The following is a 266,976-nucleotide window of genomic DNA, read 5'->3' on the forward strand; positions in this document are numbered from 1 at the left end:
TGACATTTGAAAATGCTGAAGTAACTTGGATATTGTTATTTATTTTTATGAATTACAGGGCTATGCAATCATCTGGCGTATCAATTTGATTGATATTCACAGCTTTAATGTGTCTGAAGTGAACTGAACTGTGTTACATGTCAAAATAGAGGCATCAGATAAGGACTCTGTATTGGCAGATATTTTATAAATAGATTTTATTGATAAAAAAATCCTTAGTCATCCATCTATCCATCCATCCATCCATCCATGCATTCATCCATTCATCCATGCATCCATCCATTCCACCTTCTTCCGCTTATCTAGGGTCAAGGCGCAGAGACTACATAGTGAGCAAGTCAAGCCAGACGTTTCTCCTCCCAGCAACATTTTTCAGCTACTCCTGGGGGATTCCATGGCATTCCCAGGCCAGATGGGATATATAATCCTTCCAGCAAAGTCTGGGTAAACCCTGGAATCTCCTTCCATGTGAACATGGAGTGTCTTGTAAGCTAATTCAGAAGGTGCAACTGACTTCTTTTAAATCAAACGAGCAGCCTGAGCTCCCTCTGAATGTCCCAGCACCTTACCCTATCTCTGGGGCTTTTCCATTACATCTAGCAGCTCTGCTCTACTTGGTTTGACTTGGCATGGCAGCCCAGCTTGGCAGGGGATTTGCTTTGCTTTGCTTTTCCACAACAACCGAGTTACCTGTTTGAGGGTGTGCTTTGAGCTTTTAAAGCCCTCGTCATTTTCATCCACAGTCACCTGATTCTGCACCTGCTGAGAGTAACGTGCTACTTCAATACTGGATTAACATTTCTTTATGACATGACAAAATCTGACAAAACAAATAAGGAAAAACAGGAGCTAAATGTTCCTGTCTGATGTGATTGTCTTTACATCGTCTAAAAGCAAAAATCAAACTGTTTCTAAGCTCAGACTGACAGTGCAGCACGACACTCTTTTCCCATTGATTCTCTCTGTGTCTCCTTCTCTCTCTCTTTCTGTGATCAATAAACTAACAATAATGTTAAAGGACAGTCTTCTGATGATTGATTTATGAGTCTTTGGATTGGGCAATAGGAACTGTATACTTTACTGGTGCCAGTTAGTAAATGAAATGGCTAGAATGTAGATGAAACAGTATCTGAAAGGCTTTGCCTCCAGGCTCAGCTCCCTCACCTTCATGATGGCCCAGTAAAATGCCTGCTTCACTGCTGATGCTGCACCAATCCGCCTGTCAGTCTATCAATCCATTTTACCCTCACTCATGAACTAGCCCACGAGGTACTTAAACTCCCTCAGAGAACTCTGACCTTGGACTTTGAGGGGCTGACCCCTCACCCCCAAATTAGAATGAACTAACTATGGATTAGCTCACTGTTTGGCTAAAATATCTTAGCGAGTTACTTTTCTACGCAGCCTAGCAATGCTAACTACAAAGGTTATCAACTAAATAAGAAAATAAAATAAAGCATAAATACAATGGATTATCTATGTCAACAGCTAGCTAGCTAGCTAGCTAATAGTTATAACTGTCACTCTCCGACAAGGAATGTATTCTCTCTCCTAAGGTAACCTAAAATTATCACATTATTTACAGTCATCTGTCATAAATGTCATTTTATTTTTTTCAGAGGTAAGGTTGTAATAATTGTAAACAACAACAAAAAACAAATTCTTACATCTACCAGATGTGCAGCTGTGTTGAGCTGTGAAGTGTCTGAAACACATTACAGTATCCCACAATGTACTTTTATGTGTGCGGGTCATTTCTGACTCATGTCTGTAAACTTGATGTAGAAATACAAAAGGTCTGATAGTTCTTGAAGTAAGGAAGGGAAAATAAAAATGATGATTTGTACATTTCAAAACCAAGATATTTACTGCATAATTGGAATAGTTACTGATAAAAAAATTTTTTTTAAAGAAATATCATAGAAACTCTCTGCCATTTACATGAAATAACACAGGAAATAGATATGGGTCATTTTTGACCCATGTTGCGCGTTAGAGGGGTAGTGATGAAAAAAGTGGTTTAACTCAAAAAGTAAGAAAGTGGAAATTTAAATAAGGATGTTTTATGATTAAAAACAAGTTAATTGAGGAATACCTGGAGGACTGAATGATGAGATTAATGTTTTCCAAAGATATAGATAAAAGAAACTCACCCCCGCCGCCTGCTTAGTCTGTGATCTCTTTTCCTTTTTCTAGTCTGAACACATGCTGTGTAGCATTTTGGACCACCCAGCTGCAGACAGCAGATGAACCAATCATCGGTCGCCTACATCCAACCAACCTCAACAGGTTCCTCCTCAGAGTCTTTGGGTCCCATCCATCTTCCTTCAATATCCTTCCAATCAGAGGGCTGCACTGGGAGTGGGATTTCACTGGTCCCACGCAGGCCTGTGCACAGAATTGGCTGACCCCCCTGAAAAACCCAGGGAATGGGCCCTCCCCACCCTTGTGATTCATTGATATATCAATGTATGTGTGTTGGATCTGTAACATCGCTTCTAGCATCCAAGCCAACAGTTGCCCCATCCTGGAGCTGAATAGTGTGTCAAGTTATTAATGGGTTCTTATGTTCAAATTATTTATCATGCCACTTTTTAACCCCTTTATATCACAGCGTTTTCCGCCCATTTTGCCACATTTGTTTCCACATTAAACCCATTTTTGTCTCTTTTTCCTACTTTAAATCTTTTCACTATTTTAGCCACCCATTTGTGCCACTTTTTACCCACTTTTGACCATTTTTACTGCCATTTTTTCCATTTCTAGCATGTTTTTTCCACTTTAAATAGATTTTTGTAACCTTTCAACCCATTTTGCCACTTATTAACTGTTTTTCACCATTTGTACCCCATGTCACCACTTTTTCCTTTCTTAACCTATATTTGCTGTTTTTTTTAACCCCTTTTTCACCCCTTTAATCTGTTTTGCCACTTCTAACCAATTTCTGCCACTTTTTGCCACTTTAAGCAATTTTTGGCACTTATAATCAATTAAGAAAATGGGTTAACTTTTTGACATTTTGTTCTTGGGCATAAAAAAATTAAATTAATTTTGTTGTTGCTTTGATAAGGAGAGGCATCTGGCTGCAGCCTCTCGGGCAAACCTTTACGCTAGGGTGTTCGGTTGGAGACCTCTCCGCTGGGGCGAAACCTCTCCGCTGGGGCGTGACTTATATTGCCCAAGCCGGCGGACCTCTATGCTGGGGTGTGACGTATATTACCCACGATGAAATTTCAGCTCTACCCGCTTGCCGACAGGCTGACCCTAAATCTAACCAGTCAGGTTTTAATGCCTAAATCTAACCAGTCGGATTTTAATGCCTAAACCTAACCGGTTGGATTTAAACGCCTAAACCGGACCAGTCGGGGTTTAATAGCGTAGACCCATATGGATATGGGTCGGCGTCTGCTACTGCACGGTCCAGCGTAGACCACTACGCTGGGGCGAAGGGGTTGGGGTGTGTTGCTGCACGCCCAAATATAGCGCCATACGCTGGGGCTTTGCCCCAGCATACAGGGCTATGCTAATGTGTCATAAGCACAGTGGTGTACTCATGCTCACAACAGCTAGGTCATGCTGACAACAGCTAAAATGCTGCATGCCCAAGCGTAGGCTTGGGCAATGACGTCACGACCCAGCGAAGAGGTTTCGCCCCACCATAGAGGTCTCCAGCCAAATGCCCCAGCGTAGAGGTTTGCTCAAGGGCTGCAGCCAGACCCTCTTGTTGATAAGTGGTTATTTTTCAGGTTCAATGGTCTTCACAGCTTAACTTTACCATGGACCATGATTTTCTGACTTTGAGCCCATGGGACCCAATGCAAATCTCATGGGAGCAGGCAGTTTCCCTGATCAAAGTAAGCTCTCTTTAAAGCACCTGTCCATGTTGAACAAGATAATACAAGAGTAGTGTCATACATTTCTGTTAAAATAATTTACTGTGAAATCTTAATTGCTGCTAATTGTTAGTTGTATTTGCGGGTGCTGCATATGTTTGTCTCCACTGCAGCAGAACGGTGTGATGCTTTGTAAGAGCTCCACAAAAAGACTGCATGCACAACAACAGTGTACAGTCAAAAGGATCGAAAGGTTAGCAACTGGAGACAGGAGATCACTGGAGTGTTCACATGGAAAGAGTATGTAATCAGCAGATTATTTTGCCTGTCTTTGGTTGATTTACCATTCATTTTGTCAGTATTCCGTGTGTTTTTTAACAACAAAGAACTGTGGTCTCAAGTAAAATTCCCAAGGTTTTCCACCTCAAAATTTAACTTTTCTTTGTTAGTGGTGGCGTAGTAGCTCTGCGACCCACTGGTCACCTGTTGCTTGTGCCACAGGATGAGGCGTGATGTTGATATGGTGGTGATTCAGTCCGTGCATTGTGTTGTATTTTGAAGTAGGCTGCATGCCTTTCATGTTCTTTCAGCTGTTTGGATGGATCTGCTCTGAGTGGATTGACGTGTTTTGCAGTTGCAGGCACTGAAAATAGACCTAGTGCATATCTCGAATGGAGCAGAGTGGAATAGCACATCTGGGACGTGCCAGAGACAAACTGGAGTGAACTTGCAAAGACTGACTAGAAAGGGGCAGATTTTATTTGTGGGTCATTTTGCCAGCAGATAGCAGTCTGGGTACAGTATGTGGGGAAATTGGAAGTCCTACTGAAAAAATGTGGCTTTCACACCACAGCTCCACATCTGTCAACCTTTATCCCCATCCCTCCATTCTTCTTTTTGTATTCAGAGATTATTTCTTTAGACTTTTGCCTTTATTTAGACAGGATGGCTGAAGACACATGGAGAAATGCTAAGAGATAGAGTAACCTCCAGTTTCCACACACAGCAAGAGTGTTGTGAACTGCCAGCAAATCGTACTGCAGAGCAAATTGCTCCCTCTCTATTCTATCAGAGCATTTCCACAGCTGGCGCTCCAGTCTGGCAGTGGCACGTGCCTGGAGCACTACTCCACTCCGCTTCATTTCAGATACACTGCAGGTCTATGATAAGACATGCACCAAACAATGTAGAGCTGATCCTACGACCTGTGGGTTGAGGACTTTCGGTAAATGGTCATCTGAGCTAATCTAAAACCTATTCCTATATTCTTCAGTATTATAACTCTCACAATCATCTCTTCAGCCAAATTGCTGTTTTCATGAACAACAATCATCTGTTTTAAATCCAGTCAGAAGCCATGCTTTTATAAATGTTTTCTTGGTACTTGGGCTGAGCTCACTGTTGTTTGAGATGATTTTGCAGGTTTTATTGATTTTTCTTTTTATTTCCTGTTGTCTTGCCTTGACTTATGCACTGTATTACTGTAAAGCACTTTTTGCTTGCAAATGTGCCCCATGATGAAGATTAGAATGTGTTTAGTTTGCGTGATACAACACTGGTTTCATAGCAACAAGTTCAGTGGGAATTTACGGTTATGCCATTGATCCCACATTTCTTCAGTGATTGAGAGGAGAAGCCTCTGTCTTTAAACAGCATGATTCAACCTCCACTCCCTTCTCCCTGTGGTCTCTTGCCCTGTCTGTGATCCTACTTGGGGCTTAATGGAGTACACTCAAGTTTCCATGCAGTTTGTAATGTTTGAAAGGCCTTTTTTCACAGAAAATCTTTGATTTATTTAAGCCCCAAAAATGTGTGTGATTAATCATATTATGGAACACTGTAACTGAAAACCTTTGTTCAAAATAATCTACTGCTTGACTCTCACGGTTCATTGTTTGCCTGGATGGTGTAGATGCAGTGTCATTGCATGCAGTCCACACCCTGACAGTCAGCACCATGGACAGAGACCTCTGAGGCTTTGAGTACTTCTGGAATTTCCCCAGTTTTGGACATCATCCAGCTTTTAGTGTGTGATCTGCGAGCGCGGTCTGCAAAAAAAAAAAAAAACATGTCTTCTTGGAATAATTTGGTTCTTTCAGTTGTTCTGTGTTGTGTTCTGGTTTTCATCTAATTAAATGAGGACTAATGTGTACCAGTGAAGACTGCTTTTCCTGCCAAACATGAAAAGAGATGAGAGACAATGACAACAAATTAATCAAAAAACCTTTAATGTGCACCACTTCCATCTTATTTCTCTAAGCATACAGTAAAACAGTCTACGAGGCTGTGGTGTATCCAAACTTTTTAGAAATGGAGCCCAGATGTTTTTCACTCAAGGCACTTTTCTTAGGATTAAACAGGGAAGGTATTTTATTTATTCTTGGATTTATTTGTCTATAACTCTTTAAAGAGGTAAAGGACGAGAGCACTATTGAGCCCTGGGTTATAATAAAGCAGATGTTACAGAAAATACTACAATTTTTAATGTGAAACATACTATTTCGTTGATGTCTGACTGAGCAATCACATTATATCATGATGTTTACAACAGTACATCCTACTTTTAATAATTCTAGTAGAAGTTTTGCATTGTTGCATATTTCCTCATGCTAGAAAAATATCCTTGTGTATTACCTGCCATATGTGCTGATCCAAATAATGTACTTAATGTCAAAGTGAAAACAGATTTCTACAAAGTAATGCCAATCAAATAAAAATATGTAAAGTAAAATAAGTGACTGCATAAATATTCAGCCACTTTAAAGTGAGTGTCCTCGTTTAACAAAGGTCCAGCCAATTGGTGCTAGTAGTCTCACAATTCATGAAATAGGGATCACCTGAGTGCAGTGAATGGGTCTAGTAATTGTTGTGTAATGATGCCTGTGTCTGGATGGTCCAGTCACTGGTTTATGAGTATTCCTGGCAACCATTACACCATGAAGACACAAGAACACTCCAAGCAACTCAGAGGAAAGGTTATTGAAAAGTATAAGTCAGAGGATTGATGCAAAAAAAATGTACATGACACTGAGCATCCCCCAAGAGATCAGTTAAATCCATCATCAAGAAATGGAAGGAATATGGCATATGAGTAAATCTGCGAGGGGCCAACAAGACACCTATGACTACTCTGAAGGAATTACAAGCTTCAGCAGCCAAGATGGGAGAGACTCTGCTTAAGAACAACTGTTGCCCAGGTTCTTCACCAGGTTCTTCAAAGCTTTATGGGAGAGAGGCAAAGAGAAAGCCACTGTTGAAGGAAACTGATTTTAAATCTGGACTAGAATTCACTAAAAGGTGTGTGGCTGGCCGCATGGTCAGTGGAAGAAAGTTCTTTGGTTTGATGAGACTAAAATAGTGCTTTTTGGCCATCAGACAAGATGCTATGATTGGCAGATACCAAACACTGCATATCACCTCAAACACACTATGCCTATTGTGAAGCACAGCGGTGGCAGCATCATGCTGTGGGGATGCTTCTTTGTAGCTGGCCCTGGAAGGCTTCAGGCAGAGGCTAAAAGGACTGCAGCAAAAATTCTGGAGTGGCCAAGTCAAAGCCCAAACCTCAGTCCAACAGAGACTTCAAAATGACTGTTCACACCCAATCCCCGTGCAACCTGACAGAGTCTGAGTAGTTTTTTGCAAAATAAAAAAAAAACAAAAAAAAAAACAAAACTTGTTTCAGTCCAGTCTCCATTTCAACAGCTAGCACACTGTTTAAAATGTAAACATATTGTGCCAACTGGTACCTGTTTAGTTATCAGCCATTAGAAGAATAAATCCACAGCCATAAACATGCTTGGATGACAAAGTTGGGTTGGTTTTTCCAATTTATAGTCTAAAAAGCTGAAGAAGGGATGTAAAACAAAGGAATTTAGTGAGGCATGGAACTCTGGATGGGAACCAGTGAAGACTGCAGGTGTATGTGAACTGCTATCATCTGCTCAGAAATGTTCTGATAAGTCCCACTTGTAACAGCAGTATTTCTCCAGGTTCATGAGTGTTTGTTCACAGTTAACACACTGACATAACCAGGTTACTTCCACAAGTTTCTCCTCTCCCTCTTTTGGTCCGCTGAGTCTCCAATCTAAAAAAGTATCATGTCGTATCCACAGTAAGCAGCATTTCATCGTCACTCCAGTCAAATCATTCACTTTCAGTTTTTTTTTTTTTTTGGTTTTAGAAAGTTTGTTGTTATTGTCGCTGCCAAAGCCTGCACACCAAAACAGCTGACTGGGAGATGACAATATGCTGAGACGGAGGAACATGTAGCCCAGAATTGGCTCCAAGCATGAATTGCTTCCACATTTGGCTTTAGGCGGCACCCAAATGTCCGGTCAGGAGATTGAACTCAGAAGAGAATGGAGTATAGTGATAGACTTGTTGTGGTTTACTCGATGTTTGCATGAGTTACCCAAGCTGACTGCCAATGACGACTTAAATTTAGCTGAAGATGTACATTGCAGCACACAGCAATGACATCCAGAAGTGCTATTAACCCATTTTCAAAACATCATTTTTGCACGTTTGGATGCCGTTATGATAAAGAACACAACAATAATCCACACAAACAAACAAACAAAAATACTAATTAAAGCAGGATAGGATGGTTCCAACTCTGTTTTGGCTTAGCACGTATCGTTGGGTAGAAGTTGTAAAGTGCACCTTGCCGTGCATAGGGCCTATTGCATTGCCAAATAGTGCTAAACACGTCTGAATTTTATTTTATTTTTTCAAAGTAGAAGCCTGATCAGTTTGTTCTTGTGGTGAGACAACTCCCATTTTTACATGATGCTTCTATTCTGAAATGTTTCCGGGATAATTCTTAAGCTATTGCAGTAACTTGCAAAAGTGCTTCGGGTTTTTTCTGCATCTGTGCTTAATATTAGTTTCTACTCTATGTAAATGATTTAAAACATGAGACTATGAGAAATATCAACTCATATTCGATCTCCTTCTCATAGTCTCTACCTCCATCTCTACCAACTCTATTCATGCAACATTAAGCTCTGCTCCTACAGGTCAGTTTAAGTGTAAAATAGATCTTTTTACAAAAGCTGAGTGCCTTACACCTGTATAACTGACACCACCTATGAGAACAATGAGGGATATTTTACTATGGAGAGTACCAAAGATGTTCACTTTTTATATATAATTTTCAGAATTATCAAAAGAGGTATTATGTATCAAAAGAAATCATTTTACTTTTTTAATAACATACTTAAGTGCATTCCAGAACCTTTTTTACTTTAACTTAAGTAAAGGAGTTGAATCAGTGCTTCTACTTTGTATTTCCTCACATCAGAATCTGGATTTCTACTGGAGTACAGAATGGGAGTTCTTTTGCCACCTCTGTGAGGGAGTGAGAGTCAGCCCACAGGGTCTTTTTCAGCAGTGTTGAAGCATGACAAGGCTAAATAAAAACAATGTGGGCAGTTTGCACTGCCGGCAAAGCATTTTCAACTTTTATGGCGAGCCAGGACTGACAGTCTACACAGAATTTGACTCAATAACATATGAGAGTAGTTCTCCACTGCAACTGGTCTAACTGTTAAAGGTGTGTTTGATGTCTAGCTTGACGTGAGTCCAAAGTAGTTAAACGAGGCCTGCATTTTGGAGCGAGACCACAGAAACTGAGCATAAAAAGTTCAACTCTGACCAATCAGTAAATGCCATTTGCAAAAGCGACAGTTCTTGTTGCACTGGTTGCAAGTTTACATGTTTGGTGACTTTTTCTCCCAACTTCTCTCTCCATATTTCCTGTTTCTCTTCAGCTGTCCTATCTAAAAATTCTTTAAGAAACATCCATGGAAACTGTATTAAGGTCAAGACAAGGTGTCCAAACTTTCCATTGGGGGCCACATACAGAAATTAGTAAGGATGGTGGGGCCACTTTTATGTACAGTACTTAACAAATGTATTAGACCACCTGTCATATTTGTCTCAAAGACCATCCAGCATCATGAAGTGCTTTAATGCGGACTCTTTCATTTTCAGTGAGCTTTCCATGTTTTACCATTTTGAACAGGAATGAGGAATTTCAAACTGAATTCACCAAAATTTGAGCTGGCTCACTGGGCTTCTCTGAGAAGTCAGAAATTAATCAAGCATAACATTCAACCACTAAAACTAATTCTTCTGTTCAGGAATGCAATTAAATAACTATAATTTGACATATTAATCAAGAAATATTAATGTGCTTTACTATTTTTTCAGTGTTTTTGTAAATCAGTAAATTTGAAAATTTATGGATAACAATAATAATTACATTTTAGCATTAAAAATATCATTTGGGTTAAAGAGCTTCTACATATTGGTGTATTAACCATTGCAGAAACATAAAAAATGATTTTGGTAATTACCAATGCTGTTAATTTAGGGCAGCTGTGGCATAAACCTTACTTTGGTTAAGGTTAGGGTGCTCTAATAAATTTGTTTAGCACTGTATCTCACCTCGATATTATAGTAAAACCAATCTAATGTTGGTTAAGATATGCTCAGTGATTGGGTATGCTTAAATGGCTACTTGATGGCTGACAAGACAAATAGCTAATAATTTTAAGGGTTTTGGGCGGGCAAATCAGATTTCAGGGGGCTCAAGTCAGCTCTGGCTACCACTGGCCCGCCCCAGGAGCATCATTGGTGCTGCTTTTGCTGCTGTGATCCATTAAGACATTATAAATTGAGATATCTTATTATTTGCCTGCAAATATTTTTACTATTTATAGTGTTGTCTCAATTTAGTCCTGAAAAAACATCTATAAATCCTTGTCAAAATGTTTGTTTACAGTACTAGCATGGTAGCACTGCCTTGTTTCAAAACTAAGAAAAAAATAAAGTGTAGCATGAACTTCATGCTCTATTAAGGGCCATATTTAATTCAATATGAAAAATTTGGGGGGGCCGATCAAAAATGGGCCACATTTGGCCCTCAGGCCATAGTTTGGGCATCCCTAGGTTAAGGTCTTGACAAAAGTTTTCAAATTATAATCAACTAATCAGCAGATGTGTGCCCAGTGCTGCTTTTCCTTGTCAACATGCCAGCCTGTAGTTTAAGATCTGATTTAGATCTTGTTGGATATCCTTCATTGAGCCTAAATGGGCCAAAAACAGGCATGTAGCTTATTAGTGTGCGTGAATCAGAGGTTTCCTGTGCTTCCCAGTTTACTTTCCATTGAAGAAAAGCCCTCTGAGGAAATTTAACTGGGTGAATAAGAGACACATTGACAAACACTTTCTGCTGGTCCCTTCAGGAAAATTATACACAACTTAGCTTCAACCATTTGTAAATCTTCAGTAGGCTTTAAGTGGGTCCAAACTATGCATTTTCCTTGTGGTTATTTATTTTTGTTGGTAACTGACGTTAGCTGTGTGATTCCCGGTTTCAACACATCAGATGGCAAGTCAAAGTCTGCTATGTAAGGAAGCTAGAACAGATAATGCTGTTGTTATATTTTTGTATCTCATCCATGTATTGCAATACTTTAAATGGACCAAGATTACCCTCTGCCCCCATAGCATGCAGCTCCATCCTTCAGCCCCCAACCCCATGATGGTGCTATACATTCAAAAGTCAAGTAGAAATGCACTGCTGCACTAAAAAGGCTGTCTTAAAAGGGTAAAATATGTCCCCTTTAAGGAAGGAACGCAGGTAGCCTAGTGGTTATGTCTGTATGCCCCACATCTGGGGATTTTTGTTTTTGAAGCATTAGGCCAAGGTTGAAATCCCGTTGCTCCTTTGCCCCATGTCACTCCCCATTTTCTTCCCCTCTTTCTGGCTTTAACCACTGTCCTTTCAAAGTAAAGGCAGATTATTGAGGGTGAAAAGAGGAATCAAGAGCAGTGTTTAATTGGCAACTATTTTAAATCCAGTCTTAGTTTTAGTTTTCAAATTAAAATGCTCCGATATACGTTTATGCTGCACCGAAAAACAGTAAGGCAATCAGTATCATTTGGGGAGAACAAAGCAGTAGCTGAGATATAGTAGATATAGTGTAGTTGAAGTTTTATCAGAACTAGACCACATTTCTTTATTAGCTAAAGGGCAAAGATCTGCCATTCAGAGGTGGACTTGCTGGTGTGGTTTGAACAATTGTCCTGCTGCTCAACCCAGGTGTGCTTGGTCAATAAGGATTACAGAAATTCAGATGTTAATGTCAGTTAAATATTTTCATAGTTTGGCAGCCCTAATTAAAACCATCTCACAACAAATAAAGAACCTATTAGCTCTGAACATCAGGGAACTATTATAAAATCACACATTTTTCATCTTCAAACTTTAAAGGTTAACTTAGGACATTCAAGACAGCTTTTGAAAATGAATAGGTGAGCCAAACACCATTCTTAAGTATAAAAAAAATGAAATCTGGATGGGATGAAAAGACTGATGAGGACAATAATTTACACTTGAACTGGATCCCCCTGTGAGCACAGTGTGTACTCTTAAAATATTTATTTTCTCACCAGAGTGTTCCTTCTTAGAAATAAATTAGTGTGGGCTACTAAAACAAACAATAAGAGCTGCTGGCACTCAAAGTTAATTCCTTTCACCATCTGACACCCAAACTGGCTTATCATCACAAAGATCCTTCATTTCTGAAAAGATCACAGAGAGTGAGTATCAGCGTCAGACCAGTCATACTTTCACAGACATACCTGTTGTGTTTAACAGACATAGTGGGAATTGGCTCTTAGGTGAAAAACAACGGAGAGAAAGACACGTTAGCAAACGATGGCTTGCTGTGTTTACACACAGGTATCATTCTACTTCTCTGCCTCTTTTAGGCTACATTACTGACCACAGAGCACTCCACAGCGCCTTACCTCTGCCTTGTGGTGGTTATAAGTAACAACACTATACCTCAAACAAGATAGGGATTTAACAATGAATCCTTCTGTTTATTTACAACTATGCATTTTTCTTTAAACACCACTGCTCCTCCCCTGTAGCTTGAAACTAACAAACAAATTTCTTTTTGCTTGATGTTTCCTTCAAACAATTTTTTCTCCAAAACAAAATCTTATAATATAATCTTATATCTAAATTTCCAATTTCTGAACACTTACACAAAGTTTTCCTTATTACAGTTTGTGTGCCATTACAATTTTGTAGAAACCAGTCTAGAACACCATGAATTGTCTCTTTCGGAGAGTCCACTATGAGTCCAAGTGTCGAGCGCTCTGGCTGTTTGGAGCTTGCAGGATTTTCCACAGCTCTATCAGGTTCCTCTGAGCTCTGAGAGTCCTCAAGTGTCTGCTCATCCACATCAATGTTCTTTGCATCATCCTCTGGATAATTATAATCGTCCCAGTTTCCTTCAGTGTTTGTCACAGTCTGTTCAGTAGTCACCTTCTTTCTTTTTGCATCCAACATTTGGTTTACATGTCTTTTTACACATATCCCTTGTACATTCACCAAGTATGTAACACGACCCAAAACATCTGTAATCACACCTCCCAGCCACTTCTCTCCTCCCCTGTAGTTCTTTACAAGCACTGCTTGACCTACAGAGAATGATCTGAGTTTCTTGGTTTTATCTGACTGTTTAGGAAAACCCCCTGGCTGGAAAACCGGTGATACCTCTGGTTTAACTAGGGACAACCTAATGCGGACCTGTCTCTTAAAAAACAACTCTGCTGGACTTTTCTTAGTTGTGGAGTGTGGCATGTTTCTTTAACTTATCAAGAAATTAGCAATACAATGCTGTAAAGACATGCCACCAACTGCTCTGTTCTTTGCCAAAGACTTTTTAAAGTTTTGAACCAGACACTCAGCCAAGCCATTTGAGGCTGGGTGATACGCTGGAGTTTTAATGTGGTTAACTGCATTCAGATGCAGAAATGACTCAAAGTCAGCTGAAGTAAACTGAGGTCCATTTTCTGTCACTACTTCTTTTGGTGACCCATATGAGGCAAATAAGTTTCTCAAAACCTCAATAGTTTTACTGGCTGTAGTGTTCTGCATATGTACTATCTCAGGCCAGCGAGCATATGCATCTATAACAACAAGAAACATTTGCTTATTAACCTCTGCAAAATCAAGATGTATTCTTCCCCATGGACCCGTAGCCCATTTCCATGTGTGAACCCGAAGTGCATAAGGAACAGAGCGGGGTTTACAAAACTTAGGTATGGCCCCTGATGCTACATGAAATTTAGTTTTAAACCCTTTCACCTTTCCAAGGCTAGATTGAAACACTTCTGGATATCTGTAGCATAACTCCTCAACACTCTCAGGTGCTACTCTGTTTACAGAGGACCAATCCAGATCCAGTCTCTTCCCAGTAATGCTGGACCATTACCTTGTACATCAAGCAAGTTAAGTGTGCGACTGATCCCATTATTTTTCACATTAACAGAGATGCTCTCTTTCAGTCCCAGTGAGTGCTTGCTGTAAGTTTTTAACACAGTTTGTAGGCATTAGTTTTATCTTCCTAAACCTACGTTTGTACAGTTTTTCTGAAATCACAGACACTGCTGCCCCTGAGTCTACTTCCATTTTTAGTCCTTTGCCATTAATCCTGACATACACATAGTAAGGCTTTTCAATCAGTACATCACTTTCAGAATCAGAGTCCTCACCTTCAGTCTCTACTGAATACAGTTCAACATCTTCAATGTTACCTGCTTGATACTCTGTGACAAAGTTCGGTGCTGAGTGGACCTTAGCTGTCCTTGCCTTAGGTTCCTTGGCCTGGACAGGGCTGGTCTCCAGACCCTGGCTGCAGTGAATGGACATTCTCCTGCAGAGCACCAGAAGAACTGTTCTCCTCCACTGGTGTTTGACGCACTTGACTCTGGTCACTATCAGCCCTTGGCAATGGAGCTGTTGCACCCAGGTGTTTGGTCCACTTGGTCTGCTTGTCATTCCTTCCTTGCGGTCGGAAACGGCATGCCTTGGCGATGTGTCCTTTCTTTTTACAAGTCTGGCATTCAACATCCTTAAAACGGCATTCATCTGGTTTGTGTCCATTTCCCAAACATCGGTGACAAGGCTTTGCGCTTACCTCCTTTTTCAGCGCGGCTGTTTTTGTGATAGCATTAGTCTTGAACGACTTGTGTGACAACTGCTGTGCATTCTGTTTTGTCACTTCATGTGCCAGTCCCATATCATAAGCTCCTGCCAGTGTGAAGTCTTTAGTATGGACAGCATTCAGAATTCTATCATGGAGTTCTGCACTTTTAACCCCGCACACAAATCTATCTCTGAGAGCATCATCTAGAAATGTCCCAAACTTGCATGTAGAAGCTAGCTTCCTTGAACTAGCCACGTACTCACTTACTGTCTCATCTCCTCTGGTTTCTGGAATTAAACTTGTATCTCTCTGCAATAAAGTTTGTTTTCAGCACAAAATGTGCACGTAGCAGGTTGATTAACTCTGACAGTTTTTTCTCGGAAGGTTTCTGTGGAGCACATAAGTCCATAAGCAGGGTGTGGTTTTTCTTGCCCACTATCATCAGGAACAGGAACAATCAGGCTTTTGACTTTTCATCTCCGCAAGTCAGGCCGTTTGACACGAAGAACTGCTCTAACCTTTCCAAATAGGCTTTCTCATCGAAGTGAAAATCCTCACTTTTCCTGAATGCCCCCACCATCACGACCGTTCTTTCTCCCATCTCGACAGAGTTTTAGCTTTTAGCCAAAAAAACTCTTTTCAACCTCTGGAGCAATCCCATCCTTGTCGCCAGAATCTGTTATGTTTAACAGACATAGTGGGAATTAGCTCTTAGGTGAAAAACGAAGGAGAGAAAGACACGTTAGCAAACGATGGCTTGCTGTGTTTACACACAGGTATCATTCTACTTCTCTGCCTTTTTTAGGCTACATTACTGAACACAGACCACTCCACAGCACCTTACCTCTGCCTTGAGGTGGTTATAAGTAACAACACTGTACCTCAAACAAGTTAGGCGTTTAACAATGAATCCTTCTGTTTTTTTTTTTTTTGTTTGTTTCTTTTTACAACTATGCATTTTTCTTTAAACACCACAATACCCTTCACAAAGCAGTCATTCCTGGTCTTCAGACCACCATAATGTCTTGCATACAGACTTGTGTGCTCAGGGTCACGAGCACATATACTGATGGCAAACAAATTAGTTGATGCACAGTGTGTGGGTGCTTGGCTTCCTTGAAATATGCCCTGAGTGCATGGGGATCAGCTAATAAAATTTATTTTTAACTTCATTCTGTAGGGAGCGAGTTAGCCAAATGGCTGTGAAAGAATCTGATTTTTTAAATAATTCAATGCTCTCAGCAGTAACCACTTAGTGAGTAATTAGTGGTCTGAAACAGATCAACCTTTGAGGACAGAATGGCACAATATTGGGTTCACTTCTTTAGTCTAAAGGAATGAAAGGTTCACCACCAGTATTTGCTGATCTGCACAGACTTGTGGTGCAAGCTTTTTTCAAAACCAAAGTCTAAAAATCAAACTTGTTGATGCATTATTTTTTTGTTTTCTGCAGGCGCCTTTTTTTTTTTTCCCCAGAGATGAGTTTGTGAGTTTCTGCCTTGCTGAGAAATGCAAGTGAAGGCCTCACAGTTATGATAATGGGCGTGCTGCTTTGAGAAGTTACATGTGTTCTTTGTGAGTTTGAGTAGAAACAACCGTGTCTTGTTTATGTTGCACCATTTGTCTGACACCAGGACTTAATCACAGGATAAACATACACCATATAATGTAGTTGAAGCAACATGCATGGACAATTATAAGAAAAAATGATTTGTCAGAAAAACATGGTGACAATAAAGACTAAGACTGTACAGGCAGGGCTTGACTCACGAAGATCCTGGTCTGAGTCTACGCTCCGCTTTCATGTGGTTGGCATTCTTTTCATTTTCTTTCAGTCATCATTACGACACAGTAAAGGAGGCCAGATTTTCCCCAGCTGTCAAAGGGCTTTGGAGAAATGACTTCCAAGAGGAAACATCCTTTACTTTATTATTAACATTTCCTCCTCTTGTCTAGGGCACTTATCAGACCGCTGTGTAGCATGCATCAAAGACCACCCCATAAACTGACATGGTCTGCTGTATGTCCATACAGCCTCACTTAAAGTAATGGGAACTCAGGCTCTTTTTTGAAATCTGAGTTTGACTATTTTGCTTTGCTCAATAATAAGAGCCATTCTTCTGCTTCCATTTGGCCCTTCATCTGGTTTAATTTTATCTCCTGGTATCTTTAAAACAGCAACAATGATGGAATACAAGGAAAACATCCCAAACTGGAGCTAGCTCCCATCACTCACAAAAGGAGCCAGATCCAGGAACCAGCTTGTCTGCAAACAACACATCATGACGAGTTTGTAACTCTTATTTTTGAAATGAATTATCGTTTCAACCTAACCAGTACCCCACAGGATTTATTTGCTAAATAGTATATTAATCTGAGTGTCCTTAAAATAGTTTGATTATGACAAAGTAAGGGAGAAAAGCTACTAAAGGGGCACCGGTAGAATCTTAGCTTTTGACTAATTCACCCTCAAGCCCAAAACACAACGGTGGCGCAGCTGCATGGTGTGTCATATGACATACCTCAAGTGGCATGCCTAGCAGCAGCGTGTCAACAGTCAAACACCCCATCAGCCACTGCTAGGCCAGGTGCTTGATACCACAATTGAGAGCCCGCTGGGTGCTCACCTCCTGACCTCAAAATGAGAAGGGTAGTGGTATTTCACTGAGGCCTCCCTCTTATTCTACATCTAGAAGAGAAGATGGTGCTAAATTCCTTTCCTCTGTGCTCTGAAACAGAGCTGCTACAATGGTAGCCAAGATGTACAAAACAGCTGTTCTTTCAGGAAAAAAAAAACGTTGCCATCCACTGTAGAAAAAAACTATGATGTGAAATGCCACTCGTACATAGGAAATACCAAGTTGAGTGTTTGGGCTGGATGCTGAGGGTGTATTTTGGGCGTCATTCTTATCATTAGAGACTTCACTGCACACAGCATGCAGGGATACCAAGCTACAGCAACAGAATCAAGGGAATGATGTATTAGATGATGTCTGCAAAGGCAGGCAGGTAAGTGTCAATATCAGGTCATCAATGAAAATGTATTGTACATGCATAGTGTGGACCTTCATGCTAAAGTGAAGGCACTTGGTATCTGAATGCCCAAAACAGACTCATCCCAAGCCAGCATGTCCTTATGGGCCCCACATGGGTTATATGTGGGCTACAGTATGGGTGCCCTGTGTTCCATGGTGGCCCCACCTGTGAATGCCCATGTGAACTGTAAGTGTGGATCAGCCCATAAGAGCCCTATAGAGGCCCCATCTCTAGAGATCCAAGATAGATCCTACTTGTAGTAAACATGGGCAAAGATCTCTAGATGGGCCTAAATGGTACAAGCTGGAAATAGCACTGTTAAGACCCTCTTAAACCACGGTGGAATTGAATTAAAACAGGCTGCTGAGGAAAGTAAACACAACACATTTTTGTGTTTTTATGCTTTAAGCTGTGTTTATACATGCCCACCTTGTTTTCGTAAAACAACAATAATTCTAATACCAGTTATTATAGTTATTATCATTGCTGGTGATGATGGTTAAAATAATGAGTTGTAGACATCAGAAAAATGTGTCACAATGCAAGTCCCCAAACTCTCCTGCACAAGCATGTTGAATTGTTAACCAGTGTTTCTCAGTTTAATTTTTCAAAGTTTATGTTGAACTTGGAAGATGCTATTTCAGCTTGGGCACTTTCTTTAGTGTCAAAAAGTGCAATTACATTAAAAAAAACAAACAAACAAATACAAGACTCGGTAAAAACCCTGAAATATCTGGAACTATCTGGGATGCCTGTTGAAATGCCTGACTGAAATGTGTGTTCTGGCAGAGTGAATTTGTCATGATTGTTAGTAGTTTATTATTTTTAGCCAGAGTTATAGTAAGTGGTTACCGAAATTTGAAAAGCTACATGTTGCCCTCTCTCTCTGCCTGTCTCCTTCTGTCTGTATTGAAGCCTTGAGCAACATCATCCCCCTCCCCTCCTGCTTTTCTTCTACAGCATTTGATTGGTTAAACACACAGAGACACACGCATCGACTCAGCTACAGTTAGCGAATGGAGGGGAAATACATTCTCTGTATTCTGCGTGAAGGGGAGTCATTACAAGAAGAAACGGGCAAATACCTCTCCTCTGCTCAAGACAAGCTGTCGGTGTGGCTCTCTGCTTTGGTTTTACCAAGAAAGGTGGATCAATTTGGAGTAATCTGCAGCGGTCCTATAATGACATCCAAGTTAACAGCTAATGCCAGACAGTACAGGACAAGCCCACCGCCATGATTGGAAAGCCGTGCCGAAACAGACCGGGGGTAGAGCGAGAGCATTTTTTTCTGTCACAGAAAGCTTTCAGCGTTGCTCTCTGTGCTTGATTGGATTTAGACACATCGTCTGGTTCAGACAGAAGCACCGCTGGGACACAACAACTTATTAGCTGTATACAACAACTAACCCTTTTCCCGTAACTATCACATAATCATGCCAAAGCAGGGCGACAAAAGAGCGACAACATTTTTCTGTCGCCGAAAGCTTTCCATGTTGCTCTCAGTGCTAACTGTGATGAAGAAATGTGCTGGTCTGGCTAAAGCTGAACTAACATTCGGCTAGCAGCCATTGTATACAAGCACAACAAGCAACCCTTTTCCCCTTTAACTATCACACACTCACGCTAAAGCAGTTTGGCAGAAGGGCAAAAACACCCTCTCTGTTACAGAAAGCTGTTGCTGTCTTCGCTTGGTTTAGTAAAGAAATGTCCAGTTTTCACTAAGTGCTGCTGTGACTAATTCACAGCTAATTGCTACACGAGCAGCCAGCATGCACAAGCATTCACACAAATTACCTTTTCCACCTCACCTATCACATAGTCATGCCAAAGCAGGTCAGCAGAGGAGTGGAAACATCTTTCCTAACATGAAAAGCATATAGGGTTGTTTTTTTTTTCTTTGTCATACATGCTATAAATGTGGTTCAATTCCGGTAAAAAAGAGGCTAAAGCTATATCTGAGGTATTTAGAGCAGTGGAGGCAGCCATTAGCAACAGCATTCAGTCCAAGCAAACCCAACCCTGTTATGGTAGGGCCCTCAAAGTAGCATCACTCACTCGGTCAGTCAGACACTGACAGAGCCATCTGTAGGGCTGCCCTCAGCGGTCAGCCAAAAAAAAAAAAAAAAAGGTACCATGAGAATGCATGCCACTTTGGCATGTGACTGCAGGAACTGGAGCTCAAACCCTTAACTTTCCAACTGAGAGATGACTGACACTGCACATCAGCTGCCCCATTTAAGCACCTTTTCTCTGTCTTTGCTGTACTTATCTCCTTTGGTTGGTTTTCTGCTGTCATAAGACTTTTTGACACAGAAAAGTCATACATTGTGCTGGCAGGTCTGCCAGTATAGAGTGTTGTTTTCAGTTCTGTCAGTAGATGGTGCTGTTCTTTCTTTTGTATTTCTTTGCTGGAGTTATCACAGCCAATTAGAATGACTCAGGTCAGGAAGATTCAGGAAGTGAGTCTGATATGTTTAGTTAATGGCTGACAGTGACAGAGATCAGTGTGAAATTGAATCTTCATCCATCCTTCATTGTTGTTTTATTGAAAGCACTGCCTGTGAGTATTTATATCATTTAACATATTTTAAAGAATATTTTGAAGGTCATTTTGTGTTTCCAGTATTTTAAAGAGTTATAATTAATGAACCATTGTTTCAGTGACATGACCATATTGTGACTTTATGTAGCTTTGAGCTATAACTCATCTTAGTTTGTTTATTGCGATTTGAGCATTTTAGTGAGCAATAAAGCAGTTTATTACATAGCGATTGTAATAAATGTGCATCTTTATTTCAACATCGAAACATATTTTACTGTTTAGCAAGCAGTACCGTTTTTATATGCCTAAGGCTAGTAAGAGCGGCATCCATTTTGTTACACTCAATTTGTACGCATATTTTGTGAATAGTTTCAGGATGTGTGATATTCATGCCTGTCATTTACATAGTCAAGTGACTGTATATTGTATTTGATATCCTTTTTTCAGTTTTACTCTTTTGATGATTGAAGGAACGTCTGATTAAAGAAGACAATACACCTGTCAATTTGTCGAAGAGTTATCTATCTGCATAGCTGTGTTAAAGTCGAGCAGTGAGGGCAGAACATACATCTTCTTGGTTATTTAACTACTGAGGTATTATAAAGACATTTACCAAAAATACATTGACAAGGTTATGTGGGAATGTCTCTTGTAAGTCAAATTACATCCAAATAAAAAGGCTGTGCTTGGCATGAATTAATTTTCTATGTCATGCAAACACTAAAAACAAGAAATTCATACGAAGTATGCAGAAAATAGAAAATGAATGGTTTGAATAAGTCTTTAATTCCAAAACTCTTCTTAAGTCTTAATAGTTTAAATTGGACTGGCACTTTATTTACAAAAAAAAATCATGCAAAACCAGTGGAATTCAACCTCACTGTGCAAAAACACAAAACAAACAACATGTGCTATCTTTGGAACATTCACCCGTCACTAAATCTACTCCCTGCCCAGAAGGTTGGTAGAAAACTAGTATTGATTTTAAAAAGAAAGAAGTTTATGGAATGTGTTAAATTTAGCCTTTCAGCTCTAAAATGGGCTACAGCACAGGACTGGTTACCATTGGCTGTACATTACCTTTATATAAGTATATCACAGAAACAAAGGGGGGCACTAGAGAATGTTAAACTCACTGTAGAGAGAGGTATTCAGGCACAGCACTGGTAAACTAATGTTCATGTGGCTGGTCTTAATTCTATATGCTACCAGAGCTTGTTTGCATGTTGAAACTTTTATTCTGCTAGCAGTTAAAAAATCTGTTCAACTAAATCTATATTTTCTTTTCTTTTTGAAGGTAAACTATGGTAAAGGCTAGTAAAGGAAAAATGTCCTGGTTTAGAAAAATGGGGCTATGGTTACAACAAATAGAAATATTAATTATAAGTCTATGACAGGGACTTACGTGGCCAGGGGCATTTCTTGAAGGCTGTGACCACACCATCTGAGGTTATGGTCAGGGGAATTTTTTTGGTTGGTCCTTGCTATTCTGCTTGGGATACCAATATGTCTCCATTAATTTAACTTGGAGTATGACTACAACAATTGTACCAGCTTATTTGGATGGAACTGTTGACGCATCTCTTTCATTCATTCATCAGTCATTCCTAAGTTTTACCCAAATAAAATCCATAAACAATAAACTGTGAATATTAAAATAAATTCTGAATTTAAAAATGATATAATAAATATAAGGATAGAGAAAAGGGTGAAGAGTAATTTTCTCAACTAGAGATGGCTCTGGAAATTATAGACCTTATTAATGAGACATAATAATGACTAATTATTTCTAGGGCTGGTTGCCTTACTGGTAGATTAAAGTAGTTTGGTTGAAAAGCACATAAAATGTTTCAAGCAAGTAGAAATGTTGGAACTTCCTCTGATGTCAGGATTGAAAAGGTCAAAAGGAGAAGAGGGTGAAATAAAGAGGCAGGTGTTGCTTTCGTGTCGTCTCCCTGTGTGTGTGTGTTTTTTTTTTTTTTTTTTTTTTTTTTAAATAAAACAGGTCAAAATGTTCACTTTGCCATCAGCACTCCATTTTAGGTATCTCACAGTCCCTTTAACCTGACACGCCTTATAAACTGTTTTTATATCTACTGCATGTAATATTCAGTGCTCTGAAAAACTATTCAGCCCCTTCCCAATTTCCTCTTTATTTACTTTTTCTTTCTTTTTTGCAATTTTGTTACACTTGAATGTTTCAGATCAACATGTTATATTAGACAAAGACAACCTGAGAAACGACAATATGACGTTTTTATATGATGATTTGATTTTTAAGGGGAAAAAGCCATCCAAACAGACCTTGCTCTATGACATTGGTTCCCAACCTGGGCTCCGGGACCCCCCCGGGGAGCACCAAAGATCTTATGGAGGCTTTGTCTGCTCTGGGGCTGCCAAAATAAGATTCTCAAGTAAAACAATGACTAAAACAATGATGAAGCCATTATTACGTTGTTTATACAAAGGTCTTTTGATAAGAAAAGCATGAAGAGACCTTTTTAGGGTTTAATTAGTGAAACAATTAAAATCTATGTTTTTTTTTTTTTTTTATTGTTGGGAAAACTCCTCTATGTGAAAGTGTATAGCCCTACCTGGTTAAATCACAAAATATCAGTGATTAACTACTTTTCTTGGAAATCTGAGCTCAATTTCACTAGCTACACCCAGGCCTGATTACTAACAAACCCACTGAAACAAGAAATCCCTTGAAGAGAACCTGTCTGATAAAGTAAAGTAGGCTAAAAGATCTCAGAAGCAATGCATCACACTACCATCTTAAGAAATTCAAAAACAGATGAGAAACAAAGTCATCAGCATCCTTCAGTCTGGAAAGGGTTTCAAAGCCATTTCTAAGGATTTGGTACTGCAATGAATCACAGTGAGAGCCGTTATCCACAAATGAAAAAAACTGCAACTGTGATAAAGCTTCCCAGGAATGGCTGGCCTACCAAAAATACTCCAAGAGCGCACTGACGAGTCATCCAGGAGGTCACAAAAGAGCCAAGAACAATATCTAAAACCCTGCAGGCCTCACTGACTCAGTTAAGGTCAGAGTTTGTGGTTTAACATTAAGAAAGAGACTGGACAAGAATGGCATCAGTGGGAGAGTTCCAAGGTAAAAACCACTGCTGACCAAAATGATGATCCCTAAGACGTTAAGGAAAATATTCTTTGGACTGATGAGTTGAACTTTTTGGAGGGTGTGCCCGTTACATCTGTGTGAAAGTTATTAGTGGAATAGTGTGATGGTCTAGAGCTGCTTTGCTGCTTCAGGATCAGGACCACTTGCCGTAATTGATGGACCCATGAATTCTAATGTCCAGTCATCAGTTTGTGAACTCAAGCTAAAGCACACTTGAGTTAAGCAGCAGGATGATGGTCTGAAACACCAGCAAATCCACCTCTGAATGGCTATTTTTTGCCCTTTATCTAATCAAGAAATGTGGTCCAGTTCTGAGAAAACGTCTCTACTATATCTACATCTGAGCTAAACCAATGACAGCCTTTGTTCGAGTACACAGCAAATTCAGGTCACTGGAATAAACTCTGTGTGAGTTAAAATCAACTCAATCTGAGTGTACATGTGAGACCATTGAATAAACAATAAAGCCGAGTTAAAGTAACTCTTTTCATGGTGCAGATGTATCTAACATCAAATCAACAACAATTCACCAGAAACATGAGCAAATGAAAAACAGCAATAGTAACTGTACAACAGGCAACATCTAAACACATATAAATACATCTAAAAACATCTAAAATAAATCTAAACACACAATGCATGATGGGAAAACTCTACTCCTTAGATTTGAAGTGGCAGTAGGGGCGTGGCAACAAAGCTGTTGGGAATGAACTCAGGAACAGAGTTGATTCACTGCTCTCAACACCGTGTGAATGAACTACTTTTTCTAACACTGCTCAGGAGCATCACTAAACACTAGCTGGAGTCTTAAGTGCGTGAATGTACTCTGAAAATCTAACTCTTTCACTCTTTTTTGTTTAACTCCCAATTTTTTCACTCTGGGAATTTGCTGTGTACAGCTCAACCCTGTCAGGAGCTACCACCCCATTCTCCTCAAACAATGCTGATTGGTCTAGTCTGGATTCAGACTTGTCACAAACATTTCAGATTGGAGTTTTGTAAGATGGATTAGCCTGATGACAGATATGGAACCTGGCCAATCCATCTGCTTTGCAAGGTTACAGTCCCTCTGGTCTTGTTATCCCTGCAAACTTGAGTTTGAGCTGAATTAAATTTCTGTGTGAATGCTGGCTCCATTGGAACGACTGAGACATTTGAATCAATTCCCAGAGGCATAAATCAACGTCAAATAACAGCTGATGATTATTACAGATGGTTTGTGAGTTTGGGAACAATGAAGTCATACCTCTAAATGTGCTACCTCCTAACCCTTAATGCCTCTATCTCAGATCGTCCCATTTTTGTCCGAGAATAATCTAGAATTTATTATATTTCCCCACAACAGGATGGGACAGAGATTGTGAAAGAATTATGTAATGAATTAAAAAACAGACTTCACAAAGACACACGCAAGGTGCTTTATTATGATGAATCCATGTAGGCCAGATATGTTGATTCTATCAACCATGTGAGTGCAAAAGACAGCTTGACCGCCAGAAGAGTGGCCCTTCTCTAATAAACAACCACACACTCAAACATCCATAACAGCACTGAAGGGCAAACATTGCAGATCAGAAGCTAGCAGAAGCAAAACAGGGACCATCCTGTTTTAACCTACAGAAAATCTTATGACAAATAGTTGTAATTTAAGACAAAAAGATGGTGTGCCCTCAGAGGAGGAGAAAGTGAAGAGGTGATAAGGAAATACAACAAGGAGAGGAGGATATGTGCTCGGGTAAAGGAATGCAGAAAAAGGTGAAACAGACAAGACATGACAGAAATGCCTGCTAGAAGGCAAACTGTACGGTGTTTTTCATTACCCTGTATGATGCATTGTGTTTTCAGCTATTCTGACTTTATGAAGAGCAGCTGCCGTGGGCTTGAGAGACTCCTGCACAGATTGACTTTACATTCATAAGCTGTATGAGGAATCCAGGACATTCAGAAAGCCACAAAGCTCCACCCAGCTCCTCCTCTCTCTCTGCTGGTGTCCTACTCACCTCCATCTCAGCCGGTGGAGGAGGTCCAGGATCTGATTCATGATCTTCTCTGACAGGACATGAGTGATTCACACTCATGTCACTCTGTGGTCAGGGAGCACTCGGCTGTTTTTTCTTAATGAAGTCATTGGATATTCCAGAAACACAGGATGTGATTCATTTCCTGTTACATTAAAAACTCTGAAATATTTGATTTCATGACAACATAATCATCAATGGAACTGCTAGAAATCTGAGAGTTCTTTTTGATCAAGATGTTGCTGCCTAAATAACAAATTTCAAGCCTTTTTAACCTTTGCATCCTGGTACATCCTGTTTCAGAACAATGAGGAAAAAAATGTGCACACCAAGAATATTATCCCGGACTAAAACTAACTAAATACTTACTAAAATGCAAAAAATAATTATAGGCCCTGTCCACATGGAGACGAAAATGATATATTGCCGTTTCGTTTTGAAAAAGTTTTCTGTAAAGACGGGATTGTTTCAGGCAATATCCGAGTAAGCATGAAACCACTGGAAACAACTGAAAACGCTGTAGTGCATATGACAAGCCTGTATGTGGCGCTGTGTTGCTGCCATGGAAATGCACCAAAAGAGAAGAAGAACATCAAGAAAACTGACATGACAAGCTTAGCGTTTACCGTGTCGTAGGAACAGCGCGGTGTGTCAGCATTTTCAACTAGAGAATGGAAATAAAGTTTTATGTTGGATGTTGAGGGTTATACTCATGAATAACTACTCAACCAAAGTGATGAGTGACCACCTAAAGCGCAACATGCATCTGCAAGAGGAATGAAGGCTGGCGGAGCTAGCTGCTAACATTAGCCACACTTTATTTAGCATACCAGCCTCACATCATTTACCCACTGACGCAATGACCCTGTGATGAATTTGACTGTTTTCTAAACATTTTCTTTTTATTGGACACGATTTAAATGCACACTTAACCAAATAGGGAAACAGATGCCCTGGAACATCCTTAACAAAGCTGCCCATCCCTGTTCTAATCCAGGGTTACCAATACAAAGCCAACATCAGTTGTTGGTCATCACTCATCACAGCCGCCTCTGATGGTTTTTAGATGGTTTAATATTTCAGACAGGAAGAGTATAGAGCAGAACATCGTTGATGGAGGATGTTTAGTTTTGCGCTACAGTGACAGGAATTCTGGCTTTTCTGGATCATTTGGCTTATTTCAGTAATAAAAGGGTTTGTTATTTGTCACCATCTTGGTACCAGTGTCTGTACTCCTTAGCTCCCTTTTGTTTTTGTCTTTTAATTCAATCAGGTGCGTCTGGGTTGCAGTTTGCTTTTGGACTCACTATCCTGTGTTTTTGTTAAACTGTTGGCAGAATACAAAATGAATCATGTTTCAGCTGCAGGGTAGTCTGTTTGTGTAAGAACACAGCCAGTAAATTACTTTAATGTGGCAGGAACAAAACCAAACCAGAATCAAACAAAAATATATCTGACCCAGCTAGGTCTAGAAATCGTATCTAAATAGACACAAACTTAACTCTGAGTTATACTTCTGTGAGTCTGCCTCCTTGTAGCTGCAATCATTAGCACTGTTAGTGCGTTGGTGTGTCCCCATAGCTCTGAAATACTCCACCAAAACACGAGTCAGCAGTGTGATTTCTACTCTGGTCAAATTCTCTTCTTGTTTGTGTACAGGAAACCAACTGAAACAGAGCATACATGTCAGAGTTGCCACTGATAAAATCTGAGTAGCAGTTGATCATAATGCAATTATTGCAAAGAACACATGGAGGAGACATCGAAGGATTTGTAATGTATGGTACATAGTCATCTAAGGCAGAAGATGGGAGAATTTTTGACCTAGAAGCATAAATCAGACTGAAGGGTCCTGACAAATTCAGTAACTTTATTTTTGGAGCATGTTTAAAGGCAATCAGGTTGACCAGTATGACATACAAACAGGGCTGGACATTTTAAAATATGTCTCCTCAACTTTTCCCTGCTTGGCTTTGTGTTGTTTTGTAAACCCAGTCTTTCAGCAGAGGCAACATTAGATAAAGCTGATATGAAAGCACATGAACTGTTGACGCAAACATTGAAGCAAATCAACATGAAAGCTGGTCTGAGTCCCCTGATCCTTTGTCTCATTTAGCTCAGGATCAATGTGTCTGCAGGAGGAGCTGAGATGATCCTACTATATGTGGGAACTTAGGCCTCTCCAGAGGGTCCCAGCTTTGTACCAGCCCTGGACTTTCACAGCTCAGACCAGCCCACCTAAGCTCACAACCTTTTACTGGAGTTTTATAATTGTGGATTTAGTATATTTATTAAACTACTTTCTTACCATTCATGATTTAAAAAGTAGCAAAGGTCACTTTTAGCGTGCAGGAATAAATACCCATGACTCACACTCTGGGACAACAGATCACCGATGCCTTATTGACAGCACGCTAATGAGTGCTGGATCTGCTTCTGACACAAACATCAAGTTTAGAAATTTTCCCAGAATTATGAATATCTTATAATTATGACTTACAGTGGGGTCATTATCACATCAACAAGGACAAGTTTAACCGTTGTTTTGCAAATATTTTGTCGTGTTGGAAAGTTTTCCCATCTTACAAATTAATTTTATTTTGTTTTCTTTTCTTTTCTTTTCTTTTCTTTTATTCCAACTTATCATCTTCAAGCTATGTCAGTTGTATTGATTTAATGCTGAATCATTAAGTCTGTTTCCTTGGCAGCTTTCACGTAGAGCAGGTGTAGACTGTAGGCTACTTTATATACAACCTCAATTCCAAAAAAGTTGGGGCACTTTGTAAAATGTTGGCAAAAACAGAATACATTGATTTTTAAATCTCATAAACCCATATTTTATTCACATTAGAACATAAACAACATATCAGATGTTGAAACTGAGCGATTTGACCATTTAATGGAAAGTAGTAGCTCATTTTTAACTGGTTGGTAGCAACACATCTCAAAAAAGTAGGGGAAGGGCCATGCTTACCATTGTGTAGCATTCCCTCTTCTTTTAACACCAGTCTAAACATCTGGGAAGTCAGCAGACCAGTTGCTGGAGTTTTGGGAGAGGAATGTTTTCTCTTACTTGTCTGATGCTGGATAGCTGCTAGCTAAGGTTGTAAAAAAGATGATTAAGTTTGGCGAATTTGGCCCAAAATGTTTTGTTTTTTTTAATCTGTCCTTTTCAGCACCAGCTTTTCTCTTTTTATTATGCATCATTTTCTTTAAATTATACTCTTGATTTTGTTGGGGCTAAAGGATTAACCATTTCAAGGAATCAATGTTAAGCTTGTTTTTCCAGTCAGACAGGTGGACCCCCGACCAAGCACACTGGTTGGAGCCTGCAGAAAGCCAGGGGAGGGGAGGAAGGAGTGCTTGTGCCCATTCCTAGTGAGTGCATCCTCTGTGATCTACAGCATTTACTGTCCCTGTCCTCGTGGCCCTCAAATTAGCCCCACCCGCGAGGAATTCTCACGGTTCTCCAGGTTAGCCAATCCGGGCCTGTCCTTTAGGTCAGCATCAGGGTGCACATTGTGATGTCAGGTCAGGATATTTAACTAGATGGAGGATGCAAGAAAAATCCTGACATGCTAGTCTTGTCAAATTAAAAACTTTTGCTATTCCCAGGCTTCATAGTCAGGCCTGATGATGGGTAGCAGCTACACAACTGAGTCAAAATCTTGCTAAATTTGTGTAGCATGATCTAGCCTTCAGCCATGCAACCAGAGGCTGACTCTGGGTCTCAGTGGGGATAGTGGCATAGTTTGATGTCAGGAAGTATGTAGCAAAATTACTGTGGCCAGAGATTTAACACATGTCTGACCTGTATTCTGACAGGTCTGACCTGAACTCTGACATCACTAATGATGTTCAACTGGGGGCCTCTAGCACTCCCTGTGTTTCCTGGATTTGCTTCTTGATTTGTGTGTTCTTCACTTTGCATTATTCAATGGCATATTTCCATTGCTGCCTGTCTTTTGGATTCTGCACCTTTACTCCCAGTGGAAATCTTCTGAGCTGTAGGAGCATAATTTCCCTTGTCAGTAGAATTCTGTGTGGCAGAAAATGATACATCTTTCACTGCATTTACTTACAAAAGTCTCTGGCAGTGCATGTGTGTGAGTGCTGTGAAAACAGATTCCCTTGACATCTCAAATATGCTGCTATGAGCTTTAAAAATTAACATCCATCAGATGTCATAAATTTGGTTTCACATCTCATAAAAACTTGTGTGGCTATGCCAGTCTTTTTACAGCTTCTTTTATAGCTGCTTGACACTTTTTTGACTGAATGAGCAGTTGGCTACTGAGGAGGAATTTTACACAGTCAGAGGGCTGTAGGATCTGCCTTGGTTACAGGTTGCACCATAAAACTTAATAGACAAATGTAGGGCTGGGTTCTTTGGGGGGTTCCCTCTCTCATTCATACATTTACACTAAAATTTGTAGGTTTCATTTATTTTACACCAAAAATCATAAAAACTATATAAATTAAAGTAAAGGCCTACATTTTCATCTATTCACCCCTTTACATTTAGACTTGGACATTGATGGAAAGTTTATTTGGTAAATTAAGTCAAATATTTCTTTAATTCTCTGTATCCTGGCTGTTTTGACAGGGTTTGTGTTGTTGACAAGGCATGCATGAAGGGCAGTAAAGAACACCTAACTCTCAGCCATAACAGGGGCTCTGTTTCAGAGAACATTTCTGCTATATTTAGACCTCTCATTGGATTTTCCTCTTAGCTTCTAAGGGTCTCCACTTCACTGATTGGATCAGTGTCTTTCATTCAGTTCCATACATGAGCTCACGCTCTGATTTCATTATGGGGTCAGACATGTATGCTGGGACTCAAAACTTGGAAATGTGAATTCAAGCATGTGCTCTTATGAATTAACATAGACATATGATAATTATGTTTATTTGCAATGAAGCCAGCTGCATGCTGTTTGACTTTTAACAGTTTTTATGTCATGAAGAGACATGACTTTGAAGAAGTCACAGAAGCTCCTGACAGGGAGTTCACCTGTTCTGATATCTCAGCCTCATTATATTTCAACAGCCATGTTTCATAACAGAGCAGGGCAGGAAGTTGTTTACAGTTCTGCTCCTCTGGTCACTGTCCTTTTCTATCCTCTACATCTCAGTTCCCTTAGTTTACATCCATCCACTTGCATCCATCTTTTCCATCCTAGTTCCTCCCACCAAAGATGGAGAAGGACAGTGTCAGCTGATCACTGCTCCGCTCTATTTCTGCCCAAATATAAGCTGTATTAATTAACATAAATACACATTATATTAACCCTCTGAGACTGATGTTGTCATATATGACAAGAAGAGACACAGGTAATTTTAGGCTAAATAACTGTTGAACCAGAAATCCTAGCCATGTACTTTATTTCCTCTTGCAGCCCTCCATTGTGCCATTCTAATAGCGCTATCCATGCCTTCACAGCCCTTATGGAAGCTTTCTAGCTAGTCTGGAAGTTGGATGATATTCTAGGGTCTTTAAAGACTAAATCCACACCAGTAACTCTGATGCTGAATGTCTTTCTATCCATTTTAATTCATTTTTTCTTTTTTCTTTGCCTGCTAATGCACCATGTTGTTTTCCCACAATGCTTTGTGAAGACTGTGACAACCAGTGGTAGGCTGTTCCATCAATGCGTCATGCTTTAGCAAACTGCACGTCTATACTCTCAGATCATGCAGAAGACAGCCTGAATAGCTCAAAATAGAGAGAAAGAAAAACAGAGAGCATGTGATGTGGCCCTCTGTGTGTCTGCAGACTGGAACTGCTTTGAATAATGCTTCAACAACACCCAGTCCCAAAAGGTTCAAGGACTTTTTTTTGTTAATATATGATATTTTGAGGATTTTTTGTCTCAGAGTAATTTTTTTTTAAATGTTTTGGTCCCCAAGTGATGGGAGAACAAGTTTGTGCACATAAAATGTCACAGTCATTTTTGTTACAGTGTGTAACACATAAAATATTTGAGTTTTAGTGTCTGTTTAGTTTTTTCTTTTAGCTGTGCACCACAGGGTTTATTTTGTAGGACAATTAGTCAATGCAAGACGAGTTAAAAACTAGCTGAGAGCTCAGAGGGTTTATTCTAATTCAATGCATTCTGTATTAACGCTAATAAAATACATACTATTATATAAAAAAAATTATATTACATGTAATAACTATGTTTTGAACGCAAAGGCCTGCCTATAGAAAAGGTTGGGGCCCTAAAAAGCCCTGTGAGGGCCCTGCCAAGACATGCTTTAATAATATTAATTCACACACACTGGATCAACTTAATTCAATCGCTTGAATTTGGCTAAAAATTGCCTCACTGGCCTGGTTTACATCAGATTTCTGAGCTGACTGTTAAAGTTTGTGAACTACTTACCATTTCAAGTTCTAGCCGGCTCCCTTTAGGCCACCTTTCTTATCTGGAATCCCAACTGTTGTGCAGGTCATGGCATAGCTAAATTCAGCTTAACATTACAGCTGGACTTTCCTTAAGATTTTTATATCAACATCAAAAGGCAAATAGATGCACCCTTATCACAAAGGTGCAGAGCAATACAGAGACTGTAGCCAGAAAAGGTGAAAGTATCAACTGAAAAAGACCTTTATTTGAGGGAAAAGTTGCTGCATTCAATTTTCTATTCAACCTGAAATGTTTAATAATAGCTAGTTAGCATCATAGACATACTTTTATTGAAGAGCCTTTCTGGATTTTTCTTAAATTTTAACTCCTCTTATTCACCTGATTTTATTTGAGTTTGACATGTCTTGATCTTTTTACCTGTACTCACTTTGCTCCCTGATTACTGGTATTTTATTTGCATTGTATTTCCTTTTCTTGCAATGTATTTCTTTTCTTGCAAAGCAATTTGTAACTTTGTTTTGAAAAGTGCTCTATAAATAAAGATTATTATTATTATTATTATTATTATTATCTTCTTTTTAAACACATTAATATAATGCTTTATTGTCCCTTTAAGTACACTCTGGTAAAGCCACTGCAGCATCTCACTACAGCCACAGTGATATGAAATATTTCCACCACTGCTCCTCAATGTGTCCATCTATTTTCTACGCCACTCATAGCAGTCGCAGGGGGCTGGAGCCTATCCCAGCTGTCACTGGGCGAGAGGCAGGGTACACCCTGAACTGGTTGCCAGTTAATCACAGGGCTGACATATAGAGACAAACAACCATGCACGCTCACACTCACAGACAATTTAGAGCCAAAATTTAACCCAGGGATGATTTTGGGGTGGTAGGATGAAGCCGGGGTACCTGGAGAGAACCCAGACCAAGTGGACTAGTCAAAAGTCATCTGCACCTTGTACTTTCAAACATTTCACATTTTTACCATTACCTTATTTTCATTTTCAATCCATAGCAAACTGTTTTATCCATAGTTGAGTTTAATCATAATCTATAATCCACTTGATGTTCCTTATTTTCTTTCTGGAGAAAAAGCAGGCATGTATCCAAAAGTAAAGTCAATCCCCCTTAGTTGCAAAACAGTGGAATTTCAAAACATGTCAAAAAGGGAGATTAATAAACTACAGAAACTGTGATATTAGTCTTGGTTAAAACATTTTTTTGCATTTGAAAGCCTATAATTTTAAGCGATAATACAGGTATTTAAAGGTAAAAAGGTGCAAAATAAAGTGCTTGTGCGTTTAATAAATCTGAGGTTGAATTTCAGCTCCACATACAAAGACCCACAAAGTCTGCACATCTGAGCACGCTGTAGTAAACTGAGTTATTTATCAGATTGGTTAACTGTGTGTTGGAGAGAGACAATGGCAGTAAATAGGATATGATTAATGCTAATCACATTGCATAAGGTCTTGTTCATGAGTGAGGGTAGAAGAGACTGGAAGATCGACAGTCAGACCAGTGCAGCATCTGCGGGATTGCACACGTTGTTGTCTACCTTCGTGGTGAAGCAGGAGCTGAGCCAGAAGGCAAAACTCTAAATTTACCGGCCGATCTTCGTCCCAACCCTCACCTATGGTCATGAACTCTGGGTAATGACTGAAAGAATAAGATCGCCCGTTGAAGCGATCGAATGAGATTCCTCAGGAGGGTGTCTGGGCTCAGCCTTAGAGATAGGGTGAGGACATCCGAAAGGGAACTCAAAGTAGAGCAGCTGCTCCTTCATGTTGAAAGTAGCCAGTTGAGGTGTCTCAGGCATCTGATTAGGATGCCTCATGGTCGCCTCTCTGTGGAGGTTTTCCAGGCATGTCTAACTGAAAGAAGACTCTGGGGTAGACCCAGAACTCACTGGAGGATACATATCTTATCTGGCCTGGGATTGCCTCAGAATCCCCCAGGAGGAGCTGGAAAATGTTGCTGGGAGAGAGGTGTCTGGTTTGACTTGCTCAGCCTGCTGCAACCGCGACCCGACCCCGGATAAGCAGTAGAAAATGGATGGATGGATGGACAAAATCTATGACTGCTGCCACTGCTACAACAATTACTGCTATTTTTACTTCTAAAAAGATTAAGTTTATGTATATAGTTATTTTTTCCCCCACAGTTTCATAAAAGTAGTTGTTGACATCCATTCATTGAATTACTTGGAAAAACAAGCAAAAAACAATTAAACAAGCAAAAAACAATTAAACAAACAAACAAACAAACACTTTTGTGAATACTTTCACCTGCCCCTCTAGAATCCTCTATGACCAGGGGCAACTGTGGCTCAGTAGGTGGAGTTGGTCGTCTAGTGATATGTCCCTGCAGACACTTAACCCCAATTCGCTCCCACTGCTTCACTGGTGGCTTGTAAATGAGTATGGATGTGTTTGAATGGGATTAGCTAACACTGATGCCAACTCTCTCTCTCTCTGTGAATGGGAAGTAAATGGAGTCGAACAGTATGAATGGGGTAGGCGTGACCTTCAGTGCAAAAGCACTGTGAGCAGTCAGATGACTGGAACAATGCAATTCAAGTCCATTTATGTCTAAAAGCTAGCCAGTCCTCAGATTATCTAAATATTCCTGGGTATAAAAAAAGGTCAGTGCCTCTCAGACATTCACATGATGGCTTTTATAGCCTTTAAATCTGAAATACATTAAACTTTTATCTAATGAACTGTTTTTTGTTTTTGCCCATGTTTTGGTCTTTGACTGTGAAGAACATCATTGCATTAAGTAAAATTGAAATCACAAGGTTTTAGGCTGTCCGGCCACAAGTATTGAAGATGAAATTGAAGTGCACGTCATGGTGGGTTCAATGGTTAGGATGGATGGATAGAGGAAGGAAGCCTTTACGGTCATTGTATAAAGGCCAGCTCAGACTACACAATGTTTTGGGTCTTGCATTGCGGCACCAAATCAGACTATGGGACAAGACTCTTTTCCCATCTTGGCTGTCAATCTGGCCACATTACAGTACATTACATGGATTTTAGTATGATCCCAACTGCTCACTGTATGCTGACGTCACAACTGTCTCCACGACTGTCTGCGAATTCACAGGTCATTGGAAGGGTCAAAGAAAAAAACAATGTGATAAAACTTCAATAAAATCACTGTATGTACCCATAAAGCCCTGGAGAGAGATAAAGTGGGGACTTGTATAATATCACTCTGGTAAATGATGATATAAAGATGGAGAGAAAATGGTCTCCTGTTGGTAGATGCCCTCATCTTGTCACTCAGGAAGTGAAAAGCCCCAACAAGGGCATCTACAGTCTCCACAGGGATCACATGCATTATCAGCAAAGTCCAAATAAGTGATCTGGACATAGCCAAATGAAACTCCACTGTCCACTGCCCCTGTTACCCGCACCATTATCCAATCCATACAGGTACTGAAGAGCACAGGAGCAAAGACGCCCCCCTGCCTCACCCCAGAACCCACTGAGAGAAGTCAGTTATGGAGCCAACGCAATACAGCACTCTCTGTACCAGAATATATGACAGACATCAGCTGGATGAGCGCATCTGGGACCTGGTGGATCTCCAGAATCCTACAGAGGACATCTCTACTCACTGAGTCAAATACCTATTAGAAGTCAACAAAGGCTGCAAGCGACACTACTGAATTCCTGAAAGCGCTCAGTGAGGACCTGGAGTGCCGGGTTGTACTCAAACGCAGACCTTTTAGCTGTAAAGCCTGACTGTTCAGTCGATCAGGGGTCCTGTTCAGAAGTATCAGTGCCAAGAGAAGTTTAAGAAAAGAAAAGAAAAAATATCAATCGATACACAAAGACACAGCCATAAAAAAAGATAATGATTAGGCATTTTCTACCCTCCTCTATGCCAAACAACAGTACTTATACAGTACCTGTCAAGATTAAAGGTATTTGTTTGGTCTTACCTTTCGGCATTCATATGCTTGTTATTTGCATATCTTGATTAAATTAAGTCAGAAAGGGACTTCCTGTGCTTTCCCCCAAGCAACACCATCCCTGTTCACAAATCTTTTAGATCATAACTGAAATCCCAGTGACAAAGAAAAGCGTCAAAGTGTGTTCTTATGCCCTCTGGCTTGAAGTAACTGCTTCTATCAAGATATGTACTGTCATGGTGTGCATGATCTGTATTTATGAAGTCAGGACAAAATTCCCTACAGGGACACTGAAGTCTTATCTTATCTTATCTTATCTTATCTTATCTTGAGCACACATGAAGCAAGTTTTACAAATATGCCTTGATGATGAAGTGGAAATTAGGATCCATATAGAAAATATTTAAAAATATTGTCAGAACTGTAATAAATGAATAACTTATAATCATTTTACTTTAGTGTGGTGAGATAAAGTACAATAAAATAAGACAATATCAGAAGAATCCATACAAGTATGCGGCTGAAATGTTTAATGTCATGCCATTTGTACTTTTCCTTTTCCTTTCCTGTACCCAAAAAGCATTGCTACATTGGCATGGAAAATTCAGTGTTATCTGAATTTGATTTGAATTTATACCTTTTGAGTATAAAAGGCCTGCAGCAGGCAGCAGATAAATAAGAGGTCCTCAGTCACCCTGCCTGCCAAGGGGAAATGAGGACACAAATGTAATATTAGGTTAAAACTACAACAGCTTGCAAGGCCATGATCAAACTCTTGTCTCCATTTGAGCCTGTCCTTTAATTATGATTAAATTAACTTTTTACCCTCTTAGCCCAAGGCTTTTTTTAACCATTGTGTGTCACATGGACTTTTGACGCTAAAAGCTTGTAAACATCAACTCTGTGGTGCAGTCAAGCTTTAAACGTCCTTTATTTCAGGACAGCCTGGGCTTTAAGACTATGTGTGCTGCAGTAATGTCACTTGAGTTTTAAAAAATGTTATGGGATTCTAACGACAAAGGAAAAAAGTAAACAGAAATTAAAACTAAAAGATTTTTATGTGTGACTCACAGTAAATAATAATAATGATAAGACTTTTTAGCACACACTTGTTCTCCCATCTCTTAGGAACCAAAATGTGAAAAAAATACTGATCCTGTGACAAAAAGTCTACAAAACAGTTACATTTTTATGAAAACAGTCACAATTTTGAACTGGCTGCTTTTTAGTTCCTGTCTGCAACGACACAGAAGGCCACATCTTGGGCTCTCTGTGTCTCCTTCTCTCCATTATGAGCTACTCTGTCAGTCTTCTGCATGATCTGATAGTACAGAGATGCACAGTTTGGCAAAGAATGATTCAACGACAGAACAGCCTGCCATTGGTTGTCACAGCTCATGTGACAAAACAATATGGTGTGTAAAATTAACGACTAGCGACAGAAAATAGATTAAAATGGATAAAAAGATGCTAGCAGTGTTGAATTACTCTTTAAAGACCTCTGAAAGTCATCCAAGTTCCAGGCTTGATAGAAACGAGTCTGTGAGGGCTACCTAGGCATGGATAGCATCAGTAGAAGAGCAGAACAACTGGCTGCAAGAGGAAAAAAAGAAGTTAAAATTTATGAATTAAAAGTTCTTTAACTTTAAATAACCTGCTTCAGAATTTTTTATTTTTGGAGGAGAAGTATTAATTTCTGTTGTTATGCAGATGATACTCAGTGCCTTTAGTACACGAAAGCTTGGATTAACAGCAGCTTTTGGCCCCAAACATTTGGAAACCTTAAGTTATTGTGTTTACCCAAACATCTAACTCATGCAAAGTAGATGGACTGACCTGACTCCATGCATGTCATCAGGCAAATCACTCTTGAAAAGATCCAATCCACTACAAACACAGTTCAGACCAGTCAGGGAAATTGGAGGAGAACAGTAGCAGTGGGCGAGGTTTAGTTGTACTCAAAGATGGTTTGGAATGACTGCCTCCAGTGTGAGGTTAGCTCTGATATAGCTCTATGCATAGCATCAGTTTTACCCAAAAACAACATTAAGAGTTTTTCATAAAGGGGAAGATTTTTTTAGCTCTTCTGTTTATCTTCTTCAAAATGAGAGTTATAGGGGGAAGGCGGAGTTCATCGTGGAAAAGAGGCTTTTGCTTTTCTCCTGATCTGCCTCGGCATGGGTCTGCAACTGTTATGGGTGGAGTTTACTGGTGTATCCACTGGCTGCTGCTGCGGTAGCTGCTAGCTTGGATGTAGCTGTAGGAAAGCATCAGTTTAATCAGACTTGGATCACATTTTTTTAAAATACAAGAGCATAGAGCCACACCAAAGGTTCCGCTGTGGAAATGTGGCATCACAGCGCCAGTGCAGACCAAAACATGTCTGCCTCCTGGTGAGCTTTTAAACTCAAATGAATCAAAATGCAGATATCTAGTGACTTTTTTTTAGTTCAGTATACATACGAGAGACACAAATATCTATCCAACAAGATAAACTTGTCTGATCATGCAGGGTTCCTTTTAACAAACGGAAATGATTGGGGGTCTGTTTTTTTTTCTTTCTGCATAAGTCAGAAATAAAGAGAGCTGATGTTTAACATAAAGATCAAGAATATGCACTGATATTAGTCATATCAGAAATAAGTTAAAAATGTTAAGTACACTGTGGACTGTTGCTAAAGTTCTGTTCTTAATGTCGATCAGACTGAATGAAACCACATCAGACAGAGCAGGCAGGGATACATCTATGAAAACAGCATTGGAACAGGAGACTGTCTGACTGATTTTGTCATTATTAGCGTTGCCCTTTGGCTCTGGCAAACTTTTTGCAGTTTCCAAAGCCGCTGCTATGATAATGACTTTTAAGCGACTTATAAGATCCATTGTGTTAAAATTTAAGGACTTTTTTCCACTCTTCAGGATCTTTGCAGGGCAAATTTTACAAACGCTATCGTTATCCTCCCCGTGGATACTGAATAACTCCACCAGTACTGCCGTGTTATTAGCTTCTTAGCACTGAGGCTTCTTCCTCTTCTTCTTTGGTGCCTAACAGTGGGTCATGTCCAGTGGCGCCACCAACTGTTTTGGAATGTGACTTGAGAAAGAAAACAAACGCCTTTATTATCGATGGATTTCATCGGTTTGGTGTATTTTATTATTGGGATGATAAAAATATGTAAAATATATGCAATATCAGCCAGTAATTTATAGGTACTGATAATTATCATGCATTCCTAATGTGTATAGTGATGGTAAGAGGTGTTTGTAGTTAGGTTTAAGTTCATCAGAGGTCGATCTAGAAGCCATGAATGTTAGCCAAAACAGCTCATGGTTCATGAGTTACCCAAATCATGTGTCACATTTGCTGTCATGTCCAAGACATGGGAAAGAGAGAAACCCATTCCAGTGTCAGCATCAAAAAAAAATGGATGCCACCCGCTTATCTGGTTGGGGGTCGTGGAGGGCTGGAGCCTGTCCCAGCTGTCAATGGGTGCAAGGCAGGATACACCCTGGACTGGTCAATCACAGGGCTGACATATAGAGCCAGACAACCAGGCACACTCACAATCACACCTACAGCCAATTCAGAGTCATTGATTAACCTAACTAGCGTGTCTTTAGTGGTGGAAGGAAGCCGGAATACCTGGAGAGAACCCACGTATGCACAGGGAGAACATGCACACTCCACACAGAAAGGCCTTGACCAGGAATCAGGAACCTTTTTTCTGTGAGGCAACAGCGCTAACCCCTGCACCACTGTGCAGCCAAGACTACAAATAATAAAAGACAAAAAAGAATTAAATAAATTCACTTACCATTTAAAATATATGTAATTTTACATATTCCTTTTGACCTGATAGCATAATATATCTAATTTTTAATTAATTTTTTGCAAGATAATGCTTTTAATATTTTGTTTTTAACTCTAGAAATATCCAAGTGAATTTTAATGTGACTGTTAAAAGACTCTTAGTGGACATCTGGTAACCAAATGACATTAGAGCTGTATGAATTCTAAGTTTGAAGGTTTATTTCGGTAAAAATTACAATTCGCTCAGAGGAAAAAATATTTGTTCCATGTGGCCCTTTGTTTTTTGGTCATGTTTCACCATCTAAAACCTCTCTGAAGTGGCCAACATCACTTAGACAAAACAGACCACAGGATCACATGGGTGCACTTGTTTTGTTCCTTGGAGTCTCTGAGACCAGAGAGGCGGAACTTTCTTGAATACACCGCCCCTGTCAGACATGACAAACAGATATCCAAATGCACGCTATGTTGCGTTGGAGATAGGCACTGTTTCTGTAGTTACTTTATCTCTTTCTTGAGACCAAATAAACCTGCTAGTTATGTTTGTAGGCCTCTTACCTTTACCTAGACATCAGGATGTTCTGGTTTTCAGACTACTATATGACAGAGAAGGCAGGCAGCAGGCAACGTGTGTTTATCTCACACAAAAAGGCCAGTTTTTTGTTTCTTGTATGTCAAAGCAGCAATACCAAAAGACCTTGCATATGAAGGCCACCTGAAGATGTAATAGAACAACAAAAGGGAGAGGCTGTCATGAAAGCCACCTGTGCTGGTGAAATAAGAATACCAAAAAGAGAATGAAGGACTGTAATACAGGGGAAGTCCTCATCTGCAGTATATGTCACCCTGAGGTTTCACACTCCTGTACATTAGAGGCCTTCACAGTGGATCCTCTTTTTTTATTCGAATTTTTCACGCTAAAAAAATAAAATCCATCCCATGTTGTTCTAATCATGTTTGCACACTGATGAAATTTTTGTCCGCCATATTTTTTTTTCAGAACAGGTTCAAACGACCACCACCCTGTGACGATCACAAGCTCCGCTGAAGCAGCTCGGCAGAAGAGCAAAACATCTTTTCCATCATGAAAAATGTTGTTTTACTCTTTATTTCATTCAGAAATGTGGTCCAGTTCTAAATAAAACCTGCCGCTATATTGAGGCAGCCATTGCAAGCTTCAAGTATAACTAAACCCTGCCCATAGGTAACGCTTGGCTCTCTTCAAATTACCCTTTTTGATCTGAACAGTGTGCTGTATGAATGATGTTTCAAACCTTCATGTAACCCGTGTCTCAAGATGTTTGGTGTTCCTCCTCTTTGCTGCACTGATTTCCTCTCCAAGTGTTTCAGGTCTCGCTGAAGAGGAGAATGTCCACGCTTCTACCTGCCTCCTCCTTTACTGGACAAAGCTGGCTCAGTTTAGCTACAAACCAGGGTTTTTTTGTTGGTCATGCAAAAACTTGTTGGCCCACATGTCTTCACCAAGGCTGATATTGAGGTCAGAGTGTCTGCGGGTTTATCTAGGTTGTTTGTGGTAGCTTCCCTCCTTTCAAATCAGACTCCTGTTTCCTCTGATTCAACCATATCCTACAAGGCTTAACCGCTTGCCTAGCAGATAAGTCCAGAGGAGATGAAGCAGACAATGATCAACGACAGATTGATGGCCCTCCTTTAATGTGGTCCATAGTGTGTTTATTCCTGGTGGTAACCTAAATGTCCCGTCTGTATTCTGGCATCTCATGACTGAGGTTTGCTCTCAGCCTGAGGTTGGGTGTAAACACCAACCACCATAGAGGTGGAAAACTCCCGCGGTGAGTAACATCATGTAACTTTTCAAGTTGAGATGCCTCAGGGTTGTTAGTACAGCCCCACTGAGGGTACTGAGGTCACATCCTGGGTGCTTTTATGTCAGGAATTTGGGATTTTTTTTAATGATGTAACCGTAGTTTACATTAAAACATGGACACCTACACTTTAGAGTGATGTTATTTTTTTTTTTTTTTTTACTCAAATTACTGTATTTAAATTTTATGCTGTCATGTCATGGAAAAAACTTTTTTTCTCACTTTGTAACAAAAGGCATTTTCAGCTGCGTTTTCAGGCAGCCATGATTACATAAGGTGTACTAGCGAGCAACAACTAATTATGTTGGCTTTTTGCTCATGTTAGTGTGCAAACAAAAGCTTGGAGATACATTGATCTGAGTTGAACAACTAACCCTCAGACAATTTTTCCAGTTTTTTGGTAGTACTGTTAATCAGAGGCCAAATCTTGACATTTGAGCAGAAGGAATTTCAGTTCTATATTTAATGTTAAACATACACAGCTTGAAACTGTCTGCTGTGATTTTTTAAACTGGCTGATCTGATGGCAGCTGATTCATTTAGTACCAGCTTTAGTCTCAACAGTGCTCAACAGTTACCACCCACTTTTTCCACAAACGTAAACTTCAGTAGTAGCAGCTGACAGCCATAATCTGCAGGTCAGAGTGAGCTCCACCAATCACTGATGTTGCTCTGTTGCTCTGTGATTGTGGGTAGTGCAGCGCTTATGCCCGATCTTGCAGATAAAATCACCTTTTTCTTCAAACTAGGCTGATAATTAGCTGTTTCTACATGATCATTAATCATCGTCTCCCTGTTTAAATCATGTTTTTTTTCTTTTTTATAAAAGACTGTTAAATCTTCTTTTGGCAGCCTCAAAACAGACAAAGCTTTGTGCCCCACCTGTGATCTTTGCATATTTTGAGTAGCCTCAAGGCTAAATCTAAATCCTTTCATATCATCATTTGCCTGCAAAGTTTACAGTAGTTTTAAATTCCACTGGTCAAGTTTTTGTGTGACACCCTAAACCTGGATCTCATGAATAGTCAATGAGCCATGTGCTATGCTACGTGTAAAGATCATAACATTAACTCTACTCACACTACTCTGTCAGTGAATGATATTGTGAATGTAGCTTTTACAAGCAGATTGTGGACGTTTCTGTCTACCTCTCTGATATTTTCAAGAACTTTTTCCAGAAATAGGCTTATTTCCATCAGAGTACTCATACATCATCACACAGCAGTAGGGCTGGACAGTTAATTGAAAATTAGATTTAATCGCAATATGGCCTGCAGCAATTTTTAAATTGCAGAAGGTGCAATATTTCTTTAACCTGAAATTTGTGACACAACACCATTTGAAAAGTTTTTATTTTTGCAGCAGAGATGTCACGCGTTACATACCATGCAATCATTTTAGTGGCATATTTTTAATATAGTGTACCAAAAAAAATCACATTTTCTTCATTTTTGTATGTTTTTTCTGGTTAAATATGAGAATTAGCCTATATTAAAATGATCATTCCTTTTAATACAACAGTTCATATCCAATTTGCAAAATGAGTTGAAATCATCACAATTAGATATTTTGTCAAAACTGTCCAGCCCTATTTTAGTCTAATATCATGTTGGTTATAATGTAGAATGAATTACTGTTTGTTTTTGTTGGAAAATACATGAGATGAGGAACTTAAGATAAAATTGCGTATTTAATCCCAATATAAGGTAGAAAAAAACGTAATTAGATTATTTTCCCATATCGTTCAGCCCTACACATCAGATGTGTAAGCCTGTCAGATGTAGCAACAGTAACCAAGGGGGGTGTGGCTTAGTGTCAAGCAGCAACCTCCGGTCCCGAAAAATGAAGCCGATGTGGAAGTGCAAAAAATTTCTATACTGCAAGTATCTACTTGAGGCTGGCTGCAGGAACACTGGAAGTCCCGTCTGGACACATGTTAAACAGCCAGGTTTTACCCTAGAAATAAACTGGTTTACAGCCTGGTTCAACAAACCAAATGTGTCTCATTAGCTAGTGTCTTATTGTGCTCTTACTGTATGGGGTGGTGAATTTTTTTTGTACCACAATTGTTTAGATTATATTTAGGAAATACCTCACTGCTGGCTGATGGGCGTGTCTCATTTGATTGACAGATAGCTTGACAGGCAGAGGATACATTTCTGTCGACCAGAATGCTAGCTAGCTAGCTAGCTAACAGGAAGTCGCGCTTAGTGGGCAGGCTGTTAGGTTGATCCAAAGTATGGTTGAGACTGCGATTTCAATATGGTAGCTGCCGCGGATTGGCTTCAAGAGCTGTTTGAGTCTGCCTATGGTAAGCAGACAGCTGACGTCACACAGGGTTTGTCCAATTCTTTCTACAGTCTATGCTTAGTGTAGGGTCGATTGGGTGGGTTACAACGCCCCCCTGTTACAGTTGTCCCCAGTCTCCCCTATCATAATGACTCTACCCATTACATTTAGATTCTGTGTTGCACAAAATTTGATATTCTGTGCAAATATAAGAATAAATCTCTGTCAGTAATTTAGATCAGGGGTCCTCAATTAGTTTTTCCTGGGGGCCAACATTTTTCAAGGACAGAAAGCAGAGGGCCAGACATGATTTCTTGGATGTTCATATACATATACATATATATATATATATATATATATATGAACCCTTACACAGAGTATGGCTTAATTAGCTACACTTTAGACAGAGGATTTGCAAGTAATATAAACAGGTCAGTCATGTGGCTTTTTTTTTTTTTTTTTTGCATTTTTACCATTTTGAAGACCCACTGATGCTAAATTTACAAGACTGGAATATTAATTATAAACATTCATTCAGCATGACTGTTTATGGCTTTAAAATGGCAACCTGTTGTCCACAATATCTGATCAGACCCTCAGATTATTTCACTCTACCTAGGATGAGTGCAGAGTCCAGAAGGAGAGTCCTCACCTCACCTTCTGACTGAAAACTTGACTTTTAAGTACATGTCTGAGCCACAACAGTCGTTCTTCTGCATGTCCTTTCTCTCTGAGTCCCCGTGACATCCCTGTGGCGTCATGACGTGGCGCAGCTCTGTGTGTAATTATGTCTTTGAGTGCTGCACCAAGACCAAAAATGCTGATCTCTCATGTCATAGGACAGCCTATGTCCAGATTAGGAGTACATTTTCAGTTATAAACAATTTGTTTTATCGTTATGAGAGTACTTTTTACCATTTTTTGATGAGACCTGGGAGTCAAATACGTGTCAGATTTGTAAACTATGTCCCGTTTAAATGTTAATGATCAAGACCATAATTGCACGTCTTGTTGACATAAAATTAAATTGTATGTAAATAAATGTTGTTGATACTAGTTGGGCATTTTTTATGACAGATTCTTTATAATGAGGGATTAAATCAGGCTGAAAATGAACTGAATCACCAAAGCGAGATACAATGTCTGCATTTGGTGCCGACGGACAATTATGCAGGGAAAGTGTTTGCTATTCTGAGAACAGCTGTTTTAATCCCCAACAGGGATAGAAGTTTGGTTTTGCAAGGCAAAAACCTCTGACATTTGTTAAGGGCTGAGATGCAGAAAACCTATCGGAGGTGCGGGAAGGGCTGGACTCAATGAGAGTCCTTGCAGTTCACATGGTGGTTAAATTCTTCATCTTCAGCAGAGTTGAGGTGATGAAGCAGTCTGCTGTGTGTGACGCATGGTGCATCTTTTAACGATGCTCCTCCCTGCTCTTAAGAGAGTTAACCATATTTAACTCATTTATTGCATAGTAGTACAACCTTTCCTTGTTATAACTATAGAAAAATCATGATAAATGAAGGAAAATTTGTATTTTAAACACCTAAGAGGGTGAAAATTGAAAAGAAATATATTTTTTTTAAATTTCAATCTTTTTTCCCAAATGTCTCATAGGCCAGATGACACCTGCTGGCGGGCCAGAAGTGGCCCGCAGGCCACCATTTAAAGACTCCTGATTTAGATGATTTAACCTTAAAGTAAAACTCCTTTTTTAAAAGAATTATTTTTGAAGCTTTTTGCCTTTATTGGTCAGGACAGCCGGAGAGAAACAGGAGAGATGGGGAGAGAGAGTGGGGAAAGACATGCTCCAAGCAAACGCTGAGACCAGCAACCAGTACTCTGGGGGCTTCAGCCCGCTCCACCAAGCGAGCTCAACTGGTGCATCTTATAGATTAACCCATAATGCATTGTTTAGATGTTTAGATTCATAAGTTTATAGGTGCCATTTAGAGCTTTTGATTCCTTTATTTATAGTTGATAAACCTGTGAATTTTACACTAAAATATTGAGATGAAAAATGTTGAGGAAAAGACTGAGGAACAAACTATGAACTCCTCTTTAAATCTCATAAAGAAGCTATTGATTAGGTAAAAGTGAATGACTGTTAAAGTTAACTAAATTTAGCAAAGCTGCTAGGGAATAAATCAGGAGCTGATTCTAGTTAATCATTAGTAAATGTGTGGATTCAGATCAAATCTTTAAGAGTACCTAATGATTTATTAATAGACTGCTGTATATTATGTAAATGACTTCAGTATTAAGTATTTGTGAATCCTAATGATGTTCTTTTATTGAATGCATTTCTTAATTGATTTTGCAGCATTGATAGCCAGTTGCTGGCAGTTGTCACCTGTCCTTATGCGTGTTTGTCTTTACCTTCTTGAGAACAGGATATCTCAAGAATACTTTAAAGGATTTCCTCCAAACTTGTCACAAATGTCTACTCCAACTCAACATTTAACTGATAAGATCTGGGAGATTTTAGGTCCAGGGACCGGATCCCTTGCCTATGAATGCGATATGTCCAAAAATTTTTATAGGAATTTCTTCTTCCTTTGTGCACATGTCCAATTTAATGCAAGGGTGAACTGAAAATATTTTGGATGTCATAGGTGAAGTTTTAAAAACATCCCAGCCCTTCTTCTTGACCACAGCCAGGCAGTAGGATACCTTAGGGAGACATTAAACTGCTAGGAGGTAGTTGTGGTTATTTACACTTTCCACATCAGTTACAGGACATGTGTAGGAAAACACTGAGCACAGAGGTCTGTTTGGATGATAAATCAGGCAGTTTGATGACCCCAAGCTATTTTTTACAAGCCAACATCAGATTTTATAAAATTATTAATAAAATAAATATATTCAGCTGAAGAAGTTTGCAACATTGATAAAGCTGCTGTTTACAATCTATATTATGTTCACACTTGCTGGAAAGTGGCTGTTAAATTTAATAACTGTGATCAATTACTGGCCTATATATTTTTTCTTGACCTTATCCTTTTAGAAATAAATCTAGAAAACTTTAAAAATTCTGTTTGAAAAGTAACCCATTTCCAAGACAACATCGTGACTAAATGGAAACAGTGGTGAAATACCCTGCCGAGCTCAGCTGTGCCCATGCTGCCACACTCCTGTGGGTTTCCCCCTCTGAGCTCAGCAGCCATCCTGGAGCGACTCATGCGGTTTGGGAGGTTTGGCCCGGAGTTATTCAGTGTGTGATCATCTGGCTCTTTTCTGCGATGATGCGTAATGGTTGTGGATGGATGCGCAAAAACGCGGCACAACCAGGAGCTCCAAAGCTGAATGGAGATAAAAGCGTGCGCTCCTGAGCGGCGGGGGATCAGAAAGGCATCATCTGTTACCTTTTAACATCGTTTCGCTTCCCAGACAGACGACATGCATTACAGACAGTTCCGGTCAACTTTCAAAGTAAAATGATTATTGACTGACATCTCGGTCTTTCATGACAACATGCGAAGTTATTAAAAGTCAGATATAAGAAGAGGCGTTAAGTTGAAGCACATGTGGTCCCCCGCTGGATGTGAAACCGAGATGTCCGAGACAAAAGCGTGTGAAACCCCATGCTGGACAGCCTGTCAGAGACAGCCTGTTCACTGCCAAGTTTAATCCTTCAGACCACTAATGGCAAAACAAGATTGTAAGGTAAGAAGTTTACGGCCAAGGTTAGATAAATAAGCGCACTGTCTGCAGGTGAAGTCTAGGATCAATGTTACAGTAGTAAAGCAGGGGCGACAAATGGTCTCCAAAAGAACAACAGCAACACCTCTACGTTTTTATCTCAGAGATTCAAGAAGTTAAACTTGAATATTGATCATAAATTTAAAACAAAGTCCATAATAAATGGTTTCATTATATGATCTGATTTTCTAAGCCTCCTAAGGTTTTTTTTTATCAGCTTTAATATTGTGAAATACATCAACAGTATATTGAGGAGCTTTGTCTGTAGTGAAGGTCATGATGGCACCCTGGAAGGCACCTCATCATGCTTCGTCCACTGAGAGGGTGGATTAAGGACACTATCTTTTTTGGTCCACTAGAACAGTACTCTAACTGGCAATATCACACATTTTATCCAATGTAAAGCTACCTTAAAGAAATGGTTCCCAACCTTTTTTCCAGAGCCCCTGCTACTCATATCTACGAATAGCTAAGGACCACCAGGACCCACACAAAAGTGATATGACTGTCAAAAATGCACATCAATTTAATTTTTTCAATTATATATAGCCAAACAAAAATGTCCAAAACACTCATTTTCTTTCCAAAATACCTTGTATGAACCGTTCATGAGTGTTTCACCATGGTTTTAAATAGTATAATGCTACGTTCACACTGCAGGCCTAAATGCTCAACTCTGATCTTTTCTCAGATCTGATTTTTATTGTTTGCTTGCTTGGCCTGAATCTGATTCGATAAGGTCTGATTTAATGTGACTCGCGCTGTTCACACTGTCAAAAACAAAAAAAAATCAGAAACAATTCACACGTGAGCAAAAAAATCGTAATCGGGTCACTTTTAACTGCAGTGTAAACGTAGCTGTAGTGAATTTGATTTTAACAACCTCAGAGCAGGCAGACCCTGCATGGCACTTAATCACATTTTTGGCTGACTGCTGAGGCCATCCCTACACATGGGTCTGTCTGTGTCTGCCTGACTGGGTGAGTGATGCTACTTTCAGAGACATTCCATACAGACTTGGGTTTAGTTGTACTGAAAGCCCTCTGTAATGGTTGCCTCCACTGCTGTAAATACCTCAGATATAGCTTTAGAATTACGTCCTTTTTACTACATCTGGACCATGTTTCTGTATGAAATAAAGAATAAAACAATCCTAAAAGCTTTTCATGTTGGGAAAGATGTTTTTGCTCTTCTGCTGACCTGCTTTGGCATTAGTATGTGATGGGAGGAAAGGTTGACTTGTGTGAATGCTTGTATACAATGGCTGCTAGTGGAATGATTAGCTTGGAATTAGCCACAGCAGCACTTCTGTCACAACTGGACAACATTTCTTTGTTAAAACAAGCACAGAGAGCAACACTCAGTTTTCTGTGACAGAAAATATGTTTTCTTTATACTCCCGGTCTGTTTCAGCATGGGTTTGCGATCATTACGATGGGCTTGTCCGGTATATCCAGGGCCTGCTGCTAGCTTTTAGCTTGGATGTAGCAGTAGGAATGCAGCAGTTTAATGGGAACTGGAACATTTTTTTTGTTAAGACCAGAGCAGAGAGCCACACTGAAAGCTTGTCTTGGTGCAGAGAATGTTTTTGCGTATCCCCTGTAGTGATGTGTCCCCTCTCTGCACAAAAGAGCACAGAATAAAGGGGGGATATTTTCTCCTTACTGTTCTGCGTTGGTCTGTGTTTGTGTTGGTCTTAGTGTTTCTGTCTACGACTTTTAACCAATCAGATGAGATAAAAGAAAAGCAGGAGGGGAGGGGGGATGATGTTGCTCAGGGCTCTGTGCATTAAAGCCCCGTCCACACGGAAACAAATTCAGGTGTATACACAAAAGTTTTTTGACGTATCGGCGTTTCATCCACACGGAAACTACATTTCGGGTGACTGTAAACGATACTTTTCTGTCTTTACAGAAAACTTTTTCAAAACGAAACAGCAATATATCGTTTTCGTCTCCATGTGAATGGGGCCTCAGTCTCCACTCACACAGAGAGAGAGAGAGAGGAGAAAATGTAGCTGTATAAAAGTAATTAACTAAATTCTTTCTCAAAATCCGGATCTCTGAGAAGACCTGGAATTCCCATCACTAGTCTCCTAACTGGCCTTTGCATCTATTATAGATGAAGATCCCCCATTAATGATCTAAGACAGTAGTCTGCACAAAAGTAGCCAGGAGCATTAAGCAATGTCACTCTGATAGTTAGTAGTTAGTAATAAGGACAGAACAATTACAAGCGCCCCCCCCCAAAAAAAATAAAAGATCTATCTATCTATCTATCTATCTATCTGTCTATCTGTCTATCTATCTATCAATCTATCTAACTGGCTACAACGAGAATTTCAGTAAGCAAATAGAGGGACAGCTAGAGAGAGAGAGAGAGAGAGAGAGAGCTGTCAAACGCAATATAGCGTAGCTCAGTGGTTCAGCCTCTTTTATTTTGAAGGCAGGCTGTGTCAGTGGCGTGTCTGCGGTGTGGAGTGGGCTGTCAGGACTCAGAGAGCTGCAGGTCAGCCTGTTGCGCACTCGGTGGCACTCACGGACGGGCAGAGCGCACAAATCTAATTGAATGGACGACGACAGACATGGACTTTCCGTGGTGAATTTAATGATTGGATTCATATCAGAGCCACCTCTCTCCTATTATAACCAGGACTCACTGTAACGTGCCACTTCTGAACGGATACAACCTTTACGCATCCCGGGAACCGGGCAAGAGGACAAATCCGAGGTGCGTGTTTTTTTTTCTTTCTTTTTTAAATCTGTGTGTGGTGATATTTTACAAATCTCGGGATTTCAATTTGTTGAAATTTTCTCCGGGAAATTGTTTGTTCTGCTTTATGTGGCTGTTTGTTCCAACCTTTACCTCTACTTGCTGTTTTTTGCCTTTTAGAAGTTAATGCTTTCACTTTCGCCAGGTGTATTGCTTGAGTGACTCTTTGGTTCATCTGGTAGATAACAGTGATAGCAGGCGCCCGCAGATCAGAGGCAAATAAACTCTGTGGCTCAACCCACATGGGGTTATGCAAGCAGTCGCTTACAATTTCTCAGTGCCAGTGAGACTGTACTGAAGTGAGGCTGTATTGATCTCAGAGGGTGAGCTTGAATTCCAACAAGATCACAGCGTGACAGAATAAACATCCACATCTGTTTATTTTAACGCCCAGAGACGGCAGCAGTAGTGAATGATGAAAAGGTTGACAAAAGTTCAGCTTACACATTGTAGAAGCAGTTTGGCTGGTTGAGCCCGCTGAGACAAGACTGTGAGGCACAGCGCGAGACAAGTGGAGGACTCTCATCTTTGGCTGCAGGGGTTTTTAGCCATTTGGGGCCCCAGGCATTGAAATAATGAGGTCCTTCTCCATTTTTAGAGCAGTTACAGATAGTGAAGACAAACATTTGCAGGATTTCTTTTCAATTAACAAAGCTGCAGAACTGCATAAATACAGGATATAGCCAAATGTGAGCATGCAGCACTTGCTAATGAGTCTACACAGTAATTGAGTAATTGAAGGGTCACCAACCTGAAGATCACGATCTACTGGCGGATCTTTGAGACATTTTAAGTAGCTCTAGAGAACACTAGATCTGCATTGAGGTCTGACTTGGTCTAGTTTTCCTCCAACCGTTTTGTTTGTTGCTTCCATCATTTTCAGAAGGGTCTGAATGCTTGTTATTTACTGCATAAATTCTTAAGTTTGTGTCAAAATGTAAATAAATGCAAACCTTTGATAAGAATATGATTAAAAAGTAAATCCTGATGATGTCTGCAGCTCATTGAAGCCACATAAAAACAGTTAATTCCATGTTGCACAATTGTGCAAGTTTGTGTGACAATTTCCAGGTAAATGCAGGGCTAAGAGAAAATATGATGAGTTATATCTCGCTTTCAGCTTCACCTGTACAATGATGTGCAGTGCTTAACAAATTTATTAGAGCACCCTAATCCTAACCAAAGTAAGGTTTATGCCACAGCTGGCCTAAATTAACAGCATTGGTAATTACCAAAATCATTTTTTATGTTTCTGCAATGGTTAATACACCAATATGTAGAAGCTCTTTAACCCAAATGGTATTTTTAATGCTAAAATGTAATTATTATTGTTATCCATGAATTTTCAAATTTACTGATTACAAAAACACTGAAAAAATAGTAAAGCACATTAATATTTCTTGATTAATATGTCAACTTATATTTATTTACTTGCATTCCTGAACAGAAAAATGAGTTTTAGTGGTTGAATGTTATGCTTGATTAATTTCTGACTTCTCAGAGAAGCCCAGTGAGCCAGCTCAAATTTGGGTGAATTCAGTTTGAAATTCCTCATTCCTAACCTGACACTCCAGATAGATTTGTTTCACACATCCATCTGGAAAAGCTTCAATAGGAAACATTTGAGAAAAGGCAGAGGCTTTGAAAAAAACTTGGAGTGGGATTGGATGAATGTTCTGTCACATCTCTAAGGGCCAATCAGAGCAACAAAACACATGACATAGCAGCTATCAAGCTGCGTGTGCACAGCTAATGAGGAATAAAACAAAACAGGGCGACTATAGACATGTAAGTACTCAACTTTTGTTATTTTTGAAAAGAAAACAACTCAGTGCTGTTCTTTGTTCTTCTAACAAAGAAATGTCATCAAGTTCTAATAAAACTGGCGCTTTAGCAGCATCCGCGCTAAGCTCTTCCGCCATAATTGCACGGCCTCTTGCTGCTGCTTGTTTATGTCACGACTCTGCCGCACCTGAAAGTACTGCCCCTTGTCGCTGATTGGTCCTGTCACTTTTGAACCGGGCCCAAACGGTTCAGATGGGAGCTTTGCAAGATGGATTCGCCAGTGAAAAACAAGGAAACAGGCGTATCCATCTGGTCTAATAAATTTGTTAAGCACTATATATCAAATATAGAGCCATGCTCCATCTTCTCACCACATGCTACCTGTGTGAGATGGGCTTTCAGTGTATATTGATATATGTTGATGTATATGGCGGGGAGTGTTGGGCTGGAACAGATTTCCATCTGCCTGGTAGAAAAAGTTCAGGAACCACTGTTGTAGAGGATATTTAGTTGAAAAGTGTGGTGATTACCATGGTTTACATGTCTCAAGATAAGGTGTAACAGGTTTAACAATATAGGCACTGTTCAGGTGTAAGGTCGTTTTTTCTGCCACAAGGACATTTTATTTGATGGCTTTAAATCACAAAGTAATCCATTATTATATAAGAGATAACTGATTTTGGATTTTTGTCCATGTCTGATATGATTCATTTAAGCAGATACCAATACCAATATATAAAAACTTACCAAAGGTCATAAAGTCTCCCTGGTACTAAATCATAAATGTGTTCTTTTCACATATAGACATTCAGTAATGAAAAGCCTTATGTAGTTTCTTTGGCTTACATATAGAGTGCTTAACAAATTTATTAGACCACCACCCAAAGTAAGGTTTATACCACAGCTGCCCTAAATTAACAGTATTGGTAATTACCAAAATCATTTGTATGTTTCTGTAATGGTAAATACACCAATATGTAGAAGCTCTTTAACCCAAATGATAATTTTAATTCTAAAATATAATTTTTTATTGTTATCCATGAATTTTCAAATTTACTAATTTACAAAAAAACTGAAAAAATAGTAAAGCACAGCATTTCTTAATTAACATGTCAACTTATATTTATTTACTTGCATTTCTGAACAGAAAATGAGTTTTAGTGGTTGTAAAAAAGGCCCATAATTGCTGTCAAACCGCTCTGCTAGACTCCCCCCTCAAGTTGGTACGTTCCAGCCACAGGATATCTGCACCTAGACTGTTCCCCCCACATTCTGTTACAGTTGGTACGGTCCGACTCCGGTACTTGAATGTTATGCTTGATTAATTTCTGACTTCTCAGAGAAGTCCAGTGAGCCAGCTCAAATTTGGTTATAAAAAGGTTAATTCAGTTTGAAATCCCTCACTCCTGTTCAAAATGGTAAAACATGGAGAGCTCATTGAAAATGAAAGAGTCCACATTAAAGCGCTTCATGATGCTGGATGGTCTCTGAGACAAATATGACAGGTGGTCTAATAAATTTGTTAAGCAGTGTATATTTCCTGCAAATGTATTTTTTAACAGACTGGTACATTCGTATGATAAGTATGAAGATATACAGTGCTGCTTGAAAGTTTGTGAACCCTCCAAACATGGTCACTGTTGTAAAAAAAAAAAAAAGACAGTAAAATAACCGTATTAAATGCACATCCAAATCCCAATTTGTAAACGACACCTTCCAAATAATGGACACACACACACAAAATAAGATATATTTTCATTATTTAATTCAACAAAAGTGGTTTATTTCACAACAACTGAAAATTTAACATGTGCAAAAGTATTTGAACCCTTGTAGTTAGTAGCTTGTGGCTCCACCTTTTGCAGCCATTACTTCAACCAAATATCTTCAGTACCCACTAACCAGTCTCTCGCATCTGCTTATGGGGATTTTTGCCCACTTCTCCCAGCAGAACTCAGCCAGTTGAAAGAGATTGGAGGGACATCTGGCATGTACCAGCTTCTTCAGGTCTTGACACAACATTTCAGTTAGATTAAGGTCCGGACTTTGACTGGGTCAATCCAGAGTAGGAATCCTCTTTCTCTAAAGCCAATCCTTTGTAGTTTTGCTGGAATACTTTGTGTCATTGTCTAGTTGCATACTCCATTTCCATCCCAGCTTAAGCTCCCTGACTGATGGCAGGAGATTCTGGTCAAGAATTTCATGATAGGCCTGAGAATTTATGGTTCCTTGGATAATATGGAGTCGTCCAGAAGCAGAAAATCAGCCCCATACCTTCACATTTCCAACACCATGATTGCTTCACTGTTGGGAGGAGTTTTCTTTTTTTCCCCTGATATTCAGTGTTGGCTTTTCTCCAAACATGGTGGTTTTGATTTTACCAAATAATTCTATTTTGGACTCATTTTCCTCTGGTTTGTCCAAGTGCTATCTGGCAAAGTTGAAACAGTCTGCTTTGTTCTTATCTGAAAGCAGAGGCTTCCTTCTTGCAACCCTCCCATGAATGTCATTGCTATTTAATTTCTTCTGATTGTAGACACACGCACATCTGTCCCAGATGCTAGCAGACAGGTCTGCAACTCTCTGGAGGTGATGTGTGGGTTGGCCTTTACCTGATTTACTATTTTTCTGGTGCTTCTGGGTGATATTTTTGTTGGGGGTCTACTCCTAGGCAGGGTTGCTGTAATGTTGAAGGCCCTTCATTTGTAAATGATTTGTCTTACAGTGGATGGATGGAGCTGGAATCTTTTGGAGATGGTCTTATAGCCCTCCCCAGACTGATGAGCTGTCACTACCCTCTTCTTCATGTCCTTGGATATCTCCTTTCCTCTCGGCATTGTTGATCTGTATGGAACTACAGTGGATTGGCTAGTTTCCTCTCAGAAACCGCTAAACTGCCTAAGGGGTTCACATACTTTCAAGCAGCACTGGAATCTTCATATCTGGAACAGCAATAATTACCTTTAAATGCTTTCATCTGTGAATTGATCTTACAAGTTTCATATAATGTTGTAGCCATTATCATTCTGGTGGAAAGACATGGATTTGAAGTCAAGCATTTGTCCACTCTAAAAAAAAATAGCTGTACTGCATTGATATACAAACTAAATCCCAGCTTCTGTCTTAATGCCCTTCTACATGGCCCTACGTCTTGTCCATCCATTCATTTTCTATAACCCTTATCCTGTTTGGGGGCCTGGGTTGGCTGGAACCTATCCCAACTGTCAATGGCGAGAGGTGAGGTACACCCTGGACTGGTCGCCAGTCAGTCGCAGGGCCGACATATAGAGACAGACAACCAGGCACACCTACGGCCAATTTAGAGTCACCAGTTAACCTAATGACCATGATTTTGGTGGTGGGAGGAAGCCAGAGTACCTCCAAAAAAATCCATGCGTGCACAGGGGGAACATGCAAACTCTACACAGAAAGGCCCTGACTGGGAAGCAAACCAGGAACCCTCTTGCTGTGAGGCAACAGCACTAACCCCTGCGCAGCTCCTACCTCTTGTCCCATCTGTATTTGTTATTTATTTCTCTGAAAGCAGTAGACTCTACAGTTGATATGAGTAAAGTCTTCAAAAATGTTCCTCTCTGTCTGTTTTGTGCTTCCTTGGTGACATGCTGTGTAGCTGGTGGTGATTTGACATCAAGCTTTGGTTGATTTGATGGAGTGGCTCCTCCTTGGTCTGCCCAGCTGATGTGAGCTGTACCTGGGTTACCAGTGTTTGTAGCACTGGGCTCTCTGGTAACTAGTTTAGCCGAAGCGTGTTGATTGACTTGGCGCTTTGTAAAGTAAGAATTACTGATCTTGGTGGTGGGTCAAGTTTTTATTTGTTTTCTTTTTTGTCTTTTATTTCAAGGAGGGAAAAATAATGCCGATATTTCCCTGACAAGAAGCTCATGCTGGAGTGCTGTTGTGTGTGTGTGCATTTGTGTGTGTTGGTTTGTGTGTCTTTGCAGCAGCAGTTCTCTGTCTCCCTGGATGCTGCTGTGTTTATGTTGGCATTACGTTGTCTGCCAAACCAGATCTTTTTTTTATCCTTTATCATCGAGTTGTCGGCTATAAAAGTAATGAGTGTTTTAAATTCTCTGTAATTGTAACAACATGAATGACTTTCAAGATAAACGTGTTACACTGCTAGTTACCATAGAAAGTAATGGAGTTACTGTAATGCGTTACTTAGTGGCATGTGTTTCTTAGTAACACCCAACACTGTCCCTAACATACCTTACAGTAATTTGCTTGATATAAAGACATAGTGGGGCTCTTTGAATGGTTTAAATGCAGGATGCAGGGATCATTTCTTTGGAATTTTTTTTGGAATATTAAACTATTTTAAAGCTATTCTAAGCACACTGGTGCACCTTAACCTGGCACGCCAGATGGATTTGTTTTGCACATCTGATTGACACATGTACCAACAAATCAGGAATGAGCTTTGATGTGCAGTATGTTATTTATGTTTTTCTATTGGTCAAATAGATGCTGCCTTGGCAACAACAATGATTGACATATGTCCAGACGAATACATAGAAAGTGTAGTAGGCATTGTGCATGTTGCAGTGTTTTGATATTTTCCTAACCTGACACTCCAGATAAACCGCTCATACACAGCACTCAGGAAAGGGCAGGGAAAAAAACTCAGAGTGTGATTGGATGAACATTCTGTCACATCGTCACGGGCCAATCAGAGCAACAAAACATGTGTCATAGCCGCTATCTAGCTGCGCCCCTACCAAGGAGTAAGCTCCATAGGGAACTGCATAATGCGAACTACACTTGTCTTTGCTCTTTCTTTAATGAAAAAATGTCAAGTTCTGATAAAACTGGCGCTTTAGCAGCATCCATGCTAATTTCTTCTGCCGGCCTCTTGTTGCTGCTTGCATACGTCACGACTCTGCCATGCCAGAAAGTACTGCCCCTCGTCGCTGATTGGTCCTGACACTTTCTAACCGGGCCCAAACGGTTCAGATGGGAGTTTTGCAAGATGGATTCGCCAGCGAGAAACATGAAAACGGGCATATCCATCTGCTATGCTGCTAGGTTAGGTGCACCTTATTTCCATTTTAAATACTCGTCTTCGTTACTGAAGAAACCTTTTAAATATACCTTACATTTGATGCTGACCTTTGCCTAAATATTGTGGCCCACTGCAGCACAAGGTCTCAGGTAATCACCTATCTTTGCCTGATGGTAAAAGTGCCTCTGCTCTGGTGCAGAGGTACCAGAGGCACCAGCGTATAGTAAGTCTCTGGAAAGGAAAATGAGAACACAAAATAGCAGCATTCACACATCTAAGTTTTAAATCTTACTCTGTGTCCCCAAAGAGGAAGCAGTTATTTCTGACTGACAGTCCTAGAGGCGTCTATATCTGTAGTTTATGTTGCACATGTAACCTCCATGTTTGATGCAGCTGAATGAGCACTACTTTTTCCTTTACAGAGGGGGAAACAGACTGTTACTGTGAAATAAGGCCCAGTCTACCTATGCCTTCCATAAACTACAGTTTATGAAGCTGTTTGGCTTCAGGTGTGTGACCTATATTAACCTTGTTGAAGTGGTTGAAAAGTTACTGTGAAAATCCAAAAATTAAACTCACAGGGATCTGAAAAAGTAGGAGAAAAGTGACAGCTGCAGTGTATCGGCTCCAAATATGCATGTTCACGCGTGCATACGTGCCTTATTTCTATTCTAACAGTCCAACCTGAGGGTCTGACCTTTAGTAAAAGCACTCCGGGGACATTTTGACTAAGGTCATACCACTGTGTTTTTCAAAGTGGGGGCCCCGACCTCCTGGTGGGTTTGTAACGGGGCGCTAAGGGAGACACAGAAATTCAGAGGACAGAGGGGGCCAACAGAGCAAAAATAAAAATCTAGAAAGAACATTATGGGAGGCAAAACCATTGTAATTTATGTCTTTTACATGTTTAGATCATTGAATATTGAAATTCATTTATCCTTTTACAATGCCAGTGTCACAATTTAAAAGACTAAAGATAAGAAGAGATAAAACTTGTATAAAAGAAACAAAACTTCACCATTTCTATTCTATGATGATTATATAAGGAAATGTAAAAAGACTACGTAAATTTATTGTTTGTATGTAATGTAAATTTCATATCCGGGAGTTCTGGCCAGAGGCCAGGCATGGGGGTCCATGGGGAACACCTGCCACAGCATATCAGTCTGTTTGAGGGTTTGTTTGGTATTAGAGTTTGGTTTGAAAATAACATTGATTTTTTTTGAACCACTGTGCTGGTTGATCAGTTCTTGGTTTGACTAAGAGTCAGAGAGGGACTGGAGACAGATTTAATTTGAAAGACAGGGAGGCAGCACTCAGTATTTATATAGATATACTTATATGAATAGGCAAGTGTAATCCTTTCTTGATTTTTATAGAAATATACATCCTACAGGCCTGTTTACATGAAGTATGTCATTTAAAAGGGAAAATCACAAACCCTGTAATTTTCTTGCTGCACTTTGAGGCAGTTTCATGTTTGCAGCTTTTGTGCATCATGTCTGTGTGTGCAAAAGATTTGGCTTAGAGCAGGCATGTAGGAACATTTGTAATATTTGCATTTATTCAGCTATCTTAACACTTAGAAATTAAGAGCTAAGGGTCAATTTTGTTTTTGTTTTTTTTGGACTGATTATTGATCAGTAAGTTGAGTTTTAATCTCTGATGACTGTACACCTTAGTCTTAGCCAATCAGATAGTGTTGTGGGTGGGGCATAAGAGGTAAGACAGTCTGAGGGAGAGCTGAGCCCTAGAAACACATGCAGCAGAGCCAAAGCAGCTGACTTTTTATGCCATATATTGGTATCAGGTAATCAGCCGGACCGATTATCAGTTGACCTCTATTCTGAACACTTAGGGCCGTAGAATGATTTCCTTTGTAAGTCATGATCAGTCTCAGAATTTCTGTAGTTGATTGCAATTAATCTCTCCCTTTTTTGTGTTGCGTTTAAAATTCCACTGTTTTTAATTTTAGTTTGGATATTTGAACCATTTTGAACTAAGGGTAATCGGCTTCCTGTTTAGATAAAGACCTGCTTTTATGTTGAAATAAATTAAGAACTTCAGGTACGAGAAGATTATGACATAAACCCAACTAGAGAAAAAGGAACTTGCTACAGATTAAAAATGAAACAAGGGAACTGTTAAAAGGTAAATGTTTGATATCTGAAGGTGCAGATGACTTGTGACTTGTCCACTGAGCTGTCTGTGAAATGAGATATCAAGGAGCAGCAGTGGACTTATTTTACATTGCTGTAGCTGCAGGGAACTGCTGCAGGAGGTTAAAATAAATCATCAGATTAATGGGATTAAAATAAATGAATGTCCTAATTGTGGACCTTAAACACATAAATGCTGACAGTCTTAAATTTAAAATAAGCATGACATCATGTGTCATAGTGAACTTTGAATCTTAATTATCCTTTTTCATTTCATTTGGTGCTCCATTAATTTCCTGCTCCAGTGAATGTGCAAAACTGAAATGATCAGTATCAGTTTTAAAACTGTCAGAGGCTGATGTGTGCTTCCAGCTAGTAAACAAGCAGCAGATATGAGACATTAGCAGAGTACAGAGCAGTAGGGTTGATTGATTAAAGGAGAGATTTTGAAGTTATTACTGTTACTTATCAAGGGCAGATCCAGGGGGTGGCTGGGGTTGATGGTGGCAACCCTTGAAACTGGATTGGCCAACCCAGCAGTTACCCCAAAATTCTAAAATATGTGCTCTGTCAGAGGCAAGATTGTAACTTGGTATCATTCTTTGCATGGCACTTTTGCTTATATTAGAACTCTAAAAAGTGGATTCTGACACCTTCTTATCTAGTAACTAAGAGGAAGCCCATACAGGGTAAACAAATGTTATGCATTCTGACGTGCGAGTACAGGCTTCAGGCCGACTCCAGTCAAAAAGACTCTGCTAGTTGCCTCTTCTAAAATATTCAATACACTTGTTGTGTTTCTTTGAGAAGCAAAGAAACTGTTCAACAAGATATTTTACACCGTTTAAGAGCCAACGACTAGCAAATGAAGTGGCTCCATGTAACTGTGGTTGTGTACTTTTTTGTCCACCAACAACTGCCTTTCCTTCTTGAGCTCCCTTGCTTTTCAAACTGGAGTACGTGCTCTGCTCCTCACTTAAATTAAGGTGAGAGCTGTTTTGTGGGAGGAGCAAAGTAAACTCTGAGTGGTAAAGAAAGAGAGGGTACATTCCTTTTACCATGCATGACAAAACCTAAGGACAAACCGAGTTTAACATAGCATGCAGTGTCCTCGCTACATCTCATGCCAGTGAAAAAAGCAATAGCGACAACACCAGCTTGATTACATTCATTCCTATTGCATTCTGACAGCATGTGAGAGACAGATACAGACAATTTTCCCTTTTGCCCCTGTCCTATTCTATTTTTCCTGTGTTGCACAAGTAGAGATGGGTGAGGAACAACGAAAAAAGTAAATGACAAGGTATCAGGAGAGTTGGATACGATGATTTTCTTCAACAGAGCTTGGTAGCTTGAGTTACAAATTTGAGACAGTTGTGCATTACTGTCCTTCATACACAATGTTATGCTCTGGTGTGTGTTCATATGGGGGTAAAACTATTTGGCTCACACCTGTTACAAGCATGTTAACACAATGTTACTCTTAGGTGTACAAAACCAAGTACATCTGAGAGTAAGATAAACACGAGCAAAGATCTAGCAAAGCAAGGAGTTAGCACAAAACCCCAGAAGTAGAGCAGGACTGTGTGAGTCAACTGTAGTTGGGAGACTCATTCTACCGCTGGGGACAACAGCAGATAAGAGTCTAGCTAAGTGCATAGTATTCTCTAAAGAACTGGGTCTTTAGATTTCTCTTGAAAGTCAAAAGGGACTCTGTGGATTGAATGGTGTTGGGTAATTCATTCCACCATCGAGGGACAACAGAGGAGAAGAGTTGAGCTAGTGGGCTGCCTCTTGCTGGATGCAGCAGGCGAGAAGGAGTGCAGACCTGAATGAGGGATTCCAGGTAACCAGGAGCAGTTTTAGTTACTGCTTTGCTAGCAATGATAAGGGTTTTGATTTTTTTGCGAGCTGCAACTGGAAGCCAGTGTAGAGAGATGAACAGATGAGTGGCATGAGCTCTCTTGGGTTGGCTGAAGACCAGACGTGCTGCTGCGCTCTGGATCATCTGCAAAGGTTTAAATGTGCATGCAGGGAGGCCTGCCAGTGAAGAGTTACAGTCGTCAATGCATGACATAACAAGAGCCTGTACCAGAAGCTGTGTTGATTCTGTGTTATGTAGGATCTGATACTCTTGATGTTATAGAGGGTAAATCACCAAGATCGACTGGTCATCAATCATGACACCCAGATTCTGGGCAGACTTAGTTGGCATGAGTTTATTTGATCCAAGCTGGATATTAATCTGTAGTTGAATGATCAGTCTTGGACAGGTTAAGCTGAAGATGACATTCCTACATCCCTTTAGAAATATCAGCAAGGCAGGATGAGATCCGAGCAGGGACGGTTGTGTCATCTGGTAGAAAGGATAGGAACAGCTGTGTATCGTCTGCATAGCCGGGATAAGAAAAGCCATGTGAGCAGATGATTGCACCAGAGGAGGTGGTGTATTTTTATAAAAAGGGGAGGACCAAGCCCTGACTCCTTAGGTATTACTGTTGACAAGCCATGTGGTTTGGACACTGCTTCCCCAACCGTACATCTATTACTCTACATTCAAAATAAAAGCGCTAAATGCCATACTATTTAAAGGGGAGCCTGTATTCACTGGGCAGAGAATTGAAAAGATGCAATGTGGAAGGATGCTGTGCAATAACACAATGTCTGCTGCCTGCATGCTGTTAGGACTCAAAGTGAGAGACAGGAGACAGAGCAGAGAGAATGTATGGTTTGTATGGTTCTAGAAGCTAAAATCAGAACAGCAATGCTAAAATCAGCCTAACCCTCAGTGTAGACCTTCCAAAATAAAACATCGGATGCAAATCAATGCCAGATTTTCCTTTCCATTGTTCATTTATTTGTTTTTTTGCCCTAACACCCAATAAATGTCTCTTTTGTCACACTTCACAAGTACTCGATCCACCACACTTCACACTTCAGTAAGACCTAATTTTACAAGCCATTTAACTCCAGACTCCTTAAAGCAAATTCCTGCCACCCTCCGCCATTCCAAGTCATGGAAAGTGACGTTTTATTATCAGTTAAAGTGTCTTCACTTCTGCACTTCACAATTATGTCATAAAAGTTACATTTTTGAGAGCCCTTGTAAAGAATATGTGATTTATAGCACCTCAGGCTTTTTAACTCTCCTTTAACTTGTGGTCTTTTTTATTGGTATTTGTTTCATGCTGTCATTGAACTTTAATATACTAGCTGGTTCTGGGAGCAGCTCAACACATTGTACTGAAAATTCAACCTCCCCTTGCAGCCTATGCATCCTTTTTCTTTGTAATTTACAGTTGTCAAGTGAAGGAAAATGGAAGTTCACTAATATAGTCCACATCATCAATGGGACACAGTTTAATCACTGTTTATTCTGTTCGATTGATGATTCTGTATTCAGTGATGTTAAACTCTTGCTAGTATTTTGGGAAGCTTCTCAGGGGATCTGCCGTAGCTTCCAGCCATGAAGACGACCCTTTTCGCCCAATGGAAAGGAGGAAAGAGAGAAATAGAAAAAAGGTGAGAGGGAGGGATGCTTACTGTGAAAATGACAGGGCAGGGGAGGGTTAGTTTTGAATTTATGGGGACACTGAGAGACATGGTCCTGCTTCCTGAAACTTTGCTATATATCATCACTTGGGGAGAAACGATCCTTGTGGCATTAAGTGGTCCTGATGGACCATCCACCTCCTGCTAAAGGGGTGTAATTAGGAAAGTTTGCGTCCTGCAGCCTAGGTCCTTGGAGGAATGGCAGATTGATGCCCATCACCTTCTCAGCAGAGTGAATTTATTCTTCAGTCTGCCCTTGGACTGAATCATAGAGATGTTAAAGTGGACCGTCAGAGAGGTTGAGCCTCTTTAGCTGCAGCTGAAACTACATCCTCTGCTTTGTGTTATTAACAAGATGCTGTAAAGCTTCCACTTTAGTCCTGATGCTTACAACAGAGTGACAGGACTCTACAACGTGGACTGGAAAGGTTACTCAGGGTGATGGAGGCAGATGAGGCAGGGGTCTCTCTGAAATCCAGTACCATCTCTATTGATTCTTGGACTTTGAGCTATGATATAGGACTTCATTCTGGTAGCACCTAGCCAGATGATATATCTTCAACCTGTTTGGAGACTTATCAAAACCAAAGAGGAGCCAAGTGAAGGTGGTAATAGCTGCATAACATCATGAAGTTAACTGGATGATAACTGTAAAAAAGGGAAAGGACCCAGCTGTTGAAGGATCCTATGACTGGGAGTCAGTAAGATGCTTTCCAGCATCACTTGATGCCTCAGATCCAACAGGAAGTTGTCAATCCACTAGTAGGTAGAGCCAGAAACTTTCAGCTAGGAAAAACAGAGCTTATATAAGAGCACAGAATGTTTTTGATCAAATATGGAGATTTGACATTCCTTTTTCATTTAATTTGTTTGCAGGTCTCTTATGAAGTGTAGGTTTTGGTTATCATCAGTAGGAAAGTTTCCTCCAAAATGAAAAGAGGGCTTTTGTTGAGTAGAGAAGTGACAATAGAAAGTCTGTTGGGGCTAGGATTGGGCGGCATCCATTTCTGAACACTGTCTTACCCTCCCCAAATTTTACTGGGGTATACAGTATTACCACCAGGTGCCCAAAAATAAATGAATAAATAAGCAATTGTTGCATTTGTTCAATTGTTGTCCTTAACATGCTTCATAGTTCCACATTACACTTGTCTAACTTTCTCACTGGACCACAGAGTGTGACTACGACCCTATCAAACACCTGCATTCACTTTAAGTGGTATGCAACAAAGCACTGCTTTTTGTCGTCCATTATGCCTGTGATTGAGATCGAGGGAGAGAGAGTAGGCCTGTGTGCGTAAAATTATAGAATTGTAATAGGGGTGTAACGGTACATGTTTTTGTCCCGTACCGTCACAGTACGGCCATCATGGTTCGGTGCACGCAGTAATACGACGAATATGTCTCAGTGAATATTTAAAAAAAGTAGAGTTCTCACTTCAATCCAGGTGGCGGCAATGAGCCTGCAAGCTGCCAGCAAACGCCATTACAGAGGAAGGAGCAGTTACAAAAACAAACGAAGAAGAGTGTTGGCATGCGTGGAGGCAGAAGAGCCGCCGGCTTCATTTAAATCACCCATTTAGCAGTGGTGCTCTGGCTCTGTGAATCATGTTAACTTTACCTTCAACTATCAGCCTCGGAGGAGTGAGAGAGGGACTCTGCAGCTGTGTCATAAGTAAAGTTATCCTCAGATTTCACATGGCTTTAACCTCTTTGTCCTCCAAGATGGGCTGTGAAAAGTTCTTCCAAACTTTGCAGTAGGTCCCATTGGTTAAAAAAGTAATCCAGTAGTGAAGTCCGTGTCAAGTCAGTTATTAAAAGATGTATATTTATTTCTTAATTTTTAATCATCGAAAACTTTTGGAGGGAAGTCGCAGCATTATTTATAATTTAAATGTAATCTATTCAGCCTATTTATTTTAATACAATTTAATAAAAAATTTAAAATTAAATTTTATCCGCTTCAATCACCGTACTGAAAACATACCGAACCGTGACTTCAAAACCGAGGTACATACTGAACCGAAAATTTTCTGTACCGTTACACCCCTAAATTGTAATGATTTATAACATTAAATGTAAAATCTGTATGATACACTGTAATTTTTTTTTTTTTAACCTGTGACCATTGGTTCAAAAACATTGCTCACCATTGAAATGAATAGACTAACTTGCCAGGCTTTTTACCCAAAACTGGCAACTCAACCGAGGTTGACCCGGTTTTCTGAGGAATCGAAGATATATATTTTATTGTCAATTTTTTTTCCTTCAACAAAAATATGATTGTCAGAGGGTCTAAAAAGATTTGTGACAAGAATTTTATTACCTGGATGTTTGCTCTTACTCCAAACAAGATTTCCGAGGAGCTGTGCAGCACTGAGTCACTTCCTTTTTTCCCCACAGTTTTCAAAAAATATTTATTTACAGTAGCGCCACCCATTGGATATAATCAGTGTTACATACACTAGTCAGTGAGGTGAATGAGGGTAAATCGCCAAAGATTGGTTTTCAAAGTTTTAAAACCAGCAATATGGCGGCGAATAAAAGGTCAGGGTTAATTAATCTCATTTACCTAAATAAAATTACAGACAGCTCAGTTGACAAGTCAGAGTCACCTGAACCTTTTTGATATTCTCTTATTTCATTTTCAATCCATAACCAGTTCCTTTTTCTTTGGTTAATGTCATGTTTCATAAATAAGAGTCTGAATCTAAACAGGAAGTCAACGACCCCTAGTATAAGACAATAGAAAAATAAAAAGTGACACAACAAAAGCAAAATAGTGGGATTTGAAAATGCTTTTTAAAGGGTGCAATCATCTCGATTAACCACAGAAATTCTGAGATTAAAAACAACTAAAATTTGTAATCTTTTGACAGCCCTAATTTTCATTTAAAAATCAGTGAAGACTAATATGTATTATGCAATAAGCATTCATACTCACTGATACTTGAAATCTGTGAATTCCATCCCCCCGAGCTACAGTACTGTGCAGAAGTTTTAGTCATGTAAAGTGCTAATGGTTCTTCAACGGTCCTGATGTTCCACAACCCCGGGCTGAAGAGAGGAGGGAGGGCGGCCAGAGTCAGTGTCAACACATTTGGCATGTACATGTGTCGCTCAGCAACCAAGGTAGCGCTTAACAGCATTTCTCTGGTCTGGGCCTTTGCACCCCTGGTAATACGCCCAGCAACCAGCAACAGTTTTCAGGTGCTTAGAACATACACACGACAACCTGGGGGTTGTGGCAACCCTCCTACCCACCCTAACAGTACCCTAGGCTATGTTTAAGTGCCACATCTACCCATAATTCTGCCCTAAAGCTGTGTGTTTTTTTTTTTATGATTATTTCCCCATGCCCTTGGTAGTGTACAAAGACATCCATCCTTCCCCATGGGGCCCTCAGGTGGGCTTACTTGCCATCACACGCCTTACTTCAGCCTAAAATTTGGGCCCAAACATGCCTAAAAATTCTGCACAGTATTGTATATTTATTTTTGCGGAACCAAACAGAAAACGATAAAAAAGTCCCAGTGTCCTCATACAAGTACCTGCTGACTGACCATGTTGTAGCATTATACTATTAATCAAATATGTCAGATTTACATGCTATTTAAAACTACAGACATTTCAAGCATGAATAAACAGGTTTCAATCAAAACATCTGAAAAGTACCTTGACCACTTTTGTGTCTAGACTGACAGTAGAGCATTTGGAATGTTCACTGATCATTGTAATGGGCATTTGTGACCACAAATGTGCTAACAGGTCTAAGTTAAGCAAAATAAGTGTACGGGGGCAGGCAACCCAGTGTAATGTCTCCTTATGAGGACGCTGGGCCATAAGAGGTTAAAAAGGTTACAAAGTGTTGAGTGTAAAACTGCTTTTATTCTATATTTGTAGTGTTTTATACAGTGATTAAAACAAAGTAAATACACAGAGGAAGTCCTAAAACATAAACACAAATTTTTGTTTAAAGTGCAAAACATTTCACTTGCCTGTGGAAACAATCACAGGATCATAAATCTTATTCCTTCTCTGCTGATGACACTGTAGGAGTGCAGGTCTTTTAAAATGAAACAGATGACGGATCTTGTGACTTTTATTGGCTGGTTATTGGTGAATCTAACATGATGTTAAACAGTTGTTGCCTGTTCTGCATATATAAACCCCTGGTGGTTTGCTAATGATGTGAGCTCACACTTTTGACTAAAGCACCTCACTCTCATAGAGCAGACTTAGCGCTCTAAATTAGTTTGTTATTCTCATGGCTCCATATTCATTTGCAGTACATCAGTGCCTTAGAGCTGTGAATGTACAGACGCTGAGAGCTAGCACTGCTTATGCTTACACTGAAGCTAATGAGACAGGTTGACACGCCTCCTGCAGTAACTGTGTGTATTAGTGAAGGTGGAGACAGTGCATGGTGGAATATGCCAGCAGAGGGGTTTGTGGTGCTAAAACTGAGTCCGGTCTGAGTCCAGTCTGCAGCATAGACATCGATATTTATGACTCTGATGTGATTGGATTGTTTTCAGTTCCTCTCATCTCTCCTGTGGATGCTAGACAAGCAAAATTCTGGCATTTAATGAGTGTGTTTTGTCAGTCAAAGCCCTCTTTGGGAAAGTTTGTACTGCCTTTGCAGACTTTCAGTGTTGCGCTGTTGTGATTTAAAATCGTCAGCCCTCTGGGTCTTCATTCTGCCAAGCAGTTGCTTGCCTTGCCTGTTGGCTTGCTGAATCTCTGGAGTCAAGGTGTGGGTTTTCTCATTACATTCTTGACTCCCAAATATGTTCCCTCTTCCTAGAAACCTCTTCAAATGTAACCATCTGGATTTAGCTGTTCACTATAAGTGGAAAATCATGTTTTATTCTGTTATTGATTAAGACCATGTGACACTCTCACAGGCCTATAATACCCACATACAAGCAGGATCTAATGGGCAGGCTCTCATCGACCAGCCTTCTCTGGTGATTAAGAAATAAAGCCATCGCTTTGGCTGAGTGTCCACTGAAGGTGAATTTACTCCAATGTCACAATGCTCATTTTCAAGCAGAAATAAACATGTTTGTTGTCTGGTACAGAAAAATAGCAGATTTTTGTCTGAATAATTTACAAGTGTGTTTTTGGTCTGTTTTGATTCAACGATGGATCAAAGTTATGCATAACCAGTGTAGTGATGTGACTGTTAGCTGGTGTGTTGCAGCTGTTTCCTAGGAGGCTTGATGCCCAACTTTAACGTCACATATTTGCCTTTTACTTGGTTAACCTTGAAATAAGACTGAGACTAGTGCCACTCACTCACAGCAAAAATCATCATCATCATGATTACTTTCAGTGATTAACAACCTTGTAACAAATTCTGAAAGTTATTTTCCATCATTCCAGTTGCAACAACTCAAGACCAAAGCAGTTCATGAGACTGAGATCTTTTTACTTTTGTCTCAACCAACTGCTGCCTCTCTGTAATCTTCCTTAGCTCTTGTACTTTTTAAACTAATCTGAGTGTGCCACAGTGTTAATTTTGGCAGCTGTTTTTAATTTTAGTTTAAGTTTTTGTCTTAAATTAAATGCATTTTAGTTTTAGTCACATTTTAGTCATTTCTATCCTCTTTAGTTTTAGTTGATGAAATTTTACTCTAGTTTTAGTCCATAAAAAGTCCTCACATTTTAGTCTTTACTTTTTGTCCAAGTATCAATTTTCTTTGCCTAAATCTGGTACCAAATCATGTTAGTGATGCCAATGCCATTTTTTTTAAAGATTTATTTTTGGGCCTTTTCCTACCTTTATTGGATAGAGGAAGGACAGTGGATAGACTTGGAAACAGGAAAGAAAGTTGGGAGAGACATGCGGTATAGGGGCACAGGTCTGATTTGAGCCTAGGCCGCCCAAGTACGTGGGTAGCGCCTTAAACCACTCCCCCATCTGCGCACCCACACTCTGCCAATCCTGGGGTCCCTGCTTTCTACAGCTAAGAGGCAAAATAGCTATAGATGCATTGTTTTTTGACAGATTTACCCACAGTGGAGAAATATCACAGTTTTTTAATGTCAGACAAAAACTACATTACATTTTAGTCTAATTTTAGTCATCTTGATGAAATCTAAACTTCGTTTATGTCAGTTTTAGTCATCACCGATCTATTTTTGTTAGTCTTAGTCTTAGTTGTTGTCATGGAAGAAAAGGCTGTTGACAAACATTTTTAGTCATAGTTTTAATCGACGAAATTAACACTTGGTGTGCCATGGCTCCCTCAGCTCCTCTCTTAAAAGTGAGAGCTGTTTTGGTGAGAGAGCCAGAGCACAGGCTGTCCTGTAAAGGGGGTATGGGGTTGGTATAACTCTTCTTGCAATAGAAGTTTAAACTTGATTAATAAAAGTAAAAATCCCAGTCACCAAAAGCAGACTTACCATGAAATACCTGAGTAATCAACAGTGGTATTCGCTCATTTAAAAAACGTGTTTGTATGAAGGCAACCTTGCACTGAGAAAACAACATGGCTTGTTCAAAATCTTGGGCTTACAAACTACATTACCCACAATCCTAGAGTGTCACAGCAACATATTTAACTGGTGGAGCCCGCTGCTATCACAAAATTGTCTACTCTGTGTACAAACATTGATGATGACAATAAAATACCAAAAACTCTGTATAAAACACCATAAACAGTGCAACCAGAGAGTATTCAGACCCTCTTTTTTCTCTGATTGATCTACACTTAGTACTCCATCATAACAAAGAGGTTACAGAATTTTAGAGATTTCTGCAAATTTATTTGAAATAAAAAAAACAACAACAAAAAAAACACCTTTAAGTATCACATTTACATTCATCCTCTTTGCAAAATGCTTGAAATTTAGCTCAGGTTCCTCCCATTTCTCTTCATCATAGGTTAGATGTTTCTGCACCTTGATTAGAGTCCACCTGGTAAATTAAATCGTTAGGACATGATTTAGAAAGGCACACATCTCTGTATAGAAGGCCTCACAGCTGATAATGCACATCAGGGCAAAAACCAAGCCATGAGGTCAAAGGAACTACCTGCAGAGCTCAGAGACTGTTATAAGACACAGATCTGGGGAAGGCAACAAAAAGTCTCTGCTGCACCGAGGTTCCCAAGAGCACAGTGGCCTCCATAATTCTTAAAAACATGTAAGAAGTTTGGCACAACCTTCCAAGAGCTTGTCATGTAGTCAAACTGAGTAATCAGGAAGAAGGGCCCTTGTAAGAGAGAAACCCAATGGTTACTCTGACTGAGCTCCAAAGATCCTGTTTGAAGATGGGACAACATTACAGAATGACAACCATCACTGCAGCCCTCCACTGATCTGGGCTTTATGACAGTGTCTAGACAGAAGCCTCTTCTCTGTGCAAAACAAATGAGAGATAAAAAACAATATATTGCCTTTTCGTTTGGAAAAAGTTTTCCATAAAGACGGGATCGTTTGAGGACATAGCTGCATAAGCACAGAACCACAAGAACATTGTAGTGCATATGCCAAACCCGTATGTGGTGCTGTAACGCTGCCACGGAAATGCACCAAAAGAGAGAAGAAGATCACAGAAAACTGACACAAACTTTCTTCTAGTTGCCCTTCTGGTTGTTCTCCACATTGGATTCAAGGACATATGGTGTGTGCATTTTGTGGTGGTGGTAAAGGAGCTTCAAATTTTGCTGTACGTGCTGCAGAAGCTCAGCAGCTTCTGCAGCACGAACACAAACCTGTAAACTGCCATTGTTGTTTTGGCTGAACCCGTGCAGGCACCTTAAGAGAGCTACACTGTGTGTGATGTAATCGTTTCAAGAAAGATGCGTTTGGCCGTCCACACAGAGACGATTGTTTACGGATTTGTGTTTCAAAAAGTGTTGTTTACAGTCACCCAAAATGCTGTTTTCGTGTGGATGAAATGCTGATACGACAAAAAACTTTCGCATATACTCCTGAATTCATCTCCGTGTGGACGGGGCCTTAGAGTTTGTAACAAACTCTACATGAAAACAGGCAAAGTGAAGGGATTTTGATTACTTTCTGAGCAACAATATATTACAAATGATTTTTTATCAATAAAATTATAAAAGTAGATGTAGAACAAAAGTTTGTGTTATGTTTTGAAAGTTTTGAAATCATTTGCTATGTAATTAGAGAATTGCAGTGGATTGTGGAATGCATAGTTCCCTCATTCCCAGTAAACAATGAGTTCTTTTTGACCAAAAGCACCAGGAACCTTTAGGGAGCTAAATGGTTTCGGTTGTTCACTGTTGTCTGCGTTTCCACCAGGGTCTAAAGTCCCAGGGAGATTATGCCAATAAGGTGTCCTGATACAGCCAGGTCTGATATTTATGTCATATCAGATCATTAGTGATAAAGATTTACATGCCAAGGATTTAATATGTTGACCAAATCTGATTGGAAGTTTATATTTACTGGAAATTGTTGAAGTTTAATTTTAACTAGATTTTTTGTGATTTGCACCTTCTTTATATTTATAGGCCCATGTACTGTAATGGAGGGTCAGGGTTGGCAGACAGACACAGTCTATTGATCCATCATATATAATTATAATATCATTAAATGTCTGCGTTGGTGCTCACTAATCTAGGTCATGGTTATGTGAAGCATGATCCAAAGCCTTTACTGTCCATTAGAATGCTAATGATCACCTGAGAGTCACTGGCAGAGTCATTGACGGAGTAACCAATGAGAAACGTGAGCACTGGGGCCCTGCCCCCAATAGCTCATGGGTTTTGGAAATTACCACCACCTAAAAAGGGACCTTTCCAAGGGTATATAGTTTCCCCTAGAACTAAAATTAGGCTTTTGCTGTTGAAAAGTACAGAGTTTCTCTAAAGGTTCCTAGTTCTTGGAGAATGTTCCTGCTGTTGCAAACAACAATTATGTTCACGGTCATATAATTTTGCCTTTTTCTGTGTTTTTCAATGTTTTTTTTTTTTTTTTTGTAAAATCAAATGATGAGGACTCGTTGGAGTTGAAACACGTAGATATCCCTGTTTAATTAAGGATTCTTATTACATTGGAGTGCCTCAGATTCTCAGTTCTGACTTCTCCCTATACTATGGACTTTTTTTTGAAAGTTAACGTTCCAATCATCGTCCCCCTTTTTTAACATTATATGCTTGTGTTACCGGCCAGACCTAGGGGAAATCTGGCACGGCAGCAACACTACCCAGGTACAGTACACTGTGTAGTGAAATTATAGTCTGTGGAATGATAGAGGACGAGAGTTAACGTCTTTCCCATGGCAGCTTGTTTATTGACTGAGCTTTAAGTGAATTTAATATCAGCATGACACTTATTAATTCACTGGAAATCAAAAGAGCAATAACTAAACAATGACATGCTCGTGTAAAGTGAAACAGATGCAAAACTTCAAAATATATCTCAATATATTGCATGTATCTAAAATGTTCACAGTCACATAAATTACACACAGCGTCTTCTGAGCTATTGAACTCAACTTTAAACTACGCCGCATGCGCACAGTCAGTTGCATAGTTTCACAAAATGGCACTGTTACTGAGCGGTAAACAATGACTGAAACACTGAATGATAAATACCTGCATTGAACATTACTTACTCTCTGCTACTGGCTACTAATCTTAGCAACTGAGAAAATAAACATTCCCTTATGTTTAAAGAACATTTGCTTTACATTCACTCGAGTTACTTGCACTTACCGAACGTCTATTCTCACTGAAACTCAAAGGAAACTTAGCATGCTGCTACACGTCTTGACAAAAAGCTACAAACGTATGTTTACAAACCCGTACAAACTATAGTTCCTGTTTAAAAATCACAAAAGACTTTCACGGTAAGTTTATGTCATAGATAACCAGTTAAAACATGAAAGATAACTTTTATACTACCTGTGGAATGATAGAGGACGAGAGTTAACGTCTTTCCCATGGCAGCTTGTTTATTGACTGAGCTGCGCATGTGCAGATTCTGTTAACCAAGTCTCTCTGAGCTATCCACAGTGGTACACTAGCGACATCTCCTGGACTAAAAGTGTAATAACATGCACAAATCCCAAAATAAGCTGTAGTCCTTCAGAATTTATAACAAAAAAATAGGGGGTGTCTAGTTTTCAGTCTATAAATTAAAACTGCAGTGTTCCAACCTGCTACACTTGTCCTCTTATCATAAACAGCACCTGATCCTGGCTACAAAGTTTTGGATAGTTTTGACCCCATCTAGCACCCACCCACCTTCTTTCTACGTCAATACGTTGAGTCTCAGGTTGTATGACATGTTTTGAATGTCACTAGAAGATTCTCAAGTTTCAAACTGGGCCCATGCTTAAATTTAGAAATGGCTGGTCTGTGGCATAATGGGGGTATGCACTGATAGAGAGATGTCCGAGTGACAAGGTAGCACACAGTTGAGAAGTTTGAGGTTTGGTGCCTTGCTTAAGGGCAACTGGCAATTTCCAGGAAGGAACTAGTTGCAATTGTCCAAATTTGGTCAGACTTGGACCAGTAACTCTCTGATTCCAAAGTCAAGTTTTGTCAAATTCAGAGGTTCTCTTTATGTCTGTTGAACTTCTTTGAAGCCTTGCAGAGGGTTTTCAGGGCTTTGAATTCCACCTTTATATAGGAAAGGTGGAGAACACTAGGATCATGGTGACCAGATGTGTGAAAGGAGAAAGTGTGATTCAAAAATATTACTCTTTCTTGTCATACCTGGTATTTTGCTTCTGTGATTTCACCAGAAGAAGTAGTAGCCCACCAGTGCAGATCAGACACTGATTCTTACTTCTGTGTGCTTGAATTTCATTCTTGTTTTTGCTGAATAAAAGAAATTGGAAGAGAAATTCCTTTTAACACTGCACTAAATCCCCACTGAAGACATTTCCCTTTCATCTGGTGTTTTATTGCAAGGACAAAGGTGAGAGCACCCTCTAACCAAAATGTCCAGTAATAATGTGTGATGGAAGAAAAATAGAAAATAAGTCTGCAGATGTTGTTTAACTGTGGATCATGACCTATTTTCTGCTGATAAAGCTCAAGGTAACAAAACAAACTAAAAACGAAACAAATATGCAACCGTTTACAACAGCAGACTGGTCTGGAGTGATCATTGACTGCATGAAGTTTTGTATTCTTACATAAACTTTACAACTTATTAAATCCTTCACAAATCAGTAACATCCACAGGTGATTACAGAGCTTAGCTTCTGATTGTTTTCAACAAAAGCGTTAGTGCATTCCTGACCTTTGCTGGAGCTTACTTGAGATCACATTATTTGAGAGAACATTTTATTGACAGGATCTGGAATGAAGCAGTGAGAGTGGTACTCAAAGGTGGATTGGCTCTGGTTTCCTTAGAATGTCTCCAATATCCTGTTTAATCTTTAATTACTAGACACACATCTAAATATATTGAACATCTGCAGCACAGTACAGCACTATAGATTGTCTTTTTATGCTTCCATGAGGTGATAGCCAGGGCAAGAAGCATTGTGCTGTACAGCCATCCATCTGTCCAGGGCCATCCTTGGGAACATGGGCGTAGCACGGGGGGGAAAGTTACTGATTATCCAGGCCCACAGCAGGAAGGGGCCCATGGGAAGTCTGCAATGGAAAGTGTATTTTTAAATTTTTTTTCTTAATAACTAGTTTCACTATTGAATTAAAAGCAACTACAGGAATTGATCAACAGTAATTTGTATCAAATAGCGTTCAATGAAATGCTTGGGGGGCCCTGCTCCTCCCTTAAAAATGTCCAAATGGTATAGTCCAGCATTGCAAAATAATGCAAGTGAATTCATTTTAACCATAGTAAAAATATTGCTCATCATACATCGGTAAATTATGGTTCAGAAAAACATTTAAATGCGGCAATATTTGTAAAAATGATGCAACATTTGTTGCTCGGCTAGCTGGTTAAGGGGGGCCCTGTGCAATATTCTTTCTGGGGGCCCAAAATCTTTGGCTACGCCCCTGCTCGGGAACCCTCATAATCCGTTGATGGATTTTCTTCAAACTTCGCACAAATTTCATCTCAGTGTGACAGTTAAAATGATTACATTTTTGAGCTTATAGATTAATTTCCAGGGTCATTGAGCCTTGTGTTTAACCTTGCAAGTGCAGTATCATTCAGGGATTTTATGCAAAATTTAGCACAAACCTACACATGGACATAAGGGTAGCTGGGGGTCAAAAGTCTCTGTGATCTCACATGTTAGGATGCAGTGAACGTGTACCATATTGTATTTTCTTGGGAAACAAGTATACCTGGTCTGAAAACAGACCTGATCAGTCATTTAAGAAAACTAGCTATGGATGGGTTTAGTTATATGTAAAGCCAGGATTTAATGGCTTCCAGTGTATTCAAGTATAGAGGCAGTTTTTATCACAACTAGACATCATGTCATTATTACAAGAAGAATTTTTTGTACAAATTTTGGTGATGATGCAACCAGCTTTAGCATGAGTTCAGGAGAGTTAGCTGCACTGTGAGTCAGTAAACAATGTCTGCAGGTGGAGCGATTAGCCTGGATGTAGCTACAGTGGCAGATTTGTATCAGAACTGGACATTTATTTATTAAATAGCAGAAAATTGCACTGAAAGCTTTTCTGGGCATAAGATTTTTTTTTGGTCTTTCTAACTAGCTTTGGCATGAGTTTGTTTCATCAAGTGACTCCAGTAATAGTTAACAACTGTAACAGCTACAGTGTTGAGTTCATTTCAGAGATGTACGTGCACTATGTCATATTCTTTGTCGCTCTGATTGGACTGTAATGAACAAGATAGACAGAATGTTTATCCAGTCACCCTCTGAGATTTTTTTTCAAAGATTCTGCTTTTCCCAAACACTTTCAGTGAGTTCTTGCATAAATAGATGTGAGACATATTCCTTGCAATGGATATTTCAAACAGTCTATGTGGTGTGTCAGGTTAAGGAACTAAAACCACTTTTTGTGTATGAGCAAAGCAATTTTAGTTGTTTTTATATCTTTAAATTAAACAGAAAGAGACAAACAACAGACCCATGATGAAAAAGTTTTTTGCAGTCATTTGATCCTGATGATGTGCAAAACTCAGATGGGGGCAGGAAGTGAAGAACACTGTTAGCAGTCAGTGGGAATGAAAGAAAGTTAGTACATTAAAAATGTAGGTGTACCTGCACTTTGAGATTGCCATGAGTTTTTTTTTTTTTTTACACAGGTTAACTGATTTGTCTTTTCCAATGGAATCATTATCACAAAAGACTAAGTCCTGCAGACCTACTACACAACGTCTAGCCAGATGAAGGTAGACAAGAGTCTTGAGGAGAACTGAGCTAAGACGCTAGCCGCCACTCTTTAACAGCTTTTCTCCTTCATTTTTTCATAAACATGCTTCTAATTAGAATCCTTGTAGGGTGAGCAACTGAGAAAAGATGTTTTGTTTGTGTCATGATGTCTATGAACCATATCTTTCATATGATCCACAAGAGCTGGCTCCCGTTTAAGAGCCAGTTTCTTTTCTTCCATTTGCTTGTTATATAACCCTATACCTACTGAGCCCGCGCCGGTGCTGTGTTTTATATGTCAGGAGTATTATTACTGTAACTCTGTCAAAGTTTGTCTGATCAGAAAAATTCCAACGGCGTTGGAAAGCTGAGAATTGTGGGCATGAGCACATGTATGGTTCATTACAGTACTCGCAATCATATGACATGGGCATTCATAGCAAAACACCAGAAGTATCGCAAGACCGTTACACGGATTCTCAACGCTGTAACTCCTCAAAAGTATAGATGCAATGCACTTTTCCTCTGGCTTACAGGGATACTTGAAGACACATGTCAGTTTGACTTCTGCTCTTCTTACCTGGCACAGAGGCTGTGGAGGGGTCCAGCTGAGAAATATACATCAAGACTAAATCAATCTCCAATTTCATTATGTAGGTGTGTTAGTCAGAGATTCAGAAGTTTTAGTCCCATTTCGGTCAGATTAACATCCTTACATACATTGTTTCAATTGAACTAAGGCTGGCCACACACAACATGATTTTAAGCCCAACTTTAGTCCAGATTTGCTCTCCCTGAGTCAAGGTTAGTCACTAATAATTCATGTCCAAATATTCTCCGTGTGTGGTGTTCACACAGCTATTTTACTGCTCCCTGCTGCATCAGAGCCTTCTTGATCCTGAATGATAAACACCATACATGTTTGATATTTACTTCCCCTGAGTGAACACCAACAACAACTAGTGAGAGCAAGCAGACCAGGTTGTGTCATCAACCATGGCTCACAAACATAAACACAACCGTACTTTCATTTTTTGCTGCAACTGTTATACCTGCCAGGACAGCCATGAGGATTTTGTCAGTCCCACATGTTTTTTTTTCTTCATAAGTCATGCTTGATCGTCCAACATTCTGCAAGATCTCACATATGTGGATGTTTTACATCATTTTTGTAACTGTCCTCACGTCTGTGGGCTCCACATTCTTTAAATTGTTTTAGATTTAAAAAATGTTTGGTGTGTGGCTACCTTTTCACAATTATCAGACTTTTTCAAACTGAGATTTTAAGATGTACTGTATATATTTACAGATAGCTTATAAACAGGGCTGTCAAAGTTTGGATTATGGTCCATAATTAGTGCATTATTCTTTTTAACCATCTCATGCTTTATTGTCAGTGTCTCCCTTTGTGACTACCGCTTAAGACAATACAAAAATCCAAAATGAAACATAAAGTTTTAAATGCAAAATAATGAAGTTTTAAAATGGGAAGATTAATTGCAATTAAGTGCAGAAACCTTAAGATTAATTGGGATTACAGATCTTAATCGTTGGACAGCCTTTCTAGAAATTAATTTGAAAGTATTCACCTTTCTATCACTGCTGTTGGGTTTCTGGAATTGTTACGATGTAGTTTGTTATCAAGTCTGTAAATACAGATTAATCTTGGATCAATTAGCTAACAATCTTTGCTATATAGACAGGTACCAGGTATTAGGGAAAAAATGTCATTGTGCTGTTAGATGTCACAATACGAAGGGGATTTTCTATAAAATGATAAGATATGTGAATCTTTGAATATCTCATGATTAGATTCAAATCTGATTCTGGGGGCTGATATTTGATTCGGAAAACTGAAAATAATTTTCCATTTTGTCTTAATATATACTACTAAATAAAAGTGGGCTTTCTAAGATTATATCTGTAATCACAAAAACACCAGACGCATTTGATGTAAAGGCACCAGTTTACATGGTCAGTTGTAAACCACAACACCAGTCTTTGACATGGCGCACACGTCCTGCTGACCTGACACACCAGATGGATTTGTTTCACACATCCATCTAGAAAACCTTCAATACAAAGAGTGTGGGAAATGGCAGAGGTTTTGAAAAAAAGTGTGATTGGATGAACGTTCTGTCTGTAAAATCTTTACAGGCCAATCAGTAGTGGTGGGCGTATCGATCCTACAGTACCGATATATCGATATTTACAAAGTACTCATTTGGTATTGAGTACTTTTAAAGTATCGATATTAAATGAGTACTTTAAAAAAAACGTCTAACCATGCACGTCATCCGTTTGTTTGCAGTCACTCTTGTCTGTCTGTTATGCCAACAGTCCACTGCTGCACTGTTTTCCGTGTCACGTGACTTTGCCGACCAATCAGCTAGAGCAAACACATACATACACACTCAAGGCATCAGCACACACACACACAGTTATTGAGAGTCCTCATGTCTGTATCAAACTGGAGAGAATGGCAGAAATAAACTGCTGCAGCTTTGTGGGATATCTTTCCACAAAAATGCAAAGGTGAGTCAGCATTTCCAGTGTCTAACAAGTTTTTTCTCAAAATTATAAAAAAAAAACATAGACTGTAGAAAGAATAGTAGAAAGAAACCCTGTGAAAAGTAGTAAAAAAACTGATGCATGAAGAGTTGAGTTAGAGTCATGTTAGAGTCATGTCTAATCTGCCCCGCTCACTTTCAGACTAAAGACACTGATGGTGTTTTTCATTGAGCCAAAACCACAGCTAGTGCCGTTAGTCATAAAAACCAGGAACGAAAGAAGTTCTGTAGCTGACTCTGATGCATGTGCGATTGATTTTAATTGACTTTGAGAGCGTACTTCTGAATCTTTTCCTCTTCATTACTGTTTACTTGTTTTTCACAAGCAGCAACCCCAGTCCTAGAAAATGAAGCCAATGTGGAAGTGCATAAAATTGCTATACCGCGAGTGTCCACTTGAGGCTGGCTGCAGGAACACTGGAAGTTCTGTCTGCACACATGTTAAACAGCCAGTTTTGACACACATAATAAACTGGTTTACAGCCTGGTTCAAAACACCAAATGTGTCTCATTAGCTAGTGTCTTATTGTGCTCCCACTGTACAGGGGGTGAATTTTATTTGTACCACGATCGTTTGGATTATATTTAGGACGGAAGCTGATTGGTCCATCTCATTTGATTGACAGATAGCTCGGCAGGCAGAGGCCCCGCTTCTGTCAACCGGAATGCTAGCTAGCAGGCTGACAGGAAGTCGTGTGGGTGGGCCGTTAGGTTGATCCAAAGTTCGGTTGAGACCGCAAATTCAATATTGAAGCCTCCACGAATGGGCTTCAAGAACCGTTTTAGCCCGCCTATTGTAAGCAGACAACCGACGTCACACGGGGTTTGTCCAATTCTTTCTACAGTCTATGGTTTTTCACCTATAACTTGACTGCCTTTTACAAAAGTTAGAAAGTTGTTTGCAGCATTTTCTCAAACCACATATTGAATAGTCCACGGATTAAATAACTAATTTAAACAATCCAACCATTAGGTACAATGGGGCCTACACAATCGATAAAAAGAAGTCCCATATTGCTAAAAAAAATATATATAGTATGTTAAAATCCTGCTTTGAAATGTTTTACCCTGAATACTTAGTTGATAGTTTAAGCTAACTCGGAAAAGAATTAGTTCTATTTAGTAAGACTTGATAAATAAATGATACATTATGTTTTTTGAGTTTTCTGATTCATATCAATTTAATAATGATGTATACTGCTGGTTTTATAAGTAAAAAGTATCCGTATCGAGTATCGGTGATACTGGTTCTGTATTTAGTTGGTATCAGATAGATATTAAATTTTGCAGTATTGTCCACCACTACCAATCAGAGTAACAAAACACGCAACGTAGCTGCGACTGAGGTGCGTGTGTGCAGCTACCGAGGAATAACGCGAACTATGGCGACTGTTGACATGTGAGTACATGATTTTTGTCGTTTTTGAAAAGAAAACAACTCACTGCTGTTCTCTGTTCTTCTTTTAATGAATGTTAGTAAATTCTGATAAAACTGGTTCTTAAGCAGCATCCACACTAATCTCTTCTGCCATAATTGCCTCTTGTCGCGGCTTGCTTACGTCACAACTCCGGCGCACTGAGAGTACTGGCCCTCGATGCTGATTGGTCCAGTCACTTTCTAACCGGGCCCAGACGGTTCAGACGGGAACTTTGCAAGATGGATTCGCCAGTGAGAAACAAGGAAACGAGCGTATTCATCTGCTTTGTGAGATTACCCTTCTGCCGCATCTGTAAATAAAGTATTTCTTCAAAATATCAACTTTTAACATTTTGCATCAATGCTGAATAGTAGAAATAAACTAATTAAAATGTGCATCTCTGATGTGAAGAACATACTGTCCTCTAGGTCAGTGTTTTTTAACCTTTTTTAAAGCACGGCACATTTTTAGATTAAGGAAAATCCCAAGGCACACCACAAGCCAAAAATGATACAATATAACACATTACAAGTTCAACTACTAAGTAGCTTCTCTCAGACACCTTTGTGGTTTTTCTCAGTAAAGTTGCCTGTTTCATAGTTTGTTCCCGCAGGCGAACAAAATAGTCTGTGTTCTTGTTTTAAGTGATGGGTGTTTCGTTTGGAGATGGCATTCAAGCTTGCTTGGGCCCATGGCACTGTTAGAAACTACCTGTTAGATAGCTTTTCCCCGCGCACCAAGAATAAAAGAGTCGGTACAGCAGGATCTCCAGTTAAAGTAAATCCAAATGAAAGGTAACTTTTTCTGCACTGCTTTTGGCTTCTTTTGAATACCACTCACACTTGGCATCTCATCTGGGTTAGATTTTTGACCAGAACCCCCATCATAGTCTTCATTTTTCCTTTTCAAATATTTATCCACACCACACTTCTTGTCACTGCCACATTTATCTTGCATCAATAATTCAGTTGTTTTAAATTAACAAGGTAATTACTGCGCTCCCTACTGCCACCCTCTGACATGGAGGAGTATTACTTTTAACAGCACATTGCTGTGATGTAAATTGTTTGAACTTAAATAGCATAAGTTAAATAATGAATAAAGAGTTAGTACTAATCCTAGCCATACAAGTGCAGCTCACTGTTAGTATGTTTAACTTGAATGTGAATGCCCATGTCTCATATGGCTGCGTTTTATGTTCATGCTGCTGGCGAGGCAGAATGTTGGTCCTTAACGACCATGGCATTCTGACAAATTTCAGTATTCAGTGTCCTAAACATGATCACAAAGTATGACAGCATATGTGTGGAGAGATATGTATGTGCTGGGATCGAGTTCTGCTCCTTGCATGCGTCGACTGAACTGTCAAAGCCTTTAAATGCAACCCATGACCTATTTCTGACATGAAGATATGTTCTTCAGAGTATAAGACCCAGGAAAGACTGCAGAAAGCGTACAGCTCAGGGAAAGATAATCTGGCTCCTGTCCGCGTTTCTCTGACACATGCTATTCTGGACATGTTTGTAACTGAGAAGTTGTAATGAGGTCAGTGTTCATGATATATAGTGTTCTTCTCAGGAAACACCCCTGCAGGAGGACTTGGTCTTTGGGTTTAAAGGCTTCCAAACAGTTGATAAGCATTAGAGGATTTAAGATGTTTAGTCTTTGCATCATGATTGTCTCCTCTTGACCACTAGTTAGATGTTTTTACCCTCTGACTTGACAGTGAGTACAGTTCAGAAAACCTCAGCCCAGTGCTAAAGGTTTGCTTGTTACTGTATGATAACTTGTCCTCTGCTGACAAGCTAGTGGTGTAAAGATATTGATCGGTCAACCGTTCTTGACGTCAGCGGTCCAGTCTTTGGACCGATTTTAACGCGAGAGATCATTTTACTAGGCTCTGCTGCTTGTTTTCATAGCTTGTTCTGCCATGCTCTGGCTCAGCGTCTGTAATCTCACACGACCTGCGGTGACCTTTTATTTTTAAACGAGAGTTCCTTTCACCGTAGGTGCTCGCTAGGTAGCTGGATGGGTTTCACCGGTTGTCGCCTAAACGCCTTTCAGTTACAGTTCTACACCTCAGGAAGAAGTCATGTGGACTTCAAATGAAGGAAGGATAACTTCCAAAACATCTGCCCTACGGCAGCTCATGAATCTCATCTGTTGAGACGGCGGAGCTAAAGTTTAGTTAAGGTGCTAACACTAAACGCAGCACAAACAGATCCGAACATAAAAACACTTTCCTGAATTAAAATTCTTCAGTTATCACTAGGGGTGTGACGAGACACTTATTTCACGAGACATGAGACGAAACGAGATTTTACACTTTTTTTTAATTTTGGAAAAAAAAAAAAAATACATGGGTAGATAATATGTCCTTTGTACAACTGAAAGTCATAATTACAACGCATTCAGGTCTATTCAAAAATGTTTGAACTAAGTACTGAACAGGCTATCAATGCTTCCAAAGAGTATGTTTTGTCTAACTTTGACTCAAACTGCATTTTAATCCTCTTCAAATCAGACCTTTCCTTTTAACAGTCTACAAAATCTTTAATTTACTACACTATGCACTCATCGCTAAAATTACAATAACTATTTTTAAAACTATACCTAAATTAATATAATAAAAAATTTAGATTATTTTAACAGTACTTTAAGCACTGTTTACAACAGACTGAAATATAAAGAGCTGCATCAGTAAAATCAAAGTATTTTTCATCCTCTTTAAGGACATCCATATTTTAAACACTTAAAATAAATCTTTAAGTCCACAACACGTTTGCGCGTTTAACTGAAGCTCTCTCATCATGTACGGCCCAAGTAGTGCACGTGCGGGGGGATTAATAATTACCAGAATATTCCCACTAAAAACCACAAGACACTTTCGTGATCTGGGCTGAATAAATCAAGCTCCAGGTTTTTTCAACTTTCCATCATTTTTGTGTGGAGTGGGGGACTTGAAAGTTCATTTGACTAACGGTAAAATGTGTGATTTGGTCTTTGGCCATGTAATCAAGCAGAGCTGACCCCCACCTGGCTTCTGAAATCAGCGGACCAAGCCAGACTGTTTTAATCAAAAACACTGTCTGTTGTCAAACATGAATCAGATTTATCAATTACACATGTTCTCGCTTACTTACTGCTGAACAAATAAATTTTAGTCTGTGGGCAGAATATTTATTCACAGAAAACTGGATAATTAGAAACATAATTTAGGCATTTTTTTTCTGTTAGACATGACCAAATTTATCTGTACCAAATCTGTTGCTTTTTTTTAAAAACACCTTTATTTGTTTTTATAAGTGTGTACATTATGAGAACATGATATATAACACATACCTATTACCATATGAAAAAAACAAAAAGGAAATAAAGAGATATCAAGATTATCAAAAATAAAATAAAAAAAAAAACAAATGAAAAAAACATAGAAATACAAAAGGACGTTACATGATAAGACTAAGTGGATGAAACTTAGTACATGGGACTAGACAAACAACAGGAAGATCACACAAGACAAGACTGGGCAGACAGGACAAGACTAAACAAGCAGGATAATGCAAATGGTTTGAAGCTTAAAATACATGCTGCATATTGTGAAACGTGGCTTGTTATCAAGAAAAGTAGGACACAAAAATGATTGGTAATGGCAAGACAGAAGAGAAGCAGGAATAAAAATAATCAACCAGTAGAAAAATAACATTGCACCAGCAAAAGCAAATATTAAGATTAAGAGTATGACTTTCTTTGCAATAGTTAATGATATTAATAAGAATGGTATATGGGGATTTGGAATGGTTAATGCTGAGATGTCACCAAGTCGTGCAGTAATGGGGCAGAGAGGGATGCTGAGGCTGAGGATCTCAGACAGCCTGCTCATGACCTCCGACCAAAAGTTTTGGATGGATGGGCAGATCCAGAGTGCATGAAAGTACCAAATCTGTTGCTAATTTCTTCTACTATTAGAAGGTCCATCCATCCATTGTCTATACCACTTGTCCTTGTCCTTTTTGGGGTCATGGAGGCTGGAGCAGATCCCAGCTGTCACTGGGTGACGGACAGTTTAGAGTCACTTGTTGAGCATGTCTGTGGTCTGTGGGAGGAAGCTGGAGTACCCAGAGGAAGGCTGGGGACATGCACATTGACAACATAAGAACTCTGCACAAAAAAGTTTTCCCAATGGGGATTTGAGCCAGAAACCTTCATGCTGGGAGGTAACAGTGCTAACAACTGCATCAGCAATCAAACTATTTAATGTTTGCATGTGCAATAAAAATAAACATATGACTTAATGACACAGTACACCATCCAGAGTGTTAAGTTAATGATAATAAGGACTGAATCATGCTCCTTTAGCAGAGTAAAGCTTTGAATTAGACACAAAAAAACCCAGCATGAAACCACAACAGCTTTAAAGGAGATAGACTATTCAGAAAGTATTCATTCATTCTTATTCTTAAGAAGAATAAGAATAAGAATACTATTCTTAATATAACCCAGGGTTATTAGTTGCATCCATTCATCATCTGATGGTGGTGGTGGTGGGGGTGGGGGGGGGTGGGGGGGCATCTCAGCTGTCATTGGGTGAGAGGCAGGGTACAGGCAGCGAAGCTGGAGTACCCACACATGCATGGGGAGAACATGCAAACCCCATACAGACTGGGAAGTGATCCAAGAAGATTTTTGCCATGAGGCAAATCAGCCTGCTGGTCTGCTCTCTTTCCTCCTCCATCTTTCCTACATTCATAGCTCTTGTTAATGTTTCTTTAGCTGCTTTTTGTTTTTACTGGAGTCATTTTGTCTTCAAGGAGCTCTCTGCTGGTGACATGCTTGGAGGGGAATATTGTAAATGTTCCTTACATAATTTTCTGATGTAGCAACAGAGGTGTTTGGAAAACCTCTTGGAAAATCATTTTAAAAAGCTCTTTTGAAAAGAATTCTGTGAAGTTGTAATAAAATGTTGAGTACAATAAAACAAAAATGATCAACAAACAAATTATTTCACTGAAAAATAATCAATGATTTATTTTGTTCTGGCTTCTTCTCTGTTGCTGGTGGATTTACAGCCAGCTCTTCTGCTTTTGCTTGTTTCTTTCCCACCTGTTTTACTGTGCCACTGCCACCCTAACTGTTCATTGTCTCCTCTTTGCAGACTGTCAGCAGTGGGAGACAACAGAGGAACAGGAACCATAAAAATCCCAATCTGCCTGACAGCATGTTTCATATCTACGCAATGAAGCCCTGAAGACTGTTGACACATGTGCGTCCCACTGATTACACGCGCTGAAGAGTTACAGACGACAGTGTTGTAGGACTGTGTCGGTGTGTGGCCGGCCCCGTGCTGAGGTTAAAGCACTGAGGAGCAGAGGACTTAAACTGAAGAGTATGGTTCAACCGTCCACCTCTGCCTACCTGCTGGGAGGGCTTCTGGGTAAGAGACATCCACATGTGTGCGTCTGTTTGTTTGTTTTTGATGTCGTCCGGCCTCGTGATTGGTCCTGGGATGTTTTTGGTTTGTGACCCAGACTGGGAGATGGGACTACAGTTGTAATTCTTACGTGCCTGGTCTTCAGTGAACCATATCATGCTCTTACCTGACTATGCTAACTAGTGAGTAAAGGAATATAATGGACCAATTTTATTCATTGCTTGGAGATGAACATTAAAATGTCATCTGCAAATTGGATGTTGTGGTAAAATACTTACAAACTTAATTTTTCCAATCAATATGTTTGACCAAAAAAAACCATTGATTTTGTTCTAATATGTAGTTTGAGAGGCCAGATTGAGAAGGATCTTGCTAGTCTTGTCCCATTTATTCTGATAATTCTCACACAATCATTATCTAAGGATAGGATCACACTTTTTCAAGTATAGATTGTAAGACATAACTCTCATGCCTTCATGTACTTGTCTGAGAAAATGATGACCTTGTATAGCCGATGGATTGGCCAGATACATGTCACAAGGTAGCTCCAATCTAAAACAGTGCCCAGTCTGAAAAATTGCCAGACTAATCAGTGGAGAAAAATGCAGTAGCTGCAGGTGGGGTTGACTTGAACTGTAAGTGGGTAAACAATGGCTGCCATTGGTGAAACAGTTAGCTCAGATGCATCTATAGTGGAACATTTTTATCAGAACTGGACAGCATTTCTCTATTTAAAGAAGAGCAAAGAACCACACTGAAACTTCTCTTGGCAGTAAAAGATGAATTTGTTTGTCTCATGACCAGCTTTGGCACGAGTTTGTTTCACCTTCTTGCTCCACTAATAGTTGGCATTGATCAGTGCTACTGATTGACTTCACTCTGGAGGCCGCACGTAAAAGTAGTTAAGACCTGCTATTTCTTGCTACGCTAGGGGATAACTTGTGCTTATCACTTTGAAATGTCCTAGAAGCACATGTTGATACTGTTCAGTGTGTTTTACTCTGCCTTTGTTGAAATATGAAAACATTTGTACCATGATTAATGCTCCTCTAACTTCAGTTTCTGTGTTGACTGAGGCCTTTTGTGCAGATTGTTTGAATATGCCTCTTTGAAAGCTGCTGCAAGACTTCTTGTGAGTCATTAAAGGAGAATGAAATTCCCTCTGGATTGTGTACTGTGTCATTAAGTCATATGTTTATTTATATTGCACATGCAAAACCTGACCATTTCACTGGTTCACCTTTTGAACTGTCATATGCTTTGGAAAACATGCCTATTATTCACTTCCTGTTCTGCACAGGCAAAAAAGCTTAAGAAAATATGAGTTTTCATAAATAAGAAAAAGAGATGAAGGTTTGAAACACTGGCTTGTTGAATGTTAGACCTTTTCATCGGTCAGGAACATGCTTTATTTCCCAGTCTATTCGTCTCAACCAGGTCATGTACTGTTGACTTTATGAAAAGCTGTTAACAGAAATACAGAGCTGCATTTGTGTTTGCAGCACTTCCAAGTTTTCGACATACTGAAATGTTGCTTCATGGAGCATAAACTGAACAGACCTATTTCAACACAGCCATCAGTCTTTTAAAGCAAAAGAAGAGTTGTTGCTTCAGCTTTTACACCTCTGATCGACTACTGTGATGTTTTATATTGTCATGCATCTTCTTAGTAACTCAGCACACTGGATTCAGTACAGATCTTATTGTCATTGTACCGTATACTGGAGTTCTTTGGCTTTCAAGTCTGCTTGTAGACTGAATTGCAGGCATGTTCTTGTTTATAAGGCAATATAACTTGCTTTCTGCATACTTTTGTGATGTTATTCATTTGAAAAATTATAGTATCACTCTGTGACCCATTCACAAGACCTACTTCTGCTATCTGTCCCCGAAAAGTGTCTTAAAATATGGAAAAGGCATTCCAGGTATGCTTCTCAAGCAGATTGGAATCTGCTGCAGGAGGATGTGGGTCTGGGGGAACTGGTCACTTGAAATCTTTTTAAAAGTAGATTCCAGGGTTTGGAAAATGCATTAGCTTTTTGGGTGCACTGACTAATGATTTCCTGCTCTGTAATACACAGTTGTTTTGTTTGAGTGTCTTGTGTGTGTGAACATGTTAACATGATGAACTGTGCTGCTGCCTGTCTCAGCCAGGAAACTCCTCAGTTACTTTCCTGGTTAAGTGAATCTGAATGTACAGGGCTGTTTGCATGAACATTCTTATCTCAATAACATTCTGATCAGAAATGAAGCCTTTTTTAAAATCAAATTGATGGCATGTTCTTGCACCTCACCATAGTTCTGCTACTATAGCAGTGCTGCAGCTGGCAGCTGTATACTACCTATAGTGCTGTTTCTTTAAATCTCATTTTACTTCAAGATAACCAAGAAAGTTTGGTGAACTAGTTAGAAGTAGTCTACACTTTGTGATATCAAACATTTCACTTTTTAACATTCATTTTCATTTACCTGACTCTCTGCTATTTTTTCCCTGGGGTTTAGCCTGTCATCACTTTTGATCTACAGTAAGCTCCTTGTTCCAGGTTAAAATCCCAGCAGGAAGTGATGCACTCTTAGCTAAAGATTACAAAGTAAAAGCATAACAAAGAACAGTTCCTTGAGAGGATCTCTTAGCTTAAAGGGATATTTTAGGATTTTTGAAGTTGGGTCCTATGAGGTACTTGGCTATAGTAGTGGCATTAGCCTCCAGTGATTCCATTGAAAGTTGATCTTGTGATTATCACAAGCTCAGAAAGATCTGCGGCATAATTGCTATAGATCGGAACGTTTTATCTGCATAGTTTAACGAGTTTTACGTAAAAATGGGCCAATAAGATGTGTTGGCTCGTCTGTATTCTGTCTCAAAAACATACAAAGCAATTCAACTCCCCCCCCCAAAAAAAAAAAAACCTTATGTGATAGGCACTTATTTACGATGCAGCTTTCGGCATTTTGTCTCCTTCCACCATGCACTGATATCCTCTGATCAGCCACACCAAGCTAAAACAAAGATGATATGAGCGATTTTGACTCGTGTAATGATGATGTGCTGTTTACTGCGGATACGAGAGGATATTTGTATGAACCAGACTATGCCGAAGGCAAGCAAACATATTTTCTTGGCCCATTTTTATGTAAAACTCATTAAACTACACGGATAAAACGTTCCCATTTATAGCCACTATGCCGTAGATCTCTCTGAGCTTGTAATAACTACAGGAGCAACTTCCACAGAAATCGCTGAAGGCCAATGCCACTACTATAGCCAACTACCTCATACTTCCAAAATCCCGAAATATCCCTTTAAATAACCTTAACTGGGTTACATACACAGAGAAAGCAACCAAACTGGAAATCCTTAAAAGTGTAAATGCTGTCACCTTAACTAGGGATCAATGGATACCAGTGAGTCATTCTGTACATGCACTCCTGCATATTTCTTTAGGCATTAATCATAAACAGCTGTCTCTCTCCTCTAATGCATGGTTGCAAAGCACACTGGCATAGCAATGCAGCCCTCATTTAAATGATTAATCTAGAAGTGAAGATCATAAGATATGTCTCTTTGCAATCCCTTGATTCACAAATCAAGATGCTGGTAAGATTTGCTTAATCTCGTCACAGAGAACTTCATTATTTTAATTCTAAATGATTTAATTTCATATGTGCCTTTGAATGTGTAACTAGTTGTGATTAGCAACAGAAATGCAGCTATTCACCACAGTTTACATTTTTATTTAAACCAATCATTTGAAAGCCTCAGCAAAAAACTATTCACAAAACAGGTCCCATTCAGACAATGTTTCCTCTGATGTCTTCTGTTATCTTTGCATCCGCCTTTACCAGCTGTTATGTCCAACACTACCTTAAGGAGAATATATGAAGCTTCAAATGTTCAAACTCACTACATAAAAAAAATTTATTGCCCTAACCTTTCAAAACCAATGGATTGGCCAGATTTCATGTCTGTTATCAGGAAGCTCAATCATGCACAGCTTGAAGCTGATATGTTTGTTCCTGGGCAGAGAATGACTGGACCAGTCATTCTCTTTTAAGGAGAACATGACAGGATGTGGTCAAGTGGTACTGTAAAACATGGTGGCCGTTGAAGAGATTAGTGTAGATGCAGTTTAAGTGGCAGTATTTTCTGAGGAGGTCACTGTCTACTTTAAAAGAAGATCAAAGAACCAAACTGGAAGCCTTTCCTGCTGGAAAAAGATATTTCTTACTCTTCTCACGACTTTGGTAAGAGTTTAAAGACCCTGTAAAGTGAAAAAATTAAAAAAAATTTGGGTTTGTTGTATGACAGGTTACTACGTTATGAACCTCCAGGTCAAATTTCAGTCAAATAAAAGATCTCCAAGTTTATAGAATTCCTCTTATCTTTGCATCCGCCTTCACCAGCTGTTATGTCCAACCCTACCATAAGGAGAATATATGAAGCTTCAAATGTTCAAACTCACTACATATAAAGAATTTATTGCCCTAACCTTTCAATACCAATGGATTGGCCAGATTTCATGTCTGTTATCAGGAAGCTCTATCGTGCACAGCTTGAAGCTGATATGTTTGTTCCTGGGCAGAGAATGACTGGACCAGTCATTCTCTTTTAAGGAGAACAAGGCAGGATGTGGTTAAGTGGTACTGTAAAACAAGGTGGCCGTTGAAGAGATTAGTGTAGATGCAGTTTTAGTGGCAATATTTTCTGAGGAGGTCACTGTCTACTTTAAAAGAAGATCAAAGAACCAAACTGGAAGCTTTTCCTGCTGGAAATAGATGTTTCTTATTCTTCTCATGACTTATGTGTGAGTTTAAAGACCCTGTAAAGTGAAAAAAAAAAAAACTCTATTTTAGTTTGTTGTTTATAAAAGTTTATAAAATTTATAAAATTAAGCTTCAAAATCATGAAAAATGAGGCAGTAAAATCTGCTCCAGGATGGTGTGGGCCTTTCTATTGAACAAGCTGAAGCCACGCCCACTTAAGAGAAATACAGTCCTCTCAAATAAAAAAACGCTACAATCTAAATTGAGGAAAGTACTCACACTATTAACCTGCCTCTTGACCTTTTGTTGACCTTAGAAGAAGAGAAAAAGTCAATTTTCTTGCTCAAATCTCTGTTATGATGCTTTAAATGATCCATAGACCACTGTGGCTGATAGATTTACCTCACAATGAACAGAAAAACAGCATTTAACTGACTGTTAACTTTCAATTAAGGCAGTGACATCAGCTAACAACAGACTGTACAGACATGAACTGCTCTGTGATTTTATATTGTAGTGGTCATTCCCCACTGTAGGCTCATGACTTCACGAGCCCACATATTTGCCCCGCTCAAATTAAACCAAGCCAGGAAAGAGGTAAAAAACTTTATAAATCCAGAATTCAGTCACATGTACTGTAGATCTCAGTGTTTTCACATGTGTACAGCAACCATATTCCAACATATCTCGTGTGTTAAGACACAAATTTTGGATTTTACTTTACAAGGTCTTTAATTCACCAACTGACTCCCTGTGATAACTGCTGCCTGGAGCTCCAGTAATGTAGGTTTCACCCTAGGGTGGCCCATGCTTACCACATCACAGATTGACAGACAAATGTTCGTCTAAAATAAATAATTGTCTGGGTTTCTTTTTTCTTTTTCTTTTTTTTTTCAAAAAATTCTGCCCTTCCCAAACAACTCCTATGGGCTGGGGAATTTACCCCATTGGGTAAATAGTCTATCAGGTGTTTCAGATTATCATCTACTGGGGATTGAGCTCAGGAGTTACAATTAAGATGAAAAGTCTTTTATTCAAATGACAGGATACTACAGCAGCCCTGCGATTGACTGGCGACCAGTCCAGGGTGTGCCCCGCCTCTTGCAGCTGGGATGGGCTCTAGCCCCCCTGCGACCCCCAATGGGATAAGCGGTATAGAAAATGGATGGGTGGATGAAGATACTATAGTCAAAGGGACATAAACTGATACCATACAAACATTAAAATATGCTTTTATTTGAATAACTTTTATTTCTTACTGAGATACATTGAAATGTGTCCTTTTTTTCCAGATAACAGCCGGTTTATTTTGGCTGCATTCTACAGATTAAAGCAAAAGTAAATGTTCTTAGAATTTTCTAACAGACCCCTGTAAATGTAGTGTTTATTTAAATTCCAAGAATGGTACGATCAAATTAAGCAGCCAGGGGGGAAATGCAGACACAGTGTTATTCAGTCCACATGCCAATGATTGATTTCAAATTTTAAGAAAACAGTCACTTTACAGCAGAGTCAAACATCTGTTATGTATTTATATCAGATGTTCCTGTTGTTTTACCAGAGTAGATTAACATAAATCCTGATCACAGTGAAACGTCTGGGCTCATTTTATAAAACTGTTGAAGCATATGAAGGCAAATGTGATACCAGTAAACTACGGCCTCATCCCTGGTTATTTTCTCACCTTGTCAAATAAGAGTTTGTCTTCCCACATGGGGAGCTGCTCCATTTGAAATTTGTTCTCACATATCAGAGACATCTCCTCTCTTTCTTTGACACCAGTGTCCTCTAGTGTGGGAAGTGTCAGCGTCAGTGTTCATCCTGTCACTCAGGAATGCTTTGTGGTGGTAATATACAGTATTGGCTGTCTGAAGAGGCAAGACTTTGTGGCTTTTTTCTTTGAGTAAATTCAAATGTGCCCTTTTGATGCAATGTGTTTTTAATGTACACTCAGGTCCATCTGCATTCAATGCACAGAACTGTGAAAAGCACTGTAGTTTCAACACTTTGATGAATGTATTTCCCTTTAAATTTAACTAGAAAATTCTAGTGATTCTGACAGATGAACACTTACATCATGCTGCAGCAAATGACATTTTAACAGCACAAAAAAATTTCCAATAAAATCACGAGTGCCCTACTAATGTTATGGCACACTCCTGGGATCTTAGTTGTTTGGTATAAGGAGGTCATAAATTTAATCCAAGCTTTATTGAGGAAGACTGTTCTCGTCCTGCCATCACAATAAAATCAAGCATGTTGGAAATGATTGCAGCTCTACTGTTTGGCTTGTGCAGATGTATTTCTCAGGGATGTGACCATTGTAAACAGCTCATAGGAGCGGCGGTCTTACCAGCAGCAAATGGGAAGCTTTAAACTAAAACAGCATGGTGGAGGGATGAAGAAACATGTAAGTTCTCCTGGCTGTAGTCTACTTGCAGGAATCTCCATGTAGCCAGCCTTGTAGAAGAGGGTGTTTTTTTTTCTTTTCAAAAAAAGTGCACCTTTTTACAGTTTCTCCCCTCTAATCATATGACAGACATATGTACTGCACATTGTGTCACACGCACAAGTTCTTAACACAATCATTAATGGAAGGATGAACACAAAAGAGGGGCTTTTAACAAGATTAAAGGCTTCTGTTTGGTCGGGCTGTTTGATTTGTTGGATTAATTTAAATTTATTGGCCATCATTATTTTAAATTCTGGACTTTTGGTCTGGATAAGGTTCTTTCTAATGTGCCATGGTTAAAGGTTTGATCTTATTCCTTAAAACATGTTTTCCTCTGATTTAGTGTTGATAAAGTACCTACCCTTTCACTAAATAGCCTTGGAGTTGCACAGTTCTGAACTCACCTCATCAAGATAGATCAGAATGACGCTTTAACAAGTCATGACTACACCCCGTTCCAAATTATTATGCAAATGATATTTTTCTCTGATTTTCCTGCATAGTTGATGCAAATGACAATCAGTTTAATTTTCAAGTCATCAATCATTAGAGCGTAATTCAAATTTTATTGAACAAACCTCCCAATGATAACTTTTTTTCCAAAATAAAAAACTCAAAATGCACTGTTCCACATTATTATGCACAACAGAGTTTCAAAACATTTTATAAGGTGTAAAGAACTAAAAATAGTCATTTGTTGAGTTTGCAGCATTAGGAGGTCATATTTACTGAAATCAAAAGCTATTTCAATCAAAAACATCTTAACAGGCCAAGTTCCATGTTAACATAGGAGCCCTTCTTTTATATCACCTTCACTATTCTGGCATCCATTGAACTTGTGAGTTTTTGGAGAGTTTCTGCTTGAATTTCTTTGCAAGATGTCAAAATAGCCTCCCAGAGCTGCTGTTTTGATATGAACTGCCTCCCGCCCTCATAGATCTTTTGCTTGCTTGATGTTCCAAAGGTTCTCAATAGGGTTAAGGTCAAAGGAGGATGGGGGCCACACCATGAGTTTCTCTCCTTTTACGCCCATAGCAGCCAATGACACAGAGGTATTCTTTGCAGCATGGGATGGTGCATTGTCATGTATGAAGATAATTTTGCTACTGAAGGCACTGCTCTTCTTTTTGTACCATGAAAGAAAGTGGTCAGTCAGAAACTCTATATACTTTGCTGAGGTCATTTTCACACCTTCAGGGACCCTAAAGGGTCCTACCAGCTCTCTCCTCATGATTCCGGCCCAAAACATGACTCCACCAGCTCCCTGCCAATGTCAAAGCCTTGTTGGGACATGGTGGTCATCCACCAACCATCCACTACTCCATCCATCTGGACCATCCATGGTTGCTCGGCACTCATTAGTAAACAAGGCTGTTTGAAAATGAGTCTTCATGTAGTGGCAGAATAGAATAGTAGGTTTATGCTCGACTGCAAGCCTCTGGAGGATCCTACACCTTGAGGTTGGTGGGACTCCAGAGGCACCTTCAAATACCTGTTTGTTGCTTTGTAATGGCATTTTAGGAGCTGCTCTCTTAATCTGATGAATTTATCTGGCAGAAACCTTCCTCATTATGACTGAGTCAGAAGAGGATTAGGGTCACAAAAAAAAAAAAAAAGATTTTCAGACACAATTTTTTTCTGAGATTAAAGTCAGACTCCAATGAAAAAAAAATCAGAATTCAGACTTTTTCTCAGAATTCTGACTTTAATCTCATAATCCTGACTTTTTTTCTCACGAGAAATGAAAGCAATCAAAGCTGCAGGGAAAGACACAAGGCAGGAAGCTAAACTAGACCAGGCACTTTTGGGGGAACTAACTACAAAATAAAACCAGAAACACATAAAATTAGAGTCGGGAACATGATTTAGGAATGTAAAAAAGACAAAAAATAAAACAATCACGACTAGATACAACAAAACATGTAAAATGCAGACTAAAGCAGAGTAAGGATAAAAAGCAGAGCAATATGACAGTAAGATGACATAAATTACAAGATCTTGCTTTGAATGTTTTAATCATATTTTTTTCATCACTACATTTTATAAAAAGCATTTTTAAAAACAAAATCAGATGTGAAAAAATCCTGTCAGAGTTTTAAAACAATCTTGTGGGCTCAGCTCCACAGGCCCCCTTTTCTCAAGCCCTATAGGCTCCCTCCCTTCATGTTAACACAGTTCATCGGGGTCATTGCTCTCTGTGGTATCAACCATGTCATGTATCATGAATCAAATGTTTCTGCTGCAGAACCACAATAGCAGGAGCAAGTTTTCTGTACATTGTTGCAGGCATGTATGTTAACCCCTACATTTCTACTCACCATGATAGCTTTCGGCTGCTACGTTTTAATATTTATCGTCAGTCCACCAGCCTTTAGCTTCTCTTCTTCTCTGCTGAAGTAGAGTCCCATGTGGCTAAACACAGAGCTTGCTCACTGTCTGGCATGTCTGCCCTGTCTGACACTGATGTGTTATAGAATAGGTTTTGTGTGTGCAGTGGAGTTGCATGGTGGGATTTAGAGCTTTGCACTGTATCACGATTTCATTGTTATTGCACAACGATCCTTTGCAGTAAATAGTTAAAAAGAGTTGTCTACATAGAGAAACGCCACCAAAAAGGCCAAATTTAAGCTGTTAATCACTATGCCAAGCATTCAACATGTTTTATCCATAAGCTACTTTTGTGCCCAGAAGCTAGTGAAATAGTCGGGCAAAAATAAAGAGTTAAAAAAAAACTCCTGGTGAAACAGCAGCAGGCAGGGATTAAAAAGCCTCTGTCTAAAGCCTGGATGAGCGGTGAGTCCAGCTTGGTTCATTACAGTTTTATCATGGTTTTAGTACATTAAATGCTGATCTTACCCATATTTCCTCAGCTGATGTCCCCCAGCCTCTTTTGTTGTAATGGAAAACCTGTCTCTTTTTAAAGATCCAGATCATTGGGGCCAGTTCAATAGAGCAAAAAACAACTCTTCATTTGGTACCAGTTTGCCTTTTTAATGTGTATTAAATAATGAAAAAAGATGGAGGAAAAGAAACTGGCACTCAAACGGGAGCAAGCTCCCACAGTTAACATTGAAGAGCCATTTCTTTGCACAGGTTTGTTCATGAATGGCACATCATTGCCTGGTTGCTTACCCCACAAGGTTTTTTCAGCTGATAGTTGATAGTTTAAACCAAAAGCATCCTTTTTACAAAATTAGGATTTTTTTTTTATGTTAACCACTAAGCTCTGTCCAAGACTCCCTGAAGACGCTGGTCTCTCTTTGTCTGGCTAGACGTTAGGAGGTCTGCAGGACACAGTCATTTGTAATACTGATCACCTTCATGCCAGGTAAATCTGTTAAACTGTGTATGTAGGAATTTTCAGATGGTAATTGCAGCGTACAGGTCCATTTAGGACTATAAAGTACTAACTTCCCTCTGTTCCCATTCATTCCCATGGCTGTTCTCCACTTCCTGCCCCCCAACAGACGTGTGGAATCACATGATTGTAAACAACCTTTAAGCCAGGAAAACTACCTTTAAGTCAGGTAAACTACCTTTAAGTCAGGTATGCCAAAAATGTGCTGCAAAATTACCAATGGGGGTGAAAAGTGAACAGAGGAGAAGAGGAGAAAGATTGTCAGAGGACATGTGCGTTTTTCTCTGCAGGCTTACCCTATACAGATATCTAGATATCAAAACTTTCTTTAATCATAATTTGTCAAAAAGTGAAAATAAGCTACACAGATCTCCAAATGCCTGTTCAGATAACTGAGAGGTCAGTTCTATGTCACAGTTGTCATTGTTTGTAACTGTTAATAGAGAAGACCCTGGAAGTAGAACCAGAACTTGCTTGTGGGAGTATGAACCCTTCTGGCCCAGGACAACCTCTGGATTCCCTCAGGAGCTGGAAAATATCTGTTGAAAGGGATGTCCAGGGTGACTAAAAGCTGGATCGGACAACACAAACTTTTTGTCTTTTGCCATGGCACCATGTTTAAAATTCTTGTCCTGTCTGGACCAGTCCTCCTGACCAATCATCATGTGCTGTCATTGTGACTGTCCCTGCGACCTTGTTGTACTCGTGAGCTCTGAAAAAAAAAGAAAACAACAAAGAATTACTAGTCTGCAAATTCAGGGATAAAATTATTACAATGCTTAGGTGGACAATGGATCGCAGCAATTAACACAGGAGAGGGTCTGTTTAAATTAAAAAGCTGCAATTCAATGCTTGTAAAAGCAGGAAAGTTAAAAATGTGTTTACATTTAAAATGGTCCTTAAAGATCAAAGCCACCCTCCTCTTCCAGGAGAGCTGAAGGAACTCGCGTCAGGATGACAAAGTTCCAGCAGGGGTGCAGATTCACCTCCACGCGACCATGTCTCTGTTAAAAACATTATATCCAGCTCATGGGAGTCATAAATGTCACTGAGGATGAGATTTTTATTAGACAGTGACCGGGCGTTTAAAAGAGCCATTTGGATTTTTCCCCTCCTTATCAACTGGCAGAGATGTGCAGTCCAGAGGACGCAGGTGTCAAGATGTACACCACCTCTCCTGCTCCACCTACTCTGTGTCCAGTGGGGCTGCACCAGTGGATCAAGTGTCAGAGATGCCACGTATACAGGCAGGATCCACCACTGCAGGTGGTCCTCACACCCATACCTGTGTGTGTTCCACAATATGAGAGAGGTTTTGGGAAGAGGGATGATTTTAGAAAAGGCTGGTTTACAATATATACAAATTAAAATCTCTGATACATATTTTACTGATCTTTTATCAACTATTTGTAATCATAACACAAACGCGATGAAATTAATGATTAAAACGAGGCACACTGAACGTTGGCAAAGAGGAATATGGTGAAAAGGTTGGCTGCAGAGCACAGAGTGCACACCAGACAGCAGCTGGATGCTCAGCAGACACACTGTCCAGAAAGAGAGGCTGATAGAGGTGGAGGGATTTTTCTACAGACATAGAGAGAGAACTATGTCTTTTGTCTAATTTGATCTTAACAAAGATTTTAGTGAGGAAGAACTTCACCATTTGCACACAGCTCCACTATGACCTCTCATTTTGAGGTCTTGACTGTGAACCTCATTTGATGTTTTGCAAGCCTTTTAAGACAAAAAGTCCAGGTGAGACAAAATGGTTAAAATAGATTGGGGCTTGAAGAGTGAAAAGTGTAGGCTGTGCTGACAAACTGGTACACAAAAATATATTAGAAAATAAGAAATCTGACTGCAACATTTCTTGGGTAAGACCCTCAGACCTCTCTATACTGAATTGAGTTAGACATATTCCCTTTTTATTCAGTTTGGAGCAAGTGCATTTGTTTGTATAACAAGACAGGCTTTTGAAAGCATCTAACCAGCAAAACCTCATTAAGATCAATAATCTCATTTACAAGAGTTTCTTTAGTCAGGAATAACCCTGCGTTCTTTATAGGTTCCTTCAGATGTCGTCATGGGGGCAAGACAAAATTTCTGCAACGCTACCAAAAGGCCATGTTTGGTGCAGGCAAAAAAGGAAGAAAAAAAGATCAGTTTAAAAGATCACAGAGACATGGTAGCAACAATGGATGGAGGAAAGGAAACTGGAACTCAAACAGATGCTAGCTACAGTGGCTCGTGTTAAATTGCTGTTTCGTAGAACAGGCTTGTTGGCGATATCATTATATCATTATGTGGTTGCTTACCCAACAAGGTTTAATAGAACATCACTATTTCAATTAAAGGCATGCTTGAGCCAAATTTATGTTTTTTATATGTCAAAGGGGCTCACCTAGCCCCTTAGCTTGGTCCAAGACTCCTCAAGACTTTTGTTTCACTTCATCTGGCTCGATGATGCTTGGAGCTTGGAGGTTTGCAGAACTGAGTAATTTGTGATATTGGTAAATTTGTTAAACTCTGGACAAACAATCGCTATTGTGTAAAGTTTTGGGATTGTACTCGGTGTATATAGACATTTTTTGATGATAATTACAGCTTTCAGGCCCATTTCAAGCAGCAAAGTACTAACTTCCCTCCGTTCCAGTTCTTTTCTAACAGCTGCTCCCCACTTCCTGACCCCATCAGGCATTCCCACGTCATCTGTGTCACATGATTGCAAACAACCGGTAGCTAATATGCAATCATAATTCTGTTATTGATCACACTTCATACTTTTATCTCACTGTAGAACAATGATACTGTACAAATGTTTTTATAACTTGTATGCATAATGGGATTTTTGAGTCTTTTCCTTTTTTTGTAATAGTGTGAAAAAGCCAAAAACCTGAATCAGTCCAATTTATTTGATACTTATGAGTATTAACAGGAGTTCAAGCCAACACACACTCCACAGAAATAGTGAAAAAAGTCTGTGTGCAAATAAGTCAAAGAAGCTTTGTGTTACTTACAAGCTCTAACAAAGTTGATCCCTCAGTTTGACCTCAGCAGCGGCACAACTCAAAGAGCTTATCTGTTCCCACATTCATACCTCATTAAATCTATTACTGCTGGTTCACTCACAACTTTCATCTGGTCACCTCAAAGAGGACTAACCCACAAAACAGTCATTCTTTAAGTGTAGGGGTTACATGGATGACATGAGGGACTGGCAGTCTCTCTCTAAGTATTCAAAGCTTGTGGTATTAGAATGCACAGTGCTAGTACAAATGTTAATACAGCTTAAATATGAGAATTGTAAATAATGTGATGTTATTCTTAATGAAAACCTTTTCTAAACCATGCACCCTCAAGTTTTCCTTAGTACTAACATACATCATTGTATTTGTGAAAGCCCTCCAAAAGTGAAATTAGCCCACTGTTTCCCCATTCTTCATGGATGCCTGATGAAATGCTTCAGACTCTTATAAAGGCAGCAGTAGAGAAGTCTTGGTGTTGACAACTGGAAAAGAATCAGCTTTGTATCCATCCAGCAAGCCTATTAGTTGAGCAAATAAGTTAAGCTAATAAAGGGGGATTTTTCTTTGTAGGATATTTTGCATTAAAGTTTTGAACATCAGATCAATTACATTCCCAAAGGACCAGCTGTTCAACAATCATTTCTGGGTCCAAGATACTTGATTTGGTTAAAATTAGAGCTCAGAGTGAGTCAGACACAGGGTTTCTGAGTAATTCTTGCTTCTTCTTGGCAGTGAGTTTATGGTCATTGCCCTGCTGGATGGAGAATCTTTGATGCAGTCTGAGATGCCAAGAATCTCTCTTCTTTGCTCTACTTTTCTTCCTCTTAAACCTGACTTTTACCCCAAATCTCTGCAGCTCTTCCATCTTTGACTGTGACTCCAATTACCCCTTTCCTTTACTTGGCCTCAGGCAAAGATGAGCTGCCTTTTTTTTGTCTTCATAGGAAAGCATCCAAAGAACTTCTTCCCAGACAAGGATGGACTCCCATATCAGATAAAATGAATTAAATGTCATTAGATAATCTGATATGATAAGATTATAAAAATAAGATTAGGCAGGATGGGATGGGATGGGATATGAAAACACAAGACTTATGAAAACTTACATCATGCAGCAAGTGCTTTTATCAGAGAAGATTCATGCATACTCAGATTTGTAGATTGTGACCATGACAGTTTTACAGGGTTAAACATTCTCTGTCTCTCTATTTCTGTATATCCCAAAAGCCCTGGCACCAGATCTCTGGTTAATATGAGTCTGGTTAAGCTTGAGGTTGCTGGTAAGAGGAAGTTGTTCCTTTTCAAAGAAACTTCCCTGAATGCTTCTTTGTTGTTTGCTCATGGTTAATCATTGTTGAGTCTTGAAAAATAATATGTCAAAGAGTACAGCAGACAGAGCAGGCACTTTCTACAGTCTCTTAGTGAAATGTCTTGAGATAATATTGGTTATGGCTTGGCTCCTCACAGATATACCCCTTAAACCCACTGGGTCTATGTGCACCATGATATGTCTGTGCTGTGGTTTTGTTACATCTGACAATGCATGCCCTCACAGGTTAATGCAGAACCAAAAAGAAAATCATGCAAACATGTTACTTTGCTTGTCCATGGTTGATTTGCTTTTCATTTGCTTCATGTTTTGGTGTTACTTAGATATAGTGATGGGCTACACAATCAGCAGTCTGTACTTGGTGTTTTATGTTGAAAATAACTGGAGGTATAAGCGTAGCCATGTCTGACTTCCTGTTTGGTTTGTGCTGCCCATTATTTCAGTGTGCTGGAGTCTGTCAAGCCTTTAGAGGCACAGACCATTTTTCAATTTGTAGAAAGTTAGCAAGTAGTATCATGCGTCCATAAAATTAATTTATTAACCCTACCGGATGCCTTCTACAGTCATTTAAATTGTTTGTCTGGTCAAGGATGGGAGCAACTGCCGGATTGGCAAAGACAGTGTGGCTGCAGACCGTTCATCGCTCATCTCTGACGGCCGTTCTCACAGGCCGCATCTCTGAGATGCAGTGCATCTCTAAAACTTCCAAATATAAAGTTGGTTTAAACTTACGCTGTAAATCTATCACTTTCAGGGCTGAAATTAACACAAACCTTTCAAAATAAAACCAGATTACACTTCCGGATTAAGTGTTTAAGATATACATCTATTTATGATGAGTTAGACAGTTGAAGCCTTTGTTTTGCATCTCAGGTGTGCTGTTTGTTAGAACCATTACATGTAAAATAGTCTACGACTAACGATGTCACTTCCTCTTTTTCTTCACTGGTGGTTATATGTGGTTGGCATTTGTTTACTTCTTCTTCTTCTATTACCAGTACTTAGTTTTCATCTGAGATATGCAGTGTCTCACATAAGCGGTCTGCTGGAGGGCTGTTTGAGTCTGCAGCCAGACCCCTCTCACCTCAGCCCTGTACTGCTCCAGCCTCCTCTTTCTATCATCCAGGCCTGTGCCAGGCCCATGCCCCACCTCTCCAGGTAACCTCTCAGCTGACCCCTGCAAGACACATGTGGCCACCCTGAGGTCTGGTCTGACTCACTGGGTCCTGGGCACCCAGTATGTCTGAGATGGGTCAGGCCCAGGAAGTCTGACAGGTAACTATAGAGGTACAGCCGCCAGTCCTGTATCCAGATTCTGACAATGATACCCAAAAATGCACTGAAGAGAAGCCATCACAAAGGAGTCCAGCTGGCACTTTGAGGCCATCAGTCAGTATCCAGGCCTTACTAGATAATAGTAAAACAGGGAGGACCAAGGACTGAAAGACTCTGACTTTAGTCCACATGCTCAGACACCATGAGCACCACACCAGTGAACCCATCACCCCACATGTGAGTACAAGGTTGTGGTTATCTCAGCCTCACAGTCAGCTAAGGATGGATTATTGTTTGTGAGTGGAGGACAAACTTTCTTGAAGTGACAAGAAGGACAGGCAAACAATCAAAAATTTTAATCCCAATTAATCTCAGACATTCTGTAGTTAATGGAAATTAATATTCCCTTTTGTCCCACTCAAAATCATACACTTTTGCGTTAGAACTTTTTGTTTCACTTTAGGTTTGTATTGTTTAAAACTGTTCCCAATTGACTTACTGTCTGGATTTAGGTTGGATTTATTTTAAAAGGTAATAAGGAACCTTGGGTCGATCAAAGATTATGGCATGGCATGATTGTGGCACTTAACCATGATAAAGGAACTTGTTTTGGATTGATTAGGAAATAAGGGGACATTAAAAAGGTAAATGTTTTATAACACATAGTGCAAAGGGCTTTTGACTTGTCTTCTAAGCCTTCTGTGAGTCGTTTAGACTGAAGACATGAAGGAGCAGTGGTGGACTTATTTTCATATTACTGTGTCTGCAGGGAAGCGCTGCAGTGACTTAACCAAAGCATGCTGAAAGGGACAATAAGTGATGAGTTTAATATTACTGAAAAAATAATGCACTAATAATGGATCATGATAACTGCATAAATGCTGACAACCTCGTGATACATTAACCCTTTGCAATTACTGTCGAGTTCGTGGGTAAGGGACCAGTGTCCCAGTGTCTATACTGAAGGGAAACTCAATGAAAGCAGATCTTATGACACAAATATTTTGTACACAGCAGCCATGCCATACACATAGAATACCAAGATTTGTCAAGTGGTTTGCGTATTAAAAGACCAGCGGCAATAACATTAAACACAGCTATACAAGGAAAGAGCTATTCTAAACAAGTCAGACAACTGCATACTGATGGTGAGCTGCACTTGTATAGTTAGTATAATAGCTCTTTCTCAGGTCTTTCTTTTTTGTAATGTATGTGGGAACAATGTAAATCACTAAAATTTGTGTTTTTCTGCCTTTACAGTTGTGCAACTGCTATGGCATATTTGTGGCATCTATTCAAAATCTGACAATTGATTTTGTCAATGTATGGCATCTAAAGTCTGGTTATAGACAAGACTTGCTCCTTATAATGCTTTACTGATACAGACTTGGAGTATCTGATTCCCTGCTAGAAGCTTAAACTACTGAATGAGCGTGCTCAGTGGCAGACTTACGCAGCTGTGGCTCTGTGGTACAGTAGGTCAACGCTCAGTCAGAAAGTTGGCAGTTCTCCAGCTTCTACCGTCTACATATCAGTGTGTCTTTGTGCAGGACACTTAGCCCAGTATAACTCCCAGTACACACAAAGTCTTATAAATGGGATTACTTAACTATGATGGGCATCTGGTATATAAGTTGGCACCAGTGAGTGAACAGGTGAATAAGACGCGATGTACTGAAGTGCTTTGAGCTTTAAGAACACTAAATTTACCATTACCTATTGAAGACCTCTGATAACTGGACACTGACATTCAAATAACAGCGAATTTTGTGTCACTTAAAACTGTCTGAAAGGGACATAAGGAGGGAAACAGCACTTTCCAACAATCAAAACATGCATGTTATTTCTAACTATGTCAGGGGTTCCCAAACTCTTCAGCCCGTGACCCCCAAAATAACAGTGTCAGAGATCGGGGATCCCCACCTTCCCTTGAGGGGGATAGAGTGTACAACATTGTACAAAGCATCATGTATAAAACTTGCATCTTAGGTCATTTTTATAACCTTTACTCACATTTCAGCACAGATATCACTTAATATCTATGTTTTTATTTTAAATTGAGCTCTTTTTAATTTCCCTTTGTTTTTTGGAAAGCATCCCGCGACCCCCCTTCACTGTCTTGCGACCCCTCTGGGAGTCCCAACCCCCAGTTTGGGAACCACTGAACTATGTTATAAATGACATCCAAGTGAAATAACATTTACTTTTAAAGCTGTATGTTTTAAACCCTCAAGTTTAACATTACATGAGATGCTGAGAAGGGAATTCATGCATTTTTTTGAAAGCCAGCATGGCCAATTGGTCAGAATCCAGATACTTTTGAATATGGCTCAATTAACAAATTGTGACACTATTAATAGCAAAAATCCATGCTGAATTAAGGAGAAGGATTCAAAGGAAGTTATGTGAGGAAGGGATGTGGTAAAAAAACAACAAACAAGTTGTTTTTTCTACCAGAGCTAAAACATAAAAAGTAATCCATGAGGATAAAAAAGTGAATGCTTAGAATATAAGATTTTGTTTGCACATGCAAGGCTCACCTAGGTTTAATGCTGAGTTCTTCTGCAGTGATCTGCTTGGATGAAGCAGAGAAGAACAAATAATGGCCAAAACATCATTCTTTCAGTGACTTCTTTTAGTCTTTGGGACAAAATTATGTAAATCTGTTGCTTCTTCTCTACGTGGCAATGACTAGAAACCTTTCAAGGCCTAACTAAGCTAATACTGTACGTCAAGGACTTAATAGTGAATTGTGAATATTCTGACATTTAAGTTCAGATATCATGTATAAATATTTCCATGGCATATTGTTGATGTTTGCTGTTCAAATGCAGGACTGTTTCCTGTTGTACTCTTTGTTACAGCTGCATGTTCTCAATGGTGTTTGTGGTCAGAGGGGAACAAGCCAGACAAGTCTCACAGCATGGCCAAAAGCTCATTTGTCTGCTGGTTGATAGTAATCACTGTTAATGGAGGCCTGCAGCCTGCAGCCTGCCACTAATGTTACATAATCAGTGCTTGACTGCAATCTGCTGAAAACCTGTTAGGTCATTCAGATCCACAAGCTGTGTAGATGTGGTGCAGTCAGAGCCAACAGACTCACAAATTCATGACTCAGTAAAGGCATTTTAGCTCAGAGTGTACAATTCACTATTAACCTGTGTCTCCTCTTGTCCTATAGGACTACGCTGGTCTGTAAGGGTTTTCAACAAATACATGTGAATAATCTTGTGCTGCCTCCAAACTTTGCTCCTGCAGTGGGTGCCTTTTCGCTTTTGTTTGGTTTTTCTTGGCTATCTAAAAACAGTAGTCCATGACTGCAGCATTTTCAAGCAGCAAAGAGGAATTGATTTCTTGTATAAAATGCTGACAGTGCATAAACGTGTACTTTCCAATACCAATACCTGCATTTTCAGCAGTATTGGATGTATTAGCGATGCTGGAATTGGAACAATTCTAGTCTTAACCTAAAGATTAATGGCATCTTGTTTGGATGCAGAACTGCTTTTATTTTGAAAGAAAACAAGGAACTTCAGGAAGATCAAAGCTGAAAAAAAGGACTTGTTATGGACTGAAAAGGAATTAAGTCAAATTTTTTATTTCACAAGGTGAACCGCACTTTTGACCTATCCATAGAGCAGTCTGTGAGTTTTCTTAAGTGGAATAATTTATTAAAGAACAGCTGTGTATTTATTTTACACCACTGTGGCTATAGTGGCTTAACCAAAGTGTAATAGAAAGGGCAATATCGAATAAAATTAATCACGATTAAAACAAGAAATACACTGGGGTGCAAATGGCCTTGTGGTTGTAGGCATACCCCATGTACGCCCACCTTTCCCTCATGTCACTCACTTGTCCCTGTTTCTGACACTATCTACTGTTCTTCTCAGTCAAATAGGCCCAAAATAAATCTTAAAAAAACAAACAAACAAACAAACAAAAAATGCACTTATTTTGGCTTTTGGGGCAGGTATGTTTTTGTGTTGTCATGTGGATAAAGATATTTCGAGACTGAATCATGCATGGATGGGATCGTTTTTTAAAATGGGAAGAAAACCTCCACTTTCAAAAATAGCCATCTAAGTGTGGATTGGGTCTTAGTCTAAGCCCAGATAAGAACACAAAAGCAGTTGCATAAGTTCAAGCATGTGGTGACAAGCCTCCCGAGACCCCAAAATTGCTTCATATGAAGCATTTTCACCCAGACTCAAATTTTGTCTTTAACAGTGCAGGTTCATCTGCAGCAAGAATGATGGAGTACACAAGCTTTTACATGATTAACCCTTCAAACTGCTGGAATGAACTCATTTTGTGTCAGCACTTAAATGGACATGCAGTTCCTTGAATAAAGCAGTTTAATGTGATTGACAGGATCTAAAATGAAATCTTTTCTGATGCCAGACTTCTGCTGAAATGTGCAGCTGTGTATTCTCAAACTAAAGTGCAGTCCTTCACATGTGGCTCGTATGATTCATCTTTAAGTAATGATGAGTGTCCTCTTTACACACAAAGACTTCCAGATGGTGCAGCAGCACTTTCACCTCAATACCTGAAAGAGGAGATCATCCTTTTTCAGACTCACATACATGCACACATGCATGTGGTGGAGGTATGTTTCTACAAAGCGGGACACTAAATTGTTGCTTTTAGTATTTCAGACAGTTTATCAAAGTTTTGACATAGGCCTCTGTTTTGAAGCTTAAATAAGCTGTTCTGTTACAGTTTTGTCAAGCAAGACTCTGGTTTATATTCAGATGAATATAGAATAGTGTTTTTTAAAAAACTTGTGTTGTCTTAGGGACAAAAATTATACATTTCAATCTATAACAGCAGCAACAAACACACAAAATTTAATTTTTTAACTTAAATTTCTTTTACTTTTCCTCAGAAAATCAGAAAAAGTCAAACATTTGCAGGTGTAGTAACACTCAGCAACACTTCTCAAGCTCAAACAAATCAAGCAAAAGAAACATTTGAATGCATATTTAGTTTACTTATGGGAAAAGCACTTACAGTCCCTTCATATGTTGCATATCTAACAACACTTTTTCAAAGTTGTCTTGTCAATATGCCTTTGTATCAACATCATTATACTAAAGGTGTCTCAGTTTTTCATTGCATTACAATAATAACAGACTGTGTTATTTTGATCTGCTGGCTCCAGACTTTATGCTTCCTTATCAAAGCTATGCTATAGCATATGTCATTTTTCCACAGGGCCCTAGGCCCTACGCACGAGCCTAAGAACGCAGCCCATGTGCACCCTTAAAAAAATGGAAATACCTGCAGAAATAACGGAGACCACTAACCCTATGATAGGCTGCTGAGTAGCACTGATGACTGCCAGAGACTGCTGGTTTCTGAGTAATGTCTACAGCCAGCGTGGTAACACAATTTCAATTTTGGCTGGGCCTATTGACATCAAAAGTTTATACCATCTCACCTTCTGATCGGCTAATATTTGCTATGCTTTTTACATGAAAATGTAAACAATATTAAGTTCACTAAGCCTCAGACAGAGACAGCTTTTTTGAATACGCCTGCACTGTGAGGTTCTGGAGACAAGGGAGGCCGACTCCTTTCAGCTGCGTTAGCAACTGCTGTAACTTAACCCAGTCTTACTATACTCTTGTGAGGACTAATGCCCAGAGGCACCAGCTGGACTTCTTTGCAACGACTTCTCTTGGCACATTTTATAATATCATTGGCAAGACTGTTGATGCACTCAGGAGAGCAGGGATGGGAAGGGTCAGCTGCTGGAAACAGGAGTGCCAGCTGCACTTCTATGGGCACCTGGCACACTTCCCGGGGCCTGATCCAGCTCACCAGATAATGGGTGCTCAGGACTCAGTGGGCTGGTCCAGTGTTGGGGTGGCTGTGTTTGTCATGGAGGAGTCAGCTAGGAAGAAGCCTGAAGAGTTGGAGCATGGGCCTGCAGCAGGCCTCAATGATGGTCATCAGGAGGCCAGAGGAGTACAGGACCAAGGTTGATGCAGTGAAGTGCTGAACCAGCAAATGCTCCAATACCTGGGAAGAAATCCTTTCTTTTTGCCAGTCAAGATTACTAATTGTGTTTAAACTGATTCCGGAAATAGATGACGACTAAGATAGACAAAAAGAGAGATGGGGCATTTCTATGGAAAAAGACTGGTACAGAGCATTGTCTGTCTGAGCTTAAATCACCAGAAATAGAGAGAGAGAGGAAGAAAGCAAAAACAATTCAGAAGAAGAAAATGCCAGGTATGTCAGATTGCCAGTCAAGCATTGCCCTCATGGTTCATCTGCTGCTAAGCTGAGAAATGTGAAACATGACCACACCTGTAAGCCTGGCTGTGTAAAATGCATAATAATAATATGTTTACATTCTCTTAAAGGGGAAACTGTGTTTTATGTGTTTAAAAGCATTCAAATATATAATGTTAACCAAAAGTATAAGCAAAGAAAATTTGTAAGTTTGGCCAAATGGAAAAGTGCATGGCCCACCTATAATGGTCTATATCTGGTCTACAGGCATATTGTGTAGTCCTGCATTTCCTCATCTGTGTCTCTCTCAGTGGCTGAATGAGCGCTCCCCTGAGCTGACAAAGCATCCATACTTTCCATCTCCTCCGATGCCTCCTCTCTTTTCTTCTTTTCAGTGACAGCAGAAACATTGACTGCTCAGTATTTATCAGCCCCAATGCCAAGATCATGTGCTTGGTTTCTGTTGCCATTTGCGTGGATTACTGCAGAGCGACAGGGACAAAAGTATGAAGAGCTCACAATGGCGTAGGCCACCAGGGTCCAGTTACGACACAGATTTAACACAAAAGTATAAACACATTGCTGACCCCCCACCCCACCTCAGTCACCACCACCATCACTTTTCTTTACCTCTGACTCTTTTTACTGCCTCTGTGTGTTCCCATAGCAGACACGGCTTAACGGGGGTTATAAAGAAAGGGGGTAGCAAGTGAGAGCAAGAAAGAGGGGGAGATGTCAGTTATGCTGACCAATGCTGTGGGCTTCACACGTGAGAAATACAGCTGCAAATCCACAACATAATGTCAAAGTAATGTACCTCTGGGACAGAGTTTTAAGTACTTACTGTAATGCAACAGCAAAAACAATGCAAACTCCTCGATGAGGAGCTACTATGCTAAAGAGAGACTTATGACTGGTATTTATTGATGCAAACAAGTTACAGGAGCATTATGAAAGTCAAGTCAGTAAACTTCTCCTTAGGACATTTGTTCAATTATAAGGAAAGCACGTGTTAAATCTGCTGTTGAGTTCTTGGTGAGGTTATCTCCTTCAGGTGTCTTCCATTGTTTTTTAATCTGAAGTACCCTCAGAGCACAAAAAATGTCTTTCTCCTAAGAGATGATCATCTTTCTCTCATTCTGAGCAGTATCTCTTACAAACCAGCATGTTGGCAAAGAGCCTGAGTCATATTTCAGATAAGAGCTGTGCATTTCTCACCTCATGCTGAGTACCTGTCTCTGGGTGTATTATGCCTGAGAGAGTGAGGAGGATGAGACAAGGCAAGAACACAGGAGCTAAGAGAGTGGAGTCCTTTCAAAACAGCTGGTTTTGAAATGACAAATAAAACCATTTTGCTGTTTTTTGTATTGTTCTTTCACAATATTGCATGTATTTACCTCATTAATGCATCAGACATTTTCTCCTTTTTATGCTCAATGTTGTACTGCTGTGAAAATGTGTCTCTGACTGGGTTGTTACAATGACATAATTTTAAACTTGGATACAGCAGTGGTTAAAGTTAAATGACCTCAGTACATATTTTGATACCATGGTCACACAAATAGAAGACCAAGGCCCCTGAAGTTTCTCTAATCTGGACATATGGAAGTATTGTATATGTGGTTGAATTATCAGTGTGGTTGTCCACAACCTAAAGACATCATTTTGTAATTAAACTTTATTTTAAGCTAGGAATGACATATACTTACAGATTATGATGAGGACATTTTTAGTAACTCCTGCAGAAACTCCAAGCTCACCTTGTTGAGGTCATGAAATTTTGTTGCTATGCACTGAAAAGACCAGGGCTCTCATTTATAAACCACGTAGAATGTATAAAACAGGACTGAAGTTGGTGTTCACCACTTTCTGCACAAAGTATGTGATCTATAAAAAACAGACCTGATGGTAAAGGTGCAAACCCGTAAGCAAACTCTGACCCGTGTGTATGAACGTTTTGGAGGCAGAGGGGAATCAGCGACACATGGTGAGATGGTGAACTGAAGCATTTTTTTAAATTAATGTATCTGAAACATTTAATTTCACTAAATACAAAACTTTATTACACAATCCACATCAGTGCAAGTAAACAGTTTCATTTTTACGCATGGCCAGTGAGTGCAAACAGTTCTACTGTTTCTGGTGCTCTGCCTGTTTAAAGAGGGGGTATTATATAGGGGTGGGTAAAAACATCGATTAATCGATGCATCGCAATATTTCCCCCCTCAATTCAATATTGATTCAGCAAATCCTCTGAATCAATTCACCTCCTGGCCAGTGGGGGTCACTGTGCGTGTAATTCACGTTGTATGGAGGGAGGCTGCACTCAACCAAAAAACAACCAACCACAACCATGTTATGTGAGGTTTATCACAATTTCCAAGAAGAAAGAAATATTATTAAAGTTTACATGCACTTTACTTTTTCAGTGTTTATACAGAACTGGCATGATTTTTACTTTTGTACTCCTTTTGCACAGATAAGTTATTATTGTGCAAATTTTTATTTTCAGATGTTTTATTGCTAAAAAATTTGAGGTGACCTATCACATATGTTCACAAAAATAATTATTAAAAAATGTCAACAGGTCATTTGTGTATTGCTACTTCTTACTGAATCAACATCAAAGCATTTAAATCAATATCGAATCGAAATTGAATTGAATCACAACCTAAAGAACCGAAATTGAATTGAATCGCAACCTAAAGAATCGAAATTGAATTGAATCGTGAGGTTCTTAGCAATACCCGGCCCTAGTATTATACTTTTCCAATTTTTACAACATAAATATAAAGTCACAATGTTGGGTGTCCATACTTCACATATGCAAATTTTCAAACAGCAAGATAAACGTATGTGGAAGTAATTTTGGAATTAGAGTGTAAACTGATGAAAACGGTTCGTGGGAATCTCCCCGAGACCTTCCTGAGATGAGATTTCGATGGAGCGAACTGATGAGGTCATCGCAATAGGATCTCCTGACTGGTTTGTTCGTACTGCCGGCAAAGCGGAACAGACCGCCCCCACAATATGAACACAGATGAATAAATACACCGTTAAATGCGGCGAGGGATAAGTCCACCATTATCAAAGCCATTTAGTAACACAGTAATTAAACACTTACCAAACAGATACGTCCTGCTCTATCCTTCACTGCTGCTCGTTTTCTTCCCCCTCTCTCTCCAAACTATCAGGATCAGACTCCGGGTCTAACATGTACAGACGTATATCAAAATTCGCCACATTTTACTCAGTCGGACCGGTTCATTCAAAGTTTACAAGTACGTAATCATAGCCATATTGGAGGGGGCGGGCACAAAATATTGAGCCCTGGCCAACCTCCGGAAAATCGGCCAATCGGAGGAAAGCAGGTCCCTGGGGGGATGTTTAAGAGACAGCAGTGAAAATTAAGTGTTTCAGACGGAGGTTGAAATAAGGGTTTTTCAGGACGCCAGTGTGAGAAACATGAGGAGTTTTTTGAGCTGTAAACCATGTGAAGCTACCAAGTGGGTATCAGAGAGATGGTGTAAAGCCTTGAAAAAAGGCATAATACCCCACTTTAAGCAGCAAGCTCAACAGTATATTACTGCTGCAGTCAATTCAAAGGAGGAGGGTGGAGGGGAACCCTTATATCACATATATCACCCCAATCAGGGAGAGATGATCAGATCAGGTTTTTTAATGGAGATTGATCTGAACAACAGAATAAACCACCCCTCCTGATTGGAATGAAATTTCTTTCCAAGTGAGCCAGATTGGGGAATTTTGTTTTAAATGAGATGTTTATACAGAGCATTTTTATTCATATCCATTTCTCGTCCAATTGCAAGTGGTCCATTTTAACATAGTGAGGTTGTTGTCTAACTGTCCTTTCATTCACGAGCACCTCAGTTTGGGTGGCAGAATTTTCTTTTTCTCAGACTTGTTGAGGACATTCTGCTTTTCACCTTCAAACCTTGATCGATGTGCTGAACCAACATCACTTTATTTCCATCCCATACAAAGAATGCAAAAAGAGTGTGTGAAGGACTGGCTGGAGTCTGATTAACATGTATGCATTTCCAAGTTGATCAGAATGTATACAAAGAGAGAATTGCATAAAGATGTGGGCAGGCACTGTTTTAGAAATCAGTTGTTTCTGGTGCACACCATTTCCTTGTACTCTTTTAGTAAAGATTCTATGCACTATTTTATGAATGATGCCCTTGTGAAAGTTTTTCTTACCTTGGCAGCAGTTGCAATAAGAAGAGATTGGGTGTATGCACCTCTGAAGCTGGGCATGCACACCACACCACTCTCGTAGAAATTCATAGACTTTCAGCCTGATCTAAGGGGTTTGTCATGCAGTTTAGAGCAGGATACAAAAGCTGAATAGTACTGAATTAGCTACTCACGGCTCTCCTCAACGATTTGAAACAGTATGTAAAGACTTTAAAATGCATGCACAGCATAAAAAGTTACAAAATGGTTGACACCTTAAGTGAGACTCTTGGAAACGATGAACTGTAACTAGACTGAATGAAGCTATACAGTTTTTATTTGTACTTTTCTGTATACCCTGATCTAATTTATGTTTAATATCTCTTTCTGTTTGTATATTTATGGTTGAGCACCTGTCTGTTTTTGTTGTAAAAAGTACTCAATAAAATTTCTATTTAAAAAAAAAAAAAAGCTACTCACAGCTCGTTGGATGGATTTTCAAGAGTACCTGGATGCAGCCGAGGACCTCAACCTCACACTGGAAGTTTGATGAGCATCGCTGTATCTCGTCTTCTAATACCAGAAGTCACTTGAACTGCATGGCTTCAGCTGCATCCAAGTCCCTCTCTGGATTTTTGTCATGTGTTGATGTTTCAACTGTACGACTGCACACATTCACACAGTGAGAGCAGACTCTTCTGCAGACTCCTCATTCCCATTTTTTTCCTTGTAAACTGTAAGATATTGTCTGAAACCTACGTGACAACAGCAGGAATATCTGTCTGATGTGCCTTCCCTGTCTGTCATAAAAGACATGAATGAGCAGGAAATATCCATGGACCTCCTACTGACAGTAATGATGGGTCGTTCATGAACGAGCCAGTTCTGACAGACAGCTCTTTTATGTGATTGACAGGAGTTACTGGTGATGCTGTGTATCTGTTGTGTTTTTTCACTGTTTGTAGCCATTTCAGCCATGCAAACAAACCAATAGATGTGACTCCATCCTCTCTGTGACTTTTCAAAGGACATTGACATTTGTCACAGTCTGTACTGACTTCACTTGTCCAGTGAATGCTAAGGTCGAGCCTGTCCATAAAACTGTACACTATGAGCACATAAATCCTAAGTGTTTGATTTATCTTAAAAACAAATGGAGACGGTTTTTGATCCCAGCAGAGTGGGAGATCATCAGTCTCTGGTCATACAAAGTGAACCCATCACACAAGTCTGCTCTTGCTAGTACCCTGGAGTTCACATAGACACACACTCAGCTGGAGGACCCATTGGGAGTTTATAGACGAGATGGCAACATCAAATGTTTTTACGTGGACTGAGTTCAGCAGAAGGTAATGTTACTGTTTTATACTTGTGTCCTTGAAAGCATCAATAGATGGGGATAACAGGTGTGGTCACTTCATCTGTTCGGTTAGAATTACAGATGAGTCGTCTGGGATAAAAATCATGAGTATCAAAAAGCAGCCTTCTCCACAAACACTCTATAAAAGCTTAGACTACATGAATTCAGCCTGATTTTGGCCTGACTGCAACGTTGCAGCTCATTGTTGAATGTTGAGCCTGATTATAAGAACAAACAACAAACAGTCTTGTAGTGTGAAATGATTAATGATGCATCCAAGATGCCCCACAACCACAAATCAGAAAGACTAGCATGTCAAAATTTTTCTTGCATCGCAATCTAGTTTGACACCCTGATCTATCGTCAGTGACATAAATCCTAACATGTTACCCACTCCACGATGAACTCACACACAGTTGAGGAGACAGTGGCAACGTCAGCATATGATGAGCAGACATGTCACACTTTTACGGTGCCCAGTCTGTCGACCAATACAGGACAAGAGCATAAGGCCCGTTGTGAATGGCCAAAAAGATTGTGTATCCTGAGCCAGCCTTAAGGCAGCCACAGAAAATTGTATCTGATCTGGCCCACATTCTTCTCTCTGATTATCAACTTTTACCCTTGGACCAAGCTGAACTGATACAAACATTAATTTGTGCCATTTTTGAATAATGTGATGTAAGATGTGTCAACGAGGAAGTGCAATGTGTTAGCACGTCACAGCTGAAGGATGATTTTCATGTTCATGTGTATAACTGTAAGATAGAATTGTTAATGTAATGGGATGCACCAATCTCTATTTATGTGTTATTGATTTTTAATCAGACAAATTTCCCTGTTGGGACATTAAAACACATTATATTGCCAAAAGTATTCAATTGTGTATCTAAATAATTGAAATCAGGTGTTCCAATCACTTCCATGGGCACAAGTGTATAAAATCAAGCACCTAGGCATGCAGACTGTTTCTACAAATATTTGTGAAAGAATGGGTCGCTCTCAGGAGCTCAGTGAATTCCAGCATGGTACTGTAACAGGATGCCACCTGTGCAACAAGTCCAGTCATGAAATTTCCTTGCTCCTAAATATTATAACAAAGTGGAAGCGACTGGGAACGACAGCAACTCAGCTATGAAGTGGAAGGCCACGTAAAATGACGGAGTGGGGTCAGCAGATGCTGAGGCGCATAGTGCGCAGAGGTCACCAACTCTCTGCAGTGTCAATCGCTACAGACCTCCAAACTTCATGTGGCCCTCAGATTAGCTCAAGAACAGTACGTAGAGAGCTTCATAGAATGAGTTTCCATGGCTGAGCAGCTGCATCCAAGCCATACATCACCAAGTGCAATGCAAAGCGTCAGATGCAGTGGTGTAAAGCACGCCACCAATGGACTCTAGAGTAGTGGAGATGCGTTCTCTGGAGTGACGAATCACAGTTCTCCATCTGGCAATCTGATGGACGAGTCTGGGTTGGCGGTTGCCAGGAGAACGGTACTTGTCTGACTGCATTGTGCCAAGTGTAAAGTTTGGTGGAGGGGGGATTATGGTGTGGGGTTGTTTTCAGGAGCTGGGCTTGGCCCCTTAGTTCCAGTGAAAGGAGCTCTGAATGCTTCAGCATACCAAGAGATTTTGGACAATTCCATGCTCCCAACTTTGTGGGAACAGTTTGGGGATGGCCCCTTCCTGTTCCAACATGACTGTGCACTAGTGCACAAAGCAAGGTCCATAAAGACATGGATGAGAGAGTTTGGTGTGGATGAACTTGACTGGCCTGCACAGAGTCCTGAGCTCAACGCGATAGAAAACCTTTGGGGCAAATTAGAGCAGAGACTGAGAGCCAGGACTTCTCACCCAACATCAGTGTGTGACCTCACAAATGTACGTCTGGAAGAATGGTCAAAAATTCCCATAAACACACTCCTAAACCTTGTTGAAAGTCTTCCTAGAAGAGTTGAAGCTGTTATAGCGGCAAAGGGTGGAACGACGTCATATTAAACCCTATGGATTAAGAATGGGATGTCAATTAAGTTCATGTGTGAGTCAAGGCAGGTGAGCAAATACTTTTGGCAATATAGTGTATTTATCTTACATAAGATTCAGCTGTACAATGTAAACTTCCCACCACAGCTACCATAGACTCGGCCAAAAATTCACAATGTATGGATGGCTTTGGAGAGCCAACAAAGGATCAATTGTGCTGCAGGAGAGTTGCATCCTCACAATTCTCAAATGACGGCAGAAATAGACTGACTACTGACAGCATGATGATGAAGATTTGTCAATAGAGCTCATGGGTTAGATTAGTTTACGAGAAAACTTGAAAGAGCCAAAGACAGCAGACTGAGCACACTGGGTGAAGTTTGCATGTAATAAAAGAATACATTTAATACTGGATGTGTTGCTTTATTGGTTTGTTATGTAATCCACACTGAGTGGTTTCACCCTGGCCTTGCAACAGAAAGAAAAGAGTCCATAAAAAAGTAAAAAGCAAGAGATGGGTTTCATGCACAAAACAAGCGGTTAACAATTTCCTGTGACAAACAAGGTCAAAGACTGGTTGCTGTAAATCTTTCAGCTGCAAAAAAAAAAACATATTAAACATGATGTTTTTATAGCACTAAAGTAGAGAAACTCTTTGGCCCAAGGGTTTTATCATGGTGCATCCACTTTAAGGATAAAATAACAAACAATGTCATCTTGTTAAGCCACCATTTGGACCATGAAGGATACAACTGTTGGATTTAATGCCATAAGAACAAAGAGATCATTTATTCATTGTAATATTTGAAAATCTACTTAGTCAAATAGTAGATGTTTTGTTACAGTTGTGGTTGTAGACCGATGTTGAATTTCAACATCTTCAATATAAAATGTCTGAACTGATTTCTAAGTATATAATTTCACTGGCGTACAGCCTCACAACTTCTATCCAAACAAACAAAGAGCCACTATTGATGCATTCATGCTACAAAACTTGTTAGTACATAAGTATGTTATGCATTAGACCCTGAGAGTGCTGCAGATCATTTTACACTTTTTCTTTTTAACAACCTAATTCACTTTTTAACATTTGGTGTTGGCTGAGAGGGGGAATTTGAGTACCATGAAAAACTGCCTTCTTTTTGAACCCCCATGAAGCTGAGGAAAATGTGTAACATTTTTCTTTTGGGGAAACATGCCTTTCCTGGGAAAGCTTTTGATGCATTGTGGCTCTTTGTTGGGTCATATAGCTGTTACAGAGAAGATCCACCGTGGATAAACTTTGGTATGCTGGATTCCTTTTAGCTGGAAATGATTATAAATTCAGCTGATGTACTGCCAACACTTAAATGTTGTAGACAGAAACACATGTACATCATCTGCATACATATATCACAGGATGAGTCAGAACCTCTAAGGTAGTGTTGTCCAGTCAGTTGTTCTCTCTGCATGTAATATAGAAGCCTGACTCTATGAACATCCTGTGTTCTGGGGCAGCTATGACTCAGTGGTGGAGTTGGCCATCTTCCTGGTAGAAAGTTTGGGGGTTTGATCCTGAGTTTCTGCATGTCAAAGTGTCATTTGGTGAGACAAAGTGAATAGTTTATGGTTGTACTGACAGGTGCATTATATGTACAAAAGTATTTGGCCATCTGACCATTACACCAATAGGCACTGTAATGACTCTGTATACAAATACATGTACTTTAATATGGACTTGGCCCCCCTTTTGAAGCTGTGGGAGGCTCGTGGGATTTTGTGCCCACTGTTCTGTAGAGCATTTATGAGGTCAGGCACTGATGTTGATTTGCTTTAACTTTATAACTGGATAGCCCCTTGAGATGAACCATCTCATTTTAGAGGGGGTCCAATTTGTGATTATTCCATAAGTTCCTTATTTTATAGGTTTTTACAAACAAACACAAGCAATAAACCCTTCTATATTATAACCAAGACAATATTGGAAAAAAATTAGAGTGGAACATTTTTGAAAAACATCTAATTGTAATGATTTTGACTCATATTGCAAATTGGGTAGGAATTGATGTACTAAAGGCAGTTATAATTTTTTTATGTTGTTCTCATTTTTATTAAGAAAAACGTACAAAAAAGTTGGATTTTTATAGGCTATTCTAAAAAAAATTTCCTGTGGATGATTGCTGGATCTGTTATGCATAGCATCTCTGCTGCCTGCAAAAAAGTTTGCTAATTTGACACAAAATTCAAGTTATAGAAATATTGTACCCTCTGCAATTTGAAAATATCAGCAGGCCATATTGCTATATAACCTAATTTACAATTAACTGCCCAGCCCCAGTGGTCTCCCACTGTTTTAAAATCATTTAAGTTTTGAAAATCGTCTGGTGTGTGGCCAGCCTAACCAAATGCTTGTGGTATCTACTGTATTGGCCCGGCTTTATCTTGTGGCTTTATTAATGTTCTGTTGCAGCTCCAAATATTTCTATGAACATATTCCATCAGCTGAGGATCTAAACTGACCATGGTTAACATCAACAAGATGTAACTAATTCAACACAGCACTTTTGAGCTGAAACAAAGCCTTTCCTGTTTACGTGGCTTTTTGCACCATGAGCATTACCAGTCACGTCTGCTCTGTGGTTTGTTGGTCTTCCTCTTCATGGCTGCGTTGCTGTTGTTTCTAAATGCTTCTATTTACAAATAACACTTACAGCCGACTGTGGAATATTGAGCAGGGACAAAATTTCACGAGCCATCTTGCAAAGGTGGCATCCATTACAGTATCACGCTTGAAGTCTGGGAGCTCTTCAGAACAAACAATTTTTGTATCACAAATTTTTGCAAATGGAGACTGCATGGCTAGGTGCTTGATTTTATGCACCTGTGGCAACAGGTCAGATGACTAGAAAAGCCCCATAGAAGTCTGTAGCCATATGCATCTGTATAGGGCCTAGTCCTGTGTTCTATGACATTGTGCAAAAAATGACTGCTGCTTTGTGTTTCTGTAGGCCTGTTTCTGATCCTGCCTGTTCAGATGACCCAGACGCCAGCCAGCATGTGCACGCCACTGAAGACCCTCAACGACAGCCTCAGCAACAGGCGGCGCTACATGGTATGTGAAAGCATGCCTCTGTTAATGTGGAAGCAGCTGGCTTTCGACTATTGTCTGCAAAAATTGCTCATAACCTTTCTTTAATTTTACCGTGTTGGTAAAACATGGGTGAATCCTTCAGAGACAGGTTAGTAATTAAAGGTTGCAGGCTTCAGGTTTCAAAGGACAGACGGTGAGAAACCTTAGACTTTGTTAGATTGCACTTGCCTGCCCTTATCACTCTATACCAGGGCTTTTCAAAGTGTGGGAGAGTGAACCTGCCTTGGGAGAAAATTATTCATTCAGTAAACCCCCACCCCCATAAAGATTCAGATTGAAAAACAAACTTAAACAACCATATTTCCAGACACTTATGTCTAATTTTAAACATTTTTAACATTTTTATATCATTGATATTTTGGTCTGCCAATGTTCTTCGACATCCGTCTTTCCCAGGCAACCAGTTTTTTCCTTTCAGTAATGAATTTATTGCCAATACTACCTGTTTTTTATGCTCTACGCTCTTATTTAGTGGGAGCTATAAATTTTCATCTGTACATTTGATGCAGGATTGCATAACAACAGACAGCAGAGCAGAAGTTAGCAAAGCAAATCACCTTTTTTTCTGGTTTATGGTTCTGTGCCTCCCCAGAAGTTCTTGCAGCACCCCCCCCCCCAGGGGAGGCCCACCTCACACTTTGAAAACCACTGCTCTATACCATATTTTAAAATTTCCATGCTCCAAAGATTATTCTTACAATCATCTGTTAGACATGACATGTAAAGCAGCAATATATTGTATGTAACAGAGTTAAATAGTTAAATGCACTAGCTTTGAAAGTAAATGTAATTATGTAATCTATGGTCATAACATATGAGCTACTACTACAGCTCTCTTACTAGGAATAATAATTTCATTGTCTTTATTTTTGTTCTTGTTACAGAAGCACAACTTTCCCATCAACTATACCATCAGAGTTCATCATAATGAAATCTTTAAAGTGTCCAGCATCAGCAAAATGGTACGTGCCACATCACAGTCTCATACTATAATAAGTGGATTGTTCTGATTTATGCCTCCGATATGTCCGCACACTGCAGGCACACGTGAACCAGATCTGATTATTTGCACATTCACAATGTGACTCATATCTAATTTCTTTTTGACTATGCTTGTCACATGGAATCTGATCTAGTTAAATCACATTTTAACCACATTTATACATGGTTGTTAATCAGTTAGAGTTCTGCTCTTGTCTCACCAGTTCTGTTTAAGTTCTATCATAAATGTTGGTGTCAAGTCCACACTAAACTCTCCTAAATGTTGAAAATGGCTAACCTTTCTGTTAACCTCAGAGAAAGCCTTATGATAGAGTGATAACTAAAGCCTGCACCCTTAACCCCCCAACAGTGGCCTTGAGTGAAGTCGTAAACTGAAATATGATGTTATTTAACAGCACTATATTGTGAAGATGAAATTATCTCCCCCAATGGAAAAAAAAAGCAGGAGCTAAAACCTATTCATTTCAAAGGGATTTATTCTATGGCAGAGAATGCACTGCAGACGCCAAACACCTGGTAAACCCCTCTGCTGCTCCTTAAACCAAGATATCCCACCTTTCAACATAATCACCATGACAACTTTATTTCACCTAGGACTTTAAGCCTGTATGGAGCTAGGCATAAGATATAAGTAATAACTTCTACCATCTTTTGAAGCTTTCTCAGCTGGAGCAACGTTGCAGAACTTTTCCAATGTGACCTCAGTCTGAACAATTAGATCTAAATGCATGCTGTTATGTTATGACTCTGGCTCTGTTTACATTTTGCATCAACAAAGCACTTAGGGCTTTGGAATACCAAGTGACTTTATTTTAAGAGACAGTATGGTGCAGGTGCATCCTAGAAATTAGAATATCATTCAAAAGTCCGATTTGCAAAGGCTGCCTTCAGCCTTCATTCTCTCACTCCGGCTCAGTATACACAACTGTGATCATGGGGGAAGACTGCTGACTTGACTATTGTCCAGAAGACGATCACTGGCTCCCTTCAAAAGGAGAGTAAGCCACAGGAGGCCAATGCGGAAAGGGCTGGCTGCTCTCAGAGGTCATTCAAAGCTTATTAATGGAAAGCTGACTGGAAGGGAAAAGTGTGGTAAGAAAAGATGCACAAGCAACAGGAATGAGCACAGCCTTCAGAGGATTGTTAAACAAAGCAGATTCAAGAACTTGGGGGAGCTTTACAAGGAGTGGACTTTATCTGGACTTTATCAAGTCCAGAGTCAATGCTGTCAGCAGTCCACCAGGAGATTTTACAGCACTTCCATCTGCTCAGGACCTTTATGGAGACATTGATTTCCTTTCCAGCAGGACTTGGCACCTGCCCACAGTGGAGCCAAAGCTACCAACTGGTTTGCTGACCATGGTGTTACTACGTTTGACTGCCCAGGCAACTGGCCTGACCTGAAATCTGTAGAGAATATCTGGAGAAATGTCAAGAGGAAGACGTGAGACAGCAGACTCTCCCATACAGACGAGCTGAAGGCTGATGTCAGAGCAACCTGGGCTTCATACACTCCAGCAGTGCCACGGACTGATATGCTTCATGCCATGTCACATAGATTCAGTCATTTGTGCAGGAGCTCCAACCAGTTACTGAAAGCATAAATGTTTCCAGAAGATGAACGTTTCTGTATTTGGATTCAAATGAATTTGGATGCTTTTTTGGACTGATATTTTGTGATATTATAATATTTTAGGATATTGCTTTTTGGTAAGTGGAAAGCTGTAATTGTCTAATCTTGCAAAGCAGATGGATTTGCCCATTTCCGTATTTCTCACGGGCGAATCCATCTTGCAAACTTCCCATCTGAACAGTTTGGGCCCTGTTAGAAAGTGACAGAACCAATCAGCATTTAGGGGCAGTACTTTCGAGTCGTGACATTCCCATCACTTTGAGTGAAGCAGCCATGCTTTTTTTGACTAGTAGAATACAGTGGATCACATCGGTTGACAGTCTTTAATATGTGCCAGTATGTATTACATCTACACAACTAATCCAATTTGGACAAAGTCCACCTCTGTATGTGGTCAGAGCTATAGGATATGAAACTGTTTTCACTATTCACTAAGGTGCAGCCACACAACCATGAAGGATTACCAGTTGGTATCCATCTGCCCAAAAGCAGATATAAATACCTGTTTATAGATTGTTTAAACCGGCTATCTAAGTGAGATTTATCACAGTTAAACACTTGCAAGACATGTGAGGGCATTTGTGACTCCCAAACATAGAGGACTACAGTGATGGAGGTAGTCAGTGGAAGGACGGTGAAGTGCAAGGCCTAACAAGTATTGGGGATGACACTTCTTAACAAAACTTAAGGGGATGTTTAAGAGCATAATGTGCTGCGTGTGTGACGTCTTTGATGTCATTCCTTTGTTCATGTGGGTCAGGTCAGGACCGTGACCAGTTCTCACGGGAATGTGATAGAATGTACCACTTTTAAAAAGTCATGTGGACAGCAGAACAAAAAAAATCATATCTGAGCAATAAATCAGAATATAGCACTGAGGCGTGCCGTGTTAATGTAGTCCATGTCTCTCAGGCTCTCAGCTACTGACTCTATCCTATGGGGCTGGATGAAAAAAAGCTTAAAAGAGGATCATCATCAAATTTGAATTACTTCTTGATTTCTTTAAAACAGCAATTGCAGATTAAGTTCATCTTAGATGGATTTTTTTTTATGTGATCATCAGTGCTGTCTCTTAGCTGAACTGTCCTTCCTATTCACATTACTTGTGAACCTTTTATTCCTTTCATTTCAGTCACATCACTCTCACTGTCAGATCTGTGCTTTAAGGAATTACTGAAATTGATTGTCTAAAAAACTAAATATATATAAGGGAGAAGGGCCTTAGTAAAAGAGGTCACCAAGAACCTGATGGTGACTCTGACTGAGCTCCAGAGAGCCTGTGTGGAGATGGGATAAAGTTCCAGAAGGATAACCACCACTGCAGCCCTCCACTGATCTGGGCTTTATGGCAGAGTGTCTAGATGGAAGCCTCAGGTCAATGCAAAACACATGAAAGAAAGCTTGGAGATTTGAACAAACTCCATTTGAAAGCGAAGTGGGCTTCCATGTGTTTTGCACTGAGGAGAGCTTTTCTGCTTTAATCCCAGATTAGTGGAGGGCTGCAGTGATGGTTGTCCTTCTAGTATCCAAAAGCCATGCTTCATCCCTGGTAGATTTCACATTTTGTTTGTCACATTTTGTCTTTGTATGTTCTAAATGCTGAATATCGCTCCTGTCTTCTCCTGCCCTTTCCTGAAACATTCAGAAGTCATATGTGGAGGGGTTGGATGAACTGGTTCTCCAGAGGCTGTGGTTCCAGGTCAACCAGGGTGTTTTAAAAAAGGTAAGAATCTTTTCTGTTTTAGATTTACTCTGTTTGACCACAAGCAGTCTGCACCATGTTTTTGATCTAACAGCATTACCTACAGTCATGGACGAAAGTATTGGCACCCCTGGAATTTTTCCAGAAAATACACCACTTCTCCCAGAAATTGTTGCAATTACAAATGTTTTTGGTATACATATGTTTATTTCCTTTATGTGCACTGAAACAACATAAAAAAACAGAAGAAAAAAGTCAAAATTGACATAATTTTACACAAAACCCAATAAATCGGCTGGACAAAATTGCCGGCACCCTCAACTTCATATTTGGTTGCACACCCTTGGGAAGAAAACTGAAACCAATCACTTCCTATAACTGTCAACAAGCTTCTTACACCTCTCAACTGGAATTCTGGTCCACTCTTCTTTTGCAAACTGCTCCAGGTCTCTCAGATTTGAAAGGTGCCTTCTTGCAACAACAATTTTGAGATCTCTCCATAGGTGTTCAATGGGATTTAGATCCAGACTCATTGCTGGCCACTTCAGAAATCTCCAGCGCTTTGTCTCCAACCATTTCTTGGTGCTTTTGAGGTATGTTTGGGGTCATTGTGCTGCTGGAACCATGACCTCTGACGCAGACCCAGCTTTCTGACACTAGGCCCTACGTTGCAGCCCAGAATATTTTGATAGTCTCCAGATTTCATGATTCCTTGCACACAGTCAAGGCAGCCAGTGCCAGAGGCAGCAAAACAACCCCAAAACATCTCTGAACCTCCACCATGTTTGACTGTAGGTACTGTGTTCTTTTCTTTGTAGGCCTCATTCTGTTTTCTGTAAACAGCTGAATGACGTGCTTTTCCAAAAAGCTCTACCTTAGTCTCATCTGTCCACAAAATGTTCTCCCAGAAAGATTGAAACTTACTCAGGTACATTTTTGCAAACTCCAGTCTGGCTTTTTTGTCTCTTTGTCAGCAGTGGGGTTCTCCTCAGTCTCCTACCATAGCGCTTCATCTCATTAAGATGACCACGTATGGTCCCAGCTGACACTTTTGCACCCTGAGTCTGCAGGACCGCCTGAATTTGTGTGGAAGTTGACTGAGGATGTTTATCCACCATTCTAACTATCCTGCGTTGCATTCTTTTGTCAATTTTTCTCTTCTGTCCATGTCCAGGGAGATTAGCCACAGTTCCATGGGTTATAAACTTCTTGATTATATTTTACGCACGGTGGACAAAGGAATTTCTAGATCTCTGGAGATGGTCTTGTAACCTTGAGATTGTTCATATTTTTCCACAATTTTGATTTTTAAGTCCTCAGACAATTCTGGGCTCTTCTTTCTCTTCTCCATGCTTGGTGTGACACACACAGGCACACAACACAAAGGTTGAGTCAACTTTTAGACATTCTAACTGGCTTCAGGTGTGATTTCTAGATTGCCAGCAGCTGTTACTGCCACAGGTGAGTTTAAATGAGCATCACATGCTTGAAATAAAATGATTTACCTGAGTGATTTTTTAGTCATCATTTTCTTTTGTTTGATCTGTCAAGACATATTTAAACAGTCAAAGTAATAGTAAGCAATAGTGAGACATTTATTTTTTAATCAAACTTGTCTTCTTTTTGAATGTATGCATTCTGTTTCATCTTTGAAGGTTTAAAAACTGAAGGTTTGAAACTGGTTTGGAATATCTGTGACATAGTTGGTATCACTTTGTGTTTTAAACTCTTTATTTTTGAGTATTTCACATACTATAAGGAATCCACATAATCTGTACATGCTTTCAACCAACCACAAGTCACTCATCATTTAGTTAAAGACATTTAGTCTCACAGATATTGGGTTTCATTGCACATCATGTGGTTTACATGGCAGATCCTTTGGCTTCACTCACAAATGAAATAAATGGAGTGTTTTAGTTTGTTGGAGCTATAAACTTCTGGCAGACTGTATTAAGGATCTGTTTGTGTGGTGGCCAGCCCAGTATATGACCACAGAAAGTCTATAAGTACAGTGGGGCTTGTGCTTATGTGCATGTGAGGCCAACCAGCCCAATTACAAAGGCCTGTGTCCCCAGGTGCTTATCACCTGCATTTATTGTTGCTGGATTATGAAAGTTGACTAATGTTTTTTCTCTGGAGTATACATATGGTTTTTAAATAGCTTTTTTTGCTTCAAGGAAACACCACAAAGAAAATTCACAAACCATGTAAGGAATCCTGTCCCCACATAGGCACCATCTGAAAACAGCTGAAAATCATTTGAAAGGACGAGTCAGATTGGTTTCTCTTTTACCAAAATCAGAAGTGCTACCTCTTCTTGATTGGCTAGTGAGGGAGAAGTGACATTGACAAGTGAAGTGTTGTTCCAGAAGTTGAACTGTGTTCAACTAAGAGCTCTGTGAGCGTGACAATAAAAACAGTTGATGCTAAGGACATTTTTTCCACCCAGGATGCTGCACACTGTAAATGCTTGTTTTGAGAATGAGCACTGCTAGTGCTAAAAGTGCGGACTGCTGGCCAACTGTGGACACAGGCTGAAAACCCAAACTTTCACTAAGGTGAAAAGCTCTTGCTACAACATCCCTGACTTTGTGAGAGAGACAAACAAGTGTGACTGAAATAGACAAATGTTGGAGAGAAATTGCAGATGCAGTTAGTAACAGCTGGTAGCATTAGCAGTTTGGACTGACAAACAAACACAGTACAGTAAATACAGTATGGTTTTTAACCGTCATCTTTCTGGGTGTAGTCTAGCCCCAATCCTTCTCCTTCCAGCATCACCACAGTTGTCGTAATTATTTACTTTGTGATGTCATGTCTGTTGGTCGAGTCATGGCCAGAATTTATGGATCTGTGATCACCTAATCTGACATAGTGCCAAAACAATGTGCGGTCTGACCTCGACTTAATCTAAGTGTGACCTGCAGTGTAAAAAAGTGTTTTGAGTAGAAAAGCACAACACAAGCTCAGTAACATTTACAATTTTAGAAGCAGTGCAAACAGACACAAACCAAAATCAGATATGAACAAAAACAAATCTGAATTGAGCATTAGGTTTTACAGTGTAAAGGCTTTAGGACTTTGGCAAACCATGCTGAGCTCCATTATACACAAATAGAGAAAACTTAGCCTACACAAAGTACTCCAAGATGATAAATACTTAAGGTACCCAAGCATGCTCCTCGATGAGAATTTAAGTATTAGACTCTTTGTTTTCTCTCAGCATGACTGTGAAGGACATGAGGAGTAAAGTACAGCTTAATAAATTATACTCAGGATTGAAATATCAAAGGAACAGATATTTTGACATAAAAACAATGTCTAGCCTGCTCTTTGTAGATTAATGTCCACTGGTATTATATAACTGCATAATACAATTGTATTCTACAGGGATTATGAAATAAATGGAATTGATACTTTTAATCCAGCATCGCACTGGAATAACACGGCTTTCCACTGCATTTGTCTACTATTGTTTTCTTTCATGCACACAATCACATTTGCGTGCAGAGGAGCCGGTCTTCTGCTTCATTTCAATCCTCAGAAAGCTGTCTATTTATATATCTGGCAGATTTACACAGTGCAGCCTAGCGAATTGACAACATGATTGTCAAGAAAGCAGTAAACACATCAGCCATCACGTTCTTAGAGAATCTGCCTCCTGGGAAGTGTTGGGAATCATAAACTGAGGGATTCTGCTCATCCTCCTCTGCATTTCTCTTGAGCTGCTCGAACAGACATAGGCTGCGGTTTGTCAGAGATAATTGTTTTTTGTTGGTAGAAATATCTAAACATTGATCCATTTCCTTCTCACCCCCATGCTGATCAGTGGTCATACAGTATACAGATGACAATTAGGCAAATATTTATGAGAGTGAATGACTGCAACCAATCAAAGTTGAAAATCATACAGCTGTTAATAAGCCCATTATATTTGAGAATGGGTGGTAGGGATGTAATGCTACTCTCATCTCACAATCTATGGCATGTATCACGAGTATGGGTTCATTATATGATTTTATCACAACTTTTTAAAGTTTCCCTGGCTTCAAATTGATTTTCAAAAACCTATATTCACAGAATGCAAGACACACAACTTCTTTCTGGAGATCTTTTTTATTACTTTGTTATTCATAGTGCATCTTGATCCCAGACATCATATGATGTTATGAAAGCGTGTCCCATGCCTTGTTTTTATACCATCTCAAACCCCTCTAAGTCCCAAACTGCCTGCCTGACATCATTAAAGTCTGTGAGGGTTCAGCGCTTTGGCTTAAGGGGGGCAATGGGATTGACCAAAAGGTGCCATACAAGTTCAATAAGTTTACATGCACACGCTCTAAAGAGTCAAGCCATATTGCTGTCTGGGGTTTTCAATTATTTGTTTAATCATTTCACAATTGACAAAGGTCCTGGACAAAGCAGGACTGTGAGAAAGTGCTTCGCCTGTACATTCTTTCAGTCCAAGTCTAACTTTTGTATCTTTTACTTATGTCTAAAACATTGATTTAATTTGCAGTTTGTATTTACCCAACATTCCCAATCTCCAAAGTCTAAACATCTGCAAGGGATTTTAAACTGCGTTATCCTCTAAAATCTGTTTTATATGTGGGCTGCACACTTCTAACATGACATGTAATAAAGGCTATGCAGTTCTTCACATTTCAGGACGACTACACTATAAAAACACATACACGCAAACAAACACATCTCATTACACCAATTTAAGCCACATTCCAGTTAAACTTCTAATTCCGCAAAATAAAACACAACGATGATGAAGGTCTGAAATGCTTGTCGGAAATATTTTAAAAAACTACAATGGGACAACAAATCTTTTTCTCCTTAATTGTATTACTACCCCCATTCCTAAAAAGTCGGGTCACTCCGATAAATGTCAATAAAACAAAATGCAATGTTTTGCAAATCTCATAAACCCAACAAGATACAGATTTTGAAACTGAGAAATTTGAACATTTCAGGAAGAATATCAGCTCATGTTAAATTATATGGCAGCAAAACATAAAAAAAATTGCAATGGGGCAACAAAAGGCTGAAAACACAAGAAAAACAGCTGGAGGAGAAATGTGCAACTTATTTGGTTAATGGCAACAGGCTAGTAACATTACTGAGCGTTTTTGGGAGGGACCATCCAGCTTGTTGTCAGCACCGTTGAAAAGCCTGCATCTCTTATGGTATGTTGTTACATTAGTGTCTATGGAGTGGGCAGCTTACACACCTGGAAAGGAAGGCCTTGCATATTTCAGCAATAAAAAGTTCAACCACATACCACATCAATCACAACGACATGGCTTCACAATAGAGCAGTCTGTGTGTCGAACAGGCCTACCTTCATTTCAGACCTTTCACCAAAAAAAAAAAAACCTTTGGAGCATCATAAAACAAACAAACAAACAAACAAAAAAAAAAACACAGAGGTCAGACAAGAATTCACCATTCCTCTCCCAAAACTGCAGCAACAGGTCTCCTTACTTACCAGAAGTTTACAGATGGATTTTTAAAGGCATTCTCTGCCTTGATTTATAGAGGACAGTACATAGAGCGTGATACAATGATGAGAGTGGGAGAGGGACATGCAGGAAAGGAGCCATATGGCAGACCTGAGCCTACATACATGAGGCAACAGACAGTTTTTAAATGAAGAGAGGATGCTACTAAATGGTAAATATGGCCTGGTCCCTACTTTTTTAGATGTGCTGCTGCCATTAGGATTAGGAGGAGTCAATTTTTTAATTCCCGTACCCTCCCCAGATTTCACCGTGGTATACAGTATCTTTTTTTTTTTTAAACTTAAAATAAGATGTTTATCTGAATTTAAAGATGTCTTACAACAAATGTACTACAAATCAAATACACATGCTTGTATTTGAGTTTTTGCTGTGTATTTAATTTTGTAGCATATTCACTCTCATTGATGCAGAGGAAGTTAAAGGCTGGAATGAATCTGGAGCTTCTTGTTTGCTAATGTCAACTAATTAAACTTTCAGATAATCCGGGTTTTGCCGGAGAGACATCCTTCACGCCCATACACCGCTGAGCTGGAGAGACGTTTCAGGGATTTAGAGGGCGTCTTTGTACAGTCATATCCTGCTGAGGTAAGATAAAGCTCACAAATTTTACAGTTCATCAATGAAGCAGTTACATAAGAGAGGAATTTCCATCTCACTGTAAAGGTCAGGGGATTTATGGCAGGAGACGGATGTCACATTGACCTTATTTATTAATACTGGGATTAAATAACCTTCTCAACATAAAGTTCCAAATAGTTTACAGTCTGACAAGAGTAATGTGGCAGGAAATTAAGTACACTCTTTGACCAATCACTGCAGTGCTTATAGGGGATGTCTTGATGTAATAGATGGTAAGCCAGTCTGCTCAATTAAATCTGTCTGTTGTGCTTCCTCATTCATGCTGGTATTTTATCTTAAATCAAACGTCCCCATTCAGTCCATTCAGTTTGACTCTGAGTCCTCACTGACCTCTGTGCTGCAGGATGGCAGCTCAGTGACAGCAGCATTTATTCTTTACTCAATAGAATGACTTCTGAAAGCCAGACATAACCCTCGGGATTACTTACCTGGATTTTAACACAGCTGTCTCCATTGGACAAATCACACAATAGTGCCTTGTGCTGAAGCAGACAGGGATTCCAGCTTGGTTAAATACCAGTTTGTGCCTGGTTTGTTCCCTTATTAGATTTAAATAGACTCCAACAAGTCCAGTCATAGCACGGTTATTTGTCTAATTTATGGTCAACAAATCCCATTATTCCCATTATAAGCCAATTTGTCAAGTCCAGATTTACATCCTTATTTCAAGACAGAACTGGTCCTACTGTACCACCTGCTGGTCATATGTCTCTGCAAGGTATACAATCGCCAGACAGTCAAAGTTTCATAGTATATAAAGACAGAGGGCTTGAGTGCTGTTTTTTTTACCTGTACCTCTAAAGTATATTCAGTTTATCCTGAAAACTGAGTGCAATATTGAAAGAAAATCTCTCAAAGCTTTCCTTAGATATGTTCAGAAGCAAGGGATGGACATGAGGCCCAAAGGCTATGACCTTCAGCCTCCAAAATGATAAAGATCTAGAGTGCCAGTGGACGTCGGTTGCCGACTTTTGCTCACCATGTGCCTTAGCAGTCGTCGGCCCCATTCTGTGATTCTATGTGGTCTTCTGCTTTGCGGCTGAATTGCTGTTGTTCCTGAATGCTTCCACTTTGTAATAATGTCACCTACTTGATTGTGGAATATCCAGCAGGAATGAAATTTCATAAGTTGTCTCATTGTATGGGTGTCAACCTTCAGAGTACCATGCCTGAAGTCACTGGGTTCTTCATAGAAACCCATTTTGTATCTTAAATGTTTGTAGAGACTGCATGGCTAGGTGCTTGATTTTCTACACCTGTGGCAACACGTCTGATTGAAGCACCAGAATGAAAAAAATAAGAGTTGTGGCCAAATACTTTAATCTGTATGGTGTATATTGAGGTAACATGTTTATCTAGACTTGTCAGGCAAATCTGGCCTATAATAAGTGTGATCAGTTTTACTGACTATAATATTTTTGTGTGCTGAGATCGAGTTTTTGCGGTGTGTCTGAGTGCAGCTTATATTTCCTGGATCTTCTGGTTCAGTATGCATGCGAAAGTGAACTTTGCCTTCCCCCTAAAAGGGTCTGAACTTCTGTTCCCTTAGTTTTCTCCAAATGTCAGTGGTGGATTGATGAAAGAGTTAAGTTTTTCTTTCACTGAAATATTGACAGAGAATGACTTTTTTGATGTCTCACTGCAGTTGATTTATGCAAAACAGCTCAAGCATTTGCTTTCTCATGCTTATCCATCCCAGCCGTCTCTGACTCTCACATGTGTTTCTTTGTATGTTTTTTTGGCTTGTGCAGGTGTTTCAGCAGGAGCTTCCAGAGACTATCCAGGATACGTGGGATCGTTTAACAGAGGAGCCTGAGAGAGTGCCGCCATCCAGCTGGAGATTGGCTACTCCCAAATCCCTCCTAGACAACCTGTGCCACACCATGTACTGCCTGTTCAGGGAGTGCTTTGCCAGCACAGAAGAACAGCGGGACTGTAAGTATAACAAAGGATGACGTGCTAAAATCTTGACCTCCTTCTGCCATAGACTTACATTCATTTAAGGCCAATGCCATCCCCTACAATTATGACTGTGTAGACGGATTTTTTCCTGAAATCAATTAATTGCCCAACATCGGGTCTCTTGGACTTTTATCTTTGTTGTCATTGTATCAATCAATATCATTTGATTTTTTTACTCATAAATGTTCCGAAGTTCATTAAATGAATAACCTAAAACGCCAGATGGATGTGGATGTGTTTCACACATCCATCTGGGAAAGCTTCAATAGGAAACATCTGAGAAAAGGCAGAGGCTTTGAAAAAAACTCAAAGCGTGATTGGGTGAATGTTCTGTCTGTCACATCTCTACGGGCCAATCAGAGCAACAAAACATGTGACGTAGCCGCTATTGAGCTGTGCATGCGCAGCTGCTGAGGAATAACGCAAAACATGGCAACTATAGATATGTAAGTACTCAACTTTTGTCGTTTTTGAAAAGAAAAAGTCACTGCTGTTCTTTGTTCTTCTTTTAACGAAGAAATGTTGTCAAGTTCTGACAAAACTGGCACTTTAGCAGCATCCACGCTAATCTCTTCCTCCATAACTGCACCAGCTCTTGCCGCTGCTTGTTTACGTCACGACTCTGCTGCGCCTGAAAGTACTGCCCCTCGTCACTGATTGGTCCTGTCACTTTCTAACTGGGCCCAAACGGTTCAAATGGGAGCTTTGCAAGATGGATTCACCAGTTAAAAACAAGGAAATGGGCGTATCCATCTGCTTTGCAAGGTTATGAATGAATTTAATAGTAACCATTTTAAAAAGATCATCTTTTGGTCAGTCATGGTTGTAAACCATAACTGTAAACCACCAGTTTATGGAGCATTAGGTCTTTTTAAAAGGTATTCATAAAAGCCTAATGGAAGTCAAAGGACACGTTTTACATTATAATAACACAAAATAGACTATTTTGATTAAAAATATATTTTATACTAAATACATCAGTATATCTTAAAAACGCAATGTATTATCCAGCCCAAGTAGGCTAAGTAGTGTAGTAGAGTCAGTGGTATAGCACAGGGTATATGGGGTATTCTGAGTACACCCTGTTCATTTTTTAGTCTTCATACAGAATAACAACTTTTACATACCCCAAAAAAACCATAAATCTAGAGCAGTGGTTCTCAACTGGTCATGCATCAGGACCCAGCACTACCCCCTTATCAGAAATTACAACCCAAATGGTTTTTTTAATTTTCATTTGCTTCAGTTTATTTATGAAAAGTGTTGTAGTTTAGACCCTAAACAGAACAAAACACGACTCAACAGAGAGACAGGACAATTCAAACTTGTTAAAAAGTGCATATATACAAAAAGCATGCATGCATACATTTAATTTTTATTCCCTTTTCCCTGGACTTCATCTGGACTGCATGAAATTTTAGTAATAAATTATCTTATTATCTGGGAAAACTAGCTTTGTTATTCCAAGAAAGTTAGACAGATAAGTGGGAATCCTGAGAAAATGAGATTGGAGACTGAAATATACCTGTTATCACAAGAAATGTAAGTCAAATTAAAAAAAATATCGATCTGTATCCTCTTAGGGGTTCCATACATTATAGACTTTTCTCCATTGTTTTTTTCCAGGCACTTGTTCACGGCCCACTAGAAAGAGCTCTGCAACCCACTTTTGGGTCTCGACCCACCACTTGAGAACCAGTGATCTAGAGTATACTCATTTCTGCACACCACTACACCTCTGAGTAGAGTTAAGCAGGAAGTTACCCTGATAACCACAAATCCTGCCTTGTGTTCTTCAAAACAGAGTAAAAAAACCACATGAATAGTTACCTCGAAAAGCACATGGATAGGCCAGATTCCATGTCTGTCTTTAGGCAGATCCAGCTTGCAAAGCTTTCATCTGAAATAAGTGCCAGGCCTGAGCACGGATCTGACCAATCAACAACATTTGAGGAGAACGAGGCGGTATCAGCAAGGTTAAGTTGTATTGGAGGCTGGTAGCAATGGCTGCCGCCGTTGTAGCACTGTAGCTGTAGTATAGCATCAGTTTTATCAGTGCTGGACCACATATCTTCACTAAAACAAGAGCAAAGAACCAAACAGAAAACTTTTCATGGTGGAAAATATGTTTTTGCCTCTCTCCAGACCTGCCTTGACATGAATTTGGAATAGTTGCTGATGATTTTAGATGTATTGTGAGCCAGTAATAGCTGCTAGTGGAGTGCTTGGCTCACTTGTAGCTTTCGCAACTGTTTTTTTAACAAATCTGGACGGAACTTCCTTCTTTTTTTGTAAGATAATGTTTTGGTTTTGCCCTTATTGAATAGGACAGCCAAAGAGAGATGAAAAACATGGGGAAAGAGAGTGTGGATGACATGAACCAAACATGCGCCAAGATCAGGAATAGACCCATGACCAGTGTGACGAGGACTATAGCCTCTGTATTCTGGTGCCTGCTCTACCCACTGAGCCAAACTGACACCCAGACAGCATCTCTTTGTTGGAAAAGGAGCAACGGAACACACTGAGAGCTTTTCTTGTTGGGGAAGATGTTTTGGATTTCTCTTCATTGGTCTCGATATGAGTTTTATCCACCAACAAGCTCCATTGTTTGTAGACTATGAGAGCACCTACATGCCGAGCTCACATTACTTACTGGAGCTGCACATGCCTACTGCCTCATTTGTCTTGTTGCTCTGATTGGCCCGTAATGAAGACAGACAGAAAGTTTGTCCCATCCTGCCCTTCCAAACACTTTGTGTGGAAAGTATCCTAGACTAATGTGAAATGTGTCCCATGTAATGGATATATTTGAATCATTCTACCTAGCATGTCAGGTAACATGAATTGTTTTTCAGTTTCTGTCAAACAGAAATATCTTAAGTATTTTAAATACTTTCATCCACAAGCTTTTTCTTCTTGCTTTGTGTCACTGTGGAGGTTGGTGTTTTGAGCATTTGAAATTCCAACATGTCAAAAATACTCCAAACACTCACACATTTCTTTTATGATAGGAAGAGCAACATAAAAACCAAAAAGACATGTTTATGAACTTTTGGATTAAACTAGTGGTTAACGGTTCCAATTCATAAAAAAAATATTTGAAATTCACAATACCAAAAATCCTATCCCAATGTCGAAATCCAGCAGTCTTTCTAACATTATAACTCATTTTTATGGTCTTTTGTTTTCATCTTTTATACACACCATTGACCTAGTCAGTTGATCTGTGCACAATAACACAGATGTTGTGGGTGTCGTGCTCAGAAAAGAAGTGCAAGAGAAAAGTGGTCAGGAATCAGTCAAATAAGTAAAATAAAGTTTGGCTAAAGTTAAAACATGGTAAGCAATCTTGTCAAGCTTAAACGTTCCCCATTCTACTGTATAACAGTCTGCTGCTGCTCAGATGGATCATGAGCACATCAATCAACGGGTCTGACTCGAATAAGACGCATGAACTGAAAAGACATTTAAGCTTTGCTTCATAAAAAAAAAAAAAACCTTGAGGAATATTTTATTATTAAAGAATACCAGAAGCTTGAACAACCCCTAAAAAAAGCTTTTTGATTGAAGTCATAAGCAGCACTTGTTAAATATCAAACAGGATTACTTTGGCATGCATGCAATATGTTTGCTAGGAATAACCCAGAGCTATAAATTGACAGGTATGAGGGTCATAGGTTCATAGCAGCATCCAAGAGGGGTGTCGTAGAGGGCTGACTGTATTGCAGGTCTATGAATAGTTGATGTTTAATTTTTTAGATGTTAGATACTCATTTTGGTGTTTTCCAGAATGATGGTGAAAACTTACACAAGTGTAAAAGAAAAAAATTTCATATTGTACTAAAATAAAAACTGGTACATCACCCCTGTATCAGTCGTAAAGGGGTTTAAATAAATACACTAAGGCTGTCCTCAAGTTTGTTCTTGGAAAGCAACTGAGTGATGAGCCAGGGTGCAGTTAGTACACTACCATAAAAACTCATAGAAAGAAACAACCCTGGGGAAATTCGTACAGGCATTGAGCGAGCTGAGACAAAGCTGGAGAAATACGACATGAACTCTTGGCTTTATATGATCCTAACAACACACATCTGATACAGGAAAGACCTTGATAGTAAAACTGTTTGCTTGTTGGGCTATTTCCTGGCTGGAATTTTCAGTTCGGCTTCTTGAAGACTTAAAAGTTTTCATATATAGGGATAAAAACATTAAGTGTAATATGTCAGTATGTGAGGAATAAGCCTGATATTTCACCTCGCCTTCACGTGTCCAGCTGTCTTGTTAATATACTTGATTGTACATAATGTGTAGCTGGAAGAACCTCCTAGAGGGCATACCAGAGGGCTCAGGCCGTATGTGTGGGATGTAAACTGCAAACATGGTAACAATGATAATGGTGATCATTCTGACTATTGTGCTAACTGTTGACCTTAGCTAAATACGTTTGTTGGGGTCATCATTGCAGTCATGCTGAGGACAGAAAAGGTCCTTATGACCCTTTCTTTAGTCAATATTAAAGAGTAAAAATCTATCACATGCTGGACTAAAGGTCATCAGTGATTCACCTGTCCTATCTCCATTATTTTGTTTTAGATATTTAGACATCGACTTCTAAATCAAACCTAATCAGTCCCAGCTAGTATGACTCAAGCCATGTTTCCATCAGGGGTCTGGTTTGATTCAGTTTGGTTTGGTATAGTTTGGTACACTAAACCCCAAAATAGTTTGCATTTCCACAGACACCCGTGCTCTCACTTAGGTGGACGAGGCTGTAAAAGCATGCATGTGAAGTCACAGACAGCGCAAGTCAGCTGTTCTAGCTGCAGAGTTATAGAAAGGATGAGTGACAGAAATCAGTCGGGAATAAGCAGTAAACAGCTTTATTTCAGCCGAAAGTGCTTTTTAAAAAAATAACTACATCTTAATGATGTTAACCGCTGTCAGTAAAGATCCTCAACTGATGGAATACTTGTACAGAGACGGTTTGAGTCGTAACGCTACATTTATATGTGAATTTATCTAGTCTAGAACAGTTTATATGACAAAACATGAAAGTTTAGAGCTGTACTGTGAGAATTCGCCACATTAGAAATAAAGTGAAAGTTCAGCTGCTCTTAAAATCAAGCTAGATTAAGTCAGAAATCCGGTGTTTAAGTTTTACGAGCCCGTTCAACAACCACAGAGTGATGTTTTCATAGGTTACCTAATGTAAGACTTGGATTAATAACTAGTTACAGATGAGAATGAACTGTTCAAAGGCTTTGTATTCACAAAACTTCTGCATTTATTTAGTTTCTCCTCCATCGCGGATGGATCAGGCTGATGTGAGCCTTTGGGCTCTGCTTTGTCTACTTAAAATCATCCAAATTAACGTCAGGAAACTTGATTTGTGGCCAGATACCAATATCCATAGACTAGGAAACAGTTTGGATCTCCATCGAGTCCAAATATTTCCCATTTAGGCACATATTGGTCCATTTTTCTCCCGTTTTCGCCTGCTTCTCACAGCACAGACTTCTATGTTTGAAGCCCGGAGGCGAGCAGCTGAGTCGTGCGTGCGACGTGACATCGGTGCAGCCCCTATTGTTGTGTGTGTAGCTCCACCTTTTTGGTACGGATAGGTAAGATTGGCACCCCTATGGAAGGGTGCCGAAAAGTGGGACAGTACGGGTCGGTTTTTTGGGACCCTTTCTCTATAGAAACGCCAAAAAAAAGCATGCCATACCGCACCGAACTGAGCCGGACCGCTTGGTAGAAACGACCTATTACATGTTTGTCTCCATGCAGCTGCTGTAATACATTGTGAAGATAGTTGAAAACTTGGTGAATAGTTTGCCTTTAAAACCTTCCCTCATTGTTGTTGGTGCTGGTTTGTACACTCTAGCATCCTCTCTGTCTCTAAACCACCCCTACCACACTTAGCATACTACATCTCTCATCGGTGTTGTGTTAGTTTTTTAAGGCTGTGCACAGCCAGCTGACACAAGTGATGCATGGAAGCCATCATGCATTCACATACTCATGGCTTACAGCAGGTATACACTCCCTGGAAGTATACACTACCTGGTAATGAAAGCTGAAATGTTGATCTCTTATCTCATATGCATCTTTTGATATCAGCCCCAAATGTTTTCAGTCTAGAGCAGACATAAAGGACTTGGCTGCTCTGCTGCAGTACTTTTGGAGGAGAGTGTATATCCAGCCTTGCAGGTCCAGATGGATCATTGGACTTAGATGGAGCCAGACTAGCCTTTTCACCTCATCTTAACTTTAAAACATCAATACTGAAGCTGATCTTGATAGTTGCTAAAGTATGCTGAACAGCCTCTGGCAGACACCTCAGATTTAGCATAAGAAAACACTGAAATGATATACATCTTTTAACTTTGTCCAAATGGTGACACACTAAATCTTTAAAGCATGTTGCTGCAGGATGAGAAACATCGTTAGTTCTTCGGGAAACACAGAATTCAAAATAATCTTTACTTTAATCTGCATTTGGCATAGCCAAAAAGATTGCTTTTTATCACCCAAAAGAAAAGGATGTAATCAAATGTAAGCATCATTGTTCCAGGAAGAATTTGTTTCAAAGGAGCTAGATACTGTGTGTTCCAAGTCTCTGTGGTTTGGCCTCAGTTTATATCAAATAATACTGTACACTGTAGTTCACAGAGAACAGCTGTAACCAATTTCTTCATGACACCTTAAAGAGGTGAAACCCAAGAGTAAAGCTGTCCTCATGTTGCATTGACGTGATTATACTGAAGATCCACATAGAGCAAGAGAGAGACATCGTGGTGTTTCAGTTTCAAAGTGTGTCAGCGACATGTAGTGAAAGACATCCAACTCTCAGTGGGTGACAAATGAAGGCTTTGTGTTTATAGAGTAACTAGACTCCAGAGATTTGGCTGAGATGAATATACTTTGGAATTTTAAAAAGTGCCTTAAGAACATGGATTTGATTATTCACCATATGTCACATCAGTCCAAGGTAGACTCACTGGCTGAGTGTGAAACTATGGTATATACTCCTGAATATGACGCGTGTTCTGTTATAAGCCTTAATTTGAGAAAAAAAAACAGTGTCACAGCAATGTCTTTGATTGTTGGAGCCCACTGTTGCCGTGAAATTATATACTGGCAGCAGTACCTCAGTCTGGAAGGAGTTTGGTTGGAAGGAATTGGGCTGGAGAGCAGGAGGTCACTGGTTTGAGTCCCAGTGGGAGCAGAGCCCAACCCTTGGCCCGGTAGCTGGAGAGGTGCCATCACATCCTGAGCACTGCCAAAGTGCCCTTGAGCAAGGCACTGTACCCCCCACAATTCATGGCAGTGCTTAGCAATGAGCAGCAAGGCCATCTCTGTATATGTATGTGATATGTAAAAAGCAACAAAAACAGTGTAAACTATGAATTTCCCTACAGGGATGAACGAACTACAACTTTACTTTACTGTCCCCATGAACATGAGTATACCATAGATCCATTAAAGACATCCTTTTATTTTCACCCATATGCACAGGTTTTCAGCTAAAAAAAACAAAAAAAAAATGAAAGAAGAATAGTTCGGAGAGTAGGGGGTTGTGTTTCTGATGTATTTTCCCATTCTTGTCTTTTTTTTTTGCAGACTGTGGTGTCGCTCATCGAAGAAAAGGCAGGAAGAAAGACCTAAAGCTTGAGAGCTGAGAAGAAGCCAGCGGGTTGAAGTTGTCCCTGTTGAGACTGATAAGGAACTGGTGTCACTACCTCTCCTGAGAAAAGACAAAAGACAATCCACACTGAAACATGAAATTATAGTCCTGATTTGTGAACATTTATAAGTCTTTCCCTAATCAACTATGAAGTGCCACATCATGTAATCAAGGCACAAACCCTGCTGCTGCTCTGTTGATAAATAAAGTTGAAATTGTAGAAAGAGAAGCAGTATTGAAAGCTAATTTTTGAAAATGGGAACTGAATTGAAATTAAGTTCATCATGGAGTGAATTAATATGCCTTAGATCAAGCCAGATATCTAAAGTATTAAAATGGCAGCATCTCAGGTGCATGCTGGAATATTTGGATTTAGTTTGGAGGAGATTTGTTCCTGTTCACATTTATGGACATAATAGACATGGGATCACAAAGTGGATATTTAAGGAAGGATGGTGTGGCATGTACTGCTTCTTCCTCATCAGCAGAGGGTTAACTTCACCTGGAGTGAGGACATCAGCGTGGCTTTGCTGAAAGTATGATGTGCTCTGGTTTATACCTGCATGGTTCATCTCAGAGAACAAGAAGAGAACTTGTCGAGAGACAACGAAAGGACTTTTATTTTATTTAGAAACTTCAGAGGACTTTGTATCATAGCCTGACTTCCCTCCATGAACAAAGCTTTGAAACTGCAATGAAGAACGAGATGGATGTCCATGAACTGAACTTAAAGCCAAACTGATAACTACTGTTTTCTCTTCTCAATTGTTGACTATGCATTTGTACCTACAGATTGCATTTTGTTCTGTGCTTTCTTAAAGCACAGTGTTGATTAAGGCATGGTTAAAACAAGTTTTCTCCTTTTTCCAATTCCATGTATTTCATTTTTATATATTTATCATGCACAAAGAGTAAGCATTGAGCTCCAACAATGGTATATATTTATCCACTTCTGCACAATCTATGCATTTCTAAATAAACCATAGATTTTTATTATTCCTAAACCATCCTCAAAGGGCTGTTATATCCTCAAAGGAATATTTAAATAGTTCCTTTTTATAAATTAAGCTTTTAGAGCAATGGCCAATATTACAGGGAAAAAGTTAAGTCACAATTTACCTCAAAAGAATCAAACCAAGATAAATACAATATGTTAGTCTTCTGTAAATGAATTTCACAAGGCAAACCAGCTTCTGAAAACATGCAAGATGACAAACCACATTTCATTTTAAAAGCATCATACAGGATTGGCCCCCCTTTTCAGTATTCAAACTCAAGATCGAAGTTGTAACCTAGACATTTTCACTCATCCACTTCATTAGGTACACCTGTTCATCTACTCATCAATGAATTTCTGCTAAAGTTCAAACTGAGCATCTGAATGGATAGAAAGGGGGTTCAAATGAATTTGAATGCCATTTGTGGCACATGTTGGTTTAATTCTCAGGGCAAAAGGATTTATTTCTCAATTTACAAACATATGAACAGCAGGGTGGAAATTAATTATGTTCACTCATGCTACTGAATAGCTTCTTTGTGTACTTTTACATTTTGGAGAACTTTAAAAAGGCTGTAATTGTACTTTTACTTAAGTATACTTCTGGGGACATTTTGTACATCACTACATTTTGAAAAGCATCAAGTACTGAGGAAAAACATAAACACTGAAAACCAAAACAAGGAGGTCCAAGCTTTCTGGCAACAACACCAAACTAGCTGGTTGTTCTTCTTTGACAAGATGTGACGGTCAGTAGAGAGAGAATGATTTCTCATTTCATCCAAAAACAACTGTCGCAGTTTAGGTTAAGTCACACCTCAAAATAAACAACTTGGTTTGAGATTTATATTGTCTTGTTTTTATTGCACATTAAGGAAAGATCATATTTCACAGTACAAACCCCTTGGTTATCAAAAGAAGATACTCAGCACTCAGATCTTTGAGTAAATCTTAACAGGCTAAAGATTCTTTACTTTTACTTGAGTAGATTTATAGACCAGTACTTTCACTCCTACCTAAGTAAATTTTTCCCAAAGTAACTGTACTTTTACTTGACTGTGATAGTCATGTACGTCTTCCACCTCTGAGTAACAGAATAATTATTTTTCATTGTTAGACAAACTGTACCTAAAGGACTGGGGTTTTGCTCCCAGTGATCGAAAATGTCAAACATCCACAGAAAAACCCACCTTTGTCTAAAACACACCAGTCTATGAAACTGCAGCAGTCATTGTCTGACAACAGTCTGAGAATGGATGCCAAATTCTCTGTAATTATGTTGAAGCCAGTGGCCAGCGTTAAACAACTTCCAGCAAAAACTTTTTCGATGTTTCCAAAGTAGATGTGAAGCGATCACATTTTAATTGATGGCATTCCTCAGACTGGTGACTGCTAATCTGTCTAACCATAGACAATTACACAGAAGCCCAAAAAGAAACCCATTTTTTTCTATTTACATGTGATAACAGGACTTAAATGTGCTGAAATAACAACATGATGATCCAAGCTTTGCTAGCTCTCTCCTCAAGAAGAGAAGAAAACCACATGTTGAAAAGCCTGTTTGCTCAAGTTGTTCAATCTTTAGTGGATTGCTGGCTGCACTCTAAGCAGATTTCTACTCTTAGAGATGAATAAATTGCTGTCAGATTACAGCTGATGGGAGCCAATTTGTCATTCGCATGGATCACATTCTACCTGGTGCTGTATAAGTTTGCCAATGTACCATTGGCCAATACAGCTCAGACTATAAATGTAGTGCAAATGGAAACAAAAAAAAACCCTTCTCATACTAACAATCTAGACCTCCAAGAACACTTTGTAAAATCTATAAATAGAAACAGAAAACACTGTGAACATATAGACAATGCAACCAGCTTTTGTATTATTTGATTTGTACAAGAGTTTAACAAAATCTAATGCCCAGTCTGTAACATGAATACCAGGGATTAAGATCTGATTCGGGCATTTGGATACCTAAGAGGTAATGCCTAATGCTCTGTATGGATGCAAATTAATTGATATCCAATATCTCAGACTGCATACCCAGGTAATCTGAGTTGCCTTCATCAGGATTGGGTTGGTTCTGTTAATGCAAAGCGTACTGGTACACCTTAAAGACCACCCCATCAACTGACATTGTCTGTGGTATTCCGACAGTTAACAAAAAAGCTTGGTTTTATTTATATCCATCATTCTTTGCTCCAAGTGATGGAAACTGCAGCTTTTTTTTAAGATTTTGATGTTTGGTTCAGCTCTGTAATAAGAGGCAATCTTGAAGCTCTTTTGGTAACATTTGGCTTTTTATTTGATTCTATTTTATTTGTGCTCTTAAATGGGAGCCAGCTCTGGCTCCCATTTAAGAATGACACATCATAACTTGCCCCCATTCATTTGTATTACCAGTGGCTTTACTGCATACAGCATGCAGAGATAGTATGCCACAGTAACAGACAGCCACAGATGATGTATGGGTTGTTGTTTGCATAACAGGTGGGCAAGTGAGTTCCAATATCTGGTCATCGCTGATTACTTATGGTTAATGCATACTGACACCGTGATAAAATGCAGTCACTTGGCATATGAAAACAGATCATTAATCCCTGATAATGCATTGCCTGTACAGTCCCAATGAAACAACTATTGTATGTCCTGACTGCATTGGGAAGGCAGGTTTAAAAAAAAATGCACCCAAACAATTGCATGAATCCCAGCTGCATTTATAAGCATATGTTTCAATATCGCAATTGAAGCAAATGTGAAGGATCTGATTGTTTCAGTATTTCTTTCCTTCATTTGAATGATCTCTGCTTTAGTCAAAGTTTTTACAGCAAAAAAAAGGAAAAAAATGATTGGGAAAAGAGCATAAACTTGTGCTATGTTAGCATGTTTAACTTTAACAAGGCTGACCAGCCTGCATGCTCATATGGCAACAAAGTAACTGTGCATTTTAATTGGACACAAACTACCAGTCAATAGCTAGTCCATACAAGTTTCCCTTTCCTAATTTTTTAGAAATTCAGACAAGAGTGAGCATGTTTAATTTCTACTGGGAAGTTGTTTGAGTTCTAAGACTAGGATATTGAGTCAACTATACTCAGTTTTCTTGTAAACAGCTCAGGATGTCTAATATGGCTGCTGGGGTGGGCAATAGATCACCTGAATGCCCTGAAATAGTCCTGAAGTAGTTGGTATGTGTTCTTTATATGTCAATGTTTCTTGACAGAAGCTCCTGATTTTATCATTTTTATTCCTGATTTGTAGAATCCCCTCTTGAATTTCTCATAGTCAACAGATTTAAAATTAAAACCATGCAAAAATGACTAAATAAACCAATATCCAAGAACAAGAAATGTAAGTTTGCTTTATATAATTAATCAACCACGCTTAAATGTGCAGTTTAATTTCCAAGTTTCATGTTTTGTTATGATATACTTTACGATTAGATATGCCCTAGACTTCACCAAGTGTATCTCTCAAAGTTTACTGTGTGTGAATGTAAGTTTGATTATGATACATGTTCAAACCATGGCAACCTTATTTTGTAGACTTTTTATTATGACTGCAACTGTTTGGCCTGAGTCATGTATAAAATGTGTTTACTGGGGCTAAACTTGGTCTTTATGAGAAGCTCTGTAACAACTGAATGAAAAAAAAACAATAACTGTGTAATGTTTTAGATGAAATCTGAGGACTTTTGTTGGTCAATCCAAAATGGCTGTATGATTGTCTTTTATTACCATAGATGAATTCAAAAAGCCTTGTTATTACAATAATGTGATAGAACCACCCCTGCCTTACCAAAACAGAAAGATGATGACTTCAAACCCATGAAAATTGTTGTCTCTGGTATTAAGACACAGATTTTTTTTATATACACAAGATATTAGATTTATTTATTTTTGGAATTTATTATGCCATTTGACAGTACTTTTATGAAAGAAATAAAAATTAAATAGCTATTTTTATCAACTAACCTTGTGTCAAGAGTCCAATTCATGTTAAAGATATCTTTTTAACAGAAATGTTATTACAGTGTATCATTTTGCATGATTAATCTGTCAGGAATGTATTTGTTTAGAACATGTTCTAAGGGGCATGAACGTAATAACATGTCAAGTTACAGCTAACCTAAAATCTATCAATTTTACATGATGATCAATTTACACTATTAAATTGCAAGCTGAGTCTGTAAATGTATTAATGCCTTTTTTTCTGCAATGCATGTAATGAAAGTTGTTTGTATTTTGCTTGTACACAAAGAAACACTGGCAGGATTGAAAGAGTGAAAACAAATTCCAAATCACCGAGAGGTTGGTGGACAAAACCACTCCACATGAAAAGACTCAATCTACCCCTCAGGTTATTTTTTTTTTCTTTCCAAGGAGCCAAACAACAACAGCACAGACACACACACACACACAATAAAAAAAAACAAAAAAACAAAAAACAAACAGAAAAAAAAAAACAAAAACACACAAATTGATAAAAAGAAATTATATTACAATGTAATAATAATAACTACCAATATTATTATTATTGTTGTTGTTGTTATTATTATTATTATTATTATTATTATTATTATTATTATTATTATTTGTAGTAGTAATAGTAGTAGTAGTAGAAGTAGTAGTATTATAACTTATGATAATAATAATAATAAAAATAATTATTATAACAACAACCAGAATAATAATAGTTAGTAATAATACAAATATTACTTTTTAATTATTTATTTATTTGTTTTTAAAAATATTCTTTTATTTAATCTATTTCGTATTGTTGCTATTACTACTACTCTTGTTACTCTTATCATTTACTAGAGAAAAGCAGCAACTATCTGTTGCATATCAACTACTTAGTGCTTTAAGTGAACTGAAATTATATATTTTTTACTTTTTCCTGAGTAGAATTGTAGACAAGTATGTTTAACTGTAGTTAAATAAAGTTTAGTCTTGCCTACATTAAATGAGTACCAACGGTAAATGGATGGTAAACGGAACAGTTTCAGGTTTTGGAGAAGTTGTGCAATTTTTTTTTCTATCAGTCTAAAAATATTAATGTTTGAAATGCTGCATGCAAAAACAAAGAGGGTCAAAGACTCACAGTTGTCTCGTTATCTGTCAGACTGTTATTCAAACTCGCACATTTTGACCCTTGGTACTTGCCGTACCTTATCCACCGAAACAGGAAATAGAGAAAGTAAGAGCTGGAATATGAAAAAGAATAGCCATTTACAGGAGGAATAATTAACTAGACAGTGTTTGGAAAAAAGACATCGTATGTATGGGTTACGTAAAATTATCTTTATATATAATTTTACAAGGGGGGGCTAACAATATGCTCGTACACTTGAAAATGACTTTATTTTGAAATACCCGCCGGAAAAGGTTTACGTAAGGATTCCAAAGTACGTATTTATCTGCTAGAGTTGTGTTTTGAACAGTTACCCTGCTTTTGAAGACATCGGATAATGGCCTCCGGTGCTGGAATTCAGATACCGAGCCGTCTGCCGTTACTGCTGACCCATGAGGGAGTCCTCCTCCCGGGCTCCACCGTCCGGTTCAGCGTGGACTCTCCACGGAACATGCACCTGGTCAGCCAGCGGCTGCTGAAGGGGACTTCACTGAAGAGCACAATCATAGGAGTGATTCCCAACACCAGAGACCCAGACCATGACACCGACGACCTCCCCACACTGCACAAGTAATAAACATTTATTGTTGGTGACTAGAGAGGAAAATAGGGGACTCACTTCCTGAGTTTGATACAGTGTTGCTGTTTTTGTTGATACGAAACAGCTGGTAGTACAGGGAGTTCCAAACTGGGGTCGGCGCCCATCCCAAGCTGTCACTAAACAAACCTTAAAGGTCTTGAAGTAGTGTAGAACATAAGACATAGTTTACTGCTTGTAAGTTTATTGCATTTTTACTATCTTAATCAAAAAGTTCAACAAGGGGATGCCAAGATAGCATAGTTTAATTTTCAATTTGATTTTAGTAGAAAAAAGGCTAATGCTAATGATTGACCTATTCTTGCTTCTTCTTTGCTTAATATTGAGATCACTATTTGAATCTTTTTAGCACATGTCACACCGTCTATCCTGCTTGGTACCACTCCAGCCTGGACAGGAAAAGAAACTTGCTACTTGGGGATGCACAATATAGTTGGCACGATATCGGGATCCTATCTGCAAATACTGGCTTGGAAAGTTAAACATCATTATTGGCAAATATGACAATTTCTGCAGATATTTAAAGCCAATGTATTGGCTATCAACAGTATATGTCATATACCAGCCCTGAATATACAAGTGTACCATCAGGTATTGGTGGTTGCCTGGGCCGCAGCACACTCATGGAGGCCCATCATGAGCCCCAAACATTTTGAGCGATGTGTAACAACTGCTAGACCAGCTTCCTGGCTGTCTCAGCACCGCTTGATTCACCTTCTCCTTACACTAAAGACGTGGTGTTTTTTATGACAAGAATGTTGTGTATACATCGGTATCTGTTTTGGCTAAAATGAATTTTAAGCATCAGTTATTGGCAGAGAAACAATATCATGCGTCCCTGGGGCTACTTACTGGATGCAAATGCTCAGTGAATAGTCTTGTTCATAAATCTCCCAAAGTAGAATAAGACTTCCATATAATTTGTGTATGGAAAGCTCAGAAAGTTTTAAGTAGTATAAGTGTCCTACTAAAAATTTTGTGAACTGTAGACAGCTATTTTCCCTAGTACTGTCTTGTAACAAGTTCAGAGAAGGCTAAAAGTAGCAAACAGCGGTCTTATGGGTAATGGGACTCTGTTTCTGCGTGATGTTCAACCAAACAAAATATTGAAAACAAAGAGTGCTTGCAAACACTTCTTCGTGTAGTCTTAAAACTATTTTGACGCTTTAATGAACAACTAAAATCAAGCTTTTTCATCAAGCTTTTTCATGCTGTAATGTCACTGCCCGTGTACAGAGAAACACCACTTTCAGTCCAGTTGTTACACATTCTCTGTGAGCGCCTTTGAGGAGACTAAACTCATGGACAGAGTTACTGACAATAGTGTTAAGCAGCCTGATTCCATTACTTTACTTTCTATAACTTTTATGGCTTCCAAAAACACCTCAAATGTAATTATCCTCTCAACTGTATTGTAATCTAATGTCAGTAGTGGTACATCTGCCATCCACTTTAGCAAATGACATTGCAGTAGTCACTTTTCTGCAAAAGGTCTGTCTTGAGGATGCACAAATGTTACAGCATTATGTCAGCTTTGGCAGATATTTGGTTAGTAAGTTAATTTTTGCTATTGGAAGATATTAAAATTTCTGATGATATTTACAACCGATATATCAGCGTTAAATGGCAGCGTGCACTCTCCAAAAGTATAGGGACAGTGAGGCCAATTCCTATATTTTTGCTGTAGACTGAAAACATTTGGGCTTGACATCATAAAATGAATATGAGACAGGATCAACATGTCAGCTTTTAAGCAAGGGGGACACAGTTTAAGCAGCCTTAGGTTTTATTTTTTACTTAAGCCAATTTTTCTTTACTCCTTATTTTGTGTCTTAAAAACACTGACAACTATTTAGATATAGGCTTACTAAGTTAAGTATTTGTTTCTTGTGTTCTACATAATTTTTGATATCTGAAAACAGTTACTGAGTTCTCTCTTCTAGAAACGTCTGTATGTTACCTACCAAGGGGGGGGGGGGGGCGAGCAATGCACAGAGACATGGACTTCAACCTTTCATCAGCAGTCAACCAGGCCAGTCTGGTTACTGAATAGCAACTGTTTCTCTCCATCTGTCACAGTTGCTAAGACATAGTTACTTTTATTTCAAAGTTTTTATCGGAGGTGAAGACCATCAGAAAAAAATAATAGGGATGCATGACAATAACTTAAAGTTGACAGCTGATGTGAACAACATTTTATTCTGCCATAAATGATAGATATATTGTTCTTCAAGTATGAACATCCAGTGATTTAAAAAAAACTGAAAATAATGTCTATGAATTGCATGTACATCATATGGAAAGAGCTACAAACAGTACTGGAACAACCTGATGACAAAAAGTGAGCCATAAAGAGTACAAAGTAACAATACATGCCCTTTTTATGGAGCTAGTACTTATAAATGAAAATTAAATCTCCTTATTAAACAGCAGGCTTGCAGGGTGGTTTCTTGAGACAGTCCTGACAAAATAATACTCCTGTCAGAAAATTATATTAGTTGTTGAACTTCAGTCTAAGGAACCATCTTTAAATTAATGAAGGATGATAATAAAGAACATATTCAGCTGAGATACAGTGCTTAACAAATTTATTAGACCACCTGTCATATTTGTCTCAGAGACCATCCAGCATCATGAATTGCTTTAATGTGGACTCTTTCATTTTCAGTGAGCTCTCCACGTTTTACCATTTTGAACAGGAATAAGGGATTTCAAACTGAATTCACCAAAATTTGAGCCCACTCTGAGCTCACTGGGCTTCTCTGAGAAGTCAGAAATGAATGAAGCATAACACTCAACCACTAAAACTAATTTACCTGTTCAGGAATGCAAGTAAATAACTGTAATTTGACATATTAATCAAGAAATATTAATGTGCTTTACTATTTTTTCAGTTTTTTTGTAAATCAGTAAATTTGAAAATTCATGGATAACAATAATAATTATATTTTAGCATTAAAAATATCATTTAGGTTAAAGAGCTTCTACATATTGGAGTATTAACCATTGCAGAAACATAAAACATGATTTTGGTAATTACCAATGCTGTTAATTTAGGGCAGCTGTGGCATAAACCTTACTTTGGTTAAGGTTAGGGTGGTCTAATAAATGTGTTTATCACTGTACATCTGTTGGTTCAACTTTAAATGCCACACACTTAATGGAGTCTTTAAAATGTAGCATTATGGTACACTCATACATCCTGTCAGTAAGGACTGAGTAGAAAAAATCCATCATGAATCAATCAATCATTGTAATTATTTCGACTCATTGCAAATTCAAAAGAAATTTTCATATCTGATCATTTTTTATGTCATTCTAATTTTTAATAATGAAAAACATATGAAAAAGGAAAGTAGATTTTTTTGCAAACTACTCTACAAAAAATTAACTCTTGAATATTTGCCTGGTGTGTAGAGAAAAACATATCTGCCGCAAGATTTAAGTTAAAAGTTGTTTTGAACCGGTATTTTGACATAACCTTGTGAAGCAGAATGATTTGCCAGGCTCCGTCTCTGTCATCAGGCAAATCCATCCTGAAAAGCTCCAATCCACAACATTTGTGCCTAACAAAACACTGTCCGAACCAATCGGTGTAATTTGGATAGTGTGAGGCAGTAGCTATGGGCGGAGTTTCGTTATACTCTAAGTCATTTGCAATGGCTGCCTTCAGTGAGACGATCAGCTCGGATATAGCTCCAGCATAGCGTGGACCGTGTTTCTGCATGAAACAAAGAATGAAAACAACACTAAAAGCTAGAGGTGTGAATCTCTCCTTCTTAAGAAGATTCAATGTAGATCTCGATTCACAGACTACGATTCGATTGACTGACGTTTGATTAAAATACAGAACGATTCGGTTCGGTCTGATTCGATCCAATACAGTCTGATTATAGAATCAAAATAACTTTTTGCTTTAACAAAAAAAAACAAAAAAGGGGAAAACAAGATAATTTCTTAACAATCTAAGTTTATTTGATCTTATTTATAAAATAGACTAAATGCCAGGCCTCCTGTGCCATTCTGAAATTATGTTTAAGAAAGTTTTCATCACACCCAGGTGTCTTACTTTGACATTGAATTGGGAAACAAATATTAAAATGAGTTTTTACTGGTACATGTTCGTCCTTCTGTACTTGTAACTTCCCTAGCATTATTAATCCCAATAACAGTACAAACTAAATATCAAATTTTCCCAAGAAGCACAAATTAAAACGAATTTAAATTCAGAGATTTGGATAGACAGAGCTCTGTGTGTCTGCTAGTACAGAGGAACAAGGGCTTAAAATAATATTGAAAACAGTCAAATTAAAACAGCTTTCTATACATTTTTTCCTTTCATAATTCCTCTTAATGTGAGTATTCAGTCCACATGTCGTTAAAACATGGTTATTTCCTTTCTCTGCATATCTGACCATTCTTGATTGTTTTTATTCTTGAATTAATTCACTGGAGAACAGCTGATCTCCAGCTCAGTGAAGTCCTCTCTGTTTAATATCATATCAGTGGGCTCAGATGTATTGATTATGTCACCAAATCAATCACTCCCAACAACACTTTACGGTTGTATACCCTGTGAATGAACGGGCTCTTGTTACGGTGATAACTGAAGACTTCTCCGAGTTTTAATTTAGAAAAGGGTTTATGTTCGGGTCTGTGTGTGCTGCGTTTAGGGTTAGCATCTTAACTAAACTTTAGCTCCGCCGTATCAACAGGCGAGATTTATGAGCTGCCATAGTTCTTAATCGCTTTTCTCGAAAGCGTACGGATGGGCAGACATTTTGTAAGTTATCCTTCCTTCATATAAAGTCCAAATGAATTTCTCCTGAGGTGCAGAACTGTAACTGAAAGACGTTTAGGCGACGACCGGTGAAACCCATCCAGCGAGCACCCATGGTGAACAGAACTCCCATGAAAAGGTAAAAGGTCAACGCCGGTCACGCGAGATTACAGATGCTGAGCCAGAGCATGGCAGAACAGGCTATGAAAACAAGTGGCGGAGCCTCGTGAAACAATCTCTAACATTAAAACCGGTCCAAGGACCGGTTTGTGCCGTATTTTTACCGGTCCAGGGCTCCGCGGACAACGTCAAGATTGGTTAACCGATCCATATCGGATTATCTTTACGCCACTACTAAAAGCCGTTCATGATGGGAAAGATGTTTTCAATATAAGCATGAGTTTGTGAGATTTACAGGGGGAAAGGGTAAGTTGTCGTATGAGTGGTTGTGTAAAATGGCTGCTGGTAGAGTGATTAGCTCAGACTTAGCCACAGCAGCAGTTTTCCAAAGTGGACAACATTTCTTTATTTAAACAATGGCAGGGAGCAACACTGAATGCTTTTCATGACAGAAAAGATTTTTTTGCTCTTCTTCCGGTCTGCTTCTGCATGAGTTTGCGGTTGTTGCGGGTAGGCTCTGCTGGTGTATCCAATGGCTGCTGCCATGCTAGCTATTAGCTTGGATGTAATTGTAGAGAAGTGGCAGTTTGATTGGAACTGGACCACATTTCTTTTTAGAACAAGAGCAAAGAATCACACTGAAGGCTTGTCTTGGCGGAGAAGACATTTTTGCATGTCTTCTGACCGGGCTTGGCATCAATATTATTCACAGAGAATCTCTGCCATTAACACTCTACTGCAGCGGTGGCTTATCAGCTCAAGTGAAGCAATGTCATTTTCTCCTGTTGCTCTGATTGGCCTATAAGGGATGTGACAACAGGACGTTCCTCCAATCACTTACCAAGAATTTTTTGAAAGCCCTGTCTTTCTCAGATGCTTTTCTATGGGAGCTTTCCCATAGACACTGGCATCACGTTGATAAAATCATTCAGACATTCATAATCATATCATCATCATCATAAAAAACATTATGCAATTGTGTCTGCCTTTTAGTATGACAGTCTGCTCTGTGTCTTTCTGTTTTTCACTGTGGCCTCCTGTTGCTTTTCAAACACTGGATCAGTTGAATTCAGAGCTCTTGGAAATCAGAACATAAATTTTTAAACAGAAAAGAAAATTATAAGAACTCCCTTTCCCTCTCGTTGTTGTGGTACACCGCAGTAATGTGGCATGGATGCAGCTTCTGGTTATCCAATCTGCTTTTCCATGAATAAACCCATGTGTCTTTGATTTAGAGCTTCTTGAATCACCCACCATACACACACACACACACAGATCTGCAGTCATCCAGCCTCATATTTGCAGCAGCTTCACATTAAATCCATGCAGTGCAAGCCCATAATCAGAAACATACTGTCTCTGTTTGCGTGTGGGTGTTTTAGTGACATTGCCAGGGACTTCTGCTAATTTCCTCACAGCTGTACTATTTGTTTATTACACTTTTTTATCTCTTACTCATAAATTTTGTCTCGTAAATGTAAACTTTGACTGTCACTTACTTTGAATTAAATTTGTCTCCTTGCTTGCCAGCTGCTCAGCTGTCAAACAGTCATTGCGCCTGTCACACCAGGAGGTCTTTTGTTTGTGTCTTTGAATTTCATAGACCTATTAAGCTTTTCTGAATAATGCTGTCTTAATTAAAACACTGAGGCCTTTGTATGAAGCATGTTTTGGCAAAGCAACCTGCTCATAATATGAGATGAGTCCCCTATGACCAAAGAACAGTGCTTTCAGATGGGATGTTCCTGGAAATTAAACTTCAGGTCTGGATTAAATTGGGGAAACAGGGAGAAGAAAATTTAATTTGAAAGTTTTGTTCATAAAGAAAATCACATGGGAATCATATTGTGTCACTAAATATATATGTCTTAAAACAGTTTTACTCCTTTTCAATGTTTTTTTTTGTTCTTCTTCATTATGTAGCTGCAAAGCATGTCTGTTAGTGCCTGCTGATAGTTATCTGATGCAATCTTAAATCAAAACCTATAGGCTACTTCTTACTGTGATGATAACACTGGAAATCATTTGTTCAGCATCAGATTTTTCCCAACTTTATTAACAACTTAAAGGAAAAACATAGAAACTGAAATTTCTGTGCACCACTTGTAGTCACCCTCTGCTAAAACAGTGAACCTTCATTGATAACGAGCTACAATGTATGCATACAGTCTACATACAAAAATCAGCCAAATTTGGACTTATTGTTGCGAAACTCAAGAGTGTATTTTGAGAGCATGACTTGTTGATTGTGGGCTCTGATTTTCTTAATAAAGTTTTTCTTGATAACAAATCAACGGACGGAGTTGTACAGTCTGTGATCAGCCATGGGCCAATCGAGTGCTGATATTAGATATGGGTCTAATCTAACTATCTGATGGGGCTAATCCTTTCAACCAGTGTATACAGTTCAGTTCTACGCTACTCTCTGTTTGTAGCAGCATGTGTGCATACTACACATCCCTGGTAGGCCCCTGCATAGCACGGAGGAAGCTAACAACAAAGGTTAAGCAGTTTGGAAGGATTCCATGCTTGTTAGAGTGACAACTTCTGTGACTAGAAGCAATTTATTCCCAGCTCATGCTTCTGGGGATGCCTGTTTAACTACAAGGTTAAACAAATAGAGAAGGCAGGCATAAGGAAACATTGCAAAGATGGGGAAACACAGTGATGGATTGAAAGTGACAAATCACTTGGAACTGTGGAAGACTTTGTCAGCACATAAATACTTTCTAAAGGCACTCTGCTTTGGCTCTGCAAGAACACAGGAGAACATTTATCATCAGAGTTAATGGATGTAAAAAGCTGTAGGATTCACTGCAGATACCTAAAGCTATTACATTAGGACACACTACACTGCTTCAGGCTACAGATCACATACCAAAATCTTCATTTACCATCAGTGAAGTGCTTTATCAGTTTGATAGAGCACATAACATTTTTGAGTGACATTGAAAACAAAAGAATGAAAGGGAATGAAGGAAAGTTAGTACATTAAAGCTCTTAATGAACCTGCATGCTGCAGCTATCATCGGACAATTTCTACATACATTGAGGATGATTCCTACACAGTTTACACATTAAAATCACAAATCACTCAGTCCTGCAGACCTCCTACATTTCTTAGAGACTTGGCAAACAACATAATAAAACCCATGAGCAACAAAAGAATCACAACTTCGATCGCTTTGCACATACAGTGAAGCTACCAGTGCAGCTAGAGCACAGGCTGGAGAACGGATCTTTCTGATTTTAGTTTATAGGCTCTTTGCAGTCACTTGATCCCAATGACAGGCAAATGTCAGATGGGGGGCCAGGAAGTAAGGAACACTGGTAGGAATGAATGGGAATTGAGAAAAGTTAGTACTTTAAAGCTCTAAATGGACCTGCACACTGCAGTTATCGAAACATTTCTACATACATTGAGTAGAGAAAGCCAAACTGTTCGCTGCTCTAATGACTGAGCTAGGTCAATTGATCCAGATCTCTAAAAAGAGACGGATCTCTCATCGCAACGGGGTGGGGCTAGATGGACATCAGGTGTGGAAATGGGGCTATATCAGAATTTAATGTGTTAAACCTTAATGAACTGTAATGAAAATTGCTGGACTGCTTTGCAGAAACTTGCCATGAGCATTGTGTGACAGCACTCTTCCAAACCTTAGAGGCCTAGAATTTGTGTCTTCTGTAGTTTCCTTTTTTCAAAATGCATCAGTACTTAACCTTGCAAAGCAGAAAGATTCACCTGTTTCTATGTTTCTCACTGGTGAATTGATCTTACAAAGCTCCCATCTGAACAGTTTGGGCCCGATTAGAAAATGACAGGACCAATCAGCGTCGAGTGGCAGTACTTTTGGCAGAGTCGTGACACAAGCAAGCAGCGACAAGAGGTCAGTGTAATTATGGCGGAAGAGATTAGCATGAATGCTGCTAGAGCATCAGTTTTATCAGAACTTGACGACATTTTGTCGTTAAAAGAAGAACATAAAACAGCAGTGAGTTGTTTTCTTTTCAAAAAAGGCAAAAGTTGTGTACTGACGTGTCTACAGTTGCCATGGTTGGCGTTATGCAGTTTTAGTCCATGGGAGTGGTTGCGACGTCACGTGTTTTATTGCTCTGATTGGCCTGTAGAGATGTGACAGACTGAACGTTCATCCAATCACCCTCAGAGTTTTTTTTCCAAAGGCTCAGCCCTTGCCTTTGAATGGTTGGCAATCGATATAAGCAAAAACCAAGAGACCAGAGATCCCATCTTTATTGGAGTTAAGATTGGCACATCACTGTCTGTGGCTCATTTATATTGTTATATTTCTCTTTCAAAATATCATGCTCCTTAGTGAACTAATGAAACACTTCCTTTATGGCAGAAAAAATTGAGTCAAAGTCTATGTGGTAATATCATAGCACTTGGTGAAAAGCTTTTACATCTCTGACGGTAAATGTTCTCATGTATTCTTGGAGAAGTCAGGCAGAGTGCCTTTAGAGATCATTTCCATGGTGACACACTACCAGAGTTACAAGTGTTTCGTTCTTTCACACCATCACTTGATGTTTCTCTGCATTTGCAATGCAGCCAACAATGTCAACCCATCTGTTTTGTTTTGTTTATTTTAATTGTTCGAACCCACTTATTTATCAGCCAACCTTTGAAACAGTGTTGGTGATATTCCATTTAGTCAGAATTACATCCAAACTCCTTTGCATTTGTTATTAGTGGCATCAGTGCTGTGTTGGCTCTGCTTAACAAAATACACAGGCCTACCAGTGCACTGAAAACAGTGATGTAGCACATGACTTCTTGAATTGACCCATTGCTACTGGTTCCATATACCTATTCGAGTCAGTACTAGCCAAAAACCTGTACTGGGATCCTATCAGCACAGTCCTGGTTGTATCTGAACAAACGTCCTTGTTACATTGTTTGGAATTTGGATAATAAGATAATTATATTTAAATAATTTGGCTCCTTTGTTATTTGTTATATTTCAATATGTTAGCTCCTCTGTTTCACTCTGCCTTTGCCTCCCTGCAGAATCGGCACCGCGGGGATTGCAGTGCAGGTGGTGGGTAGTAACTGGCCGAAGCCCCACTACACCCTCCTCATCACTGGATTGTGCCGTTTCAGTGTGACGAGTCTGCTAAAGGAGCGACCCTTTGTCCTGGCAGAGGTAAAACTAGTGTAATATCAAACAGTATTGTTCTGTCTCCACCCTTAGGAGATTTCCTATACACAAACAAAATTGATGCATATCTTTGTTATTCACCAAAACACACGAAGCGTCTCCATGAGCTCTAACTTATACGTTAAATGTTTTTCTTACTCTAAAAACATGGGCTAAACGAAGTTTAGGTGTTTGAAGTCCTCTACTGTTTAATCTCATTTACTTGTTTATGTCTAGGAGAGTTAGGTGCACATGTTCCTCAGGGGAACAGTCTGATATTAGTGACAGGACAATGTTTCTATGTCACGTGCTAACACTCAGTATGTGCATCAATGTGTATACATGAGAAGGTGCAATTGCCCCAACTATGGTTGGCCATGACACAACAACAAATGAAAACGACCCATTTCCCCATGCCCCCTGCAGCTAAAGAGGCTAATATTTCATAGTATAAGAGCAGGGGAATTTATTTACAGAAAATATATTGCATTATATCAACCAGTGACTTCAACCGGATAAACTTCAGGGTGAATCAGACCAGTGAAACAAAACATTTCTGAGTGAGCTAACCCAATTTAGGAGAGATCAAAATATAACCTTTTACCTTCCTTACTTTTCAAAAACAGGAGAGAAACATGGCAAAAACCGGCAATTCACCCTACGTCTCCAAACAAAAATTAGGCATGCACATGTTAGAAACACTGGAGAACGCAGCCAGTTGAAAGTGGAGGGAAATGGGATGTGAATACATCCTATCATCTGCGAGTCAATCACCAATCACCTCCTGGGACTGCCTCAGACTAACTAGTCACAACATGGACAAATTAACCCAAATTATGTTCACATATTCCTGATTGGAATATAGGGCTAGACATGAGTGCTGTCACAGTATTGATCCACTGCGGGCTGACGTTCCTCTCTTAACAACCAATCAAGGTTGAAACTCTGTAATGAGGAGGGTATGTAAAGTTTTCAAACTGCATCATTACAATTTGACTCTGATGAAGACGTAGTGCATGTTGAAACGTTAGTCCTCTGCACCTGACTAAACGGCTTAGAGTGATTTTTGTGCTCCAATTTCTTCCTTAGATTTACCTGGTAGATCCATTGAAACACACTTGTATGTTGCTGGTCCTTTCTGTGAGCACCGACCTCCACCCGTGGAGGGGCTGAAGCGCAAGAGACTTCCTCTTCATGATAAATCACTCTTTTTTATTTTTTCGTCTAACTTTTGGTGTTCACAAAGTAACACAAGCTCCAAATATCATTTTATGGCATCTTTAATGTCTTAGGGTGACTACAGCCCAGTAGGTGGCTTGGAACGTCGTGGGTTTGATTCCCAGCTCCTGCAATCACATGTGGATGTGTCCTTGGCTAAGACACAAACCTAATTTGCTCTAACTGCTTCGACGGTGGCGTGTAAAAGAATATGGATGTGAATATGAATGGGATTAGCTAATACTGATGGCCAATCTCCATAGCAACCTACATGGTGGTGTAACCTGCAGTGTTAAAGTGTTTTGAGTAGTCAGACAAAAAGTGCTATACAGGCTCAATTTCCATTTACCTTTTAATAGGGGAGATCTGTCTCTCTAGATTGAGAAGAATCTTGTTGCTTTATGAAGAAAGCTGAACAATTATGGCTCCTTATTTAGATGTCCTGTGGAGTTTTCTTATTAAAAAAGTAATTCTTACACAATGTGTTTATCAAAAACTTGACAATCAGTGTTTCATACAAAAAGAAATGAAATAAAAAGACGAAGAAATAGTTTTAAACCAGGATCACATAAGGGTTGTGTGTCTTCCAAACAGTAACGCAAATCATTCACTGAAACTTCACTCTAAAGCACTGCCTGTGGTTAAAAACTCTGCAGGGGCACCACAAATCTCATACTGATATTTTCTCAGAAACTTTGTGGGTTTTTTTCTCTGATTGAAAACTATGCAGGTGGAGCAGTTGGATAAACTTGAGCAGTACACAACCCCGGCATCAGACGGTGTCACAGCTGAAGATGGAGAGCTCGGGGAGTTGTCCCAGCAGTTCTATCATGCTGCCGTTCAGGTTTGTGTTAATAGCTGTGTTCAATGTGTATGTGGCTAAAGAGAAAAGTAAAAAAGGAAATAAGTTACAGATGACATAAGCCTTTTCCACCTTATAACATCTCTGTGGGTTAAATGAAACATCTGTGCTGCGCTTTTGTCAGACTAAAAGCAAGCACCAGAGGTTTTTGACCTTGTGTCAGCCAGCTCTAAAACAGATTTTCTCAGAACAGTGCATTTTCATGTATGTCTCTTTAAATGCAAATAAACTACATCTCACCCTGCACCTCTTACCCACAGTGTTTGCGGACATATTTCCAAGGCTCCACGTCATCTTGCCCCTGGGGAAACATAGCAGTGTGCTTTGTCAATGTGGAGATTGAAGTAGTTTTCCCTATCCAAACATGAAAATGTTGCTGTGAATGAACTAAACAGCTGTAACGTTGTATGCAGACTAGGGCTGTCAAAGTTAATGCGTTAATAACGATTAACGCATGCGCGTTCTGTGTGATCCTCGACCCATCCTGTAGTTTGCGAAACCAGGAAGCAATGCCATCGTGATGCAGTGCAAGCGAGCAGAAGTGGCTAAAGGACAGAGACTTTTGAATGACTGGTTCAGCTTTCAGATCATGCCAGATGAGACTGAAGTTGTTTGGGCTTACTGTCGACATGAACTTAGTAGATCGTAGAGTCTTAAATAGCCCGTAACACTCGCTAGCCAAGCACATCTTCAATGCAGAGTGCTTTCAAAGTGCTGTGCGTAGATTTAAAAGAATAGAAGTAAAAAAATGTATTGTTGAGTAAAATGTTACCAGTGAGTTTGCTATTACACTGATGTCATAGTTGCATTAATATGTTGTCCTATTCAGCATGTTTTCAATTTTTTATAAACCTCTAGAAGTGTGAAGTTAGACACTAACCTTGCAAAGCAAATGAATATGCCTGTTTCCTTGTTTCTCACTGGCAAATCCATCTTGCAAAGCTCCCGTCTGAACCGTTTGGGCCCTGGTTAGAAAGTGATAGGACCAATCAGCATTCTTGCCATGAACAAACATTTACATAAGGAAAGCATTTTTGTCCACTTGTGTTGATAAGGGTTTTTAAATATTGAGAAATATTCCTGTTTGACACAAATAGAACAGATAAAAAGGGTGTGATTAATTTATGATTAATCATAAGTTAACTGTGAAAGTTGTGAGACTAATTGCGATTAAAAATTTTAATCTATTGATAGCCCTAATGCAGACTAAAAGCCAATGTTGCTAAAGAATGAAACACATTTTATATAAGCCAGCTGCTTAAGTTAAACTTGTACTTAACATCTAAAGAAACACAAAACATTTTGGAATTTTTTAAATCCTCACTTCCCTCATCAGTAGATCTGCCAAGGACAGTTGGTACCATGAGGAGTTTGGTGGCCACTTTTCCGTTACATTGCCTGGTTCACTAACAGTCAGGCATTCACTTAGTTGACTCACACAAACAAGTTTTTTTCCCAACTGTGGAGAGGACATTCCCATTAAAAATAAAGTCTAGCCTCTTCACTCTTAGGCCATCTATGTCTGGAACTGGATGTAAGAGACGTTGGTGTTTGCAGCCAACCAAAAAGCAGCTTTTTTGCTGAACTTGTCCCAGTCTGCATAATTGTAGAGGCTCCTACTCTTTTTAAGGAAAAAGCAGTGGGGGCTTAAGTCTTTACTAAAGTCTTGTTAGTTGCCATGTCTAGAGATGCTAGGCAAGGGGCGGGCATTGTCATAATGACTCATCCTGATGCCACAGGGAGAGTGGGTTTTGAACGAGCTGTCAGATTTCAGATTGCCTGTACCGTGTTGAAGCCTTTCCCTCCCCCTTCACCAGTCCCCTACTGTCCTGCACTCACATTGCTTCATGCCCAACCGGGCCTGGACATGGCTACATCATCACGTCATAATGTGGCACATGCAATTTACTCACCCTGCAGTCTCAGAATCAGCACAAAGAAGAAATACACATGTCAGTAACGCTGCTTAATCTTTAGGCTTATTTTGAGTTGTTTTGAGCAATTGCACCAAGTTGAAGCCCACTTCTACCTCCTGTGCCGTGGCCAACTAAGTGCAGTGTGCACAGTATAGAGCTCTCACACTATTCAAATGTACTGGACCTCGGGGCTCAAGCTTGCTTCATCACTGCGCCCATAGATATAGGCTGACTACAGACTTTTTGAGGGTTGGTAGATACTTCAGATACCTCAATATCTTTGCAAAAACACTGGAACAGTGTTTTTTGGTCCCCTTGAAAGGATTTGCCTTTGTGAAGGAATTAAAAACAACAAAAAAAGAAGGCCTCTAATAACATGGTTTATTTCCACTGCCTGCTGTTTTTCATAGATGACAAAACTGCTGATTTATATTATTAAATGGATAAATGACAGAATAGTTTGGGAATTACAATAATGACATAAAGAAAATTGAATTAAAACAATGCAGAATTCTGGATCTACAGTTTGCCTGTGCTTGAACCAGTTAACATAGTTTGTTCTGCACAAAACAGATCCAGCCACTCACAAAATGTTTTTTTTTTTTAACTTTAATGTGGCAGGGCATTAAAGAAAAAAGGGATATTTTCTCCATGATCCCAAAACTGAGGCTGAACTTAGTTTAAAGTTGATAAAATATTGGCTAAAATAAAAAAAATTCAAATAATAAAACAAAAAGCGAATAATCATTCAGCCTGAGTCAGGGCACAAAATCACAAACAAGATACATTTTTACAAACTGACAATAAAAGGCTAGTAAGTTCACCCCTGATGTTTCACTCTTTAACAAAGGGATATTTACACATGAAAAACCAAATGATAAGAACACTGAAAGAACCACTAATCCCACATGAATCACATCTTTTTCGAGGATTTTGGAGGTTGGACAGAAAAGGCTTCTGCTGCCAGTTGATTGCCAAACCACTGTGGGAAACGGGATCTTTTGAAAGGCCTGGATCCTGAAGGGTGATGCACAGCCAGACCCACATCTCCAGCCAGTCAGGATGCTCCACCTGCAAAGGGACACACAAGGATCCCCACACATGACAGCTCATATAAAAGAGAATTAGAACCAAAGATTTTAACACAGATGAATCAAACTAGGGGGATTCTTATTCCTAGAACAATGGTTTTTAGCTTTGCTGGCATTCTCTGTGTTTGCTTATAAGGATCATCTAGTCAAAGACTACCAACTGCCATGTTCAGTCCACTAAAAAGAGTATCCATAAAAATAAATGGATGTGCTGTAATCTATGCTTTCATGATGAAGCTTTAGGAACCACTTAAACAGCTAATAAAATGTTTTCTCTTATTTAATTTGAGATTCTGTATCAGTCATATCTAGCAGTTTGTATCCAACGGGTTCATCATCAGAATCTAAAGAAGTCTTTTCCATCCATCTTACTTCAGGAACACCTGCAGGTTGCAGTAGCATGTGGATGTTTGCAAATGTATAAATCAAGTGTCTTCCAAGCTCATTCAATAATGAATCAAATGCCTAATCTGTCTTTTGAATTCACAATTTATGCAAGACATGGATGTTCTCTCCCTGAGTAAATTGTGGGAAAGCTTTGCAATGTTGCAGTTTATCCTGTCTGTGTAGCGAGAAACAGGCAACACTCATCTGAGCAAGTTTAGCAATAAACATGTGAATTGTGCTGACAGAAAATCTCTGTAAAAGATTAAACTTTAGTCTGGAAAATCTTCCTGCAAACAACCAAAAACCACTAACTGCTGTGTTATAGTTTGTGTATGTGTGAGAAATGACAATTCAAATCAGTGTTTCCATTCTGTATGTTAAGTAGAACTAACAAGAGGCACATTGAGCAGACTCACATGAGACTTAGGGTTCCCTTTCAGTAAAGATGCCTAAATTTCCCTCAGCATAACTTTAATCCTCTCTTATCTTATCTCATCATGCTTGGGGAACACCTGCAGGTTGCTGTCATGTAGCACATATGGAAGTTTGACAGCATGTATCTCAGATTTCGCAGGAACTCATTCAACAATTAATCAAAAGGCATCAAGAAGCTTCTTGTTGGTTTTTAGGTTCATAATTTATGCCTGTAACAGTTCAACTCTCAATGTGAATTCCTGGAAAGCTCAACGAAAACATTCCAAAGTGTTGAAATGCATCATAGTATTTAACAAGAAGCAGGCTAGACGTGTCTAAACCACTTTAAAAGCAAACAAGTGATATACCATAACAACAACCTGCTGTGAGGACTGGCACTCAGTCATGTCAGTAAATCAAATTCTGCTGTGTTTCTTTCTGTGTGTGTTTGTGTAGTTGTTAGGTATGTTGGACATGTCGGTTCCAGTGGTGGCTAAGTTTAGGCGTCTGTTGGACAGTCTCCCAAGAGAAACTCTTCCTGATGTTGTGGCCTCCATGATCCGGACTTCAAACAAGGAGAAACTGCAGGTAGAGTGACCTCTAGCTTTTGGCACCTTTATCAATAAATTCAAGCCAGGATTTGTTAAGTTGTACTGTGATTGCAGCACATTTATGTTTTTCAGATGTTATGTATTTTTATTTATCAATAAAAAACATAATCACGTTGGCTGCAAAAGCCAAGGCATCCCCATTAAGTCCCATTAAAAACGCCAATTTTAACTGTAGAAATAAGCATGCTTACAGCCTGGTTTGAAGAAAAGTTTTGATCTGAATACCTCATCAATTTATTAGTACTCAGTGTACATGGTTGATGTTATTTTTATTCCACCTCTGTTTTGATTACTGTCAAATCTGGTGTGTAAGCCACATTTTTCATGCTATTTTTTAATCTTAAAAGTTGTGTGTGTGTTCTACACAATGGAGAAATCAATATACCAGTATAAAATGCTCAGACATCTGCCACTACTAGGCAGTAAATCAAGTTCAAATTCAATCACAATTTTGGCTTCCCACAATTTTCAGAACAAGATAATTGGGATTAAACAATCAATGTGCAGCACGGCATGACACTATCGTTTTGTCCGTTGTTTTTTTCCAGGGGTAGAACAAGTACTTGACTCTTGTACTCCAGTTAAAGTACAGTCACTTTGGTTAAAATTTACTAAAGTTAAAGTGAAAGTACTGGTCTATTAATATAGTCAAGTAAAAGAAAAAAAAAAGTCAATTTAAAATGCAGTTACCTTTTTAAGTTCTTATCTGATGTATTTTTCAATAAACTCACGCGATAAACTGTTCTCCTGTTTCTGGGCATACATGTTTGGATTACATAAAATAATCAGTATGGATTATATATCAAACTTTGATTATTTTGACTCATTTTGTAGATGCAGTGTGATTTTTTGTGTTGAAGGGAATGAATATTTTTGGTCATTCTCATAGTACATAAGACAGTAATTTACAAAAATAAGAAAAGGAAGATTTTTGCAAACTATTCTGGAGAAAATTGATGCTTTAATATTTGCGTGATGTCTAGACCATAACATCTCTGCTGCAAAAAAAAAATGCATGAAACTGGTATTTTGACATGCATTTAAAGTGATAGAAATAAAGCAACTACTGTGATTTGAAAATTACACTATGACAGATGGAGATTTAATCTAAATGTTCATTTATTGCCCAGCTTTAGAAGCTACTGAGTTGAACTGTAAAAAAATGAACCCTCCTTAATGGCAATACAAACATGAGAATTTGGTTTTCCAACCAGGTCATTTAGGTAAATTCACAGCTCTATAATAAAGTAAAATACAACAGCTGTTTTGGGGTGTGATGTGGAATCACTCTCTTTCTCTATGTGCTACTGTGAAGTCAACAAAAGTGGAAAAATACAAGAGCATTGTACTAAAATAAAAGTGCAGATACTTTAGTTTAAACTTATTTCAGTAAGAGTAAAAGTAGTGATTTCTAAATTTTCTTAAAAACGTACTTGATCTGAAAATTACCAGAAAAATCAGCATCATTTGAGAAGAACAGGCAGTTCCCACAAGTGTGGTTAAGCTGAGGTGACTAACATGAAGAGATTAGCATGGATGTAGCTTTATTAGCAGTTTTATTAGAACTGGACCACATTTCTTTGTTAAAAGAAGAGCAAGAAACCACATTGTCCCACGTTGTTCAGCTTCAAACCAATGGGTGATGTGACTGACACTACATTTATATTATTCAGTCCTCAGTTGTTGCTTTTTCTTTTGTTTTTCAAATTTCCCATGAAGGTCCTGGATGCTGTGAGTTTGGAAGAGCGATTTAAGAAGGCTCTGCCCATGTTGACCAGACAGATAGAGGGGCTCAAACTGCTGCAGAAAACCAAGAAGAGAAGTCCTGACAATGAAAAGAGGGTAAAACAGCTTATTGGCTTACTTTTTCTTGCAGTTATTGTTGTATTTATAAACCCGTTCACCTCTTTGTGCCTCACCTGTTCAGGTGTTATCAGTGCGTAAAGGTGGAGTGCTCCCAGGTCGACCGTTCAATCTAGATGAGGAGGAGGAAGACGATGATGGTAATGACACCGTAGCCTTGGAAAGGAAGGTCCACGGGGCCAACATGCCTGAAGCTGCACTTAAAGTTTGCCTCAAAGAGCTCAAGAGGTGATTTTAAGTCCAGATAAAACCTTCACTTGCTCATTTAGGACAAAACATGCTGCATCATTCTCTCCTAGTAATCTGTGTTCAATCTGAGCTTTTACTGATAAAAACATGAGTGCTCGTCTTTGATCAATCAAACTGTCCATCATCGTTTTAATTCCAAAAATTCCTAAAGACGTTTAGAAAGAACAAAGCTTAATAAATATTCTTGTATCCCTTTATATTTTTGCTCTGATAAGATTTTATTGAGAAATTGTTGTTTTTCACTCAAAGGTCAGACTGGTGTTAAAGCTTATCAGATTCATCTCTTCTCAGATTGAAAAAGATGCCTCAGTCCATGCCTGAGTACGCCCTGACCAGAAACTACTTGGATTTGATGGTAGAGTTGCCTTGGAGCAAAAGCACAAAAGGTAAATGAAGCTAAATATAACCAAGTAGAGATGTCTGTCTGTCTGTCTGTCTGAGTTAATGGTAAATAATCGAGTTTCTAAAACAAAACTAAAAGGAATGTGTATTTTTGACACATTTATTGCTCTAAAACATGGTCAAAGTAAGCATCAACCTCCAATCTAGAAAAAGGAAACAAATACCAAACACAACACATAAAGCGCTGGTCTTTGAGTGTCTACTCAGTGCTGTCTTCAAAAGACAAGAGATCTAGATTCATTCCCATGTTATAAAGAACCAACTTTAACAACATGAATAAATGTCTTTATTGCCTATTCAAAAACAAGTTCATTCTTATTGCCTTACACTGCACAGGGGGCATTTCCTTTAAATATTTCATTTGTTTTCATTTTTAGTGAGGCAAAGCGTTATGAGTAAATTGGTATAAGAAAGTGAGGCCTCAGCTCCGCTGCTTTTTCTGTTTTCAGATTGATAGAAAGGCAAAATACCAGTCTCCACCCTAAACCCTCAGCCCTGAATCCTCTCAGACTGTAACCCATTTAGACTTTATGTAGTTATTGTGAGCTTCTATCTTTTAGACCTGATGTGATGCCAACATTTTTTGGATAATGTCATTGTTTTTAAGAAAACTGATGGACAAAATGCAGTGTGATTTGCCAAAACACACATGTGGAAGATGAAGGGATGAAAAATATATGACTTTAGTTTGTTTAGCCTCCGGATCTGATGGATGATAAAAGTTTAAAGTTGAGCAGTGACACTGATGATGGCTGATGACTTTGACAACAGCCCAGATTATGATCTGAGTGGTGCTAGCTAGCTAAGGCTCACTGGGTAAGGGGCATGTTTGAAGAAGGGGGTGCTGATTATTCTGACTGATTGATAGTTTTAAAGAAATTTTAATGAACTTTAGGGCAAAGGTAGTTATTTATTGTTGACGCTGAGTGTGTAAGCTTTCAGATGTTTTTTATCTCATGTCTCTATCATCTGCAAGGACAGAGAAATTTTTAAGTAAAAGATAAAATTCTGATGTGTTTTTAGAAAACCTCCAGGTTTTTGGAGGCTGTTTCAAACAATACTTAGTTTAAGAGGCTAAAATGGGTTAATGGCTTCAGGTGTGTAAGTAAATTTGCAAAGTAAAAGAAAAGTAGAATTGTACTGGTATCTGAGTGATTAATAAATGGTATTTAGGACCCTCCTATGTATGAATAAAATGGCTTATTCTGAGTTAATTTAAAACATAAATTTAAAAAATGTGTTATCAGATGTCAACACTAATTTAGATCAATGTACTTATAAATGTTATGTTTCATTTTAACCAAGCTTGTTTTGCTAAATGCAGTTGTTTAAATTATTTAAGGTGCAGTGTGTACAGTTTGGAATATCAGCAACATCTAACAGTCAATTCTAGATTGTGATGCTCATTCCTCTGGTGGAAACTGTGGCAACCAGTGGAATTTAAAAATTTTTTGTTGTGGTTCCTTCTGTAGTATCATCATCATTCAAAATGCAAAAATCCAAGATGGCGGCATCCACGGACCCTCTCTATGTATGAATAAAAGGCTTTTTATGAGTTAACTTTAAAAACAACATTTTTTTAATTCAGGTGATTAAATGGTAATTCAGATAGACCTGCTTACAAATATTATGTTTCATTCTTACCAAGTTTGTTAAAAATGCTAATGCTACTAGGCTAGATATTACACACTGTACCTTTAAGCTGGTAAGTGAGTAGAGTAATCTTGTAACCATCTCCAGCACTGTTACTAAAAAGGTAATTCATCACACATTACTAGTAACTTTATAAAAGAAAAAGTGTTACATTACTTACTTATTAAGTTAATGGGTCACTGTTCAATTGTGGTATTTTCATCAGCATCTGTTCAAGGTTTTTAATCCACCTGTCTCTGCTGCTATCACAATATGTGAGAGGCTGAAGATGTCCCAGTTACCAGCCCAGTTATATTGGCCACCCAAGATGGCAGTGTCCACAATCAACTGTAGGATACATCTATTAAAGATACGCAATGAGACAAATATTCATGATTTCACACATTCCCTGGAAACTAGCGTTCCATTCAGTAATGAGAAAAATCCCCCTTGTGTATTCTTATTTATTCAGATCAAAAGTAAAAAGTTGTCAATATTGTACTAGAAAAAATCCCACAAGCTACTCTTTAAATATGTTATAAATGCCAACAAAAAGAAATAAAGGACTAAAAGTTTGTAGTGGGTGTCAGACATGTTCTCTATGTAACCAAGTTTGTAACAAATCCCATAGGAATATCTGCAGGCTCATGGAAAGTGCATCTTCATCTTATGAAGTCCACATCAGAGCCCGCATGCACTTACTGATTTCGCAATAGAACAGCACTGAGGATCCAAACACTTGCTAGGAATGTGCCTCGAAGTCTGAGTCAGTAGGTGTTATTTGGAATCTGCCAAGGTAAAGTAGAGTTAATATAGTCCAACCATCTTTGAGTTCAAAATAACAGAATCCGATACGTGATGTTACTGAGACTATGCTTCAGATAGTTGATGGGACAAAGTAGTCTATTCTGCCAATAATAAATACAAGTTTTAATATAATTATATGATAAAAAAATGACCTTTTTAAGTTTTTAATTTTGTCTCACAACTTTAATGAATGCTCTTTTCTGCAGCAGGCAGGTGATTCAACACTAATCAACAGAAAGGCAAAGTTATGTTTACCAGCTGATGAACATAGTGGAGCATTTAGCAGCTGAAAATCCTGATGTTTTCCTCAGCTGCTGGTTAAAACTAAATAGAAGGAAGAGTTAATTTTGTACTTAGGGCTGTCAGACTGTCAGAAAATCAAAATGACCTCTCTCCATATAAACGGAGGTGAAAACACTTGTTTCACAGAAACAGGCTTTGGCACTGCTCTGCTGTGTTTCTGCTGCTGACCACAGTCTGCCTGTAAAACCATAATCTCAGCTCACTGGGTTCGATCCCGAGGTTAGAGGTCATTGCCAGTGCACAAGCTTTAAATACATTTGAAATATCTTTGTGACAAACAATGTGGGAGGATTTTCTAACTTGAATAGACTGGTGAAATCTGCCAAACCACAATGGAAAACTTCTCCAAACCTTTAATGCAAACTTGTTTTCTATTGTTTTTTCTTCCTTCTCACTTTCTCAACTTACTCTCACTTGTCTTTCTCTCTGCAGCTCGCGTTTCACTAACAATAATGTTTTCTTTTTCTGTCTGGCACCTATCCATCTCATCCACTTATGCTCCACCCAACACCCATAAACACATAGACTGCCTGGACATTGGAGCAGCTCGTACTCTACTAGACAATGATCACTATGCCATGGAGAAGCTGAAGAGACGTGTGCTCGAGTACCTGGCTGTTAGACAGCTGAAATCCTCACTGAAGGTGCCCCTTATACATCCATCTCACTGTCAAACATATTAAATTATGCACTGTATAAATAAAGAATCTATTATTTTAAATATTGGAATCAATTATCAACATATTGTGCATCTGTAAATTTCCTTGTTTTTGTGTCTCAGGGCCCCATCCTATGCTTTGTGGGGCCTCCAGGAGTGGGCAAGACCAGTGTGGGCCGCTCCATAGCCAGGACTCTGGGCAGAGAGTTTCACCGCATTGCTTTGGGAGGCGTTTGTGACCAGTCTGACATCAGAGGACACAGGTATGATTGCAGGAAAGTAACTCAACTCAAGAATTACCCTGATGCATCCTACATAGAAAAAAATATGGACCCGTTGAGAAGCTATTCTTCTTTAGAAAGTTGTATGTACCATTAATTTATCCTTCAAGACAAGGGTTTTTTTCCTAATAGGAAGTAAATTACCCTAATTATAAGACAATGCACAAGACAAACAACTACTGCAAAGAACTGTTTGCTGGGATGAGGATTAATACTGAACGTTAGATCTTATTCTTTGACCTTCTTTTACCTACTTTTTAGTATTTATATTATGTACCCAGCAGTGCAACAGTGGGCAAATGTAGGAGCCGCTGCTGTATCATATTTGACCAGTATGGGCCAAAATACTAGCACTGACAATAGGTTAGTTGTATATGTTTTTCAATTTAAGATGAACAAAGAGCAATAATGAAAATTGTCCCTAAAATTAAGGAGTAAATATTAACAACTGTGATCTCACTATTGATCAAAATATTAATCATTATATCATTTTGGCCAAAATCGTGCAGCCCTTCACTAGGGCTGGTGCATTCTGGGAAACCTAAAAAACACCAGCCAGTCAAAGACAACTCATGCTGTCCTAGAAGTCCTAGATTTTTTTTTAAAGATTGTCTTGTTTTGGAGTCATTTTTCTAAAACAGGTGATGAATGTCTAAATTATGTTATGGATCATTTCAAACAATGACTAATGTTAGACAGCAGCATTAAGAACAGGCTAAAGGCTGGAAACACACACGTCACACAGTGTCACAAGCAGACAGTACAATTGTAGTGGCAGAAACTTCAAGTAATGTAATAAATGTTAATTTTCAGATGTTCAAACCTGAGTCACTGCTACTGTGTTCTTTTTTTTTAGTTGATGGCGTTAACATCACTTTTTTCTTATCTTACTGAATGATATTAGATCCGTTAGTATGTTTGGTTCAGTTGCGCTAAATAGCTTGCTTTGCATGTGCTGATTTTAAATGTGGGTCTGCCATTGTTTAGACCATTTAATAATGAATTGGACACTGTGGTTAAAACTATGAATGGCAGATGAATTATTATTAAGTCAAAAATATGCAAAAAAAAAAAAAGTCTCAATACTGACAAACTGGATTTTTTTCTACTCAAAATGATATTCACTTTTGCATGAAGTTAAAGTATTTTTCATCTCATTTCATCTAAAAAAAAGATGTTTGTTACTGTTAATTTTTACAGTTTTAGGGACATTAACAGATCAGAAATGCCTGTAGTCCACACAGAAATTGGATTAAGTTATAATACCAACACTTTGATAGAATTTCAAAGTTCTAGTGACAAAATGAGTGATGTTTTTACAGTTAGAAAACCAGGACAATATATCTTATGCCTGAGATCTGTAATGGGTTCTTTTAGGGATGTGGGTTGTTAAACGGTTAATAATAAGCCAGTGCGAGATTTAAGAGTCATTGGACTAATTACCTTTCATTTTTTTTTCAACACAGGCTTGAGATCCTGGTCTATAATGTTCTTTTAAAGTTTGATGAACCTTGCACCACTAAAAGCTACTGTAGCCTCAGTGAATGGCCGCTGCCTTCCTGTCTAAACTTTTCCCCGGGGCTTCACCGGATGTAAATATGAGAAGCTTAGCAGTTAGCGTGCAGTAGGAACAGCGTGGTATGACAATTTTTTTAGTAATAAATGGAAATAAAGTGGCGTGTAGGCTGTCAAGGGTTGAACTCACGTATAACTACTCAACTGAAGTGAAAGGCCACATATCAAAGACAATCTACAGAGCGGAACGAAGACTGGCGGAGCTAGCTGCTAATGCTAGCGGGTGTGATGTGAGCCTAATATACTCTGTACTGTGTGGCTGACACAGTGACCCTGATATGAATTTGACTATTTTCTAAGTATTATACTCTCTGTAGACTAGTCAGTTAAACATAATTTAAATGAGCGTATAACAATAACAACATTGCAACAATTTTCATAAAATAAACCTCAAAGTAATCAAATCAGTTCATAATTTATGACTTCACTCTTAATTTAGATGCATTTTTATCATAATTTGATTCATATGAGTTTTTATCACATCCACTTTTATTAATTTTTAATTGTTGTTACTTTCATTCATGTATTATTTTCATTGCAATAAAATTAGGGCTATACATCTGTGTATTTGCATTATTTAATGCAATTTTTTTTATTTATAAGCATGGAAGAGTTCACAGACTGCACATCTTCTGAAACAGACTTCCACAGAAAGAAACATCTTGGTTTATGGCAGGGGTGTCCAGACTTTTTCCACCGAGGGCCATATATTGAAATACATAAGAATGGTGGGGCCACTTTCATGTACCGCACCTTGAGGATATTCAACCAATCTAATGTAGATTAAGATGTTCTTAGTGACTGAGTGTGCTAATATGGCTAGTAGTTGATTGACAAGGCCAATCAATTGAAGGATTTTTGGGAGAGGAGACAGATATTGGGGGTCCTGGTTGGCCCTGGATACCACTGGCTACGCACCTGGTACACCATTGGCGCCACTGTTTAGTAGGGTGATTAATTAGGGCATTCTAATCAAGATAACATTATTACTTTGGTTGCCAATATGTTTACCATTTACAGTATCATCTTTGTGTAGTCACAAATTAATAAAAATATCAATAAATTCTTGTCAAAATGTTTGTTTACAGAATGAGCATGGTAGCACTGCCTTGTGCTTAAACTAAGAAGTACAATACAATCAAGAAAAAACTTCATCTTCTAATTTCATTTTATGTTCAAAATTTGCTGTGGGCCAATCAAAAGTGGACCACAGGCTGCATTTGGCCCCCAGGCCATAGTTTGGACACCCCTGGTGTATGGGCACAGTGGATTACTATAAAATCAGCTCTGACTGGAAATAATCTCCAGAAAAGAGTGGGAACCATATTTGGCAAAAACGCTCAGTTTTTAAATTGCTGCAAACACATTCATCAAAATGTTTAAAGAGCGTGCTAATAAGAAGCATTGTGTTCATAGTTTTGTGGCTCTTTGTTCTTAAGCAGCTCATTTTGAATGATGTGGTTTCAGACACTGATAGTACTTCCTGCAGCAGTGAGAGTGGCGCTTCTGTTGGCTCTGATGGTGTTGAAAGGAGCACAGCGCTCTCTGCTGCTGAGAGGAGTATGTCTCTGATCATGACTAAAATATTTGGATTATGTTTCAGATGTAGTCATCACACTGAACAAAACAACATGAAAAATGAAGCTAGTTTGGAAAAGATAATCTGTTTTCTCTTTATTTTTCTTTAAACTTAAGAGGAAACACTTTTCTTGTCTGTAAGGAGTAATTAAGTTATTTCTCATTCAGACCATTTGGAGCACACTGGTTTAAGATGCGTCCAGGACTTTGGAAAGTTGTGCCAGTTTATCTTTTTTGTTGTGCCTGGAAGTCTGCCCGTGCTGATATACTAGTGAGATGATTAAAAAAGGCACTGTAGATGAAGGGAAGCTCTTATCAGGACATCTGAGGACATTAAAAGGATGGGCAGGTCATAACAGAAGGGACCTCTACACAGCTCTGGATGTAGAAACACCAGGCACAAATTTGTCTTGGACTGTATTTTAGTTCTGTCAGGAACGCACGCATGATCTTTGAAACAAAGCACAGTCCTCAATTATGATGTTTTTTGTGAATTTAAAACATTCTCAGTCTGTGAGAAACTGAAATGAATGTACACTGAAATGAGTTGAAACCAACTGCAGCATGTTTTGTCAATGAAACTGGACCAGGCTACAGTTCTGTATCAGTCTACATGTCTTATGTTTAACCTGTAAAGCCTATTTAATACTTCAGTGCCCAGTCCACCCTGCAGCTTACACCATCCTTTCTGGCACCTTGAGGTACTTTTTGGCATAATCAGGGGTGCCTTGAAAAATGTTTTAAATTCACCAAGAATTACCCAGGTCAGCATAAGTTATCAGAAGTGTCTCATGTGTTCTTTTCTTGAAACGTGTCAATGTTGCGTGAATTGGTTATGTCAGCACACAAACCATGCAGATTTTCTTTTATTTTTAGTTGTTTTTTAATGAGAAGTGTGTCAAAGTAGAAGAGGCCAGTGGATAGATTCAGAAACAGGGATGGGAGTGGAGGAGAGACATGCAGGAAAAGAGCCACAGACCAGACTTGAACCTGGACCAGTTCCGTACATGGGCACACCTTTACCATCAGGCCAACTGTCCAAAAATAAAGCTAATTCTATTGATCTATGAATGCCTCAACATTCATAGGGATGCAAAATGTTTCTTTTTTTAAATAAACACATTTTGACTGAGGTTACTTGAGATTTTTCCAATTTTTTGAAGGGTGCCTTGATGGAAACAAGGTTGAGGAACGCTTGTATACACCATAGGTTACACACATAGCCTGATGTGCATCTCTGGAAAATATAACTACACATTGAAGCAAGGCAGGACGCAAGCCCTGTGATTGGCCTGCTGGATAGCTCTGGTGACTGCTTGTCTTTGAGTAAAGTCTACAGGCATATTGTGTGTACTGTAGTGTTAGGTTAAAATGGCTACATAGAACAGTCAGATTAATCCGTTTTACTAGCTGGCATCCAGAAATATTTTAGGTGCGATTTCCCCTCTAAGTGGCCAAACAAGCTCAAAATATTCCTCTCTTCTCTGTCCTAACTGATTCAGCAGCTGTATATTCAGTTTCCTGTGATATCTCTTCTCCTTTCTTTTTTGCGAAGATTGCAGTAAATCAACAGCTGCTCAATATTTATCAACTTCAGTATGGTATTTATCCATTTTCTACACCGCTTATCCCACTGGGGGGCTGGAGCCTATCCCAGCTGTCGCTGGGTGAGAGGCAGGGTACACCCTGGACTGGTCTCCAGTCAATCCCAGGGCTGACATTTAAAGACAAACAACAAGGCAAACTCACAATCACACCTATGGCCAACAATTAATCTAACAAGCATGTCTTTGGTGGTGGGTGAAAGCCAGAGCACACGGAGAGAGCCTACGCATGCATGGTGAGAACATGCAAACGCCTGCTGTAAGCTTAAGCCTGTTCCTAGATTATAGCAGTCTGTGCTGCCTCATTCTGTCCAGACAGCAGTAGTGGGACACAGTTTTGGATCGGGTTTGTCTTAAGGTGATCCCAGAGGGACAACCACTGAAATCAAAAATGTTCAAGTGGGAGAAGGGAGGAACAAAAACAAAACAGTAACAAGCCCCAACCAAATGAGCCTCTGGTCCTAGTAGCACCAAGATAAGGGATGTAGCTAAAGTATCAGTGCAGCTGTTTGCAAAGATGCTTTAGCTCTGCCTCAGCTCAGGCTTTGTGCCTGATTTTAGATTTGCTGAAAGTTAGGTTGAGATAGCTTTTCCAATATGGCCCCCACCAGGAACAAACTTAAAGAGTCCCCTACTGTAACTAAATTGGCGATGTCAGCCAGACCGTCCATGTTTGTCTAACCTAGGCCAGGGAATAAATCATTGAGCTGAGCACTTGTGCACTTCAACTCGCCTTTGAGCCCTACAGAGCTCTTTTTTTGTTGCTGTATATGATGTAAGGTAATAATCAAGGCTTGTGCCTCTGTGCAGCTGAGTTTCTCACACTGCAGGCCTGGTCCTGGTGATCTGAAATCAGGCTAAACAGAGCTAAGAAACCTCCCTGCCAGATGTGAAACATGTGTTTGGCATACCAACAGCAGGAGTGCAGGAGATAAAGATGAGTGTTTTTAAGGGGTAGCAACTTACTCAACTTTTGAAACTTTCTCAGAAGGTCAAACACTTTTAAAGTTTCTCCTAAAGAATTTATGGTGATTGTGTTTCTTTTATTCCCCTTCTTGGAACATTGGTCAGGTGGGGGTCATTGCAAAATGTTTTTTTTTTTTTCCTAGCAGGCCTATACAATGAATGCAAAATTAGGGGGAACATTCACACAGTTGGTCAGCTGTTTGAATTCTGCATGTCTTCTAGACGCACATATGTAGGCAGCATGCCCGGCCGCATCATCAACGGTTTGAAGACGGTTGGAGTTAATAATCCTGTGTTCCTCCTGGACGAGGTGGACAAACTGGGGAAGAGCCTGCAGGGAGACCCAGCAGCTGCTCTGCTTGAGGTCAGAACTGTTTCTACCTCGTTGATTATCTGAGGATTGTCATTATTGCTTGTGTCACATAGCATGTGATAAACCTTAACATATTATTAAACTGCAAATAAGATTTTTTAAGACATTTTGCTTGTTTTTGTTTTTTAGTGTTTTGTTTCTCAAATATTCTGCCTCCTAAAGTAATTGTAGTTTGTTTAAAAAAATGAAATAATCAGTAGTATTTTTTAAATGTTCCTTCAGGTCCTGGACCCAGAGCAGAATCACAGCTTCACAGACCATTACCTCAACGTGGCTTTTGACCTCTCTCAAGTGCTCTTTATCGCCACAGCAAACACGACAGCCACCATCCCCCCCGCCCTGTTGGACCGCATGGAGGTGCTGCAGGTACCAGGTGGGTTTAGATTAAGAGAGCCGCCCTCAGGGAACCATGTCTGCAAAAAAGCCCTGCTTGTGTCTGCCGCCCAACATTAGCTCTGGGAGCAGATCCAAAGCAGAATGAATCTGCATGATTTAATTTGCTGCAGTGTAGTATAGACACAGATGAAACAAGCATCTGCATATCCAGTCATAACTGGATGCATGCAAATGTACATACACATGTTCCCTAGAGATTTTTTTAAAGAAAGGGTCACTCAAGGGTTATATGCATTTCTGTTGGATAGAAAGATAATGCCCATCAATATATCGAATTTATGCCTTCAGATTACAGAGAGATCATGTTTTATTGCCTCAAAAAGCCTTGTTATGATCATACTCAACATTAATGTGCAGGTGTGAATTTCTCCAAACTCTATGAACCAAGTAACACCTGTGATGCCTGTCAGCAAAGTTTAATGTCAAAAATTCTTTGTAGACATGTTTTATGAAAGTAGAAGATCAGTCATGTGTTCAACATGCATATCTTGAAGTATTCATGTAAATCTTAGTGCAAGATCAAACTGCAAAATACATGCTTTAAATCCTTAAATCTTTTTCGTGTTTTCATGGAAAGATCAACTTAAGAGTCCTAAATATGCTATTATCCACAGGAAACATATCTTAAATCCACCATTAACAGGTTTTTATTGATATTTTTCACAGCATGTTAACTATCGTGTTAGCTTAGTCACGATTTATAGAATATGCACTTTTTGGTCTGTCTTCTTGGTAACAGTTTTCAAAGTTTGAGAAATCCTTCATCCTTTTAGTTGTAATTAGGGCTTTCAGGAGATTAAAATTTTAACCCTAACCCATTGTGTGAAAAAATGGGTAGCTTCATTTAAAAAAACCCAACATGAATAGATTGGACTTTTACTTTGAAATGCACGTCAGATGTGTTTCTGTACATTGCATTCAGGTCAGTATGTGCTGACAGTTTGGATGAATACAAAAGTCTGTCCACACAGATCATGCTGAGTATTTCTTCACATGCTTAGGAAGGAGAAGTGTTTAAGGGCCCATCAGGAAAATGGCACAAAATCAGTCAGAATGTGTTTGTGCTCTTGTTTGTAGGCTACACTCAGGAGGAAAAGGTGGAGATAGCTCACCGTCACCTGATCCCAAACCAGCTGGAGCAGCATGGATTAACACCTCAACAGCTGCATTTACCACAGGACACCACACAGAATATTATCAGCAGGTAAACACACTCAGAAGTACTATTCACACAGGATTAGAATTACCTGTGAACCTCTGATTATTTGTAAATTATCTCCTCAAGTCAGTGTTTGGTGTGGTGCAGGCACACTGGATAAGTTAAGTCTGTAATGTACTCAAATTTACAGACTTTCTGAAGGAAAACATGAAGGTGCAGCATGGTTGCAGCAATGGAAACACAGTCAGTTTTTATTTCTAAAGTTCATACAAAAAAAATGCAATGTTGTGTACATTGAGTTCTGCAGGTGATGTTGTCTTTATTTGTCCTACACATACTGTTTACCAGAGTTTCCAATAGACAACATGTGCTAAAGGTTTTATTTAAAAATCAGTCAGAGCAGAAGAGAGAGAGGGAGAAAGTTGAGCATCCCTCCCGTCTATGAGGGAGCAAGACATCTTGTGTTAAATATAAATATGTTTAAATGAGTGAGTAAATAAATAATTTGAATAAAATCTGTGAACATAAGCTGGAATGAACTGAAAGCAAAGCACTATTATTAACCTAAATTAGTCAAAACCTTGTTAGCAATGTCCTACACAGCCTGTATTATTTTTTTTCTCCCATCAGATGAAGCCACACTCCTCTGCCCTGCCTCTTTGCCTTTGATGCTGTTTCCTAACAGCATGCAAGTGTCAGACATCACACAGCATCGCACACTCGCTGTCCACTCTGCAACCATAAAAAAATGAATTCTCTTTCCTGTGATTACTTATGCACAAGTATCGTCACTTTGTAAAGCAAGCTAACAAGCTCTGTTGAGTGAGGGAAATGCCAATCAAGGAAATATTTCTCACATTCCTGAGGTCTCATCATCTGCTTTCCTTGTTCTATGCCCATCACAAGACAATTTATAAAGAGGAAAACAGGAATGCAGCAACAGGGAAAAAAGGTTGTGCCGTTTCTCACTGCTTAAATACTTCAGTAGGAAACAATGTAAACAAGCTAATTTTGTTGTTGCTCTTTTCCCTTGTGTGTAGGTAGAACACAGATTTACTAGGTTGATCAAAAACTTGATGCAGCGTTTCCAATACGGTGACCACCAGTGCTCTTCAGAAACCACTGAGCAGTGTCAGTGAATTTGAGGCAGTTTTCTTTTGTTCTGTAAACTGACTTGAAGCTACACGTAATATTCATACAATAAAAATGTAAAAACTGAACTGGGCTTGGCTAATTTTCCCAGATCTTTGTGGAGCTCACAAGCTCACATCTGAGGCCAAAACTGAGTTTGACCTTTGCTTATCAAAGTGTTTCATAACAATATCAACATGTGTTGTGGACATTTGTCTTGACTGATTTTGTAGACCTCTTCTTAACCTTTTTGATCAGAAAACATTTTTGTGTTCATCACCGAGTGTAGCTTCCTTTGTGTTCGGAGAGCTGTTTGTTTTTCTCAGAGTGAAGTAAAACTGCATCTAGCAATTGTTTTGCCATTCATATTGTTGAGTTAGATTTAAGATACACTGTAAAATCTAGAAGAAATTAATTGGTAATGCAGGAGATTTTTGTAGCCTGTTTTTCAATCTTTAAATGCTATTAACTCCATTTACCAGGTCAGTTCTAAGTCAGCAGCAGCGTCACTTTAATGGTAATATATTTAGACATATGCAAAAGCACATGGTGAAAGGATAAGCCACATTTGAAAAACTAGAAAAGCACCTGGAGAGCGCAGACCTCCGCCATTAGCCCTATCTCCCAATAGTGAAGAAGCCTTTAAAAACACCCCCATGTGCCCCTCACCACGGCATTCGGCGATTACTCCCTCCCCGGTGGGTTGAAAACACAGTGAGGCAAAGCACTGGCTTCGCTACAGGTGGACTGTCATGGGGGAAGTATTACCTGCTGGTGCCAACAGATGCACTGACAGTCTCACCCATGGTCTCACTGGACAACTGGAAGTCATGGCAGAAGGAGAATATTCCTCTATTCCCCCCAGCATTGTGAGTATTCTCGCTACAATTCGCTGTCTTTCTCTCCACAACTCCACAACTTTGAAGAGAAACATACCCAAAAATGCTGCTGGGATTGAAGTTACTCATATCCACCATCTCCTGGTGTAAAGTGGTAACAGCGCAGACCTCTGCCATTAGCCCTATCTCCCAATAGTACAGAATGCTTTAAAAAAATTCCTGGATCCAGACGGTGATCTGGATCACTCCCAAAATCTAATCAGTTTTTCCTTATGCCATTTCTGACATTTCCTGAAAATTTCATAAAAATCTGTCCACAACTTTTTGAGTTATGTTGCTAACAAACAAACAAACTAACAATCCCACCCGTTCACATAACCTCCTTGGCGGAGGTAACAAAAGCAGGAGCTCTTTCAAGATGATGCTGCCTGCAGACCTGTGCAGCACTCAGTGCTCTCTGATTACTATAGAAACAGCCAACATCACTCTGCAATCTTTAAGACACTGCTGATTTTAGAGACTCCATCTTTAAGACAAGTGAAACAAACTGAAAGAAGATAAGAGGCTACAGTTTAGATTTTAGATTCAGAAAATACAGACAGATCAACTGAAGTGTCAAACTTGTCCTCAAGTCCCTTTTGAAAACTCATTATTGTCAAGACTTCAGGCATTCAAGCTTGAATTTTAAAGGGTCTTGGCATTTTCTCTTATCTCCTATGTCTTGGGCTTTACCTTTAGTTTTCCCTGATCACATACTTGATGCTCACACTGCTTCTTTTTTTTCAAAACAACTATTTTGTTTATCTGTTTGGTTGGGTATTTTTCTCTTTTAGGTACACCCGTGAGGCAGGTGTACGCTCCTTGGAAAGAAAGATTGGGGCGATCTGCAGAGCTGTGGCTGTGAAGGTTGCTGAAGGTCACAGGGTTGCTAAAACAGAGGACACTGTGACCCCTGAGGCTCCAACAAAGACAGGAGGTAAAAAGTTGAACTCTCAGTCTGTTGGTCACTGAACTCACAACATCAAATATACCCATATAACACATAAGATGTTTGGCTATTAAAGAATGAGACTGCGCTTTTGAGGATAAATCCACATGGTTCACAGTCACACCAAGGTTGGGTATTCACACACAAGTGCTGCAGGTTTCCAATAAGTGACATCTTTAGTTCACTAGCCTGATTGAAGTGGTGTTGGAAAAAAAAATAACTTCAAAGTTGATTAATTCACCAACTTGATTTTTTTGGTCAACTTGAACAAACCAGCAGCAAATCCTTTGGTACATTAACTGAGGTGTGTGAGGAACACTTCATGTCACTTGCAAGTGTGTTTGAATGGCTCAAAAGATTTTGTGATTGCAAAGAGGATGTCCAAGACAATGAACGTTCTGGGTACCCATACACATCAAAAACTTCTGAAAGCATTCAGTAGCTATCTTAGTTGTTACAAGACTGAGCAAGCAAAACATTTTTGTGTGCTGTGAAATTGCACTGCCACCCTACGATGGCGACCACAAGAAACAGACATTGCAGCATCTTAATGGGCATTGGTGATAAATCACCTTCATGCTGGAATTATACAGCTTAAGGTTACATATCGTGAAAGAAAATACAGAGAAAATGCATTCAATGTGCAAGAGCAGAGACAGATTGATTGCCCAGTAACTTAAAGGAAATCCATTTAAATTAATTAACTTTGAGAGACGTTATGGAATCGATATGTAGTCTTCTCCGTTTGCAGCGGTGGGAACTGACAGGCTTGTAGATTGCTGCAGAACAGAATATCTTAAATATTTTCAAGTTAAAAACTCATCTTGTCACAAATCTTCAGTCTAATCAAGGCTTGAGAACACTACCATCAACATTTTGTTTTAAAATGATTCTGACAGTTTTCTTATCTCTGGTTCATGGAGTGACTGTGGCTCAGTAGTTAGAGTTGGTTGTCAATTAATAGGAAGGTTGTTGGTTCAGTCCCCAGCTCCAGCAGTCACATGTTGATGAGTCCTTGCCATTTGCTCCCACTGGTCCGTCAGTGGCGTGCATATGGTTATGGATGCGTATGAGTTGAATTGGCGACTATTGATGGCTTCTCAATAGTTACTTATGCCATCAGTGTGAATGTGGAGTTAAAGGGTTTAAATGGGTGTGACCTATGGTGTAAAAGCATTTTGAGTTGTCAGACAACTGGAGAAGTGCTTTACAAGCGCAAGTGCATTCTTAACCTGACAGACTGTTACATATATCAGTTGCATGGGATATCTTCACATCCATCCATTCAGCCCATGCAATGTGTTTGAGAAGGCAGAACCTTTAAAAAAAAATCTCAGAGAGTGACTGGACCAATGTTCTGTTTGTCCCATTCATTATTTGCCAAAGAGAGACAGATTGCACGGCTCCTGTACCTATATTATCTTAAGTGAGCTTAATAGGCAGTTGTTATTGTTTACTAGCAGTGGAGCAAGCTGATGAATAAAACTCATAGCTATGCCAATTTGGAGAAGAATGAAAAATATTTTTTTATGCCAAGAAGAGCTTTCAGTGCAGTTCCTTGCTCTTCTATCAGTTAAGAAGAGGTAAAACTGCTGTTACAGCCTCATCTAAGCGCTTTACTGGCTGCCATTGTTTACCAGCTTGCAGTCCAACTAAACCCCATCCTTAGCTACTGACTCGTTCAAAATGGGCACACACATTTACATATGGAGCTAGGCAAGATGAATCATACCTGCTGACAGATGTGGAATCTGGCCAGTTCATCAGCTTTTCAAGGTTAGTTAGTTCTCAGCAAAGAAGAAAATCTAAGAACACTTAAGAGCTCTCTTACACACATTTGAGTGCTGATATGTCTGTAATACTAGTAATTAAGCACTTATCAGCATTAAATAAGATGGATAAAGAAATGCAAAATAAAACACAATATAAAGTACTCTTTAATAATAAGTTTAATAAGTTTATTTTTATAGCACCTTTAAAGAACAGCGAGGTCACAAAGTGCTTTACAAAAAGGTAAAAGAAACACAAGCAATTAATGCAAAGGTACAATAAGAGAATACACAGTACACAAAACAGATTAAGTAAACGCCAGACCAAACAAGTAGGTCTTAAGTTGCTTTTTAAAAGAATCAACTGTTTCTGCTGATCTTAAATTCAATGGAAGTGAGTTCCAAAGAGTTGGAGCAATGACCTTGAATGCACAGTCACCTTTAGTTTTTAGTCTGGAGTGTGGAACAACCAGCAGACCCTGATCAGAGGACCGAAGAGTCCTGCTGGGATTGTAAGGTTTTAGGAGCTCCATAATATAGGTTGGTGCCTGACCATGCAGGGCTTTAAAAGTAAACACAAGAATCTTAAAATGTATTCTGAAGTGTATGGGAAGCCAGTGGAGAGAATACAGAATTGGTGTGATGTGTGACCTTTTTGAAGACTTGGTAAGTAGTCTGGCTGCAGCGTTTTGTACTAATTGTAGACGATTTATAGATGTTTTACTAAGACAGGTGAAAAGTGAGTTGCAGTAGTCTAAACGGGAGGAAATGAAAGTGTGAATAACCATCTCCATCTGAGCTGTAGAAACAATGTGTCTGAGTTGTGCAATATTTCTTAGTTGGAAAAAACAAGAACGGACCAGATTATTGACATGTTGATCTAGAGATAGAGAGTGGCTAAATGAAACACCAAGATTACGAAGAACAGGTTTTACATAAGTAGACAGGGTACCAAGTTCCTCCAAAATCCCTGGCACTAAACCATCTGGGGCTGAGACAAGGACCTCTGTTTTGTCAGCATTTAGCTGTAGATAATTGTCTGACATCCAGTCTTTAATGGCACTCAAACAACTGAGTAAAACCGACACTTTAGTGTAATTTTGAGGTGTAAAAGATATATGAAGCTGGATGTCATCTGCATAACAATGATAAGATATGTCTTTAAAACTGTTGATTAAGTGGCTGAGTGGGAGCAGGTACAAGGAAAATAATGTTGGGCCAAGGACCGAACCTTGGGGAACTCCACAGACCAGGGGGGAATTTGAAGAGCTGTGGCTGTTAACAGTGACTGAGAATGTTCTCTCTGACAGGTAAGAGGAAAACCAATCAATGGCTGAGCCAGAAATGCCCACCCACTGCTTCAGCCTATCAACTAAAATAATATGATCCACAGTGTCAAAGGCTGCACTGAGATCCAATAAAACCAACACAGAACATTTACCTTCATCACAGCTGATCAGGAGGTCATTAAAAACTCTAAGAAGGGCTGATTCGGTTGAATGGGACTGACAAACCAGACTGAAACTTATCCAGGATGTTATGAGTGTCCAAGGCAGCTGTAAGTTGTTTGGCAACCACTTTTTCTAGAATTTTAGAAATAAAGGGTAGTTTTGAAATGGGCCTATAGTTTTGGGGCAGAGAGGGGTCCAGGTTTGTTTTTCTGAGAAGTGGTTGAATGGCTGCATGTTTAAAATATGAAGGAACGTGACCAGATTCTAATGATTTATTGACAATTGAAAGAATGTATGGGCCAATGGAATCTATTGCAGATTTTAGTAGCTGGGTGGGCAATATATCAAAGGGACTAGAGGAAATTTTCATAGTTCTAACCAGAGTCGTTAGATGGTGTAGGTCGATGGGAGAGAACTTGTCCAGGATTGTTTGGTGAGGTGGGCAGGGAACAGCAGAAGAAAAAGATGGAGTGATTTGTGCTTGGATGTCATTGATCTTGCTAACAAAAAAGGAAAGAAATCTTTCACACTCATCATCAGAGGAAATTGGGGGGGTGGGTGATGGAGAAGAGACAACATTATTAATAGTTTCAAACAGGACTCTAGGATTATGTCTGTTCTGTGTTACAAGATTTGCAAAATACTTATCTCTGGCATCCTTAACCATACTATTAAATTCAGTTAAAAGCTCTTTTAGATGCTGATGATGGACATAAAGACGGGTGGATTTCCACAACCGTTCTACTTTACGGCATGTTCGCTTAAAGGAGCGGATATTATCATTTAACCAGGGGGGCGGCTTTTTCGAAGGGGCCAGTCTGGATTTTAAGGGAGCAATTTCATCCAAAACAGAAAGACAGTGCTCATTAAAAGACTGTACTTGTGTGTCAGTATCACCCAGTAATGTCAAATGGCAGGAATGAAAGGACGCAGAAAACTTTTCTGCAGTGAGATGATTAAGGATGCGAGATTTGATTTTTCGACAGCAGGGCAGAGTATCTAGGTTGAAGGACAGATCAAATAAGATACCATAATGATCGGAGATAAAAAATTCCTCAGAAACAACAGAGTCAACTTTTAAACCAAATGTAAAGACAAGGTCTAATGTATGACCTCTGACATGAGTAGGGCCTGTTACATGCTGGGTCAGATTAAATGACTCAGTAATGCTTAGAAAGTCAGAAGCAAACTTATCAGAGACCTCATCAATGTGAATGTTAAAATCACCAAGAAGTAAAAATCTGGGGAGTTTTAAGATGGAGGACAAAAAATCACTGAAATCAGTTAAAAAACAACTATTTGGGCCAGGTGGGCGGTAGACTAAAATGGCATAAAAGGGGTTAGAATGGCCAATTTTAATCATTTGAAGTTCAAAAGAAGAAAATGACCCAGTGTTCACCAAACGGCAAGAAAAATTATTTTTAAACACAGCAGCAAGTCCTCCACCACGGCCAGAAGTTCTGGGCAAGCTTATGAAGGAGAAATCATGAGGGCATAACTCAATTAAAAAAAATAATTTAATTAAAATTAGAATTCATATATTATAACCTTTACTAATAAGCAGTCAGGACTTTTCATTAAACATTTTCTTAAAATAATAAATATCTACTTTTAAAAGGAAAGAGAGAAATAGACAGACAGATAGTCCTAAGGAAAATTGAAGTTACTGCTGGGATATGCTATTTAAATGTGTTTAAATTAAATTGCATTATTAAATGGGCTGTTTCAGCAACGTGCAGTTAACCTACACCTACACTTGGTGCTGGTTTGGCTCAGCTGATGGAGCAGGTCCCGGTGTAAAGAGGCTGTAATCCTTGACACACTGGCCACAGGATCGATTACTGGTCCCAGTGCAATTTGGTGCATGTCTTCCCCCGTTTTCTCTTCCCATATTTCCTGTCTCACTTCAGTTGTCCTGTCAAAATAAAGGTTAAAAAACCCCAAAAAATTATCAAAAAAGCCTTACCCACCCTGTTGCTTCAGGCATTAGTAAATAAAACAGAAATAGTCTTTTAGAGGGTTTTATAACCTGCCACAGAAATTTTTGCTCTAAATTACTTAGAAATGTTAACTTTTTTTAGAGAACTGCTTTTTCAGAGAAAATACCTCCTTACCTCACTGAAACCAACCATCTGCTCTGATTCAAAGAGTAAGAACTAAAATCTTAACAATGCCCATTAGTTTTAAGTATACTTCAGTAAATATTTAAGAAGAAAGTGTCTTGGAACAATCTGGGAGATGTTCTTCTGTTGGACAAACTGTTCCTTCGTTGTCTGTTCATCCCTTTAATGACTGGTTATTTGAGGGATAATCTGTCGTATCACAGTCAATTAAGCTCAATATTTGCTGTCAGCTGCTGAAGCATCTGAAGTCTATGTGAAGTATCCCAATAAGTGCACCATGATGTCTCAGCAGACGTGTAATGAGCTGGTTAATGTGCAGCCAGCTGGTCTTTATTAGTAAATAAAGCCCTCTCAAGTCTTCAGTCAGCATAGACTCATTTTACTTGTGACTCATTTCCTTATGACATTAGAGACATAATCACTTTTGATTTATCTGCAGAAATCCTCCAAGAGTTGTCATTTTTCTCTGGAAATAAACATTAGTTGTCAGACCATTTTAGTTAGTGAAAAAAATGGAAGCAGAAATTAGAGATATAGGGATGACATGAGGACATCTCTGTGTTGCCCAAAATTGCAGACCTGCAGCAGTGCTTTTTGTGTGTTCATGTGCAATATATTATTTAAACTTACTACATTTTCTAGATAATTTCAGGGCATTCAGGTCCAGATATTTTCCAAGATTGTCTTTCACACATATTCCTCTTAGCTAGGGATGATGTGCATCTCTCACACTAGATACACATATTTTACCTCCACCTTTCATCAAGGTGAGGGAAGGCTTCTTTCCTGGGCAGAGCATGCAGGAGGATTGTTTAGTAATGGTGACTGTATCTGTGTAATACCACTACAACACAACAAGATTTTTTTCAAAATAAACACAACAATTAAGGCGGTCAAAATTTTGTAGCTCTTTGATACAACTTAGGTGTGGACTGATTATTTCAGCTGATTTCCAGATTCAGCATTTTATTTATTTCACTGGTAATCGATTAAGGTAATTAATCAAAAGTGCGCTCTTGGTTCCACTGCAAGGTGTGTCTTCTTAATTGGCTTTAGGTTCATTCTCCACAGTCTCACCAAATGTCCTGCAAACAACACAGTCTGATTGGTTAGATGTCACATGAGTAAATGCCAATTGAACCCTGAGGCCTGGGCGCCACTGACACAGTAGGTGTATGGAATCACTTCCTGTATTCCTGCTTCTTCTGTGCTGCTCTGCTATTTCTCATGCTGATAGAGCCAGGTCGAAAGTATTTGTTTTCCTTCATGCAATTTTACATTTACTAGATTAAGTGCATTTTGTACATCATAACAAATGCATATCTGTTCCGAATATTGGTTATCAGTCTCAAGAATTCCAAATAATCACTGTCAGCCCTGAGAAACCATTATCAGTCGACACCCCAATTCAAAAGCCAGACCATCACTGTGTTTTTACTGACTTTAAGCCAGTGATTGCTCTGTAACAGCAGGAGCTATAGTCTGCCTGCCTGTTAACAGACCGTTCACACATTCACCTACATAATAAGGATGTTTTCAGAAAATAAAGAACCATCTCATTTAACATGGTTAAAATACAAAAATATTGTGATTTCATTTTAGGACATCTCCAGTCACAAAATAGGGCCATTTTTCTAGTTTGACTGTGAGTCTGAGCAAACAATCAAATACATAACTTTGTTTTACAATTTTAAGAGGCCAGTCATTGTTCTGAAATGTCAATATTTTACACAAGTCTTTTCTATTGAATTTGAGCTCTCAATAACTGTTAAAGCGTATGTTTTTCTTATTTAAGCCTTTAGATCCCAAGTGACCCAATATTTTCCATTTACTGCCATATATTTTGATGGAACGCTTTCACCCAGAAAGGGCTGGGGCCAGCATTGTTTAAGTTATGCACCTGGTTGGGTAGATCTTATCAATTGTCATTATCTTTTAAAAGCAAAGTGCATAAACACTGGGAATATGGGCGACATCTAGCAGCCAATCCTAGTTTACAGTGCTCCCTTCTATAGTACTTTAGAGTCATGAAAGATGCAAAAATTCAAGATGGCAGAGCTGTGGAGGGGACCATTCTTTTGTCTACACAGAAGGCTTCTTCTAAGTTAATGAAAATAAAAAATACGTATATTTTTGATGATTGGACACTAATTTATGTAGGCCATCTTTTTAATATTATATTTTATTTTTACCACATTTGTTCTGCTAAATGCAACTAAGCAAGATTAAAATCTATACCTTTAAAGATTCAAACACTGACTGCTAAAACATAAATTATCTTTTGCCGGCTGACTTGACCGCCATGTTTGTCTCGGTGAAGTTATAATAACACATCTTACATAAGTGGAGAATTGTGGACTTGGTTTCTCAGCTTGTCTTTAAACTTTGAGCCATTGTTGTCTCTGTTGCTGTGTTGACTGTCACACTTTTTCTGCCCCTTCCACACATTTGTATACTTCATCTTGTGACCACATCATGTTAATTTTTGAAGATGTGCACTGCCAACATGTCAAAATAACGCGGGGAATGTGTGGTAACCGTCATGCATATACATGATATTGTTTACAGCGGGGCTTTCCTCCTCGACTCCTGAGTAGTTAACTTATTTCAGAAGCACTGATATAAATCTGAGATCATTTTGCCAAACTAATCTAAAGAAAAGATTTTCCAGATGAAATTATGCTCTTTAATGACACTGTTGTTTGCCTTACACCCATCAACACTTCTTAATGAGATCAATTTTACTTTTTTCGTGTGTTCAGACAAGGCAGCGCCTCCAGAGATGCCCATAGTGATCGACCATATCGCCCTGAAAGACATCCTGGGACCCCCGCTGTTTGAGATGGAGGTAAGCAGAGAGAGGAGGAGCTGGGTGGAGCAGACAGAGCAGCATCTGCAGTGAATGTCTGAACTTTCTGGATCGTTCCCACAGCTCATGAATATAATGGCAGCTGAGTGCAGAGTTCTCACAGCTCTACAGCAGCTGCTCTTCATAAAGTCTGAAGAGCTGAAAACATCATGCATCATACAGTATAATGTGAAACATCATACACTTTGTCTTCTAGCGCTTTTCTGTCATGTCTTGTCTTTTTCATCTCTCTTTCTGTCCTTTTTATCTCCCTCCTGCATCCCTCACTGAGGTCATGTAGTTTCCTGTTTCATATTCATCCCAGAGATTTAAAGCATCACAAACCCAGCGTGGTTTCTGTCTCTCTTGTCCTCTGATTATTTCATCAAATACAGCTCTATAGATGATTTGTGTGTGTCTGTTTGAAGGTGTCTGAGCGGCTCACCCTCCCTGGGGTGGCTCTAGGTCTGGCCTGGACCCCACTGGGTGGAGAGATCATGTTTGTGGAGGCCAGTCGAACAGAAGGTGAAGGTCAGCTCACTCTGACGGGACAGCTTGGAGACGTCATGAAAGAATCTGCACATCTGGCCATCAGCTGGCTCAGAGCCAATGCTAAGACCTACCAGCTTACCAACAGTGGGTTCACTACAGCGTACAGCACTTTTACATACAGACTGTGTGTTCTCTGTGTTTGAAGCTGATGAATATGCTGGTTAACTTGATGTTTTGTGTCTTTTTGAACAGTTGTGGGAGGTCCAGATCCACTTGAAGGGACTGACATCCACCTCCATTTTCCAGCTGGAGCTGTCACCAAGGATGGCCCATCTGCAGGTGTAACCATAGTAACCTGCCTTGCCTCGCTGTTTAGTGGGAGATTGGTCAGGTCAGACGTTGCCATGACAGGAGAGATCACGCTAAGAGGGCTGGTTCTGCCGGTAGGTTTCTCACATACAACATGATTATGGAAACAAGTGTTTGGTCACCTGACCATGAAACCAACAGCAACTGTATTGAGATTGCATTTAAAAAAAAGTTCTTAAATATGGAGTTGATCCTCCTTTTGCAACTATAACAGCCTCCACTCTTCTTGGAAGGCTTCCCTCAAGATTTTTGAGTGTTTTTTGTGGGATTTTTTGCCCATTCATTTTGTAGAGCATTTATGAGGTCAGGCACTGATACTGGACGAAAAGACCTGGCTCGTAATCTCCATTCTAGTTCCTCTGTGCAGGCCAGTCAAGCTCTTCCATACTGAACTCATCAAACCATGCCTTTATGGTCCTTGCTTTGTGCACTGGGACACAATCCTGTTGGAGGGCCTTCCCCAAACTGTTGCCACAAAGTTGGAAGCATAGCATTGCCCAAAATGTCTCAGTATGCTGAAACATTAAGATTACCCTTCATTGGAGATCAGAGGCCTAGCCCAAACCCTGACAAACAGCCCCATACCATTATCCCTCCTCCAACAAAAACTCCACAGTTGGCACAGTGCAGTCAGGCAGGTAATATTCTCTTGGCATGTACCAAACCCAGACTCACCTATCTGACTGCCAAATAATGTGATTGGTCACTTCACAGAACACATTTCCGCTGCTCCACAGTCCAGTGTCGCTGTGCTTTACACCACTCCATCTGACACGTGGCAATGGACCTGGTGAATTGAGGCTTGGATTTAGCTGCTCGGCTATGGAAACCCATTCCATGAAGCTCCCACAGCACAGTTTTTGTGCTAACTTTAATGCCAGTTATAGTTAAGAACTCTGTAGCTATGGAATCAGCAGAGCTTTGATGACTTTTACGCACCATGTGCCTTGACCCCGCTCTGTTATTTTACATGGTCTTCTGCACCATGGATGAGTAGCTGTTGTTCCTAAACACTTCGACTTTGTAATAATAACACTTACAGTTGACTGTGGAATATCCAGCAGGGATGAAATTTCACAAAAGTTGGCATCCATCACAGTGCCATGCTTAAAGTCAGTGAGCTCTTCAGAACAACCCATTTTTATAGCCTAAATGTTTGCAAAAGGAGACTGCATGGCTTGGTGCTTGATTGTGTGGTGTGGCCAAATAATGTTGTCAATTTAGTGTATTTACATGGGATCACTTCTCACCACAGGGCATTTTCTGAGGTATGGGTGTCATCTCCAAATTTTCTCAATCAAAGGAGAGCCTATGGCATTGCGGCCTTGTTTTCAAAGGCCCTGGGGTTCCATGTAAAACAGTGCCTAGAACCCAACTTATGGGGCACATGCACCATTAATCCAAAATTCACACACACAGAAAATATAGATTCATAAAACAGTACACATGTGCACCCTCATGCAATGTTCTCTTCATGATCCACCTGGAAAGATGTGCACATAGATCACCCTTCCATACTGCCTTCCTCATACCCACATTCAGCCATAAATGGTCAAAGCTCCATTTTAGTGAAAATGCCTTAAAATGAGCAGGGCAATCTGAGGTTTCAAGTGGTGAATCACAACTTTCAACAAAAACAAAGTCCAAGCAGAAAATAAACTCTCTGATATAATAGTTTGCTTGCAATAGCAGGAATGGTCACAACAAAAGAACAAAGAAACTTTCACGTGTTATACTGAAAATTACGAGCTGGTATATGGCATATAGTGTTGATGTGCAAGGCCAATATGTCAGCGTTAAATATCAATAAGAAATTTCATATCTTTTGTCACCAATATGTAACTTTAAAAGCTATTATCTGCTGACAACAACATTATCATGCATCCTTACATTACCCCAGTTGCTGGTAATATGGCCAGAGACTGGCAGCAGTTTTCAGGCACCTTGGACATCCACAGCACATTCAGGGACTTATGGCAACCCTATTAACTACCCAGACAGTCTCCAAGGCCATGCTTACTCACTACATCTACCCCTTACTCCCCCCTAAGGGTGTGGATTTTGTTAATTTTCAACTGATTATTTTCCCATGCCCCTAGTAATATTCAAGGTCATCCAGAGCATGACCAGGGTTTTGTCAGTGCTCCTTCCTGCCCGATGGCGCCCTCAAGTGGCTTATTTACCACATCAGTGCCTTACCTTAGCCTCAGTTTTTGGCCCAAGCATGCCTTAAAGTTCTCTGCAGTACTGTACATGGTTAAAAACCCAAAGCAACAAAATGACATTAACATAGAAACAATGTTTGTCAAGATGTTACTGCTGGAGAAATAAAACACTTGTGGTGTTTCTTCCCAGCAGCTTCCTATCACAGAAAAAGAGTTGACGCAGCTCTAAATCAGACAAGCTTTAACAGACTGCATTTGTTTGTCATCTTCAGGTGGGTGGGATCAAGGACAAGGTCCTGGCAGCACACAGAGCGGGAGTGAAGCGTGTCATCCTCCCTAAACGTAATGAGAAGGACCTAGAAGAGCTTCCAGCCAATGTCCAGGCTGACCTTGATTTCATCACCGCTGTAAATTTAGATGAAGTTCTAAATGCTGCCTTCGATGGTGGTTTTCCTGCCAGCACCTGCACACACCCACAGCTGAGCAGCAAACTGTAACCCACTGACACAGCAAACACGCATGAAGCAGAAAGCATTCCTGACTGGTCCTCATGCAGGACTGAGTGAGTCATTCTTGAGATCAGAGAGTACAACGAGTTAAATCCTGATGTGTAGCTGCAGGAAAAGTCAGTCAGCATTATTCCTGACAAGTCCCATTATTAATCTCTCACCATCTGAAAATTGTTTGCTCTTGAGATTTTCTTTCAAAGGATTATTTTTCTAATGGAGGGTTAATTAGAAGGAAACCATGCAGACATTAAGAGTCAAGCTCTTAAGAGTGCAAACTGTTTAAAGTTAATCTATTATAACGAACAGCTAACATGAGATAGAGTAAGATGACATAACCTCTGAGTGTTGCCATGCGAGTGCCTTTTGGGTTTAAGTATCAGCTTTTCCAGATTAAATGTTGTTTTCTTGGATATTAACAAAAGCTCTGTGGGTAGCTGACGACACCGACTTAGCTTTAATAAAACAGTGCTGAATAAAAAGGGTGAAGCAGTTTGCTTAGATGGTCTGTGTACGTGACGATGGATGCTGGAGGTGGGTCCAGATGCTCCATGTAGACCTTTAGCATGTGACATTACACTGCCTGTCCTGCACTGTCTGTTCCTGTCTAGATGGCAAAAGAGGCAAATTACTCACTAGAAATAAGTGTTAAATAAATACACCTGTCCACAAATTCCTATTAATCTTTGTAATGCAGATGTTGAACATGGGAGGTTTACAAAGCTTGGAATGTCAGTATTAGATGTCTTCAGATAATTTTAGAAAGGTAAGATAAAGCATTTTACAGAGAAGTTGTATGGGCTAGCAAACACAAGTACTAAGGTCAAAATCCAACCCTGTGTACTGGTGACTTTCAATCAGATGAGATATTGAAAACAGGGATGCGGAGTTATTGGCAGGATACTGATATCGGCAGATATTGGCTTAAAATGTTAATTACAAGTTTTGGATGGCAGATTTAAAAATTCCTGCTCATAAATTGCATCCTATACATCGACCATATGTACCATTAAGTTTCTGGTGGTTTACAGGACCATCAGCCGTAGTCTTCATCCTCATTCCTTTAACTTTGAAGTGTACCTAGGGGCTGAAGTTTTGTTTCTTTGTTCATCGTAGTTTTAAGCAGACTCAGTCTTTCAGTTACTTTCTCTTATTTTTATGGCTTCCAAAAAAACCTCTGGTAGAATGCATCAGATGCATCTTCCATCAGAATGTTTTTAATCCTGGTGTAATCTTGTGTAGCTTGATTACAGCGGTTAGATGGATGAAGTGGTCTTCTAATTGCGGATGTTGAAATTGAAAAGTAAAAATTGTATTGTTTAACATCTTGAAATGAAAGAGTACCGGTCGTTTGATCTTACCTTGTGAGATCATAAACTGTGGCTGTTCCCATAGAATGGTGGAGAATAATTCTCTTTAAAAATCTACCCTTCATAGATGCGAGGTTTGGTGGTCAGGCTGTGGAGCATAACTGTGTTATTGATCTGTGACTAAAATGACTTTTAATAAGAGACAAGGGAACAGGGAAAGTCTGATTAGAATCAGTAAAAATTGTTTAAAGCTCTATGATTTGTGTAGAGACTTTTATTAGCGACACCCTTAATTTCACAAAATGCACTTTGTGTCCTGTTAAATAAATGTTCCAGATTCTTGAATTCATGAGATGAAGTATCTTTTTGTCCAGATTTTCTGTCCTTTCACATCGGTATTAAATCATATCCATGTGGGTTTAATACATGTATCACAGTTAAATTCAACCTGATGCAGAAAACAAATCCCAACTCTGTATCCCAGATGTGATTCCCTCTCTCCCCTGTAGAGAAGTAACGTGATCCACCAGCTGCAGCAATTTTTTTTGTTCTATATTTAGACAACCATGACAAGATGAATGCACTGAAGCAGGAACTTTACACAGATAGATTCATAAAAAACAGAAACTTCAAAGAATGACGTGAGGAGAAAAGGTGATGAAAATATTTGCACTGTAAACATTCTGAAAGTGAACCCTCTTAAAAAAAATCTGCCAACATCAGCTACAGCTTCTGACCTTTACTTGTGAAGTTTTACTAGTAGAACATTATAAATAATGGAAAAACAAATGTTAACAGATGTAGACTACAGTCAGCATGCAACTACGTTTAACAGCCACTGGGGGGCAGCTGTTAGAAGCTCTAACATCCTGACATCCTGACTGCATGTTTAGTTTTGATGGTTTGGAAAACAGCTGTTTAATGAGACATCCAATAAATATAGGACAGTACTGGGGAAAATAATGATTATTAATCTTTTTATTTAGATTAAACATGCTTCACTGTGATCCAGAGCTTGACAGAAAGCCATTAAGTTAAAGGTCAGAAATGCAAAACAAAGGGCTTAAAGTTATTTTAAAGCTCCTGTTCATGAGAGAATTTGTGTAATAATGCTTCATTACTGTGATTAATTGGTGGATCTTTGCCTTCATTTTGATAGAAAAGCTGAGGAGACACATGAAATATGGGGAGAAAGAGTGAGGGAACACATGCACTAGGATCAGGATTTTAACCTGCTAACAGCACAGCCTCTGCATATGGGTTTCTGCTTTAACAACAGAGCTTAACCAGTGGCCAGGTTCAGGTGACTTTATTTGTATCCATAAGTAGATTTGGCTTGCAGCCAGTGGGATCACAAGACAAAAGTAACATGAAACAAACAACGGGGAGAATAAAAACTGTTTAAAACCAGGGATGGAAAAAGGCCCTGACTGTTGTACTCAGGTAAAAGTACACTTACTCCAGTTCAAATTAATTTATATAAAAATGAAAGTACTGGTGTAAGAATCTACTCAAGTAAAAGTATTTAGTATAAAGTCTGCTTAAGTACTGAGTTGCTACTGAGGAGTTGTACAGTAAAATATGATCTTTCATTGTTGGCAAGGACAAGAGAATAAATCTCCAACCAGGTTGTTCGGGTAAAGTCACACCTCTCTAATAAAGTTAAATACACAGCAAAATTTACAGTGGCATTTGGACTCATATAGAGTCAAATTTAACACTGAAAGTGTCTTGATTAATCCAAAGCCTGACAACACTTTGAAAGTTAAAAATATTTTACAGTCTGACTTATGAAGTAACTCTTGAAAATCTGTCATCAGGTGGGTTTCCTCTGGCAAGAACAAAGCAGAGAGTCAGCCTCATAGTATGACAATGTATGAAGATCTATGCATCCCTAAGGCTGTCCCCACTACAGGATTTTGAGCCCTATGTGAAGCCGGATTTGCTTCCCTTTACAATCATTGAGGCGTATCCCGAGAGTAAACTCATTGCAAATTATCATTTTTCTGGATATTTCATTAACCACTTACTGCCCCCTGTCACTGATTGGTCCTGCCACTTTCTAACCGGGCCCAAACAGTTCAGACAGGAGCTTTGCAAGATGGATTTGCCAGTGAGAAACACGGAAACAGGCAGATCCATCTGCTTTGCAAGGTTACGTCATTCCACGATCCAAAGAAATTCGAGAACAAATGAGAAACAAAGTGATGGGAATCTTTCAGTCTGAAAAAGGTTACTTAGTCATTTCCAAGGATTCAGGATTCCAGCAAACCACAGTCAGAGCCATTATCCACAAATGGAGAAAACTGGGAACAGTGGCGAACCTTCACAGGAGTGGTCGGCCAACTAAAATGGCTCCAAGAGTGCAACAACGACTCATCCAGGAGGTCACAAAGAACCCAGAACTACATTCGAAAAACTGCAGGCCTGAATGGCCTCAGTTAAGGTCAGAGTTCATGACTCAACCATAAGAAAGACACTGGGCAAAAATTGCATCATGGGAGAGTTCCAAGGCCAAAACCACAGCTGACAAAAAAGAATCCAACTTTGTATAGCACATTTTACCAACACAAAGTCTCCAAAGTGCTGTACAGGATACCGCAACAAGCAGAACAGAATAAAAGCACACACGAAATTCACATATCAAGTCAATATCACAACTAACAAATATACATAAATAAAAATAAAAGCTAATCAAATAAAAACACTTAAAAATAATAAAATAAAAAAAAACAGTCAGAGGACCACACAATTCTCATGCCGGGTTAAATGCTAGGGAGTAAAAGTGTGTTTTTAAACGAGACATAAAAACATCAACTGAAGGGGCTGTCTTTATGTCGGGGGGAGAGAGCATTCCAAAGTTTCGGCCCAACAACAGAAAAGGCCCGGTCGCCCCAGGTTTTAAGTTTAGTTTTTGGGACACCAAGCTGGAGCTGGCCCTCAGACCTCAGCGAGCGCGCAGGAGAATAGGGAACAATGAGGTCTGAGATGTACGTGGGGGCCAGTCCATGAAGTACTTCAAAAACAAACAAGATTTTAAAATCTACTCTAAAATGGACAGGGAGCCAATGCAACGAGGATAAAGTAGGTGTAATGTGTTCTCTACGACATGTGCCAGTTAAAAGATGTGCCACAGAATTTAGGACTAACTGTAAGCGTGACAGGTCGGCTTGGCTGATACCAGTGTACAGTGCATTACAGTAGTCAAGACGTGTAGAGATAAAAGCATGGCTCACCCACTCCAGGTCATTAAAAGATAAAACTGATTTGAGTCTAGATAAAAGCCTAAGGTGATAAAAACTGGATTTAACCACGGCAAGAACACAAAGGCTCATCTTACATTTGCCAAGACACATCTTGATGATCCCCAAGACTTTTGGAGAAATATTCTGTGGACTGAAGAGACAAAAGTTGAACTTTTTGGAAGGTGTGCGGCCCGTTACATTGGGCAGTATGATGGTCTGGGGCCCCAGTAATTGAAAGCAGAAGGTGACTGGTGAATGCAGGATTTAGTTACAGAATAAAAAACTTTCCATAACATAAAACCAAACAATTGTACAAAACAAAAAAAAATGTCCCTGATGTCACTGGTTAGAAACTGAAAATATGATAGTGTACAATGAGGTAAAGTAAATTAAGGAGCAGAGGAATAAAGTGCAGTGTAGTTTAGAGGTAGGGAAATTATTGACAGTCGTTGAGGCACAGATCTTTCTGTGCAATGACAGTTTCAACCTCTAGGTGTTGCTGTTTAGTTAAAGAAACACTGCCCTGCTAAACTGTGAGAAAACCCATCTGACAGACCACCTTGTTAAGTGCTCCATGCCTTCTCTCCTCTCCACAGCATATATAACCAGTTTTTATGTGCTTTCATTCATCAAACCCTCCCTCTCAGTCACAACCTGAAAAACACTTAAGCTGCTCTATTACAGTGTTTAAATGTGGCTGCTTTATGATGCCTGACCTAAATGCTGATGTATATCTGTGCTCTGTCTGAGTGTCACAGTGAGCTCCCTGCAGACACACCCAGCCTAAGTTAAACCCAATATTAGGACTCCTTCTAAACCCTCTAGATTTAACTCTACTCCTGACCACAAGCACACATTTCCCCCTTTAGTGAATGGGGGACCTTACCCTGTGCCATAATTACCCAGAGGCCCTTGGGGTGTGCTTAGCGTACTGGCAGAACGCCCACTTTCATGGCAGATCACCCCCACACACAGAGCTTGTACTGTACCCTCTTGCATCAGCGTGTTAGGTGTGGTCTGTGCAGATGGGCTGGACCCCTGTGACCACATGATACCAGGACTGGGGGTGCTGGAGAAACATGTCTGGATTTGTCTTTAAAACAGACTCAAATGAACATGCCCTGTGTTACTGATTTTTTAAAAACTTTTGACATCAATAAACAGAATGAGTTCATGTAGAAAAAAAGGAGGTAAAATGCACATTTTTATACAAGGGATCTTTGGGGGGAACAGGAAAATGGAGGGTGGGATTGAAACTTCTATTTGAGCAGCAAAAGATATCGAACATTTTGATGACACACCCACAGATCACACAATAACAGACAACTTTGCAATGTTTAAAGTTGTCTTAAAATGACCAACTTAAATTAACACATGCATTTCAGGGCCCGTGGATGGACTCTGCATGTTCTCCCTGTGCATGCATGGGTTCTCTGCAGGCTTTGGCTTCTTCCCAGTTAAAAGACGTGCTTGCAAGATTGATTGATGATTCTAAATTGCCTTTAGGTGTGAGTGTGAGCATGGCTGCTTGTTTGTCTCTATATGTCATCCCTGTCATTGACCGGTGACCTGTCCAGGGTGTACCCTGCTTTGTCTCTTACCCAATGACAGCTGGAATCGGCTCCAGCCCCCTGTGACCCCGGATGGAATACGTTGTAGATGATGGATGGATGGATGGATGGACAGTACTCAATCTTGCCTTACATTAGCCATAATGACAGAAAATATTTTTGCAAGAACCACAATCCAAAAATGTATCCTTATTTCTTAAGAACAAGTTGCCTTTAACAGTATGAATAATAGTTACAGATTGCCAAGAAAAAAAAAAACTTTGTAGCTTGCTTGTTCCAGATGTGTAGGCCACGGACACTAATGTAATGGTAAATGGACTTGAGCATGCATAGTGCTACTCTTCTCACTGTACTTCCATACTCATTTACATGCCACCAACAAAGCATGAGTGCAGGAGCTCAGGATCGAACCCATGACCTCCTGGTTGTGAGACGATGGTCCCTCTCCTCTTTAGTCCACAGGACACAGCATCAGTCCATTTTTAATGACCAGAGATGACAGCAGAGTTTCTCTATTGTGTTCACATTGGCTTCTTCTTTGGATTTGTGAATTGCTTGGCCAACTGTGTTGATAGACAATGATTTCTGGAAGTGTTCCTGAGCCCATGCAGTGATTTCCAGTACAGAATCATGCCTGTTTCTAATGCAGTGCTGCCTGAGGGCCTGAAGATCATGAGCATCCAGTACTGACCTTCAGCCTTGTCCCTTGTGCACAGATATTTCTCCAGATTCTCTGAATCCTGTGATGCTGTTATGTACTGCAGATGGTGGGATATTCATGTCTTTACAATATAATGTTTAGGAACATTTTTCCTAACTTGTTCCGCAATTTTTAGATGCAGTTTTTCACAGATAGTTTAGCCTCAGCCCATCTTTACTTCTGATACTCTCCAAAATGCTCATTTTACACTCAGTCATGTTACTGACCTGTTGCTTATTAACCTTATTAGTTACAAAATGCTCCTCCAGCTGCTTTTCATTTTTACAACTTAGTTCTCCAGTACCCTGTACCCTGTTCCAACTCTTTTGAGATGTGGTGCTGCCATCACATTAAAAAAGAGCCAGTATTTTTCATGGATTTTTAAAATGTCTCAATTTCAATTTCTAAAAGGCGTTTATGTTTTATTGTCAATAAATTATGGGTTTATGAGATTTGCAGTTATTGTATTCTCTTTTTATTTACATTTAAAACAGTAACCCAACTTCTTTGTAATTGAGGTTTGAAACACATCTTGTTTATCTCATTTTGCAAAACAAGAAATTTGTTGATGTGCTTCAGAAAGACAACTACCTTTCCCTGACATCACTAGCATCACTGATCATTCACACTCACAGACATGCCAGATGGATTTGCTTCACTCATCCATCTGGTAAAACTCCCATAAACAGTGATTGGGAAAGGGCAGAGCCTTTGAAAAAGAAACTTGGAGGGTGATTGGATGAATGTTCTGTCAAATCTTTCTGTGTCAATCAGAGCAACAAAACATGTGACGTAGCTGCCACCAAGGTGCGCCCCTACCTTGGAGTAAACTCCATAGAGAACCGCATAACGCCAACCATGGCGACTGTAGACTTCTGTTGTTTTTGAAAAGAAAACAACTCAATGCTGTTCTTTGCTCTTCTTTTAACAAAGAAATGTTGTCAAGTTCTGATAAAACTGGCACTTATCAGCATCCACGCTAATCTCTTCTGCCATAATTGCACTGGCCTCTTGTTGCTGCTTGCTTACATCGTGACTCTGTCACGCCCAGAAGTATTGCCCCTCGTCGCTGATTGGTCCTGTCACTTTCTAACCGGGCCCAAACTGTTCAGACGAGAGCTTTGCAAGATGGATTCATCAGTGAGAAACACAGAAATGGACGAATCCATCTGCTTTGCAAGCTCAGAGGTGTCTGATTTGAAAAGATTCTGACTAGTACCTTCCGAAGACATCGATTTTTTTAACAGAAGTTGATCTACTGTCTTTGCACCTCAAAGCACTCTCACTCCCATGCCTCTGTTCGTTTGAATGACATTTTACTTACTCTATGTCTATCTATAGTTGAATTTTGAACTACAAAGTAGAATTGCCATTCTTCGATTTTCACTTTGATGACTACAAACAACACTGTTGATGTTGGTGTGGTTGTTTGGATTTGGTACAGCCCTTCCAAGGAAATGTACCATCAGCCATCACTAATCCAAACAAGGCTTGGATATCCTGTTGCCCGTGCTTGGTGCGTGGGAAAAAGTGATCAAACTGGCAATGCTCCAGACTGTTACCAAATAATGTCACTGTGATCATTCTGCTACCCTGATCCTTGTGATGTAATGTGCTCTAAATGTGTGAATACTTACTGTCTGCAGTGGGAAACAAAGGAGATGCTGTATAAGGCCTGGGAAAATATGCTGCATACATGGAGTCCTGTAATTTTTGGTGTTTGCTGGATGCCTGGCTCAAAGTTCCAGCCAAGAATGATTGCAGCATATTACAGCCCATTAAACATTTGTTTTTGCTCTTTGTACATAAGCTTCAAGACATAACCACCAGGCTATCCATTGTCTTTCTGCAGCTTGTTGTACCAGCTGTGCAACGTTTCATGTTGACACAGTTGACATGTTGACAAGAGTTGTGTCATTGTTTAATCTTGTGTCATTCAAAGGAATATTTAGGTATTTTTAAAGTTGAGTGGCATGAGGTTAAATCATTTAGGTTGTAACTTAAGCCTGCATTGGAACTATCTCAGCTGGTGCAACACCTTATTCAGGGGTGTCAAACTCAATCACAGCAGGGGCCGGGTTCTGAACTTGGGTCTAACCTGAGGGCCTAACCATAAAACATCGACCTTATCTTCACCAGAAATTAATTACAGCAGGTAAAAACTTAGCACTGATGATAAATGATATTGCGATTAAAAGGCGAACATGATAAGTAAAAAACTCAAAATCTGAGATAAAAGTCAAACTTGTAAGTTTAAAAGATAAAAACATGACATTTAAAGTCAAAATAATGTTTTTAAAAGGAAAAATATGAGATAGAATACTGAAACCATGAATTTTAAAGGTCAAAAACTAAGATAAAATTCAAAATCATACTTTTTAACAGTTAAAATATGACAAACATTGAAATCATGAGTTTCAAATTACAAAATATAAAATAAAGTTAAAAATTATGCATTTTTAAGGTAAAAAAAATGAGAAAAAAATTAATGAGGAGTTTAAAAAGGTCAAAATGTGAGATAAAAGTCAAAATCATGATTTTAAAAGGTCAAAAAACTGAGATAAAATTAAAAATCTTGACTTTTTCAGGTAATAAATGAGATAAAAGTTAAAGTTAGGAGTTGAAAAAGTTCAAAACATGTAATAAAAGTCAAAATCATGATTTTAAAATATCAAAATAGGACTTAAAATTTAAAATGATTAAAAAAATATGAGATAAAAGTCAAAGTTATGAGATGTAAGGGTTCAAATATTAAATAAAATTCACAACCATAACTTTTAGTCATAACTGTGAGACGCAAAATTGAAAATATATATAGAAAACACAAATTTTTTCCCCACGTTCCTGACTTTTTATCGAAGTATTTTTACTGTTTACTTTTTCTAATTTTTATGATTCATCAAGGATATTATAAATCATCAAGGTGAAGTTCACATTTTTATACTGGAGGAAATCTGCAGACCTCATACTGGTGGGCCAGTTATGATAAAAATATCATATGATCTGGTGGGCCATGTTTAACTGCACCACAGGCTGGATTTGGCCCCCTGGGTTTGACACCCATGCCTTAGATGTTAGTAAAGGGTTAAGAAGTCAGAAGTTTGAGGCTACGTCTGAGCTTACAAAGAGCTGGTGCAACCCAGAGCACATGTTTGGGTGTAGGAACTCTCTAAAGAAACTTGAATAAATATGAATGATTTATGTCTCTCTTCTTCACTCCTAACAGGCACAGAGCAGGCATCTTTGCATTCACATTGCTGTGTGATTTGGAGATAAAAGCCTGTGCCCCTGCAGCTGGAGAAATGATGCCATTTCCTGCAGCAGGTTTGCTCTACCTGTGCGACCTCACAGACTGCCCCACATCCACAGACCTACTTTATAAAGTAAAACTCAAACACATGCATCCAGGACACATTCACAGGGGATATTTTACAGCAGTCCATCTCTTTTCTAACTTTGTCATGTTGAAGGAGAAATCAAAAAGTCCTGTGACTGAAAACGTTGATTAAGTTTAAGCCCATCCATATACATTGCTGGCCCTCCCCAGAAATGATTTAATAACACAAGCTCTGGGATCATCAGTGCTTGCACCTGTCACTAGCTACATTCACCTCCTTGGCCTAACTTCCATCAGTCTTTGGGATTTTAAGCTCTAACTAGCTCCCCCTTTTTCTCAACCTTCTTTTCTGCAATCCCACCTTTGTGAGGGTTTTGAGATGGCGACACAGTCCAAAAGTTACAGTGTAACTGTATGCAATATGAGCAAGCATCAGAAACAGTTTATATTGGTCTCAGAGGTCCCCAAAACATGCCTGTGACATTTGTTGCTGAAAAAACACTCCAGTATTGGATTTTTGCATGTTTAAAAAAACCCCTCTGTTTCTGCCCTGCTCAGAATGAGCTGTTTCTGTGTCTGTGGCTTTAAATGTTAATGAGCTGTCTGACTCCGCCCCTCTCAGGAAATGAATGTGGCTCTTCTGATCCTTCTCTTAGCTGGCAGCTGACCTTTATCTTTAATCAGTACTTAATGTGTTTTAAAATGTAATAAAGCACAATACTTCCCCAGAAATAAACTTATGTCGAAGTTAAATGATTGACTTCAGAAACTACTGAAAAAAATAAAAGGACACAAAAAGCTACTTGATTACAGTAATGTGAGTAAATATAATGAGTTACTTTCCACCCCTGCTCCATGGCCCCCATAATAAAGCTAGACCCCACATGAGCAGCATTGATTATGTGTGAACCTCTGGTACTGAACATTTCCTTCATCGTTGTTACAAACTAAACTAGAAGCTTCATGATGAATGACCTTGAAATGATAAATAAGCATTATCAACATATTCAGCTAAAGATTTGCTGAGACTGTGTGTTTTCTCTTTATGCAATAAGCATATCCTGACACAGCCAATTGTACTGAGCAAGGAATGCTGGGAAGTCAACCAGCCTGCTCCTGAACAGAACTGTATTACTGAGAGTTCCTCTGATTTTTTTTGTCTTACTGCTCTCTTATAACCTTGCAAAGCAGATAGATATGCCCGTTTCCTTGTTTCTCACTGGCGAATCCATCTTACAAAGCTCCCCTCTGAACCGTTTGGGTCTGGTTAGAAAGTGACAGGACCAATCAGCGACGACAGGCAGTACTTTCAGGCGCAGCAGAGTCATGACATTTACAAGCAGCAGCAAGAGCTGGTGCAGTTATGGTGGAAGAGATTAGTGTGGATGCTGCTAAAGTGCCAGTTTTATCAGAGCTTGACAACATTTCTTTGTTAAAAAAAAAGAACCAAGAACAGCAGTGAGTTGTCTTCTTTTCAAAAATGACAAAAGTGGAGTACTTACATGTCTATATTCACCATGTTTCGCGTTAGACCTCAGTAGCTGCGCATGCGCAGCTTGATAGTGGCTACATCACGTGTTTTGTTGCTCTGATTGGCCCGTACAGATGTAACAGACAGAACCTTCATCCAATCACACTCCGAGTTTTTTTCAAAGCCTCTGCCTTTTCTCAAATGTTTCCTATTGAAGCTTTCCCAGACGGATGCGTGAAAAAAATTCATCTGACGTGTCAGGTTAACAACCTGGGCGTTGGAACTTAGATTTTGCTCTTGGTCCTTGTAAAAATAAAGGTGTAAATATGTAAATAATTAAATCATACTATTACTGCCATTTTTTCTTTGTATCTAGGTATTAAAGGTGTGTTTTTTCTTTGCTGAATCCTGTAACTGTCCAACAGCAGCTGTAGACATGAAACTTTACCCTTTGTGGATGACTCAGATTGGTTTCTCCACAGCCATCTCCATCTTCACCTGAGCGTGCAGCGACCAAACCAGGTGATGCTCAGCGCTCCACTGAACTCCATTTAGTTCTGTGTTGAAAATTAGCCCAGTTTGACTAAATTCCACTGATAAATTTAAAGCAACACCAGTTCTGAGAAATCTCTTTGTCATGTAAGGTAAAAAATCTATTCAAATTGTAAATGGAGTGAGGTGGAAAGAATTCAGAGGTTTTATTCTTAGGCCATATCCCCCAGTCCGACCATGAGGTGTGGCAACCAATACATGTATTTCCTTTCTCATCTAAAAACTGAAAATGAGTGTTCAGTTCACACGGATGACTTACTCTGTCCAGAAACTTTGACCCAATAGTGGCCAAAACTCTTCAGAGGGACCTTTAAATTTGGTGACAAACAAAAACAAAGTCATAACAAGGAAAGTCTAAAATAAAAAAAGGAGAGGCAGCAGGTATGAAAAAGATAGATTTATTTAATGACAAAGTAAAACAGAAAGAGTCAAGGAGTTGAGAAGGAGCAGCAACATTACTGAGACTCCACATGACGAGAAAGGGAGAGATGATTGGCTTGATCTCCCTCCCTCCTCTGAGACAAAAAAAAGGAAAAGAAAAGACTTACCACACAAACAAGAAGACAGAGACGAATAGGTGAGGAGAAAACAATCCAGTTGGGAAAAAAACAACCCTTCAGATGAACGACAACTTGCTTTTTAACTACAAACACTGAAGTTTAGCCACACATTTTACAGCCTTTAATTTTTGTTTTTAAAAGTCGTTACAAAAAATGATAATTCTGATAATCTCCATTTAATAATAACAATAGCAACATTGTAACCGTAGAAACTGTCCCTCTTTCCTGGTTGGGTGATCAGTCAATCAGTGGTTGAGGCCGACACTGGCAGACAGAGCGAGACAGAAGCAGAGAAATGAAAAGAGGAGAGTGGAGAGGAGACAGGAGGAAGTGAGCGGGCTTTTTACCACATGTTCATCTCACACATTCACACAGTCACAGACATACATACAAATAACAGGAGTTCTTCTTTCCTCACATACAAAAAAAACTAATATAATTATAAAGAAATAACATAGTAACGAAATAAACCCAAAAGAAAACTGTGACTCAACTGAAATGCAGTGTATTTCTTTTCCTCTGAAAAACAAAGTTGAAAATGCTCTGACGTACAGTTAATTTATCCATAGTTACGCTTGCACACACTGCCTGTAATGCAAAGAACAGGTGTGTGTTTAGTGTGTGAGACCTCCATTGTTTGTGTCCACTCCATAAAAATGAAGATTTAAAAAAAAACAAAAAAAAAACACACACATCCAGGGCCAACGTAGCTGCTGGCCTTCTTAAGTCCATACAGTATGAGAGCAGAGTCTGTTCTAAGAACTATCAAAGACAACGGTCAACTATTTAAAGAGCGTCCGATGCACAATCTTTAGCCTCGAATGAACCCATGTGGACCAGATGTGGGCTGGAAGGAGACCAGATGCATGGGATGTTGGATAGACAGTTCATTCACTGCAGTCATCCTGGACATGACTGTGTCTGTGGTTGAGTTGGTGCTACAGCCATCGATGTCTATAGGTGATGGTCCAGTAGTGGAGACCACATCTGTCAGAGATGGAGACATGTTTCCTAATCTGTCGCTAGGAACTTCATAGCCCCGGTTCCACTGTGAGTGGGCCAATACATGAAGATGCCCAGTTCGGAGAAGCCAGCCCACAGCTCGTATGTGCAGCGTCGGCAGAGTTTCAATGGTTTAATCCAGGAGGTCTAGAGGGTACTGAGGTGGATTACAAGCAGCAGGAATTCTTCAGGGGGTGCACTAGATAGCTGGCTAGCTACCCCGCACTGACCAGGAGTCCGTGTTAAAGTATAGCTTGAGTGATGAGCCTCTAGTCTCACGGAGGAGGCTGCAGAGGCTGCTGAAACGTGTGAGGGCAAGAGAAAGACACTGATAACAGGAGGGGAGGGGGCTGAACAGCTTTTCAGTTAGTGTCTGTGTTTATGACCAAAAGACTGCAAGACTGCATGTGTGTGCATGAGTCTCACAGAAACGTTTGTGTGTTTAGAAGTCTATAGCCGTCACTACACAGTTATTTCCATGTTTATAATTATTCCTCCACTCATCCAACCATTCATCCAATTATCCATTCATCCATCCATCCCACCCCCTGAGTCTCCACAGCTGTCTGATCAGACAGTCGAGTTCCACATCTCAAGGGGTGAGCAGAGAGGGGAGGGGGGCACTGTGAGGTCACAACTGATTTGACCCTCTAAAAGCCCCCAGACACAGTCTGTAACTTTTTGACCCTCTTCTGTTGAAAAGTTCTTAGCACATGGAGATGGTGACGTTAATGCCAAGGTTGCCATTCTCTGCAAACAGCTGTGCGATGGATGTGTCGAACACCAGGCAGTCGCTGTTCATGATGGCTGTGGCGATGCCCTCGTGAATGGAGCGCGGTGTGGCCTCCCAGGTTAGGCGGCGCCGGTGCCCATTGAGCTCCAGCCGGTAGGCAAAGTTCTCAGCCTGCTTGCGAGTCCCGATGAGTTGCACAATGGCGAAGAACTGTTGGTGGCCGTCGTATTTCTCCTGCTTCTCTAGGACCAGCATGAAGTGGAAGCCGAAGCAGGACTGCATCATCACCCAGTCCACGGCGCCTGGCAGGTTGATGTCTGTGGCCAGAAACACGATGTCCTCCCCCTGGATAGAAACAAACAAACAAAGGGTTAGAGAAGTTTAGGTTCAAAAACCATACAAAGTCATTAGCGAGGGCTTTGGTTGACTCCAGAGCTAATGTAGAGGTCTTTTTTTTAGGAAAAACCTACATATGAATTTTTATACTCAAACAACATTTTTAACCCCTCAGCATTCACTCATACATTAAGGGCTGGCAATGTTATGATGTCTAAGTGTGAAGTGAGTCTGATGGAAAATACCAGCTGTAGTGGTGTCTGGAGAGTCACATATTTAGCATGCTCAACATGCAGCAGATAAGAGCTGCCTCTTCAAAACAGATGATAACGTGTATGAGTCTGGTGATAAGTGGGACATTACCATTTAAAAAAATACATATATATACACAGTATGTTATTTGGAGCCTATGTACATTGGGTTGACTTTATAATAGGCTATCAGTGCTACTTTTTTCATTTATACAAAGAATTAATACTTTCAGCTATTACTTAACATGTTTGTGTGAGGCTGCTGCTCTAACACAACATCAAACTGAGCATACCCATTCAAGAACTACTTTATCCAAATGTTTTGAGTCTAAAATCACTCCAAACACAAGCATAACAAACTTAAAATTTTGTAAAGTTTAAAATTTGCTCAATGCTGACCATGATTTCTTCTGTTTTTCCAAATCATTGATCTTGCCTTGGACAACTGCCTGATTTTGAACTTTTTTTTTCAGCTTAGATTGTAGAACCAGCACAAAAGATAAGTTTCCCTGACATGACATATAATAATAATTCATGTCTTACTGACACCTTTCAGTCAGTTGGCCAGTAAGTTTTCATTTGACAAAGATGCTGCTGGTCAGTGGTTCATGCATGCATGTGTGTAAATAAAACAGTGGCAGCATTCAGCTGACTGATTGAGAGAGAAGCAGCAGGAGACAGAGAGGAGCAATGCAGCACTGGGCAATATAGGTAGAGAGGCTCACGAATTGACATGAAATGGTTGGAACAAGTGAGTACTGATAAAAGCCATCATTCTGAATTAATACAAACAATGATCTGAGGTTATTTTCTAGGCTATATGATGTTAAACCGTTGTGCCGTGATCACTAGAATGATATGATTAAAGGCAGCTGCTTGCTGATAGCCTCTGAGTCAGCTGTTATTTTAGCACAACATAATGAGTTTAAAAATAATTAATAATGCTTCATAAAGCTTGTCAAATCAATCTTTAAGATAATTTAGAATACCAGAAGGATGCAATGAGGAGCCTGTTGCGGATTAAAGTAATTTTAAGAAAACGTGAAGGTTATCTCTTTTTTTTTTTTTTTTTTTGTTAAACTCCCCAGTGATTGGATCTCCCCCCATTCTCTGTGTCTTCCATGTACCTTCTTCACTGCTGCAAGTATGCTGGGATACACAGCTAGCAGCAGACCTCACTGTTAAGTAAATAAAGCTTATGGAATGCTGGTTTGACTGATAAACTACTAAATAAAAGATAAGTAAGTGACCAGCTGAAGTGAGCAGCATTATGGAGCACTTGCTGGCTCCGGGTCTGTACTTCACAACTATCACAGTAGGCAGCTCATCAACTGTTATAGTAGCTAGCAGGAATGCAAACTCTACATGGTCAACAAATCAGATGATACTGGAAGAGCTGCACAAAAATAGCATGTTGTGGACTTTGTCTTCCTAAGTAACAATGTCCATTGTAGTTTCAACTTTTTTCCTCCTATGGGAGACCTCAACTATAAAACCTTGATTTTAAGTTTGTCTATTTACTAGGTGAGTAAAAGTATTCGTATTCATCCCAACCATCACAGTTCAGTGTATGTAGTCACATGACAAATACGTCCAAACCATCCAAAAAAAAAGACAGTTATAACATCTGCCTTGGTGTTAGTAATGCTGGTGTTTGCTAACTGCAATTAAACCACCAACAAACAAGGGGAAGGCGTTGGCATAACAAACAGATGAAAAAGAAAGTTTGCCTCCACAGCAAGAGAAGCAGAGAAGCAAGACCAGCCGGTCTTCTCTTCCTCTCCCCGTCACCGTGCTTTTTTAAAGAGCTTCTGGGTGCAAAAGCAGAGCAGGTCAAGGATATAATTACTTCTAATACATTTATTATTTTTCATTTTCATTTTATAAAAAAAACATCTACTAATATACTGTAACGACTATACACCGACCTATAATAGTAAAGTTCACCGACTAGAAGAATAAATTTAAGTGCTCTACTCAGACTCCGCTTCACAACCCATCCTGTGATTTACATGAGCCAGTCTGTGAGCATTCACTGACATACAGCAGTCAGGGTTTTGCTCGAGTAACCACTGATGGGCTTTTGTAACAACAGTGTCACAGCACACTTCATAAATCATCAATATGACATATGCCACAAATTGACTGTTTACTGTGTTGCCTTTTATTTGACGTTTTTTCCCCCTTTTTGGTCTCATTTGATATATTTCAGGCTGTACCAACCCTCACTGATAGTTCTTAATAACACTAGATGAATTATAAAATAAGTTGCCCTAATGTTAATCTTCATTAAAAAAAAAAAAAAAAAGTTAAGGGAAATCTAGCATTATAAATCCAGGACCTGTTGTTCCATTTTTATCAAGGAACCAAACCTGTTTTTGAACCGTGACCACAAAACTGAGGTAAGAATTAAACTACATCCTCTCTAAATCGTTAAACCCCATCTATTTACCTTTACCTTTGATTGTTGTAAGTAAATTAAAGGTATTTTGTGAGATCTTATGCAGTCAGCTGATTTTACAGTGGTGATTGTTTGCTGACTGTAATTATTTGTTATGATACACTACTTTCTTTCTCTCTTTAAAAAGGTGAGTATAAAAGTGTGCCTGACCTGCAGTGTGGTGATAGACTTGTGTTGGTGCATCAGGTGAGGCATCACAGCATCAAGTGAGCCCTGCCACTTGCAGGATGCTCCTGGACAGGGGCACGAGTACGGCCGGAACTCGCACAGCTCTTCGTGCTCTGTCTTGTCAGTGTGAGGCAGGGTGACTTCACAGCCCGACGAGGCGTACTTGCAGGGGAAGAGGACTGAGTTGGCCACCTTCTCCATGGCCAGATTCCTGATGGAGCCCAGAGGGCCTCGGCAGGTTGGGCAGCAGGTGAGTTTGGGCCGGCAGTTGGAGCATACCTAGTAACAAACACCACATTTCAGACATGTAGTGAGGAAGTTTACAGCAGGTGCATTAATGTTTTGAAATTTTATCTTTGAACCCTTTCACATTAAAAACACCAGTAATCAGTTTTAGACCCAAAAATACTAAATGTGAGATTTTGATGTAGTTTTTGTCAGGTTGCCATCACCTTTTAAATGGTTAAATCAACAATGTTTCAATTCAGAGTAGATTTCTTATCATTAACCTACTCCGAAGGCACAAAATTTACCTTAAAAATCTCTTACAGCCTTTTTGTGAAGTATGACTGAACCATGGAGTCATTAACAAGTTTATATCCAAAGTTTATCATTGAGCAAAGCAAAAACCAACAGCAAAGAAATGAAATTGTAACTCACCAGTAGCAGCACTACACTATGGTGAACATAGTGCCACTATCATAAAATGAGCTCAAATGTCATCCAAAGGGAAATCATTTTGGTATCCAGAAACCACGCATCATGAACAAAATGAATAACTGTGCTATTCCTGACTATTTATAGTTTTATGAATATTATACAAGCCCCATAATAAAGGCTGTTTTGTTCAGCAGAGAAAACAGCTTGGTAATAGAATTCTACCTCTGGAGGGACAAATTCCCTACCACAGCCAACAGTTCATGCATGAAACTGTGCAAATGTGATCCTCTGTATGATACCTTCACATTGCATACCAAGGGCAACAGAGTACATACCAGGTGTCCGGACTGGCACTGCAGTATGGGGGGTAGGACATAGTCAAAGCAGACAGGGCACTCGAACAGGCTGGCCAGGTCACTGTTGGAGGCGGTGGTGCCTGACAGGGTGGGCACGCGCTGAGAGGGGGGGCACTTGGAGGTTCCTGTGGGCAGCGCGGTGGCAGTCTGGCGACTCATTTCTGGTGAAAGGAGAGAGGTAAAGTGGGAATGACAAAGCTCTCAGCACACTATACAGTACTTTATCAGGGACACAAAGTCTTGCTGTCGAAGGAGAGGACAATTTTCTCCAGCTCACCTTGTTCTGACTGAGTCCACATCTACTGCTAAAACCTTTAAAGAGCCTAACTGAACCTGAAACCTCTCTATAACAAGCTGATGGATGAGCCACTTCAGAGAGAAGTGAGCAAGAGACAGATGATCGACACAACAAGACTGGTACACACTGTTATGTTTACCCAGTCAGTGCATACTGCAATGCCGTCTCCATAAGCAAATAAACGGTGATGTATTCCTACCTTTAACCTTAACAGAAAACTAGCAGTGCAACCTAAAACTTTACTTTCCACATGTACTTTTACTAATGTTGGCAAAATTTTCAATACATCAGTTTTAAAATAAAAAGGTATTTTAATCAACAGTGTTAAAATGCACACAAGTTTTTTAAACAACCTACAGGTCAAACTTTTAACAGAAGCTGCAGCATTAAAAAATAGATAACAATGGTCAAAGATGTTGGCAACATATTCTAAAAAATGCCTAAGCTTTAGTAACAGTGAGACTGTAAGAGTTTGATTGCATTTTTGGATTATTCAAAGCAAAACATCATGCATGAAAGACCATAAGCTCTTGCAAGAGTCCTGGTTGTGCCAAACTTCTTAATTTGAGAACTAGAAAAGCATTCGGTGCGCAGACCTCCACCATTAGCCCTATGTCCCAATAGTACAGAATCCTTTAAAAAATTCCTGAAACCAGACAGTGATCCAGATCACTCCTAAAATCTAACCAGTTCTTCCTTATGCCATTGCCTTTTAATTTCATTATAATCTTTCCACAACTTTTTGAGTTATTTTGCTAACAAACAAACTAGCAAACAAACTAACAAACAAACACTCCCGATCACATAACCTCCTTGGCGGAGGTAATTTTGGAGGCCGCTGTGCTCTTGGGACCCTTCAGTGCAGCAGAACGTTTTTTTGTGCCTTGCAAGAATCCTCTCTCTTAGCTCTGCAGGCAGTTCATTTGACCTCATGGTGAGCTCTGAGCCCTTTTATAGAGAGGTGTGCACCTTTCCAAGTTATGTCCAATCAGTTTAATTTACCACAGATGGACTACAATCAAGGTGCAGAAACATCTCAGCAAAGATTAGGAGAAATAGGAAGAACCTGAGCCAAATTTCAAGAGTTTTGCAAAGGGGTCTCAAAACTTAGTCAATGTGATATTTCAAATTCTATTTTTGATTAATTTACTTTTTTTCCACTTGTTTCCACTTTGTCATGGTGTGGTACTGATTGTAGATTAATGACAATAAAATGATTTTTTTGTCCGTAGCATCAGACTGTAACCTATAAAAAGTGAAAAAGTGACAGGACCTGAATACTTACTGAATGTACTGTATATACTAAGCTACCCCTGTGCTGTAGCTTTTGCAGCATCGCAATGTCAAACAGAGTCAAATAAATATTTGTGTTGATTATTAGTAATGACAGAAACATACATTTCAGATTTATTACATACTATTTTCTATGATTTAAAGGGATACTTCAACATTTGGGCAAATTCGCCCATTGCCATAATTTCTATAGTCTTGGTAATAGGTTTGTTACCTTCAGTTGTCGGTGCAAGCTGTTTTTAGATCGCTGCTGCCAAGTTTGGACCTGCTGTGCCAACTCGATGTAAGCAGACGGTATTCAGGCTTTCCCTCATCAAACTCATCAAATACTCAATCCAGAAACTCCAAAATACTCTCGTAGACAAGTTGTGACCTGCACATTCACGCTATGAAATAATCATGGAACATTATGAGACGGAGATGTTTTAAAGCTAAATGCAAAGCCAGAACTACAATCCAGACATGGCTGCTGCACTGTGTCACTCCAACCAGTGGTTTACTCAAGATATAGTTCCAAGTATTTGCCTCATGTGTCTTAATGTTACATAAGTATATGTTATTATTTCATAGCGTGGTGAATGTGCAGGTCACAACTTGTCCACGAGAGCGTTTTGGAGTTGTTGGATTTTGTATTTTATGAGTTCGATGAGGGAAAGCCGGAATACCGTCTGCTTACATCGAGTTGGCACAGCAGGTCCGAACTCGGCAGCGGCAATCTAAAAACAGCTTGCACTGGCAACTGAAGGCAACAAACCTGGTATCAAGACTATAGGAATTATGGCAATGGGCGAATTTGCCCAAATGTTGAAGTATCCCTTTAATCTTGGACTGTGAAGGTGGGATTTCATAATTTTACAACAGTTTAACTGGCTTGCAACAGCATACATCTTTAATTATATGTGGTCTAATCATCCTACCACATTTCCTTATTTATTTATCAGCTGTAAAGATCAAAATATATGTAACCCAAGGTGTTTTTAGCAACAAACTCTTTGCCTTTGACTCTTCAGAGTCTGGCTTCTACAGCCATTTGGATTTCATCTGGAGCACACAGACATCTTTATGGGGCCTGAAATGAAGGATGAGCTGCAATCATGTCCGTATCCTGTCTCTGATGTCCTCTTAGTGTCAGTCTGAGCTCAACATGTTCAATGTGTTTGTTATCATCTCAGCACAAATCAATACAATGCACATTTTCTGGATTACATGTATAGGAAAAGAACCAGCATATAGGAAAGTGAACTCAGATGTGGTGTATGTGTATCTGCAGTTTCCTATTGTGCTGTGCAGTTGCCCTGGTAACACGTCTGCAAGTTTGTGGTTAACTATGGGATGGCCTGTGGAGAACAGAGTAAAAAGAGAAGAGTAAAACTGACGGGCAGGAGCAAGGTATGTGTGTAAGGTATGAGAAGCAGAGGGTGAGAAGGAACAATGGACCAAAACTTAAAATGAAACAGGGCGAGAGAGGAGGAGAGAAGGAGCAAAAAACTTAATGGGAACACAGAAAATGAGGATGAGTACAGAGGACAACAGAGGAGAAGGAACAAAAACTGTGCAACAAGGCAATGTGAGGACACAGCAGCGTGGGCGTGAAGATAAAAAGAGGGAAGGATGGGAGAATAAAGGATGTTTCTTATGTCAAGACTGTCTTCTGGGTAGTACACGGTTTGGGTAGGATGACTGTGCTTGCCTGTGTCCCCACATACTCTGCTCCCTGGCATAGTTCATCCTTTTTATAGCCCTTCCCACAGACAGATGCAGCACAGGGAGACCCAGAAGAGAGAAGAAGAGAGGCTAGTATGTGTGGGAGGTGAAGACAAAAAAAGAGAGTCAGGTGGTGAAACATTGCAGCAGCATGTAGACAGCAAGAACAACAGCTGGGAAAATTAACACCCACATTCAAAAAGCAGCCAAAGATTAAGTCATGACTGCACAATTTGCTTAACCCAGCAGTTAATTTTACATTTTAAAAGGTGTTAAACAGAGGATACTGCTGGAGTCAGGAATTGGCATATGGGGTCTGGAACTTCCCTTGGGTTTTTACTGTAAATATCAGGTGTATCAGGATCTTTATGGAAGCTTTATGTGATAATTTGCTGATGATCATTCATCCTATTCTGAACAGCACTATAAAGGAGTTACATGTTTCACTGTTCAAGTTGAGAAAACCATCCCAGACCTCATTGCATTTTTTCCCCTACATCATCAGCTCTTGCATAAGCCTCCCCTTTACGTCTAGCATGGTAGTTGGCAGCTGTGCCAGCAGGCAGATCACTACTGAAAGTGCATCTGTTGGCATGAAGCTTCTGTGCATACACTCCCATGCCAACTGCAGACGTAAAAACTGGACCTAATGACTGTCAGTATTGGCTGGCTGCAACTGTGCCTGTCAGCTTGTAAACACATCTGCTGTGATGGAGATAATGCCTTAGCAGCTATAAATAGAACTTCTTAGCCTGCTAGCATGCTAGCAGCAGCACTAACAGCAGAAGGACAAAATTAGCTGCAGACTTTCAGCTTGGCCAAGGCCAGGGTCACAGTCCGCTGGCATGCAACGACTGTCAGAGGTTGTACACAAAGTCAGTGACTTGGCAGAAACAGCTTAAAGACAAAGTTGGAGTCAGAGTTGGTGGAGAGAGTTTAAATGTAGATGGTAGCTTGTGAAACATGAATAAATCATAAGCGTTCCCCAGATAAAAATATCAGTCTTTACAGTGTATAAATACACCCAGATTGCAACTTGCACTGTTTTTTTGTTTTTGTCTGACAGTGAGCTCAACCTTCTACATGCCGTTTCAGTACACTAATGAAAAAAAAAACTTCTTGCAGCCCTGTGCATGTCTGTCATTGGCTGAAGCTTATTTAGCTCTCAATCAGGTGAAACAATGCAGGCTCATCTTACATGTGACCACTGGAGATGACTTGTCAACTTAAGCTCCAAACAGAACAATGTTTCCAACAGACACTTCAGTTCTTTACCAGGTAAAGGAGCAAATACACTACTCCTGGCTTTAGTTGATTCAACATGAGGAATACCAACTACAGCTCAGAGAGCAGATGAACTGTATGGCTGAACATACTGTACTGAAATAGATCAACACTGGACTTCAACTAGGGGGCCCGGATCAGGGGGCAGGTTTTATAGTCTCAGAGCTGAGAAACTTTTCACATACCACACCCAATACCAGACATGTAAAGTATTGTTTTTATTTGAAAATCAGTGTTAAACTATTTAAAGATCATGTCATATTGTCCACTAAGGATTAGGATCTTTACAAAAAATGAGCCCAGCTGTGATTGCTGTGATTAGTTCATTGCTTACGACTGGCTGAGCAACATCAACACAAACGCTGGGGATGGACTAATGTTGCAAAGGCAACATTAAGAGACCTCACACATTCAAATAATGTTCTTAACTTTTAAAGTCCTATATATTTTTTTCCAAGAATTTTTCCTGTTATTACTACCTCTAAGTATACATGAGAGGTGTGAGTGAAGCTCTCAGCATAAAGCTGCCCATAAAAGAATTGCTTAAGGGGGACATATTTTACACTTTTAAGACAAGTTTATATTGGTCTCAGAGGTCCCCAAAACTTGTAGTGAGGTTTGTTTCTGAAAAAACATTCCAGTATTGGATTTTTGTAAGTCTAAAAATTCATCTGTTTCAGCCCTGCTCAGAATGAGCCACTCCTGTGTCTGTGGCTTTAAATGTTACTGAGCTGTCTGACTCCGCCCTTCTCAGGAAATGGATGTGGCTTGATGGATGCGGCTCTCTTGATCCTCCATCCTCATTTTGTGGCACTTGATGGGATTGTAGAGAGGCCAGGGGCACATACTTTTGCTAGAAAATCCTGTAAAAGTAATTTTTGCATAATATGTCCCCTTTAAGATCTAAAAAGGTACAATTATACTTGTCTCTAGAGCTAAATATCTTACTGTACTTCTAAATATTGGCATGTGCAAAAATATTCACCATCGTTTTTTGGGGATACATCCTTGTCAGTAGGGGTTTGAGTAAAGTTTTTTTCAAAATTAAAAAAGTTTACTAAAATTAACTTGAGAATCATTTTTACCCTTTTAGCACACAAATTTGAAAAAATCCAATAAAATTACCATAATGGTGTCGTTGCATACATCAAATTACACATTTCTACAGTAAATTAGAGGAGATTTCAAAATATCGTGATATATATATGTATCTTGTATCGAGACATTGCCAAAATATATTGCAATATTACTTTTAAGCCATATTACCCAGCCCTACTTTGTAGTATTTAATCCATCACTGGTGAAGTTTGTAGGTGTGAGAAAGAAATAAAAACAACATAAAAACAACATAACAACAAACAAACAACATAAAAACAAAACAAGGCTATCAGAAAGTCATTACTGCATTTCTATGGTTGTTTACTTGAGCAGCATCAGCCAGGACATTGATTTAGTCCTCAAGGCCAGCTTATTCCAGCTGAGTTGCTATGAATGAGTGAAAGTTTCTGCTTAGTGACAGAAATGCTCAGGTACTGACATCTTGCCGTTTTGGTAAGCTACCTATATATTATAAAAAACACCATGTTCAGACTTTCACTTGTGTTTAGCTTTTCCAATGGACATTTTACACTAGCTTCTTTGCAACCTGCTCTACTCTTTTTAAAATTAGTGTTAACATACGCATTTTGTACTACAGTCATAATTCAATGCATCATTCACAGAGCACTGTACACAATAAAATAGATTTGACGAGGCTTGGTGGTCAGTCGTAATAGTTAAGATTCCAAATGTATCATAGCATTTCTGGCTTAAATCTTGCTAGCTAACTACAGCTAGTATGCAACAAATAACAAGCAGCAAGTAGCAACAAGCCTTGCAAAAGTCAATAGGGGGACAAAGATAGAATCATTTGTTTATGTGGCTCATGCTGGCAAGAAGTGGCATCCAAAGATAAATGCAGAGTGCAGACAATAACAAGGCCCAGCTCCCTTTTGTTGTTAGCAGGTGACCTAGCTAAGGCTTTTACAGTCCACATTTACAATTTAAAAGGCCTCTGGATTTTATTTTTCATAGTGTAGATGCTAACAGAACCAGCAGCTTATTAAGAATGATACTTCCCCTGAGCCCCTTCTTAACAAATTAAGCATTCAACTAAAAGTGTGAGGGATGGAAATGAAAAAAGGAGCTCAGAGAGGCTGAGAGGACTGAAAGAGTGAGTCAGCTAACCAGATAGAGCGAGGGCGATGAGCACACTGCTCTGTGTCATGAAGGTGGAGGATGACAGAAAGAAGAGCAGACACAAGCAATGACTAGGCACGCAGTCTTCAGCTAGTTTCCTTTAAACAGTCGTGTATGAACAAACAGAGCAAAATGAAAAGCTAGCAGCACACAGAGATGTACAGTTGTGCTCTCTTGCCCAAGAGAAGAAAACTGGCAGCTCAGAATTCTCAAAGAGTAACTGATTCATCAACAGCTTGGACTACCAGGAAATCAGCAGCATGTCTTACAAAGCAAAGCCTGCGGTTAGCGAGGTAAAGCTGGGTTCAACCTTGGTGTTTCACGGCCAAAATAGTTGTTTACTTCTTTCTGGGATATATCACAATGTGTGCAGATGGTGGGTGGAGAAAGTTCTCTTATGAAGTATTTGTTGGGCTTTTGTTTGTGATCCTACAACAGAGGGTTACTGAAGCATTAAGGATAGGTTCTTGTTTTTTCATGATACAACAGTGGCCTTACTTTTTGCTTTGAATTAGGCTGGGCAGCATAGCAAAAATACAATCACCATCACAAAGAGGAGTCTGGCTATCAGGACATTAAATTAGGTTGTGCTTTGCTTCAAATATCTAAAATCCACTGTAAAGCAAATCCAAATAGAGCTTCAAGACACAGCAGTGAAACTACTAGACTCATTAGGGAGGATTTTATCAACTCAACTTGTTTTGGTGACATACGTAAAGAGGTAAATATGCATAAATAGCATTGAAACAACACTAGTTAACTCAATTTATCCTGCAGTCAACTCATGCATGTACTGTAAAGTGTTTCACTTCTGTTGTTACTTAAGCACAGGGCTTATTTAAGTGAACAAGATGACATCCAGGAAATGGTGAAGTTGTTTGTAATACAGGCATCTTAACATGTTGTCTGCTTTAAATATTTCTAAGCCCTTTTTAATTCAAAACAGCTCAGCTGTAAAAGGAGGAAAGAATTCTGATGTCACAAATATACTAACCTTCGTCCATAAGATTTCCAAATAAGGCTTTCGTCTTCTCTTGAAATGTGGGGACCTCTGAAAGAGAAAAGAAGAAGGCAAACGGTTGGTAAACACAGGTGTATAGAAGAACAAAGTTGGAGAAAACTTCCTGGGATTAACACCAACCAACCACATCAAAACAGTGAAACAATAATGGCCCTAATATAGTTTATTTTGCATTAAGTAAGTTAAGTACTGAAGTATTAATTACTGTAAGAACCAGTCATATGCTTATTGGCCACAAGATGACCATGTATGTAATTTGTTATGTAATTTGTTTTGTGCACGTTGACATTGTCCAGCTGTTAATAATAACGTCTGACAGGCCTGACCACAATGTCACTGCCATCCTGATAAGATTATGTGCAATTAACTTACTGCAAATGAATTAAAAACAGACACATTTTAAATTAACCATACACTCCATCAGCATGTGAGACTTGACCAATCAGATTGAACCCTTAAAACTGGCCAATCATACTCCCACAGTTACTGGGTATCTTGAAGAATGAGTCAGGAAGGATAAGTGAGGAAATGTGGTGAAGAAATACTTCTTGGTGAGAAATAATAGCACCTCTGCCATTCTGAGTAATTATTTTGAGTTGAGAAGATGATGCATTGCTCAACAGTAGTGACTACTTCTGGAGGAAGAATGATACGTCCTCATCAACACTTGCAACACAACCCCACAGAACTACACAAAATACTCAAAACTTTGCAAAAAGTACCAAAATGCTGACTAGCATTTTTGGCTGCAAATAATAAAAAAATAACCCAAAAACCATCCGAACACCACAAAGAGGTAAGAGAGGCCAAGTACGCTACTTGGCTGAGGATATACGGCCAATGAATACAGTGACTTAGGATTGATACTGGGACCAAATACTGCAGGGCACCTAATTTAATAGATAAAAGTATCTTTAAAGTTAATGCAAAATCTTAAAAGACTAGTTTATCACAACTAGAGGTGTAAATCACCTGTTTCATAACAATACAATACAATATTGATATTTTAGACAATACATTATTTTCTGATATCACATAATCTTCAACAATACGATTTGATTTGATATTAGTCCACAATCAATATCAGACTATTTTATGCACAAATTTCACACAATAACAGAAAAATTAAAAATCATTTTCTGCAGTTTAATTTTTGACACGTCTCTGCATTTAACAAAAAACATCTTAACAAAAAGAACAAAGACCTGCATTTTAATACTGTAACATTTTTTTATTGTTGTACTGCCCTAGGTTCCCTTTAAATAAGGAACTTAATATGGAGATAAACATGCAGCATAACTAGAGGAGAGTGGTTTTTTTATCAGTGAACAATCTCATATGGTGGTTGGATACCAACAAATACACTAAGTTAAAACCCAGTATATGGCTGACAGCAACTGGGGTGCCTGTTGAAATGCCTGACTGAATTTTGTGTTTTGGCAAAGTGATTAGTTTTTGGGGTGTGTAATTGTGTTGTCCCTTACGTCTGTGGGTTGAGAATTGAAGGACCCTAAAAGTTTTAAACATAAAGTCCAGTCGCCAGGAAACAGCTAATGCTGGCCTTCCACCAGAGGACTTTGCTAAAACTCTTAAAAGACCCTTAAAAGACTGAAACCTGAGACCCTCTCACACCTCGAGACAATCTGTCGGCAAGCCACTGAGTTTTTATTCTCAGGCTAAGATTTTGCAAAGAATGTGGGTCACTAACTACAAGACTAGAATATGATTCCTTTTGAGATTTCCCATCATGCATCTGGTAGAAATTCACAACAATAATTTTTGAGCAGAGAACAAGATGTAGAAGGAGATAGAAATCACATCTGAGTTAATATCTCTTATAATCTCATGTTTTTAAATGATTTACATTGAGTAGAAATGAAAGGAAGTTAAACACGGAAGCAACTCTGCATTTTACTTCAACAGCTGAGGAACTATCTTTACTCGGTCAGACAGTTAGTCAGTCACATACAGACCCATGTGTTGGGCCGACCTCGGGGGTCAACCAAAAACGTAGACATAGTTTGCCAAATTGAACGAGACCCACCCTGTTTTAGTCTCTTCAAAATAAAAGGTGTTGCTTGAAGCATCACTGTAGAGCAATGTTTTGACTTTCAATTGAACTGACTGGATTATTAATCAACTAATCGGTGTATCGATATACATCAATGGATGGTAAACACCCCTAATCACAAGTAGTCATTATTTTGAACAATGTTATTGCACTTTGAAAATTTACCTCATATTGGGCAGGCCAAGTGCCCATGTGAAATTCAGCATTTTGGCTCATGTGGATTTAACTTTGAACTTTTTTTGTCATTAGTGGAAAAAAATATGAATTAAGATTATAGATCTATAGTGTATATCATCATTTAGCAAAAAAAAAAAAAGAATAAACACTGAAATGTGATTTTTGGCCCTTGCAAACCAGTTTTCACTGACCAGAACTATCTCCTTGACATCATTACAGTGAGGTATTACCGGCTCAGGTCTATGTGATACAGCATACTCTCCTGCCTTCAGCAACTCTATCTGCTGTGCAAATATGTAACCAAGGACAGCGCTACCTGTATGGAGTATTTCTGTAGACCTGCCACTCTCAAATATTATGAAGCCAATGCCAACTTGACACCTGAAGTATCCAACACCTGAAGTACCCAACCTCTTCAAACACAACTATGATTGATGCTTAGATTAGAGGTAAAATACTCTAATATATTTTTGGTTTTATACACAGGAAAAAAGAACAACAGAGGCTGTGCACTCCAGAACAAATAAATAATCTACCATATCAACCTAACAAGGCAACAAAATATGCTAATGTAAACTTTAACAACAGCATTGTGGCCCACTTTGCCAATCAGTCCCACAGACTAAGCTCAGCTCATCTAATGCGTTTAAGCCACTTACTGTGCTACTAATGCAATGTAGATTAGACTAGACTTCTGCAATCATTGATTCCTGCTGTGCTTGCTGTTGTCTCTACACTGCTTTCCCAGCACCCTTAATTCATATTTCATGAAGCAGATAAAGCATCATCAGTGAACTCAAGTCTGTGTTGGGAGGATCAGAAGATGCTGATACAGCAAGATCTTTCCAGAAGTGACCGCCAGCTGGCTTAACTCTGATCATCAGCACATAAGAACTTCCACTGTATATCAAGCCTTTGCAGGACATCTGTGATTTATGCAGTTTTTCCCTGGCTTAGGCATGCATCCATTACCACAGAGAAGCCATTCTTCCAGGAAGATTTCAGTATGATTACAGCATTTTAAACCTGTAACTGAGACTAGAACTCAAAAATGCATTGTTCATTCCCTATGCTGTAGCACACTGTCATGTCTCCTGGTATTCTCTTATATCACAACTTTTGCATAAAGTGCAAATAACTGTTAGCACATCGGCTGTCTATTTGATGCATTAGCTGTGTACATCCTCAAAAGGTGTGGCAATCAGGGAGCAGAGAGTAAGAGAGGTGAAAGTTTAAAAGACAAGCTGATAAAACAGGTCCATAATTATCCACATCTAAACAACATGTTCCTGTCACTGCACAGGGACAAACATGTCTAACTAGCTGGCCTAGGACAATAAATTCTATTTAGGATATTAAAGTTTAGATGTTGAACAATAATGACAATAAGACTGGTGTTACAGTTCAACAAGTAGATAACAGTGCAAACTGTTGACTTTGAGTCAAGTGTGTCTTGTTGCCAGATGCATGGCTGTTATTATATCAGCTTAATTCTTTCATTAAATATATAACTGCTGCATATCATTTGACATTATACTGAAAAACTTAAAGAAACACTGGTGAGGAGGACTATGTTTTAAACAGCTGCTTTGAAAGTTAACACAGTCACCAATCAAACTATAACATAGGGACTGCTACATTTCTGCACTGACTGAAATGTTAAAGCAACTGGATCCAGATGAAAATTTCTGATCGTCGGTCATCAGTCTGAGTTAATCTGATGTTACTATTAAATATTAATGTTACTATACAGGGCAACTACCTGATATATGGGATGTAAACTGCAGAGGTGTCTGCAATGCTGAGATCACAACTGTCATAAAACCCATCAACAAACAATAGTAACATCAGGTCACCTCAGATAGCTGATGGCCAGTGGACAGAATGAACTTAATTGCTTTAAGGGCATTCAAACCAAAGCAGGGAGGCGTGGCAGCCAATATGTCAATGTATAGATAACAGCAAGAATATTTCCACTATAACAGTTTATTCGTTGTTTTCATTTTTTTTTTCAAGGCACACCTCAGAGTAAACCAACATCTCAAAGCACACAATATTCACATCAATGCAAAACAGGATCTTCAACTAGAGAAGCACGTTATTATCAGCACACCCTCAGCATCAGCAAATATTTGCTTAAAAAGTCAATTATCGTATCGGCAGATATGACAATTTCTGCTGATTTTTAAAAGCAGCCTATATCAGCTGATAATATTGTCCATAGTCCAAATAATTAAGTGGAGTTTTAGCCAGGAGCTACAGACCTACTTCAGCTGAAGTCTTTTTATTCATACATCATACATCATGGGGGCTAGATAGCTCAGTGGGTTACACCACTGACTGACCTGTATGTACGTCGCTTTGGATAAAAGCGTCTGCTAAATGACATCATAACATTGTATCATCATTTCTTACATTTTATAGTGAATCAATCTTTGTTCATATAGTGCCATTTAATAACCAAAGTTATCTCAAGACACTTTTACACTGCATCAGCATGCAGGATGAGACCAACTCATGGCCACCTTCTTCAAGTGTGTTTTAGACTTGCATGTTTTCATTGTTGTTCATCCTCAAACTATAAATTGTGTATCTTAAGGACCAAAATTATAGGTCTGAACTGCATTTATATATCAATAATAAATAAATATCAGTAGTGGCTCAAATTATTTGGCAAATATTGGCATATTGGATATCTGCAAAAATAAAAATACTGTGCATCCCTGTCTTCAATATGTGTTATGTTTATGTGTGGTTGTTCAAATTCCCACAGCACACCTAGACTTGCCACGACAGTGTGCCTCGGCACACCATTTAAGTACCACTACTGTAGTTGAGCCATCTACTATTGATGCCGCTATTTTCTTAAATCTAATATACAACACCTGTTTCAAAACCAATTGTCAGAACTATTAAAACAGTTTCAAGATTGTAAGTAGTACAACACTGACCTTTTATGAAACGGTAAATTCAAATTCAGGATCTGGTCCTAGTAATTTGTTGATACGTTATTCCCAGTACAGGATCACTGTTGCACATTGTAAAATACTCCAGTATAACATGTGAATAACGTTGGCATCATCAACAGAAAGAGACCACCAGCATTCTTTTTACTTGTAACATTGTTTTAAACAAACCACTGCAGGAAAACTAGCCTGTCAAGATTTAACCACATTTTCAGAACAGTGTGTTTTTGACCTTTTTCTAAAATTAACGTGAAGTTGGAAATGCTAAGATGATATGATATTTACTTAAGGAGCAATTCCATCACCCCCGTCTTTGTACACAGGTTGTTGAATTATGACTAAGGTGGTTAGGTGGAGCCTATGTAAATATTACGCTGCCATTAAGTAAAACAAATGTGCTCACTGTCAGTGTCTTTGAGTTATGTAACACACCAATACAACAAACCAATCACTTGCCAACACGGAGACTAGGGGTGGGTAAAAATATCGATTAATCGATGCATCGCAATATTTCCTCCCCCAATTCAATATAAATTCAGCAAATCTTCTGAATCGATTCACCTCATGGCCAGTGGGGGTCGCTGTGCGTGTGATTCACGTTGTATGGACAGAGGCCGCACTGACCAAAAAACAACTAACCGTAACCATGTTATGTGAGGTATATCACAATTTCCATGAGGACAGAAATATTATTTAAGTTAATATGCACTTTACTTTTTCAGTGTTTATACAGAACTGGCATGTTTTACTTTTGTACTCCATATGCACAAATAAGTTATTATTGTGCAAATTTTTATTTTCAGATGTTTTACTGCTCAAAAATGTGAGGTGACTTACCAAATACGTTCACATGGGCATGAAAATAATTATCAAAAAATTGTCAACGGGTTATTTGTGTATTTCTACTTCTTACTGAATCGACATTGAAGCATTTAAGTCAATATCAAATTGATATCGAATCGAATCACAACCTAAAGAATCAAAATCGAATTGAATCGTGAGGTTCTTAACAATACCCAGCCCTAACAGAGATGTCTAAGCAAACTTTGTGCATTTGAAACAAACAGCACAGTTTTGCATATTTTGCAAGACCTTCTGGAAAAGAAATTCAAAGTTCGTCACTAGACAGAAGCATGAAGTCCTCCACTCCTGGAAGATGTCTGTATCGACTCTGACCTGGATAAAGGGGAATATGGATCACTGAGACACATCCAAAGTCCTCTTTTCATATGAAAGTAAATTTAGCATTTGATTTGGAAATCAGGGCCCCAAAGTCTGGAAGAAAAGTTAGAAGGCATAGAATCCAAGGTGCTAGATCATCTGCTGGTGTTGGCCAACTGTGATTTGTCAAGTCCAGAGACAGACATCTAAAAGATTTTACAGCATTTCATGCAAGATGCTGATTCATTTTTCCAGTAGGACTTGGCACCTGCCCACAGTGAAGCAAAAACTACTAGAAACTGGAATTCCTAACATGCTATCCTTTGCTTGATAGGCCAGACATCTCACCTGACCTGAACCCCATAGAAAATCTAAGGAGATGGGAGACACCAGACCCAACAGAAGAGCTGAAGTCTGTTATCAAAGAAACCTGGGCATCATAACACTTCAGCCATGCACAGGCTGACTACCTCCATACATTGAGTGCATAATGAACATACTTTTAGGAAAGCTGACATGTATGTATTATAAATCATTTTTCTATTGGTCTAATGTGACATTCTAATATGTTGACATACTTTAATTTCATAAGGTTAAAGCTTTTATCAGGAGCATGACAAAAAAAGTAAGGCTTGAAGTAGTTCACTTTTTGTAATGAATAAAGAATACCTGGAAAATTCATTTTTTAAATTAAATAACAGAAAAATAATCCCCATTATCCCTTTTTTGTTTAATTTTTACTTACTTCAAAATCCAGAATATAAATTGACCCACAATATAGGCCATTGATTTTTTATGGAATTTCCCAAGGGAATAAAAGCTTAGAACTGTCTTCCTTTGTGTTATTTTTTTCCATTTAGCCAATTCAACATAGTCCACAACATGTATTTTATGTGGAGGTAAACCACTCTTTTAGAATTGTTTTTTTTGCTGTACGGAGTTCGCACATCTACTGGCTTTAGTACAATAATTTATTTCCCAGTATGCTCCCCATTTTCTTTAAATGAAGACTGACCTAATCAGAGAGAAAAGCTGTTAAAAGTGGCACCAAACCTTGCAGTCTAGTCTGTGTAATTGTGTATTCCAGCATGTTCTCAGCAGTAAAGTGGACACTGGTAATACATAATGAAGGGTTAAATATTTATACACTTTAGGTATGATACAGTAAGGGATGCTGGCCGCTGCACACACTTGCGTGTCTCAGCAATTTATATTGGTAAATGTGTCTTACTAGAGTACAGGTCACAGCCAACTTTTAGATGAAAAAAAAAAAAATTTAAGTGCAACTTAGGTCAATTTCACACCTGATAGTCCAGGGGACTCGGTTTGTTTCTGAAATCAAATTGCAAAATTGTTGCACTTTTCTATGGTTGGTTTCACATTCACATTATTCTTGGTCAAACAAACCAAACCATATGTTTATGGTGCTGTCATTCCAAACAAAGAGTGGTGAAGAGGAAAAGGAGGAGAAGAAGAAGATGATCTTTTTTCCCCACATGAACAATGAAAAACAGCGAATTTACGCTGTCCTGGGGTTTCTGCTTTTGCATTGGGGCATTAAACAAGCAGCCAGCAAGGCAGTGAGCTGTCAAGCATGTCATTCTTTATATGAGACGAATGAATCAGCTCGGAAGAAAAAGGCGAGCCAACATATGAGCAAGATACTACGACGTGTTGCTATGGCTACACAAGCAAGGTATTGACATTTATTTAAATGTATTAAATCACATACATAAATCTGTAAATCATTAAGCTTTATGCCACTTCATGCCTTTGGTTCACAAGTTGATCCACTTTGCATTCACACCTACAAATGAACAGCACCAGGGTTTGTTTGGAAGCGAACCGAGACCCCCAGTTTTTAAGCAGACCAGAGTCCACTTGTTTGGTCCATACCAGAGTTCGTGTGAGCTTTTACACCACTCCAAACGAACTGGACTATCCAGGAAAACAGACCAGAGTTCATTAAAAGCAGACAGAACAGCTCTAGTGTGAATGAGCCCTTACACACCAGATTTTACAGTGTCCATGTTAGGGATAGACCGATTATCGGCCGGGCCGATATTCAGCATTTTGACGAATATCGGCATCTGCCTTTTTTTTAATCCGACGGCCAATAAGAGATTAATTTAAAACTGTGTTATTTTGGCTCTGATGCAGCCGCGCCTCTCTGTCTGGAGTCACTACTCTCTCTCCAGCACAGTCTGTGCTGCAGCATTGTCCCACCCACAGCACCATCTGATTGGTTAAATGCAGAGCCCGGCTAACAACCAATCCGCAGTGAAAGCTGTGCGCATGCGCAGTGCTTACACAGTGCTCAACACACGGCGTAGACTAGATGAGAAAAAGTTTTGCCGAGAGGAGATGCGCCGGAGAGCAGTTATATGTTTCGAGGGTAACACTCCTGTAATAAACATCCCAGTCCTCTACAACTCACAACTACTAGTAACGTTACTGTGAGCCCAATAACGTTATAGAAACATAAGCGGCAGCTCTGCTCACTCGCAGTCTCTCCAGACGTGTGTGTTTATCACTGGAAACAAGGTTGCTATCGATATAGAAATAGTCTGTGATAGTAGATGTGTGTGTGTGTGTGAGTGTGAGAGAGAGAGAGAGAGCGAGAGAGAGTAAATACCTAATGAACTCAATTCTGTCCAGTTTTATTGCAGGAAAGCACGTTCAGGTGAAGGCTGATTAGCGTTTAGCGTGACGTTAGCCCACCGGCTAGCCCACCAGTCCGCTTTCTCCTCCTCTGGCTCTAGACGCTCAGCAGACTGTAGCAATAGGGAGAATGTCTGTTATGGTAGAGAATAGTGTGTGTTTGTGTGGAAGTCACATGAGAAACTCTACAACTCATGACTGCTAACGTTACTGTAAGGCCCATTACGTTAACGGCAGCTGTCTGTTCCTTCTTCTTCGTCTTCGTTTTTACGGCGGTTGGCAACCATCACTTTGGTGCATTACCGCCCCCTGTCTGTTCCTATGATAAACACTGATTATTAAAGTGAAGATGCTGTAGGCCATTTAGTGTTTTTAACGGTTTAATCACTCGAAACAAGGTTGCTGATAATATTGATAGGGAAATAATCAGTGATAATAGTAAGAAGTGTGTTTGTGTGAGAGGGCATAGTGGCTGTTTAACTACAAAGTTATTTTAATTTACATTTTTCTGTGTTGATTGAGTGATCCCAAGCAGCAGAAAATGACATGTTGTTAGATGAAGTGTGTCCTGAAGCTGTCTTTGATAGTTTCTTGTAGAGAGGAGCACAATATTTCTGTTCAAGACTTAAGACATAATGTAACTGCATCATAAAGCCAACATGAACTGCGTGGTGTTCAGGAATGAACAGTCTCTTCTATTGCTATTGTTCTATTTTTTCAGCTATAGTAACATTAATTGATAGTAATGTAGCAGCCTAGTTTTGACGAAGTTAGGTGTTGGAGTTTGTATTATTCAAAATTTTGATGCCAATATTTTCATTTTTACTGCAAACGAATATCGGCTCCAAATATTGGTTATCGGCCTCCTTGACAACTAATAATCAGTATTGGCCCTGAAAAATCCACATCGGTCTATCTCTAGTCCATGTAGAACTGGATCATCAGGAATGGGCAGTAATACTGTATTCCAGGTATTAAAAAATAGCCATGTTTTTGCTTAAATTATACCATCATGAAGGTGATGCTGCATAATGAGCGTACATTTATAATAAATTCCAATGTGACTTTCAAAACAGGTAAAATTTAGGGAGGGTATGACGGTATTGAAAAAGAATACTGCCCAAGCCTGTGGATTAATGGAGCAAAAACATGAAAGCATCTATCTTTGATGGAATATGATAGGTGCTATAATGACATATTAAAGTTCATCTCAGCACTCACAATAATTCAATTTTTAACAAATCTCAGTTATATCAGAAGTTGAAACCTAATGTATCATCAAAATATATCTGGCTTTAAAAAGCTCTAGGTCAATGTGTCTACAATAAGGTTTAAATGTATTAATTGGGAAGAACCCTGCACAAATGTATTTTTTAAATTTCATTAGACATTAAAATTTATTCTGGACCAATCAATCTGCAAGAAGTGCCTATTTGTCTCAGACAAAACATAAGCACATACAATAAGATGCTGCAAAAAGCTTCACATAAAGATGCCTTTGGAACCACAAACAAATGGAAATTTGTCAAAAGACACCAATATTCAGAGAATCTGGCAGACTGCTGTGCAAAAGGCAAGGAAAAGTGAGAAGAGAAGCACAGAGAAGAAAGAGACACAAAGATTTGGAGGAAGTAGCGAGAGCAGAAGAGTAACCAACTACTGAGAGAAAAGATCAAGATACAAAACAGAGGATATGGAACAAGACACACAGAAAAGAGGAGAGGGATGAACAGAGCATGAGTAGAGGGGGAGGCAGAAAACAAGCTCGGCTTCAGCACAAACATGCCATTCTTTGTTCTCAACTCATGGCCCACTCTTTTCCCAGTCACATTGTACACCGCTCACACACTCTGCCACATAGACTCCACAATGCATGCAGACACGCTTGCTTAAAGTGTCTTCTGTCCTCACCCACACACAACTTATTGAACATGCATTCTGTCACAACATACAGCCCGAACACTTCTGTTAGCTAAGCCCCTTTAACACACAGTATCAATTTATCAACCTGACACAAACACACACTACAGCTGGGCTCAGCAAAGGAATTTATGACATTTTATAACACACTGGCTGCAGCTACAAGGACAGTTGCATGCAACACATAAAGCTGATAAGGAGAAAGGTGTAAATGTTTCCATAAGTAATTGTGCATGTGACGTGCCTTTAAAAGCTGGTTCACCTTTAGTCCTTTGAAAGTTCCTTGTGGTTACACACGAGAAGAGTTTGAACAAGGAGTTCCAGGGCGGAGCTTGCAGTGCTACACAAGCCGGCTTCGATTTCACTTGGACAAGAGACATAGGGCTAGAGCACTCACGCAGCCCCTCGACTCCATTTTTCTTGTGCCTTTTCCATGGAAACCACACACATCTACTGCTGCCCCAAACACTCCACAAAACACAGGATCACATTTCTTCCACCTGGTCCCCCCTTCAGGGAGCATGAGCTCATGAGCATCCAGAAAAAGATGTAGAGAAAGAATGAGGTCTGTGTTCTGGCTACAGGCGGAGAGAAATGTTTAAATCCTAAAAAAAGGGATGGGAAAAAGGAAGATGTAGCAGAACTACAACTGCTGGTTGGAAATCCAAATATATATATATCACACTGTATTCCCTAAAGTCTGCCAAGAAATCCAGGTATCCATCTGACCTGCCTATGAGGCCAAACTGAAATGGAGCACTAGGCTGGTTGCTAGGCGCTAAAGCTGCAGCACAGAGAAACACACAAACAATGATTGCTTTCTGTTACGCTGGAAGCCTTACACATTTAGCCAACAGTCTGTAAGCAGTCTGTCAGTGTGTGGTCACGCTGCCACTCCCTGGCTGCTCTCAATCAGGGAGCAATGAACGAAAGGCAACGTAAGGCAGTTTAGCAAAGTCCCTGTTGATTCACTCTCCAACGCTGGATTATTATCCTCTTAATGGAACCACCTTTGTGTTTCCTTGTGCAACATCTACAGACAGTTCCTCCTGCACTGTAACAGTTTAACAGGTACCACAACCACTTTTCAAAACTGATGAAAAAACCCAACTCCAAGAGCAAAAGAATTGCTGGTTTCTTTAAAAGTTGCTAGAGTCTAAATCCTCCACTGACTGTAGATAAAGTCCCTCTCTCCCGGTGGAGCAGGAAAAGTCTAAAGTAGAAAAAGGAAAGTCCCAAACAAAGATTATCTCCCTTCGTCTCCTCTGCAGTCTCTTATTCCAGCCATGTTCTTCCTGTCCCCTGGAGTGTGGTAGGTGTCACTGCTGCTGGGTGTGTTTGTGTGCGAGACAGAAAGGGGAAAAGCCGGCATCCAATGTCAGTCCAAATGGAGCATGCTCACTCACACCCTTCCCTTTCTCCCTTACCCGCTCCCTACACAAACACACAAGCCCTTCTTCTCCACAACACGTCATGTCTCTTTCACAGACACACGCTTCATTTTGACAGATTTCCCTAGCCGCTCTTCATCTTTCATGTTACTATCGCTCAGATTTTTTCCTTTCACCAACACTTTGTTGCAAGTTTGTTCAGCTCCAAGCCTGCATATTTTTCTGCCTTTTCCTCGATGGACATTCTTTCCCTCTCTCAATGCTTCTCTTACTTGTGTGTCTCTCTGCCCCCTCCCTTCGCCATGCTCGCTCTGTGGTTGTGAAGGTCTCAGATTTCAGCTGTGTCTGGCTGCTGTACCAGCAGCTGCCCTCATTGACACCATACCTCGCCTTCCCACTGCCTTTTCTTTTCTTCTCCTTCAATTGACTTCCTCTTAACAATGTCCCACAACTCAATAGGTGCTGTATCACACTGAGTAACCAGCTTTTGTTAAAACTACATGAGTGTGGTGTACACAACTACTGAGTTCATGTATTTCCAAAATTAGAGGTTTGCCCAACAGCCACAAATTCCAGATCAAAACATAGCCAGTATGTTTGCATGGATAATTAAGTCAAACTCTGGTTACAGCTCGATTAAGATAGAAAGACTGGTGTCGTAGTCTTTTTGTAGGGGAGGGGTTCCTTCTGTCCTTGAATCCAAAAATTTATATATTTGAAATATTTGTAGACATGATGTGATGCTCACCTGTTTCGTATTAGAGCTTGAAGAGAAATTGCTACAGCTGCTACAGGTATCTGTGGCTGAGGCGTATTTGTGGATGGGCACCTGCAACACATCAAATACAGGGCATTTTCACTGATCCATAGTGTGTTGGTGTGAAAGCATCATATTGGGTGTGCCTCCTCTCTTGTCAGGATTTTTTTGTACTACCTTAGCTCTAATTTGACATTATCTTTACCCAGCAAAGTAGAACTGAAGTTCACATGCCTTATCAAATCAGTGAATCTCAAAACATTTACAACATGTTCTTGAAATCCAAGCCTAGGGATCCAACTCCTCTGCTGAGGGCAAAGTTGTCAAAACTTATGATACTCAGATACCTTTAAGATAATGTTATTACTTTACTTTTAAAAAATATACCATATCTATTATATTTATGTCAAATATCAGTTTGTCTTTACTGTGCATTGAGATGCATCCATAACCAGCATTAAGGATTACCACTTGGTATCTGAATAAAGGTTGAACGATTTGCAAAAATTATCTAACTTCAATTTTTTTTCCCCCAAATATTGCGATTGCAATTTAATATGTGGGTGCAAAGCTTTAAGCTATAAAGGAGGTGGCTGGGGTGGGGGATCGAGGCTTGCTACCAGCTGATCACAGCTGGGGTATGACTTTCGAGAAGTAACGCTAAGCTTCATTAGTTTAAGATAGGATGAGCTATTTCTGCTCATATTGCAAATGTGATGTCATTTGCTTTATTGAAGGCATCATTTTTATGTCACTCATTTTGATTAAGAAAAACATACATACAACACAAAAAGGACGTTTTTTGTAAACCATTATAAAAAACTGACACTTGAACATTTGCATAATGTGCAAAAAATCTCTGTTGTTGCAAAAAAATTGATTCATTAAACTGGTATTTGAAAATTGTAGTAGGCCATATTGCAATTTAATTTAATTTGCGATTAATTGTCCAGGCCTAATCTGGATGCCAAACACTGATGTGAATCCAAGATGTTCTTTCAAATTGACTTCTCCACTCAGTGGATCTTGATTCTTAGTTTTTATTTAACATTTTTATGCACAGTGCTGTGTACAAAGTTAAAGTATAAAAATAAAGTTCTTCTTTGGTCGGGGCATTTTGTATCAGTTTGTAAAATCAGACTAAAGACCAATAAAGACTAGTATTCACCTTTCTGTACAGTTCAATCATTTAAAACCTGTTTTCAACATACCTCAAGAAAATAGTTGGTCAAATATGATGCCTACTTACTTTGGTCACATGGCAGAAATTAACAGCACTCTCTGCTCATTTGTTTTGTTTAAATGAGGATTTTTTTAAGTTTAATGTAATAAATGGGGAAAAAAGTTGATTACTATGGTGATTTCCTCGTTTTTTTTTTCCTGCTGATCAACTATTCAACTAATCATTTAATCAATATATACACATCCCAATCATGTTATCCCTCTCTACTACGTGTTACTGAAAATGCCTACATGACAAAACTCCATCCTTACACATTTCCAAAGACATTTTTCAGAGGAACTGGTTTAAAACCAGGCTTGTAGTGTAAACGCTGCTTCACTTTTGTTTGGCTTGAAAAGAAGATGGGAGACACAGTGCTGTACTCCCTCCCCTCCCCACTGTGTCACCACATCTGCTCACATTATCACTAGACAATATAAACATAATGCAGTCAGAAATTCAGCAGCACAAAGAATATGTGCACAAAGAGATCCTGCTGTTACATACAGACACATGGTGAGCTATAAAACAGCACTGGTGACACCAGCCAATGCCAAAAGTGTGTCATTAAAGGGGCAGGGCAACAGATTCAACAATGAGCCATCTGGACCGGGCAGCAGTTCACCCACAGGGACCCAAACACTTCATCACCCACAGCCAGGGGTTCACAAAGGGGAAGGGAGTGGGAGGGAGGGGGGAGACACCGATTATTTATGTCTTTTACACACTTTGGCAGTCAATTTGTCACACTCAAAAAGAATCAGTGAACTGAAAACAAGAAACGTACAAAAAATTAGGACTAGTTAGTTGGAGATATATGCAGCAAGACTGTAGCTGTCAGATGTTTTTGAAGACATCATTTTCTTACAGTTTGGCACAGAAGATATCAAACATGAGCCAATATTTCCATTTGCAACGTTTTGGTGATCTCTTCATCAGACACAAGGGATGCCAAGAGTATCAATCTCTAATGGTGATTAAGTCCTGAAGCTAAATTCTGCAGCTCAAATAATACTTAACCTTCCATGAAAAAAAAATATGTTTGAATAACAAACAGACATGTAAGATAACATTAAGGCAACAAGCAAAGTTAAGGCAAACTAAGCTTAGACAGGAGGTTCTGTGGGCCAAGAATGCAGAATCACCCAAATAATCTTACTGAGTTCACATTGCTCTGATTCTGCTATAAAAAATATATATAAAAGAAGGAGTAGATACACAAACGGTGTACAAACACTACTACAAGAAAAAATACTAAAAACCATTGCAGATCCATGGATGAAAATATCAAAAGTGTTGAATATATAAAAACAACAACAAAACTTGTGGAGAGGAGCAATGGGGAGTACCAAGTTGCTGACATAAATACCATCATGGATCAGGTATATATAGACACACAAACACGAGGATGTATGGTGAAGTATTCAGCGTTCTGTCACATGACCGACACAATGCCTGGAGGGCAAAAGTTGCTTATGAGTATTGGCTATCATTGACTGCTGTATGGAACTGCAGCAATGGACATTTTATTTTCTGTCTCTTCAAAACAATGCATGTTTACATCTGCTGGCAACCACATACATGCTGAGATACTAATTTAAACTAAATTTCTGTTACACTGGACCCTTAAACAGCACCAGGTACACATCTACATCGCTTAGATCAGGAAAGTGCCAGCCACAACTTAGCTTTGGTGATGTTCCTATGCAGGTTTATCAACAATTGTGGACAACTCTTCTCCCTACATCACCCTGCCAGGATGAAAGTCTAAAAAACACGGGCAGTTTGCTGCATCTACAATGTGTGGGTCAATAATGCTGATGTTTCTAAAGAGCAGGTTGAAAAATCTTCATTAACACCTAAAGGTGAGTGCTAATTAGGTAACACTGGCGCTTTTGGCTCACCAGCCATGAAGGCTAGTGATTTTGTAAAGTTACAAGTACAGCCCGACCGATATGGGGTTTTTGGGGCTGATGCCGATACCGATATTGGGAGCTAAAAAAAAAGCCGATATCCGATATATCGGCCGATCCGATATATTGGCTGATAATCGATATTTTGGCCGATATATGAAAGAAGAACATTGATATACACAGGATATATACTGTACATGAACACAAATGTGGACATGTGAATAACCATTTGCATTTATCTTTGTTTATTTCACAAAGATGCAATTTAGACAACATTAAAACGCTGTATAATAGTCTTATACTGTGGCTGTGGACAATATTAGACAGTAAAATTATAAATGGAGGGCCATATTTACATCGTTGTGGTAAATATGCACACAGAATATGTTTACAATTTGTTTCTTGATAACTTTGAGGAAGGCCACAAGCTTAAATGTGCCTGTTTTATAAAGTTGTTCTCTAAAGATCTACTATTAGTGAAACTTCCTGTCTCCACATTGGTAGAATATGTCACAGGAAAGATAAACATCGTATGATTGCTTTTCTGGTTTGTGCTTTTCAGAGTAAAAACCCAGTTTAGCATTTCTAGAGAGAAACTCCGTTCACTTGTACAGAATGCGTTTATTTTGAAAAGTTCCCAACACAGTTCCTCTGTTCACTAAATCAAGTAGCTTTTAGTGGTGTTTACTGAGGTAAAACTTATGAAGAAGGACAGGGCTTTGACAGCAGGGAGATGCGGTTGGCATGCAGAAAACTCGCGCTCTGTGTGAAAGCCGCACCGGCAGGAACCGGAGCTGACAAGCGCAGCACACGCGAGCAGCAAAACACGATCCCAGTCTGAAACGAGCGTTAGTCCTCCACTCTGCTGCAGTCGAACTGCGCGAGGACGAGGCTGCCTGTGAGCGCTTAGGGACGGGGAGAGGCCCACGGCAGCAGCGAGAAGGACAACAACAATACGTGCTTTCACGTCAAAGTCTCCAAAACTCTCCAGTAACACCAGAAGAAGTCGCTAGATTTGTCGCTAGTTGCTTTTTTGAAAAAGAGTCGCCAGAGGGGTCTGAAAACTCGCTAAATATAGCGACGAAGTCGCAGCTGCTGCTGCACTCTGCGTCTGAGGGGGAGGGGACAGGCACTCGGGCTGAGTTCAGCATGGAGACACCACACAGAGCGAGAGGAGACAATCACCACGGAGCAAAAAAGTTAATATATCGGCCACATCTTGGCCAATGTCGATTAATCCGTGAAACGCTATAATCGGCCCACCGATAAATCGGTCGGGCTCTAGTTACAAGCCATTCTGTATTTCCACTAGTCAGTTTCTTTGTTGGGAAACTATGTGTTATATGGTGAATTGGGTATGTCTGGTACGAGATGAAACACATGCTCAGGTTCTTATCCATCTGCCTCTGTTTCTCACTTCTTCAGTCAACTGAACTTCAAGTTTCAGTGTTTCTATAGTCTTTATATGTGTTAATTATTGATAAATGACAAATCTAAAACATGTCCTGCAAATATAGACGTGTCAAACATTTTATTAACATTTAAATAATGATAATGTGAGCATATGCAAAGGTTTTAACACTGATTCACCCCTCTATAAATAAAAAATAATAAGGGAATATTAATCAAACAATGCACTGAACAACGCATTGAAACGCACTGCACATCCCTGGCTCACATGAGTGACAGAGACACACACAGCTGGAGCTCACATACACACGAACGGTGCTGACCTTCCATGGACAGAGAGGAGCATTAAAGCAGGAGGACAAAATTCGGATCTGTGTTCATCATCCAGCATTTAAAAATGTTTTCCTCCAAAAAAATAGAAGCCTTAGGCTACTACCAAGTCACAGTTTATGCCTCATAAAAACACAGTTCGGACAAAGAGATTAGCTACTCTGCAGTAAATCACAAACACTGTTGCTAATAGACAAGCATGGTCTTAGTGCAACATAGGTTGTGATGCTGGTAAATTCCGCTGGCCAAAGAGGCTAGTGAAAGTCACTCTGTTACCCATCAAGGCTGAAATATACCCACATTTGGCTAGTTGGAAGGTGTAAATGAAATGCCCTAATGTCTCCCTAATAGCAAAAGTCTCACAAAAAATAGTAACTAGTGCAATACAAAAATGTCAAATGCCCTGATTTAGTTTACATATCTGAAAAGGAGTGGGAAGAAGTGCACTCTTTGATGTCAGGATCAGGAGAAGTCTGTTCAGCACTACTGTGTTGTTCCCTAAAGGAAGTGGAGTGACTGAGAGCTTTAATCCACTTCTTAATCCTCTCTGTTTTTTTTTCTCAGATGGAGTTGGGCAAAAGTATAACTTAGGGTTGTCTCCTCATCAGTTAGTACATTCACTTGAACAACAGCATGGGTTCCAGTCTAATATGTTTGATGAAACTGAAAGGAGACTTGGTGACACAGGTGAAGAAAAGATTCACCACTGACTATTCTGATGTTTCTCTTATTCCTGCTGCACTTTGGCACAGACTCAGTAAGAAGTGTTTATGATGTTTACATAAAAAGCAACAAGGCTGATTACAGGTCATGGATAATACCACATTCCATGTGTAAACTAAGGATATTTTTGTAAGCTTCTCATGACAGAAAGAACGAGAATGTGTGTATTAGCCAGCCATGGCTCCAATTTTAATCCCTGAAGAAACAACAACAACAACACATGTAACTTTCCTTGTGTAATGTAACTTATTTACTCAGGCAGTCATTTTTTTCCACAGCAGCAAATACTACTCTGTGATGGTGCAGATGGGAAGATTATTACCATAGAGAATTCACCTTAGTCGACTCTACATTCACACACACCTTGTGTTTTAATACACAGACACAGATGTGTGTCATTGATACACACTGGCATACAGACAGGCGCACAAAGAGAATGATACAGCAAGCGGGGACTCCCTTTGGCATTAGTAACAGATCTAGAATTACCTCACTTTTACAGACTCTGTGAGTCACTCTACGTCTCTCACTAACACACTGACGCATACTCACACAGACACACAAATGCTCCATTTCTACAGGAACAGCTGCCAATCTAGTGAGAAGGCGCTGAGCTCTCTTCATTGGACATTACTGCAGATATTTCGTCATAACAGTAAAACGCTAAGTTAAAGTCCTGGATCGAGATTAAATTTTTATATTGATACCCTTATCCACTCTTATCAATCTGAGTCCTTACCGATACCACTATCAATACTTTCCTATTGTTTGAAAGAAAGACAAAATAATGACAAATATTTACAATAGAAGTGGTATAGGCCGAGTAATGCTTGAGTCAAAAAGTTCAGATTGAGTCTGTTATATCCATCTTATATCCCTCAAATAAACACATTCCTCATATTCACAGCTGTATTAAAACTTCTCGTCAAATCATTTTCCTTTTTTTATGTTACATTTGAAAACATAACATATAGAACACAGTTGTCTCATTTACTGAGGTTACCTGAATGTATCATATAAAACTGATTTTTAGCTCATTAAGTTTGCCAATTAACGTCAATTCTGTCGATTCCACCACAGATCTCTACATTGGATTCATATTTTTAACAAACAGGACCGGCTGCAAAGTTTAGGAGCACTTTTCAGCATTTATCTGCGCAGATGAAGAAAATTGTCCTGGAGCAGCTGAAGACAGTGCTATGAGTGCATGTTAGTCCCAACACAGGCAGATGTGATTGCAAAAGAGAGATGATACATCTGGTTTATCAATAGTAGATGGCAAAATTACATGTAATATAAAGGAAAATGATAAGACCCGTAGTCAACCAAAGAAAAACTTGGTTGACTGAAAGTACACCTATGCACCAACCAATTGGTAGGTCATTTGGGAGAAGGAATGCATGTGAACTCTAGATCAGGTGAGTCAAACTTCCGGCCCACCAGCAGGTGCCATCCAGCCAGCAAGACGTTAGGGGGAATGGAAATTAAAAAACAATAATAATTTTCAATATTCACTAACTTAGGTGTTTGAAACACAAATTATTCCTCATTTTTCATGATCTATCATTAATTTTAGCAAAGAAAGATCATAATACGATTAGGGATGTCACAATTACAGATTTTCTAGGTGCAATTATTGTCAGAGAAGTAATTGCAGTTTTACGATTATCACGATTAGCTATTTTTGCATTAATTAATTTCACACTACCATGAATAAGTAAATCACATGAACACTCCTTATAAGTCTTGTATTTTAATTTATTTCCATCCTAGGATGCTCTCATAACAAAATAATATATCAACAAAATAAAGTAACCAATAACAAGAAAAATGATAATCCCCTTTGGATGGACCACTTGAGTGGTCTTAGCTGAGTTGTGTTTGAGTTAAAAAGCTATAATTCAGTCACATCTATTTTATATCCCTCACATATAAACAAATTCTTCATATTCACAATTGTATTTATTAAAGTTTCTTGTCAAAAATTTAATTTTCCCATTTTTATGTGGCATTTGAACACATCATAACATATATAATACAGTCGTCTAATTTACTGAGGTTACCTAAACGCATCATATTTTCTGTCTTCAGCTCGTAAAGTTTGCTAATTAATTTCAATTCTGCCGATTCCACCGCAGATTCCTACACTGGATTAATATTGTTAACAAACAGGACTTGCTCAAAGTTTTGGAGCATTTATCAGCATTTATCTGAGCAGCTGAAGAAGAAAGCTGTCCTGAAGCAGCTGAAGTGAGGAATATATGAGTCTGCCTGCCTCACAGGCAGCGTCTTTTTCCTCAAGCCAAAGGTTTAAGGTACATTCTTGTTTGATGTGATGCATGACACTTCTAGTTTATGTTCCCCTTGAAAGAACTGATGTATGTTTTTACACCAGTCTTATCTGAAAATGACGTTACGTCACAGAGCCTGTCAGACTCGCCAGCAGTATTGATAAGCTGAAAAGTTACTGATTCTGGGTATTTAAAAAACACAGAACCGGGTCCTTATGGACCCGGGTTTTGATCCCTATCCCTAACATTGACATGACTTAACCCTGTTACTATTTACCTTTAGTTGGCGTACAATGCCGGGTGGTTATCCCGCAGGTGCTGAAGTATTGCCTGATTTCACGGCAACTTTTTTGTGGCATGTTTTACATTTAGGCTGGCCGTATAGCAAATGGATAGCAAATACTTTCCCTGCATAATTTTCCATCAGCCACAGATGCGGCAGCATATTTCACTTTGGCGAATAATCTTACTCTGGAAACAGGCTGTCCTATGACGTGAGAGGTCGGCATGTTTGGTCTTTGTGCAGCGCTAAAAGACAACAAAATTAGACACAGAGATGCTTCAGTTCTCTCTCTCTCAAACAGTCATGCTGAATGTATATTTATAATGAATATTCCAGTCTTGTAAATTTAGCATCAATAGGTCCTAAAAACATTACAAATCTGAAAAAAATTGCCATATGATACAAGGACTGCATAGTTTTGCCTGACCTGTTTAGATTACTTATATAGCTAAAAAAAAAAAAATAGCCCGGCCTGCAGAACATCTCATTGAAGCAGATCTGGCCCCCGACCCAAAAGAGTTTGACACCCTTGCCTTAGATCAACTACTTCCTCACTGCACCCTATTGGTTGCCTAAATGCATAACAGATTTTTGCAGCATAATAAATTATTTTTAACCTCACTGAGAATAATGAAACTTTTGCCTTCCAGTGTGTACTGTTCAATATCGGAATACTGCCAAAACAGCATGGAATGTTCAATTACTGAGGTGAAGCCTAAGTATGCCCACAGGTCAGGACAAAGAAGACTTCTAGGGACCAGGAAGCATTGCTGCCCTCCTTCTTCTGCTCTCTGTCCATCTTTAAGAGACATTTATGTTATGCAGATATTTTTATGTGCATGTGAGTTGATGAAGGGACTTCATATAATGTATTTGGTGTCCAGAGGTGTCAAAAGTATTCACATTCATTACTCAGGTATAAGTATAGATACTAGGGTTTAAAAAGACTTTGGTAGAAGTTGAAGTATCAACTCAAGCTTTTACTCAAGTAAAAGTATAAAAGTACTGGTTTCGAAACTACTTAAAGTATAAAAGTAAAAGTAATGTAAGGGGGTAAAAATGCCATTAAGGACAAAAGCTTAGGTCATGCCAAAGGGGCCAATTCCCTTCTACCATTTATTCTATTTTACCATTTATTCTTTTTTACCATTTATTCTCTTTTACCATTACATTCTACCATTGATTCTATTTTACCATTCCATTCTTCTATTCCATTCTACCATCTATTCTATTTTACCATTCCATTTCATTCTACCATTTATTCTTTTACCATTCCATTCCGTTCCACCATTACATTACATTATACTTTCCATTCCATTCCAATGCATTCCATTCTACCACAGTGCACTACCCCCACCTCCCCCAAAAAATATTTTTCTAAAGGCCATAATGACTACAATGTTATATTAAAATGTTAATGTTGAAAAATTGGGGATGTACCTGTTTCAGCCACATTTATGCCAATTGAAAATGAACACATTTTAGTACAATGCAAATACATTCAAGAACCATATATATGTACTACTGCGCATTAACGTGTTTCATGGAGCAGAAGATACGAAGATTAGTTGCCTATAAGTACTGGTCTTCCTGGCTACCAACCTCCTCGCTGGTGCTTGGTTGGGACATTTCGCTCGAGTTCTCTTGAGTCTCTGCCACGGACATCTTTGTACTAGGCTACATACGTCTGGTATTTCCTTGCTGGAGTGTGACGTGATCTGTGTCGTGTGCGCAGGTGTGATGGATAGCGTACAAACCAATAGGGCATCAGAATGGTATTGTGTCTATACTTCTCATACAACCACAATCAAATTCACTCTATCCAGAGGCACAATTTATCTGGACAGTTGTTTGGGATTTTTTATTTGTGTTTTGTTGAACATTGACAAGCAGGAATGAAAACAAGCTGAAATGAAATAGGAGTAACGAGGCTATTTTAAAATGTAAGGAGTAGAAAGTACAGATAATTGGGTGAAAATGTAAGGAGTAGAAGTAAAAAGTCAGCTGAAAAATAATTACTCCAGTAAAGTATAGATACCCAAAATTTCTACTTAAGTAAGGTAACAAAGTATTTGTACTTTGTTACTTGACACCTCTGTTGGTGACTGATGAATTAAACAGGCAGGTAGCTGGGACAGATGGCAGAGCAGCACACTAGCAGTGACAATTAAATGCAAACAGTTTCATACATCTTTGAGTTTTTGCCAAGTTCTTTGCAGTATAGTAGCTGTGAATCAATCCAAAAGTAACAGATTCTGCATAATCTGCATCACTGCTGTGTTTGTTCCTCTGTCTACCTGGGATGCCAATTGCTGCACACTCCTCTCTCTCACTGCCCCTGCTGCACTTATTTCCAAAAATTCTGTCACTAATAGTACAAGACAGAGATATTGAGTTTGTCACTATTGGAAATTTCTGTAGTTAGTATAAAATGCACGGGAAATTAAATTACACAAAGCAAACATTTCTGTTTGAACTTTTAGAACCTAAAGAAATATCTCCAAAAACATGAACAATAAACATATTTTCCTGTGCTTCTAACATGTGACACTGGGCATGCAAAAACACACAGGTAGGCATGTGTCAGGCAGGCTCATGACTCTGATGTCGAACATCAAATTAATCTGTCAACATTTTTAGAGTGGTATAGTGTGGGAAGATGAGAATGATGAAACAATCCTACCAGTACAGTAGTTGAGCTCTTGGTTTATAGTTGCATTGATAGTTGTGAAGTACAGAACCAAAACCCACAAGAAATGTGACTCACGGTACACTGCCCACCTTCATTAGGCCATTTTTTATCTTTAATGCATGAGTCTTTTTAATCAAACCAGTACTACTTAATTCACAAATTTGACCCAACCAGGAAAAACAGTTGTCAAAAAGTGGCACCACCATTCTGGTCAGTGTTGCCAAGTATCCCAGCACATTGTGCACAAGAAAGAGAATGCCTACAATGCTTAATGAATGGAAGCAAATTTTCAGGCTGTGCGCTGCAGTTGATGGGGTCATGGCAGCGCGTATCTCTGTATTTTGTTCTGGTGTACTGATCACACAGTATATAGGACACAGCCTACTTTCTGAAAAAAAAAAAAAAAGAAAAAAGTGCATTTGACTCTACGTTCAAATTTTTAGTTAAATACAGAAAGAACCCCTGCTTTTCTTCTTGCATTTTACAGAATAAGGAGGATTTTGTGAGGATTCCTCTCCATGACATAAATCACTGCCATCTTGGCATCTGTCAACAGCAGTCCACATATGAAAAACACCCTGCTGGCTACATGACCAAACGACTAAGCCTCTCTAAAAGCCTCGGAAAACCCTCAGGTCAACACAAGTTCATCTCTGTTGCTGCATCACAGACACAAAACACTGTACAGAGCAAAGTCAACAAAAATAATAACAGGAAATCATGACTGAACCAGAATTGTGTTTGTGCATTTGGGTGATCTTGACTGATCAGACCTGAAATTAAGTTTGTGAGGGAATTTGCAGACTGACAGTTGGGCAATCCTGACTCACCTGTTGGATCTGTTGCACCTGTTGCAACCTGTGCTGACTCATTTCTTAAGGTTTCAAACAGAATGCAGGACCAGCATTAGAAGATCCAAAACAATTACAGGACCGGAGCTGTTGAGCAAAGGGATGATCAATGTGTTGTCGCAAATATCTTTTATCACAGAAAGTCATGCTGTCTCAGCCTAAGCTTACTACACTGGTCTTAATCCATAACTCCAGAGGAAAGCAGTTATAAGCTAATGCTCTCTATTCCAGTGTTCGGTATTCAAACACCAAAGATGAGACCACCTACATTTGGAAAATATGGAGTCTTCAGTAATTAATGTAACCTACTACACCTGTAAAATGTCTTCAGCATTTCATAAAGATATACACATTAACGTTAGTGTCTACTGAAGACAGATAAGCAGAGGAGAGAGATGTGATGTCACATAGTCCCTAAAAGTTTTCCCTCAAAGTCTAAACTTGTAAACTTTTAACTGTGAGCTTCATATCACAGCAGAAATATTTTGTTGTATTGTTGTGTTAAAGTTACAAAAATAGACATAATATTCCACTAAATTCAACTAAAACTGTGATCGATTCCTAAAATTACAGGAAAATGTTTTTACTCAATTGTAACAGACTTTAGGGTGAATTCTAACCATTCATTCTACTACTGACCAACACCTGTCAAGCACCATCCATCCCAGCCATTTCCTTAAGACTTCAGCACAGTACATGACATGTAGTGTTAATCCAGGTAACACTAACACCACCAGGACTAGGAAAACAAGTAACACACTCACATGATTTCTTCAGTCTGATGTACTATATCTAACAAAATATAGCCAATATTCCCACCACAAAATCTAGAAATGTATGTGAATTCATAGTTTTTTCTTTGATGCAGAAGGTCATTTAAGTAACAAAGCAATCAGTAATACAAGTTTGACATACGGGGTTTCCACACGTGAAACACTTCTAAAATATTTACAAGATTGTAAGGGTGAGCTACACGTGTGAACACATCAGGGTATATGCAGGAATCTTGAAGTAAATTTTAATACCTTTTTAAGACTTTTTCAAGACCTTCTCAATATTTTTTAATACCTCATCGCCACTTCAAGCTGTAACCATTTACATCAGTGATATTTTTAACTTAACAGTTTTAGTTTGTGATAAAGACTATAGACCACCATGATACAACAAAATTCAAATAGGCTGGGATAGTAAATCTCTGTGCTTCTGAATTTCCACCCGCCCACTCGCTCTGGCGCTCTCAGAGACAATTTACGAACGCACCCACAATAGCCTAGTTTTTTATGTACCTGTTCATCTTTGTTTTTTAATGAAAATGAATAAATTCACACACTTTTACGATGTTTTTGGGGCTCAAACTCTTGGACAGCTAATTCAAAAAAAATTCTTTCAAAATTTAAGACTTTATGAAGTCGTGATAAGACTTTTTAATACTTTTTAAGGGTCTTAATTTTCCCAAAATTGATTTATCACCTTTTAATACTTTTCAAGACCCTGCGGATACCCTGACACATACAATTTTATCATACCTGACTTTATTCAGACTTTTTCATGCCAGTCCCGTAGTAAAATGTCACATGAAGCTGGAGTGGCCCAATCTCTGTACTCATTAAGACATTAAGGATAATAAACATCAAGCAAGCAGCAGGGTGCCATGGTTAAATTATGTAACAAGTGCAGTGGTTGTGCACGTACCAAGGATGCACAATATATCAATACAATATCATTTTCAGCAGAAAATGGCTTACAAAGGCAGATATTGTATCTGCAGATACGAAAAATTCTTCTGGTGTTTTGGCTATAAAAATATGCCTCTATCAGCAGTAAACATTGGCTGTACTAACAAATATGTTTGTGGAGTTTAAGGCTGGACAAATGGACCTAAGTTAGCTGAAGCCTTTTCTTTTTTCATCATCATTCCTTACACTTTCAATATCATGCATTCCTAGCACGTACCAAATGCTTCATACTCTTTCTGTTGGTCAGGATGTTGTATGATATACATTGAATATCTCCAATTACATGTAGCATTGAAACAACGGCAAAAAGCGGTAGTTACAACACTGGATGCATCATCTGCTTCATTGTTATAACATGGTTTTTCTCCTGATAGGGACAAATGTTGGGACACAACACTGTGAGGGGCATACAGTAAGTGAATGAGCTGTGCTGTCTGATATTTGTATGGTATTATTTTCAGATGTGTATGTGTCAAAACAGATCATAACACTTTCTTACAAAGCTGTGGCTGCTTCTCAAGGCAACATGTTTTACTAAGGCCCAATCATCTGAATCCATGCACAGATGCAGATGTAAAATTAGTTGGTAATTGTGTTAAAATTGTCATAATACCATTATCAATTACATAACCATGATTATGATCTTTGACATAATCGAGCAGCACTACTACAACTTCCTTTTTTGGTCACTTGAGAAACCGTGCCTGCTATCCTCTGATACAGTGCTTTGTTGTAAGCACAGCACTTGTAATATGTGATTGTGTAATATTTTATCCTAATATCTTGAAGGTTCATTAAACCACGTTGGTATATGTTCCACAGATGAGATGCAGTCAGTAGGGTTGTTCCGATACCAGTATCGGAAATACATCTGACACTGCTCAAAATGCAGGTATTGGTATTGGCAAGTACGCAAGTTTATGCACCGATCCGATACCATTTGGTTTAGCTTTATGTTTAGCTTTTGTTTAACCATGCGAAATGTTAGCACTATAAACCGGAAATCAATTCTTTTTCGTTGCCGGAAAGCACTCCATTTTTTGAGCGCAGCAATGAAGAAAACGGAACCAACTGCAGCAGCAAAGAATGGTGGCTGTGTGAAAGTCTTTCTCTGAATGTGATCACTGAAATGCCTTTCAGACTGGCGCTGTTGTACAAGACAAGAAGCAACACCGTTTATCAAAAGTTAAATAACTTTTGGACCATATATCTTTGCCTCTTACTTGATTTCCCTCTTGAAGCTAGCTGTTGTGCTTTCCCATTGACACTACTGATGCCTTTGAATACCGTACTGCAGCATTTTCAGTGAGTCTGGAACTCATGGGACTTTAATGAGTAAATAGAGAGATAGAGAGAGCCTGCGATGTAGCCCCCTGTATTATTGTTATTTTAATATTTAGGAGTAAAATGCAGTAACCAGCAGAAAAATAACTTTAGGGTCACAGACATGCTGTACCCTGATTCTATTTGTTGAGCCATGTTCTGAGTCAAATATAGGTCTAAAACAATTTGCTAGTCTGCACTGTCAGTCCAAAAAGTTGAAAAGACTTTCCAGAAAGTCAGTACCAGCTGATACCCCACACCTTGGTATCAGAATGGTATCGGGAAGGAAAAAATAGTATCAGAACATCCCCAACAGTCAATCAAACATCAGAAATCTTGTCCGAATACTCGGCACAAACTTAGCCAGGTTTTGACAATTCCAATACCTTCTCTTCCACATGGCCATCAATGAAAATATCTGGTTAAGTAGGTGCACTCTGCTTTTTTCATCCTCTTTTGTCAAAGGGTAAGTTTAAACTCTATGGTCCTGATTACTCATCTCATTTGGCAGCTCAGTAGTTGCAAATGTCATCATCACAGTGATTGATACTTAGATCACACTTACTGTATACTATTTGTCTGTGAATTTGAAATGATTACGTAAATCAGTTGTGCTGCTTTGTGGGGCAGTCACAACCATGTAAAAAAATCTGCAGGTTGTTTTACATTGTACATGACAATTAGCTTTTAAAGTGCTTTCCAATAGTTGTTTGACTACTCAAAGCACCCATTTACTCCACATGCAAACACTGATGGGGCTGCTATGTAAAGGGTCCATCAGTAATAACTGATCCCATACATATGTACACAACACTGATGCAGCAGTAGGAGCAATTTGTGTCCAAGTTTCTTGCCCAAGGTGACATCAACATTTGACTGCAGGAGCTAGGGACTGAAACCTGGACCCAATAGTTGAGAGATGACTGACTCTACCCACCTGTCCAGTTCTGACTTCTCAAAACCACTGTGATTCCCATGACTTAGGTCTTTTTACTCCTTTTGCTAACCAACTGCTGCCTTTCTGTGATCTTCTTCAGCTCAGAGTACATACCGAGGCTACCTTTGCTCCTCACTTTAATTAAAGCAAGACATGTTTAAGAGGGAGGTAGGACACACTTTACTACAAAGGATGAAAGGCTGTGATCCTTTTACTACACATGAAAATAACCTATGGACAAGGCATGCGCAGAGAGGAATGCAGCTCAGTAATCGTTTAATCTTGTTTTCATGATCATGCGTTGCAAACATTGTAAATGTAATTGAAATTGAACTTCTTTAATTGCCAAGCACTATTCTCTCCAATCACCCCATGAAGCTGACCAATGGCAGGTGATTTCAAATCACTCAACCGAACATGTAGACCCAGTTTTTGCTTTTCTTGTTGCAGCACATGTAAACTTCAATACTTATATTGATTGCAATCCTGCTGTCAATTCCATGTGAATAATGTATAATACTGTTGCTGCACATTTTAACACCAGACATCTAGTGTCACCTCTCTATTCTAAGTTCCCTGACATAATCCACAACACACATCCATCCCAGCTCTACATAATCAGAGACCATATCAGTGGGGTTGATAATAAACAAGAGGGATCATCAATTAGGCTCATGTGTCTTAAGTAACTTAATCAAAAGGTCACAGAGTGAAACAGACAGAGTTTAGTGTCTGACAGCATGCTCTCTCACACATCGACAGGTGTGTAATGTCTTTTACCACAACGACAATAATACAAACACATGAGTGTGAATAACAGGAGATCAGGACCACATAATGAACATTTAAAATAAGCTGACATTCACTCGTCCTCCCCTTAGAGACAGGTCATACACAGTTCGACACAGTAACGATGACAGCAGCCACACTCGTTTCTTTGAGTAAACATTAGTCATCACTTCCTTTACAGCCGTCACCAATCCAGGTTGTTACGCTCACACACAAAACATTACCCTGATGGGTTTCTGTTGTCCCGAACTAACCTGCTTTCAAAGCAAAACGGCCTTGTCTGGCAAGACAGACAACAGCGTAGCCTGGCTAGCATCCACTGTTAAAGACATACAGGGCCTTGTCTTGCCGTAAAGCAGTAACCCGTAGCATACTAGCTAGCTCTAGCGGGTACTTGTTAGCATTGAGTGTGTGGTCAAGCTATGAAACCGATACCCTGACATTTTGGGAATAGTTCAGCTCAGAGTGAATGACAATCAACTGCACACAACACAGACGTGTGCATTTTGAATCACCATCATAGGAAACCAGCTACCGCCAACGCTAGCCAGCTTTTTGCCCAGCACAGCTAGCTAACAGGCAGCATTAGCACAGCGCTAATGAAGGAAGCTAACGTCTGCTACAGAAGTGCTGTTGTTTTTCCCAACACACACTACGCTCGAAAATCCGAGGTTTCACTCGCCACGGCACACCCGCTTACCTCGGACGATATATCCTTCAGCTCACTGCAGTTGAACAGGCGTATGTATGACGGAGTGATGGACAACAATTCCCACTTTATCGCATTTCATTCGTTCGCTCGGTGTACACATTCGCACTTCTTCTGTAGCAGAGACGAGACGCCAGGCGTTAAGTAGGCTGCCAGCCGCTGCGGAGCGCGCACAGTTGTTGAAGTTTAGCCGCGGGAGCGCGCTCTGCACGAATCCGAAATTGTTGAATTGATAGGCATTTAAATGGCAAAAATAATGGCAATCTCAATAAAGCAGCATTCATCATATAAAGCCAATCCCCTGTATCACAATTTCTTTAAAATAATATAATACATAAATCCATATTAGGCTATTTATCAATTATGAAACCATCTTTACCAGCTATTTAAGGGTTTCAAAAACAGCGCTGCTGTTTACGTTTGACATTAGGCTACTTTTCCTTCAATCTGCTTTCATTTCTTATTATCACTGGTATTATGGGTGAAATTTCCCCTACCTTGGGGCTGTATGGGAAGAAATAAATGCAGCATACAGTGCAGTCAAAATCGCATTATCTATTGTCCCTTTGAGCACACTTTAGTTAAGCCACCACAGGGTCTCCATGCAGCCACAGTGATGTAAAAATTAGTCCAACGGTGCTCCTTAATAAAGTTATAATTATTTAATGTCTCATTCAACTTTAAAACCAACTTACAGACAGCCTTAGTGGACAAATCAAAAGTCAACAACACACTGTGTTGTGAAAAATTTACATTTTTACTGTTTACTTATTTCACTTTTATTCCAAAATAAGATCCCACTTGGTGTAGTTCATGTTGAAATCTTCAATCTACCTATAAAGCAGGCTTATATCCAAACAGGAAATAAATACCCTTAGGTTAAGACAGTAGAACAATCCAAAATGACACAAAAACAGTGTGAATGCTGAATAGTGGAATTTTGAAATGTGATAAAAGGGCTGATTAATCACAATTAACTACATAAATGTTTAGATCAATCCAATAGTAAATGTAAAACTTTAGACAGCCCTAGAAGCATTTGAGGCTAATTTAGTAGCTTCTTTAAAATAACTAATAAACCAGAAGACATTTGCAGGTGAGGCTTCTTTGAGCTGAAGTAGGAAAAAAAAAATTACATTTGATAAGAGTTCAAAAATGTTGTAAACTGAGGCGCTGATGTCCTCTAATGACACATAATCTGTATTAAAAATGACATGGAGTGAAACACTAAAGGCAGCTTGGATTATAAATAGCAAGCCCATTAAGGTGACAGGTGCAAAGTCATTCAAACTATTAGCTGTTATACTTTTTCCCAGCACTGTCTGACAGAAAAGCAGTGGCCCAGCTTTGAGAATGAAGCCATGCCATTCAGTGTTTATGCTGGGCATACATGTAACTGGGTGAGATTAAGATTAAGAGGTCATGGCGCTTCTTCCATAGTAATCTGGATGTAAGGGAGTCCCCCCCACCAGCAGCAGCAGCAGTATCAGGAAGGGCACAGATTGGAGGAGACACAGAGGAGAGACAGACGGAGTGTGTGAAGGGGGAGGGAGGAGCCACACAGGCTGGGATTACAGTGAGGGATTGGTTATGTAAGTGCATTGTCCCGGCAGGCTAGCAGCAGCCTGAGTGCATGGGAGGGTGAGCGAGCCTCAGACAGCAAGAAAAGTGAGAGAAAGAACAGACTCTTGTGAATGTAATCCTATTGCCCTGTCCTTAACAATGGTTTAGTCACTGCTTTTGAAATAATCACACTGAGAGGAACGGTATTTTTCTTTTCCACTGCTTGTTTCTAAGAATGAAAGACTTAAATCCCATGGAGCACTTCAGCACTTTATCTAGATTCAAAGTGTTGTAAAAGGTGTACAAGCACCTAGCCATGTAGTCTCCATTTCAAACATTTGTGATACAAAATGGGATGTTCTGAAGAGCTCAGGGACTTCAAGCATGGTACTGCGATGGATGTCAATCTTTGCAATAAGACAGTTTGTGAAATTTCATTCCTTCTGGTCATTCCAGAGTCAACTGTAAGTGATATTGTTGAAGAATGGATGCATTTAGGACCAACAGCAACTGAGCCACAAAGAGGAAGAGCAGGTAAAATCACAGAGCTGGGTCAATGGTGTGTAAAAGTCACCAACGCTAGAGTTCTGAACTTCAACTAAACCCAAAAAACTGTGTAGCATGAGCTTTATAGAATGGCTTTCCTTGGCCAAGCATTTGAATGCAAGCCTCACATCACCAAATCCAATCCAATGCCAAGCGTTGGAGGGAGTGGTGTCAGCACACTGACACTGGACTGTGGAGCAGTGGAAACATGTTCTGTGAAGTATCGATTCACTCTTCTTTGTTTGGCAGTCAGATAGGCGAGTCTGGGTTTGGTAGATGTTGGGAGGACGTTACCTACCTGACTGCACTGTGCCAACTGTGAAGTTTGATGGAGGAGGGATAATGTTATGGGGCTGTTTTCCAGGGTTTAGGCTAGGCCCACTGTGGACATATCTCCAATGAAGGGCAACCATAATTCTTCAGCATACCAAGACAATTTGCACAATGCTATGCTTCAAACTTTGTGGCAACAGTTTGGGGAAGGCCCTTTTCTATTCCAACATGCCTGTGCCCCAGTGAGCAAAGCGAGGATTATGATGACATAGATGAGTTTGGTGTGGAAGAACTTGACTTGTCCTCACAGAACCCTGACCTCAACCCCACTGAGCACCTTGGGATGAACTGAATGGAGAGTGCAAGCCAGGCCTTCTCATCCAACATAAATGCCTGACCTCATAAATGCTCAAAACAATGAATGGGTACAAAATCACACAGAAACACTCCAAAATCTTTGTGTAAAGCCTTCCAAGAAGAGCGGAGGCTGTTATAGCTGCACTCCTATAGAGCACATGTACACCTGCTGGTGTGGGTCAGGTGTCCAAATACTTTTGTCCATATGATGTACTTTAGAAACCATCAAATGAATTTTCTAGATGATGAGATACACTGCCCATAGACTTTAGAAAGAGTTGGATAAACCCTGTGTGACCTCAGCTGTCTGTTTACTATGGGCAGGCTCAAACTGCTCTTGTGGTCTCAACCAAACTTTGGATCAACCTAACGGCCCGCCCACTAAGCTCGACTTCCTGTCAGCTAGCTAGCTAGCATTCTGGTTGACAGAAACGTAGCTTCTGCCTGTCGAGCTATATGTCAATCAAATGAGACTCGCCAATCGGTCCACAGTGAGGTTTTTCCTAAATATAATCTAAACAATTGTGGTACAAAAAAAATTCACCAGTAAAGCACATGTGAAAGCACATGAAGACATTAGCTTATGAAACGTGTTTGGTTTTTTGAACCAGGCTGTAAACCAGTTTATTTTTAGTGTCAAAACTGGCTGTTTAACAGGTGTCCAGACGGGACGACCAGTGTTCCTGCAGCCAGCCTCAAGAGGACACTTGCTGTACTGCAATTTTTTGCACTTCTGCATTGGCTTCATTTTTCAGGTTGCTGCTTGACACTTTCTTATTAGGTTGCTGCTTGACTTCATTTTCATGCCACCATGTAGCTTCAAGTGTGATGTCTGATCAATCTGGAGAGGAATTTCATGGAACAAACATTCAAAGTGAGGACTATCATGACTTTGTTTTCTAGGTGCTTGCTCACAATGTAAACTGAAACAGACAAGAAAAGCTGATCAATGCGGCAGGCGATGTGATCGGGTTGAAGCAAACCCAACTGCAGGTCAGCATGTTATCAGTAATGCTCAATAAATCCTTAACTGTCCTGACCTCTTTCTGATGAGTTTGGCTTTTGCTGTTACAGAAGTCCTAGAACAAAAACAAAATATCTTTGCTGCAGTCCTGGAACTCATTAACACTTATCTTCTATCATCGTCTGTCATCGATACTTTATACCCCTGGTAACAGGGGAGAGTTTTCTTTTAGTAAAGGTGAAGCTGGCTGTTAATGTCAAACAGAGATCATGGTTGTGGCCCCCAAGGCACTGCTCAGGAGGGTTGGAGATCCTCTGCTCAATGTGGATGGTTGCTCTATCTGACCTATCTGACCACCCTCTAAGGTCCATAACATGGGCACCATCCTGGACTCCACCCATCCCTTCAGTCCCACATCAAATCAGTGACCAAATCTGCCTTTTTTCAACTTCAGAAATATTTTCAGACTCAGACCATCTCTCAGACTTTCTGACCAAAATTCATACAGTCCTCCCCTTTTTTGTCATGAATACTTCAATGGAGTCCAGTCTGGGGTACCCAGCAAAGCCCTGAAGGCTCCAGAATGTCCAAAACTTTTGTGCCAGGGTTCTCAGCTGCACAAGGCCCTGGCAGAACATCACCCCAACTGCCATCCACCTACACTGGCTCCCAGTTTAGTTCCACATAAGTGCAAATCCTTCCTTCTCATCTATCCCCCATGTCCTTGCCCTCAAGTACCTCCCTTGCCTCCTTCACCCATCTTTGTGTTGCGCCTAGTCTTCTGTCTTTTCTGTAAAGCATTCTTGGGTCCCATGAAAAGCGCCGTGTAAAACCAAGATATTATAATTATCATTACTATTGAACAGGCAAAATTTTCCTTTTCCATGTGGCATTTACGTCAACAATGTAAAGGCTGTCATTTCTCTCATCCATGGAGTGGCACCTTAACCTTGCAAAGCAGATGGATACTCCCGTTTCCTTGTTTTTCACTGGCGAATCCATCTTACAAAGTTCCCATCTGAACCGTTTGGGCCCGTTTAGTTAGTGACAGGACCAATCAGCGATGAGGGGCAGAGTTGTGATGTAAACAAGCAGCAGCAAGAGCTGGTGCAGTTATGGAGGAAGAGATTAGCGTGGCTGCTGCTAAAGCACCAATTTTATCAGAACTTGACAACATTTCTTTGTTAAAAGAAGAACAAAGAACTGCAGTGAGTTGTTTTCTTTTCAAAAAATAGATTGCATGTTATTTGAATGGAGTTTGTTTAAATACATTCTGCTCAGTAGGAGAGAATTCAACCTCTGACTGGCTTCACGCAAGCAAATTTGTGGTTCCAATGTTTGATTTATGTTTGGTCTGTTAGCAGCACATTAATGCAGATATCTGTTTCTAGAGACAATTAAATCATAAAAATGCTGTTGATGGGAGCTGGTTTGTCAGTACAGAAAAAGTTCTGCTTGTTTGTTGTTCTCAACACAGTTTATTTTACCTGTATACCAAATACTTCTGATATGTCTGGTCAATACAGCTCAGTATACATATATGGATACCAGAGCACTCAATGAAAATCAAAATCCCTGTACAGATTGTACATCTCTATGTAGAATCTGTAAATAGAGATGAATCTTTGCTGTAACTGACAAGCTTACCATGCGTATTTGTGATGTGTGTAAGACCAGAGGAGAAATGTTTTTGTATTTCATGAAATGTTTTCATGGGGTTGTACAGACAATGCATTATGAGGGATTAACAATCCATTTTGGGCATTTGGATACCAAGCACTTTAGTACTCGGTCTATACTATGCATTAACAATACGCCTTTAGTGATGACCTAATATTGAAACTCACATGCCCATCTCTTATGCAAACATCACTTACATCATTCCCATGGCTCTCTTACTATGACTTTTTATCCCTGCATGCTGTGTGTAGTGACGCCGCTTGCAATACAATTGAATCAGGGCGAATTATTCTTTAGCTAAGAGGCTAGCGGTGCATTTTTTAAACAGCTTTTCTCCCATATTTTGTCATACACATACTTTTACTGGAAGAAAAGGTATACTTACCTTGCAAAGCAGATGGATACGCCCGTTTCTGTGTTTCTCACTGGCAAATTCATCTCATGAAGCTCCCGTCTGAACGTTTGCGCCCAGTTAGAAAGTGACATGACCAATCAGTGTAGAGAGGCAGTACTTTCGGGCGCGGTGGAGTCGTGGTGTAAGCGAGCAGCAAGAAGAGGCCGGTGCAATTACGGTGGTAGAGATTAGAGATTATACTGTTTAACAATTAAATCTTATGGGTACTGGTTAAATTGAAAGACAATTCAGTTTAAGATGTGCTCTAAGGGAGTCATGATTTATCACTGCAGATAAGTTGTTTCTTAGAGCTGGGCCTTTCCCAGAACAAAAGCAGCCAAATCCTATTTGAGAGATGGTTACTTTTTTGCCTAATCAAGATATAAGTAAGGCAAAATTTTATTGAACGATGAGCAGAAATAGCAGCTCTTATTTCTGAGATATGCCAAATATTCCAGACCTCTAATAAGAGCTGCTCTTCACCACTACAAGTAAAGCTGTATGGATGAAAATAAAACTATACTTTTGTTGTGTGGCGGAATACACAACCTTCACATCCATTTTATCATGATGAAGTCATCACAGACCAACTCTGTTTGCAGTCTGAGCTATCAGATATCAAACTGTTTACAGTATGTGTTGATGTGTGTCCACACAAAGCATCAATGATTGCCTTGGTATGCAGTCTTAAATGCATACAGGTTCCCTGCTAATGCAATGTGTAAACAGGGCTTTAGTTTTATGAAATATATTTGCATTCAGTAGAATGTTTTTGACCTTCAGGGCCACCATACTGAAGGGTTTGTTGTGCACTGGCAGTCTTACGGATCTCGACAGAAGCTCCCCCTTGATGGTAGCAGCAGGTTTACTGTCACAAAATCAGTTTAAATATTACAAATGAAGATTTTTTTTTCCTGAAATAGCATCCTGTTGGTTGTGTGCTTCATGCTAGTAAAAACATACAGTTACATAAAGCAAATACTATAATCTATAAAACTATAATAGTGTGGAGGAGCACACTATCGTGGTTACAAGTCTAGCTCTGCTTTTCTTACAAGTGGCAGATTAAAGGATGTGGATGTTTGCATTAGACAGCCAAAAGATCATTTTACAGTGGACAAACAAAGAGGGAATTAACTTCAGAGGCAGCAGTGAAGAATTTGTGGGAGAGGGGCTAGGGAAGGACTTGGAAGGAAGTGGGGAGATCCAAACACAAGGGAATGTTAAGCTCTGCTGGTATGCTGATGGAATCTGAATTTTTGGTCAGACCTAACAGCTCAGATTTTTGTTTTACTTTTCTGTAAAATGGTTGAGGACGAGACAGTGAAAGGAGAGAACTTGGAGGGATGCAGTGGAGCATTTAGGAAGAGGAGGAGAGGCTGAATGTGGAGAAGGAGAGAAAGGGAGGAAGAAAGTAGGGAGACAGTGGTGATGGGTGTAAGGAAAGGGGAGGGGGTGTAGAGAGTTTTGGTGTTTTTGGAAGGACAAGGGAAGAGGAGGGTGAGGGAGAGGAAGAAGGTGATTGGGAGTTTGCAGAACGGTTCATCAGCAAATTCCAGACATTATTCTGTCTGGCAGCGCTCTTAAACGATGCACATTCTTAGCTGAGGATTTCTCAGACTCCTCAATGAGAGTTGTTTACAGCTGAGATTCTTGTGGAAATTTCAAGGCCCCAAACCCCTACCCTTTAAACTTCAGCTGACGTTGGCTGAGTGCAACACAGAGAGATCAAAAGTGGAAAATGGGATGGTAAAATGCTGGTTGGATTCAAAGTACTCATGATTTCTAGACACAGTGTGATTGAAAATGGACGTATGTGTTACACTGTAGAAAATGATGGGCCAACTGATCTCCTGTGCAACATATTTATTTTTGCAAGAACTGCAAAACAGAAAAATACATGTTAACAGGAGCATGCTCAGTGTGTGGTCTGTACGCTGCCTCATCACATACTAGACTTCTTCTGCACAGTATTCTAATAACCAGAACACAATACACTTGTACTGTAAAACATAATACCACAGTAGTACTGAAATATAACGAATGACATTACAGTCTCGATATTTAAACAGTTTTATCCACATACATCACCTTTATGAACTGACAAAATCACAACATGCATTTTACTCTATGAACAAATACCTTAATGAACTTAAAATAAAGTTTTATAGTGCCTTTAAGCATTGTTTTAATCACTGTTTCATCTTCTTATTCATTACACATATGAACTGTATTTATTAAACTGAATCTATTTTAAATCAATGCTTTTTACTGTTTTCCTATTGTATTCACCCTTAATGAAATGAACATAAAGTATTATACACTTTCTCTGATTACAAAGAAAACACACAGTGCAGCTTTAACCCACAATACATGTGTGGAAAATATGGACTTTCATCACGGCCTAATAACTGGATTAGCACTGGTACAGGACCACACTTATGCACTTTAGCTTAGCCTTACACTTAGCCTGACTCTACACTTGACTCAGTATTTCAGTTTACACAAGAATCTCCTTACATGACACATTTACTCTGTTTAACATAGGTTTTTGCCATAAACTCATGCTTTTACAGCTATGTGCATTTCTCAGTAGCTAGCTTCTATCATTTAAACTCATACAGACATGAAACACTTCTTTGGTTCATTACCGTGATTGCCACAGACTACGAGTCCATCTTAGGTACACAATGTAGCGGGTTGCCTTTACAAACCCATAAACTTGTGAATTCACTCTTTAGCTCAACATCTGTTACACTCTAAGGCACTTAGAATCTATTACTACTGTTGTCTATTACTTATTTATTATTTACAACCCAGCTTACCTGCAAAACAGGAAAATACATATTAACAGGAGCGTGCTCAGAGCATGGTCTGTACGCTGCCTCATCACATACTGACTACACTTCTTCTGAATTCTTCTATAGTCCTGTACAGCATGGTCCACTGTACCCTAGGTGTACATTAATTTTTATATCAAATTTAAATGATCATATTTCCTGTTTTACTTGGCCTATTGACACCAAACAAAAACTGAAAGGAAGCTGAAAGATTATGCTTTCCACACAAAGTGATTGGAATGCAAATTATGTCTTTGTTTTCATGCTGTCATGTGACAAAAGTAGGGTATGATAAAATTACGCCGGCGTGATCGTGGACCCCTAAGGGCTACAAAAACGATTTGTAATGTGGACTCAACAGATCACAGCAGATTATTCCACCTTAATTCAGTCTGTCTCAGATGAACTCAGACCCAGAGAGGTTGGATGTTGTTGATGAATGTCTTTGACTTTGCATGATAGAGTCTATACTTAGATTTGTAAATGTAGCAGCATACTGTGTTAACTGACATTGTATTTTTAGGGCTGTAAAAGAAAACATTTTTCATAGCAATTAATTGCCGAATTTCTGAAGCTAATTGTGATTAATTGCACACTTTTTTAAATCATGTTTTAAATTCCACATGTTTGCATTTTCAGTTTTGTTTGTCATTTTGGATTTTTCTGCTGCCTTAAACTAAGGGTAATTCCTTTATGGATACAGACCTGCTCTTAGGGGTAGATGGAAAATGTTTACATGAACTGAATCACATAAAAAGGAACTTGTTATGAATTGAAAATAAAATAAGAGATCATTTAAAAGGTTTAGATGACTTCTGAATTGTCCACTGAGCCGTCTGTGAGATTTTAAAGTAAAATGAGACTTAAAGAAGCAGTGCTGTACCTATTTTTCATTACTATGGCTGCAGGGAGATTATGATGCGTCTAAACCAAAGTATGCTTAAAGCGCCACTAAAGATGAGTTTGATTCAATTAAAAATAAATAGTGCACTAATTGTGGACCGAATTCAATCAGAATAAATTCAATTAGTCTTGACAGCTGTAGTTGTTTTTCGTTGTTCCTGAGCTCATGTTGTAAAATTCATCACAGAATGATGCCGGTTCCTAAAGCAGAGCTGCTTGAAGGTCTGAGGGTTATGGGCATTCATGGCCATTACCAATCAATGTACTTACATGTGTAATGTCACAGATGTTGGTTTTTTTGTTTGTTTGTTTGTTTGTTTGTTTGTTTGTTTGTTTTTTAAATTAGCATCCCACTGTCATCCCAACTTTCCCAGTCTTTCTTGCCCCTGTGTCATCTTTTTTTGGAACATGTTGCAGGCATTAAATTCAGAATGTGCATAGATATCCAGAATTAGACAATCAATTTTATCCATTTGAACATTGATTATCTTCTCTCTGTGCTGTACTGAGTCAAATTAAGACATGAACTATTCTGACTGAAATGGTCTTTTGAACCAGATTGTAAACACATTTATTTCTGCTATTAAAATATCATTTTAACATGAGGTGTGTTTGTATTTGGTAACAGATTAGAATTTGTTATGACCTATATTCTTGTTATTTAGTATTTCTGACCACTTTCTCAGACCAGTAAACTCTTCGTGCAAATGTTTCTTATTTCAGTAAGTAGAACTCCAGTCTGTCTCCAATAAGCCTGCTTGGCCTATGTGAAGCTTTCCTGAAGCTATTTTTTGGCTGAAGTAGGTCTGCTTATGATAAGTGTGTTTTCCCCCCTCTGCAGTCGAGGAATAGTGTCTGGGAACAGACGCACATGCTGTCAGTGCTGCAAGTCACTTTGCCTGAAACCTGAGCCACATACATTTGCATAATGAGAGCCAGGTTGCATGAAAAATGCTGCTTATGTAATGCTGCACCTGAGATATGTTAGTGCACGAGTGTCCCTTTGCTGTTTGCCCAGTGCCTGGAAATGAATAAAATAAATGAACACATAATGGATTTTAAAAAACAGTCATATGGAAATCTTTAAGCCACATTGGACTAATTTCATTTTCTTTTCTGCACCTTTTTTCCTTTTTCAAAAGTCTTTAAGTTTTACTTTAAGATCTGGAGCCAAAAATGTGACAAAAGTATATGTGTTACTTTGTGAATATTCTCATAAACTAAGAAATGATGTGTAAAAATGTAGGAATTGTATTCCAGTCCATGTGCGTGCTAAGCAGGAATGAGGCTGAATCTGATCTGCCTGGCACAAACCACACGAACAAATTTGCATAAATGCAAAACAAGCAAAGGATCCTGGTCCTTATGTAAGCATTTAACTCACACATGTGTATGATGCTCACAACACAGGGCCTCCCTCTGCAAATATTCCCATAGCCACTAACAGGAAGTGAGATATTACATTTCAGAATAGCTGGATTGATTTCCTTTTGGCTTTCGCTCTGCGTCCTGGAACATAACCCTAGACTCCAAGCAGGCAACAGGCATATTTCTGCGTGCTGATCATACAAACCCAAATTCCAAAAAAGTTGGGACATGATGTAAAATGTGAATAAAAAAATAATTTCTTCATATGCAAACCATTTTCATCCGATATCTAATTAAAAACAGCACAAAGACAAGATATTTAATGTTCAAACTGATAAACTTAATTGTTTTTATAAATGCACACACATTCTGAATTTAATTGCCAAAACTCCAAAAAAGTTGGGACAGGAGCAAGAAAAGACTGGGCAAGTTGTGGAATGCTCGAAAAAACACTTGAAACATTCCACAGGTAAGTAGGTTAATTGATAACAGGTGATAGTACTGCAGACAGATATAAAAGGAGCAGGTCCACCATCAGCAGTGGCACGAGGAGCACCCTGTGAACATTCAGAAGGACTTCTGAATTCTCTGGACCTGAGCTCATCTGAGACAGTCTGACCTAAAGTGAAAAAGTGTGCTGTGATCCGTGAGTCCACATTTCGAATTGTTTTTGGAAATAATGGGCATTGAGTCCTCTGAGTTAAAAAGGAAAAGGACATTTCTGATTATTATCAATGCAAGTTCAAAAGCCAGCATCTGTGCTGGTGTGGGGGTGTATTAGGTCCATGGCATGGGTCACTTGCACATCTATGAAGGCACCATTAATACTGAGAGGTACATACTGGTTTTGGAGCAACGTATACTTACATCCATATTATGTCTTCCTCAGGGACAACGCTTCATATTTTATCGAGACAGTTTTAAGGCACATTCTGCAGGAGTTACAACAGCATAGCTTCACAATAAAAACAGTGAGGGCACTAGACTGGCCTGCATCCAGTCCAGACCTGTTACACACAGAGAATGTATGGTGCATTTTATGAGCAAAATATGATGACGGGAACCTCGTACTGAGCAGCTTAAGATGAGCATCAGTTAAGAATAGGTAAGAATTCCACTAATACGTCAAAAATTAGTGCCTCCAGTCCCCAGACACTCAGAGAGTGTTTATAGAAGAAAAAGTGGCAAAACAAAGTCATGAATGTGCTCCTGTCCCAGATGTTTTGGAACATTTTGCACGCATCACATCCAAAAGTGTGTTTTTTGATTAATAAAGTTTAGCAATTTGAACATTCAAATAACTTTACATTGTTTTTAAGAGGTCTGAGGCACTCAGAAGGACTGTAGATAAAAAGCCTTTATTGCATAGGGCTACAGAGTCATAAAAAACATGCCTTTATGTTTACATAACTTTACATTGTGCTGTATTAAAAGCAGCTGAAAAGGATTCTGATTTTACTCACATTTTACACAATGTACCAACTTTTTTGGAATTATAGGTTGTACTATCATAATCACAACTGTTGAAAATGGTTCAAATAGATCTTTAATGACTGTATTGTAGAAACCAGCGGGGTGCCTCACCTCTATTTTCATACAACAAGGAGCAGAGAAAGCTGCTGAAGGAATGAAGGTTTTCTGCTACTTCGTCAAATTCCTTTCACAACCAAACAGATGTTTTTTGGTCACTCCGCCTTATCAGACCTTTACTCAGGTTGAAGTTAGGTGGAGCTGAGAGTTCACTGAGGTCAAGGAACCAGCTGTGTCAAAAAAGGAGCGAGGTAGGTGAAATGAAGGATGTCCTGCTCTGACAGGTGCTGCACAGCTAACAGGAGAGTCAGTGATGCTGTCAAGCACAGTATGGATGGCATCCCACACAGACCGGAGATTAGTCAGGAAAATCTACGGTTTTATGAATGTGTATGAGCTTCAAAAGCTCTTGTTTAAATGTGGATGGTGAATGAATTGAGCAATGAATGAGAACATTGAATGAATGAAAAGAAGTTATTGTTCCTCCTCCGTCTGCCGGCTGATCTGATTCAAGGACATCTGGGACCTAAATGAAAATAGAATAAAGATTATGCCTAAGAAGGAAACAGAAACCTCAATTTGTCATATTTCCCTGATTAAGATACTGTTCAATCATAAAAACTGATCAGGAGAAGACTGTTGATTTAGTGTGTGTTGTTCATGTCTCCTATAGGGACTGTCCCTGTCCCAGTATACAAGCACTGGTTGAAATTAGATTTACTGAGAGAAGTATGTCCAACCAAGGCCGTCCATCAGGCCAGAATACAGGGAATCTTTCTGGGGCCAAAAGTTATTGTGAGGTCAGCAACGACATGGCTCATCCTAAATCAAAACAATGACTACCTTTTATTTTATACCCAAATACCCATTACCACTTTGTATAGGCAACAGAAACACCTGTTACATTCACATTTAACTTAAAATTTCCTGTTGAAAAATCCTAATGAACACTTTGAGCCTTAACTTCTATAATATCAACATTTGGGGTAGGTTGACTGGACTGGGACTGTAATGTATGTGTGTATAGCTATGATAAGACCGGCAACAAGTTATTTTTAGTCCTCACAATTGCTGACTGAAGCCAGCCCCGGTGGGAGAATGTTGACCGGGGGCTAGTGGTAACATTACAGATTAAAAGTGCATGTGTTCATATGGTTCATTCAGTGAGGACCCTTTCACTGGGCCTCTCATCCATTTTTGTGGCTAGATGGGAATAAGCACCTTCTGGTTAGATATTACATAATATACTATCTGTTGACCAAGCTAGCAGTAGCTAACTAGTTAGGGGTAGAGCCAGTGCGAGAGCCCTATTGTATCTGTAGGAATTATTTTTTTTCTGTCATACCTTTTGCATTTTGGGGGACCTTAACATTCTCCAAAACTCACGAAATTTGGTGGCTTGTTAGATCCTGGTGAAAAATTTCGTATTCTGGTGGCTCCATTCATCTCGCTCAAAAAATGGCCCCTCAGGGACCCCAAAACCTGTTTTTTGCTGGTATTCAGGAGCCCCGCCCACAGGTTTGAGCGACATGCATGAAACTTGTTACACATAAGTATCTTGACAGACGACCGAAAAATCCTCTTGGGGCCATCCTCTAAAATGCACAGAAAGTGACATCATAAAGGAAAAGTGTCCACATTTGGCTGTTTTTCGGTCAATTTACAGTCCTTGCACTTGAACGAACTAGTCCGAGGGGACTTATCCGATTGACTCCAGACTGTTTTTTCCTGAAACTAGACAAGATGGAAACCAAAAGTTATCAAAAGCATAAGTTTTCACCAGGGGGCTGGGCTGTTATAAGGCCCCAAACTTTGATGACCACTTTTTTCACCATTTTTCTCAAAAACATGATATAAAAACAACTATTAGTGTCCATGACTTGTCAGTGCTTACACAAATCATTACCAAACTTCACACAGATGATCACACATGGAGCCTCTATCAAATCATGCACTAACATCAGATATTCATAACTCTGCCCCCTTCTGACAAACCAACATATCATTTGTCACTTTTTCTTCTTTTCTTAATTTAAAAATTCAGCCCCCCAGCACCAATGAACTTAGGCAGATGATCTTTGGTGAGGACATGCACCATGACCACACCTACAAAAAAGCCTCCTGGACCCGTGTCAAAATCCCAACAGGAAGTCCACTTGCTGCACCCCAATTTCAAAATAACATCTCTTTTTTGGACATTTATTCACTGAAAACTGGTGTAACTTTGGGGAAGATCATTCTATGTTCATCAGATTGTTATTGCAACACAACAGTATCACACTGAACATACCCATATGAAAACAGCTCATCCTGGTGCCCCCATACTGCCAACAAGAGGTGATGTAAATGGGTCATTGTCTTAGTGTGTTGAACCTATCATGCTCTGATTTTGACCTGAAGTCCTTAGTATCTGTCTCTACATTGACATGTTTCATTAACTGACACCTCAGTGGCCATGTTGTCCATTTTGATCCTTGCCACTTGACAGGAGGTGGGTCATTTCTGTTATTATTACTGTGTTTAACCTAACATGCTCTGATTTTGACCTGAACTCTTCAATATCTATCCCAACATCAACATGTTTCATTCCCGGATGACCCAGTGGCCATGGCGGCCATTTTGATCCTTCGCCTCAGACAGGAAATGGGTCATTTCTGTATTATTCTTACTGTGTTGAACCTATCATGCTCTGATTTTCACCTAACTCATCAATATCTGTCCTAACATTGATATGACTCATTAACAGATGCCCCAGTGGCCATGGCGGCCCTTTTTGATCTTTCGCCATGACACAGGAAGTGGGTTCAACTCTCATATGAAACATCCGATTGCCTTCAAATTTCACATGTATGATCATCTACAAATTTCAATGTTAATTTCATGGTTTTGCTGTAGCGCCCCCCTACTGTAAGATGCCATGAGCACCTTGTGAATAAAATTCCAATCTTTTTTCAATTTTACATGATAAATTGTCCTTCCCTCATCACTTCTACATATCAACATCCACCTCTGAAATACTGCCACCTACTGTTGAAGAGTAGTACTACCTCATTAACAAAGTGCACTATGCTGCTGGATGCTCAATGATGAATCTACCTGGGCTCTCTGCAGTGTTGCAGCTCACTGCACAGGTTTGCTAACACCCCACTATTTCCACACATGGGCGTATGGCCCACACCCCGACCTGCCTTTAGAGTGCGAGGGCCCTTCAGTGCTGCTTGCAGCCCTAGTTATATGTTGAAACGTGACAACATAAACTTTACTGCTCTGCACATTTTGTGCACGCCCTACGCTAGTGTCCCTACCTTGTTTCCCTGGAGCCCCCTTACTTGTATTAAAAAAGCCAAGCCCCCCCAAGACCCACATGAATTAAAAGGTGATAGACCGCTAAGAGTCAGCATCAATTTTAATTGTTCCATAGACTTAACTCTAAAATATGCCTATATGTCTTTAGCATGGCAAACAACAATTGTATAAACTATTTTAGTAAAGTTTTGCCATAATCATACTTAATAAATGCCAATCTAAGCTTAAAAACCTCAGAGCAGACAAAGCCTCACCTCGCCTCGCCTGAGATCACTGGTGCCCCCCCATGAGGTCCTGGACCTCAGGTTAGGGTACTTTTGGTACTTATTCACCAACTTACAGTGATATCTGAAGGCAGTCGACAGTGTGACTTTTGATGCCACTTCAGGAACCGACATGTGACATCACTGAGACTACGTCCACTTTTTTATTCAGACTTTGGTAAATAGTACAAGTGGTGGACTCAGGATGTTTTAAGGAAAGTGGTGAAATGATTTTTTTTTTTTTAAAAAGGGCACCTGATGTACACAGTGGGGCTTCAGCCCAAATAAATTATAATACATTTACTGTGAAACAATAGAAACTCAGGTTAAAATCAAACTTTCTGAATTTTAACTATTTATTTCTTCATTATTTTACACAAGGGAGGTGTCAATAGAAATAAACTGATGTAACTTATGGTGCTTTGCAAAATTTTGTTATTACAGGGGGCCAAAGGGGGCACTTTAGCACATTTTTCCATTTTTTCAAAGGACTTTTGAGGGCAGTTTTTCAAGTTTGGTCTACTTTGGTCTACATCAAAAGGGCATGTACAGAATATAATTAAAAAAATAAAAATTTGACTGACATGCCCAAGAAGCACACCATCATGTTTATCTAACATAACAAAAGCACTTTGGCTGCTTTTTTTTCAAGCATTGAAGCACCTAGAAGGGCGATTGTCCCCCCGTGTCTTAGTCCACCAGTGAAAAGTGTTGTCTTCAATATCATGCCAGCTTTAAACAACAAATGCTCCACTGATTTTTTATTTAAATTTTTATGTAAATTTAATGATATGTGCAGCTAAATCTAAGACTTATTAAAAAAATATATTTTTCACTTTTGGTGCTCAATACACCATGAAATAAATATACACTCCCACTTGAAAGGTAAATGTGATCCCTTGAATAACCGTACCTCTGCTCATAATATAGCTAATAAAATGAAATGATAAAGAAGATGTAGATGAACCATTCTGAAATGCCTTCTGGGACATGATGGCTTTAGGGACTTTGCATACTGATGCATTATCTCTCTTGAGCCTCTACAATCTGCTCAAATTAATGCACCATTCTGCCTCAAATATGTTGTCACAGATGGTATATGACATGTGTTGAAGCCAAAAGATGTAAAGGGATTTAACAAAATCCTCTATTCCCTACGGTTTGCTTGTTATTCTCTATAGTGGCCATAGCTTAATGCACACTGACCCCTAGTGAATAATCAGCAGGAAAGATTCAATCCTGCTGTGGTGTCCAAACATCTCAATATTTTCTCAGGATGGATCCACTGGGATGCTGAGGCAGAGTGAATGGAAATTATACAAATACTGAGCATTAATGTGAAAGAGCCAAAAACACAAAAACACATCATGTAACATCAAGGTTCAATATTTGCTAAAGAGATGTTGAACTGCTGCCCTCCGATGGCCAACAGAGGCATTTGTCAAAATTTTAAAATATAGTTACACTTACTTAAGGCCTGGATTTTAAGACATAAAATAGGCCTGCATTGCTTTAACTGTCATTTGGGGAGGCAAATGTTACTTACTGAGAGTCCTGAAATGAGACCAACTATTTTAGAAGTGTTCTTTCATTATAATTTGCCTGTGGTATTAGAAGATTTTTTTTTAAACTTACTTATATCAATTCAGGCCTTATGTGTTTAAAAAAAAAAGATATAAATTTAAGACTATTATCTGGAATTATCAGGGTAAATGTGGTTTAACTTCGGTGTGATGAGAAATTTGAGCAGAAATTAGACGTAATCACTTGTTTTGATTTTAGTTAATGCAGTGTGATACCTTATCTTTGCATTGTCCTGTGTCCCTCTATGACAATGAAATTCGGAGTTAAGAGCTACCATATTGATAGTTTGTGCAGGTATTTACATCGATATGATTAAATATTTAGAATTTGCATATTTGACCCTTTATTGGCTCTCTGGTTGGTACACTGCTCCACCAATCAGAGCCCCTCCAGCAGGCATTGCTGGACTCCATCCAGGTAGACAAACTCTCATCTGGGACAAGTCTTTTCAGAAAATAAACTTCACCAATACAGAGAAGTTTTTATGGAGACTGCAGCGTTTATTTTGTCTTTAACATACATAAAACCATATGTGCACCGTAGCCAAATGCTCATATTTACAAAAAAGAAAATGATATTCACAAAAGAATTATAATACAACAAAAGAGAAAAAAATCCTTCAGTAATCCTTACAACAATAACAGAGCAAATATGAACAAAAGATATTTTTGACACCTTGTAAAGTTTTGTGCAGATGTTTGTTTATTACAAGGAAATAAAGTGTCCGTATATTACAAAACTCAGATGCACATCAAATATGCAAGCTGCGGCCCACATTCTCCGTGTGCACGAAGGTAAAAAACCACATGAAGCAATTCTGAATATTCATCAATGAAACCTTGTTTTAGCCAACGATTCATTGCTTACCTTCAGTGCATTTAAATTGAGTTTTTACAATAATTACAAACGTAACTACAGTAAACCTGTTGTCTTGGCAAGCTTTATTCTGGTGAGAAAAATGTATGCTGTGTGATTTTTAATACCAGTGTATAATTCAACATTATAAACAGAGGATAATTTAGAGGCCTGTAGTGTATTTTGATCCACAAAAGTCAGATGTCTGGCATGTGTGGTTTTTTTACAGATGAATGTGGATAACTCACAATTTATCTCAGAACAAATTACTGATGTAGAACAATGATGGCATCCATCTGAAAACAGTCTCAACAGTTTGAAAGTGTTTCTAGCAGGAACTGATTTGGAACAGACTCATCCTTACACCTGCTGACCATTTCATTAGGTACACCTGCTTATCAATGCAAATATCTTATCAGCCAATCACATGGCAGCAACCAATGCATTTTGGAACGTTGACATAATTGAGAAAATGTGCTGAAGTTCAAACTGATCATCAAAATGAGGAAGAAACAGGATTTTGAATGTGGCATTGCTGTAGATGCCAGAGAGGCTGGTCTGGGTATTTCATAAACTGCGTATTTACTAGGATTTTCAATCACAACTATCTCAAAGGTTTACAGAGAATGGCTCAAAAAACAGAAAATATCCTGTGAGTGGTAGTTCTCTGGGCCTTGTTGATTGGCAGAGGGCAGAAAGTATGACCAGACTAGGGGCAACAATAACTCAAATAACCACTTGAGACATGCAGAAGAGAACCTCTGAACTCACATAAAGCAGATAGGCTTCAGTGTCAGTTAAAAATGGGAAACTGAGCCCAAAATTCAAAGAATTCATAAGAAAAGCATCAGTATTTGGCATAAACAACATGAAAACCTGCCAGAGCACCATCAACCATGGCACATTCAGTCACTTAAATCCTTTATCTTCCCCACTGATGCCTTGTTTGAATTTAGATCATCTCGACTCTACATGCCTTAATGCAATGGCTACTGCCATGTGACTGGCTGATAAGATATTTGTACTAATAAGTGTAGCAGTTACCTAATGAAGTGGTTGTTAAATGTGTATTATTTTCACTTTT

At 39.3% G+C, this 266,976-nt stretch overlaps 3 protein-coding genes across 7 annotated transcripts; 2 read left to right on the forward strand and 1 right to left on the reverse strand.

Annotated features, from left to right (window-relative positions):
• Positions 1-49,991: 49,991 nt before the first annotated feature.
• On the forward strand, positions 49,992-143,903 carry il34 (interleukin 34). The gene is made up of 8 exons (XM_041796586.1): positions 49,992-50,263; positions 85,226-85,504; positions 118,485-118,588; positions 119,512-119,589; positions 122,908-122,985; positions 128,976-129,083; positions 130,889-131,072; positions 138,726-143,903. Exons 2-8 carry the CDS (start codon positions 85,459-85,461, stop codon positions 138,782-138,784), a joined length of 657 nt encoding a protein of 218 aa, XP_041652520.1. The 5' UTR covers positions 49,992-50,263; positions 85,226-85,458; the 3' UTR covers positions 138,785-143,903.
• A 1,284-nt stretch (positions 143,904-145,187) lies between these two features.
• Positions 145,188-192,257, forward strand: lonp2 (lon peptidase 2, peroxisomal). Its single transcript, XM_041795349.1, has 17 exons — positions 145,188-145,489; positions 155,447-155,582; positions 157,525-157,638; positions 161,921-162,052; positions 163,795-163,917; positions 164,003-164,166; positions 164,479-164,573; positions 167,857-167,975; positions 168,113-168,252; positions 174,216-174,357; positions 174,589-174,739; positions 175,840-175,966; positions 178,725-178,867; positions 186,985-187,070; positions 187,499-187,706; positions 187,815-188,005; positions 190,369-192,257. The coding sequence occupies exons 1-17, from the start codon at positions 145,257-145,259 to the stop codon at positions 190,591-190,593; spliced, it is 2,529 nt and encodes an 842-aa protein (XP_041651283.1). The 5' UTR covers positions 145,188-145,256; the 3' UTR covers positions 190,594-192,257.
• Positions 192,258-203,170: 10,913 nt separating this feature from the next.
• On the reverse strand, positions 203,171-247,626 carry siah1 (siah E3 ubiquitin protein ligase 1). 5 transcript variants are annotated; one of them, XM_041796016.1, is made up of 7 exons: positions 247,458-247,626; positions 230,249-230,329; positions 226,164-226,302; positions 217,127-217,183; positions 209,295-209,476; positions 208,282-208,578; positions 203,171-205,428 (listed from the first exon to the last, which is right to left on the reverse strand). In XM_041796016.1, exons 4-7 carry the CDS (start codon positions 217,134-217,136, stop codon positions 205,057-205,059), a joined length of 861 nt encoding a protein of 286 aa, XP_041651950.1. In that variant the 5' UTR covers positions 217,137-217,183; positions 226,164-226,302; positions 230,249-230,329; positions 247,458-247,626; the 3' UTR covers positions 203,171-205,056. The 5 variants fall into 5 exon arrangements, with proteins under 5 accessions (XP_041651950.1, XP_041651949.1, XP_041651951.1 ...); XM_041796015.1 differs by lacking the exon at positions 226,164-226,302; XM_041796017.1 differs by lacking the exons at positions 226,164-226,302; positions 230,249-230,329 and adding an exon at positions 241,952-242,059.
• Between the last annotated feature and the right edge of the window lie 19,350 nt (positions 247,627-266,976).

This window comes from Cheilinus undulatus, linkage group 9 (assembly GCF_018320785.1).
Source record: "Cheilinus undulatus linkage group 9, ASM1832078v1, whole genome shotgun sequence".
NCBI lineage: Eukaryota > Metazoa > Chordata > Actinopteri > Labriformes > Labridae > Cheilinus > Cheilinus undulatus.

What these genes read in the sequence shown, in the direction of transcription:
- lonp2 (XM_041795349.1), top strand. Translation starts at nt 145,257, where the DNA reads ATGGCCTCCGGTGCTGGAATTCAGATACCGAGCCGTCTGCCGTTACTG. An exon ending in TCTGACATCAGAGGACACAG is followed by an intron (nt 168,253 to 174,215) that starts GTATGATTGCAG and finishes CATGTCTTCTAG; the next exon opens with ACGCACATATGTAGGCAGCA. An exon ending in GGAGGTGCTGCAGGTACCAG is followed by an intron (nt 174,740 to 175,839) that starts GTGGGTTTAGAT and finishes TCTTGTTTGTAG; the next exon opens with GCTACACTCAGGAGGAAAAG.
- siah1 (XM_041796018.1), bottom strand. Translation starts at nt 228,489, where the DNA reads ATGTCTCTTGTCCAAGTGAAATCGAAGCCGGCTTGTGTAGCACTGCAA. An exon ending in GAACTTTCAAAGGACTAAAG is followed by an intron (nt 217,184 to 228,371) that starts GTGAACCAGCTT and finishes TTTCTCTTTCAG; the next exon opens with AGGTCCCCACATTTCAAGAG. An exon ending in AGTGCCAGTCCGGACACCTG is followed by an intron (nt 208,579 to 209,294) that starts GTATGTACTCTG and finishes GTTTGTTACTAG; the next exon opens with GTATGCTCCAACTGCCGGCC.
- il34 (XM_041796586.1), top strand. Translation starts at nt 85,459, where the DNA reads ATGGTTCAACCGTCCACCTCTGCCTACCTGCTGGGAGGGCTTCTGG. An exon ending in CCTGCTGGGAGGGCTTCTGG is followed by an intron (nt 85,505 to 118,484) that starts GTAAGAGACATC and finishes GTGTTTCTGTAG; the next exon opens with GCCTGTTTCTGATCCTGCCT. An exon ending in CACAGAAGAACAGCGGGACT is followed by an intron (nt 131,073 to 138,725) that starts GTAAGTATAACA and finishes TTTTTTTTGCAG; the next exon opens with ACTGTGGTGTCGCTCATCGA.